The sequence below is a fragment of the Thamnophis sirtalis genome, unplaced genomic scaffold (genome assembly GCF_051295495.1).
Source record: "Thamnophis sirtalis isolate CommonGarterSnake01/CBP01778 unplaced genomic scaffold, rThaSir2_p1.2 scaffold_1, whole genome shotgun sequence".
In the NCBI taxonomy this organism is placed as follows: Eukaryota; Metazoa; Chordata; class Lepidosauria; order Squamata; family Natricidae; genus Thamnophis; species Thamnophis sirtalis.
In genome coordinates this window covers 27,268,668-27,557,025 of record NW_028261381.1, presented here as the reverse complement: position 1 = coordinate 27,557,025, position 288,358 = coordinate 27,268,668, and the positions used below count along the sequence as shown (strand labels likewise).

At 38.9% G+C, this 288,358-nt stretch overlaps 2 protein-coding genes across 5 annotated transcripts in view; one reads left to right on the top strand and one right to left on the bottom strand.

The window, feature by feature from the left end:
- The window catches only part of LOC106551485 (sodium channel protein type 3 subunit alpha), a 90,722-nt gene extending 4,018 nt beyond the window's left edge, over positions 1-86,704 (bottom strand). The window contains exons 1-26 of one of the 3 annotated variants that reach the window (XM_087717666.1): positions 86,497-86,704; positions 70,383-70,517; positions 68,815-69,132; positions 66,315-66,432; positions 65,237-65,327; positions 62,336-62,464; positions 61,746-61,837; positions 59,457-59,729; positions 57,082-57,145; positions 54,877-55,018; positions 54,403-54,609; positions 50,874-51,146; positions 44,849-45,199; positions 43,816-43,948; positions 42,074-42,312; positions 33,510-33,683; positions 31,196-31,552; positions 28,068-28,553; positions 14,339-14,459; positions 11,762-11,916; positions 11,269-11,442; positions 8,202-8,324; positions 6,484-6,765; positions 3,771-3,824; positions 2,867-3,004; positions 309-413 (exon numbers count right to left, since the gene is read on the bottom strand). In XM_087717666.1, the coding sequence (XP_087573792.1) occupies positions 309-413; positions 2,867-3,004; positions 3,771-3,824; positions 6,484-6,765; positions 8,202-8,324; positions 11,269-11,442; positions 11,762-11,916; positions 14,339-14,459; positions 28,068-28,553; positions 31,196-31,552; positions 33,510-33,683; positions 42,074-42,312; positions 43,816-43,948; positions 44,849-45,199; positions 50,874-51,146; positions 54,403-54,609; positions 54,877-55,018; positions 57,082-57,145; positions 59,457-59,729; positions 61,746-61,837; positions 62,336-62,464; positions 65,237-65,327; positions 66,315-66,432; positions 68,815-69,081 (4,548 nt within the window). In that variant the 5' untranslated portion in view covers positions 69,082-69,132; positions 70,383-70,517; positions 86,497-86,704. 3 annotated transcript variants of the gene reach the window in all.
- Positions 86,705-110,649: 23,945 nt separating this feature from the next.
- Positions 110,650-230,202, top strand: SCN2A (sodium voltage-gated channel alpha subunit 2). 2 transcript variants are annotated; one of them, XM_087709610.1, is made up of 27 exons: positions 110,650-110,876; positions 164,704-165,025; positions 170,908-171,026; positions 175,263-175,352; positions 176,470-176,598; positions 177,026-177,117; positions 178,257-178,529; positions 180,835-180,898; positions 181,596-181,737; positions 183,923-184,129; positions 185,201-185,491; positions 187,099-187,446; positions 190,380-190,512; positions 192,059-192,297; positions 193,527-193,700; positions 194,147-194,503; positions 195,452-195,931; positions 210,456-210,576; positions 211,355-211,509; positions 212,579-212,752; positions 219,838-219,960; positions 221,244-221,525; positions 222,268-222,321; positions 224,230-224,367; positions 226,343-226,447; positions 227,996-228,266; positions 228,461-230,202. In XM_087709610.1, exons 2-27 carry the CDS (start codon positions 164,756-164,758, stop codon positions 229,648-229,650), a joined length of 6,021 nt encoding a protein of 2,006 aa, XP_087565736.1. In that variant the 5' UTR covers positions 110,650-110,876; positions 164,704-164,755; the 3' UTR covers positions 229,651-230,202. The 2 variants fall into 2 exon arrangements, with proteins under 2 accessions (XP_087565736.1, XP_087565732.1); XM_087709606.1 differs by lacking the exons at positions 110,650-110,876; positions 164,704-165,025; positions 170,908-171,026; positions 177,026-177,117 and adding an exon at positions 177,213-177,304 and having other exon boundaries at positions 175,265-175,352; positions 228,461-230,200.
- Positions 230,203-288,358: the final 58,156 nt, after the last annotated feature.

Sequence of the window (288,358 nt, the reverse complement as noted above, 5' to 3'; positions counted from 1 at the left end):
TAAAAACAAATACAAAAAATATTAATATTGCAAAAAGAGTTTTCTTTAGTATTGGATTATTTTTCCTTCATTGTTTGTTTTACTAATGTTCATGCCCTCTCCTTTTGGGAACTGATGATTATACTAAGTGGTCTAAATCAAAAGAAAAAAAAAATCAAATCTTGAAACAAAATCCACTATTTGATAAGCTGTAATTTCAGATATTTTATTGTCCACATATCATTACAGGAAATATTATTTTAAACAAGATGTTAAGAGTTAGAAAGTGTGATCTGAGAGTAGAAAATATGTAAAATAGAAATCCTTACCCCTGGTCTTGGTATCGGCTTTTGTGGTTTTTTGGAACCCAGCTTTTTCATTGCATTGTAATATTTTTTCTGTTCCTCTGTCATAAAAATGTCTTGTCCTCCAAAGTAAAGAAATAAATCAAATCTAGTTACACAACATGTTTTCAGACTGATGTGTGTAATGATGTAGAAACACATATTAATCCATTGATAATAATAATATGTTATTACAATTTCATATTATTTCAGTATCATATCATATCCACTGGCCTGAGTTTATTTCTAGGCGAAATAAAAAGAATTGCGTTTGAAGTTTAAGACCTGGAAGAGTCTTAAGAATTTATTTCTGTATAATACCATATACACTGAATAACTTTTAAATCTGACCTTTCCCCTCAAAATATGGACAGTAGGGTCACAAGATAAGATTTCTTTTCTGGCTATGAGATCAAAGAATATATAACCATTCTTGTTTCTCTATATTTTGTATTAGCAATAGCACTTAGATTTATATATCGCTTCACAACCCTCTCTAAGTGGTTTACAGAGCCAGCAACATGGGTCCTCAATTTACCAACCTCGGAAGCAGTGGTGGGTTTCCATTTTTTTTACTATTGTTTCGCTCATGCGTGCGTGCACTGCTTCTGCACATGTGCAGAAGCATCCAGGCAGGTGGGCCCCCCACTGCTGCCACTACTGGTTCGCCCGATCCGGGCTGAACCAGGAGCAACCCACCTCTGCTCGGAGGGATGAAAGGCTTCTAACCTTGAACCAGTGAGATTCAAACTGTCGAACTGCTGGCAGTCAGCAGAAGTAGCCTGCAGTACTGCATTCTAACCACTGTGCCACCACCGCTCTTAGTAGAAAGAGGAAGAACAATTAAAGGTTTCTCTTTTCTCTAGTTTTGCTGCTAGATCAGTGGGTCTCAACCTTCCTAATGCCGCGACCCTTTAATACAATTCCTCATGTTGTGGTGACCCCCAACCATAAAATTATTTTATGTTTCCTGTATTCTTTCAAAAATAGGTGTTTTCTGATGGTCTTAGGCGACCTCTGTGAAAGGGTCGTTTGACCCCCAAAGGGGTCCCGACCCACAGGTTGAGAACCACTGTGCTAGATCATTTTAATAGAATGTGTGCAATGCTTTCATTGTTTTAGTTTCTGAAGTATAGTTTTGTTAGCTGTCCAGGGAATATTTATAAATATAGACTGTTAGAGAATAAATTTAAGAAGTTAAAGCAGGATTGGCTAAACTCTTCCTGAAAGACCAGGCTTATAATCTAGGAAAGTCTTTCTCCACATTTGTCTTTGTATCCTCTAGTGCCAAAAAGCACATTTGCAGAATTATGCCTGCTGTAGCAAGCAGCAACTTTCTGTAAAGCTTAAATACAGGCACAATTATTGATGTCTTGGTTGTGTTTAGAGTACTGCAATATGCTGTGTGCGAAATAATCTTTGAACAGTGTCCCAAAGCAATTAATGTAAAATACAGCTCCTTTATTGTTAAACTATGTCAAATTCCAGGAACATATTATGTTTATGCTAAAAGAACTGCATTAGTTTCGGCTATCCTATGGGCAGAATTCAACACAGAAGAGTTTAATTTTTAATATGCTGGATGGTTTAGGTCCTAATGATCAGTTAGGAACCTTTCTTGTTATGAACTTGTTTGAATATTAAGATCTGCAGGAGATGCCTTTTATGGATACCCTTATTTAAAACTCTCACCTCCCCTTGTGTGGGTGGAATAGGGTCTTGCCATGCATCAGTTCCTAGTTATCAAATGCCTACTCTTAGAAGTTGTCTTCAGCCCCTCTTCTCCATCTGCCTTTAGAAAGGGAATTAGAATTCACTTCCTTTTAGTGTTTTCTGTGATTCAATCATTTATATGTCTGGTTCACTATGCTTTGATTTGTTGATCCCCTTTTTCTTTTGGTTTTATGCTATTACTCATCCTGATCATCCTTTTGAAAAAAAAAATATGCTTATGAAATAACTACATCTCCTCTCCTCCTATGAAATTAATATTCCAAATACAAACAGGCAATTGTTGTAAAGGACATCAAGACTAGATCACATGTTGCACTGAATTATAAAGTCCTGGACCTCCCCCCCTCCCCCAATCACTCATAAAACTACAACTTTGAACAAACTATACTTTCTCAACTTAAGTTGTTGGGTTGTAATCATGCTCAGGGGACCCCAGTGAAAAGCTGTAATATAATAACATATTTTAGAAGAAATGAGTTTTATCTACTCTTACTTCCTTAATTTTTATTTTCTGTTTTGTCAACCAGTACATAAAAAACATTTAATTTCTTTACCTTCATATTGGTTCCTGCACTGAAAGTGAAGTTGTGGTTGGGAAGGAGGATTATAGGTTAAAAAAAAACCCTAATAATGGTGAGATTATTGTAGCTGGCAAAAAAACCTACTGGAAACTCAGGATGACAAGGTAGTAGTATTTATATAAATATTTAAATGTATATTGTTCTAATAGTTTAAGGGGGGTTCTTATGGGTTTTTTTAAATTGTAAATTTTATTTCCAGAGTATACAGCAAACATTTTAAATACTTATCTTCTTCTTTTGCTGATTGAAATTATCTATGATGACACCAATGAAGAGGTTTAAGGTAAAAAATGATCCAAAGATGATGAAGATAACAAAGTAAAGATACATATATAGGTTATCCTCATAATAGGGTTGTTCTTCTACCTACAAGGCATAAAACAATACAGTATCTTAGTACAATCACTTAAGGCAGGCAGTAATCAAATTATTTTGTAACACAACAATTCAGTATAAATTAGGAATCTATTCCTGTTTCTATCCATGCTGTGAAAGTAGACTTTGATCAATCAGAAATTGTCCCATAATCAATGTACTCAGATTACAAGGAACCTGCCATGTTTCACATAGTCCTATTCTTCCTGCTACACTCTATAGCAGTGTTTCTCAACCTTGGCAACTTGAAGTCCTGTGGACTTCAACTCCCAGAATTCCCCAGCCAGCTATGCTGGCTGGGGGATTCTGGGAGTTGAAGTCCACAGGACTTCAAGTTGTCAAGGTTGAGAAACACTGCTCTATAGCATCCTATCTTTGGGAATTCTGAAGGCCCTCCTAATTTTCCCAAATTTCCAGAGGTGATGGGGCCAAAGTAGGGAGAAGGGGAAATCAGCAGAGATCACTTCTCATCTCATTCCATTGTTGAAATGTTTTATTGAAAACTTCCACAGGTGGCAGAAACTTTTTCATCTGTAGGAGGACAAAACTGGAACCAAGCTATGAAATGAAAATGTCTTTCAGTTCATCATTCCTGTGAAACCTTTTCTCAATTACAGGAACTGAGAAATGCTTTAAGCATTTTTATTAAACAAATATAATTTTTAGCAGAGGAAAAACTATGGATTATAAAATACAACATATAGTTATGAACCAGAAACCTTTCTCTGTGTTTAATAGAATATGAAATGCTACTTACATCCCGTGAATCAACAGCCGCATACATAATATCCATCCACCCTTTAAAAGTAGCCTAAACAGAATCAAAATGAGTGAAAGTTCAGTGAAAGAGTGAAAGAGACATAAATATGCAACAGATTTTAAATCCTACTTTAAAAAGTCGTGTTGGAATGTAACTTAGTCATGGGGAAATATTAGGGATGTGCAAAGTGTTTAATACCTGATTCAAAATGTGAATGTTTTATTCAGGGCAGACGTGCAAAGGTAGGGGGAACTATTGTAGGTAAAGCCAAAGATACTGGCAGCTATAAGAAGAAAAACACTGCAAAGGTGAATAGACAAGGTTGGTAGAATATGTTGCATGAGAACACTGGCAGAAGTAGCTGCTGGTGGGCACTTCTGTGGAATATACACGCTGGGACGTTGACAGTGGCTGAAGGGAAAATAAGAAGATGCTAGGAAGAGCAGGGACTACCAAGATGATGGGATATAATACACTAGATATAATATACTGTGCCCATTGGAGGCAGCTGACAGGACAGAGTGAAGGAGACTGCTGGGAAAATGATGGAAGGGCCAATAAATATGTTGCACAGGGAACTGCTGATGGAAGGAGGGCAGAAACAGGTGTCCTCTTCATCAACCCCAGATTTCATTTTGAAGCCTGGAACAACCAAAACATTTGGGTTTTGTGGATCCACAATTCATCTGGATGAATTCAGCAGATGAATTCAATGATTCAACAGATTCATCAGAATGATTTGTTCCAGAAGTAAAACATTTTCCCCACTTATGTGCACATCTCACAATGTGCAAGATTGTCGAATGTAAACTGCAACAATCCAGATTGGACTTGAGTGGTAGCAAAAAGTTAGGGGTTTCTGGATTTCTATGCTGCTCTCTAGTGGCCATATGGATTTCTGCAGCCCACCTGGAATTCTGAAATCTAAATCCAATAAACAAAGCATTAAACGTAGTGACTCTATTTCTGCTGCATAAATGCCGGAAATATTGGTGTAAACATTTAATAGAGGAGTGTCTATGGAGATACTCAGTCATCCAGGTCATGGTTGCCCCTAAGGCGCTTTTTTCAGAAGTCAACTGGACTTTCTGGTTTTCTCTTGAAGACGTTTTGATTCTCATCCAAGAAGCTTCTTCAGCTCTGGCAGGATAGTGGGGAAATGGAAGGATTTATACTTATTTAATAGACGAACTGAGTCAATACAGCCTCGTTTTGCATTCTGATATGTTACAGAAGAAGATGTGAACTGATAGAATAATACTGGACTGGAACTAACACAAAGGGAAATTAAAAGATGCCCTCAAAGGTGCATTTACTTCCTGTGCTTGGCTAACAAGAATTGATGCACCTGTACTAGTGGACTTACTATTCGCTATTGATGTGTTTATTATATTTTACTGAATATATTTGTGATGTAGTGATGGAATTAGTGAATCTGGACAGGGAAACCAAGTCTCTCTCAGCCACAAAGCTCAGAGTGGATAACTTTGAGACAACTATTTTCTTTTTGCCTAACCTCTCTAAAAAGGTATTGTAGTTGTGAGAATAAAATTAATAACACTCTTCACTTCAACCGGAAGAACTATCAGGCTAGCCATAGTAATATTCTGCATAACGGAATATTTTTTGGAGAGGAGAAGTGTGTCTGGATCCCCAAATAAATGGTAATACCGATGAATCTTTATTCTGTGTATCTGATCTCAATCTCTTCTTAGTGATAAATTAATTTTGTGCAAGCAAGACCAAGGATTGGACATTTCCAATCCTATTGTATTAACTCCATTTTTCATTAAGTCTTTGCCTGTAGAAAGAGAATATTGTCGCTACACAGCAGCCCAGGATCACCTTATCAGTGGAGTTTGCTAATAATCGTAGGCAAGACATATGGATCCCACCAACATAATTCACTGGAATTTTCTCATTGTTGCATTTCCTGTGGGAGTCACTAAGGATACTTGCAATATTGACATGGAACTGTATCATTTCAAAAAATGGCTTACCACATATCACTCTACCCTGTTCCCCCCAAAATAAGACCTCCCCAGATAATAAGCCCAATCGGGCTTTTGAGAGCATGCGCTAAAATAAGCCCTCCCCTGAAAATAAGCCTTCTCCAAAAATATTGCAACACAGCAGCAGCCATGAGGTGACCACGCACCTGTACCTCAAAAATAATAAGACTTCCCCAAAAATAAATCCAAGCACTTATTTTGGGGGGTCAAAAGAAAATAAGACCCTGTCTTATTTTCAGGAAAATAAGTACTCCTTTTGATTCACCCGCCTCTATAACCTGGCCTTTAACTTCTATGAGCAAACTCTCCAGGAAGAGAATTTCACTAGATTGACAACCACTATAATACTTCTCCTTTGTTATAATAAGCCTTATATCTAATGGAGTGGCATCTAGAGAACATCATCAAACAGTGTTATCATAGTTAAATCAGGAATTCTTTTTACTTATAGAAATTCCAGTGTGAACCTGGAACAACAAAGTAGCAATGCAACAGTTTCACTTACATTTATTTATTTTTATTTATTAAATTTACTACATATAGTCACCCATCTCACCAAAGGCAACTCTTTTGATCCTGGAGCTTGATTCAAGCAAGTATCACTGGAACCTAAGTGGAGCTTTAGAGTGAAAGTAATGAACTTAGATGATTTTCATGGTTATTCTTATAGGTACTTGGGGAGAAAAAAATGTACTTACAACTTGAAGCAGAGCAAGATAACCAGCCCCAACGTTATCAAAGTTAACTTTCACGTTTTTCCATCGGGCTTGCTGATTGTTGTGTATTAGCTCATCACATTCAGTTTTATTGTTGACATCACTGATGTTGAACATTTCACCCGTTGTGGTATTAACGCAATGGTAGAATTTGCCAGCAAAGAGATTCACACCCATAATACTAAAGATCAGCCAAAATATGAGACAAACCAGAAGCACATTCATAATGGAGGGAATTGCTCCAACAAGGGCATTAACAACCACCTAGGGTACATATTGAAGAGGGGGAAAAAGGGAGGGGGAGGGAAAGAAGGCCTAGATTATTATTATTTTTTGCAAGTGAAGCTGTTTATATTCAGAAACTGTATGGAAAAAAATAATACACATGTCAAAGTAGGAAAGCTAAAATCCCCCCCCCCCCAAAAAGGCAAAACGGTAACTAAACGCTACAGAAGGTAAAAACAAAAACAAAAACCTGGTAAGATGGAATCATAACATTTGCGTGCACTGAGGAAAAAAAAGAAAGAAAGAAAAAGGTTACATACCAAGAACATAACTGGTAAAAAGTACGTACAGGTATATGTCTGATAAGTAATGGAACAAGAACATAAATATGCAAAATATATGAAGCCACAGACTTCAAGAAATCAATAAAGAGACAAAAAAAAAGATAACAATCAATGTAGCTCAAACTAACAATTTAGGGAGAGATGAATGACCATTTGTTTAAATGCAACCAATCATGGAGTCTTCATAGACTCATAGCTTCTGTTCAAAAGCAGGCAGCAACTGTGATCAGGAAGTCCTTGCACAGGTCCATCTGGTGCACAGTTGCATCCTTTCCTGGATCAGAGGGCCCTCGAAACAGTCACATATGCACTAGTCACCTTATAGCTTGACTAGTATAATGTGCTCTGGTCTTTTAAAAACCACTTGGAAACTTCAAGTGCTCCACTTTGCTTCTGGATCTGATTGGCCTACAAAGGCATGCATAGCACAGGGTCTAGTTATTTGAGGGACCACCTGTCTATTATGTGTCTGCCTGGCTGATGTCACATAATGATATTGACTTGGTATGCATGCTTTGGGTTCCTTTGATCAAATGGTGTTATCTATGGAGACCAGGAAGTGCACCTTCTCTATTGAGTACCTGCTCTCTGGAATCAGGTTTCCTGAGATCTGGGTAACTTCTATCCAAAGGAGTTCCAGAGGAACTTAAAGATTTGTCTGATCTACTAGTCTTTAGGCTAGGGTGGAATCCCTCAACGGATATTTCTTTTAGATTTCAATATTTCTTGGCTTGGATAATCAAAACTTCAAAATTTTAATTTTCTGAATATACAACATAAATATCTTGATAGTTTTTAAAAATACATGTTTGTGATTCAAAATACATGTATTGTAGCTATCTATACTAATGTCCACATACATTGTACATATATCCCTAACACCTGAAGAATGTCCTAATACTTGAAACACAACATAATGTTAATCACGGAAGCACTAAAATGGCTTAAACAATTTATGGGGGATATCTCAAAGAAGGTGGTAGAAAGATTTTTTAAAAATATTTTGGAAGTGCTTATGACCAAGGCATGAAATAGCAATGAAAAAAGCTCAACATTTCTGCTCTGATACATCACTGCTTATATTGCAGAGACAGAAAATATTAATTTAAGGTTTGTTTCTTAATGTCTCACCCTCATTCCTTCAAAACGTGACAGAGCTCTTAAAGGCCTCAATGCTCTTAGTGTTCGAAGTGATTTAATGGCTCCTAATTCAGAATAGCCTAGTGCATTGGCTACTAAACTGACCAATGAAACCTGGAACAAAAGAAAAAAAAGAGAAGAAAGTAAGTTCAGATATTCATATAACATATTTTGAGTGAGATTCTACAGGCTCCAACTGGGCTTTTATGTTGCCTGGAATGGATGGGCTAAGGACACAAAACTAAAATGAAATTCCCATAGATTATGTTTCTTCAAGTCAGACTCTTTAAGTGTTTTTTATTCTGTATATGTGCTTGATAAGCACCCGCTTTCATACACTTAGATGCTTGCCTTCAGAACAGATCTGACTTAAAGTGAATTTAAAGTGTACTTTATATATATATATATATATGTGTGTGTGTGTGTGTGTGTGTGTGTGTGTGTGTGTGTGTGTGTGTATATGCAAATGCATATGTATATATGTATGTGTGATTCTTTACATGCATTTACACACACCTTTCACCAATTTTTAATCTAGTAAATCCATTCTTAAAATAAATTCCAAAAGGAGGCATAAAGAACTTTTAAACAGAGAGGCAGGAATGTCAGATTTCCACATATTTCTTTAAAAACTGTGGGTTTCTTCTTGGATAATTAAAATAAAAAATATTTATTTCCTTGAGTTCACTTTTCTTTTGCCACAGAATGAGATAGAAAACAAGAAAGTAGCATTGGGGGGGGGGAGATATAAAACTGAGAGGAAATATTAAATTTAAATATTGTTACTACTAATTTAATGTTAGTTACCCAACATGAGGAGAAGAACATTCTCATGCAAAATGGAAAGTAGGGAGGAAAGTAGATGGTATTTATCTTCCAAACTAATAAGACTATTTCAGGATGACAACTAAGCTTATCTTTTAAAATTCACGATTTAGACTCTTTTTTGAAGTCATGGCTGTTTTTCAAATCAAGCACATACTTCGGGTAGGTTGAGAAAGAAAAACTGGGACACTCAGAACTCTCAGGGTGACATTTCTCAGAATGACAAAGGCTTAGCATTATGGCTTAATTCAACAGGCCCAGTTAATTATTTCTTCAGTCAACCTTACAAGCTAAAAGGGATTCTGCAAACTGAGACACCTGCTATTATTTTTTATTCTGAAAGCATTCGTGTTGTTATTCCTTATTCTTTTTTTTTTTTGTAAGTCTATTTGATGTTTCTGTGTTTTAATTTTTTCTACAGCTGTCACTGATTGGAAGCAGTTTGGGCCTCTCCATGTCTTTCAAAGAGTTAATATAATTGGCATTGCCTGTCAATTAATTCAGCTATGTATCAACATCCCATCTTGACAGCATGTGTAAACACATCAGAGTATGTTATCTCAAACAACATATCACTTTCATCGTGGTAAGGCTGAATCAAGCACAGCTATGATTTCTCACACATTAGCCTTATGGCATTCTGAAAGCACAGGAAGACCTGGTAGCTATATTCTAGGACAAGGTGTAACCAGGATCACCGTTATTGATTTCTCCAGAATGGCTTACTAGAAAAAGGGCTAATAGAAAAAGAGCTTTTTGGGGAATCATAGAATGAGATGATTCTGTTAATTGTATTTATATTTGCTCCAATGGTAATCAGATACCTTTCCTTTCCTTCCATTCCCTTTCCCCCTTTCTCTTTATTAGTTTGTGTTGGTTTTCATGTGCTTCATACAACTTTTATTAAAAACAATTTTTAGGCTTACTTTTATGGATATAATTTTGGCTCAGCCTTTAAAATCTTTTAAAATTGTTGCAGTGATTTTATATACAGGTAGTTCTCGACAATTGAGCCCAAAATTTCTGCTGCTAACTGCAACATTTGTTAAGCGAGTTTGCCCCATTTTATGACCTTTCTTGCCATCCATGTTAAGTGAATCCCTGTAGTTGTTAAAGTAGTTGCACTGTTGTTAAGTGAATTTGGCTTCTCCAATGACTTTGCTTGTCAGAAGGTTGCAAAAGGGGATCATGTGATCCCAGGACACAGAAACCATCAGAAATGAGTCAGTTGCCAAGTGCCTAATTTTGATAACATTACCATTAGGTCTAAGTGTGAAAACTGATCATAAGTCACTTTTCCCAGTGTCGAAGTAACTTAAATGAACAGCTGTAAGTTGAGGACTAGCTGTACACACTAAAATGTATATAATTATTTTTATTTTTTACAATTTTGTATTTTTGCAAGTTTTTATTGTGTCTTAAGAGGGCTGAAATAAGGAATTGGCATGTTACAAGTTGCAAAAATCTGTCATATGAAATTATATAAGTGACAAAGAATAGAAGGCTGTCTAATGCTTCACATTTAAAGTCCTTGAGCAGTCAATATCAAAAAGAAAAACAAAAAAAGAGAAGCAGTAGAAAAGCCGAGGATGTAATTGTTCTCTAATAGAGTGTTTGGATTCACGTACTGAACTTTTAGCCATACTTTCTTAAATAAGCTATAGTGGTCTCATTCACACTTAATACCAAGCCAGAAATATGACTATAAATCAAAACAAAAATTAAACAACCACATTACAGTACAGTGTTCATGTAGATCCAGATCAAAGGAGGATTTCTGCCAGTTTGGCCCGGATCGGGCGAACCGGTAGTGGTTGCATACACACGAGCAAACCGATAGTTTAAAAAAATGGAAACCCACCACTGATCCAGATAGATATTTACTGTCCAGATCATTCTCCTTCAGCGTGGTGCCTTTCAATTGCTGAAATTGAATATCATTTAGAGGGGCATCATGTTGAAGAGGACATCTAGACAAGTTAGAAGGCTATAATATTTTTTAAATGCACCAATATGTATATATGAATTAAAATTATGAGAAAATTATGATCAACTCCTTGTTCCAAAAATTTGCTTTATGCTAATTAGAATGCTAATAGTATTTCCAGAATAACCTTTTATTAATGGAACACCAGTGTTCCATTTCAGTTCTTTTTAGCTTAGCAGGGTATTCTTAGCAAAAAGATGCTAGATAATATATCTACAAAGCAAACTATGATTTTTCAATACTTACATCAACAATTAAAAAATCCAGCCAACACCAGGCATTTGTGAAATAAATCTGGAAGCCATAGGCCACCCATTTCAAAAGCATTTCTAGAATGAAAATGTATGTGAAGACTTTGTCTGAATATTCCAGCATTGTCTTGATAGTCTTACGCTGTTCAATATATATATCTTCAAAGGCCTGAAAAGAAATGTGTTGCTTTCATCATTCACCAACCATATTTTAAAATGGAGGAAAAGGCAAAAAAAAAACCATTTCCCAATAACACATTAAAAAAATAGCAAGCCGCAAAGTGTTTATTTTTCTAATCTTCTCTTTCACTTTCTTTTTTAACATAAAAATCTCAATTGTCTTTCCATGGTTTTATTAATTAACTAAAGCTTTCAGATCTGAAAATACAGTCTATGCACCAAATAAAATCTTGTCAGGTTCTTTTCTAAAAACATTGATACCATTAATATTTTGAGAATAATATTTAGTTTTCTTTTTTTTTTCTTACCAGAGCACCACTGCTGAGGAGAATCATAAATACAATGAATGTTTCAAACCAGTTATGCTCAACAATGCAGTAGCAGGTTTTTCTAAAATTCCACCAGATTTTTCCTTTGCCATCTTCTATACTCACTTGACAACATGGGAACTTTTGGATGCAGCCTGTTATAACAATAGTAAAAATGTTACTGACAGATACTTTTTTTAAAAAAAACCCTGTCTTTTCTCCAAAGAGTATAACTTTTATACACGGTATTTAACCTTGTAATATCCCTCTGAAGTTAGCATAACCTGAATAGGTATATCAACATTTCCAGAAGTATTAAGTAAATGATGGAATTCATATAATGTATAAATTTTCCGAACCTGGAGTTATTCCTATGTTAGCCAGGATTTAAAGAAACCATGTCCTTTCAGAAGACTGGAAGACTTTTTCATTCCAGACTTTTAAAGCCAAAATCTCATCTGTTAAAACTCTTATTTAAGGCTTATTTTAACATTTTGGTATACAGGTAGTCCTCAACTTATAACCACAACTGAGCCCAAAATGTAGGTTGCTAAGCGAGACATTAATTAAGTGAGTTTGACAATTTTTCTTGCCATAGTTATTAAGTGAATGGCTGAAGTTGTTAAGTTGGCAACACAGTTGTTGAGTGAACCTGGTTTCCCCATCGACTTTGCTTGTCGGAAGGTTGCACATGACCAGGGTACGCTGCCACTGTCATAAATATGAGTCAGTTGCCAAACGTCCGAATTCTGATCACATGACCCTGGGGATGCTGCAACAGTCTTGAGTGTGAAAAATGAGCATAAGCCACTTTTTTCAGTCTAACTTTGAACGGTCACTAAATGAAGTATTGTAAGTCAAGGTAGTAATTAGTACTAACATTCCTGTCCAATGAACCACTGAATTTAAAAGTTTAAAAAGAGGAGAGTTAAATTACTGATACAGGACACAATGAGAAAAGCATTTGGAGAAGGAAGGATGCTCAAATTAATATTGCACCCTGGGTCTCTGGGTCTCTGACTTTCTGGAAACAAAGAGAAAACCATCCCATAGCTGCTGCACTGGAAACAAAAACTGTGGGTGTAAGACACCCCTAACACCCCTTGGGGCATGTGTTCTGTTAAGGTACAGCCTGTTGTGCCTTAAAATGGCTTCTACGGTACTGCCGTAAAATGCCTTCTACTGTACAGCGCAGTAGAGTTGCCATGGTAACAGCTCCACAGTACTCCACAAGGGGGCTCCCTCTGGTAAGGGGAAAAATCCAACAAATTACATTTGGTCTCAACATTTCCCCCCTATAAATAAATACTCGGGCAATGCCGGGTTATCAACTACTACTGAAATAAAACTATTCTGTCTGTCCAGTCAGTTTCTTACCATAGAAGATGGATGGGGCATCATTTTTTCTTTCTCACAGTTAGTATCTTGGACAGGCTTTGGTTTCTGGATTTCAATTTTTCACAAAGTGGTTCCAAAAATGTTTTTGGAAGCAGAAGATGACATTCCAGGGAGAGATTGTATTTGAGAAAATACATCCAGACATTTTTTTTTTAAAGCTGATTATGCCCAGACTTTGGAATATATGACTCACTAATTTATTTTTGTTTTGTTCTTTCAAGAAAGTGTTTATTCTCCTGAAAAGAGGATTTGGTGGAATGGAGGAGGAAGCAATGTTTGGGGTTAGGGTTAGGGTAAGTACTTCACTTTTCTTTCATTCAATTTCTCTCCTACGTTTCTTTTCTAAGTTACTTTCAGATTCATGGAAAATAGTTCTTTTTTTTCCCTGTGGAGGAAGAAACATCTGAATGGATTTAAAGAGATATTATTTATATGTATGTATGTATGTATGTATGTATGTATGTATGTGTGTGTGTGTGTATATATGTAGGTCTCTAGTTGTTCGGGTTTTCTCCCACGTAGAATTGGAGATGTCTTGGCAACGTTTCGACGAAGTCACATTCGTCATCTTCAGGCTGCTGCTGACTACTTCAGGTTTGGTGTTTCCAGGAGTAGGTGTTTCCACTACTCCTGGAAACACCAAACCTGAAGTAGTCAGCAGCAGCCTGAAGATGACGAATGTGACTTCGTCGAAACGTCGCCAAGACATCTCCAATTCTACGCGGGAGAAAACCCGAACAACTAGAGACCTACATACTAACACCCGCGAAAACCTCAGAAAACATTATATATATATATATATATATATATATATATATATATATATATATATATATATATATATATATATATATATATATATATATATATACACACACACACATACACACACACACACACACACACACACACACACACACACACACACACACACACACACACACACATATATATATATATATATATATATATATATATATATATATGCCTTAAGTTGGCCTATCCTTTTTGAGAAAATCAAGCAACGTCTCTGTAAGTTATTGTCAAAGGTACCAATGCCACATAATGGGTGAGAATGAAATCTGACTGCTAGTGCTTAGAAGCCAGCCCAGCTTGTGCAGGGATCTCATTCACAAAATGGCCATTCCTAGGAAGCCAGGCTCAGAAATACCCTGTTACCTTCCGTGAAACAGGCTTCAGGCTCAAGAGCTTCTTCGGGTTCAATCTCTGCCTGCTCCCCCTCTCCTGGCAGGGCAACATCCACAGTACTGCCTTCAGATGAGCTGGTGGCATTTATCTTCTGGAAATAAAAACCACACAGAAAAGTTTGCATTTTTTTCCTTTCCCCTATAAGTTTATCATCGCTCAAAGACCATACTGATGGAGGTCTCTACTCAATTTTACAGTAATCGTCCAAAGCAGTAAATAATTTAACATGAATATTGCTCCTGCATTTATGTTTACTCACCAGAAATGCTGCTGACAAACATCTCTATCTGGCAATTCATATTTCATAAATAATATCACCATATTGTAAAGAAAAATATGCAACAATATCAATTATATCCCTCCTAATGAAACCAGACACTTGATAGCTACCTTCAGGACTGCTGAATACTACAGAAGAAAATGACAGAATGATAGAAAATGGCATGTTGTCCAACTGTTCCTTGCTAATTTCACAGAAAAACAAACAAACAGAAAATTAGCAAATTAAGTTCCTGATATCATTAATATATTAATACCCACATATTATCAAATTATAGGCTGTTGAGCTATAGTCTGAAAATCTAGCATAAATATAATCCTTAAACCTTGTTGCCAAAATAGATTAATTCAGCTGCATGGGGCGGGGGGGAATCTAACAACAGCATGTCTTTGCACATCATTTTTAGCACATGGACTTTGTTTGTGCAACTGCAGGTGTGAAGTGCCCTGTGGAACGCATCACTTTTTGAAATATCTAGGCCACAATCTTTTCTAACTTATGGAAATGCTGAATTACCCGGAGTTCTGGAAAAGACTGGAGCAATAATAAGAGAAATTCTGAAGATACAGATTGGAAGAACAAGACAAATTCTGAGCTTGAAGACAGCAATTAAAAATTGAAATTGACAATTTTATTCCTGGATCTGTATATGTTGTGTCTTATGTGTCAATCAAGACTGTGGATGAGTTCCATTGGCTGAGAAATGGGGAGTGTTCAGGCGGGAAACAGTTCATGTTCTGATTGGTTGCTGATTTGACAGGAGCTATATAAATAGCTGTCAAACTGGAGAGTTCTGTTCTGTCATTCCAGCTGGTTCCTATTAAATGGTTCTTGTTGCATTGATCTTCGCCTCAGTCAGTTATTCCTTCTCACAGAATATGCAAAACTGGCGATGTGGATGGGATTTTAATTTCCTCAGCCACCGTGACTAGCGCCATAAGTCTCCGCCTCAAAAAAATGTCGGCTGTACCTAGTTTCGCACCGTTCAGCGCAGAGAAAGAATTCTGGGAACCATTTATTGAGCTATTTGAGTGCTTCATAATCGCTAATGATCTTACTGAGGTGAATAGTGACAGGAAGAAGGGATTCTTTCTTAGTGCCTGTGGGCTGGATATGTTTGGCACAGCCAGTGCGCTGTTGGCTCCTATGCCAGTGAGTACAGTGCTGTGGGAGCTGTTGTTGACTAAATTAAAAAATCACTATGCGCCAACCCGAGGAGATTCCGAGGAGACATGCCTTTAGACCAGGGGTTCTCAACCTGTGGGTTGCAACCCCTTTGGGGTTTGAACGACCCTTTCACAGGGGTTGCCTAAGACCATCCATCTCCACCGGCGTCGCCCATGCTCAGGAGCGCGTCCTGAAGTGCAGGTCATGAAGAATGCCAGGTGGCAAAGCAGCCTCCTCCCGGCTCCGGGCGCAACTCAGATGCCACCCCGCCCGGTCTCCATGCCAGGGAAAGGCCGAGGAGCTGAAGGGGGAGACAGGTTCTTCTGGGTGGCAGATCAACCTCGGCTCCGATGGACATCTGAAGCGAGCGCAGTAGGCAGTGCCGCTTCAGCCCAGCCGCCTGCACAGGGGCTTGAAGGCACCCGGAGAGCAGGACACCGGCAGGGTAGTCGGGCCACCTGCTTCAGCCAGTGGGATGGGCTCTCATCCAGGCAGGCACATGCCGGGATTCAAGCTGCCTTGGGCCTGGACGCTGCCTTTGCTGCCCCCAGTCCTGTCCTGTGGGCTAAACTGAACTCAGAAACTTTTTGGCCCCCAGGAAGGGCTGGCAGGAGAGGCCGGAGGGGAGGACAGGCCCCGCCCACCCATTCCTTCCATGTAGCTTAAGCCTCCATTTAAAATCCCATTTAAAGGGCAACTTCTTAATCTGTGTTAAATTGATTGCTCGCACGAATTAACCGCTACGCAGTTCCATGCCTGGTTGTAACGATTCTTAAGAAAGAAAGAAAGAAAGAAAGAAAGAAAGAAAGAAAGAAAGAAAGAAAGAAAGAAAGAAAGAAAGAAAGAAAGAAAGGGGAGGGAAGAATGGAAGGAAAGAAAGAAAGAAAAGGGAAGGAGAGAGGAATGGAAAGAAAGAAAGAAAGAAAGAAAGAAAGAGAAAGAAAGAAAGAAAGAAAGAAAGAAAGAAAGAAAGAAAGAAAGAAAGAAAGAGGTGGGTGGGTGGGTGGGTAATGGAATGTAAAAAAAGTTAACTTAATAAAGTGAAACTCGTGTAAACCACGAACTGCTACTGGAGGCAGGCAGGGAGGTCGTTTTATCCTGGAAAATCCCAACCTGGCTGATCTTCTCCCAAACCAAGATTGGCAGATTAATCACTATACTTTAATTATGTTCAATTTGTAATAATGAAAATACATCCTGCATATCAGATATTTACATTACGATTCATAACAGTAGCAAAATTACAGTTATGAAGTAGCAACGAAAATAATTTTATGGTTAGGGGTAACCAGAACATGAGGAACTGTATTAAAGGGTCGTGGCATTGGAAAGGTTGAGAACCACTGCTTTAGACAAGGTATACAAAGAGAGGGAGAATTGATAAGCCAATACGTGGCATTGCTACGCAAAGAAGCAATCAATTGCCAGTTCCCTGAATTAGAGGACGCACTAGTGGAGCAATTTTTGTGTGGCATTAGGGACCTGCAACTACAACGGAGGCTATTGGCTAAATCTGAGCTCACCCTCCAAATTGCAGTAGATGAGGCAAGGGCCACTGAAATGGCCGAAAGATCTACGGCCCAGATCCAGTGTTACATGGCGGCTGCCACCTCAGGGCCCCAATCAGCTGTGGTCAACCAGCAAGAAAGTCCTGAAGGGGAGTTATTTGATGACTACGATGAGATTGCCCACCTGAAAACCAGAGCGACAGGAACTGGATGGCCCGCCAAATTTCCCCAGAATGGTTGCCTAAGTTGCGGTGGCAACCACAATAGATCAATTTGCCGTTTTAAAACAGCCACCTGCTGCCGCTGTGGGGAAAAAGGCCATTTGGCGAACGTATGCCAGGCTATCCTGCCTGGGCCCGGCCAAGCAAGTGATGCCTATCCAGAAAGGAATAATGCTGGGCAACCCGGCACCCTAGAGCATTCTGTGCCATGGTGGACGACGACCCCCCCTCCCAAGAAGTGTGGGATGTGCGTTCCACAGGAAATTAAAAAATAATTCCTCACGGTGCAGATTGAATGTTCTCCATGCAAAATGGAAATCGATACCTGTTCAACTAAAACCATTATCTCCTGGTCCACTCTGAAACAGCTGATGCCAGCCATTGCTAAAGATTCTTTATTTCCTTACAGCTGCCGTCTCTGCGATTATCAAGGCAACTCAATTCCAGTGTTCGGAAAGGTCTCGGTGTTGATAGAGCACAATGAGTTCTGAAGTCACCTGCCGCTAATTGTGGTGGCCAATCCACTGGCTAGCCTTTTGGGCATTGACTGGTTTGAGCCCCTGGGCCTGACTATTGCGGGCATCCACGCATCGACTGTTTCTGATGACTTTGATGAACTATCCAAAGAGTTTGCAGATGTGTTTGAGGGGGACACTTGGTAATTATAAGGGCACCCCTATTACACTAAATTTAGACCCTACTGTTGCGCCAATTCACTTAAAAGCTCAGAGAGTTCTTTTCGCGCTTAGGGCAAAAGTGGAGGCAGAATTAAATAAGTTGATCAGCCAAGGAATCCTGGAACCCGTTGATCATTCACAGTGGGAGACCCCTATAGTCACCCCTGTGAAGGTCGACGAGTCCATCAGGATCTGCATTGATTACAAGTCAACTTTGAATAAGGCCTTACAATCTAATCCGTACCCTGTTCCAGTAGTGCAACATTTACTGCATTCATTGGGACAGGGACAGATTTTGCAAAATTGGACATGCACAGGCTTATCAACAGTTACCTGTTGATGAGTCTACTGCCAATGCCCAAACCATTGTAACCCACAAGGGAGCCTTCAGATGCCGTAGACTCCAGTTTAGAGTCTGCGTGGCTCCTGGCATATTCCAATGTTTAATGGAGCGCCTGCTCCAAGGGCTTGATGACGACATACTGCTGGCTGCTAAAGATAAAGCAGATCTTGTCATCAAATTACGAGCCGTTTTGCTTTGCTTCAGAGAAGCAGGGTTGTGTCTTAAGAAGAGTAAGTGTCAATTGGGGGTACCCCCAGTGGAATTTCTAGGATTCTTGATTGATGCTAAGGGAATCCACCCCACGCCTGCTAAGGTACTATACTATTTAAGAACCAGGAGTAATAGAATTCAATTCCCTCATGTTTTATTTGGCAGTTAATATGTGTTGCTTCAATCCTCCTTTTACTGAATAAAAACTAGTTCTTATTTATATATCCCTATGACTTAATATTTTCCCCCTCACCCCTCCTCCCCCTTTGGCAAATTGGAAAACCTGTGGACTTGAGTTCTCACACACTGTTTGGGAACAGTTAGTACTTTGTTCTTATATTCATCCCAGAACTGGGAGACCAAGGTGTGCAAAGAAAATGGGGCTATATGAATGCTTCCAAACTAAAGTCATACCACATTCTTGGGTTTGAGGAGTTTTAGTGAAAGGATTAATACAGACATGTTACATGAAGAAGGTACAATTTCTGCAAGCTAAGGACTATATTTAGTCTTTGGGTGATATGCCATGGAGATACATTCCAAAGAGTAATGCATGGAATCAGGATAAAAATTAAGTTTGATTCAATATATTACTTATATTTTCCAGACATGCATTTAAGAATTGTTGATGTTGCATTAAGATTGTGATTTGGTCACAACTTTCAGATTGCATTTGTGAACCAGATAAACGCCTTGGAATCTCAGCTTATTCACCTCTGGTTAACCAGATTTTAATGCAATGTTGCACCTTTTTTTTCTAGCAAATCTGTTTTCCTTCTAACTATGGTAAGGTGGTGCCAAGCATACTCACAGACCTTCTGGCTAAAGTATTTTAAAGAATCCTTGGTGCTCTTTGGGCTTGGTTGTTTGCTTGGAGATGTTTCATTATCCAATTAGGTACCATCATTAAGGTGAATGAGTTTGGGATTTGCTTTCCATTTATATTATACATTGGCTTGCCCTGCCAGTTTTGGAAGGGTTGTAGTTTGCTCCCTGGAAGTTTCTTGATAAGGGCATTGTTTTCTGCTTTATTGTTTGCCTGGTATTAATTCATGTTTATCTTGGTGTCCGCTACTAAAGAGGATATAGTCTTTGTTTCTTTAGCTTTTTGATTGTCTCTTTTGAATGGTGTGTAAATATGCTTTATTTCTATGCGTCTATTGATGGCTAAAGTCAACACCCAGATAAGCAGGAATCTTTTTGATGTTTATATTTTATGTTTTGTAGAAATGGATATATTTTTCTGCCATAATTTCTGGGAAACTTTAGGATTTTTTTTTTTTAATGTTACGGGAGCATTTGATCCGCCAGCATGCGCAGCTACAGCTATGTGGAAGAGATGCTCAACGTTTTTTTCCCATGCTCTTTCCCCAACTGCATTGTACTCAACATTTTAATAGCAATACAGTATTGTTTTATTTTCGGAACAATAAAATATCCTGTTCATTTCTTAATACACTATATTTCTTTAGTGATCCACTTTTTAAATGTTAATTCCTTTCTATTAATAAATTTTTCAGCTGATACTGTTGAGGACATTTTCAAAAGATGATGAAGAAATACCAGTACGGTAATAGTACCGATGCCCTAGACCTGGATATGCCTCCAAATAATAAATGCTATTTATATTATTTAGACATACTATATGCCTCATATTTAAAATCTACAAACATCTCAATTTAGTTTTCCAGTTGAGATGTACCAGAAGAGAAGTACATTTAATCATTTAAAAAAGTTGCAGTTTACTCTCTTCCCCTTCTACCTTTGCAATCAGGATATCTGTTTTTGTTTTTAAACAAACCACCATTTCCACTGACATCCATATTGATTAAAAATTTGCTTTTTAAACTTATGGTTGGTGAAGATGAGTCAAAATCAAAGTACAGCAATAGACTTATACACCGCTTCATAGTGCTTTTACAGGCCTCTCTAAGCGGTTTACAAAGTCAGCATATTGCCCCCAACAATCTGGGTCTTCATTTTACCCACCTCTGAAGGATGGAAGGCTGAGTCAATCCTGAGCCTGGTGAGATTAGAACTGCCAAATTGCCTGCAGTATTGCACTCTAACCACTGCACCACCGTGGCTCTCTAATCTCCAAGTATGTTTTCTAATTATATCTGATTCCAAAACCCGAGACAAAATAAATCATGTTTCCCTAAATTAGTGTTGTAGAATGTAGTCAGGAGTCAAAGGAGAGAGCAGCTCTTTCCCAGAGGGCACAAAGACCAGAGAACTTGGAATGTCCAATAGGCAAGAAGAGAGCAAAGTTGGATTCTCCCTAGTAATTCAGAGAGTAGATCCATAGTTATTGCAGATAATTGGGTTAGTCTGGCAACATTCTGTTTATAGACAAACAACCATAAAGGAACAACTCAGAAATAACTCCGTGCCTTGTTTTTGGTTCTTTAGGCCTAAGAACTAGGATGGCACAAGGAATTGATCTTCGCTCAAAGTATGGGCTTTTGCTAGTTATCTTTTAAAGTTTAGGAAATCAAGAAAGATAGCTGAAGGGGGTCTTGAGTTGCAGCAACCGATTTATGACATGGGGAGCAATAATTCATAATACATGTGAACTGGACTTTTTCATTTTCTCCAGTGGGAAATAATATCAGCAATATCAGACCTATTGTAATATACCTCATTATTCTCACCTACAATGCAATTTGTAGTATGTCAGAAGTTAAGATCCTGAAAATAGAACAATATTTTTATAAAGGAAAAAGGGAAAACTCTAACTCACAGGAAATACCTGAATCCAAAGGCCCACATACATAGAGTAATCAAGGAATTAAGGAATTAAGGGAGGGAGGGAGGGAGAGAAGGAAGGAAGGAAGGAAGGAAGGAAGGAAGGAAGGAAGGAAGGAAGGAAGGGTTCAGGATAAGATTGTCTCTTATTATAAGATACTCAAACCCTTCTGCATAAAATATTAAAAGTTTAAGAAAAGTTATCCAACTATTCTCTATGACACACAACTCTGCATATATAAGGAAGAAACATCTTAATTATCTTCAAGAGTACACTGGAAGGCATTTGTTTAATAGGCAGCATTCCCAAGACCTGGATCAGCAAAACAACATGCTGGATTAGAGCAGAAGCCTGTGCAATATTAGTGAAACTGTGCCAAGACAGAGAGAAATCCAACTTCACTTTTTTTTTTAAAAAAAAAGATGCTTTACGAACGTTACATAACACAGGTGCAGTCAAAATCGGCATAGATAGCAATGGGACATCCATTTTAAAGATCTCTCTTGGATTTTAGAGAAACTCTTTTTTTTTTGCCCATATCTGTTTGCCCAGGTAAGGCCAATTCACACAAGCTTTGCCCCACAGCATGTTAAGAGAGCCCATTTCTATTATTAAAGCATTCACTTCGGACCCAGTCTTGCTCTCATTTTATTTTTGCTTTATGTTACCTCAATGGGAGCAGGAGCAGGTTATTTTACAAATGTTAAAGCTTTACAAACCACTTTATGAGTCAAATGACATTCAAATAAACAAAGGGATTCAGCCATTATAAATTATTAGGAATAAGTCATCTCGTACTGTTTGAGTATTCTAAATTGCTTCATGACTTGACAAACCTGCAGGAAACAGTTACCCTCGTTCTTCGCATTTCAGCCCCGTCCCTTGACTATTTTTAAGATTTTGAATTGATTTCTGAGCAAGACAAAAAGTTTCTCACTTTTTATTAAATATTGTTCCTTATCTCTGAAGCAAGTGAAACACTTAATTAGTAGCCTGCATATAACATGTATATAACTGCATACACCAAGTCTAAAAAAAGAGAAAACCCTAGCCACTGTTAAAAGTCCATAAGGCTGAGACTAGCACTTTCTATGAAAATAAGAGTTAATCACTTTGCTTGTTCAAATCTAGACATTACAAAAGCAATTTTCTTGCTCTATTCTAGAGTATCTCACTATATAACCATTATCTGTTTTGTCTCTCTTAATGGTACACAGAGGGAAACTTTCAAATGATGGACCAGTTGTAAACTGGGGAATATAGCCAGAGGATGAAAAAGCACCATGGACAATCTTGTAGGAGATGAAATTAGTCTGGCTCAAAATGTAAAGAGCAGTTTTTCATATTCAGGGGGAATATGCTAGTATGAGCTGGTTATTACTGAATCACATAAATATGTTTTAAAGCTTCTGTATCACACAGAATTAAATTCTGAATAATTTAAGTTCTCCTTTTAGACCATTAACCTATTTATCAATAGTTTTAAATGTTGGTACTTATGCAGTAGCTCGTAACTACTGCCTTCTTAAAATAACTTTTATTTCTTTAATGTTAAAAGCATGACATTCAGAAAAACAAGTAGGATAGAAACATCTGTTTCCCTAGCAATGGCCACTGCCAAACTGAACTGAACAATTTACTGTAATCTTTTTTTAGCAATAAAAAATATCTTACACAAAACAGTAAATGTCACTCAGGCGCTACCTGTATTGCTTCTTTAGCAAAAGAAAAGAAATATAATTGGAATTTTTAAATTATAAAATACATTTTGTATGTATTTAAATTACAGCTTGCTACTTACTGCACTCTACCAACACTGAAATGCATATCAATGCTAGGGTTAATTCATGAATCTTTGTTCTAAGCAGCAGTTTCATAAAACAGTGAAACATTCTTTTTTTAATTTTCTGTATAGAATGTGCACCAGTTGACATCACACATGAAAATCCAAAATACTCAGACAAATACTGGGGGAGAAAGATATTAGAAGTAGGAAGGCTTGCTGCATAAAAATAGAAATTAGAAAAGCGAATAAGCAAACAGAATACAATTAAACTAGTAATTTGAAATTGTTTCTCCAAAGTCCACCTGTGTTAATTGTATAAATAATTACACAACACATTTATAAGGGCTGAATCAAAAAGGGGTTGTTTTCATTGCTTTAAAAATGCTGCATGCTCTGTTTTTTCCCCCTCTTGACCTTTGAAAGAGTTAACATTCTCATCAATTTAATCTACTTTTCAACACCTCTAAGACATGCAGTAGCTGTTCAAAAGAGTTGATAATAAAACGTAATCTAGAGAAATCGTTAGCGGGATCGAAATGTATGTAAAGGTTGCCAATCTTGCCTGACCATGCTGTGATGAGTCATGAGACTCAGCGGAGAGTAGCTGTATGTCTGAACTATCTTGCGATGAATAGGGAAGGAAACACAGCTCAATATAGCATGCAGGCCAGTCAATATCCAGAAATTGATTATGTATAGCTTGCTTAGATAACCTGTTAGGAGGTGTGATAGGTTGAATCTACCTGGTTAAAAAGCAACAGAGCTGCATTCTTGATTGCTCCAGCTTGATTTTACCCCTGTGAGAAGTAAGAAGGGCAGGCAATGAAGTTCATGACACAGTACCTCACATCTTTTGCTCTGGCTTTGAAGCATCTTCAGAAAAGTTAAACAAAAAAAGCAGGAGGAGAACCTAAAGATGTAATCATAAAGCTAGGGAAAAGAGAGATCGAATGCCTGTGGCCCTAATGACATTTTAAATCAGCTTTCTCCAAACTGGTGGCTTACAGACATTTTATATTATGAGTTCCATCATCTCCAAAAGACTTGCCGGGTTTTGCTGTAGCCCAATTGTTCTGTGGACAACTGGGTTGGCGAAGGCATCAATATTATTGGAATAAAATAAAGCATGAGGAACGAGTGATACTTTATCACTGGGGTTATGCCACATAACTGCTTTTATTTGTTTGTTTGTTTGTCTGCTAATGATGCTCCCAATTCATTAGTAATCCTTGAGCAATGAGGAAAGTTTTCTCAATTTATACTCCCTCCCTCCTCCATTCTAAAGTAGAACAGTGGTCTTTGGCTTGACCTCATCCACACTGAAGAAAAAGAACTTGGCTCACCACCAGAACCAGGAGCTGCTGGAGATCATTCATTGGGAGGGACCCATTGTGGCCACAGTCAACAAACCAGACTGACTTCTCCTGCTTGAATCTGGAGGACCTTTTGCTCCTTCTATGTTCTACCATTCTGGTATGGTATCAACAATGGTGGCGCCAGGAAAAGGTTGTGTGACAGGGAAATTACTGCAATCTAATCTAAATAATTCTTCAAAGTAGAATCTAAACAGCAAGTGATTATTGGAACAAAACTTAACTATATCTGTCTCTAGAATGGAATTATTCCATTATCACAAAAAACACATACATTTTCAGAAATGTCTTTTCTTCCCTTTCTTCACATCTCTTTTACCAGTGAATATTCTAATGGGCTACCACTGAAATTAATTTAAACTTTATAAGAAATTGCTCAAAAATTAAGTTCATTCCCTCACTTTGGTTTTTATAAGGAAGCTTCACCTAGTCTTTGTTTTACTACTCTTCCTAATTAGCAGAACCACCAAATTAATAGATGCACCAAAGAAAAATATAATAAAAACGTATTTTCTTTGAGGAAGAAATATAGGACCTTTGAGAAGGGAAATATGTAAAATCCCTTACAATTAGGTCATTCCCAGTTTGGAACTTTAACAGAAATGTAAGAAAATGACTTTCTTCAAGATGAAAGTATTTCTTTAACTATAAACAAATAAAAAGAGGATTGAACATTTTTTTCTTTCCTTGGAAATCTAGAAATTATTTCTTTCTTCCAATTCAGTGGGAAAGCTGGCCTTGCACAGTGTTAAGTTATTTACTGTATGTGCTAAAATAAGGCTACAATTCTAGTATATTTATCTAGAAGTAAGACTGAACAAATATTGTATTATAGGTAGTCCTCAACTTACGAACACAATTGAGTCCAAAATGTCTGTTGTTAAGTGAGACATTTGTTAAGTGAGTTTTTTCCCATTTTACCGCCTTTCTTGCCATGATTGTTAAGCGAATCGCTGCGGTTGATAAGTTACTAATCCGGTTGTTAAGTGAGTCTTGCTTCCCTGTTGACTTTGCTTGTCAGTAGGTTGCAAAAGGGGATCAATCATGTGACCTTGGGACACAGCAACTGTCATAAATATGAACTAGTTGCCAAATGTCTGAATTTTGGTCACATGATCATGGGGATATTGGAAAGGTCATAACTGTGAAAAACGGTCACAAGTCACTTTTTTCAGTGCCTTTGCAATTTTGAATGGTCACAATGAACTAAATCACAGTGAACTAAAACTAGTCTTGTAAATCGAAGACTACCTGTACTAACTTCTAAGAAAACATGCTTGGAATTTGGCTTATTACCTCTCACGTTCCAAGAAATAAATTGTTAATACACAAATGTTTATACTTTATTGTTGTTTTATTTCTACTGTGTACTCCTTATTTCTTGCGTGTTCATCACACTCATGCTACTGACTGCATTGTTCTGCAGAGATATTCACTCAATTCTGCCCTGTTCTTCTGGCTTCTACTTTACTCTCTAAAATAGTTCATATGATTTAGGAAAAATCACAATAATTCTTACTGTGGTTAGAAAAATGTAGAAAATTAACCTCCACCACCATCACCGCAAAATTCCAGAAATATTCAAATACAAGTCTGATCCAAACATACTGTTATTTACTGTTCTTTCTGGATTGCATTGGGTGGAAAGTGAAACCTGAAATTTTGAGGTATTTAGATCTGAAGCATTTCTTCCAAACTATTTTTGAAACATGCATGGTAGATCCTATGGAACCTTTTTCAGTAAATAATGAAAGTAAGTCAACAGTTTTCTCAAATCCCAAATAGCTAACATGTATGTGCTTGAATTTTTTTCTCAACCATTTTTGCAGGAGGGTAAAATATTCCATACACAAGAAAACAAATGGTAAAAAAATCTGAATTCTTCATATCTTGAATCTTTGATAATACAATTTTAACTAAAACTAAAAATACTAAGAATGAATGAAAATGACTAAAGTGCTTTTACTTCCCCACCCCTCCCCAAAAATACAGAACTTCTTTTCTAGCATGGCTGAGGGTTCTCCAGAATAACATCCTATTATACTTACTATAATGTAATCCCTACTTAAGGAGACAAGCAGAAGGGTATTGGAAAGCCTAAAATGAAGGGGAATGCGGTCTTTAAAATTGATATACAAATCCTGGATCATCGAAGAAAGGAAAGATCAGCTCTGGCTTCATTGTTAAACACCTAAAAATCATAGCAGCCAAATGGAATTTACTATAGAGAGATGGCCTATGAATGAACACAAAGATAAAATGAAGACTAGTTCAAAAAGAATCTAATAGTTAATCTCTTAGGCCATAGTTGTAGCTCATCTCTATTGCTAAATAAAATAAGGGAGACCTTGTTGTGTTTGAATTGTAAAAATGGCAATAGGCTATTTTGTCTGTGTGTGTGTGTGTGTGTGTGTGTGTGTGTGTGTGTGTGTGTGTGTGTGTGTCTGTGAATAGTTCAATAGTTCTCCTTCCAGAACTGTGCTCAGAGTAGCCAGCAATCTATCATGGTTGCTTTGATCTAAGTTACAGTTGTGGATTAATGGAGATACACTCCACTGACTCTATAATCTCTTCTTCTTTGTCTAATGGTTTGTTTTGACTCCTTAAGGCTGCCTAGATAAACCCATGCAGCTTTCATACTAACCTTTTTAGAAATGGTTTGTCATTGCTGTCTTCCTAGGTCTGAGAGAGAACCACGGGCTCAGACGCTCAAAAGGCTTGTATTCAAGAAGAGACTAGAATGCACTAGTTCCTGGCCTATGAACACTACACCAATCTGGTTCCATATTACACAGAACAAACCAAACACCAGCGGTACGGTATAAGTTACCGTATTTTTCGGAGTATAAGACACACTCCCCACCCAAAAGTGGGTGAAAATTTCTATAATTTCTTATAGACCGAATATGGGTCTGTTTTTGGCCTCCGAGTCCTGAACCTTCTGCATTTTGTGTTTTCACCCTCCCCAGCCCCTAGAAGCACTCTGCAGGCCAAAAAGTGGGCATGTTTTTGGCAAAAACAGGATGCCCGGGGGGTTCGGGAGGACAAAAATGGACCTGTTTTTGACCTGCAAAGTGCTTTTGGGAGCCGGGGAGGGCAAAAACGGGACACAAGGAGGCCAGAAACTGTTCTTTTTCTTGTTTTCCTCCTCTAAATCTAGCTGCATTTTATGGTCTGAAAAATACAGCAAATACCAATTTATAACAAAACGAATTCATCATTATTTTAAAAAAATGATTAGTTTTTTATTTAAAAAGACAACTATGTTAACCTTTTAAACTATGTCATAAATAAGAATAATTCAACATAACATATTTAAAATATTTTTGTGTCACTATTTTTCTGCTTAATAGTATATGTATATTATAAATATAAGAAGGCCTACCTCTTTGCTTCCTTCCAGCTCAGATTCACTGCTAAATTCTTCTGTGTTTATATTTTCAAAATCTGACTCTCCCACTGCGATTGGTACAGTTACAGTAAGGCCTGGATTGTTTATAAATGACAGGTAATCATTCTCATCAATAATATATTTTTCCACACTGCTGCCTGTTCCTAAACCACTGGTCGTTCCATTTCCATCTCTCAGATAATTAACATCCTTAGTTATTTCAGCCATGGTGTGGTTGGAAATGTAGACATCTTTCTTGTGGTTTAGTTCTTCAAGGACTTTGATATCGTCTATAGCTTTCTGCTTTCTAACTGTGCCTTTTTGGACAATTTCTCCCAATTTTTTCTTAATGTAATCTATTCCTTTCTGAATCCTCGCCACAGCAATCTGGAGATTGTTCGTCTCATTATCATCATCAGTAGCAGCAAGATTGTCTGAACTGAAGGAGCTCAGGAGCAAGGCTAGAAACAGGTTTAATACCTAAAAGACAAAGAAGGAAAGCATCAAATGCAGATGAGTTTTTTTTAAATATAAAAGTAAGTTTTATAGCAAGAAAAAATGACAACCATGGAAAAGGAACCTTGCTTATGAAAGAGGTTCAAATATTCTTTCTTAGTCTTCTATACTGTATTCATCAGCCGGAATGAATAATGGTCTGAGAGGTGTTAGTTCATCAGTACGTTATATCAGGAAAAACAGAGGTGAGGTACAGAATACTATGAGCTACTTCAGTTCCAGACCTCCATTATTTGCTGTGTTTAAATGTATTCATCAGCAACATCCCAAAGGGCCAGTCTCACCTTCATGGTTAGCAGAAATCAGAAATGGAGTGAACTGTGACATTTATCTTAATTCTTAATTCTTAATTCTCCAAAACCTCATCAAATACCACTCACTCATCACGAAATCTCCAGAACTGTAAAGCCTACAAACTTGAAATTCAGGACATATGTTCCTCTTGGCTTTTAGGTGTTCGCTAAGAAAGGATTTTTCAAAATGACCATCAGATCATCAGTATTTCTTATACAGTATTATGTTAACACACATCAATGCTAAGGAGTTAGATATTCTACTCACCCTCCTCACCTGAAAGGAACTCTGTTGCCTGCCAGTTGCCTTATATGGGTGTGGCCAGCACATGACTCATACAGCTTGCGGGCTGGGAATTTAGACATTCTACTCCCCCTCCCCACATGAAAAGAAATCTGTTCCAACTGCCAGTTGCCTTATATTAACACACTCTGATACTAAAGAGTTACATATCCTATATTAATTTTCAATCTTTAAGTGTCAATTTATCAAACCTGATCACATAGTTTTGTAGCGAAGCACGGGTATCCAGCTAGTAAAATAAATAAATGAAACATACACACCAATTTTCGGTGGGTTAAAAAATAGAACACCCAAAGTTCTGGTCTCCTTGCTTTGTGCTATAATATTTTTAATAAAAACATTAAATTCATATGCTACCCAATTCCCAGTGAATTTGGGTGGTTTATGATTGGAACATAGTTTTGTTGTGTTAGTTTTAACCTGGGAAACATTAAAAATATGACACCTCTTAATCAGTACATTCCATTCTGAGGACCTCACTATATATACCCTAGTCTGCAGAACAGTAATTAGAATCAATACACTCCACATATTTATTGATGTTCCTATTCTGCTTTGATTTGTGTATTCTTTTATTAATACTATTAACACAGTACTATACATAAAATATCTAGTTGGTCCTTATGCAACAAAGTTTGATCTAATCAAACAAAGCAGTTTCATTCTTATCTGTTTTATTTTCCCAATTTCTCTAAATAGGCAAAATCTTATATAGGGCAGTCATGTTTTTTAAACAAAGTTTTAAAGCATCCAGAAAAAGGAACTGCTGTCATATAGTCAAGAGCTCCCTTTTGATCTTTTAGCTGTTTCTGGCTCTTAATGAGACAAGTTGTTTTCACACTGTGTGATGGCTTGCTTCTTTTGCTATCGGAATGATTTTTAGGAGATCATTCAAACAAAACTCCTGTGGTCAGTCAGCCAGTATATTTGAAAGCTAAATCAAGCAAATGTGAAAAAAGCGTTAGCTACAGGTCGTCCTCAACTTACAACAGTTCATTTAGTGACCGTTTGAAGTTATGACCTTTGCAACATCTCCATTTTGATCACATGATCAAAATTCAAATGCTTGGCAATTGACTCATATTTATGACAGTTGCAGTATCCTGATATTATGTGGTCACCTTTTGCAAACTTCTGACAAGCAAAGTCAATGGGGACGTTCACTTAACAACCTTGTTAATAAATTAACAAATGCAGTTAACTGTGGCAAGAAAGGTCGTAAAATGGGGCAAATGTCACTTAACAAATGTCTCAATTAGCAACAGAAATTTTGGGCTCAATTGTGGTTTTAAGTCGAGGACTACCTGTACCCTATATGAAGGCAAAGTTAAACATGTACATAATTAAAGTCAACTAATTAAATGGAGGATGAAAGCATGTCTATGTTCCTGCCTTATGTTCACCTTTAATTTTAAAACAGTTAACAAATTAATAGGCTCTTCATCTAGGCTACCGCTTAAGAAGTTTTCATAAGTAATGAATATTGCACTCTTTTGTAGGTAATAGCAGAAATAGTCCCAATAAATGCTGTAATGTATAAATATATTGCAGATTTCAGTTGATGCATGCCCTTACTTCCTTACTTCGTTTAACTCTTGCTGGTGCATGTGTGTGTGTTGACACAATTTCAAGTTTATCATCACAAAATATTTCTTCCAAACTGCTGCCTACTGTTTTGTTCTGATGCAGGACGACGGTGGATTCAGTAAAGTCAGACTGCATTGGGTCAATACTTTCTTTAATTTTGGAAGAACAACTTGAAGAGAGCATTGCAGGGTGAGTACCCAGTTCTGATTCTCTTCCTTCCATGTTTTTGCATACTGCAGAGAAAAGTCCATTTTCTCCCCAGGAGCTAATTTATGCTTTCAATAATCAGTTATGCTAAATGCATTCACATCGAGGGGGGTTGTGTAAAGCCTAAGAAGAAATTAAACCAATCTTCAGTCTAGTGACTTTTCTATTGATAACACACAGTTAGTGTCTTGGATATAAAAATGCAGAGCACTCACCACTAAATTTCCAATCACCATGACCAACATGAAAACAATAAGGCACATGGTTTGGCCTGCAACCTCCATACAGTCCCACATGGTTTCTATCCATTCTCCGCAAAGAACTCGGAACACGATCAAGAAAGAGTGGAAAAAATCATTCATGTGCCAGCGAGGGAGTTCACAATCTTCTGCGATCTTGCACACACATTCCTTGTAGCTTTTACCAAAGAGCTGCATACCAACCACAGCAAAAATGAAGACAATGATGGCCAGGACCAAAGTCAGATTTCCCAAAGCACCAACAGAGTTGCCAATAATTTTGATCAGCATATTTAACGTTGGCCAGGATTTTGCTAATTTGAAAACACGAAGCTGAAAACCAGAAGTAAAGAAACACAATTATTAATATTCAAAATTATTTGGGGATATCTTTTACACCAGCAGCCCCCAACTTTTTGGGACCAGGGACCGGTTCTGTGGAGAGAGGTTTTTCCACAGACCAGAGGGGGTGTGGTTTTGCATGCTCCCTGCATCCCATGGATGGGGCTTTGCTTGTTTGTGTGGACCCGTTGCCACGGCATGCGTGGACCAGCATGCCACGGACTGGTTGGGGACCCCTGTTTTACATCACAATTTAGAAAAAGAAATATTAGAGGAAGAAAGAACTATGCTGCTTCGTAATGTCCTCACTCCCAAAGTGAGTTTACTATTTAAGCCCAATATTTTCCAAGTGTCACTCAAGATTCAAAACAGCATTTAGGTTATTAAACAGTGTTTATTAAAACACACAATAAAGAAAAAACAGAAAAATGTTTAGAGAAAAAGGAATAGTATTAAAGTATACATATGAACCAAGAAACAATAATTGGAGTAATTCTTAAATGGAGACTGAAGATCAGGGAAAGGATTTAGGTAAGGAACTCCTTTAAAATAAAACAAAATGCACTATTTTCTCTCTATTATGTCACCTAGAAATCACCATACATTCAATTCTTTCCTGCATCTTAAGAAATGATGTTCCATAATCCTGGAAATAAGGGACGTGGTGGCTCAGTGGCTAAGACGCTAAGCTTGTTGATCAGAAAGGTCGGCAGTTCAGCATTTTGAATTCCCTAGTGCCGCGTAATGGAGTGAACTCCTGTTACTTGTCCCAGCTTCTGCCAACCTAGCAGTTTGAAAGCACGTAAAAAATGCAAGTAGAAAAACAGGAACCACCTTTGGTGGGAAGGTAACAGTGTTCCGTGCCCCTTTGGTGTTTAGTCATGCCAGCCACATGACCACAGAGACATATTCAGACAGCGCTGGATTTTCGGCTTTGAAACGGAGATGAGCACCATCCCCTAGTGCTTGGGAACAACTAGCACATATGTGCAAGGGGAACCTTTACCTTTAATCCTGGAATTGGCTTAAATTCCTTCTTTATTCCCAAACAGCCACGCTACTCCAGCAAAATCTTCCTTCACTATTGTACAGTACTCAATGGGATATAATCACGTTACCACTGATAGAGAAAATCAGTCCATAGGCCAAACATAGGCATGATCCGATGCTCCTACTACTAGAAGTGCCCACTACTTACTTAAATACATTTGATGAAATATAAGCCAAAGATCAGTAAGAGGTGATTTCTTGAAATCTGAGAGCAATATTTAGAAACATATTTTAATTTACGCTGAAATAGGGAAGGTAGTTCTCATGTTATTTCTTATTTTTAAGAGGGGCATTTGCATAATAACATAAACTGTACTTAAACAAGTGTATGGAGCTATTGATCAATTAATCTCAGCCATTGTTTCTGAAGTTCATAGATCAAGATTTTTGTTCAGTTTCTTGTTTTTACCAGATACAGAAATTAAAATTCATTTTTCAAAAACATTTGCATTCTTCTAGCATTGTTTTGAGCTACTCTGAACATTATCTAGGTTCAAAAACCATATTAAAATTAATAATTGTAAACTATGAAAACTCCTTTTGCTTGAATAATGGCTGCTTCAGATTTCCTTTTTTATTATTAATGGTTGTAGGAGCACTTTTTGATCTTTTTAAGGGACATTATAAGTTTTTTTCAGTCTCTGGAATATGACTACAGTGCATGGTTTCTAGGAGCATACTGTACCTAGCCGAGATTAGAAACTGTTCATTAGCATCCTTAAATTCAGTTGACCATTGAGATATCATTATAAGCTTTACAAAATAATTTTTGAAACAGTAGTATAAAGACAAACATTCAAGAGTTTTACAGTTCATTGTGACTATGCTGATATTGTTTGTGAATTATAAAGGCATGGAATTTGGTTTAAAAAATATATATATTTCTTGATATATTTACCAATCTGAAGGATCTTAGAACAGACAACCCTTCCACATTTGCAAGACCCAACTCCATCAAACTCAGGCTGACTATGATGCCATCGAAAATATTCCAGCCTTCTTGGAAATAATAATAAGGATCCATGGCAATTATTTTGAGGATCATCTCTGCAGTGAAGATCCCAGTGAAAACCTATATGCAAACATCAGTTTAAGTATGATTTATGATGTTTTGAAATTAAAGCAAGTACTTCATGCAAGAAACATTTTTTAATATTGAAGCAGAACATTAGTACATCTAGATCGGTATTCAGAGTTGTGGCCTTGTATGAAAATATGCTAAATATAAAATCCAAGTTCTTTGGCACAGAAAGCATCTATTCTTCCACTAAACTATAATTCCTCCTGATAGAAAATGCAGATACAGCTTGCTATAGAGGTATAGCATCGCAGAGATACTAATACACAGGTTTAAATGCTTTCAAATTATATACATTTGCTAATAGAGAACTCTTTTCTTAAGCATTGCATATCTATGTACTGTATCTCACATTCCAAGGGCATTATGCTTAACATCCTTGGAATGGGAGAGTAGAAAATGGGAGACCCAACCCAACCTTTCCTAAAGGTTTGTGGTAATCTGCTTTGAACTCTGAAGATATAAACAGGATGGATGGAAGGAGAGAAAGAGAGACAGGGAGAGATAAAGAGAGAAGGGGTCTGAGTTCTAGGCCAGTTGGATGAGTTTAAACCAGTTGTACTGTCTCATCCCAACCCACCTCACAGGGTTATAGTTGTGGGGAAAACAGGAAGAGGGAGGAATATTAGCTGTGTTCTCTGCATTGCATTTTATATATAGAAAAGTAGGTTAAAAATGTACACTCCCGCCCACAGCATATATTCATCCTTTTTTAAAATTGTAATTTCTGCAGAGATTTTAGATGATGAAGAAATAATTTATTAGATTAAATAAATTTCTTATTTAATTTCTTATTTAAAAAAAGCACTTGGTTTAATATGATTTGTTTTAAATTTTATAGAAGTAAACCATCATACTTCACTGTAATGTTCGTTGAATAAAAAGAAATATATTTATTATAGTCAATGACTGTAATAAACAACTCATTCCAACCAGTTCACTGGCGACCTTCCTCATTTATCAGCTTGAAGACTCAAATTCCTAAAGCTCCCATTGACACTTTCACAACATCTGCCCAACAACTTTAACATAGATTCCCAATGGAAAGCCAAATGGGTTGCTGAACACCTAGACATAGAAATATAAATTACCCCACGAAAAAAGTGCCAGGCTTTGAACTACCGCACCAACAATGGACAATTTTCTGTATATATTAAAATCCCTCTCTCTCTCTCTCTCTCTCTCTCTCTCTCTCTCTCTCTCTCTCTCTCTCTGTGTGTGTGTGTGTGTGTGTGTGTGTGTGTGTGTGTGTGTGAAATTGCCTTGAGCAACTTCAACCAAACTTGGTACAGATTACTCTCTGGAAACAAATACTATGGGGGTAAGACACCCCTAACACCCTTCGGTGTGTGTGTTCTGTTAAGATACAGCCTGTTGTGCCTTAAAATGACTTCTACTGTCAAGTGCTGTGGAACGCCTTGAGTAATTTCAATCAAACGTGGTACAAATTACTCTCTGGAAACAAATACTGTGGGGGGTAGGACACCCCTAACACCCTTTGGGGTGTATGTTCTGTTCAGATACAGCCTGTTGTGCCTTAAAATGGGTTCTACCATATTGCCTTAAAATGACTACTGTCAAGTACACTGGAGTTGCCATGGTAACGGCTTCACAGTACTCCACAAGGGGGCTCCCTCTGTTAAGGGGGAAAATCCAACATTAGAAATTGTGGCGACGTTCATGGAAGGAAGGTTGGGATAAATAAATACCCAGGCAGCGCAGTTATCAGCTAGTCCTGAATAAGAATATCACCCCACATGGCATCTGCCTGGACTCGCTATCTAAATGCGGCATACTATCCTCCTCTAAGTGTGACTTCAGGGTCCCATGTCAAACTGAAGATCCCATTGCTACTGGCTGTAAGCTGAGGCCATATACCAGTCCAGTATCTGATTTTTAAAATATAAGCAATGCTGTGCTTCAGTGGTTAGATGATCTACACATTCGTATTTGAACACAGGTGTCTGTGCATGCGCAAAACATTAAAAAAGAAGAAAAGTTAAATTTGTGCAATTACAATTGTTCTGCACATGCGCAGCACTGAAAATCAAGATGGCGGCCTCATAGGAGAACTGGTTCAGGGGTGTGGCAGGCCTGGGTCACTGCTGATTCCAGCAACCCAGGCCATCAAACCACTACCAGTTCAGCCAAACCGGTCCGAACCAATAGGAACCCACCTCTGGCATGAAGGCAGTTTTACATGCTACCCTGAACATGTTTTGCACACTCTCTGCACACTGCTGAGGTTGTCATATGAACCCCAATGGTCAATACAGTGTAAAACAGTGCTTTTCAAATTTGGCAAGTTTACGATGTGTGGATTCCAACCCCAGAATTCCTCAACAGCATACAGAACACATGTTAAAACTGCCAAGTTGGAAAAATACTAAACTAGAATAAAATTCCCCTTAAATATATTTCTAATGACATACTTTACTGTATTCTGCTTTCCTAAAATAATCAAACTGAAGCCCTCACCAAAATGTATGCCCATTTACCATATCAAATTCTTGGCATTTAATAATACTGTACTATTGATATCTAAAAGACAAAGCCAGATCTGTTTCTCAACAAGAATAAACATTTTTCAGTGGACAAAAGTCTGAGGTAAGGATAAGGACTTTGGGGCAGGGCAGTGATTTAGGATTGTTTCTAAAAATGAGAGAGGCAGGGCTTAGAGAAGAGTTTTTTCTTTGTCATTCATGGTTGTTATTGCTTTATTTTTTTTCCTGATGTGATAAGCCTACACAGGTTTTTCTTCCTTTCTATTTTCTTTTCTGCACTGAAAATAATCAAGCACAAAAACTGTTTGGCAGGAAATCCTATTTGGCTTCTGAATTTCAAGGACACAGTTTTGAAAGAATATGGTTTAGGCCTTGCCTGCAGCTATTCTATAGCAGAAAGCCTTCATTCTCCCCTAATGCTTTTCCAATTTATTAAGATGATGATGGAAATGATCTATACATTTGATTAAAAGTACACTCTACATTATAGATCACAAATATGGATCTATAAATGGGATTAAGCTCTATGTCTTCCTCCTGGATTCATCTTCCACATATCATCATGTAGTTTTGGCATGAATATCAGTGGTGGGATTCAGCTGGTACACACGATTCGGGCAAACTGATAGTTGTAAGGACCCGCTTACACCCTACCCCACCCACTCCTCCCAGAAGTCTCCACATGGCCCATTTCAGATGCCAAGTAAGTGCAGCGGCTACACAGAGGGCCTGGGAGGGCACAAATTGGGGCTTCTGGAAGTGTGAAAACAGCCCTGTTTCCAGCTTCTGGAGGGCCTCTGGAGTCCAGGAGAGGCTGTTTTCACTCTCCTGGAGGCTCGGGGAAGCCTCTGGAGGGCAAAAAATGGGCCTAATAGAAGTACTAAAAATCTGGAAAGGCCCATTTCCAGCATCCGAAGGGCCTCCGGAGCCCAGGGAGGCCATTTTCGCCCTCCTGGAGTCTCAGAGAAGCCTCTGGAGCCTGGGGAAGGTGAAAATGCCTCTCCCTGCTGTGCTGCAGGAGGCTGAGTAGGCCACGCCCACCATGGCCATGCCTACCCAGCAACCAGGCAGAGAATTGGTTGCTAACATTTCAGAATCCCACAACTGATAAATATATGATTTCTGTCTATAGAAGTTAATACCTTGGTGCACATTTTCAAATCTCTGGCTTAAATTAAATAAAATTAAAAGAGTGGCATTTGCTCATAAAAAAACATATTGTGAGTTTCAAGAGTGAATAAAAGAAATTAACTTATTAACAATAGTGCAATTGTTATTTCTGGCTATTATTTTCTCTCCAATATTAAAGTAGCAATATTACATTGAACAATTTTTAAAAGTACTTTCAAAAATATGAGTCTCTCAAATAAGTTTAAGAAGTTAAATGGATCTGAGATTACAATATGGTTCAGAAAGTTTCTAGCATTAGAATTTTACAAATGAACAAAGATGGGTTGACTAAATCAGCTTATAGAATTGTTCATAGGATAAACCTTAATATTTCTTAAAATGATCTCTATTAAGAAGCTTAGCTACATTTAAGATTGCATAATGTTGTCAAACAACATTACTAATCACATTGAATGTAATAGTGGGCTTCATGTAAAGGGAATCATCTACTTAAGAGCTTTGTGTAGTCATTTCCCACCTGTCTTCCTTACAAAGGAAAACTGCCAATGAAATTTCATTACTGACAACTTCAGGACAATTTCATGCAATAATCTTGCCCTTTCCTGAGTAGAACACTTTAGCTTAAGACTGTTCTGCACTGCTTCTTCAGCTTCCCCTGCTACTAATGTATTACAGAGACTCCCCTCAAATTAAGACCATAATGGAAGCTGCCCATTATGACTGTGAGCTGTAACAGTCATAAAACACCATTTTTATTACTTTTTGTGGCTATCATTTTGCAATGATTCGCTATCGGTACAGTTTTCAGCAAAACCATTGCAAAATGCAGTCATGTAACCATGGGACATTGCAGATGACCTTGGATGCAGCTGTGTTGGTCAATCACTCAAAGTCATCACATGACCCGGTGGGGAGAGAGACTGTCAAAACTTTGGATTGGGTTGTAAGTCCTCTTTTTCAGATAGGTCGGGATTTCGAACAATCGCTAAGCGATGGATTGTAAATTGAGGACTATCTGTAATGCATATCCTCTGCAATCAATTGGAACAACCTAGGACAGGGGTGTCAAATTCAAGGCCCGGGGGCAGGATCCGGCCCATGGAGTCTTAGATCTGGCCCTTGGGGTTGCCCTGAAAATAGTGAAGGACCAGCCTGCAGTTCCTCTGCCAGAGTGTAGCCCTCCCGAGCTCCGTTTTCACTGGCAGAGGATTGCAGGAGGCCGTTGCAGCTGAAAATGGAGCTTGGAAGCTTGTTTTCACTGGCAGAGTGCTCAGGTCTCCACAGGCACCCCTGACATGAATGACATCAAACTAGCCATGCCCACCCTGGCCTCCCAAGGTCAAGCACAACCCTGATGTGGCCCTCAATGAAATCGAGTTTGACACCCTTGATCGACGATAAGCAAAACTCTGCTCACACACACCCTTTCTCGCAATCCTTGGATAACATCCTGCCTTTTTATGAGGTATAGTTTAATGTTGAAATAATGTTTTCAAATTGTGGATGAAGAACTATGTAAAAAGATGATCATGGTTTCAGAATTGGAGAAATAAATATTAATAATATGCTGGCAGCACTATTTGGATAGCTGAAAATATGTAAGATCTGTAACATGCAGCATTAAAAGTCAAGGAGCACAGTGAAAAAAATGGACAAAAATTAAATAATAAAAAAACCCCAAACTAATGACAGGATGGAAATAATCAGCCTTAGACCTGACAATGAAGACATCAATTCAAAGGTTGATAGCTTCTGATTTTTAGGATCAACCACCGAAAGAAACAAGCAATTGAGAAATATGCTACAGACCAGCATATAGAAAGAAGCCATGAAGGCCTCTTGAGAAAAATATTCAGATTACATTATGGGTCTTGTGGGCCACACAAGATGCACTTTGCAATACTGACAACATGGACTTTGTAGTATTGCTTTACTTGTTAACTAACATAATTATTTTGTATTTTTGTATTGTATTTGACATTTTTCTCTCTTTTTAATGATGTTAGTGGTTTGATTGATAACTTCTCACATTCCTAAACTTCTAAATTAAAAAAAAAAACTTTCTTTGTTTCCCAGGTCAGGATAGGATGGGGTCTGGAGTTTGTCTTCTGAGAAGAGATAATGTATTAGCACTAATTGATACCTGGTTGCTCTCATTGTGAACTCCAAATAACTTTATGACTTTTTTCCTCATTAACATCTTAAATTTTTACACCTCTGCTTTTGTCAAACCTCATTTAAATGGGCATGTGCCTTGTCACCTGTAATATGTTTTAACTCTGTATAACTGATTTTCTATGCAAAGGGGGGAGGTTACTTTTGTCCTGTCTGATCAACTTTTCTCGTGTCATTTCCTGTGATATATTAATTCTAAAAGGGACTGAAAGGTAGGTCTCCAAGTTCCCTCGTTGAATAAGAGGAATCCTTTTTAGTCAGAACATTCTAAATAAATTATAATAAAATGATCCTCCTTTCTCGGTCTGTTTCATTGGAAAGTGTGCATGATGAGTCCTGGAAAACCATATTTGGCTAACAGTCTATATCCGTGATGGCAAACCTATGGCACGCAGAGGCATTTGATAGGGCATGCGAGGCATTGCCCTGTCAGCGCCAACACTGGCCAGGTGACTTTGCCGTTCTTTTGAAGCCTCCAGAGTGTGAAAAACCGGCCCTATGGGCAAACCAAAAGTTCAGGAATGGACTTCCGGTTTGCTCATAGGGCCGCTTTTTGCCCTCCGGAGCCTTCAGGACACTTCCCTGAAGGCTCAGGAGGGTGAAAAACGGCCTTACAGGCAAACCGGAAGTCATCATTCCGGAACTTCCGGGTTCCCCATAGGGCTGTTTTTTGCTCTCCAAGTGCCTGAAGTCAGGGGGGGGGCTGTTTTCGCCCTCCCCAGGCTCCTAGAAAGCCTCTGGAGCCTGAGGAGGGTGAAAAACCGTGCCAAAAGTGGGGGGAGTTGCGCGCATATCATTATGGGTATGGCACAACTGTGTACAACCCCCCCCGTGCTCCCCCCACTTTTGGCACAGGAGCCAAAAAAGGTTAGCCATCACTGGTCTATAATTACAAAGATCAGTACAGTAGACTTACCAGGCAGACCAGACCAAAAACATGACCAGATAAACTAATTATACTTAATTGTAAAGCTAAGTCGTGGTGGCCCAGTGGTTAGAGTGCAGAATTGCAGGCTACTTCTGCTGATCACCAGCTGCCAGCAGTTTGGCAGATCGAATCTCACCAGGCTCAAGGTTGACTCAGCCTTCCATCCTTCCAAGGTGGGTAAAATGAGGACTCAGATTGTTGGAGCCAATAGGCTGACTCTGTAAACTGCTTAGAGAGTGCTGTAAAAGCACTGTGAAGCAGTATATAAGTCTACGTGCTATTGCTATTTCTAATAGAATCTTGCAGGTCCGAAAGTAGAATTCTCCTGCTTCCATCTTTGCAGATGAAGAACTTACAGATCAAGAACTTTGTGCCTCTTCCTCCACCTACTATGCAGATGTGGGCTATCTGTCCCATATCTGACCATTCGCTAGGCAGCAGCATTTCCTTGACTCATCTCCCAAGGCCTTATTTTTTATTTAGTGACTGCATTTATATAACTGCCCATCTCTCTAAAAGTGTCTCACACAGGTATTCTCTGTGTCATTCTATTATGACCTGGAAGTTGGGAGTCTGAAGGAGGATGGGGAACATAGCTTTTGAACTTTGGTGTTGGAGAAGACTCCTGAGAATGGCAAAGAAATAAATCAATGGATCAAACAAATCAACTCGACAGTTCTCCCTCAGGGTATAAATGATCAGGCTGTAATTAGCTTATTTTGTACACATCATATGGGGAGCCTTGGTGGTGCAGTGGTTAAAGTGGAGTATTTCAGGCAAACTCTGCCCACAACCAGGAGTTGGATCCTGATAAGAGTCAAATCAACTCAGCCTTCCACCCTTCTGAGGTTGGTAAAATGAAGACCCGGATTGTTGGGAACAAATATGGAAATAATGCCTACATTGTAAACAGCCCAAAGGATGCTGTAAAGTGTTCTGGGGCACTATATAAGCCTAAATGCTAGCGATATTGCTATGAAAGCTAGAGAAAGGTCTAATGCTGGAAAATGTGGAAGAAAAGAAAAGAAAAGAAGAGGAGCAGCAGATGGATGAACTCAATTATAATGGCGATGAGTACACTGTAGGAAGACCTGAAAGACCATGCTAGGGACAGGTCGTCATGGAGAAAAATCTATCTATGTGGTTGCTAAGAGTCAACACTGACGTGATGGCACATACTCAATTAAATCAATCAAAAAAAATGAAGAGCATGTTTTTCAGATCCAATTGAAGAGACAGCCACTGTATTCTCCTCCCCCATACAATAGCTTCTTTTCCCCATGAATTTCATCCATATAGCAAGAAAAATTTTCCTTTTCACAAATGAAACCAGCAGTTGTGAAACGGCCAAAACGGTTATGGGGCTATAATATAAATCAATGCTTGTAGAAAAATTAATAAGCTTAATATCCAATTAATTATCTTTGGATGCCATGAAATTTTTCTGGCTCTTTACGTTTGTTTAAAATTAAATGGATACCTCAATGTTTTACTGATTTCTTTTTTGCATTGGCTTCAGTTCTTAAGCTTACTAATTTAAAATCCTTGCAAATTGTACTGCACAGTGTCTTAACAATTCCTACATAAAGATGTTGGACACACATATGAGATACAGGTATTTTAAATCCTGCTTGTCAAATACGTACCAGGTTTCCCACTGAAAGTACTTGGTAGAAATCAGAAGTCATTGGATAATGTTCCATGGCCATAAACAGTGTATTCAAAACTATACAGATAGTAATGGCAAGATCGACAAATGGATCCATCACTATCAAATTGACGATGTGCTTTACTTTTAACCAAGGGAGCCAGCAATCCCAGATCAAGAAAACATTTGCAAATCTATACCAGCACGGTGGACACTTCTGTCGAGATTCTTCAAGTTCTGGAGATTGATAAAAGATAGGTATTAGCTTTTTCAATTTAGTGTATTCCATGTTCTGCAGTGTTCTGGTAAACTACTTGTAAAATTAAGAATGCACGGTAAATATGTTTATTTCTACTGCTTACTAATTTATTTACAGAGATAGAAATATCAGGGTTGATTTGTGGAGTCTTTGGTGCTGTCTGAACTTGGTTGTTGTTTGCAGACATTTCATGCTACACAGTAAGGCAGGGGTGTCAAACTGGCGGTCTGCAGGCCAGATGTGTCACGTGCAGGCCACACCCACCCCAGCTCCACAAAGGCAAAAAATGTTGCGATGCACTGGGATATGTCACGTGACGCGATCGAGTTTGACACCCATGCAGTAAGGTTATGAAATGCCTGCAAGCAAACAACTAAGCTCAGAGAACAACAAGGATCCACAGAAACACGTACTCTTATAACTAAACATGCTTTCATACAGTCCTCAGAATTAATTCTGACACAGGACATTTTAACTGAAACAGATAAGACTCTTACCAACAGTTACTCCTACCTATTGTCTTAGCTGCAATTAAGTCTTATTCACCACAAGAATTTGCTGCAGTTAAACCAGTAAACATTAGGGGAGAATGTAAGGAAGACTTTAATTTTTCAGTGGAAAGTAGAAAAATCAGCACACTTAGATCACAGACTATCCTTCACTGCTTTATCTGACCTATCATTTCAGTGAATTGATTAAATTTATGCATATCTTACTTACAATCAGGGGTGGATTCCAGCAGGCACTACTGCCGGTTCACTTGTGGGTATGCTGCGCGTGCGCGCACTTGATGCACGCTGTGCGAACTTCCACAGTACAATCAAAATTGTTCTCTGCATGTGCAGAACTGAAAAACAAGATGGTGGCGCTTATGACGCCACCCAGAGAACCAGTTCGGGAACGTGGCAGGCCTCCAAACCACTACCGGTTCGGCCGAACCAGTCCGAACTGGTAGGAACCCACCACTGCGTACAATTCTGTGTGGCTAAGAACAGTAACAAAATGCAACAATAAAATTACTGCAACCAAAGAGTTGCAAATATATTACTTTTGAGTTCAGAGTCCTAGAGCTCTTGTTAAATTGTTGCATTAATATGCTATTTTTAAAGTAATCACTTGATTCTATGTACAGTAGCTGACCTATAAGTATTCAGGTTGACCTTTGCATGAATTCTAGCTGAAGGTTTTTAAGTGTCTTTGTCTGATAATCTAAAGCATTGGCATTTTGACCCAGTGTTCATTCATTACTGAATGAAGTTTTCCCACCATACTTTGGCACAGAATGTTGGAAGCTAGCAACTTTTATTCCTACATCCCTACATTCCACCTGTTCCTTCCCACTTCATGGATGGGACACAAAAAGAAAAAAAGTACTGGAATTAAAATATACGCCTAAGATTTCACCAGTAAAACTGCTTCCATTGGAGAGAATGAAATCAGAGTGGTATCACTTTACATAAAAATAATGACTCCTACCATACCTTCCATAGTATTTGTTAGGATACTGGCTATACTCATGGCTCTCTGCCTTGCTGCAGATTCTTCCATCAGCTCCATCGAAATTTGATAAGAACTTAATCTTCTTTTTCTTATTTCTGTTTCAGTTGTTGTGCCCTGAAAATAAAATTATGAGTGAGAGATAGATTGAGTTCTTGGTACCTATGTAACCTTAGGGAAGGGGGACTTTAAAGATCTTATCTGTGTGTGCCAGTTACTGCTATTAGACCTATCATTTATTACGTGATGATGGAAGTAAAATGTTTCCTCACAGTTGATTTTAATAATTTTTTTCTGTGTTGCACAAAATGATTTCAGGCTAATCTTCCAGTTTAAAGCTTTAGGGCAGTGGTTCCCCACCTTTATTTTTGGCCATGCCCCACCTAAGCATCTTTAAAATCCTGATGCCCCCCCCCCCCCCCGGTGAAATATAATTCTTAATTTACTCAAAAGGTGAACTCTACTCACGCGGAGGAAGCCTAAAAGGCCATTAACTTGGTTTAAACAAGGTTCAAATTGCCTCCATTAAAAATCAAATTGCCACCCAGTGGGGTGTGGGCCCCATGTTGGGAGCCACTGTTTTAGGGTAAATCTCTTCACTATATCTGCTAATAAGTCAAAAAGAATTAAACTTTTATGATAGTATGTTGCAGGTTTTAGTGAAAGAGCATACCAAAGTTACTCTGAGTCTGTCAAATATATATCATCACACCTATCTCTCATGCAAGGATAGGAAACAGAAAAATCAGATGAAGTGACTCCACAAACAGAGTTCCTGCTTACCCAAGATTGATTTCTTATTAATTCTCCATCCCTCCATCCATTTTTCTTTGACATTTCCTAACTCTCAAAGAGGATTTTTTACAGATTAGGGATCTGATTGACCTCTGTCAATCAGATACACCCTCAGGCAACGTAGAACCACGTATCTTAAGATGAAAGGATGGACAGTCCAGAAATAACATAGCAAATAAGTATTTCAGAAAAGGTCAAATACAACAAATGTAGTTTAATCACCTCTGGTAAAAATTGTCCAGTAGGTGAAGGGAGAGCAGGAGGTCCTCCCATTAAGGAAACAACACCATTGCAATCCACTGTGCTGTGCATCTTTCCGTTTGCAGGAAGCACCGGCACCATCTTTGATGACAGGCTGATTTGACTGGTAGTACTGTTGCGACGCTCACTTGTTTGTCTGTTTGGAACAAAGAGAGAATCTCTCCTGCTCTCATTGTCTTCCAGAGTACTGTGTTCATCATCAGCAAAGTCATTCTCTGACCCAATATCCTTCACTCTCCCTCGGAAGCTGAAAATACTTGTTCTGCTGTTGCGCCGCGGGGAGAACAGAGAGCCACGAAAGCTCAGCAAAGACTGTAAGGGAGGCAAAACAGAACACAGACCAAACCCGTTATTGTTGGGAGTTATTTGTAGATGAGTAGCTTCCTTGATAGTTATCTTTCAGGAAAGCAAAGAGGTTATCAATTGGGGGGGTCCCAATCGGGGATGCTCGCACCCTCTGGGGGTGCGGGACGATATTCCAGGGGTGCGAAAACTTTCAAAATTATAGTGTAGATGTATAATTATATGCATATAATTATTTATTTTTAAATGGGTGGAGAGAATATATCAGAAGCATTCTAGTGGTGCGGGGTATAGAAAAGGTTGGGAACCCCCTGTTATGAATTAAAGAAATAAATGACACATTCTTTGACATGCATTCTTACAAATTAAGATATCTAGCTCTGATCTGTTCTACAAGACAACATGAGAAGAACAATGGGTCATATATTCTTCCATTCATCCTCTGTCTTCCTTGAGTGGAACACTTCAAATATAAGAAAATGATTTCCAATGACAAAAAAGACACCTCGACCAGCCAGCTGTTACAGACAGTTACGGGAGCAACCCAATGGCTAGATCTATTTAACCAAACTACTGTAATTAATCCACCATTTATTAATCATGCTGCTTCATCAATTGATGCTTTCAGCAGCCACAGGAGACTGAAGTGGTGATTTTGACATTGAGAGCAGGAAAAAATCAATTTTTGCTGCTTATCCTTTTATTTAATTGCACTACAAGAAATCCTCAATGGAAACTTTTGCTCCTTCCCTACATATTTCATTAGTAGCATTCATGAATTAATAAAGTTATCACCAATGTCAGAAAAAAACACACATTCACAAACAATTCATATATTATTGTTCCTATATTTGAACTTCTTTTCAGTAGTTTATATTCACAATGATCACTGCAATTGCAGTATGCAAACATTTACAAAACACTTAGTTCAATTTATTAATGTGAATTTAAGATGATAAACTAACAATTTTATTTAGACATCAGTATTCATCAATATTAGTACTCATATCAAATTCTACATGCTCTTTTAAGGAAAAGATAGATATAATTGTCCAAGTTACAAGAAAAAGTGACTTTTTCAGGCACATTTTTAATCAGACAATCATTTTTTAGACTTTAGAGACTCCACTGCAATGCCCAAATAAAGTTAACACCAAGTATAGCAATAGCAATAGCAGTAGACTTATATACCGCTTCATAGGCCTTTCAGGCCTCTCTAAGCGGTTTACAGAGAGTCAGCATATTGCCCCCAACAATCTGGGTCCTCATTTTACCCACCTCGGAAGGATGGAAGGCTGAGTCAACCCTGAGCCGGTGAGATTTGAACCGCTGACCTGCTGATCTAGCAGTAGCCTGCAGTGCTGCATTTAACCACTGCGCCACCTTGAAGTATTCATCAATATGAGCTCTATTTATTGTCTCAATGTTTTGAACTAAATTTTATTTAATATTCATAAGCTGCCTAAATACCTTTGGGCAAGATGGGAAGCATACAAGTTTGATAAATCCATAATAAATAAAGAAATAGAGAGGAAACAATCTATTGGCCCTCTTTCCATGCAGTGTTTACTTAAATTCTATAAACCAGGCACTTGAAAACCAAAATTCCCACCCTTCTCATCTCACCAGCAAATTACTACTTTACCTTAGGTAGGCAATACTGCTGTTCTTTCCTTCTTGGTGACAGGATATGAAAGCATTACAGCCCTTCACAATGAAGAAGACTTAATATAAATTGCACAAAAACTAAAGTTCTTTTTTTAAAAAAAGGATCAAAGACAAATGGCAGCTTGGCGGCCGCAGAGGAAGATAGACACTACACACATTTCATGGCACACAAGGTCACAAGAAGCCCAAATCCCACAAAGGATAAGAATCTGATACTCTTTAAAATTTTATTTTTAAAATTCAGATGGGAGGCCGGTTTATACTCATAGCTTCTGGGAAGTTTTAAAGAGTAAAATTTTGCAAATCTTTTATTTGGTGTGCAGCAGAGGTGAAATGCTACTGGTTCTGACCAGTTCACTAGAACCGGTAGCAAAAAATGCTAAGGTTCGCCCCAACCGGTAGTAAAAAAAAATCTTTAAAAAGTGGAAAAAAATGGTTCCAACGATCGCGTGGCTCATAGCTGATCCGTGCGATTGTGGGAACCATTTTTTCCCACTTTTTAAAGCATTTTTTTTCCTGCCGGTTCGGGCGAAAAGGTAAGAAAAAATGCTTTAAAAAGTGAAATAAAGAGGGTTCAACAATCCCGCGGATCAGCTGTGAACTGCGCAATCATCAGACCCTCTTTATTTTACTTTTTAAAGCATTTTTTCCCCTATCTATTTGCCTGAACCGGCAGGAAAAAAATGCTTTGAAAAGTGGAAAAAGGTTGGCCACACCCAACCGGTCAAATGACCATAACCACCAAGCCACGCCCACAGGACTGATGGCAAAAAAAATTAGATTATACCACTGGTGTACAGGCCCTTACCTATAAAGATTTCTATATTTTGGAAAAATACAACCTAACTTTCTGAGGGCAAATTTTTGGATTTCAAAATAAAGCCAATTTTATTTCGCTAGAAGCCCTGTTTGGCAAGATAAACTCATATATTTGGCTAAAGCTATAATATTGGCCAGAAAGTTATCCCATCCCAACTTTACATAATCATTTCAGATAAACTCTCTCTTAAAACAAAACTATCCATGTATCTATGGAATATCTAAAAGTCAAGGAAATAAAACAGAGTGCTTTGAACACTGATAAACAAAATTATTTTGGCAGACCAACCCAAACTTTATTATTTTATTTGTTTATTTTCTTTGTAACTTTATTATTACCTTCGGTCTGGCTTCTTTCTTTTCCTTTCTAATGCCTCTCCTGAAGAGGCTGCCATGTATTTTTATACAAGTGCCCCACATTTTGAATGAGTATGCACTTATCTGTTCTGGTCTGGTTGAATCAGTAGCACATGCTTGATCAAATTGTTCCTTTTATAAGGATTAATAATAACATCTCTTTGAACAAACTACGTAGGTAGATCCGGCGCATTGTAATGCACTCTTTTATCTGATTCAAATCTAGCCAGGACTTATAAGGTACAAAAACCTGTTTCTTGGAATGGAGTTATTAATAAACAAATGACATAATCGGATATAAAGGTTGAGCCATAAGCTTAAATCCAAATCCTGTTGCTGTACTTCAGATTTTAGGGCCAGTTTGGTATTGTGGTTAAGGCATCAAGCTAGAAACTGGGACACCATGAGTTCTAGTCTCCCCTTAGACACAAAGCCAAATTGGGTGATCTTGGGCTAGTCACATCCTCTCAGCCCTAGAAAGCAGGCAAGGGGAGACCACTTCAGGAAAAAAAAACCTTGCCAAGAAAATTGCAGAAACTAGTCCAAGGAAGTCACCTGCAATCAAAAACTGACTTCAAGGAACAAAATAAATAAATAATGTTTTTACATCTTTACATTCATACTGCATTTTGTTCTTTGGTTTGTAATTATTTTTCTTCTGCTCATCCAAAATCGAATTCAGTCTAAGGCTGAAATAAAGTAATTTTCTAAACAAGATTTGCCTACTGAATTTTTACTGGCAATGTCCTCCCCACCTCCTTCTTTTAAACTGTAAAGTGGAGCTGTGGTGGCGCAAGTGGTTAGAATGCAGTATTGTAGGCTAACTCACTGCTCACTGCCAGCAGTTTGATCCTGACTGGCTCAAGGTTGACTCAGCCTTTCATCCCTCTGAGGACAGTAAAATGAATGAGGGCAAGAAGCTGTAAACTACTTAGAGATGGATATAAAGCACCATGAACCGGTATATAAATCTAATTGCTATTGCTATAAGCAAACAACTTGTATGTTGTTGCTAAGATAATAGCATAGATGGGTTCATGTACTTACTTGATTCAATGGATACTTCATTGATTGTTAATTAGATTCATTTTTGTGAGGTTTTTAATCCGGAGTCAGTTCTGTACCCTTACTGTAAACAGTATTAATTTTAACTATTTTTTTCTCTCCACAGTATACTGTGGAGGACAAGGAAGAAGCCTCTCTGAGCAGTGTAGGAATCCCTAAACTCAAGCGTTCCCTAGGCAGCCTGTTTTTCCACAACAGCAACAAAGCAATCCTTGTGATCTCCTGGCTTAAAGCACATCACTATGAGAAGGCCTCTGGATTTTGCCATTTGCTAAATAAAGTCAATAAACAGTATACTGTCTAATTTGATTTTATTGTTTTTAATGATTGTAAGTAGTTTTAGGGTCTTTCTGAGCCAAAGAGAAAAAGATAAAGATTTCCTGTCAATTGTGCCTGATTATAGGGCATGGTGCTCATCTCCGCTTCTTAGTCGAGGGAGCCAGCGTTGTCTAAAGACAATTTCTCTGGTCATGTGGCCAGAATGACTGTATGCCAAAAGCACATGGAATGCTGTTACCTTCCCACCAAAGTGGTACCTATTTATCTACTCACATTTTCATGCTTTCAAATTACCTACCCACAATTACATGCTTTCAAACTGCTAGTGGGCAGAAGCTGGGGCAAGTAACAGGAGCTCACCCTGTTGCATGAAGCTCGGGTCTCGAACCCGGGCACTCAGCTGACAAGTTCAGCATCTTTAACCGCTGAGCCATCCTACCCCTCTTTCTGAGCCAAAGAATGAGACAGGAAAAAACCAGATGGCATCAAATGCAGCAAAAGAAAAAGGGGGCTTTCTAGGTGCATCAATATTTCTGTCTATCTCAATATCATCTACATCTCTATCATCTATCTTGCCCTCTGTCTCTATCACCTCTATCTCTGTTTCTTTACTGAACAAATATGTTTTCAATACAAGATTTCCTCCTTAAAGTGGGATACAAGTACATTAATAAAGAACAAGTAAAGAAAACTCTTGTGCTGCTATATTTTGGTATTCAGCCGGTTTGGACCAGTTCGGCCAAACCAGTAGCGAAAATTGCGGGTGGGCCTGCCCACCCATTCCGGCTTTATGCCATCTTATTTAGGCATGTTTTTGAGGCTGGACATAAGCGCAGAGGGTGCATGTGTGAGCAAAGCGCATGTGCAAAAGGCTGGGCACATGCACAGAAGGGATATGCATGAAGCAAGCGAGTGGGTGCACATGGGGAGAACTGGTGGTAACAAAATGTGAAACCACCATTGTCCGCAAGTACAAATGCTTTAAGTTGTAACTGAAGTTGCTTCTGTTGTTCAGGATAGCTATTGGTTGATATTATCTCCTATTCATAACCCTATAGTTTCCCTGGAATCTGGAAAGAAAAGAAACACTCTCTATAATAGACCCTTGTTGCTAACAGAATAATTTGCGACTCCATAATATGGTTACCAAATTGACAAAGTTCACATATATGGGGAAAAAAACATAAAACACACTCAGGGCTATGAATTTTAAAAAGATGAGACCAATTGTGATCCAAAATCAGCAGACTTGTTATCTTACTCTATAAAAGTCAATGGAAACCATAGCAAAGAACACCAGCACTTATTAGGCATAGCCTGCCCTGGTCCCCGAGCTTTTAAAAAAAAGCCACTTTATTTTCCTACAAATGGGAGTTATCAAGTTCTTCCAAAAGGAAATTCCATCGACGTGGGACTGATGTATCTCATTCTGATTTTCGGACCTGAGCTATACATTAGAATCTACTGCATAGTTTAAATGAACACTGTAGCATACCTGGTGAGTTGAGGTTCTCTTTTCATAGGACAAGCGACCTCCCCTTCTGATGCTGTCTTCCGATTCAGACTTCGGATACCTCTCTGCTTCTTCCTTATCTTCTGCTTCCGAGAGCTCTTTCTGCTTCTTTTTTTTCCTTTTGTTCCTTCTGTCTTTGGCACTCTTTGAGCTTAATTTAGATGCCTCCGAAGAACTTTCCAAGAGCTCCCCCAATCCACCCACGCCGCTGAAATCTCTGGATGCTACTGATGCTGCTGCCACAGCTGCTGTTGTCTGTTGTGTTACAGGATCAGGTAGTGGGTATTACTTGGATTAAAACATTCATCATCCTTGTAGAGAATTCCATTATTATTCCAAAGATACAAGTCACAAAGCAATTTCATTAAATACTAACATCAATAATGGATGTCTTCTTTGGAATGAAATAGAAAGGGAATACACAAATGAAGGCAAATATATGTATACCAGGATAATATTGCAGGATCCAATCTGGGTCGGTCCCCAGGACCAGAGGTCCAGTCTTCCGAGCTTCCGGACTCGTGCTGGAGTCCATCTTCATAGAACTTCTGTCTACCAGGATGTATACATAGACAGTATACTTTCTTTCTATAAGACAAGTTCCCTGAGGGTGGGCTCCAGCACAAGTCTGAAAGCTCGGAAGACTAAATCTCTGGTTCTGGTGACTGATCCAGATTGGATGCTGCAAAGGTAATACAGTTTTCTGCAAAGATGTGAGTACAGCAGTCCCTAATGTTTTTAATAAGGTTGCTATTAAGGAAGTGGGTTTTTTTAAGACCGCTTTGCTCCAGGACCTAAATTTTGATTAAGAATTTGGAAAAGAAGGACTAGGGGAGACATGATAGCAGTGTTCCAATATCTCAGGGGCTGCCACAAAGAAGAGGGAGACAAGCTATCCTCCAAAGGGCACATGAGGGCAGGACAAGAAGCAATGAGTGGAAACTACTAATCGAGGAGAGAAGCAATTTAGAACTAAGGAGAGATTTCCTGACAGTTAGAACAATTAATCAGTGGAACAACTTGCCTTTAGAAGCTGTGGATGCTTCATCACTGGAGATCTTCAGGAAAAGACCAGACAGCCACTTTTCTGAAATGTTATAGGACTTCCTGCTTGAGCAGGGGATTGGACTAAAAGACACCCCCCCCCCCACAAGGTCCCTTCCAACTCTGGTGATGTTCCATGTGCTACGATTGCAGTTGCCTTTATTTTGGCTGCTGGGTCACCCTGCCCTGTTTCTTTAGCTGTCAATCTAGTCTTCAATCATTGCAGCTATTATATAAATATACCATTTGTCATTTACTTCAGCATTAGCTACTAATTTGTAAATGCTCCAACACTGGAAGTTTTAAAGAAGATGTTGGATAACCATTTGTCTGAACTGGTGTAGGATTTCCTGCCAAAGCAGGGGGTTGGACTAGAAAACCTCCAAGGTCCCTTCCAACTCTGTTATTCTATTTCTAAGAAGGCAAAACCTAACTGGCAGAGGATCTGCTTTGTGTGACGAGTTTGATCCTTTGCCTATCTAAAGAGGCAGAAAAGTCTCCATGCAGAGCTTGCTGTCAATAATGCTGAGCTAGATGGACTAATAGCTCTCTCTGCATAAATTAGCTTGTTCAGAGAGGCTGCTAACTCACAATCACCTCTAGAAACATCTGCATAGGATTTTTTTGGGGTAATACAGCAGATAATCCCACCAGCTGTTCAAGAATCAGTTGCTGTCAAAGTTTGTACCTCTACTGCTTCCACTGTGTTTTGAAAGCTTCACAGATGCCAAAGTAAACTATTTTCACCTACTGCATTATTTTTACATTTTCTTGAATGCCAACACTGCGCTTATATAAACTGCTTTCCACATCTCTGACACCAGGAGGTGAGAACAACTATTGTATACATAAACATGAACTTCAGTCATGTCGGGGATCTCAATCACATATGAAAAATGTCTCAGTAAAAAGCCCACTGTTACATTCCCTTAGCTATAGAGAGTATACAGAATACAATTCTTCCCCTATTCCCTACAAGAGCCATGTTCAGCTGTGTCATTAAGGACTTCAGACAAGGTAGAAGATGAAACTGCATGCAGTTTGTTGTATTAACCTCCTGTCCAGTCCAGGATAAGCTCTCTACAACCTCCACACATTTAGTTGGCAGGTGAGAAGAAAAGTACTCCGGGGTGAAATTCAGCAGGTTCTGAATTTTGAATAGTTCGGAGAACCGGCAAATACAACTTCTTGCTGGCCCCAGAGTGAGGTGGGAATGGAGATTTTGCAATATCTTTCCCCCAGGAGTGGGGAGGGAATGGAGATTTTGCAGTATCCTTCCCCTGCTATGCCCACCAATCCACGCCCACAGAACCAGTAGTAAAAAAAATTGAATTTCACCACTGAAGTATTCCCTTCTGCAGGAATGCAAGTAGATCTCCACTTATGATTTGAAAGTCTGGTGACAGATTACACTGAGATCTGAACTCACAATCAAGCATATATGAATTCAGGATTCCTTTCACGATCTTGCTTGAATGTGTGAAGCTAGAGAAATCCAAGTAAGTATTCCCACTTTTCACATTGTTCAAAATTATCATGCAAATGCCTAACTAGAACTACTAACTGGCCGCAAAAATAAGACTTTTTATAAAAAAAATAAATGCTTGTGCTCTAACCAAACAATTTAATTGTTAGAATAGACTGCCTTAGGCATTACTTGGATAATCTTACAAAATCAATTCAGTAAGAATGGGAGACACTGTTTCAGTCTCAAGTGGGAAACCATAAAGAGGGTTCCAGCTGGATGGAGGTATAGATTCAACAATGGACCAAGATGACCGCCCCCCCCCCCCTTTGCATTCCCACACTCTCACTATCAATTTATTTTGTTTTTATTTCATTTATTTAGAAATTTTATATTGCTGCCTATTCGCACATGGCAGCTCAAGGCGGCTTACAGGAATATAAAAAACATCATATATAAAAAATAAAACCAATAGAAGAAAATAATCAAATAATCAATTAATAAAATAGTATAATCCCCCCCACCCCAGTGACAACACATCACACAAGCCATTTAATGGGCTCCATCCCACTCTGGGTTGATACCTGGTACCATCTTTCTCCAGCTGACTCCAGCAAGTATTGTTTAGCATGTTCCTGATAGCACACAACGGCAAAGGCATAAGACTGCAGAGATGAGGTATTATGTCACTGGGATGGCCCTACAGCCCTTTATGGATGGCAACAACACTCCTTATTGCTAATTACGGGATATTTTGATTTAAGCTGCTCAGAAGCACTGGAATGAAAAGGTCCAGTATAAACAACTCCTATGACAAAGGAAGAGGGAGCATATGAAATCAGTGTGGCTCCATCTCTTCCAGGTTCTGGTAACTGGCAGCATAATGTGCATCCTATATTTTATTTATTATCTAGTGAAACACACTTAGATAAAAATCTGCATTTAATACATCCCCGCACATTTCAGCAATTTCAAAACAACATTTTCTAAAAGCAAGCTTACCTGAGCCTCTTCTTGCTGTTTTTTCAGCTGTTCCAGCATCTGCTGGAACTCTGCCTCTTTCTGCTCAGCTTCTTCCATGGTGGCTTGATTCTGCTCTTCATAAGCCATGGCAACAACAGCCAGGATCAAGTTGATCAGGTAGAAAGAACCCAAGAAAATCACCAGGACAAAAAAGATCATGTACGTTTTGCCAGCAGCACGTAGAGTCTGGGAAAGTGAGTTGAAGAAAGAAAGACAAACAAACAGAACAAGGACTCATCTATCTGATTTTAAAAATTCAGTTTTAGTTATTAAAAATCACTGGTATTTTACGATTACAATCATAAAACTACAATGGCATACCAAATAGGCGTAATAAGTTTCAATTCTTTGTTGCTAACGTAAAAGATAGTTACACTAAAATAAATCAGCAGCAAGACTGGTGCTTTTGTCCCAACATCATACATATTAATCTTGCCTCATGACTGTTCTCACCAGTTGGTAAAGATTTTCCCAGAAGTCCTGAGTCATCAGCCGAAAGAGTGACAAGAAGGCCCAGCTGAAGGTGTCAAAGCTTGTGTAGCCGTAGTTGGGGTTTCTACCAGCTTTTACACACATGTATCCTTCTGGGCATTGGCTATGAAAAGGAATTGCATTGAGTATTATTGTTATTTGCCCTTTAAAAATATTTTCAAATATGACATTTTAATTCTAACCTGAACCATTTATTTTCTATTATGTTCCGGATCGTGACTGAATGTACAAAACTGGGTTCAGCTCAGGGGTGGGTTTCAACCAGTTCGCGGCAGTCCCCGCGAACCGGTTGGTCAGCGAACCCGGAAGTGAGTAACTTCCGGGAACGGCGAAGGGCCCACCCGCCCGCCCGCGTTTCTTACCCGGTTTTGACGAGTTCTACGCTTCCACATATGCGCAGGACGCATACAGCGCCTGCGCAATCCTCCAGGAGCAGCTGGAGCATCGCACAGACACTAGTACGCATGCGTGTGCTTTGCGTGTGCACGAGGACGCCACCGGCCCCGTTCCAACCAAACCGGTTGGAACGGGGCGAGAAACCCACCCCTGGTTCAGCTGCACTTTACATCTCACTGAGATCAAAGGACATTTTAGTGCTATATAACTAATATTCCGTTCATGCTGAGATAGCAAGAGAGCTGTTTGCCAGAAGATGCCATGACGCACAGATCCCACAGACTCCTGAGTCCATACTCCAGCGTGAGTCTGAAAACTCAGAAGACTAAACCTCTGGTCCCAGTGACAGACCCAGATTGGATCCTGCAACATTATCCTGGGACACGTATATTTGCCTTCATTTGACAGACTTGATCCCTTGATTGCTTTTATTTCCCTTCTCTACTCTTCCTTATTAGATCTTGTAGGCAACTGCTTGAATTTCAACGTCCAGAGTTTTTAGCTAGTTAACTTTTGATTGAGGATTAACAGCTCATTAATTTCAAAGACACCTGTCCTAATTACAAAAAAAGATTTTGCATTATACATGTTTTGTATACAACGGCACCTGATCTAGTGGCCAATGTCTCTAATATTGGACCAGGGCACTTGCTTGATCTGAAAAATACTTAATCTTAATCTCAAAGCTATCTGAAATTAGTCTTTACCTCGTGATAAAAAGATTATAGCCAAAATAATAATAAGTATTGTTAGCCTTTACAAAACTAGAATTCCTGGTCATTTTTATTTCTTTAGAAGTAACTACATATTTTCTGCTCCTACGTATTTTAAACAACGTTGGCAGACCAACTGCGTGATAAATAATTTGGCAATCTTTCTAGAGAAATTTTGATATGCTCACAATTTTTTTTTAAATTTTAAAATACATTTCAAAAATTAATCCATTGATTACCAAAGTGCTTTGCAAACATTTTGGTTTAAATAATTTTGGATTATTTAAACCAAACATTTGGAATATTTAAGCCAAATATATATTTTAAATAATAGATAAGAGCGTGCACTTATACTTGAATAAATCCATTACCAGTGCATAACTAGGAGTCTGCTAATTTCTGCTAGCATTATCTTGTTAGGTAATTACATTACATTAGGATGATCATTCTAATATCCACAATCATCTCTTATGCTCATAAGATGTCCTACTTCTCACAGAGTAGCTCCTACAGATCCTGGAGCATGTGAGGTTAACTGTTTCCTAACTACTGTATATTTTGGAGTAGAAGACGCACCCTTTTCCCTCAAAAAAGAGGAAAAATCTGGGTGTGTCTTATACACTGAATACAGTATTTTTTTGCCTCCTGAAACTCCGCTCCCTTCACCAAAATGGCCGTGCATAGCTTGTAAGAGGCTTTCAGAGAGCTCCTGGGGGCTGGGGAGGGCAGAAATGAGCAAAAAATGGACAATTTTTTGCCCAATTTTGCCCGCCCCCCAGTCCCCAGGAGCACTCTACAAGCTTCCTAATGGTCATTTTTGCCCCCCCCTTCCAGGAACACTCTACAAGTCTCCTAAGGACTATCCATGCCCTTTTTTTGAACAAAAAAATGGGTCAGATTTTGCAAAAAAAAAACCGGGCCATTTTTGGGAGGTTTGCAGAGTGCAAAAACTTTTTTTTTAAAAATTGTCTCTTCAAAACCTTGGTGCGTCTTATACTCTGAAAAACACGGTACATTACAATAGTATGGAATATAGTGGGTTATTAAACATTCTTACCCAGCATCTGAGCTATTACCACAAAGAAGTGCATCTCGCTGTCCTTCCAAAACATAAAAATGACCTGATTGAGAAAAGAAAAAACAATTATGGTATTATAGATCCATAAGCATCAGAAGTATCAAATAAAAATGCTACAATTAATTAATTAAAACAATGTGTGATAAAGAAAACTCTTTTATGGAAGTTATGGATTATTGCTCCAAATGCTATTTTTTTGCTATCATTTTTATTATTGTTTTACTTAATTATTTTGTAAGCTTCTTGGAGTTTTGTTTGAATTAATCAGCAAATAAATTAGAACAAATAAAATATATCAGTTCAAACTTTATTTTATTTTAAAAGTAAACAAGGGTTTCTCTTTCATAGGTTTAGATGGTCATTGTTAGACACACTCTACTAATTGATTCAAGTACATAAATCTGTATCATTGTATGTATAAAGAAATCTTAAATTACAATCCCATGCCCAATTTTTAGGAGTTAGCCTTACTGAATTCAGTAGAGTATATGAGAAAGGTGAATACTAAAGGTGCTTTTTTTCCAAAAAGCAATTGAATTTAATTTTTTGCTTTGAAAACATTTTACTTCTCATCTAAAAGGCTTCTTCAGTTTTAAGTGACTAGAGGAAAATGGAAGGATTTATACTCTTTGCAGCTCATCTGGTTGTTAGTTCTCTGAGGGTACTGTGGTCATTTTGGGGTTTTATCATTTATCATTTGGAGATTAATCAGAGTACAAATAGTGATGGAGCCTTCTTGGGATTGCTGAAAGGACTACTATGTAAACAGAAGAGAGGTGGTGTTGTATCCTTCCCCCTATGTTGAGAGAGGACTGTTCAATCTTGATGTACATGTTTAATGTTTAATGTTTAATAATTTACATGCCACCCAATCCCGAAGGACTCCAGGCGGCTTACATAAAAACAATTTAAAAGAATACTAAAAAAAATTTAAAAGATAGAAAGACAAGGCAAGTTAAAAGACACAACATGCACTCAACCTTAGTGGGGCTGGACCTCATTCAAGAGGTCAACAGCCCCAGGCCTGCCGGAAAAGCCAGGTCTTAATAGACTTTCGGAAAGCCGCGAGAGTGGGGAGGGGCCTCTTTAATCCCTCCTTCAAACCAGTGGTCCTCTCTCTATCTAAAATGTGGGCTTCACTGTCTATAAAAGAGTGACCTTTGTCTTTCAAATACAGATGGACTGTTGAATCTTGTCCTGATGGGTTTGTTCTCCTGTGTTGTGCCATGCATTTGTGAAGTGGTTGTTTTGTTTCCCCAACGTTCAGGTCTGTACATGTCTCACTGCATTGCACTACATATACTACATTGCTCAGTTTGTGTCTGAGTATTTTGTCCTGAGGATGGACAAGCTTCTGCCTTAATGTATTCCTGGGTTTAAGGTGGGCACATATGTTGTGTTGGTTCAAAATCTTCCTAAGTTTTCAGATATTCCTGCAATGTATGAAATGATAGCGTAGCTTTATTTGTTGTTTTCTTCTTTTGTTATGAACAAGCTCTGCTGGATCTTTTCTAGGAGAATTTTCAACCAAGTGGGTTCAATGACTTTCAGAGAGCTGACAAATAACGCCCAGAGTACTAATGATCAGATGACTGCAAAGAATGTAATATAATAGTAATATAATCCCTTCCCTTCCAGAAAGTTAGAACTGCAGAAGCTACTTGGATGAAAAGTGAAATGTTTTCACAGACCAAAAACAAAAAACAAAAAAACACACAAGAAAGTCCAGTTGCCTTTTGGAAAAAACATTTCTGGGACAACCATGACCTGAATGATTGAGAATCTCCATAGACAAGAAGGGTGAATGCTTCTTCCAATGACAATTGATGCCCTTTAATTGTGTGTATTAAAGTAAACACACACAAAATGAACATTTAGTTTTATTAATAGGAGGGAGTTCAGTGAGATATACACCTGGATAAATAATCAGAGTTCTATACCAATTACGATTACATCCCTAATTTATTATTTTAGCTTTTTAGAGATCATTTAATTAAATCCATAAAAGTTAAGCATTTATCTTTTAAATCCATGTTAAACTCTTAGCTGTCTGCAAACAGTCAAAGAGGAGACAAATAACCTGGGTCATGATAACATGATACAATTTCACCATTATCACTTCATTGTGATTTTTATTCACAACAGAACATTAAGAGTTTTTAAAATGCAAGTTTTATTTGCATGAAATTATGTCAAATGATGTCAGTATGCTAAGGTCAATGGAAAAGAAAGGAGATGGTTTTTAACAATTAGTTGAAAATCAATTAGTAGAAGAATCCCTGCTAGACACAACCAATAATATACATGGTTATATATTTTTCCTCTATATACCAATTATATTAAAGCATCCTTACTTTCATCCTCAATGTATTCCTCCCAGTTAAAAGTGGTCACTGTCATATTTACAAAGGTATCATTGTCTCCCTCCGTGCTATTGAAGTGGGAAGTGATGTTTCCTTCTAAAGTGGAATTGTCCAATGGCCACAGCAAGCATTTATGCCTCAGGTTCCCCATGAAAAGTTGGAGCCCTATTAGTGCAAATACACTCAGACAAAACACCGTCAGGATCATGACATCTGAGAGCTTCTTCACAGATTGAATGAGGGCCCCTACAATTGTCTTCAGGCCTGCAGGCAGAAAGGACCAAAAATGCTGATCAGAGTGTGTCAAAAGTTCTTCCATTCTATTTACGATGCCATGCAGCCACAACTATGTCCCATTTGTGAAACAGTGAAGCTTTATGAACAGCATTAGCACTTGTGAAAATGTATGAAGAAAAACCTTCTGTAATAGGGGTCTCCAACCTTGACAACTTTAAGACTTGTCGACTTCAACTCCCAGAATTCCTCCCCCAGCTTTGCAAAGAGTTGAAGTCCACAAGTCTTAAAGTTGCCAAGCTTGGAGACCCCTGTTCTATAAGGTATACAAGATGAGGTGGACTGCTTCCCTTTTTTGTTTAAAAATGGCATATTCATTTAAGGAAGTCCATTTTTAAAATTATTCTCCAAAAAAGTGGAAGCAGAGTGGTGAGATCCTAGGTGATGACTATCTTGACATTTATTTAATAATCTCTTCTTGGCAGTGACGTGCGGTGAGGTTTATGGCTGGTGAGGCAGTCCTCTCCCCCAACCCCCCATTGACTAAAGCACTTTCTTTCACCCGCCTGTGCTCACGGCAGCCCACTTGAACTCTGCCACGAGCACAGGCGGGCGAAAGAAAGTGACTTTCGCCCGCCTGTGCTGGTGGGCTGCCGTGAGCACAGGCGGGCAAAAGAAAGTGCTTTAGTCAGTGGAATGTCGTGGGAGAGAATGCCTGAGCATTGCATTTATTAAAGAAAAAAGCAACGAAAAGAGAGCGTGGGGTGGGTGGGGGGCATCAGAAACAGAGAAAGAGAGGAGGAAGAGTGAGAGTGATGCTGCAGCTTTAAACAGAATGACAGAGTTGAAGCCTCTAAAAAATGCGCCCTCTACTATGAGGCAGGAGAACTGCGTGCCTCAACTACCTCAGGATTTTTTGGGCTTTTAACTCTCGCTTAACTCTGCTCGAGCGCCTAAAAAGTCAGACTAGATGAGGTATGCAGTTCTCCTGCCTCATGGTAGAGGGCGCTTTTTAGAGGCTTTTTTAAACAGGCAGTCATTCATGGTGTGGCAGCAGCTAGATAGCCTAACCTCAGCACTCGCCTTTTCCCATTTACATTTTTTTTCCTTTTCATGATTGACAGTGGTGAGGCTGTGCCTCCCCTGCCTCCCCTGACTGCACGTCACTGCTTCTTGGTCTTTTGGCTAAGATCAGGCATAATATATTCAATGAGTATATGTCTCTATCATTTATTTTTTATTTTAAAAATTATCCCACCTTTTTTTTTTCTTCAGTTCATTCATATGTCTTGACATATTGGGATAGAAATTCCTGGAATTTCCGGGCCAGCATGCTGGCTAAAAATTCTGGGAACTGAATACCCGATGTATGTCAAATAAGATTTCTATAACATCTTATGGTCATTCAAATCGGAACATGCAGTAGGATCCTGTCCTTTTATGTTCTCTCAGGAATAAATCTCACCATGTTTTTTGGGAAGTCTTCTAAATGTGTTTAAGATGACACATTTAAACAATATGTAAAAAATATGGCAATACAAGAGCCATATATTAATAAAGCTTTCTGTTGTGCAAAAAAACAAACCACACCTTAAATGCAGCAGCATCAACATAAAGCAAACCCAGAACCAAAATAAAACATGTAAGCTGTGCATTTTGTAGGTGTCACATGCAATTGTTTTTAAAACTCAAAGGCTGACTTTGCAAATCAAAATAAATGTTACATTTGAAAAGGCAAAGATCTTCCGTTTCCTGCCTTTTAGTAACATTAGCAGCTATCAGCAAGACTTATCTACAAAAAAAGTGGGTGATTTCCATGAAACAAAGAAGTCAGCCTCTGGTTTTAACCTAGCTCTCACCTGGAATGACTGATATTGTTTTCAATGCCCGGAGAACTCTGAATGTTCTCAACGCTGAGACATTGCCCAGGTCCACAAACTCTGTCACATATCTGTAATAGGGGAGTTCACATACAAACACAATGACAACACACAAAAAACAGCTGGAAATATCAGGGGCCTGAACCTTCGTCAAGCCACTCCTTACCTGGAATTACAGAAATAGTTTTCAAAGCTCTCAATACTCTGAAAGTTCGAAGAGCTGAAACATTGCCTAGGTTTACAAATTCTGTTACATACCTGTAGAATTAAACCACAGTTATTCAAAGTTGAGGCAGAGCTTAGGCTTATTACTTGGTGTTTTTTCATGAAGGCCATTTAGATAATTTGTCCTTTTGCAGCACCCATCAATAAAATTCCCCTATTTAATGCCCTTCAGCCTTTAGCCATGCTGGCTGGAAACTATGGGTGTTGACTTCCTAAATCATCCTATTAAATATTTAATTATTTGGATTTTGGATTTTGGATTTTATTAACATTTATAGGCCGCCCTTTTCCCTGAGGGGACTCAGGGCGGCTTACATAAAATAGGGAGGGGAGGGGTTATCATTTCTAAAATGTAAAGAAACAATTACAATATTAGGTAAGCATTTGCATTTTTACTGAAATGCAAACTTCACTTTTGGCAGAATGTTGTTTATTCCAGGGAATATATGCCTCTTGATGAGATACACTCTTGCACCAATTTCATGTCCATTATAAAGTTTTTTTTAAAAATAAGTATAGTACAGTACTTACGCCATCAAAATGACACTGAAGTCAAGCCAATTCCAGGGATCTCGAAGAAAAGTAAACCCTTCTAAACAAAAGCCCCTTGCAAGGATTTTTATAAGTGATTCAAAGGTATAAATTCCAGTGAATGTGTACCTGGAAGCATGCAGATGAAAATTGAAGAATGTTGAATTCCATTCTCTCCTTAATTTTCCCACAGATTTAATACTTAGGAAAAAATACAACTTTAAAATAAATAAATAAATAATATAATATAATGTTGTGGCCCAGAAGGTGCCGTTGGAGCTGCCACCAGACTCCAACAGCAAGGGGCCCTATGAGTCGGCTTTGGAGGAGGTGGAGGATCCTGGACAGGGTTCCGACTCCGAGCAGGGCGCAGAGAGACTGGTTGGCCACCAGGTGGCGCCTGAGCCTTGGACCAGTGGGGAGGAGACAAGGGAGAGTGATCCAGAAGCCAGCAGTGAGTTGTTCCTGGGTGCACGCCATCAAAGAGCTACTATGCATCAGGAACAATTACGCAATTACAGGAGGTAATTGCACTCAGTTGATGGTCATTGGGCTCCTCTCCAGACTATAAAATAGACTGCTTGTGACACACCCTTCTTGCAGAAGTCAACACTTTGACTAAAGAGAACGTAACTACCTTGGCAGGCTGAATTGCTGCCAAGGTTTGTCTGAATTGCTGCCAAGGTTTGTCGGACTTGCTGCCAAAGTCCTTATCTGTTTGTTTTGCTTTCAGCCACCGAGATTCTGGTCTTGCTAATTAAAGTACATTCTAGTTAAGCTTGTCTTGGCTTTCGTTACTGAACGGAGGAGGGGGTCAGAACAATATAATATAATATAATATAATATTATACAATATAATATAATATAATATTATACAATATAATATAATATAATATAATATAATATAATATAATATAATATAATAATCTCCCCCAAATGTTCAATAGTATAACTCTCTAGTGAGATCAGATGAAGATAACATACCTTATTAATATATTTTTGTATTTTATTTTGACCTAGCAACAATAATTTAAGATACATTGGATGGCTGTGTCCATGATCCACTGACATCACAGCTAAGGTTGTGTTGACAAATACATAAATCAGCCTCTCAGTATATATTATAGTAGAAAGTTGAATATGTAAATACATTATAAGTTTCACTTCTTGTTTCTAGAAAAAAGTTTTTAAAAATCCAGTTTCCCTTTAGGAGTGAACATGCCTTACATAAGCAAGCAAACATGTTTCATGTATCAGAAAATCAACTTTCTTGCTATTCCTATATAAATAGCTCATTCTCTGAATGTCCATTTTTATGAACACCCACATCCAAGAGCTGGTGCCTGGGCAGTGGGGGAACCTCAGATTTGCATAAATAATTTATTTATGAAACATATGCGCTTTCCACCCCAGTCAAAAACAACTGTCAGCGACTCACAATATAAAACAATCCTACATAAAAATTAAAAATACAATACTGCAAAAATAGAAATAGGATACAAGATCCAACAAGAATCAAATTAGGGGAAGATTATCTGAAGAAAGCTCTCTTTACAAACATGGAGAGAGGAAAATCAACCCAGAGAGAGCCAGCCTGACTTTTACATGGGCAGAAAAGCAATGGCTTCAGCCCCGGAACTTTCCAGAAGCATGGGATTTGGTCTAGTTTTGCTTTTGTTTCTGTTTTGGGGTGGAAAGAAATAATGAACGTTAAAATAATGAATGTTTGATTGTGGCACTTTCAGGAGACTACAAAAAGGGGTGGAAATAAAGGACCTTAAAAAAAAGAGTATGCTGTAGTAAGTTAGCCGAAATTCTGAAGAAAGTATGAGGCATTTTGGGGACCTTTGTTACAAGATCCATTGTAACTAATTCAGTTTTTCTTTTCCTTTTTCCACTCTGACTCTACAACCTCCTTTCCTCTTCTCTCCTTAAGCTGTTTTTGAATATGCACAGCAATGCATACATTCTGCTGAATAGGCAGGGATTGTGAGCACAAAAGGAGAAGCGTGATTACTCAGCTCTTAAAAAAGATGGGCCACAATGAGCATTAAGGCATCATTTGAATGGCCCCGAAGTAGTAGTATAAATAAGGTGGGCCAAACAAAAATGAATGGTTAACTACTACAAAGGAGAGGATGGCCAAAGGAAAGGAAAATCGAATGCAGTAAAAAAAGAATTTAGTCAAGCTGTAAGGGAAGGAGGTTATCACTGCCATAATCTCAGCAACTTTAATCATAAAAGGGGCAGGTTTGTGGAAACTAATGCTGGTCTGAGGATCTAACTAGGATTGATGTCATTCACGGAATTAACAAGCCACTATATGGCCTCTTAAAAATAATTTGCAGGCCCAAGTTATGGAAATAGCTTTTTTTAAAAAGCTGATTTGTTGGATAGCCACCTGGGACAGTAAATCTATTTGCTGTATTTTTTTAACTCCAAAGTAAGAGCAAATGTGTATATGCGGATGCACCGCAACTGTAGCTGGAATGAAAGTGTTGAAGTCATATCACGTATGCAATCCATGATACTTGTTCTGCTCTGTAGACTCTTAGTATGGTTTCTAATTGTCTGAAGGTCAGCCTGTCTATGAGTGTCTAGGCTTACCTTCAATCACTAGAAGCATGTTTTTTGAGGAAACCAAAGTCTGCCATTTGGAGTTTCAAGGAAGGATATAAATCCAAAGTCACACATTTATCACTTTATTTATAAACTAATCATAATCAAATATAATTATATTGAACTATAAATATAAAATTAGATTTAAAAAGTCAAAGTGCTATTGCTATAACTTCATTTACAAACCAATTTAGAGTAAAGGAGGCTGCTCATTAAAATCTGCAATTGAAAATACATAAAAACAAAGACAGCTTATATAGATTTTAAAAGAGTTTGACTTACTCTACATTCTTCGTCCATTCTGGAGGATTACTCATGGTCATAAATACACAGTTGGTCAAAATAGTGCACATAATAAGCATGCTGAACAATGTAAAACTCAAGTTAAGGAAAGATGGGCCTTTTATTATTATTTGTTTATTATTAATATTTATTATTATAAGCCATCCTTATTTTCTCTGAAACAATCCCGCAAAGACACTAATTACAAAGCAGCACATGCTTTGTATTAAGAGAACTATCATAGGCAGATTGTCACAGACCATGTGGCTACATATCAGCCAATAATAGCAAGGAGACTCTATATGCCAGCACAATCTGCTGCCCATAGCTGAGTATTTTCCTTGTACTGGAGAATTGGATTATATGAACCAGCCATATATTTGTTGCACTGATATCTCAGTAGCATTTGTGATATTTTATTCAACAAGCCTCTACTACATTCTAAATGATGCCAATTTAGCATAAAATTGCCAAGGCCATAATGTCACTGAGTTATAGTTTTTCTAATTACAACTTCATCACTTTATTTAACTTTCTGAATAAAAGTTATTCCCATAACTAATTATTCTTTATATAGCCAAGACAATAGATACCCATTAAAAAGAAGAATCCAAACACAGAGTTTCCCCTCCTCATTCCCCTCAAAACATTCATCCTTCTTCATCCCCACCCCCACCGCAATTTCCCTTTTGTGACTATGTTATGCTCCTTATGCCACCTGGTGCAGATGATACATTTCATGTCTCCTGAGATACGTAATTATTCCAACAGTATTCTTTCCTTTTAATGACATGAACAAACATAGAATGCATTAGTACAATTAATAGAAAAAATACTATGGTACTATTAAGCATTTAAGCAATGCCAAACATTTAGATTTGTAATCTAAATATCATGAGAGAGAGAAAAATATTTGACCAGGAGCTTTAACCCAGTTTATTCTAAATTACTGTTCAAAACATGGCTTTAAAAGACTTTCATTTCTGACCTTAGGGGTAAAGATAGTAATTATTTTTAAAAATAATATTGGAAAAACAATTGAACTTTCATTTGTGACATTCAGCTGGAAAAGGATATGAATGTACCAAAATTTTAATAGCAATTTTTCTGAGAGGATTAAAAGGGGTTAAAATGTACAAGGCAGATGTGGCACTGAATCGGAAAATTGTCTTCCCTCTATTCAACACAATGAAGGTCTGTGGAAAAAAACACACAAAGAATAGCTCAGAATATTCTCATCAAGAATACATAAATAGTGTGCTTCCTAATTCTTGATACTGTTTTGATTTTGAAGAAAATGTAGCACTTTATATTCAGAACCCAGATTCAAATAAGTTAAATTAAAGGTGTTGGGTTTTTGTTGTTCTTGTTATCACAATACCTATGATTATTATCACTGCTAACTTTATTGTCCATTTGATTGTAGCACAATTTCTTACATTGAAAAACAAATTAATTGTTTATAGGACAACATACAAATTTTAACACATAAATAAAAATGATCAGAATCATATAAAGTTCATATTTTTTTCCATCAGCGCAACACCACCATCACACTTTAATGAATCCAGAAGCATAGGTAAATATTCTCATATTCAGTAAATAATCTCTTTTTTATTATTGTGTATGAGTAAGAAAATCTATGAACTGGAACAGGCTTGCCCAATGCATCATTGTTCAGATGCTGACTAGAAATTCTGGTCGTTGCAGATCTGGAGAGTACCAGATTGGAGATGTTTGACCCGAAACATGGTGCAACGCATAAGGAAAACTGTGTGGTTTGTAACTCGCAACTACAAACTTGTAAAGTGACACATAATTGTATCTCTGTAAGAAAAATGGGCTATGATGATATAATAATGTCCATTCAAATGTCATATACCACCAATTTTCAGAGGCTGACTCAGAATGGCTATCGTTGTGGGAGGAGGCTGAGTCACTGGGAACTCTGCACAGTAGTAGACTCTACAGCTGGGAAGTATTGTAATCTCTCAGCTAAGGAATATCTACCAAGAACCATGGGTAATGATATTTCTTAGTATTAACTTTAAAGAGCATTCCATCTTGGACCAAACAGCTAAATGTCTACTGTATTATGGTACGTTTCATGGCTGGAGGAACAGCAACTCCAATGAACTCATGAACTTGTGATGGGCAACCTTCACCTGCTGCAGTAACTTATTGAGACTGCACTTACTCTGACTAGTTCGTCCTTCAAAATAACTTACTTTCCCCCTGTCTTGCTGTTGAAGCAACTTTATCATAGAACCTTCTTGTCACACTGTTCCACAACTCCCACACTACTATCAGTTAAGGTACAGAAATGAGTTTAGCTATTACGAACAAAACAGATCTAGTGTATATAAACAGAGAGAAAACCCACTCCCTTCTGGCACTGATGAAGTGATCTAGTTGGGTAATGAAACGTCTTCAAGAAAACAACAAAGCTCAGAGACATCAAGATCTCACAGATCTGGTTTATGTTTGAAACCTCTGTCTCTTCTCTTTCAAGTTTGATTCCCATTCTCTAGCTTTTCTCTTCATTTCTTTCTTTCAGATTCTGTTTTTCTGTAGGATATGAATTCTGGCAATAAGAAGTAGAGATATTCAGTTTTATCAGTGGCAGGTCTGGGACAGGTCTGTTCACTCTATGGGTCCTACTTAAAATCAATGAGTTTTATTATACTGGGAGTCTGTATTCTTAGCTGACCCTATAGTTATTGTTGTTTTTTTTTAAAGAAAATATTTTATTATTGCAAAAGGAACTATGCAAAAGTAGATCAAGAACAGATAAGCAAGATGCTATAGTGTAATTAAATATATATGCATTACAGGTAGTCCTCGAATTACAACCCAAAATTTATGTTGCTAAGTGAGATATTTGTTAAGTGAGTTTTGCCCCATCTTACAACTTTTCTTGCCAAATTCGTTAAGTGAATCACTGCAGTTGTTAAATTAGTAACATGGTTGTTAAGTGAATCTGGTTTCCTCATTGACTTTGCTTGACAGGAAGTTGCAAAAAGGAATCACATGACACTGGGACACTGCAACTATCATAAATGTGAGTCAGTTGACAAGCATCTGAATGTAAATCACATGGCCATGGGGATGCTGCAATGGTGATAAGTGTGAAAAATGATCATGAGTCACTTTTTTTCAGTGCTGTTGTAACTACAAATTTGTAAGTCAAGGACTACCTGCATATAAAAAGTGTTCTATAGTGTACAACTTTCTTTCATCCCCTCCAACCATTAACTTCTACTTAGATCATTGTACTTTGCTTTAAATTTTTATAGTTGTTTATATTTATTTAACTCATTTTTGTAGTGATTTTTAATCAAGATCGCTCTTTTCTTTTTTTCCAGCCCTAGGGCCAGTTCTGCATAAATATAAAATGGGAAGCCCACGATAATGCCCATAAAGCTTTGTTGCAAATATTTTTCACATTTTTTTTCTGAGTGCAAATTGAGAAAGACAAGCTTAAGTTAATACACACTGAGAACATCAAGTGTTCCCAAAACCTTTGCAAAATCCAGCAAATATTATTAAAAATCCAGCCAATCTGAATTAAAACTCACTTTTTTATTGCTATAGTAAGGGTCCAGGTCCTCCAATGGTTCGGACCCCATTCCAGGAGGAATATCGCCATATATAAAGGGAAGTGTTTTTCCTGCTTCCAAGTCACTATTTGGTTTTGGCCCACTCTCATCATCGTTATCCGTATGTTCTTGTTTGGGCCTTTTCGCTTTCTCTTCTGTGCACCGTTTTTCAATAGCTGCAAGAGATTCTCTAGTAAAAAAGCAGAAACTGTCAGGTCCTGGTGGTACCAGCAGTGTCTGTGCCATTTTTTCATCCTGCACATTGAAATTACTTTTAGCCTATTGCATAAGAATGACCTGCAAAAAACCAAGGTGAAATAAAAAATAATTAGAGAAATAGACAGTGTTAATATAACGCATATAGGTAATATATATAAATAATCAAACACAGATACCTGCACACATATACACACAAGCCCTTTGTATTCCTCATCCCAGTACCACTATTAATCAATCCTGCCTCTGCTTAGCTTCTGAGCCAAGGCCAGATCAGCCATATGCTGTTACCTGCTGAGGGACATACATGGATGGATGGATGGATGTGTGTCTTTACCCTATGGAACAAGCTGTATGACTTAAATAATCCCTAAAATGTTGTTGGAAGAGAAGAAATTGCCTAAGAGTCTGTAGAGCTTCTCAGTCATTCAGGTCATGGTTATCCCAAAGGTGCTTTTTCAGGAGGAAACTGAAGTTTCTTTTGTTTTTTTTCTTTTGAAGACATTTCGTTTCTCATCCAAGAAGCTTCTTCAGCTCTTACAGGATAGTGGGGAATGGGAGGATTTACATTCCTTGCAGACAGATGGTCATTTGCATCCTTTTAGAGAGTCGTTGAAGCACTTGGAGGTTTAGCTGTGTCCTCAGGGTCACCTGAATAATGCTCCTGGTTCCTGTAGTTTGCAATTTTTCCCCTCTGGAAATCAATTCCTAGTCCCACACCATTCATGTCTTGGGACTAGATCAAATTCCATTCTAGAGCCTTCTAGAGTACATACTCTCCAGAGTTACTCGTATCAATGAACAAGTCCCATAGGGTTGTCAAAAGACAAGCAGCATCTTAAATCTCTCTGTGTATATAATGCTAACTGCTATTTAACTTTTTGAAAAGATTGAAAAGCATAAGAAGTCATGACTTCATGAAACAATCCTCTAGCCCTGAACACTTCCCCATTCTAAGTGCTGATGGCTTGAGATTTATTGACTGATGACAGGGCAGTACAGACATTATGACTAGGTATTAGCCCTTGCTCTTTCTTCTTCCGGCCACCCTATTTGAGTAGTTTAGAAAGAGCATGGCCAGAAGAAATAAAATACCCTGCATCTGTGATGAGGATGTGGGGGGAAAGGGCTGGCAACCATAACAGTGGGAAGAACCAATTGCCTAAAAGGCAATTTGAGATTTAAACCAGCTCAAGGTATCAACCATTCTAGTAGGGAAGGGGAGCAAGAAATCTAACACAAACGGCTTATGTGGATATCAGAATGGGGAAGTTTGGAACAATTGCCGAGACAAAAATGAAACATTTAGACGTAAACGTTTTACGTTCTACCTTTTTGATTTCTGAAACTGTGCCACAGAATTTCATGTAAATTCTTAGGGTGGAATATGCAGCAGCTCTGAACTACAACATCTTTCTTTCTTCCAGAGGGAAAATGAATTCATGGAGTCCCATCCTTAACAGCGGCTGAAACAGAACACTTTCCCAGTCAGTGGATTTTTTTTTTTTAAAAAAAATAGCTTTTCAATTAATAGCAAAAAACAGAAAGAAAAAGAGCAAAACACATAATAATGATGGAGGAACATACACTGTTAAAGAGAAGAGGCAAAAACCCCCACATAAAAGGTATAGTTGTGGGTTGTTTTCCTTTTAGCTTGCTCTTTGTTATGGGACTATTTTGAGCAGCATTTGATTCAGGCGAAAATTAACCATTATTCATTTTTCTAATCTTTTAAAGAACTACTATCAGTTATGTTTCACCTATCTTTTTTGGTTGAAGATTTAAAAATTAAAAAATATAATGCAATAATTTGTTGAAAGCGGGTGTAGGGAAGGGATTCCTACTACATATGGAAAGATGGAAAAGAAAGAAATCCTCAGCAAATACCAGTTATTTAGACATTTTGATAAGAAACCTCAAACAGCAGTTTTGAAAAATCTAACATAAATAATGATTTGCTGTCAAAATCAGTATGTAAACTTTGAACCCCCCAAACTTTTATTGTTCCTATTAATGTTCACCTCCTTTCTTTCTTGCTCCATGGTCCAACAGTTTTACAGCTTTCATAGTCTGTTTTTCTTTTATTCCTGCCTTACTTTATAGAATTTCCTGTCTGCTTGTTCTTCCCTAAATGCTGGCAGTTCAAATAATTTTCTCCCAGCATTAAAAAAAAAGTCAGCTAGAAGATTTTACCTCCTTCCGAGAATTTCTGATTTACCGTCACCATTCTGTGAAGTGCCTCATGCTATAAATAGTGTAGTAATTTTATAGCAAATTGGAACAGGCATGTACAATACCTTAAAGAACATCTATTCTCACAATCAATATTCAGAGATGCATTATATTTAAGACGGAGAAAACTTTCAGATAAATAAAAATCACATTTAACAAGTCCCAGTATTCCATTTAAATAACAGTACTCATCTTTGCACTGAAAACTGCAATATTTAATCTAGCTATAGATGTGATTTCACTTCTTTTCAGCCTTGTTTTTTATTATGTGTCCTGTTCTTGAATGAAAAAGCATATATATTTAGACTGTTCTACTTTGGGAGGCGAGAATTTTATTTGTACATGAAAAGCATGATTATTAATCTATTGGAACTATAGGCTTCTATTATAACAAGGCAATGCAAACTCTCTCTAGAAAGGGGCTGAGGAAAAATAATCCCTATAATTCAAGTTCTAGCAACTTGAATTTATGTATTTATGTCCTGCCTTTATTGTTTTACAAATAATTCAGGACAGCAAACATATCCCACACACCTCCTATTTTCCCCATAATAATAGCCCTGTGTTATGGGTTAAGTTGAGAGTGACTGACCAAGGTCACCCAAGGTCATAATAGCTAAGGCGGGACTAGAACTCTCTAACATTTTATGATACTAAGGAGTCCAGGTGCAAAATAAAAGTTGGCTACTTTGCTTTCTGCATGTTCCTTTCCTTCAAATTCCTTAAAGTCCTTGAAACAATTTCTTCTGAAAGTATTCTCCAGCACTACTGCCTTGGAGTTACAGAAGTTGATGCTGAACACAACTTGAAGGTACTAAATTTAGAAAAGCTATATTAATGGTATTAACCTATGCTGCCTTCCTTCCAGTGAGTGTGGTTGAGAATCATTCCACAGATTGACTGAAAATGCAGCTGAATCTCCATTTGAATTTGCCATTGTTTACACGGAGAAATGAAGTGGTTTTCATCATTTTTGGATGAAGAACTATCACAGATAGCAAAGCTTTAATAAATGCGTTCTTTTTTCTCAAAAAAGCAGGTGGAAAAATAGCTTGATGTTTGTATAAATCTGTAGTTGCAATTCAATATTAAATTATATATTAATGTTGCTTGGGATAGGAAAAACAGAACCACTGGATTTTCCCCCTATTAGGGTGCACATCCAGCTAAGATTATGAAGTCCATATTTCTTCAAATACTAGCTTGATTTCTAATGCAAGCTATGTGCACTTACTTAAAAAGCAATATGGCCAATTAAAAGAATGGCAAGAATGACATCCATTTGAACTCCTTCAATCACCTTAGATAAGCAATGTGCAATTTCTTTTTTCCTGTCTGGACTAAAAGGAAGCTACAGTAATTTGTGCCTGTGAACCAAATCTGCACTGCAGAAGATGAAATCACTTTATTTATATTTAAAGTCATGATGAGAATGGCATGAGGAAGAGAATCAGGAACACCAGTGTTAACCTGACCCAGAGAAAATCTATAACAATAAAAGCAATTAGAGAGCCGGTTTGGTACAGTGGTTAAGTTGGCAAGCTAAAAGTTGGAAGACAATGAATTTTGTTTATAAGTTCTAGTCCTACTTTAGGCCCAAAACCATATAAGGGACTTTGAGCCCATCTGCATAACTCTTTCTTAACTATAGGAAGAAAGCAATGGCAAATTATTTGTGAAAATCTTGTCAAGAGAACTGCAGCCAGGGGTGGGTTGCTGCCTGTTTTACTACTGGTTCGCAATACACATGCTTGCTTCATTCATGTGCACGCCAGACACATATAATGCGTGCGTGCGCTGTTCAATGTAAATTGTTCTTCACGCATGCACAGAATAATTTACAGTGAACAGTGCATGCGCAGTCACTAAAACCAAAATGGCGGTGGTCAAGCGGTGGTGAGGGAACCGGTCCAGGGGCGTGGCAGGCCTGGGTCGCTGCCAGTTCTGCGACCCAGGCCTGAACTCCACTTAATTTTATTTTAAAAATCCAAGTTTAATATTTTTATTTTCCATTGGACTCATAAGCACTCCATTCTACAGCTAAGTTATCAACCAATGTCATATATCTATGGGCCTGAAGTCTGAGTTGTCCATAATTTTTCAAGCCCCTGTTCTTTTAAAGAATTTGAATAAATCTGAGAAGTACATGAGAAACATTTTACTATTCTCCTCTTATGATCCTTCCTTTCTAGATATCCTTTACTGCTATTATCAACATTAACCCTTTGTCTATTGGCAAATGTTATGGATGCATTTTTAACATTCAGTTGAAATATTAATCTGCACACCCAGATAAGTCAGTTTCTCATACAATGTTTTGACTGTTTATATATAGGACTTTTATTTTGCTCTTCAGGCAAATAAATTGTCTCAGTGGGGCTTTGAAAATTACAGCATTATAATGATGGAATGAATTAGTAAGCAGGATCCCTATATAGCTGAACAATGAATAAAAATGAATTTGTATCTAATTCCTACAAATCAGATGATGATGATGATAATGATGATGATGATGATAATGATAATGATAATAATAATAATAATAATAATAATAATAATAATAATAATAATAATAATAACTCCGCCGTTGCCGGTCCCAAGCCCGGATGAGAAAGGAGGAAGGTTGGGGTCAGGTTGGCATCTGGTCCCGTAAAAAAAAACCAGCCAACCCATACAATATGGTGAAAAAAACAAATAAGAATTCCATACCGCATCGGTCGTCGCGCGGGTTAACAAGGGCCGCGGTGGATGTTGGGGTCCCTGGACATCCGTCGACAAGTGGGCTACAAGTGGACCAGCCAACAAAACGACAAAAATATAGTGCAGATGAAAACCGTGCCATAATGGCCTGTTACTACAACTCAGAGCCAGAAAAAAGAGGCTATTTAAAGAGAATGTATGAATTATGGAAACAACAATATCCACATTCAAATGTTAGTGAACAACGACTAGCAGATCAAAGGCGATTTATTATACGGAATAAAGTGTTTAGTGAAGTTGAACATGAGGAAATTCAGGCAAATTGCAAAACCCCAAAAACAATATCACAAGCGGAAATAACTGATATTCAAGACACAACTAAAGACATTACAGTAGAACTCCCAGAAGAAGCTCTCGGGGAGGAAATAACATCACAACCACTAGAACCAGTTATCACTGAACCAACTGATGAACTAACTCAAAAACAAAAAGAATTGAAGGATAAGATCATGGAGCATGTTCTGCTTAATGAGGAAAGGCAACGTTTACCATCACTAAAAACTGTGCCTAAGAAAATTTTGGCCCCTATCATGAAAATGGTTAATGCAGTGTTTTCAACAATTGAACCGGGATCCATCTTGGAAACAAACCAGTTAATGTACAGCGCAGCTGTAATAGTCACTAATGAACTAGGCATTAAAATTAAAGTACCTAGTCACACAACAGAAAAAGCATCAAAGCCAAAGTGGAAAATCCGTTTAGAACAAAAAATCAAAAAATTAAGGGCAGATGCTAGTAACTTAAAGAACATGCATGAGCAACGGCTTAAAAACAACAAAATCATAGATCGGCTAATCAGGAGATATAGATTGGATACAAGAAACATCAATGAAGCTGTAGAGATTGTAAAACAGCAGATAACAGCAACAGCTAGAAAAATTGAAAGATATGATGCACGAATCATCCAATACAAACAAAATCAGCAATTTCGATCAGACCAACGGCGTTTTTATCAAAGTCTTAATGTAAATGGTGACACCAAAAGTGAAAAACCAGAAAAAAACGCCACAGTTGAATTCTGGAAAGAATTGTGGGAAAATGCAAAGGACTACAACAAGGAAGTAAAGTGGATACATGACTTTGAGAAAAGCATTGGCAGCAAACAAATGCAAGTATTAGAAATAACAACTGAGATGGTCAAAAATCGAGTTAAAAAGGTAAAGAATTGGACATCACCTGGAAAGGACCAATTACATGGTTTCTGGCTCAAATATCTGACCAGTTTACATGCAATATTGGCCAGGCAACTGAATGAAATTTTACAAAAGGGCCAAATTGATGAATGGTTGACAACTGGAAAAACATACTTGATTCAGAAAGATGCAACTAAAGGAACAACACCTGAAAACTACAGACCAATAACATGCTTGCCAACAACCTTCAAATTACTCACAGGCATTATTGCAGATAACATGATGGATTATTTGGAAACAAACAACATCTTGCCAGTAGAGCAAAAAGGCAACAAAAGAAGGAGCAGGGGCACAAAAGATCAGCTTCTAATTGATAAAATGATATTAGAAAATTGTAAGAACAGAAAAACAAACTTGAATATGGCCTGGATTGATTACAAAAAGGCATTTGACTCACTGCCACATAGTTGGATCATAAAATGCTTAGAAACAACTGGCATTAGCAAAAATATTACATCCTTTACTGAAAAGGCGATGAAACAATGGAGAACTGAGTTGGCAGTAGGGAATGAGATCTACGGAATGGTTAATATCAAGGGAGGAATTTTCCAGGGTGATTCACTTTCACCTCTTCTCTTCATCATTGCAATGATCCCACTATCAGTAATATTAAAAAAAATGAAATTAGGCTATCAAACAGCCAAAGAAGCTGAAAAAATTTCACATTTACTATATATGGATGATTTGAAACTCTATGGAAAGTCAGAAATAGAAATCCAATCATTGACAAACACAGTCCGAGTATTCAGCACCGATATTTCAATGCAGTTTGGCATGGAAAAATGCGCCACTGTATCCATAAAAAGGGGCAAAATCACTGCATCTGAGGGAATTGAAATGCCCAATGGCCAATTAATTAAATGCAAAGAAAATGAAGCCTACAAATACTTAGGCATTCTGCAGTTGGATAACATCAAGCATGGAGAAGTAAAAACTATTGCCAGGCGAGAGTACACCAACAGAGTTAGGAAAATTTTAAAATCTAAATTGAACGGTGGAAATACAATCAAGGCCATAAATACCTGGGCAATACCAGTTATAAGATACACAGCTGGTATAGTTAACTGGACACAAGCTGATTTGGACCTTTTGGACCGAAAAACCAGGAAACTAATGACAATGCACTACAGTTTACATCCACGTGGTGATACTGATAGACTATATCTGCCCCGAAAATCAGGTGGCAGAGGATTATTACAAGTGAAGCAAACAGTTGAAGAAGAAAAACATGCACTGGCTGATTATTTAAAAGAAAGTCAAGAACATCTATTAATCGAAGTAAAGAACAAAAATCTACTGAAGGCCCAACAGACGAAACAAGAATACAGAAAAGATGTGATAAAATCAAGAATGGAGAGTTGGCAGAACAAAGCACTGCATGGTCAATTTCTGGAAAAAATAAAAGATAAAGTGGACAGTGAACAAACTTGGTTATGGTTAACAACAGGTACATTAAAGAAAGAAACAGAGTCACTAATCCTGGCTGCGCAAGAACAAGCTATCCGCACAAATGCCATTAAGGCCAAAATAGAAAAATCCTCTGATGATGCCAAATGCAGACTTTGCAAAGAAGCTGATGAAACTGTTGATCACATACTCAGCTGCTGTAAAAAAATCGTGCAGACTGATTATAAATTGCGGCACAATTCAGTAGCACAAATGATCCATTGGCATTTGTGCAAAAATTATAACATTAAAACAGCAACAAACTGGTGGGAACATCAGCCTGAAAAAGTCACCGAAAATCAGATGGTCAAGATCTTGTGGGATTTCCGTATACAAACGGACAAAATACTGACGCATAATACACCAGACATCACACTGGTTGAGAAAAATAAGGTCACAATCATAGACATCGCAATACCAGGTGATAGCAGGGTCGCCGAGAAAGAACATGAAAAAACTGCAAAATACCAGGACTTAAAAATCGAAATTCAACGACTATGGCACAAACCAGCAGTGGTAATTCCAGTGGTAATTGGCACACTGGGTGCTATTCCAAAAGCACTGGAATTACATTTAAAACAGTTAAAAATTGACAAAATCACCATCAGTCAAATGCAAAAAGCCGCACTGCTTGGATCTGCACGCATATTACGAAAATATGTTACGACGTCCTAGGCCCCTGGGTGGGGCCCGACTAGTAACCAATGCAAAATCCAGCAAAACAACTGGCCACTGTGATACAATTGTATAATAATAATAATAATAATGAAATCTGTTGTTAGATCTTCTAAAGAAAGCCACATAACAGCAACTCAGGATCACTGCTGATCGGAAGGAAGCCTAACTAATAACAATGCCTTCGATGAGTCTCAATAGTGAGAGTTTGTTTTGTTGATACAAAAGCACCTCTGGTGTACATGAATCCCCTGAACATCACTCCTATAGGCTTATTATATAATGGCTGTTCCTTAGCTGTGGGGATGTTATTTCTTATGCTTTTATCTTCATGTTATGTTACCTTTTTAAACTTATTACTGTTTTGTAGCTCTGTCAGCTGCCTAGTCAGACATAATTGAAGCAGCACTTAAGCCTAGTAAAACACTCACTCTCTCTCTCTCTCTCTCACTCACTCACTCACACACACACACACTCACACACACAATATGAATTATATAAATAAAATATAAACATAGATTTCATGGTTTTGGAGAAAAGAGGGGAACTCAATTCATAATCTCTCAATGTGGTCATTTGGTTATTTCTATGTCTCTTAGCATATGTCAATGGTGGGATTCAAATTTTTTTTACTACCAGTTCTGGGGCATGTTTTGGTGGGCATGGCAGGGGAAGGATACTGCAAAATCTCCATTCCCTCCCAATCAGCTGGGACTTGGGAGGCAGAGAATAGATGGGGGTGGAGCCAGTCAGAGGTGATATTTACCGATTCTCTGCACTACTCAAAATTTCTGCTACCGGTTCTCCAGAACTGGTCAGAACCTCCTAAATACCATATTAGTGACTGTAATAAATTAATACCAATAATATTTCTAGTAATAGCTGCAAACAGAGAAAAAAGAAAGCAAGTAATATGCAAAATCCAGCTATGTTAACCAGACCACAGTGCCTAGAGGGCTACTTCAAGCCACAATCACATTTGACTTGCAGCTGTGGGTTGACCCTTTACTAGGATTGTGCTCGAGTTTAAACAACTGCAACTAATAGAGATTTATATTTTTTTATCAAGCAACTACTATAATACATTATGCAGGAATATAACTGCAAAATCCAACTGTTTAACTGGATAAGAATCTTAATATTTTTATTATGCTTTTAATGTTCTAATATATTTTCCAATATTTTTACTTGGCCCTCATGCTTTCAGTAAACAGAATGGTATTCTGGCAAGAGTTACCTTATATTGTTTGCTACCATCTCTCTGTGGAAGTTCTGTGCAGCTTATATAAAATACAGTGCAAGTCAGAAGACATATTAGGACCATGATGGCGAACCTACAGCACGCATGCCTGAAGTGGCACTAGGAGCCATGTTGCCTGGCATGCGCCCGTTCCTCTTCCGGGTTTCTCTCACGCATGCGCATGCGATGATCAGTTAGCCTTTGTGCGTACACCAGTGCCGGAAACCAGAAGAGCTGATCTTCTGTTTTCCAGTGTGAGCATGTGCAGCGGACAGCTGATCAGCACATGCACATGCGTGGAAGTAACCGGAAAACTTGCTGGTCGGCCCGCATGCCCGCGCCGGTAACCAGAAGTTGATTTTCTGGAGAGCACATGCCCCTTGGAAAGCTCCTCTTCCTGGTTGCAGCCCAAATGAGCACGGTGCCACAAGGGCGCACTCCCTTTTCAGCATTCTGGGCCGAAAAGGGTTGCCATCACTGTATTAGTATCATGTAGATACAGTACCACAGGTTTCAAGTAGTTTGAGAATATGCCTGAATTTATCTTGGCCAATGGAGACTGAAGGGTGTAAAACGTTTCTTTTATCAATAATAGTTGTTTTGGGGTAAGAACCTCCTATTTTTTATGTTGATGTATTTTTTTTACCTTGTTCTTTGGCCAAAGAGTTCCAGACCAGCTTACACTCCCTTCACAAAATGTCTTCACCCTCAAATGTATAAGAAGCTTGCATGTATCATATAATCTGCTAGGAAATATTTTCTCAAAAAATATTTTATTCATTACATGTCAACTAGAAAAATAATCTCCATTACTTCCTATCCCCACCCTATTTTTGTAAAATATACCCTACTACAATATTGCAGCATCTTGTCCAGACCTTGCAATAATTTTGGTGTCAAGTTATCTTTTCCATTTGCCAAACGTCCTTTTTTTTCTATCTTCATTAAAGTAACCTAACCATTGTTACTTGGTAAAATATTAACCACCAAGAAAATAGGGGGAAATGATATATTGTTCACAAAGCACTTTTTAAAACAAAAACAAAAAAACAAAACACCTCCAATGATGGAGCCCCCACAACTTCTGAAGGCAAGCAAAGTGAGTGGGGAAAGACAGATTATGTAGCAAAAAAAAAAAAAAAAGGTAAAAGATTAGGCATGACTCATTTAATGACTGCATCGCTTAGCAATGGAAGTTCTGGCCCCAACTTTATTCATCCAGTTCATTTCATGCTGTGAAATTTGTCCATTGGCAAATATAGTCAAAAGTTTTATTGTAGCACCGGCCACTTTCAGTCACATCAAGAACTCTTCCCTATATGGAGGTTGGTATTATTACCACCTTGCTCCAGAGTTCCCATTCCTGCTGCAACAATCTACACAAAACTTCCATTTGGCAGGTTGAGATGCTAAAGTTCTACAGTGCTTTGGGCAGATGGCCAATCCCCATCTTTTGACTACAAATGCAATGCTTCTGGAGCATCATGGCATCCTTCCACCGGGAATCAAAGCTTTTCATGGGCAAACTGGCCTTTGTTAAATGGGGAAGCAAGGATAAGGCAGGGGGCAAAGGCCGTTGTACTGGTAAGCTCCCAACTGCAGGGCTTCCCTATTGTCAACTGGGGGAAATGCCAGTCAACACAAGAGGGGACCTATACACACAATGCCGGGGTCATAAAGTCATTTTAAAAATCCAACCCTATTACAATTACTCACTTTTGTATCTATTAGTCAGCCCACTGAGTAAACCTGACCAGGAAATCAACTCCACAGGAAAGCTAGAACTACTTTTCTTCGTTTTTATTTATGGCTATAAGAGCAGTTATCTTGGCAATCTGATTGTTCAATGCCTCCTCTTCCTTCTTAATAGTTCAGTGAATTGGGGAAGTGTCTGCCTAAGCCACTTTCTTTCTGGACTTCAGAAAAAAATGTTTCAGTTCAGTTTACCTAGATAACAGATCCTGCATATCTCTTTTCCAGATCATCTTCCTTACTCTCTATATTACCATGTGCTAGGAAAACCTAAATATAGGCAATCTGGGGGAATAAGGAGAAATCTTCATGATCTGAACTTCCGCAACTCCAAGGATTTTTGGATCCTTTGCTACAATCAAGTACAGATATTTGATTTAACATAAGAAACAGGATTAAATACTGAAGTACAGTAAACCCTTAGTTTATTAGACTTTAGATCATAAACTTCAGATATAATAATATTTTCATTCAGACCCACATTTAACAGATATTAAACCCAAATAATTCAACTGAGAGTACAGAATACATTAAATTACAATTTTACGGCAAATTATTACAGTTAACCAGTTACATAATAGCACACAGTGTAAACTGGTCCAAATGATATAAAATTAGATAAATAGACATAAATTATAATTTAAAAGCATGTAAAAATAACTTATATGTGATTCTTGGGTTATTAAAAACAGAATGAAATAATATTAAGAAGGAATAAAGTGTCAGCAATAGCATATTGATAAAATATATTTACTTAGGTTCTATAAACTAAATTAAGAATTCCAAAATATTAGTATATCAACTTTTTAACCTCCCAGATTAAGTAGTAGAGATGTCAGTGAGCTTCCATTAAAGGAAGACATTGGGGGATATTAAATATAAATAGATAAAGCCTCTCATCTATGCAGTTTCAAGCACCTCAGATTGTTGCTGAAATCTCTGTTCATATGCAAAGAGAAGTTGAGATATACTCCAAATAACAAATTGCCTGTCTCTCAGCTTTCTGTATATGGAAGGGAGTCAAAGTTGATTACTTCATTCTTGTATTGGCTTACTGGAACCTAAGTGGGGCTTATTTCCAAAATCATATTCTGCCATTTCTAGTAGCTAATACTAAAGTAAATGACAAATTGTATATTTATATAATAGCTGTAATGATTGAAGACTAGATTGACAGCTAAGGAAACAGGGCAGGGTGACACAGCAGCCAAAATGAAGGCAACTTCATAGAACATTAACATGTTGGAAGGGACCTTGGGGGCCTTTTAGTCCAATCCCTTGCTCAAGCAGGAAGCCCTATAACATTTCAGAAAAGTGGCTGTCTAGTTTTTTCCTGAAGATCTCCAGTGATGGAGCACCCACAACTTCCGAAGGCAAGCTTTTCCACTGATTGATTCTTCTCATTATCAGGAAATTTCTCCTTAGTTCTAGGTTGCTTCTCTCCTTGATTAGTTTCCATCCATTGGTACTTGTATTCTAGTACTTTGGAAAATAAGGTGATCCCCTCTTCTTTTTGGCAGCCCTTCAGATATTGGAACACTGCTATCGTATCACCCCAAGTCCTTCTTTTTACTAGATTAGACATACCCAATTCCTACAACTGTTCTTTATATGTTTCAACCTCTAACCCCCTACTCATCTTTGTTGCTCTTCTCTGCACTCTTTTCAGAGTCTCAACATCTTTTTTATATCGTGGTGACCAAAACTAGATGCAATATTCTAAGTGTGATCTTACCAAGACCTTATAAAAGGGTATAATCCTAGCAGTGGTGGGATTCAAATAATTTAACAACCGGTTCTCTGCCTTAATGACCAGCTGGGTAGGCATGGCTCAGTGGCCATGTGACTGGGTGGGCGTGACCAACTCAATGTCACTCATGTCGATGGGCGCTTTGCCTTAGCTCTTACAATGTAATAAGGGTTAACCGGAGAGGCAGTTTCTGTAAGCAGGGCAATAAAGATTAGGCTAGAAACAACACCAGGATGTTTCCTTCCTGCTTTCCTTACAGGATTAGCCCTGTAAAGTGGGGAAAAACAAAATATTTCTTCCAACAACCTGTTTTTCGAACTTCTTAGAAAGTTAACAACCGGTTCTCCCAGATGGGTTTTAATTGGCTGAATCCCACCACTGAATCCTAGGCAAGATTCATGCTTCAAAACTCAATTAAAGGAAATATTTCCACACATGATAAGAGAGTTCTGCTCTGTTTCACTGTCTATCCCATTTTCTGAATCATTTTCTAAGAATACCAATCCTACTAGGCATCTACCATACTTGGGAATGAGTTCCATTAAACTCAAAAAGTTATTCCTAGAAGAGATGTAGGAAACCTTTACTAGGTAAAACACATGGAGGGATTCTTATCATTTTATAGTATATTGTATGGCTGAAAGTTTGCTTCTCCATTTAAAGATTTGACATTACACCCAGAATGCACATGTAAGAGAAAACATTGATTTCCCCCAACTTTGAAACAAGTGGTCCTTTCGGCAGTGGCATGTTGCAATCCACTATCTGTGCGGTAGGTGGATGAATGAGGCCTATTGCTTTTGAATCTGTCATTTATGAATGAGAAGGGATACCTTGGAAATGAGTCAAGCCATTTCCTCATTTCTTGGAAAGTGTCACTACTTATGTCAATTCAACACAAGGCATACATCATCTTTAATCCTCTTGCCAAAGTCTGCTTCCAATTTTGCTTCTTCCCTAATTGAACTTTGATAATCGGTGTTTTATTTGGAGATACAGTTTTAATATTTTCAATATTTTAATTAATATATTGCTAGACTTTCAAAAAGAATTCTAAAGGAATATTCCTGTCCTAATCGATCTCCCTCTTTTTGTCAATCTCCCTCTTGTTACAGCATACAATACTTCAGGGCCAGCAACCCTGAGATGCAACCCCAAAAGCATTATTTAACAGCAGTACAACATGCCAAACAACCTTCTGTATGCTATGTCTTATAAGTTGACTTTACGTGATTCTCAGCCCATATGAAGCAGCATGTGTTAGCTGCATTATGAAGCAGTGTTATATCATTGTTACTTGTCCCCAAGTTAAGGTGATGTTTTCTTTCTCATCTTGGTACATACAGATCCTTGGGCAATGTCCTCCTGGATCATTCTGTCTTGGGCAGTGAGAGAGTCTGGTTCTTTCAAATGGATACTCCTTCCATACTCACCAGGTCTGTGAGCAAATCTGGTTTGGGGGTGTGGTGTTGAAAGAGAGATACGCCAACTAAGACAGACAGGGACTATGGAGGACATTAGAAGCAGAACTCACAGCTCAGTCCCACCAACTTATCTTCTGCTAGGGAAGATATCTGGAAACATGGGCTTCACAGTCTTACAGAAGAATATTGAACTTATGCTTAAAAGCTGGGGGGGATTGTGTAAAACAGGGAAATGTAGTTCGACTAAATTCTCTCTCCTTTTATTCTATAAAATTCATCTTATTACAAAACTCCCAATGCCTATCAGATAATGCATTAGTGGCCCAAACCAGTGGATGACTCCATTCCAGTATAGTGCACAACTTCTCTTTGCCCTGTATCATCTACCAAGCACATAGCAGGCAGATTGCATTAGGTTTTTGTGGTTAGCCAGGACAAAAGGAGTTAAAATCCAGAATTTCCATGTTGACTGAATATCACCCAATGCAGTATTTGAACTATGGCTTAGAGAAAAATGCCAGGGCCATGCCTTGAATTGAGAATTTGGATATCTACTATATATATAATTTCTACTAATGTAAATAACTTTATTAATTATCCGAGAATAAGAATCCTCACTCAGATTTAAAATAGGATAGATAGCACAGCTTAATTAATCCCCATCGCTGATCCCTATTACTTTTGGCATTGTCTTATTCTTGCCCACAGCTAAAAAAGGGAATGGAAGAGATTTTTGCAAGCATAGACATTATAAAGATACATAGACAATAATTTTCAACCTCAAAATTGACTTCAGTTTGAAGTAAGAAGGATTCAGACATTCATTTCCTGGGCTTACTTCCCCGGCAATGACTAATAACAACTCTGTAGCATTACCCAGCCATTGTTGAAGCAATACAATCTTGTTGTCTTTTACAGCTTTTTTGAAAGTTAAGTTTGGTAGACTTCAGAAAATACTAATATCACAAATAGAAGAAATAACCTGAAAGTATGTTCCAATGTCCCTTTGATTCTAATAAGGTTTAATCAGTGGTGAGTTTCAAAAAATTCTTCTGTAGGTGTGGCCTGCTTTCCGGGTCCACTGGTGGAACCTCTTCTACCCGGTTCAGTAGATTTCTACCGAACTGGTGCGAACTGGTAGGAACCCACCTCTGGGTTTAATCCTAGGACCATCAGACATGGGACACAAAACTTTGAATGACTCAGTGGCAGAAAAGTGCTGAGGTTGCCACTATCTCTTTGCTACCATCTAGTGGTGATTTCAGTTTTTGCTTTTAGTCCAATAGACATTTAATTTCAGGAAGAGGTGTATAACTTTAAGCATGTCTTTCAAAAGGGAAAGGTGAAGTAACATTGACCATTTGGTAATATAACTAGATGCAAATATTTATAAAATGACTAGCAGGCAGCAAAGAGCTAGAGTTTCTTATATCGCTTTGGTTTTATCTACTGCTTATCCAGATTTCCAGGCCAATCTAGTTGCCTTAATAGACAAGCTAGAAAAAAATTAATTAAGAGAAAATTCAGGCTGCTGTTTCTCATGATCCATTGATATCTCTACCAAACAAAATGTACTGAAATATTAGCCAAAGAAAGATACATACTTTATATTTTCATATGCCATAGCGGTTATTAAGAATCATATTTTTTCATGATTGAACACAATTAAGAAAACATTTATCCTTGAGATCTAATCCTGTCTTAACATATATTCATTCTTCATAGAGCTATCCTTTTTGGTAGTACCTACAAACTAAATTATTATTCCAAAAACTTCTGTTGCCCACACAGGAAAGCAGTAATAATATAGAATTCATTCCAAAGAAAAATCATTATTACTGTACTGCAATCTTATTGAAAGATCTAAACATGATCTAAGAAATGAGGCAAACCACAAATGTAAATATATCCATAGGTTAATTTAATCTGAATTATAAGATGTACAGACCAGTACAATAATTCTAGAATAAAAGCTGTGCTGCTTAATTAGCATGCACACAGGCACAGATACAAGCAGGAACCACTATTGTCAAAGGAAATACATTAGTGAGAATTAACATATAGTATAATTAATTCCTTGTGATGACTTCTGTTCCTAACAGGCCTCACTCTCACCTCAGAAACTTCTTATTAAAGGTTGAAAGTAAGATTCCTTTCATCATCACTACTCCAGGTATCACATTCCTCCCCTCACAAAATCTACTTCATGTTGAAAAAATAATATTTATAGATGTGGTGCATACTACTGCAAGGATCAAAAATTCAAGGAAAAGGGAGTCTGCTTCTGAAAGCAGTCTTGTGAAAATAAGATAGACTATTATATGCATTTCTTCCCCAGGGCACTTAGATTTTAGGGCTTTATAACTATACTAAAGCCTTTAAAAAAAATGTCAAGCACATTTTCTTTCTTTCCTTTCAGAAGCAATGTGACCTCCTTTGGAAATATAAAACACTCCTGGTCTCGCTTTAGAATAGATAAAGTCATATTTTACCAATGGATCAAATCCATAGGGGGAGGAGGAGAAAAAAAATTGCAATATTTTCAGTGTTAAGACATTATTGCAGCTTAATCTTGTGCATATCTACTCAGAGGTAAGTCCCAAAGCTTTCAGTTGGGCTCAGGTCACTGTGTAAAAAGATTACAGCCTAAAACAGATAGGAGGGTGGAGGCAGGGGAGGGCAGAAAGATAGAAATAATAATAATAATAATAATAATAATAATAATAATAATAATAATAATAATAATAATAACAGCAGCAGCAGCAGCAGCAGCAGCACAAAACCACCCACCAGCACAGCATCACTTCAGCTGGATAATCCAACATGGCTTTTATTTTCCCTGATCCTTTTTGGATGCATCTGTACATCCCAGCTGGAGACTAAAACTGGATGCATCTCTGTTTTTTCATAAAGATCTCAGGTTGCTAAACCCCCCCCCCCACTTTATCCCGAGGAAATGGCTTGCCAACTTACCTGATGAAAAGGGAAGGATGAAGCACAGCCCTAACATCCATCTAACCAGGAACATATAACACGCTTGCTTCCTATTGTAATGATCCAGGTCTCTGGCCACAAGGTTTTCTCTCCCTCTTTCTAGCTGGGTGTCTATATATTCACTTAATTTCTGCCTTCTTGGAGGAAAAGAAAAACACAGAGACCTTTCCAGAATCCTTGTGGCTCCTGCCTCCGCTTCCTGTTCTCAGGCTCACTCTATGGTACCCAACATATATCAGAAAACAGTTCATTAGGAGGGGGAGAGGAGGGGGGAAAGGGGGAGAGGAGAGAGAAAAAAGATGGGGAGGGGGAAAGGCAGCACCTTACATGGCAGCTCCATCTACTGGTCAAGGGAAGGCATTAATGAGAAGCCCAGGTTTTTTACAGGCTCTCCTTGAATCAACAGCTTAGTAGCTGTGTTCCTCCAGGCAAGGAAAGGAGAGGCGCACAGACATCACACACACACACAAACACACACACACCCCACACACACACGTACACACACGCCCAGTGCCAAACTGACTGCATGGGCAAAGTGGCAAGTGATACCCAGGAATATCTGCAGAATATTTCTATCCTTCGGGCAGCATTCTGTGGCTGCCCAAACTCCCAGCACAATGGTTCCTCTCTTCCACACCCCACCCCCAGGCTAGGCTGTGGTTGTGCTTGACTCAGAAGATGGCCACTTCTTTCAAGGCTGCCTCACAGGTGTGATAACACTACCTTGTCCTCTAGAGCCTCTCTCAGAATTTGTTCCACTAGTTCTGTGTGTGTGTGTTGCTTTCCCCCCCCCCCCCATGCCATGTGGCTGCTTTCCAAACAGGGTTTCGTACAGGACATTCATTTTGGGCCAGGTGATGATGACTGATAACTGTCCCATCTTTTCCTGTCACTTCTGTTTGATTTTTGCTTTGTTTTTTCCTTAAAAGAAAAATTCTGCTGGTGGAGGAAAAGTTTCAGCCTGGCACCCCAGGGGTCAGTATTACCAAGGGGGATCCATGAGCTCCAGAGGGCAGGTAATCAAATCAATTACCACAGCTAGCAATACTTCTAATTAGGCTGTGAGTTCAAAATAGAACATCCGGGGTAAATATTAATATTAATACCTGTATACTACTTGAATAAAGGAATCCACAAGATGAATTGAAAATGGCTCGCGATAGGAAGTTTTAGTCTAGAGTGTTAAAAAAAATTCCAAGGGGGGTACTACAACTAAAATCTTTGGAGGTATTAAAAGAGGAGAAGGTAGTTCAAACATGGTTCCAATATGGGCAATTACAGGCCAGGTGGAAAATAGATCAAAAAATTGGTTTTATTCAAGCTGAAGACAATTTGTTTAAACAAATAAGAGATCAAGGCTTAATGCATATAAAGAGGATATACAATGTATTAATACAGATGGATTCGGAAACAGAATTAATTAAAGATTGTATGATAAAATGGGCTCAAAATATTGAAGAACCAATAATGTTGGATACATGGGAAAGAATATGGATAACAAATGTGAAATTCACACAAGCTCAAAATCTGAGAGAAAATTTTTATAAGATGTTCTATAGATGGCATTTAGATCCTAAAAAGCTGGCTTCTATGTATCCGAATGTACAGCCTAAATGTTGGAGGTGTGGTTCTCTCGATGTTACATATTATCATATATGGTGGACCTGCCAAAAAGTTAAGGCATTCTGGATAAAAATATGGTGGATTATGCAAAATATCTTTAAAAGAAGGATAAAGTTTACTCCTCAGTTATTTTTATTAGGTATATGTACTGACTTTACAGTGGTAGAGACTAACTTGATTCTGCACCTAATAACGGCAGCAAGACTGTTGGTGGCGCAATACTGGAAGAAGGAAGACTTGCCTACAACTCAAGAATGGACATTGAAAGTCACAAATTTAGCTGAGATGGCTAAAATATCGGCATATCTTAAAGATCATTCAAATGAGAGATATAAACGAGACTGGAAAAAATGGATTGATTATATACAAAATAAATACGGGACCAAGAAATTCCAGTTAGCCTATGCTTAAGATCAGAAATGATTTAAATTGTTTAAAGTTAGTTTAGCAAGAAGAAGCTAAGGTCAATGCAGAATGTCATTAATTTCTTTGTTTCTTTTTTCTCAATAGATTTTAGACTGTGTTTGTTAAAAATCCATACTGTGTACGGGTTCTGGGAAGTCAGGGGAGGGGAAGGAGGAGGGGGGTTGGGAGGGTGGAGGGAGGGGCATACAAAAAAATTGTACTTCGATGTTTTATTGATTGAGGAATATTGAAATATTTGTGTTTTTAAAGAAATAAAACTTTTGAAGGAAAAAAAATCCAATTGTTAATAAAATCAGTTACATAATAACAGAAGGCACGATGGAATAGCATTAGGCTAAATCTAGGAAAAAATTATTTATGGATGTATTTATTCAATTTCTATAGCTGTCTATCTTAATCCAATTGACTCTGGGCGGCAGAATGATAAATTTCTGCTGAAGCATGGCCTGAAAGGTTAGAATGAATTAGAAAGAAAGCCTTGTGAGAATATTTCATGTTGCTGATGAAAAAAGCTTCCCTCCAAGGCCAGCCGACAACCTTGCTAAAATGAGGTGGGACCAGGAGATCAACATTGATGAAGTGACCATGGATGGAAGTCAGAAAGTAGTTAACAGCAGCTAACTACTTATTTATTTATTTTTATCCTGCCTCTATTATTTTTTTTATAAATGACTCAAGGTGGTAAACATACTCCTTGCCCCTCCTATTTTCCCCACAACAACCTTTGTGAAGTGGGCTGGACTAAGAGAGAGTGACTGACTCAAGGTGACCCAGCCAGCTTTCATACCTGAGATGGGACTAGAACTCACAATCTCCCATTCCTAGCCTGATGCCTTAAACACTAGCTGAAACATGCAAAGTGATTTATATGCAAAGTGATTTAGACACACACACACACACACAGACAGACACACACACACTGTACACACCGCCCTTATGCACTTGTATACAATTTAGTATTTGTACTGCTATATCCTGACATTCGATACAAGGACATAAATTCTGAGGTTTTCATCATGATGTCCATTTTATCACCTTCCCCCTTCCATGTGGATCTCTGAGAATCAGCAAAGAGCCATTTCTGCAGCAAAATTAAGTGGGACTCTGAGACCCTGGTTGAGATTAGGGAGAATGACAACTCTATGGCAATCTGCCAATACAAAATGGAACTCTTGATTTATTTCTCTTACAAAGGAGAAGAAGTAATGAAGACACATATCAGCTAATATTTCACATTTGCTTCTTTCTGTTCGAGCTCATAACAGTAAATTATTGCTCTAAATCAGAGGTAGGGAAAGTATCGTCCCATGACTGGCTCAGGAATTTTGGGAGTTGAAGTTCCCAAGTCATAATGGGGCCATACTTCCCAACTCCTGCTCTAAATTATACTGGAAATTTGGGATAAGTAAAATAATCCTTCATATAGAATTAGATAAATAATATAAGACATTCTGTGAATTCTGCATAATGTTAAAGCATTCCACAATCATTAGGGAATGGTGGATTTTTATCTTGAAGGGTCAAAACTTGTATTGTATTTGCCAATTAAGCAAAGCTTGCTTAAAATTATTTTTTCTGATTAATTATTGCATAATACCTTGGGTGCACAAACATGCAAAGAGCTAATCTGCTTAGTTGCCCTTATTTTAATTAATGTCAAGAATGGAAGCAAGAGGATTCAAAGAGGAGAACCCTCTCATAGGTTTTGGCAGATGAAGTACATCAATTGCTATTTTATCTCTTTATTCCAATGTCTCTGAGAAGAAGTTAACTCACCAGGTGTCTATGAAGATTCTCAATCTTACAGGTCATAATTGTCTCAAAGATGCTCCCCCCCCCAAAAAAAAGGCAACCTGAACTATGCTTTTTCCTTGAAGAATAAGACATTTCTCTTCTCATCCAAGAAGTTTCATCAGTTATGATGGTGAGAGGATGGAAGGATAGGTATGTTTAATGTTTATTACACTTGTATGCCGCCCTATTCCCGAAGTATCAACAGTTGGGATTGGATAATGGGGTGGGTGTGTGGAAGGATTGTATTTCTTTGCAGTATTCTGGTTGTTAGCTCTCTCTCTATGAGCCATTGAGGGTACTTGGTGGGAGGTGTTTATCTGCACCTTCAAATGGGCATGATATCTTCTTGGAAGTGCTGAAAGGAGTGTTGAGGACCGTTGGTTTGAAAGAGGAGTAAAAGAAGCCATTTATGTTAAAATTGAACAGCCCACTCTCTCAACAGAGAGGAAATACAAAGGCTGCTCTTTTATAGATAGCAAAGTTCACATTCTGGACAGAGAGGACTACTGTTTTGAAAGATGGATCAAAGATGCCGTGTACATTAAGATTGAACAGCCCTCTCTCAACAGAAGTGGAGAAGTATGACACCACCTATCTCCTGTCAACAACACAGCCCTTTCAGCAGTTCCAAGAAGGTTCCGCACCGATTTGCACTCTGATTCAGGTGAACCTGAGGGCACAGATAAACCCCCAAGGGGTCTCAAGAGCTCTCAGAGAGAGTGCTAATGACCAGATGACTGCAAAGAAGTATGATCCCCCCCCCCACACACACACTTACCATCCTGTCAGAACCAATCCTTCCATCCCTCCTACCATCTAGTCAGAACCGATGAAACTTCTTGGAGGGGAAGGAAAAAATCTTTTTCCTGAAGGAAAAAATTAGTCCAATTGCTTTTTTTTTTAAAGAAAAAAGCACATTTGAGACAAACTCACCAGGAAATTAGAAATCTAACTCTAAATGCGAGGACAGATCTATGGGCTACAAAATAGCACTTCTGAAAAAAATCTGAATATTCATGAGGCAACATTGCAGTGAAAAACTCTAGGCCATGAGTGCCCAACTTTTGGCTTGTCTGGGCTGCACTGAGTAAAGAGAAATCATCTTGGGCCACATATAAAATATATAATATAGTTAATGTATATAAATAACAAATTTCCTTTAAAACATTTTTTTGATCTTGTAGTGCCCTATTACTAGTTATCCAGGGCCATATGCAGCCCACAAGCCATGGGTTGGACACACCTACTCTAGAATGAAACTTTACTGGTGTGTAAACACCATCCTTCATAAACAAAAGAAAAACAATTCTCTATTTTCCTTCCATCTAGGTTGCCCAGAACAGCAGTATATGGCAGCATGGTGTTAGATGGCCATTTTGAGTGGCCGCATGGCACCAGGGTTGAATAGAAGCCTGGGTCTCTACTTCAGCCTTGGCGCTGCCACCAAATGCTGCTGTTTAAGATGGCCTAGATGGGGGTTGGGAGGGAGATAGAGAATTGTTTCTCTTTTATTCAGAGGTATGTGTTCAACAAACCACAGATTCAAGTTATCAATTTTTCTGAATTTTTCACACACTGAGCCCAAAAGGTTTGCCAATACTTTGGCAAACAGTTGCTGAACAGTTGCTGAAATAACTAGCAACTGTTAGCAAAACAGGAAATCACAAGGAAGGAAGGCAAGATTTCCTTGCTCTGATCTTTTTTGGTATAAGAAGGAGGGAAAGACAAACTCTGTCAAGCTTTCAATATTCAGTTACAGGTAATCCTAGACTTGCAACAGTTCATTTAATGGCCATTTGAACTTACAACAGCACTGAAAAAAGTGACACGATCATTTTTCAGCATCCCTATGGTCACATGATGAAAATTCAGATGCTTGGCCATTGACTCATATTTATGACAGTTGCAGTGTCTTGCAGTCTGTCTCAAATTTGCGGTCTGTCTCAAATTTCCAAACTGGTAACACAATCATAAACTAGTTGGAAGAAGAGTGTTTCTCTGTAGAAGGAGAAAAACCGAGAGGTCAGAAAGAAAACAGAGCTAGCAGCTGAAGAAAATTGCCATGCGACATTTTTTTCCTATTTGAACTCAGAATCTTTTGGTTGACTGGAAGGTTAGAACAGCTCTGAAAAAAGTGTCTTACAACTAGTCCTCATACTTTACAGTATCTCCACAGTCATGTGATGAAAACGTAAGCTCTTGGCAACTGACATGTATTTATGGCAAATTGAAGCATCCTGGGATCATGTGATTGCAATTTGCTACTTTTCCAGCAGACTTCTGACAAACAAAGTCAATGAGGAAAGGCAGACTTGCTTAATGACCACATGATTTACATAACAACTGGAGTGATTTCCTTAACATCTGGGGAGGGAAGAAAAAAAGGTTGGTCATGACTCACTTAACAACCACCTTTATCTAGCCACAGAAATTCTAGTTCCAATTGTTATTGTAAGTCAAGGACTACTGTACAGTATCCTAAAAGGTCCAGATTGCACAAGGTGTTTCATACAGTGACCTTCAATAAGATGAAGCAAGTGGAGTTGAAACAGCCTTGCCACCTTTTTCTCACCTTCCTACCTATCTCTGGAACTGCCACTTTCATCTATGCCAAGTGGTAAATAAGTGACATCTCTGGCTGGAGTTATATGCTAGGGCCTAGATTGGAATGGAGCCTAGAACAGAATAAAGTACTGTACAATTTGTGCCTGCCTGTTTGCCTGTCTAGATTCTTATTTTCAGATTGGGTTGATTCATCTTCAGCCTGAGATTGGGAGGTATGTTAATTGAAGGCAATGTTAAAGAGATTAACTCTTTCTCCATTAATCTGCTGCCTGAGTACCCTAGAGAATGCTTTCTTGATAACAAATTTCTAATCTAAAGAAGTTCATTTTTTTTGTAAGTCGAGTACCACTGTACATGTTCACTTTTTGAGAGCACAGCTGTGTTCCTCCATTTCCTATGGGGATATGCAATGGGGAGTCCTTCAGAGATAAGCCAATGATTCATTAGTTCCTCTCCAGTTTCCTTACCCTTCTTGAGCCCAGCTTGAGTCCCTGTCATTTAAACCTTCAAATATGTTTCAGTAATTTTAATATTCATTTAAATACTCCTTATAAGATTCTCCATGAAGGTTTTTAAATTTTGTTTGCTAAATTTGATTTTCACCTTCATTTTTGAAGGAAACCTTATGTGTCTTAAATATTAAATATCTCAGAATATACAAAACTATAATAGCATTGCTGAGTTGTTGCAAACCTATTTTGTGATGAGATAGCAGAGAGTTGTGAGGCTCCGATAATTCAAAAATATAAAATACAGTTAAATCTACATGCTCGTTTCCAGTTTCTTTTATTCAAAAATTTCAGCTGTGTTTTTCTGTTCTCTGAAATTGAAAATTGGCCTCAGCTTTGTTGTAGGGAAAGCATTTGCATATATGTATATGTATATGTATATGTATATGTATATGTATATGTATATGTATATGTATATGTATATGTATATGTATATGTATATGTATATGTATATGTATATGTATATGTATATGTATATGTATATGTATATGTATATGTATATGTATATGTATATGTATATGTATATGTATATGTATATGTATATGTATATGTATATGTATATGTATATGTATATGTATATGTATACATAGGCTCACATGCCATCCTGAAAGTGGGATGAATGAAGTAATGAAGCAGATTTTATTACTGTAACAGAAAGGATATTTATTTATGAAAATTCATGAGAAGGATATATAAAGCTTAGCTCCTAGCTGACCACATACCATCGAGAAGAAAGTCAGAGGAGAAGTGTTTGTAGAGGAGAATAGAGACGGTCTTAAGGAAAATATGTGGGAAAACACAAACAGTCCAGCAAAACAGGAAAGCATAAGAAAGAAACTCAAGTTTGCCCTGCCTTGATTCTGTTTTGTGTAAGGGAGAGAGAAGGGGAAACTATTGGGCTTTCGAGATCTGTTATTATAATCTATTTCAGTAAAGTAGAATTCCTTTATTTGTTGTGATGTGTACTTTCTGACCTGATTTGTCATGAAGGGGTGGCAATGTTCCAGAAAGGAACATTCCAGAAAGAAACCATCTATGATTCACAAAATAAAGAGCAGGTAGATGACAGATAAAAAGGAATCACGGGGTATACCCCTAAGTATGTATAGCCCAGTATACTAGAGTCAGACTCAGTGCCATTGAAGTCACATTTCCACAAGCAGGCTGTTCATAGATATTTATAAATTGGACAAGATATTTCCAATCTAGCAGGAGACAACATCCTGCCACTATTTCCATACACAATGATAAATTATCCTGGCCAAAAGTGATGCATTTTCTCCCCTTGTATGAAATCTGAGTTTATTAAATGTACCTGCTCACTCATGATATTTATTATGTATTGAATGTATATAGTTGTGCTAAAGTGAAACTAACCTTAGATGACCTTTACTGTTAACTGTGCTAAAGTGAAACTAACCCTTAGATGACCCCAACTGTTTTGGAGGGAAATTTAGACCATTTATATTTGGGCAGGCTTTTTCTAGTTCTGTGATTGGTTAAAACCCTGCAATTCCTCAGTTCTATTTTTGAGTCAATAAATGCTGTTGCAGCTATGCTGGACTGGTTCCTGCCTACTGAAGCCCACTACACAATACTATTAACCTGGCTTAGCATGTTTTTAAAATGTGATGGTAAAAAATGTTGTTCACATATTTAATTTTACTTGGTCTGAGTTGTAAAAAAAATTTTTTAATTGCTGTAAGCAAATTGTTATGAGCCTGGAATAATTTTTGTCCATATAATAATTCTGTTTTTAAAAAGCTGCCAGAAAAGCCTAATAAGATAGCCTTACAATTATACGGCCTAACTTTTAGGCAATAATGAAATGGAAGTGTGTTTAAGAAATCTTTTTATTTAGGTCTCCTGGGAATTACCCTGTTTCAAAAGCTTTTAGCTACACAGCTATTATTATTTGCAACCCGCCCTACCACAAGCCAGCAAATTTAATCTATCATAAGACAGCAAATAATTTGTTAGTTATTTCAGTTTTTAATAAATGGAAGGTCCTTGTGAAATGTTCTTTCCCAACAAACTAATCCAGCCATGTAGTCCTTAAAACTATAAATAAATGGATTATTTATTCAAACATTATCTTGGTGATATAGATAATATGAGTGGAAAATATAATATATTGAAAAAATACAACAGCTATATAATGCTATAACTACAACTTTCTTTAAAGTTGTGTTTAACTTTATGTATGTTTAAAGAAACATAATAGTGTATAGAGTATATTTATATCATTTAAAAAAATATTTTTCTTGCGACAGTCATGACCAACGTTGATAAAATTGAAAAATACAGCAAAGGTATAGGTACCTTTGTATGTGTACATATATATTTAATTATAGATTTATAGTACTGTAACACTTGCCATTAAAACAACTATTACTTTTATATTTTAACAAATAAGAAATATCAAGGAAAATACTTAATGCCACTTAAGAGAATGATTTAAAATAAAATAAAAGTAAAATACATGGATCATAAAATAGCACAAAGATGGAGAGAATACCTGAACAAGTGGAACACCTGCAGAGTTTTATATAAACTAGCTAGATTTTTTTATTCCTTCCTAGCATTTTTCCTGCAAATGCAGGGGCCACTTCTTTAAGGTCAACTGAGTGGTGACCCATTGGTTGTGACAGGAATTGACTGACCAACTTGTCGCCTGAGTCTGATTTCTGGGCTGAGAGAAAGTGACTGGCCCAAAGTCACTCAGCCGGCTTTCATGCCTGAGGCAGAACTAAAACTTGATGGTTTCCTGGTTTCTAGCCTGGTGCCTTAAACCACTAGGCAAATCTGGTCCCCATATGCACAATCTAAAATGTTTATTGTTACCGTAAACTGAGCTTCATCTTATACCATGGATTGCAAATTAATCCTTTATACTACTGTGAGGGTTTATTAAGAACATTTCATTTGCTTCATTGCCATGACTGCATGTAGTCAGAAGATGCTTCTACAACTAAAGATTGAAAATTGTTGGAAGATGGAAGTCATTCTCTAAATTTTGAAACTGGAACTGAGTGGGCAACATTTGTGTTGTTTTTTAAATTTTATTTTTCAGACTAACATTTTACTTTTCCTACAGCTGTGAATTATATGTCTATATATGCACAAACGAGGAAAGTGGGGGGGAGAGGGGAAGGAGACGTGGATCGCGGGAGATTAAAACTGGTTCACAAGTAGAGTTGTTTGATTTTCTCCACAGACTTCTTCCACCAATGGGTCCAGTGTTGGGTTTTCATGAGATGAGATGAGTTTTCCTCCTTAATCCTGGAAAATTCCATCTTGAGCGTTTCCTTGAATTTTGCGTAAACTGTTTCTTTCTCTTCCAGTGCAGTGACGTGGGACAGTGTTTTTTTTTAAAAAGCATCAAGTAAAAGAGTAAAAATACAAAGAAACGATATCCATTTACATTGTTCCGCTTAGCCAACATTTCATCAGATACTACCCATAAATTTGGTACAGATGGCTTTGTAGGCTTCTATGAAGCCTGAGAGAAACACTCTGAAGCTTCCATCAAGGCTTCAACAAAGTCTGCTTTCAACAAGCTTTTGAAAAGTAAAATAGCATGTTATCAACAACCACCATATGGGTTGAATCAGCCATTCTTCTGATTGTTGCCAATTTTCTGTGTGATGATGATGCACAGGTAGAAAAGGTATTTCCCCCAAAGTGAAATAGGAAGTAAAGAGAGCTGTCTCACCTGAATGTCTTTGGTTAGAGGTATCAACATGATGTGCCTTGCATTTCCTTCAGTGCAGGGGTATCAACCTCACATCATCACAGAATGTATCGGGACTTTCCCCCCCCCTTTGCTAAAACAGGTGTGGGCGTGGCCAGTGCATGACACATCCAGCTTGCGGGCCAGGAGTTTGACGGCCCTGCAATAGTGGATCCTAAAAGCGTCATTTTGAATGGCTCTAGTTTTTAGCACTTAAATGGTTATAAATATTTTTGGTAGTGCATGCCAGATATATAATTCCGCTGTAAGATATATATAATTCCTTGCAGTGGCTCTGAAATGATCTATAATTGGGAGGAACCTAGCCCTTCTCTGGATCAAAATTAAGCATTATAGAAAGAATATAGAAAACCAACTTTTCTGAAAGAAAGGAATAATGATAAAAGAAAGTGCAGCAGTAAAACGGAATGCCACGTTGAGAAAAATAATGTACCCAGACAATAATGCATCATCTATGCATATTGTTGTTTTCATGCAATTATATTTGTATTCAAGTTCAGAATGTGTGATTTTTAACTAGATTTTAGGTAAGATATGTTGGGTAACAGCATATGCACATATATGCTTACCGTCACAGTATTTGCTTTTAGGGGAAAAACATTATGCAATGTGCAGAAAGAAAAAATAAAGCAAATAAATTAAATGTGAAATAAAGAAAAGGAAAGGAAACCCAGTGAAAACTACATAAATAGTTTGACATAGTGTGGAGTCCTTGGTGCTGTCTGAGCTTGGTTGTTTCTTGCAGATGTTTCATTACCAAACTAGGTAACATCCTCAATGTGAGTAAAGTTTGTTTTCATGTTATATATTAACAGTTTTCCCAGTCAAGGTGGGCTTGGTCGTTCCTTAATTAGCTTGTTGTTTATGGTTATCTTGTTATTTGGAGCTGGTAGCTCCTTGACTGGAACATTGTTTGCTTTTTTATTGTTGGTTTACATAAAATATTGTAGCTAGTTTTACATAGATCAAGCTATATAAATAAATATGATAAATAAAAAAAACTAGCTTATACCGATACCATTCCATCTTTCAAACCATTTTTGCTTTGACCACATCCACAGCTGCTTCATACAATTTCTTTTTGTCATACACATATCTTAAGTACACCAACCCCCTACTCTAACTGCCTTCAATTTTCTATAGTATTTCTCCTGGCTTAGTCAACTCTCACTTCCATCTAAGAAAAGGGGCAAAAGCTTATTATACCCAGGCATTTTTTTTTTCTTTTTAGAGCAAACATTCATTGTTCAGAACTAACTACCTATTTATTTTCTACTAGGTTCTGCATCTTGAAGCTTTTCCATTCATTTCCCATCTTACTTCCAAGCTCAATAATTCTATCAAACCTCTCTCCCTCCCTCTCTCCTCCTTCCATCCCCCTCCCCTTCTCCCTCTCCCTCTAATTGTTCACTCTGTTTTCCTGACCAAATACATGGTTTATGATAGATTTCTATTCAGATCCGTGTATGCATTCTTGCATAATAGAATCTAATGTTCATTGAAAATCAACCAACAACATGGCACCCTCTGCATACAAAAATACACATACATTTTAATGTGTAGACCCATCTAATCTCATAACAAGTCCTCCTTATACACTTAAGCATAAATGCATGAAATAATCAAGCTGTCAGAATATATTCTGCTATATTCCTTGCTTAATACTGGAGCTTTGGTTGAATAGGGGGAGTATTTTCACTCTTCCCCCATCAGATACTATACATATTACATTTAGTAACCAACGTTCAGCTCCATGTTTGCCCAAAACTTTCTATAATTCAAAGTTAGTCACTTTCATTAAAACAAGAAACGTCTTTCTAAGTCATCTTTCTCATATTTATTCAAATAGAGGGAAGGAGGAAGAGGAGGAAGGGAGGAATAGAAAGGGAGGGAGGGAGGGAGGGAAGGAAGAAAAAGGAAGGAAAAAAGGGAGGAATAGAGGAAGGAACAGGGAAGAAGAAACTCCTATCCACCTATGTTGGTACCATGTGAGCTGGGTAGTGTGCCTGGAAATGCTTGGAAATGCATAAAGGGTGCCATGCACATCAGGGACAGTGTGCATGGGTCAGGAAGCCTATTGGGAGATGTGTCAGAGGTGCTGTATGGGTGAGGGAAAGTGTGCAGGGGACAGTATAGGTCAGGGAGGGTGTGGTTGGTAACAAGAATGTGGGTCAAAAGGTGCACAGGGATACGATCCAGACCTCTAACTCCTCACTCCCTCCCCTCCCCTGCAGCAGCCATTTACCTACCTGCTGGACTTCAACTTGCAACTTCCTGCTGGCTTCCCACTGACTTTTTGCCTGCCAGCTTCCCACAAGCAAAGTAAATGGGGAAGCTGGCAAAAAGTTGATGGAGGGAGTGAAGAAAGGAAAGAAAGAAAGAAAGAAAGAAAGAAAGAGGAAGGAAGGAAGGAAGGAAGGAAGGAAGGAAAGAAGGAAGGAGGGGGAAAGGGCTGAAGGGAGGGAAGATGATTTCCAATGTTCCCTGCCAGGTTACCACAAGGAAATTCAATATGGAAGTTGGTAGGAAGTCAGAAATTGCTCCCTACAACTTTTCCTGCTTTTGGTCATTCCTTTTCTTTGTTTAGGTAAGAAAATATCTCTAATAAGATGACACAATGTGACACACATTGCCTGGTTAAACAAATAACATAAATACAATAATCTAATATATACATACAGTTAAAAAAGTGCAGAGAAAAAACAAAAAGGGGGAAAATACAAGAAACTTCCCCCTGCAACCCTAGTAAGAATAGTCAACATTAACAATTTATCACTATTTCTTAAAATACAACAAAATTCTTTTTCATTTTGTACCTCCCCCCATTTTCTATGTCCATCTCTAATTCTTTAGCTCTCATTATTAATCAGCAGAAATCCAGTGAGTGCGCATCAAAACTAACATCTCAAATATTTATATCTCCATTTCCACTTTAAAAAATACCCTCTAATCCAGTGGTAGTCAATCTGGTCCCTACCGCCCACTAGTGGGCGTTCCAGCTTTCATGGTGGGCGGTAGGGGTTTTGTCTGATACTGAAGATACTTTCCTTTTTTTAAAATTTAATTGACTTTTTAAAAAATGTCATAGCATTATTTAAAAACATTTTCATTAGGTTTTCATAAAATCACCATTACTGTGGAACCGGTGGGCGGTTAGAAAATTTTACTACTAACAGAGATACAAAAGTGGGCGGTAGGTATAAAAAGGTTGACTACCCCCTGCTCTAATCCTTCTCTTTAAATAATAAAAATCCAATCCCAATTTCAAATATTTAACATTGTCAAAAAACAAACATTATCACTCATCACCCAGGCAAAAAGCCATTAAACATAACCAGAAAGAGTTAACTCATATATAAAATCTAATATAACAATCAAAAATAATAAATTAATCCATTACATCCACTTAAGCATTATCAGTATCATCTAGTCAAAAAGTCATAATTAAATAAACTAATTTTGTATCTTTTTCTTTTTCACAGCGATCTATAATTCACATAAAGTTCTAATATCTGCTTTCTCGTATTCTCCTTATCTGTTTTTTTCAAAATTCTTTTGACCTTCATCAGCATCATTTATAATTCCATTGAAATAACTCCAATAGATATAGAAAAATAATCTACATTATTCATTTGATTTATTATCTGTATATCTTTTTAAATTTTTAAATCATCCTCTAATTGCATTTGTAAATTCAATATTCCCATCTCTTTCTTGTTGTAATTTTAAATCCACCTTAGAGTCCATTTCATTTTTCCTCTTAGTGTTTGTTTCTCTTTAATAACATCTTTTAATTCCATTATCGAACTAGCTCGAAAGCATCTTAGACCTGAACATCAAACATTTCCTTTAAATTAGCCATCTGATGCCCCCAATCTTCAAAGTCTACTTATCAGTTCAAAGTATAAATAAAAAAAACTTTCCCTGTGAGAGTATTTTTTTAATTAAGTCTTTCTTTAATTCAAATTAATCTGAATCTTTAATCCAGTTTAAAACTTCCTGAAATCAATGTTACAATTATCTTTTACTACATATTGCAAAGAAAAAAAAGCTTACAAATTTTAAACATATAACTTTATTTCTTTCTAAATGGATTGAAGATGAACTCACCCAGTGAATACGAGACTTGTGTTTCTGAAGGTTTTTCAGTCTTTAACAAAAAATAAAAACTTTATTAAAAAAAACCAAATAAAAAACACAAAACAAGACATTTAAAAAGTACATTAAAAATTAATACATATAAACATATTATTCCACCCCAGTTGAATAATGACTAACATATTACAACAATATTATTTTCTCACCCCTTGCAAAACAAGTCCCCCAATTTTTAAACAATCCAATCCAATACAATAGCAGAGTTGGAAGGGACCTTGGAGGTCTTCTAGTCCAACACCCTGCCTAGACAAATGGCTATCCAACATCTTCTTAAAGACTTCCAGTGTTGGGGCATTCACAACTTCTGGAGGCAAGCTGTTCCACTGATTAATTGTTCTATCAGGAAATTTCTCCTCATTTCTAAGTTGTTTCTCTCCTTGATTAGTTTCCACCCATTGCTTCTTGTTCTACCCTCAGGTGCCTTGGAAAATAGTTTGACTTCCTCTTCTTTGTGGCAACCCTGAGATATTGGAACACTGCTATCATGCCTCCTCTAATCCTTCTTTTCATTAAACTAGACATACCCAGTTCCTGCAACCATTCTTCATATGTTTTAATCTCCAGTCTCCTAATCCTCTTTGTTACTCTTCTCTGCACTCTTTCTAGAGTCTCCACACCTTTTCTACATCGTGGCGACCAAAACTGAATGCAGTATTCCAAGTGTGGCTTTACCAAGGCATTATAAAGTGGTATTAACACTTCACGTGATCTTGATTCTATCCCTCTGTTTATGTAGCCTAGAAATGTGTTGGCTTTTTTGGCAGCTGCTGCACACTGCTGGCTCATATTTAAATTGTTGTCCATTAGGACTCCAAGATCCCTCTTACAGTTACTACTATTGAGCAAGATATCACCTATACTGTACCTGTGCATTTCATTTTTCTTGCCTAAATGTAAAACCTTACTCTTTTCACCATTGAATTTCATTTTATTAGATAGTGCCCAATGTTCAAGTTTGTCAAGATCCTTCTGCATCTTAAACCTGTCTTCTGGAGTGTTGGCTATTCCTGCCAGCATGGTGTCATCTGCAAATTTGATGAGTTCTCCGTTTATTCCCTCATCCAAATCATTGATGAAGATGTTGAAGAGTATTGGGTCTAAAACAGAGCCTTGGGGTACTCCACTGCATACTTCCCTCCATGTAGATGCAGTTCCATTGAGGACTACACGTTGAGTGTGGTTGGTCAGCCAGTTACGAATCTATCTGGTGGCGATGCTGTCCAACCCACATTCTTCTACTTTATCTAGTAGTAGGTTATGGTCTACCTCAGGGGTAGTCAATCTTTTTATACCTACCACCCACTTTTGTATCTCTGTTAGTAGTAACATTTTCTAACCGCCCACCGGTTCCACAGTAATGGTGATTTTATGAAAACCTAATGAAAATGTTTTTAAATAATGCTATGACATTTTTTAAAAAAGTTAATTAAATTTTAAAAAAGGAAAGTGCTTCAGTATCGGACAAAACCCCTACCGCCCACCATGAAAGCTGGAACGCCCACTAGTGGGTGGTAGGGACCAGGTTGACTACCACTGGTCTACCTTATCAAATGTCTTACTGAAGTTCAAGTAAACTATATCGACAGCATTCCTCTGGTCCACTAATTTTGTCACTTTGTTGAAGAATGCAATAAGATTAGTCTGGCATGATCTGTTTTTGACAAACCCATGTTGGCTTTTGGCTATTACTTTGTTTATTTCTAGGTGTTCGCTAATTCGTTGCTTGATTATCTTTTCCAGAATCTTTCCTGGTATTGAGGTCAGGCTGATAGGTCTATCGTTTCCTAGATCTATTTTTTTCCCCTTTTTTGAAGATGGGAACCACATCAGCTCTTTTCCAGTCTGGCAGTTCCCCAGTGCTCCAGGATCTCTGAAAGATATAGTTCAGTTGTTCTGAGATCTCATCTGCCAGTTCCTTCAGAACCCGGGGTGTAATCTGTCCGGTCCTGGTGATTTGAACTCATCTAGGGTAGAGAGGTACTCACTTACCATTTTCTTCCCTATTTCAATTTGTGTTCCTAATCTGATTTTTGTGGTGCTGTTTTTGATAGGTTGCACTGTTTTATCCCTTTGTGTAAAGACAGATGCAAAAAATGAGTTAAATAGTTCTGCTTTCTCCCTGTTGCTTGTCACCTTCTACTAAAACTACTAAATTGATTTTCAGGTTATTCACCTATTATCTATACGCTATATTAATGACCAAGCAGTTAACAGGAAGCACAATAATAATTTAAAAAATTCAAGATTAAAGTTTCAAAACCTTCTGCTGGCACACCATTATTGTAATCAACTCATAGAAAATTTACTTTAACATCTTATTTATCCCAAATTGTCCCAAAAGATAGCAGTGATTTGTCCTGGATCAAATATCCATGTTTATTTCTTAATAACATCTCTTATCAATTATTTTCTAGTTAAATATGATATGTCTAATCTCCAAATTTGATCTATCTTCCCAAAAAAGTCCACATGAAATCGTTTTGCAGTTAGATGTGGTAAGTTGATTCCTCAATTTCCTTCTATCGTCTTACGGAGAACCAATTTGTCACTTTTCCATTTAATCAGGTTTCTGCTCTTGTAGAAGAATGTAGGTTTGAACTTCAGAGAAAGATATGGAATCAACTCAGTTGTAATTTTAAATTCTAAGTCTATAGAGTTCATATTTCTTTCCAGTGAATCTACAACTTTCAGATTACATTCTTCTGTGAGTCCAATTTAACTGCAATTAAATGCATCTGAATATTTTTCACACATATCACCATTTCATCAAACTTTTGAAAAAAGCTTTCACGTAGGAATTACATATTATGAATAGTCTTTTTCAGATGTCAGCCACATTTGCTTGTCAGTAATCTGATACATTATTCTTCTGTGTATCTTGGCAATGATAGATAAAAGAACACACAAAAAAGCAGGAAAGATGTTTTCTGGATATTTCAATCCAAAATTAAAATAATTTTAAAAATCCAAACTTTTTGCAAATCAGTAAAATACAAAAATTCTATAGTGAGTCTCATCCTCATCACCCTCATCTTCATTTTAGCCATTGTTTTATCCACTCCTCCTGCATGTCCCAGATATCTCAGAACATGGGTTTTTCTTCCGAAAAAGAAAAAGTTGTTCAGAACAACAGCATAAATCAAAGGGATTTTTTTTTTAAAGCACAGGTAGAGTCCATGGGGGGGGGGAAGGGATAAGATAAATCAGCATGCAATCAGTCATTCAAACTTTAGATATAAAAAGCAAAATGAAACAAAAGCTTGAAAAAGTGCAGTTAAAACCCAGGCATGCTTAAGAAATCGAAATGCCGAGAGGAAAGACCAATGATCATGACTTTCTAAAGTGAAGTGGAATGTTCAAACTCCCCTTCCCAGGAGAGTCCACAGCTGTCTGAATGCCATCTTGGCTTATTCCTAAATGCTCCAATTCAAATTCAGGGAGCAGCACTACCAAAGAATCAGCTTTGGCATCAAATTCAGCAGACTATCAGTAAGAGAGAAAAAAAAAACCCTCACCATTCAGTAGCCATCTTAGGGAGCCACCAAGTATCATTTCTAGATTAATAATGATAATAATAGTAGCAATAAAAATAGAAAGTAAAATAAAATAAACTGTAAATAAAAGTAGAATGACTGTGGCAAAAAACCCAAAGGTAGTACCAACAGTAACAGGAGTTTTGGATGAAACATCTGCAACATCATTGGAACATCATGAGCATTGACAAAATCACTCAGTCAATGGCAAAATATTACATCCTGTGATGATACTTTTAATATTATTAAACTGATAACATCAGTGGTGGAATACCACCGGTACACCCCAGTATGGGCATACCGATGCCTGTTGGGAGCACCAGGTACCATTCCGGTACGGTGCTACACAGGGCCACCCACCCACCCGCCCTCCTTACCTGCATTTGAGCCAATCGGGGCTTCCACGCACGTGCGCGGAGCATATGGCGCCTGTGCGACATTCTGCTGAGCAGCTGGAGCATCGCGGGCGGTAAGTATGCATGCGCATGATGTGCACATGATGTGTGCATGCATGTGATGGATGCCCGGCCCCGTTGCACCGTACCGGTTGCACCGGGATCCGGAACCCACCACTGGATAACATGTGCCTATGCCAGGCCCTTATGAAGGACGTGATAGTGGACAAAAATGCCATATTCAGTCTAAACATCTGGCTGAGAAAACCATAGTGCATTAAACTTGCATGCTGCTGAACTCTCAATGACTCTGAGAGTCTCACAACAATGAAACCCAGTACAATAAAATCAGTAAAACATGAATAATAAATAATGGCAAGTATGATGAAGGAAATGATCTCTGCTTTCTTCACTGACGGCCTGGGTGAAGAACCAGGTCTTCGCAATTCATCTAAACAGTAGCAGAGTAGGTAAACACTTCAGTGACATTCTGTAATGAAATTATTCCCACTTTGTTCTAAGCTGATTCTATTTTCTCTCCTTACATTTTATTCTTTTTGTTGAATGTAGAACAGTCAAAGGAGCACCACATTTTAAATCTGGAAAGCTGAATCGCAGCTGGGAAACAGCCTGTAGTCTTATTACCTGAATGGTATCCAAATATCAGAAAGTATTTTATAGGGCAGGTTTTAATGCAGTTCCATCTGTTTTGTGTCAGCTACCAAAGCTCAGTGGATGACTTTGGCAGAATTATCCTCATTCAGCCTATCTCACTTCATCTTATTCTATCGCACTTCATTTCACTTCATTTCACACTTTACTTCTCCGTTTTTGTGAAGCAAAATGTTTATGCCCCTTAATGCTCCTGAAGGAAAAAAGATGAGATCTAAATGAAACAAAGATTTAACAACATGCCTCTTTGCCTTTGTGCTTCTGAAACCATTAGAGCAATGCTTCTTTTTTACTCATTTAATAAATGGATAATAGCAAATGAATTTCACTTCTTCTATTGGCTCAACCTAGTAAATCAATTCCTGTATTGCAGACACACATGGCTTACAAAAAGTAGCCAGGTGTTATACGCTACTCTATAAAGTTCATGAAGAGATTACTGGCAGTCCTCGATTTTCAACCACAATTAAGTCCGAAATTTATGTTGCTAAGCAAGACAGTTGTTAAGGGAGTTTTGACCCATTTTACTACCTTTCTTGCCAGAGTTCTTAAGTGAATCACTACAGTTGTTAAGTTAGTAACATAATTGTTAAGTGAATCTGGCTTTCCCATTGGTATTGCTTTTCAGACATCACAAAAGATGATCCCATGACTCCGGGACACTGCCACCATTATAAATACATGCCAGTTGCCAAGTATCCAAATTTTAACCACGTAATTATGGCAATGCTGCAACTGTCATAAGTGCAAGAAACAGTCACAACTCACTTTTTTCAGTAATGTTGTAATTTTGAACAGACAGTTGTAAGTTAAGGACCACCTATATTGAGGATTCACTCATTAGTAAAATGGCTTTATATTTGATAGATATACTGCAAACATTTTTTCTGTTCTGTGGCTAACCTAGGAGAGTGATATACTGCTTGCCTTTGTGTAAAAACACCAAACAATTTTGTAGTCATTTTTATTCTAAACACGGAACTTTCATATGCCAGGCATACTTATAAATTTCACATGGTATTATACAGGAATAATGTACATTACAAGTCAGTTCGTTGCTCTATAAATGATGTTGCTAAATTTTGCCAAGCATTCTATTTCCAGTCTTAATGAAAATGTATTAATTTTCACACCTAAGGCTATTTTTGTAACACAAAAACATTGTGGCAAAATGGGTTATACGGATTAACTGCAGTTTGTCAAAACGATGCAGGTCGGGGAAAAGCACATTAAAAGTATGTGGGTTGAAAACTATACATGCAAAAGATCCAAGCTGCACTGCTGTCCTTTGAACTGGTTTCTAGGCTTAAGGAAATATAGCTGTTGTTAAGAGAGTTTTGCCCCATTTTACTTTCTTGCCACAGTTGTTAAGTGAATCACTACTATGTAAAGTTAGTAATACAGTTGTTTAATGAATCCGTCTCCCCCATTGACTTTGCTGGTCAACGAAGGATATGACCCTGGGACCCTGCAACCATCATAAGTATGAGCCAGTTGCCAAGTGTCTCAATTTTGATCATGTGACCATGGGGATGCTGCAGTGGTCATAAATTTGGAAAAATGTTTGTAAGTCAGTTTTTTTCATTGGTGTTATAACTTCAGTCACTAAAAGAACTGCTATAAATTGAGGACTACTTGTACAATTCAGTAGTAGCAAATATAATTGATTATTACTAGTTAATGATACTATAATTCTTAAAATTAGAAATGATCCGTAAATAGTCTTGCTACTAAGAGTTGTCCAGAATAAATGTCTATGAATGCCTTCTCCATTCCCAGTTAAGCAGAATTCAGATTTATCTATTTTTCTTTTAAGGTTAATTCCAAGCTAAGTGAAGTTTCCCTGAATCATAGTGTTTATACAGTACTAAAGCTTAAAAGAAACTTAAAAGAGATTTCATTGCTTAGAATGATAATGTCAAAAATAGCTAATACACAATACTATATTCTTTTCTCCACATTAATGAATCAGAACTATCATTGTCTACTGGGTCTAACCTCATGAATACAGGTTTGTATCCCAATCTATAACAATATAGTAAATCTATATATATATAAGAGCGAAATGCCACTCAGGCAACATCACGAAAGCGCCAGAACCATAAAGCCTACAAACTTGAAATTTGGCACGTATGTTCCTCTTGTCTTCTAGGTGCTTGCTAACAAAGGATTTTTCAAAATGACCATCAGATCATTAGTATTTCTTATATTATTATTAATGCTCTGATGACGTTCTACTCTCCCTCCCAACCTGAAAATAACTCTGTTCCAACTGCCACTTGGGCATGGCCAGCACGTTGACTCATCTGGCCTATGGAGTGGGAGAGAAGGGGATAGGTTAGGAGAGGCCTCTGTGAAGCAAGCCTGAGGGGAGAAGGGAGAGGACAGACTGATCATAACTACTCATTAATTTTCAAGCTGTAAGTGTTGATTTATCAAGCCCGATCACATAGTTTCGTAGCGGAGCATGGTTATTCAGCTAGTATTAAATATTTACTATTAAATATAGTAAATATTTCAACTATATCAACATTTATCATTACTGTAAGTATGAATGCTAAAGGGGACAATTTTAATTTAAACATTAATTTTAAAAAGTAGTTCATAATTGTTGTCAAGAAATTGATGAAACATAATGAAGAACCACTTGAAGAATCACTTGTTGAGATGTGTGGCTGTACAAATCAAATCTAATCAATCAATCAATCAGTACCAATTTGGTCTAGTACATGTCTGTCAAAATGGTGCCTGTTCCGGCTCCTCAAAGGCAAAAAACATCGCGATGCATCACGATACGTCACGTGACACTACTGAGTTTGACACCTGTGGTCTACTAGTTAAGGGACCAGACTAGAAAGCAGGAGACCAATATTTAAAATCCTGCTTTAGCCATGAAAAATCAATTTGGGAACTAGTGACTCTCTCTCTCTCAACCCAATATAATTCACAGGGTTGTTGTTCTGGGGAAAATAGGAGAAGCCAGATGTATTTGCTGCCTTGAGGTTTTTGTAAAAATAATGAAGGTAGGAAATAAACAGCAAAACAAATCAGCATTTCATCTCAATTTAAGTAATATATATGACAGGATGAATAATAGTACATAGTGTAACTTAATTTTCCTTTTCTATATGCTAGTCCTTCAAATACTGAATAACTTTCTAAAGTGGCATAAAATATTTCAGCAATTTATTGTTTGGTTCAAGGGTTTTTATTTTTTTATTTTTAGGGCAAATTGTGAAAGTGCAAACTGTGAAAATATTGACCCAAAGTCAGTGTCATGGATAGTACAAATGTCAAAAGGCTTTTTTGAAGAAGTGATGAAAGGGCCTTACTTATAGGGGCCATTTGATAAACAGCACTGATAAATAGGAGTAAGCCCTGTCACTGTCATGTAAATGTATGTATGTATGTATGTATGTATGTATGTATGTGTGTGTGTGTACGTACGTACGTACGTACGTACATACATACATACATACATACATACATACATATTAGTGTCACAACCCCTGGTAAGCCCCAATTATGGGAGGAAGCTAACTGCTTCCAACATCTGTCAATCGGCTCGTCACAAATAAAAACTCAGCACAAATAAAAACATATATATATGTATATATCAGCACAAATAAAAAAACACAAATATAACAAAGGCAACAGTAAAAATATTGGGTTTCTGTCGTGATGGACTCTTGTGACGAGCCGAATGACAGATGATGGAAGCAGTTAGCTTCCTCCCATAATTGGGGCTTACCAGGGGTTGTAAAAATCTAATAGATACCTTTCACCCTGGCTTCACTGATAACGGATAAAGAGCCTGTGGCCTAATGGCTAAGATCTCTGCCTAGTATGCCTAGTATGCAATATAGCCCAGGTTCAAATCCCAGTAAGGGTATGGCTAGCTGATGAGAGCTAAATAGCTTGAAATAGATCTATACTAGTCTCCCTTTATTTATTTATCAGCACAAATAAAAAAAAAACACACACACACATATATATGTTTGCACTGAAGAATTGTCTTTAGTGATCTGCAGCGCACAATTTCGAATTTATCTTCTGAGATTCAATTAACAGTCATACCACTACTTTTTTTCCTTCTTTTTTCTTTTCTTTATAACAGGGATATGTTCAGCAATATTGGTCTTCCCCTGTTTTGTTGATGATGATTGTCATTCCAAAGTTGTGCAAAATCTTCTAATTTAAAGTTGCACCTTGCAAACCCGCCTACGACAGACATTGCAAGTGCTTTTTTGGCAGATGGGCTGAGAACCCTTTCATTCCTATCGTTTCCATGTGATTGATCTACAGAAGGGTAGGGGGAGCCTCAAGATAAATAATGGCATGCAAGGCCGTATGCATGAGGAAAGATTTTCTAAAATGGGGTTACATTATTGTCACCCCCCTCCCCTTATTTGGTGCAATCAAATAAAACGTCTGTCGTTTCCTTGTTTAAAGTTGGTGTATTTTTAGTCCTTAAAACGAGAATATGTGACTAACGATGCAGCTTCTGTCACAGGGGTGCAAAAACAAGACGCCGGAAAAAATAACATTCGTTCCTTTTGCCAGTAGATGGCGCTATCCCTTAATTTGCAGACTTGGTTTTCATTTCATTATTTAAATACAGAGCAGTCTCTTTTCTTCCTTCCCTCTTTTTTTTTAATTCCCCCACAAGCACCCCCTCCCTTACGGATGTTGGGGAACACGGAATGATCCTTAGAGAAAGACGCCAGGGCAGGAGGTTCCTGTAAAGGTTTCTTTTCCATTTTTGGGGGGGTGGATCATTTTTTGTCCCTGAGACGGTGTAAAAATGGGAGATTTTGGAAGCTCCTATCTTGAAGAACCTGGGCAGCTGCGGTAAGGCAACCACGGCATATGCAGATCTATGGATAATGGTTCTCCTGCTGATGCTCTAATTTATCACTCTTCTTCTCAGGTAAGATAAAGGGTTTAAGGGAATATTTCATTGCCGGATTTATGTAGTCCCTATCAGGCCCTGTTAACTGATTGTCCCTGTCTCCTGCTGATGCATCTGCTGGACCATTTATTTTGGATGCAACAAGGAGATTACAGAGAGGTGCATTTGGGCTGGGGGTGTATTGAGTTTTGCGTTCCTCCATTATAGGAGGAACAGTTTCATCTCTAGGCTGCTTCCAGAAGGTATGGCCGAGATTCGCTTCCCTTCCGTTGCTCAAGTCAAAATGCATTGTTGCTTGAGCTGGGTGCTCAGCCACAAGTGATACATTTTTCCAGATTGCCTTATTTTGTGCGTTAACAAAAATGGTCGAGTAATATTGAAGCAGACTGATAAAACGGGGGTGGTGGGCTGAAGAGGATACTTCAAATCGCACCACCACAGAAATATATTGCATCAGTTAGCATTTTTAGCTGACAATACAGTCTTTTGTAATATTATTCACCCTGTTGTTTATCAAGGTATAGTTCATTTACTAGTAATGCAGCGTAGCACATCCTCCCCATAGAACTGCCTTTTCAGTGGAGGAGACAGCGTGAAAATCACAGATTGGGTCAATTCACCCACTAAAAGGTGGCAAAAAGCACAGCAAGATTAACCTCCTTTTCTTTTCTTTTTCCTTTTCTAAAATGTACCATTGCATGTTCGGTTCCAACGTATTCCTTGCCTTTGCTTTCGACTCCCACATGCCCCCCCCCCCCACTGCATTATGTGTCTCGTTCATATGATTCAGACGATGAGAAACAACAGGCTTTCCCAGCAGGCAGCAAACCAGTGCGGCTCCTGATCTTAATTCCACTCTACGCCCCCACCCCAATTTTCCCCTCTTGAAAAAATAATAATAAATGGGATGGCGATTATTGGGAGAGCTGATTCCCTAAAGTCGGTGATTCACAAGCACTGCCTCTCTCTCTGGGTGAGAAACCTTCTCTGGTCTCCTTGAGGATAAGCAAGAAGATCAATATTGCGGCTGTCAAGGCAACATAGACTGTCAGGTTGATTGCAGCAGGAGGCATGGCCTCAGCTTCCCAGAGCCGATCAAACAGAACTCCTGTTGGCTTTTAAGAAGCTGGCTTTGCTGGTTGAGGTGCTTGGATTCTTTCCACATTCAGAGCTCACAGTTGAGCTCTGAATCAGTGGACAACATGTTATGCCTAGAAGTGGGGGGGCATTCATGGTAAAGGAGCCTCCCTTTTTTTTTTTAGGCAGGAAGTAGGGAGGAGACATCCTTGCTGTTCCTGGCTACTGGGCCATGGATGAGCTTTGCATGTGTGAAGGGTTGAATGTGAAGCTGTGGATGATGCATTTCCTCTCCGTCTCCCCAGGCTTGGCCTTTTGTGCTTTCTACAAGGCATTCATTATTAAGCAGAAATATACATCTCCGCACAAAGGCTTCCATTTCCAGTCCACACAGCCATTTGTCTTACTAAAATCAGCTTCTCGAGAGCACTCGGAATGGAGATTTTGAAATTAAATGGGCACTGAAGGTGTACTTTCTATCATTTAAGAGGGCAGCGGAAGAAAACCTGAGAAGGCACATCTGAGGAGCAATATTTTGATGGGAGAAGATGAACCTCCGACGTTCATTTTCGAGAAATAGACATGATTAGCTAACTGACAGGTAGCCATCTTATGGTCTGTTGCAACTGAAGGTTGCATGCTCCCTTAGAGATAAACAGATGAATTGGAGCATCTTAATGAATTTTGTGGAGTAATGCTCACTTCTAGATGTGGGACAAACACCCGTGACTTGGTTTCTGTGGTTGTTTGGAATGGAAAGCTACCTTTACGGGGGGGGGGGTTGTTTTTTGTTTGGCAATGACAATATTTCTAGGCTTTCTGTTCTCATTCTCATTCATACAACTTCGCTAACTGGGTTGAGGAAAGTGTCATGCAAACACCAGAACTAGGAGAACCAATGCAGAAGGGATGTGTTTCACTTGAACCTAGAGCTTTCTGCCTCTTCCCCTTTTTGAACAGGCCCTAGAAAAGTCACCATGAAAACAGGGGGAACTTTGTCCCCCTTTTAGTTTTCAGTGCAAACCCAATCCTTCAGTAAAAAAAAGTTCCAATGGTGGAAAAAACGGGAAGTGACATCTTTCTAGCAGATGAGGAAATGGCTGCTCCCCTCTTCACTAGGTCATTGTTGGTCATGAGCTATCTGCAGGTGGAGATGGTCCACTCACCAAGAGAATGGCTAATTGGGTTATTCTGTCAAATGAACCTAACTTTTGTGTACCATGCATACATTTCAGACCTGTTGGCCCTTTCTGAGAAAAATTGAATACTTTACCCCCAAGAGGCTTCAGCTATGAGAAACTGTATCACTGTTCTTAGCAAGATCCATACCAGTCGCTGGTTGCCAATTTTTTACTACCGGTTCGGGCGTGCTCACATGCTCACATGCGCAGAAGCATCCGGGCGGGTGGGTGGAGCCTCCAGTCACTGCTACTACTGGTTTTCCCAATCCAGGCCGAACCGGAAGCAACCCACCTCTGATCCATACCATACTTGAATTATTGGTAATCCTTGATTTATTGTTTAACAATTTGAAGTTACGATGACCTTGGAAAATGTGACTTATGATCCATTCTCAAAGTTATGATCCTCATGATTGCAATTTGGCCACTTGGCAATCAGTTCACGTTGATGATGGGTGCAGCGTCTTGTGGTTACATGTTTGTGATTTGCGGTCTTCCCAGCTGGCTTCCAACAAGTACAGTCAGCTGGGGAAGTCAGATTCGCTTAAGAGTCATGTGACTCAATGTCTGTGGTGTTTCACTTTGCAACCACAGTAAAAATGGTTGTAAAATGAAGTCCGGTCGTATGACGATTTGCTTAACCATCACCTAGTGACTGAATTTTGAGTCACAATAGTGGTCATAAGCCAAAGACTACTTGCATAAGTAAAAGGCTATAGAGTTCAGACAGTTCACATCACTTATAGTTTAGCAAACCGTAGTTTATGTACCGTAGTTTTCCCAGAAATAATAAAGAAGCTATTCACTATTTTCTTCTGGATCCTTATTTGGAAATTTGTTCAGGCTGCCCAATTTAGTCCAATCTCCTGGTGATCTTCCATCCAAATACAGGTAGTCCTTGACTTACGAACACAATTGAGCCCAAAATTCCTATGAGATATTTGTTAAGTGAGTTTTGCCCCCTTTTATGACCTTTCTTGCCACAGTTGTTAAGTGAATCACTGCAGTTGTTAAGTTAGTTAAGTGAACCTGGCTTCCCCATTAACTTTGCTTGTCAGAAGGTTGCAAAAGGTGATCACATGACTCTGGGACACTGCAACCGTTATAAATATGAACCAGTTGCCAGGCACCTGAATTTTGATCACATGATCATGGGGATGCTGAAAAGGTCGTAACTGTGAAAAATGGTCATGTCACACTTTTCAGTGCCGTTGTAACTTTGAATGATCACTAAACAAACTGTTGTAAGTTGAGGACTACCTGTATTTGCTGCATTTGACCCTTGTAAGCTTTTTGATGTCAGCCAACATTAGCTAGATGCTACTACCTGCTGTGTCATTGACCTTGAACTTTTATTTTTTCTTCATTCCTCACAACAATACCATAGATGCACTATTTCCCTCCCAACCTTTCATTGAAGATAGGAGGAGAGAGAGAAACAAATATTTTACTTTGGATTTTATGAGGAATCATGATAAAACAGAAATCATGAGCCATTAGTAGTACCTTTTTCTCTAGTACCTACCTAACATCTGAAACCAGTCAGATTTCTCACAAAGTTCCTTTCCCAGTTTATCAATCCTTGAGAGGTCTCTTATAGATTGACTTAACAGCCAAACATGCAAAGCAGCAAAACAATCTGAAATTTCCCACACAGAGGCCAATAATATACACCAATTCTCTCAATCCTGTTTCTCATCCTCTGAAAACTTTACCAACAACTTTAATCATCAATACCTAGCATAGAATCCAGTTCTTCTACTTTGTCAATCTGCTTAAACACTTGGATCTATTTCTAAGGTCCATCTCAAATAGGTAGGGTGCAGCCAAAGATAGAACAATCCCAGGGGTGACATCTGCCATACTCCAATGGTCCTCCAGATCCTTTAAAATAACTTCTCTGCAGACCCCTTTCTATAATTTCTTCATTAGGTATAGACTTTGTAATGTTTGAAGGGACCCGGTGGCCCAGTGGCTAAGATGCTGAACTTGTCGATCAGAAAGGGCGGCAGTTCGGCGTTTCAAATCCCTAGTTCCGCATAATGGAGTGAGCGCCCATTACTTGTCCCAGCTTCTGCCAACCTAGCAGTTCGAAAGCACATAAAAAATGCAAGTAGAAAAATAGGGACCACCTTTGGTGGGAAGGTAACAACAGCCTTCCATGCACCTTTGGTGTTTAGTCATGCTGGCCACATGACCACAGAGACATCTTCGGATAACGCTGGCTCTTCGACTTTAAAATGGAGATGAGCACTGCCCCCTAGAGTTGGGAATGACTAGCACATATGTTCAAAGGGAACCTTTACCTTGTAATATTTCCATTCTTTTAAAAAACTTTTTACAGTTTGCCTTTAAAGCAAGGTGTTTAATAACGTGAGGCCGTGATTATTTTAGAAATGGTTCTCTTTCTGAACCTTCACTCAGCTCTTCTTTTTTTCCCTGTATCTGACCCAGCATACTTAGTTTTAAACATTAAAGCACTACCCTATAATACGTTATATCTTTTCTGAATTTTTTTCCATGTTTTTCAGTAGGATCTCCTCCTAAGTAAGCAGGTGAAGGAGTACAAAATCAGTCTATTCATTTATATTTGAAAGTAGTAATAAAGAAAGTCACGAATGAACTAATGTGATTATTATAGCAATAGCAGTAGACTTATATACCGCTTCATAGGGCTTTCAGCCCTCTCTAAGCGGTTTACAGAGAGTCAGCATATTGCCCCCAACAATCTGGGTCCTCATTTTACCCACCTCGGAAGGATGGAAGGCTGAGTCAACCCTGAGCCGGTGAGATTTGAACCGCTGAACTGCTGTTCTAGCAGTAGCCTGCAGTGCTGCATTTAACCACTGCGCCACCTTGGCTCTATTATGTGATGATTAACTGTTATATATTTAACTAATCTTGTAAATAAGGGAGGATAAGCCTCAAAAGTGAATGGAAGCATAAACAGTAACAAATAATACTACTGACATGGCAGATTGCAAGAAGTTTAAGTGCATCTGATTATGGTTACCAGCTATGTGCATAAATAGAGCTAGAGTTGGTGTAGCAGTCATCCAGGTCATGGTTGTCCCCAAGGTGCCTTTTCAAGAGGCAACTGGACTTTCCGGTTTTTCTTTGATGATGTTTCGCTTCTCATCCAAGAAGCTTCTTTAGCCTTGTTGGTTTATATGCTAGGACTGTACCGGCGACACAGTGAGGCTCTCCTTCATTTCTTGTACTTACTCAGACTACAGTAATACAGCTGTCTAATCTGGTAAGGCTAGCTACCCATATGCTTCATGCAAGGCAGGAATAAAATGACATTTTGATCTGATAATGCCCCCAACGTCACCCATGAAAAGTCTTGCTTGATTCAGTTATGGTTGCACTTGCTCTTTTTAAAAAAAACAACAATTTTTCGCTGCTTCTTGGCTACTTTCATATTGGGAAATGCTCCAATTGTAAAATAAGTTAATTCTGAGCTTCATTGTGATGTGCTTACTAAAGACAAAGGTTGTTTTCATACATCCAAACTCAGCCTTAGATTAGCCCAACATGGTGCTGTTCTCAGGCCAGCTTCATGCTGTGTTGTTTTCTGAAAAAAACATGTAACAAACGGAAGCATTTGACAGCATTGTGGCAAATGGATGACACTTACTGCGTCCAAGTTCTGTTTTCCTCACTCATAACACTTTATTACTGTCTTTCTGAATTATTGCTTCATATATACTTTGACAGTGCTGTTTGACAGAATTAAAATATCAATAATATTAGTTGATATTACTGTTCCGTCACACAACATTATGCATGTTTTACCCTAGATATTAAACCTACTTTTTTCAAAAGCATAGTTCCCCAAATATCTCCCTGCAGCCACAATTGTCTTAAGCTTGATAGCTTGGAAGTATGTCCTAGTAATTTTAAAAAAATATGTGTTCAAAATACATCTTTTAATTCCAAAATAAAATAAATATTTATTTGGAACAGTTCTGAGCAAGGCTAAGCCCAAGAAACTGTTCTGAAAACCTGGACTTCAGCCATGGGGGGTCTAATAAATAGTTGAACAGGGTCAATTATGTATTAAGCACATAACCCTATTTGGGCTATTACCACAATTTTAGCCTCTGCACTATTGTGATTGGGGATGGTGCTTCCTATTCAGGACCTTGAATCTCCTAGCTGTTGCATCTATACAAAATTAAGGCTGGCACTAAACATTATATAGGTATAATATTTGTATTCATTTGAAAATCAGCCAATGCATCCGTATTTAGCCAGTCTCAAAAGTGACATATATATGATTAACAGTGCTTTACTGTAAGATTAACCATTACAGCTACACAATTTTTATATAAATAACAACTAATGTATATTAAGATTTTGATTGTTCTCAGCCCACTTTCTTAATTGGAGCTCAAATTACCCCCTCCCCCAATCATTCTCCTCTTCGTGTGTTATTACTCAAGCTGTCTCCCCCCACTCACTATGTTCCCATGCAAACTTGCTATTTTTTTCTTAACTCTTAAGAGTTTGGGGACTCTGCAATGTAGAGATGCAGCTGTGCGTCTTTACATTTGGGCCTATGGGAAAGGAAGGGAAAAGATGAGGAGGACTGGACACCTAATTAAGTTTTTTTAAAAAAATGTATTGTGCTATATTTATAAATCTGTTAGCATCCCAGAGCACATTTGTGTTTGTGTGTATATACGTATAGACTGTGTGTGTGTGTGTGTGTGTGTGTGTGTGTGTGTGCACAGATGCACTAATCTGGTTGGACAGGCCATTTAATAGATAATTATCAATCAAGTAGCTTATCCAGCATTTATTATAATGAAATGTTTTTTAATATCCCTTCAAAATATTGCAAATGCTCCTGTGATCCAATGAAGATTTCCACCAGGGGTGGGTTCCTGCCAGTTCTAACCTCTTCTATAGAAGAGGTTCCACAAATCTACCGTGCCGTTTAGAACCGGTTCCAGCTCCCTCCCCCCCGCACCACGCTTGCCCACCCACCGCTCACTGATTGGCTGGCTCACCAATCGCCCCACCCACCTCTAAGAGTCCTATCTAAACCTTAAAGTCAAAGTTCAAGTTTGAACACCCCTGAGTTTTTTTTCTAAAGGGTTAGGGGTGCAAGGGTCTTGTAACTTGACAGCTTTAAGACTTGCGTGCTTCAAATGCCAGAGTTCCTGAGCCAACATTTTGGCTGCTAAGCAAGAGCGTTGTTAAGTGAGTTTCACCACATTTTACAAGTTGGCCACTCCCACCCAGTCATATGGCCGGCAAGCCACTCCCACCCAGTGACATGGCTGGCAAGCCACTCCCACAAAGCAGGCCACATTTACAGAAGAGGTTCTAGAAAATTGTACCACTGATTTCCACCTACAGAAATTGTAGGTGATCATGCTAAGTCTCTCTTCCCCCTAAACTCTCTTCCCCTGAAGATCTCTCCAGATTTTCAGGGGCATGTAACTTATCCCCTTCCCTTCTACTGCCAGGTGTTGTGTTCTGCTTGTGAAGGCTATGACAATATTTTATCATGCTTTTCAGGTAAAAATTGCTTCCCTCAAGAATGCTCGGTTATCATAATTCGCAATACCATTGATAAATGCAATGTTTAAAAAAACAAAAAACCCAACAAGAAGCAGAACCAATTCAGGCTTACAAACTAATAGGCATGCCCTAGAGCGGGAAAGAAAGCAGAAGGGAAAGGTAGATGAAGGAGATAAATTTAACACTGCTGGAATAGAGCAAAGTTTATATCTGGATGGCTGGCCCGATTGAACTTTCCTTGCTGCTGAAGTGCTGATTAGCATGATGCTTCCCTGCTTAGTCATACAAAGAGAAATGGATAACCTAAACAGAGGGCTTTTGCTGAAAAGTATTGTTTTCTTTTTCCAAAGCTTCATCTGCTGATCTCATTGCTGTGCTGGGGATAGAAGGAAAGAATTAAGTTAGTGTAACAAAAGGAATCGGAAGCCATAGGGATTATTCTCCTCAGACACTAAGCCAGAAAGGTGCATTGAGCGGAGTATTACAATACCAACCTGCCATTGGAACAGGAAAACTATGAGCCTAATAGATAAATCTAATAACAGGTTGCCCTCAGCTTATGATCATAAGTGAGCCCAAAATTTCTGTTGCTAAGTGAGACATTTGTTGTGGGTTTTGCCCCATTTTACGACCTTTCTTGCCACAGGTGTTGAGTGAATCACTCCAGTTGTCAAGTTAGTAACATGGTTGTTAAGTGAATCTGGGTTCCCCATTGACTTTGCTAGTCACAAAAGGGGATCGCACTGCACCCATCATAAATAGGAGTCCATTGCCAAGCGTCTGGATTTTGATCACCTGACCATGGGGATGCTGCAACGGTCGTAAGTGTGAAAACAGACATAAGTCCCTGTTTTAAAGTGCTGTTGTAACTTCGAACGGTCATTGAATGAACAGTTGTAAGTCGAGGACTACCTGTACTTCCATTTTTAAAGTTGCTCTTCCCTGTTCACAGTGAAGAGGGGGGTGATTTTTTCCCCCTAGGTTGTCATTGGATGATTGGAAGGATTCCAGCAAGCACAGGAGATAAATGAATATCTGCATATAGTGCACTCAAGGACAGAAGTTGGCATTCAGGGGGAGGACATGCTTCTGTGACCCCTATCCTTCAAGGAATATTTGATAACAGAAGAGTGTACAAGGCAAATTTAAATAAAAATGAGATATGCTGACTGTGCAATGCTCAGGAGGCAGCAACGCATTCCTCTTTCATGCAATCCCAATGTTTGTAAAGTATTGAAGGAAATTGTGCTAACTCATCACGTTATCTCAGTAACGATATCTGCAAACATGCCAGAAATGAAAGGATATATATTAACTAGAGTTATGCTTGCACATTATCTACAGCAATACAGGGTAAATCCATCCAGGAACGTATCCTGTTCAGTTTAAATATAGGGGGAAAATACTGGTCGTTTCCAAGAAATTGTAAAATTCATTGATTAAATAGTAATGTAGAGCAAAAAATTAGGGTACATTTTTACAATTAAAAGGCAACTATCTAACGAGATGACCACATCCAAGCAGACCACTGAAAGTACTAAGACTTCAGTGATTTATAGCAGAGGTTTCAAACTCGATTTCATTGAGGACTGCATCAGGGTTGTGTTTGACCTCCATTTGTGTGTGGTGGGGGGGCAGCTTGACGTCACTTGTGTCAGAGGCGCCTTTGGTGGCCCAAGTGCTCTGTCAGCAAAAACAGGCTCACAAGCTTCGTTTCTGGCTGTGACGGCCTCCTGCAACCCTCTGCCAATGAAAACAGAGCCCAGGAGGGCCATATGCAACCACAAGTAGCTCCGTTTCTGGTTGCAATGGTCTCCTGCAACCCTCTGCCAGAGAAAACGGAGCCCGGAAGGGTCACACACAGTCCTTGCAAGCTTCATTTTCAGCTATGATGGCTTCCTGCAACTCTCTGCAAGGCAAAATGGAGCATGGCAGGGCCACATGCAGGTCTCCTGAGCTCCATTTTCACTAGCAGAGACACCGCGGGCTGGTCCTTTGCTGTTTCCAGGGTGGCCCCGTGGGCCAGATCCCCGGCCCTTGAGTTTGACACCTCTGATTTATCGCAAGTGAAGAAAAGAAGGAGGGGTAATTCACAATGTTAGGTTGCTTTGCATTAAGACTATATAAAAGGATTTAAGACCCTACAATTGAAGGTGATGCTTAGCACTACTGAAAAGCTCTGCAAACAAATCAAGAAGCTGCTTAAATAAAATATCTCTTTTTTTGTACAGCTTAATTTAGCAAGCTAATATCAGCAGACTCCAAAATGTCCACAAAAAATGTTTGATATGAAAGACTGGGAAAAATTATTTAATTTTATTGTAGCTGCTCAGAGTCCATTGGAGTCGGACACCTATAATAAACTTTTTTTTAAAAAAAATAGTTCCATAGCAGAGAGAAAAAAATTCCTCATACCTGTTCCTGGCTTTGTTCAGCCAAGGACAACCTATTATTGGCCCAATAAAGTTTGTCCAAAAATGAACAGGTTTACCAGAATGGACAAAAACACAGCAAGTATAACTTTAGAAAGGTAAGATTTCTTTAGCCTTTAAAATTATCTTTTCATCTTAGTAGCCTGTTGTTCTCATAAGATGCAGGGTAACAGAGATGAAACAAGCATTCTTTTTTTTAAGGATAATTTTTGAAGGAAGTATCCTAGAAGATAATTTGCAAAGTAAACTTATGAAGATTTTTCCCAAGATGTAAAGAGAAAGATAAAAAGGAGGGTGAATCAAAACAATAGCTCAGCTGCAGCATTGGGAGAGGAGAAAGGAGAAGGACTTAATAGATAGATACCATAAATCTGGCAAAGGAACAAAGTAGTAAGCGGTAGAGAGAAATCAAATAACAACTTCCCTTCCATATAAGGTATACAAAGATATGTTCAAAGAGAACAAGTGTCCCCAGTGTCATGATAAATCCATCATTATGGGAGGAAGAACAAATAGTGTTAGTCATGAAGAAACTTTACCAGTGAAAGAACATCAAATGAGGGGTCTGTACAGACTTGTAAAGATGGCCACAGGAGTCATTCAGCTTGTATCCATGATGTCTTATCAGTTAACATATCTAAAAATGGAGATTAAATAAATTATAGGAAGGGGAGTAAAGGAATAAATTTATCTTCCTCCAAAGTTTGTTCAAGGGACAAAAGCAATGCAGATAATGAAACAATTTGTAAAATTAGCAGTGGCAGTCAAATATTCTTTTGTATCCTCCGTCATCATCACATGTGTCATATGGCTTTTCTTTCCGCCCTTCCCTCCCTCCCTTCTTCCCTTCCATCCCTCCCTTCCCCTAGTATTACATGCGCTTCTAAAAGTCAGGAAAAATAGTTTTAAATACACATGCAAGACTGCATTGCATTGCCATCTTGCATTTGGAGGTTGAATCACATCCGCTCAATTACAAAGGGTAATTTACAAAGGGTTACATAGCAGCGGTCCCCTTTGTGGCTCTGTAGACCGGTGGCAGCAGGGAGGGAGAGGGGATGGTTTTGTGCACATTTGTACACCACTTGCGCAGCAGCTCAGTCCCAAAAGGCTGCAGCCCTGTACTGAGCTGTGAATCGGGTTTGGTGCTTACCCAGATTTTTAGAGCGCAGATTAGGTAGCTATAGTAGTCTTAGACTGTATCAAATTCTCTCCAAAGCTCTCTTTAGGAAGAATAAACAAGCTTCTTCTTCTTCTTCTTCTTCTTCTTCTTCTTCTTCTTCTTCTTCTTCTTCTTCTTCTTCTTCTTCTTCTTCTTCTTCTTCTTCTTCTCCTCCTTCTTCTCCTTCTTCTTCTTCTTCTTCTCCTTCTTCTTTGTATTATTATTATTAGTATTAGTATTAGTATTAGTATTAGTATTATTAGTATCCCATTTATCAACTTAAATCCCAATGAAAATCAAAACTTTTTCAATTGTTTTTTCCTTTTAAAGATTTTACGATTCTTAATGAACTCTTCCTCCCCCAAGAGTATCTTCTAGTTTTGGTACAAAAGGACTCCAAGGACATCACAACTTTGTAACTTGGAATATCTGCCAAGTGTGTCTCTTATGTGAATTAGACGTTCCCTGATGATCTGTAGAAATGCCTTGGCTCTGTAAACAAGTCTAGGCCATGCCAATAATGTTAATCATGTACAAGAAAATATACATTTCCAGATAAATCAATTCTAGAAGAATATCCATAAATTTGCAGATATGCTCAATGATATGTAAATTGTAAACTTTAATTTTATGGCAAGGAATTGGATAAGAAATACCTTTTCACTTGGTAGGCCAAAATTCCTTAGCAATAATTCATTCTAAACTGCTATGTGTTTAATGATGAAGTAAATTACCACAAATTTGTGTCTGTTTCTAATGTTAGTCTTAATGGAAAGCCAAATAAACAAACAAACAAGAAAACAGATAGTGATAACTGTAGATTTACATATATTCAGATTTCTCAAGATATATCTTCATTTTTTTGCCTAGTCATGTTCCATCAGTCCAGAATCAAAAATTACTCTAAAATGTCTGGGATTGGAGTCATAATGGATTTTATGAACCATTGGTCATTTCACTGTAAATACATACACAATGTATAACATATATCTTAACTCCTTATCCAGACCCTCTCCTTTTTTAAAAGTTGAAACATGATAACTAGTCCTTCAGGTATCTATCTATCTATCTATCTATCTATCTATCTATCTATCTATCTATCTATCTATCTATCTATCTATCTATCTATCTCTATATCTATCTCTATATCTATCTCTATCTCTATCTCTATCTCTATCTCTATCTCTATCTATCTCTCTATCTCTCTATCTATCTATCTATCTATCTATCTATCTATCTATCTATCTATCTATCTATCTATCTATCTATCTATCTATCTAAAAAACCCTGGGATACAGAATCATATGAGAATGCTGAAAAATATCTACAGTCACATCCTACAGCAATTTACACTTTTGGAATTACCACAGCTGCAGCTAAATTTAAATCTAGTTCATTTTGTTGATCACACACACTTGTGTTTGTCTTCAGGCCCAGTAAAAGAATCCAGATAAATAACACATTGTGAGAAACAGTTGTGTTGGTTTATAGCACTAAAATTATATTTAATAAGTACAAATTTAACTTTTAGGCAGAATGAGTGGCGTTTTATAAAATTAATTTTTACTGTGGCCGAGTAAGCTATGTAAGACCTGCTTTATATCTGAATTATTTCCTTTGCCTAGTTTTATAGAAACCAAGGCAACTGGAAAGGCTTTTGAATGTGAGGTAGCTCATCCAGAATGGAATGAGTGAGCTGAATTCAGGTTGATGAGTAAGAATATATGTTGTGCTTTAAGTCTTCATGAGCCAAGAAATCCAGTTTAGGAACAGCTAAAAGCATAACCAAGGGCTGATTTAGTCCTTTTAACCCTTTAGCAATGTATATACATCCACAGGAAGATATTATCTTGCTGAAAAGCCCAATCCTGGAGTTTATTTCTGAGAGAAAAAAAATCTGCTTTGGAATAGGCTTTAAAATATATTAATAGAGGGTTCTCTAACATGATCTCCTTGAGGGGGTTGTGAGCAACTTACAGGAGTCACTAAATGTTTTAACATTTATCAGGTTTCCACAGGTAAAAATGACTACTGTCAATTCACCTCATGCATTTATCCCTGTTTTGCCCATTTCAAGTTGGACAGAGTTGCATTCAAGCTGCAATGCCAACATTTTGAAAGCCCTTGTGATGAAGTTTAATTACTACAATTAGGAGTTAAAGTATATGTATTCTAACTCTAGTGAATCAATTTTATTCCAGGAGGTTCATTTATCATGTTAGAGAATCACAGTACTACAAAGTTTGAAGTATGTACCATATTACAACTTTGCTCATATATATTTAAATCTAAGGATAGGCTCAGATAAATTTATTTGGCTTATTTTACTACTACTTGGATTCTAAACATGTGTTTCCATTTTAAAAGGTTTCAGTGAGTAGGTGCATGGCAGCATTTCATCCTACAAATGATAATTCTGGCACAAGAAATTGGTCTTTTTCCCAGCTCATTTTAATTAAAAAACTGCCCTTTCTTCTCTTTTTCCCCCCTCCCAAAGGGTACTTTATAAGAATCTGCCTAATAAATTCCTCATTAATCCATTTGTCTTATGAAATTAGACAAGTAATAGGTATGGCATGAAGAAAATAAAGCCTAGCCAACATTTTCAAATGTTTTAAATGCAGTATTTTCTATTGAATTGCAAGCCAATTAGCCAGTCAATTTTCCTTCAGATAAAAAATGACAAACTCAATAAAGACCAGCTTAATGTTTCCTAATACTGTTTTGTACTGCCTGAGCTTTCCATTAGCTAGGAGAATAAATATATCACAAAAGGGTTTAAAAACTGAAGTTAAAAAAAGTGTCTCTGTGGAAAAGCAACAGATTCTGATGCATCCACAGGTTTTAGAAATTTGGGCGTGATGAAACCCTGAGAAGAGGGATATAATAGACAGCCCTCCAGTTATTATTTGCTTGTTTGCTTGCTTTTTTTTTTTTGCGCCTACAGTAACCAAGAAAGTCTTAGCAGGTTATAAGGGAAGAGCTTTAGTGATCCTCAACAGTAAATCTCAAAGATAAGTTTGAGGATGAGGGAGGAAAGGCCTCTGTCCTTGTTAAAAAAAAAAAAAGATGGCTTTCAATATCTTATCTCTTTTGGTTCCTAGATGTATTGTTCCCATCTGGGCCTGAATCATAATAAGAGTCAGAGTTTTTGAATTCTTGGACGAAATTCTCTTTCCACAGAATGTCAAACTTCAAATGGAGTTAAGAAAGAGTAAGCAACCTCTATTTCATTGTAGGAATCTACAACAAATGGAGATATCAAAAATCATGACATATGCAGATGTGATATCATGATTTAATTGCCCTTCAGTGCTATGTCCTGATATTACTGGCTCACCCAACTCCCTTTACTTGTCTATAACACATAGAATGTTTCCGCCATACTGAATGGCTAGCAGTTGTTGCTTTTTTTTTTTTTTTTTTGAAATGGGGTGAAAGGCGAATGGAAGAAAATCCACCATTTGACACATATGGGAGGTAGGCTTTGCTTCTGTGATCTATTTAAACGTCTTGGCTTAATTCGGTAGCTCCCAATCATCAAAAGGTTGCCAAATTGTATTCATTTTGGGTGGAAGCACAAAACTTCTTCCCTGTTTCTAAATGGATCTTAGAATATGCCTAAGAAATAAGGAAAAAAATTAGTGAACTTTATAAAAGTGTGATGTATGACATCTAAGTCTTTATTGCAAGCAACGTTCCGGCATAGAACAAAACATGAAAATATCTTAGATGCTAAGTATTTTGTTGGCATTCAAACTCACCTGGAAATCCAGGTTCTGCTGTTATATGGAATCCTATTTATCTCCAATAGGTACCCCATATCATCTGTCCTTTGAAGGAGCACATCTCTGGGCCTTTTATTTATTAGATCTTTATACTGCCTTTATTACTTTATAAGTAAGTCAGGATGATGAACATACTTAATACCGCTTCCTTTTCCTTTTTTTTTCTATGAGATGGAATGATATGGGTGTGTGTAGATGGAATGGATTTAATCCTCCATACTGTATGCCACTTCAAACTCCTGAAGGCAAGGTGGGATGTAATAAATAAGGAATCAGACTGAAAGAAATATAACAGTTATTTATTCTGGCTTGCTGATTGCTCAACATAGCCCCTACTTTTGGGTGGCTGTTATACGAAACCAGTTGGTTACATCGGGTTTGGTTCTATGATATACTCCAATATGAACTGTCACTGATCCTTCACTCTATAGATATGTGCTCAGGCTGCCCTGGATCATCATGTATTTCATCCTCATCTTCATGCCATTTATAGATCAGCACAAAGGCAATTGTGATTGTTGTTAATGTGATATAGTATCCGTAAGTGAAGCTGTCACTTTTTCTGAACAAGTTGAAACTTTGGTTAGGTGCTCCTTTATATGAATTGATAATTTTCATTCTGAATCTACTGAAACGTGGCATCTCCATGGAACATGGAGAATTTTAGGAAATATATATATTTGCAGAACAAGCTTCACAGCTGTGGTTTTATTGTTGTTGTTAAAATATTGATTAATCTAGACGCGCCAGAATGACTGCAAAGGGCAGGAAGAACATGGATTAATCTTTGGGTAGAAAGCAGCCATTTTAGTTACACCAAAGAAACAATGCTAAATGAGCTTGCATATGATATTGCACCTGCCGCATTGCAGGACAAAATGGAGGTGGCTTCTGAAAAATACCTACTTATTTTTATTAAGCTATTGTCAACCATGTCTACAGCAATTCAAATACAATTTCTTGTGAGCAGGAGTCACTAATTTTCAAGGTGATGTACTAATGAATCATTTCTGTAGAATTACTTGCCAGCATGTTGCCAGATGCCAGCACCAGTCACACTTATACCTTTCTTGCTCCTTCACTTCTTATTCTCCTCTTTCGTACCCTACTTCGACTATGCTCCTTGGTTTCTGCTTGGAACAATAACCCTAAATGTACCTCAAGAGTCAGGGCATAATTTTGCACAGGTCAATGGAATTAATGCGATGGGTAGCTTTCTAGGTGGAAATCAAGACTTGGAAAAGAAAATATTCTCAATCAGGTTGGGAGACAAGATAGTGTAAAGGGGCTTGCAATGCAGAGTCATTGGTTGTATGATAGAGAGATCCTGTCTCATAATTTGATAATGTAATCTGACAGCACTACAATTTAATCTGATAGTTGGGCACATCACTGCCCATGCCACTAAATTTTGGACCTGTTGAAGTTTCTGGGTGGTGTTCAAGGCAGCCCTATATGTAGAACATAATAGTGTTCAATAGTTCTCAAGCCATGAGGTAACCAGGGTGTGACTGACTATCTGAAAGTTATGGATTTCTGTACTGGGCAGCAGGGTGGACCAGATGATCTTAAAGATTCCTTCCAACCTCTTCTACAATAATATTTTTGCAATGTAGTTGGTCAGGTTAGAAGAGATGCATGATGCCCACTAAACTCTTCTGAGAAAGTGTTCTAGAAATTCTCAATATTGTTGCATGCCTCTGAAATATATGAATTTTCCACATGTGTTAATATGCTGATTCCCAATACAAATTCCAAGGAAGTTCTGCATTCCATAGGGAGAGAGATGAGACACAAGATACTGTAGCTGAATTCTGGCAAGACTAATGAACCTGGAAAGAATACATTGGTGTGTCCTCAAAATAGGTGCGCAGCCTATTTTGGAGCACTCTTTCAATGAATGACTTTGGGGATACTATAAGATCCAGCTTTGCCAGTAAAGAACCTTTGTATTGGTTTCAGCTGATTTGTATGTATCATTTTTTTCAGTAGAAACTGTTTGACCCATATGTCCCTGCTCAGGATAACCTGGTAACCTCCTTAATGAATTAAGTGAGGTAAAGCTCAATACATGGATCTGCCTTTAAGGATGACCTAGAAACTTCAGCTTGTAGAGATTGTGGCCACTACCATTAAATAAAGCAGCTTGTTGGGATTACGTTTCACTGGAGATAGGCAACATGACACCTTTCAGATATTTTGGAGTAGGATTCCATAAGTCACAGCCAACACAGTCAATGGCCTGCAACATATAGGGAGTACTGAATATCATACTGATTCTGGTGGAATTGCACTTCATACCAACTTACTCCTAAGCCCAATTCACAAAGTTGATACTAATTGCTTGAGATAAGTATTAGGATTGCTTCTCTATATGTGATTGTCCTCATGTCTTGAGAATCTGTAGGAGCTATTCTCAAACCAACCTTGTAGGGAAGATACATCATGAGACATCTGGGGGGGGGCATTCTGTGGAAGAGCTTTGCCATTCATATTTGGCTCTCATCAATTTTACAATCTATTGGTTCCAGGTCAAAACTTTATTCCTACAAACTTAACTTATCTTGTTTATTCTGTTTTGTTTTAGATTTAGATGTGTGCCAAAAACAAACAAAACTTGGACCAGCATCTATAGTTTGTTTTATTTTACTCTGCAACAACCCTTTGAAATACACATAGTATGACATAGTGGTTAGAATTCATTAAGTCATTCACCAACAATTCAAATCTCCATTCAGCCATGAACCATAGTAACCTGATGACTTTGGTCAAAATCACTCCCCTGTTCTCTTTTTTTAAACAGTATAAAATCAAAATTATATTTTAATAACTTTAGCCATAAATCTAAAGCAAATGTGACGCAAACCATTTTATGACTTACACAAGAATCCAAATTAGCCTAAGTACTCCAAAGCAGATGTCTAGTTTCACTAGAACATTAGCTTTTCTTATTTTTTAATTTAGATTACGTTTTTTAATAGAATAAAAGACTACTCTAAAAAGACAGGAAAGTGCAAGGAATGGAAATAACGGGGAAAAAACCCTAAAGCTAAGAAATATATGAATGATTTTAGACCTTCTTTTCAAAAGATAATTACAATCTCCCTTTTAATATTATACAAATCCCTTCAGCCTCTCACTTAATACCTTATATAAACTCCTATTTCAACCACTATAGCCAATTTCTCCAAATAAAAGGCAATCTACATCAAAAGTAAAGTCATAGAGTATTAGCTACCAGTAGTTCATCTGTCAGTCTGTAAATAAAGATGCATATTCAACCAAAAAGAAATCTATCTTATGAACAACAACCAGTAGTGGGATTCAATTTTTTTGTACTACCAGTTTTGGGTGGCGTGACTTCATCGGTGTGGCGTGGCTTTGTGGGCATGGCAGGGGAAGGATACTGCAAAATCCCCATTCCCAACCCACTCCTGGGGGAAGGATACTGCAAAATCCACATTCCCTCCCCACTAACCTGCTTTCCAGCTCAGTTATCCTGTTCAGGGCAACAAAAGAAGATCAGCTGGGAGGCAGTGGAGGCGGACCCGCCTATTTGCCAGTTCTCCAAACTACTCAAAATTCCGCTACCGGTTCTCCAGAACTGTCAGAACTGGCTGAATACCACCTCTGATAAAAACCACAGAAGCCCTCCTCAGTTTTCAGTACCTAACCCTAGTCTCAAGAACAGACAAAAAGTAAATCTCAAAAGAGCTAAGGAAAAGTCCTCTTTACAGTACAGTTTTCCAAAAAGATATCAGGGTAAGTGCCAATCAAATCTCTGGAGACAGGCTGTCCTATAAAAGACATTTCTAAAATATGTAGGGAAACTTGAGATTCCCACTGGAGATGACCATCTGCAACAGGTCAGCTCCACATACCCACCAACTTCTCAGAAGTCTTCCCTAGGAAGTAAAGGTTGGTGACTGGGTAGTAGCTGGCCAATATAACTGGCCTTTGTTAATTGAGATTAGAGTCAGCTGCCATGGTACTGATGGTTCAGGGAGGGTTTTGTTGTTTTTGTTGCTGTTTACATTTTGGAATTTTATTACTTGTTTTTAAGGGTTTTATGCTATATTGTAACCTGCCAGGACTCTGTTTTTTAATTGCTGTGATACAGTAGTATAATAAACAGATAAACCACTGATTATAGCACCAAGGAAAACAAGCCATGGTCTGAATTTTATTTCCCCATAAATATTGCAAAAATTCTAAGAACGTCCTGCCCAATAAGGATAGTATTTTAATTTTTAAAAATTCCCTAGATTAGTAAAGAAATACAGGGTTCCACCACAAAAGCGCGTAGGACAAAATCGCGCTCGACAAAAGCGCGCTGTGACGTCATCACAGCGCGACGAAAAAGTTCAAAAAATGTAAAAATAAAGCGAAAACCTTACCCTAAGCCCCCCAAACCTAACCCTAAACCTAACCCTAAACCTAACTCTTAACCTAACCCTAAACCTAACCCTAAACCTAACCGTTAAAGTAACGAAAAACCTAACGCTAACCCTTAACCTAACCCTAACGCTAACGCTAACGCTCTAAAGCTAACCCTAACCCTTAACCTAACCCTAACCATAACCCTAAACCTAACCCTTACCTTTATGTGAATCGGCTTGCTTTAATTTAATTTTTATTAATTTTTATTTGAATTTTTCGATCTTTTTCGTCGCGCTGTGATGACGTCAAAGGCGCGATTTGGTCGATCGCGCTTTTGTCGTCCGCGCTTTTGACGGGTCACGGAAATACAGTACATTGCAGTGTTAACCATTGTTGTAAGCAGTCATCTTAGACTTAAGGCCACGATGACAACATAGCAAGTTCTTAAATTTTAAAACTTAAATAAGATGGTCTGGGAATCTAAACCTAAAAAAAAAATGAGTTGCAGGTTTTAGTTTGGAATGAGGAGTATTTACTGTACAACCTGCTGAAGCTCTCTTGGTTATAAATGGATGAAATCAACCCAGAGCATGTCTACAGCAGGTGAAGAAAGGGAAGAAGCAGACCACCTGAGTCTCAATGGTTTTCTGTGAAGGAGTTCAGTTGATTTTGCCCTAGGCAGAATTCAGTCAACAACAGCTGGGACTGCACAGCTGTAAAGAACTGTCACGGGCAGCTGGTTCCCAAGGCTGTGTTTTCATATAATAACCATTAAAATATTAGTGGCCCCTGAATAATAGTATGCACTCCATATATTTACAGCAAACACTTCTATTTGGTAAATTTACAGATTTCACCCTTCCTAGATTCTGCTGTTTCCAACTTTACTCAAAATATTCTAGTGATATATAAAACCTGTTTATTTTTCTCTCCTATCAACCCATATGCTGTAAGACAAGGTGGGGAACTACCGTATGTCCCCTTTATGAATTGTAAACTTCAACTCCCAGAAGTCCTGAGCCACCATGTCATAAAAGGTCCTTAGTTCCCCGCTCTTGCTCTAAGGCCTTGCCCTAGGAGTGTTTGAGTCCTATTCACTGGATGTTGGATGTTACTGGAATGTTTTTTTTGCTGGATTCACCATCTTGTTCCTTTTCTCTTTTGTAGTTTTAAGGTTTTAAAATTGACCTATTGTTTTTATCTTGCTTAGTGCATTGTGAGCCATAAAGACAGAATTGGGTAACATCAAATTGAATAAATGATTTTTTTTAGATTTAAGCCCACTAAGATATGTACTTAACTTTCATGCTCATTCCTATTAAGACATGAACTAAAATCCAACAGACATAAATAAAATACACTATACCAGCTACAATAATTCCTCTTTTATTCACTGCTTCCTTTTCCATGTAATCCTAGCCTTCACAAAGTATTTGAACAAGCAGCTAGTTGCAGATCTGGCATCTTTCTCTGTAAGTCATTCCATAGATACAGAAGTATAATGAGACCTTTCCTCTCATGTAATTTACTGGCAGTGCCGTATGTCTCTCTTCAAAAATGTTTATTCTCCTTATGCTTCATTGAAATAACTCACTTGGATGATATAAAAAAAGCAGACACTTAATTTCTTACTGATACATACGCACATGCTATGCATATGTACCTAACTGCAAATCACTCTTAAAAGGACCAAACAGAGCAAAATCAGCCCATGTGCTATCAGGGTTCATTTATACATTAAAAAGCAACAAACTGAGCTTTCCCACTGAATATTTTTAACTGGCAGCAGTAGCAAATCCAGTTTTGTTGTCTAGCAATGTCCCTGCGCTGCACAAATGTTTTGAAATCTTGCAGTATTTATATTTTACATCTTACAGTGTATCAGGGATGTGCAGTCAGGGGAGGAATGAGGCAGGGGAGGCGGGGCCTCACCAGTGTCATGAAGAAAAGAAAAGAAAAGAATAATTAAAAGGAAAAAGGCTAAGGTAGTTGCTGACAGAGTCACAGTGGATGACTCTGCTTAGTGCTTAGCTGCAGTGGGAGGCGAGAGAACTACGGGCCTCCTTTACTCTAGCTTTATGATCACTTGAGCAGAGTTAAGCAAGGGTTAACAGGCAGAAAATTCCTTATGCAAAGGAGGCACATGTTCTCTCGCCTCCTGTAGAGGGCTTTTTAGAGTTCTCTGGGAGCAACTAGCTCAGTCTGACTCAGAGCTCTGGCCTTTCTCTTTTTACATTTTTTTTTCTTTTCATGAGGGCAGAGTTGAAATCCTCTCTGAAACAGCTGGAAAAGGTGCGTGTGTGGGGAGGGGGGAGGAATTAAAAAAGTTTGATTGCATGCAGAACCACGTTGCCTTTTCAAACACACACAGCTGGATAAAAGTATATAAGCCCAGCTTCACTGATTACGTTTGAAAAGGCAACATGGCTTCACCTGCAATCAAAGGCTCCGGAAGGCAGCAGGGGAAGGAGGGGTGTGTGTGTGTGGCAGAGGAGCTGCTTTCAAGCCATTGGAAAATATATCCAATCCAACTTCTGTGTTCGTTTTTGTTTGAGAGTGAGTGAGTGAAAGAGGGATCCAACTTCTCTGTATGCGTGTGTCTGTTTGAGAGAGGGGGGAGGGAGGGAGAGAGGGAGGAAGGAGGGGGAGGGAGAAGAAAAAGTGGGAAAACTTATTTTGCAAGGGGGAAAAATGCTGTCACTTTAAATCGGAACTGAGCATACCTGGCTGTGGAATTCTGGGAGTTGAAGTCCACAAGTCTAAAAAAATTGCTGCCTCACCAGCCATAAAGCTCACCGCACGTCACTGCAGTTTATTATACTTAAACATATAACATCAGGACAGTCATTAATTACAATAACATATATAGTCTAATTTAATTATTTTGTAGGACTTTTCTTTGTGTGTGTGCAACATTTGTTATTTATATATTTAAAATATTTTCTGTTCATGCAAAGCATTAGGGATGGGGGAGTTTGCCCAACTGTACATTAGTTCATACTGTGTAATATATAATAGCAATAGCAGTTAGACTTATATACTGCTTCATAGGGCTTTCAGTCCTCTCTAAGCGGTTTACAGAGTCAGCATATTGCCCCCAACAACAATCCGGGTCCTCATTTTACCCACTTCGGGAGGATGGAAGGCTGAGTCAACCCTGAGCCGGTGAGATTTGAACAGCCGACCTACAGAACTCCAGTCAGCTGAAGTAGCCTGTAGTGCTGCATTTAACCACTGCACCACCTCAGCTCCATATAAAAATGACAAGTGTGCTTGTGTGGCCTTTTAAAGTCTGAAATATGGGGAAAATGATGGATAAATGATTTCATAAACAATTTTATTATGTTATTTGATATGTCAAGTGCAAGAGAGTCTGTTTGAGTTGTGTGATCAATTTAAGCAATCTCCAGTCCTATCTTTCATAATTCCCACATTTTAGGTCTGTTTACTTTTTCTAAATCAATACTATACAGTGTAGTTCCAGTATAAGAAATCTGCTGATGAAAAGAGCTGGTAACACACATGTATATATGCTACTTGGCTCACATTTAGCAATACAAACCACACTGATGGCTGCATGGAAGTGGCCTTCTAATAAGCCCCAGAGGCAATATTTTGTTGAAAATCTTGCTGGAAATCGATTACAGGTTGCCCTTGACTTATTCATTTAGTGACCATTCAAAGTTACAACAGCACTGAAAAAAGTGACTTATGACTGGTTCTCACACTTACAATGGTTGCAGTATCCCTACAGTCACATGATCAAAATTTGGATGTTTTGCAACCGACATTTATATACAATATTTATATTTATATCCGGGCACATGTGATTGCCATTTGCCACCTTCCCAGCCAGCTTACGACTAACACAGACAATGGGGGAACCAGAATTCACTTAACAATGATATGATTCACTGCAGTGCTTCTCTTTACTGTGGCAAAAAATGATTGTAGACTCGAACGCAACCCACTTAAAAACAGCCTTGTTTAATACTGGAAATTCTGGGCCCAATTGTCATCATAAATTGAGGATTACCGGTAGTAGAAAGTGCAGTTAACCTAAGGTGACCAGATTTTCAGATTGGTAAAGAGGGACACCTTTAACCAGGGGGGGGAAGAGGCTTGATTAAAAATTTTATACGGAGCAACAAAAATTTTCATACAATGCAAAAATAGTATTGTAATATTTTTTTTTATTTCAACATAACTACAATTTACAAATATAAATTATAACTGTTGCCAAACATCAAAATTTTGATCACGTGACCATGAGGATGCTGAATGGTCGCTAAGTGTGAAAATGGTCTCTAAGTGTGAAAAATGGTCATCAGTCACTTTTTTCCATGCCATAGTAACTTTGGTCACTATACCACCTTTCTTGCCACAGTTCTTAAGTGAATAACTGCAGCTGGTATTTTGTATTTTGGAAAGAATCTTTTTTTAAATAGTCTAAGACAATTTAAAAAAAGAATCCACACAGAATAAATTGAAGTAAAACATTTCAAACTATTCCACACAGAATAAATTGAAATAAAACTATTTTTAAAAATTCTCTGCACAATACATTTCAAAGTATTGTGCATAGAATTTTTAAAATGGTTTATTTCAATTTATTTTGGATAGAATCTTTTTTTAAATAGTCTAAGACAATTTAAAAAAAGAATCCACATAGAATAAAACTATTTTAAAAAATCCTATGCACAATAAATAAAATATTATTTTAAAATACATTAAAAAAATAAAAGAAAAAACCCAGCTCACTTACCAGCAGGCAGGCACTCCAAGTCAATCCAGAATGATGTAGATGTTAATACAAAGAACTGAGCAAATTAAAATGGTGAAATTAGTCCCAGGGAAATATTTTTCAAAAAAATCTTGCCACCATTTTTCCCACACGAGCCGACCTCCAACCTCCGTGCCCCTCCCCTCCGGGAAATCCAGGAAGGAACAGTCGCTACTACTCTAGCCAAAGTATTTCCTGGAGCTCTATGGTACTGGGTCATCTTTTCTTATAAAAGTAAGTAAAAGGGGCGGGGGGGGGTTCCGTTTTCTTGCTTTAATGTTTTAATATCTTCAATGAAAGTATTGAGACAGAGAGAGAGGTTAGACAGAGTGTCTTTTGTCTTGCCCCAGTTAGGATTTCTTAAGCAAATCCACTGCACTTTCAACATGAAGCCAGAAAATCGGGAAACGCAGTGGGACAAATTGTTAGAAATCATGACTGTCCCGCCAAAATCGGGATGCCTGGTCATCTTAGTTAACCCCACCTGCTGTTTATAGCTCCTCATAAATATCTGAGAAGGACTAGCTGGAGCATTGTCCAGTCCAGCAGAGGTAATCCCATGCTTTTAAAATACCCCAGTGGTTTGCATTTTAATTTTTCAACAGCCCTTACACTATGTTTTATGCTACATGTTTCCCTATGATGCTACTCTTCAGATGTATTGGAACAGCAAGCTCCAGGATTCAATGTTGTCAATGGCTAGGGATTATGGTCCCAATATAACCAGAAAGCATCTGTTGTAAGACTATTCCTTACAATCCAAGATTCTAAATAGCCCAATGCATTTTATAAAAACCAACAGATACTGTTTTCCTCTCAAATCCCTGTCTACATTTTCTGCAAAAAAAACCCCATCTTTCTAAAACTGCAAACACTATTAAAGGCTGAGAACGGGCAGGCTCTGTTTATTTTGATCCATATTCTCTGAGATAATTTAGTATATGAAGCGGGTTAAATGAAGTATGAATAAAGGTAGGTTTAGGGCAGAAAAGGGAAATGCTTTTTTATATAGGCTTTAAAGAATAATAGCCCCAATTTTCAAGATCCAAAATCATCTTGCTAAGATGTTAGCCATATTGAACACAATATGAATAACTTCGGAATCACCTGGGGTGGCAAATGCCAGATTCATAAATAGCAATAGAGCTAAGATATTATATACCACTTTATAGTGCTTTACAGCCCTCTCTAAGCATCTTACAGAGTCAGCATGTTTTCTCCAACAATTTGGGTCCTCATTTTATCCACCTTGGAAGGATGCAAGGCTGTGTCAACCTTGAGCCTGGTGAGATTTGAACTGCCAAATTGCAGGCAGTCAAAAGTCAGCAGAAGTGGCCCACAGTACTGCACTCTAACCACTGCACCACCATGGCTCTCAAGAAGACTTTCTCTAGAAGAGAAGACCATTGAAATAGACCATTAAGCTTTGCAAGTCTTTCCATTGAGCAGATCTGAATATAGAATGTTCAGTGATTCTTAACCTTAGCAACTCAAGATGTGTGGACTTTAACTTCCCGAATTCCCCAACCTTCATGGGAATTAGAGTCTACACATCTTCAAGTTGCTGAGGTTGAGAAATGCTCATATCTCTATTTTCCTTTTCCTTGATTTCCTGTTTCCTAGATGCACCTGATGGATTTCTTTTGGACAGTAAATACTTTTTGTACATGTGGGTCTCATCCAGCAAGGCAATTCTCAAGGACCACCTTTAATTCCCAATGCATTGGTTCACAGAATCCATCTTCCATATACAGTGTCAAAGGAGGAAACCTAAAATAGATTTTTTTCCTCTGACAATTATCAGTATTCTCTTGTTTTCCCTCCTCCCTGTTTGATTATCCCAGGTGTCTAGCTGTATCTTGCTTCCAATAGAAACTCTTGTCAAAAGCTGGCAGATGGTGCCCAGGAGAATCAAGTCAACCCTTCCAGGTTCCTTTTGACCACCTGTAATAGTTATTCTGCAGAATGGCTCATAGTCTAGATGTCAGGCCAGCATGGCGGGGGTGGGGGCAATCCCCCTTCTCAAAATGCTCCAGTTCCCATCGCTGGTGCTTCCCCATTTGGCAGACGATGCGGATTCTTTCTGCCTCTCCATTTGATCACACCTCGTTGTTCTGCATCCCTGTGTGTGTGTGTGTGTGTGTGTGTGTGTGTGTGTGTGTGTGTGTGTGTGTGTATAAATAGCATTGCTTCTCTTTCACCAGCAAAGGGAATCTTCCTACCCACAACATGACAGGGGTATCCCTCCTCCCTTTTCTTGCCTGCACACTGAATCCCCCCCCCCCCCGCTTCCCTCACTGCGGTGGTGCAGCTACTTTTCCCATCCCTTAACTGCTGGGAGCTTCACTTACAGCACGGCAGATACTTGAGGTAGGGGTAAACAAAAATGCTTTGCATGATAAAGACTTTCTTAAAAACTGCTGATTTGCTTCATGTGCTGTAGCAACTACTGGGGCAGGGGGTGGGGGGGAAACCCCACTCCCTCCCTTGCATTCCTCCCTCTCCCCACACTGTTGATCTAGCTGCCAGGTCACAATTCCCTGCTGCAGCTTCCAGGACCAGTTGCTAGGCAACCTTCCCCACTCCCTTTGCTGTGCAGCATGACTGCTATTGGGCCCTTCACAGAGAGGAGGCAGAAAAACATGGTTCCCTACTTATATGAAGGAGTAGGCTACCTTAGTCTTATCTCTTCAGCCCCTTTCATTCCAGACAGCCTTTCTTTAATTTGCTTGTCTGTTTTCTTCCGTTTATCACAAGTTTTTTTTTAAAATTCTCCAGATGGAGAGACAAGCACAGTGGAAGAAAATGTGATGAAAAGCATTTCTTCCTGCTCAGGTTATGGATGTGCAGCGTCTGCTCTATGATCTGTTCTGCCTTCTTGCAATATCTGATAGGATTGTTTTTCCTTTAAGATCCATTTCGGTTTCATTTGCAAAAAAAACCAAACCTCCATAACCTACATATATGCTTAATTTTTTCAAAGTAGACATTTCCAGACAGATGTTAGATCGATGCCCCACCCTTTCTCCAATTAAGTAGGGGCAAAAACTTTTGTAGGGCAGGAGAAACTGAGAGGGAAGCATCCGTCTCAGAATCCTAGTGAGGTTTATGGCTAAATGGCAGTTTGGATTTAATTTTGGCTTGAGATTTATTCTAATGCTCTTGCAATGTAATAGCTAACCCCAGTAGCTCAGGGTTAGTTTGTTGTAGCACTGGAATTTTTCAACTTTGATTTTTGAGTTGCGCCCATTTTCATTATCATTCCCAGTGATAATGGCATCAATGGAGCATTTCTGGGGGATTCTTGGCAGGATTCGTCTGCATTATTGGTTTGGTGTGTGCTTAGATGCCATCCTACCCAAGTATGTGCAACAAGCAGGCAAAGCAGAAAGTACAATCCCTGACAACCAATGAATTTCATTTCTCCAAAGCTCCTGGGCTGAAGGTGTTACGTAGCAGAATAATGAGATGTCTGCTTTTCAAAAACGAAGCTTGGAGAATGGTAATATGCTAGGAGCCTATTTTGTGAGGATTCTTTATGAATCCATTCTGCAGTGAAAAGGCACTCAACAGATACTTAAACTCGTTCAGAGCCCGAGAGATTTTGACTCACGCAGTTACATAATGAAAAAGAGGTTAATAATAATATTTATAGCAGTTCTTATTAATGTTATTAAAGTACGCATCTTCTGCAGTTAATTTTCCTCTGACCACACTCTCCTGCCCTATCCCCACCCACCCTTTGTATGTATATATTCATAAATCACAGCAACACTTCATACTGCTGATGAATCAGGCAGAAGTCTGCACAAAAATAAACCTTAACACATTTATGTCTTTAAAGTGCCATAAAACTCACTGATGCTTCTTTGGCAAGTAGATTAATAGAGGCTTTCCCTCTCTAAGCAGTAGATTTATTTAAACCATCATAGTAAGCAAGGTAAGAGATGCCTGGAGCAACAGCAGCCTATGAATAAGAAAAGCTTGTAAAGTTAAGTCTTATTAGTATTTTACATAATTTATCTCTTGTGGATGATATTTGTGTTTAACTTATAGAATGCACAAGATGTGGCAATATTCCACAACAACCAAAACTTCTACTTGGTGGCAATATACTTAAGTCTCAGGTGCAAAAGACAGGCTGTAAAGATGAGACGATAGTGGATTTCTGATACCTTAGTATTATGTAGTCCTCATCTTACATAACCGTTCGAAGTAATGATGATACTGAAAAAAGTGACAACCAGCCTCCCACTTATGACCATCTCAATGTTCCCCATGGTTACATGATCAAAATTTGAGTGCTTGGCAACTGGTATGTATTTACAATGGTTACAACATCCTGGGATCACATAATCATCATTTCCAATCTTCCCAGGCAGATTCCAACAAACAAAGTCAATGAGGGATTCACTTAACAACTGTGTGATTCTCTTTCTGACTGCAGTATTCACTTAACAACTATAGCACAAAAAAAGTCTTAAAATTGGGTGTAATTCACTTAACAGCATTGCTTGGTTATGGAAGTTATAGTCCCAATTGTAGTTGTAAGTTGAGGATGACCTCTGTTGAGACAGGATTCTGGTCATTATGTCCATACTGATATACCTAGCTAGTAATCCTAGGAATTAAACCATGGCATCTGGTTTTTCACTTTAACTTATATCCATGTTCCCATATCCAATCCAAGGATAAGTTGCTTTTTCTGGTGGACAAAACTGTACTGTAATTCATTGATTGATCATATTTCTACACTAGCCATCTCACCTAAGTACAGTCAAAATATAAAAAGTGGTAGAAAAGCATAGACAAAACAAAGTTAAAAGGGAGTTAAGAACAAAGTTAAAATAAGTTTTTAAAAGGCAAAAGGGGCACTCTCACCTTACCAGACATCCACAGAGCTGAATATGACACCCCCTTCCCCATGCCAATTGACAGAGCAAGGTCTTAATACTCTTAATACAGGGCAGGAGAAACAGCTAAGAAGATTCTCTTCCTAGATCACACCAACTATAATTATTTAATGAGATTTGCAACATACGCTCCCTGCTTGACCAATTCATCAGGTAGTCTAGTCCCATGCCATGAAGAGCTTTAAAGGTGATAATCAACACCTCAAATTGAATTCAGAAGCAAACTGGCACCCAATCCATCTTACATAGCAGAGAGGTTTCATGAGTTTATTTCATGTAGCTTTACCTTTAATCAATATTGTTTTATGTTATTATTTATTCCATTTGTATAGCTGCCCATCTTATCAAGTTACTCTGGGTGCCAAGCAACATTTTGAAAAATAAAAGCAATTACAATAATACAACATATGCAACAGCTGAGAATAAATCACATTTCATAATTACTAAATTAACGGAGTAACCGGTTCCTATGGACAGCCAGATTTCCAGATATAGGTTCAGAACCAGGTCTTTAGGGTCACACAAAAGGTCATCAGCGTTGGAGTCACCCTGACCTCCAGAGGATCAATGTTCTATAAGGCAAGTGCTTTATCAGAAAAGCTATGTCTTCTAGGCGTCACCAACAGGCATTTTTTGGCCAATGGGATCGGAAACATGCAGATCCTGACCAGATCAAACAGATAGAAACAACTGGGAGAAAAGTTCGTTCAAATAATTGTTAATCGTAAAGATAAACATAAACTTGAGTCAAACTTGATTTGCAATGACCTGACTTGACAAAGACATCCAAGAAGTTTGCTATTGATCTTTTCCAAGATACCTTAGTACTTTTGCTTTGTCTGTTGCCTCCAGCTCTGGCATTTATTTCTGATTTCCTGGCCAAGTGCTAACTGGATCCAAGTCTGTTCAGTTTCCAAGCTCAGACAAAATCAGACAGACCCTTCTACCTGCAGCAACCAATATTAAAATTTTATTTATAACCTCTGCCATTTAGAAGAAAAAAAGGATTTTAAGTTATGGGTGGAGGTGAATAATCATTTTGGAAATATAGTACAGGTAGTCCTCGACTTACAACAGTTCATTTAGTGACTGTAACAACGGCACTGAAAAAAGTGACTCGTGAGAGGGATCTTGGAGTCCTAGTGGACAACCATTTAAATATGAGCCAGCCGTGTGCAGCAGCTGCCAAAAAAGCAACACAGTTCTAGGCTGCATAAACAGAGATAGAAGCAAGATCACGTGAAGTGTTAATACCACTTTATAATGCCTTGATAAGGCCACACTTGGAATACTGCATTCAGTTTTGGTCACCACGATGTAGAAAAGATGTGGAGACCCTAGAAAGAGTGCAGAGAAGAGCAACAAAGATGATTAAGGGACTGGAGATTAAAACATATGAAGAACGGTTGCAGGAACTGGGTATGTCTAGTTTAATGAAAAGAAGGACTAGGGGAGACATGACAGAAGGGTTCCAACATCTCAGGGGTTGCCACAAAGAAGAGGGAGTCAAACTATTCTCCAAGGCACCTGAGGGTAGAACAAGAAGCAATGGGTGGAAACTAATCAAGGAGAGGAGCAACTTAGAACTGAGGAGAAATTTCCTAACAGTTAGAACAATTAATCAGTGGAACAACTTGCCTCTAGAAGTTTTGAATGCCCCAACACTGGAAATCTTTAAGAAGATGTTGGATAGCCATTTGTCTGAAATGGTATAGGGTTTTCTGTTGGACTAGAAGACCTCCAAGATCCCTTCCAACTCTGCTATCGTATTGTATGTATTGTATTGATTGTTCTTCACACTAACAATCATTACAGCATCCCCATAGTCATGTGATCAAAATTCAGATGCCCGGCAACTGACTCATATTTATGATGGTTGCAGTGTCCCAGAATCATGTCATTGCCTTTTGAGACCTTCTGATAAGTAAAGCCAGACTCCTGTGTTACTAACTTAACATTTGCAGTGATTCATTTAACAACTGTGGCAAGAAAGGTCACAAAATAGGGCCAAACTCACTTAACAAATGTCTCACTTAGCTGTAGAAATGTTGGGCTCAATTGAGGTTGTGACTCAAGAACTACCTGTATGAGATTCATTTATTTAGTGGCATTTTTCAAACTTGGTAATGATGAAATGCATGTAAAAATGCAAGTAGAAAAATAGGGACCACCTTTGGTGGGAGAGTTACAGCGTTCCGTGCGCCTTCAATGTTTAGTCATGCCGGCCACATGACCATGGAGATGTCTTCAGACAGCGCTGGCTCTTCAGCTTTGAAATGGAGATGAGCACCGCCCCCTAGAGTTGGAACGACTAGCACATATGTGCGAGGGGAACCTTTACCTTTAATGATGAAATTGGCTATCATATAATGGGTACATATATGGGGGAGTAGGCACAAATACTGACATTTAAAGTCATAAAGATATTTTAGGAAGCCAAAAATTCTCATCCATTTTCTGGTAATGTGACATCTGGGTACATTGTAACCAGGATTCAGCTGTACCACAAGAAGCCATCATCTTGATCGGCATCTTTAGATTGTGCCACAAGGGATAGGATTGGAGACTATGAAAATATAATGCTGTTCCCCCTTGCCTCATCAGCCTTCTGCAACACCTCACTCGGAATTCCAGCACCATTAGTACTAAACATTTGTTCCTCAGCATTTTTAGCAATGCTGGATGAGTAATTCCATCTGGAGCTGTGGTTTAAAATTCTCAGGTGGCACAGCACAAAGACCACCAGACAGGATTCAGCAATGATTTTCTTCACACTGCAGCTCCTAAATTAGATGGCTGCAAGTAAATCTAAGTAGGTGGGCAAAGAACAAGAGCTAACCAGCAAAATTTAGCAAGGTTTACTCTGCTCAGAAAAAAACCTCTCCTTTGTTGCACATTTGTTTTCTGACTCCACACAGGATATTTTTTGTTAACTTGCATATTAGTATATTTCCAGGGCAGCTTGCACTTCTTCCAAATATCCCACTTTTAAGAACAAAGTGCTATGTTTTGTCTCTTAAGAAATTGTGATTTTTTCAGCAACCACTGCAGATCACTCAGACTCCTCCAGAAGAGTTTCTGGCATCAATGAGCAATAATCCAATATTGCTTTGTCATCCATTGCTTTCTATTAGGTATTCAAACTAGGCATGCTATTTTTTTAAGCACTGTCAATGTCTCTGTACTCTGAAGTTCAACTTCTTGCAAAGTAGAAGTGCATAATTAGAAATACAAGTAGTCCACTGTACATTTGAGCCCCACATTTCTGTTGTTAAGTGAGACCGTGGCACGACAAAACTGCGCTCGTCAAAATAGCGGTGATAAAACCATGTCGCTAAAGCCGCGACGTCATCACCATGCGTCATCACCGCCATGACAACAGCGCGGCGACAGAAGGGCGCTTTAAAACAGTGCGGCGGCAGAAAGCCGATTTAAATTAAGGTAAGGGTTAGGATTAGGTTTAGGGGTTTGCTTTAGGTTTAGGGTTAGGTTTAGGGTTAGGTTTAGGGTTAGGTTTAGGGTTAGGTTTAGGGTTAGGTTTAGGGTGCTGAGTGCTTCGGAAGGCGCGGATTTGCCCTCCGCGATTATGTCATCGCGGTAGGGTCGCGTTTTTCCTTAGCGCTTCGAACGGCGCGGATTAGCCCTTCGCACTTATGTGTCCGCTGATAAGGGCTTCGCGGTTTTGTGGTGGAACCAAGTGAGACACTTAAGTGAGTTTTGCCATATTTTACAACCTTTCTTCCCACAGTTGTTAAATGAATCGCTGCACTTGCAGCGATTCACTTAACAGTTGTTAAATAAATCTGGCTCCCCCATTGACTATGTTTGTCAGAAAGTTGCAAAAGCTGATCACATGACCCTGGGACATTGAAACCCTCATAAATATGAGTCAATTGCCAAGCATCTGAATTTTGATCACATGACCTTGCGAATGCTGCAATAGTTTATGTGTGAAAAATGGCCACAAGTCACTTTTTTCCACATGTTGTAACATATGGTCATTAAAATGAACTGTTGTGAGTTGACTACCTGTATACTGCTTTTGATTTTTAACCTAAAAGAATGATAGAGTATTGTGTTACTCTTGCTGAAAATTTTCTTGGAATATTTCCCCTACAGTTAAAATGCAATCAGTACGCGTTGAAAGTGATTCTGTGAAGAGACACCCTCCCCTTTACACTTTTGTTTTGACTTACCATATCTTCATGACTTAGATTCTTGTGTTTTTATCAAATGAACTACAGGCAGAAATTTAGGTACAGGTGCACCTTAACTGGTAACGTGAAAAGTTTGCACCTTCTGACTGGCTGCATCCTTCATCAGAATTTGCAGCTGCTGAATTCCAACCTGCAATGTATCTGCTAAATAAGAGGTAGTGATAAGCTGTCAAAATTCCTTGTCTATTAAAAATTGCAAACATATACACTGGGAACAAAATGGGGGGGGGGGAACCATAGATATAAACCCATGTAAACCCATATAAAGACATGTATGTGAATACTTAAAAAAAATTAACTCCATTCCCAATATACACATAAACACACCACAAAGTATTTCCTTATGTTATCTACTCTGAACACTAGCAACATATTCCTCTACAAGTTATACCTAAAAGGCACATGCGAGAAAACAGGACATAAATTATATATTCCATTATATGTTCCTCAAGCAGCATTTAATATTCTGCTACGTACCCTTGCAGAAGTTATTTATTTATTTCAACTTATATAGCTGGATATTGCAGAATCTATAAGCTAAGGTATTCTCACATCTCTTAACACAGCCATTGTGCAGGCTGTACCATAGTCCTGGTTTCCTATGCAGGATGGTAAAATACATCTTTAAGGTCTTATAGAAAGGGCCAATCTGATCTCCAGAGAGTTGTTGTTCCATAAAATGGAAGACACAACAGAAATGAGTCTCTTGTTGGACCCCCCATCACACAACACTCCCTAGCTGACGGGACCTGGAATATGCCAAAAGCATTAACAGGAATTTCAGTGACTTCATTGGAAGGCACTATGGTCTTCCTGCAGTTCAAATCAGAAATAGGAAATCTTTTGTTGCAAAGTCCTATGATAGAGGCATTACATATACACAGCAGTGGAGGGTTGCTCTTGGTTCGGCCTGGATTGGGCGAACTGGTAGTGCCTGTGGTGGGAGGCTCCGCCCATGCATGTGTATGTGCAGAAGCATTGCGAGTGCAAGTGCGTGCACTAGCGAACCGGTAGTAAACAAAATTGAAACCTACTACTGATACACAGATATCCATTTAGGGAAAATGCTGACATGGAGTCCATCTTGTGCTCTTTTACTCAGCTGAGGAGCTCCAGAAAAGACTAGTAATCACTCTAGGATACCTGAGTACTCAATAAGAAAATCTGCCAGTCATTTCTTGATGATGTCATTTCTTAGCAGTCAGACAGCCTGGCTATTGTACTGGAAAAGCTTCTTCTGTAATGAAATATTACTAGTCAGATGATAGGTGCAGGAAAAGTAAGTTTGGCTGAGTCTGATGGAGAACTGAAGGTGAGTAAAGCAATGAGCCAGGCAACTGAAAGTCATTTAGAACTAATAGCTAATGTTCATTTAGCTATTGTAAATGAACTAAGTTAATGTTGGGTATTTCAGAATCTGTAATAAGTACCTTTTCCCAGCCTTGAAATAAATCCTCCCTGGGAGCTGAACCATTAGCTGAGGCTGCTGTGCTGAGGAATGTGGAGAAAAATGGCAATTTCCAGAAAATGAGGCAGGTGTTTGTGGAAAACTGCATAAGGAGAGGGGTAGAGTCATTGTGTCCATTAAAAAAAAGTGGTCAGCCTTGGCCCAAATCTTTACCACTCCTAAAGCAGGAGAAAGGTTTGCTCTTTGCTGCATGGAAGACAAAGGGCTAGTCTGGATATTACAGATCAATTTTTGTTGCACAACCACCCTGCTTTATTTGGAGAGAGACACTTCCAAACAGTTCGATATTCCTCATAAAACGTTCCCATCTCCTCTGTAAGCCTATTTAGAATTTCACCAACATTCCTTTAAGGACGAAAAGTTCAAATTGCTGCCTGATGCCTTTTAAGTGGTGAGCTATTCATTTGAAGCACCCCCACCGTTTTTTTGCATGTGTTTTTATTTTTCACAGAAATTGGTGCTAAGTTATAGGGAAATTACTAGCGATGAATAAATATGAATCGATTGCTAACACAGCAACCTGGAGGCCTTAGGACAGCTGGTCTTTCCCACCTTTTTTATTCTCCTCTTGTTTCACAGTTTGCTGACATAAGCTGAGAAAGCAAAAACTGCCTTGTCAGGAGATTCAGAAATCTGAGCTATTTTTTTCATATTTTTACTTTAAAAAAAAACAAAAAACTATTTTCTTTTGTCATTTAGGTTGGCCTTACTAAAACTATTCTCTTTTATAGAGTCAACTGAGTGTAAACTCCAGAGCACTTAATGTGGTATATTTACTGAGCGAAGATGCATAGTTTATATTGTAAATCACTGCAAGAACTGCTAGTTGTAGCGTACACCAGCTTTTATTAAGATACAAGAAGTAATGCAAAAAAACCTGTATTACCTGATAGGAGATTGCATTTGAGTGCTTTTTATTTTATGTATTTTGGCACTTTAAGGCATTTTAAGATTTACACATTAGTGAATAGCTGTATATTTTAAAAAGTGCAGGCATCCCAATGAATTATTGTCTTAATTAATATTGTAAATGGATTTCGGGTGTAACATTTAAAGCACATGAGGATGTTATTGATTTCCCATCAAAGATTTAACTTTGACTACTTTTGGTTAATGGGAAAAACATTTGAGGTATTCAAATAATAATACTTAATGTACAGTATCCATGTCAAACAGTATTTTAAATATTGTTTTCAAGATACATTTGCCTGCCACAGCATTGTACCATAATCCAATGAAATCCAATGAAATAGCGGGTCAGGGGTGGGTTCCAGCTGCTTCTACTGTTGGTTCGCTCAGGGACACACTGTGCACATGGTTGATGTGCACTATGCACTCCGTTGATGCGTGCTATGCACGCTCATGCACAATAATAAAATGCTTCTGTGCATGCGCAGAAGCCAAAAACAAGATGGCAACAGAACCAGTTTGGTGGCGTGGCAGGCCAAGTTACTACTTATTCGGCTGAACCAGTAGGAACTCACCTCTGCCGGATACCTATTCTCACCTTGCCCCTCACTTCCCCACATCATCAGGAGAGAGGGTTTGGACAGAAGTTCCAGATTCAAACCCAGCATGAAAAGTTGCATAGTTTCTTTGGACTATTTCTGGGATACAAGGCTGCTCTTGTTCCTAATATTCGCAGTCTGCATTGTTGGATTTAGTGTGTTGTTTCTGCTTCTTGGCAAATGATAATAGAATACAGGTAGTCGTCGACTTATGACCACAATTGAGCCCAAAATTTCTGTTGCTAAGCAAAACATTAGTTAAGTGAATTTTGACTCATTTTACCAACCTTTCTTGCCACGGTTGTTAAGTGAATCACTGCAGTTGTTACCGTAAGTTAATGACACAGCTGTTAAGTGAATCTGGTTTTCTCCTTGACTTGGCTTGCCAGAATGTCACAAAAGGTGATCATGTGACCTGGGATAGTGCCACTGTCATAAATATGAACCAGTTGCCAAGGGTCCAAATTTTGCTTACATGACCGTGAGGATGAGGCAGCACTCGTAAGTCTGAAAAATGGTTATAACTCACCTTTTTCAGTGCCGTTGTAACTTTGAACGGTAACTAAATGAACTGTTGTAAATCAAGGAATACCTGTGGAGAACAAAGTAAGTTCTCATTGGTAGGAATACACGATAAATTTACACTTTGAGTTGTCATGCAGGATCAGTTATATGTTGGTGATTTATGCAAGCTGAACACTATAAGCGCTTCTAAGAAATCTCCTGTTTCCTTGGGTAGGAAAATGCCATTTCAAGGCAGTAAATATGGCAGGAAGAAGAGGGGTAGGATTTTCAGCTCTATTCCTCTGCTAAGCCACTTTTAGTTCAGCCAGTCCTGCCCTCATATCTGGAATAGATTAGAAAATAGTCATGAAAGCCTAGATCAATTTCTGTTTTAAAATGGATTTTAAAGAGTTGAGACTGGTCGTCTTAAGGAATTCTTTGTAATAAAAAAAGTAAATAAAATAGTAAAAATATATTTTGGCAATGTTCATTGATTTAGCATATGGCATATCATACATGGACTAACGATATATATTAATATTTCACCTAGATTAATAAAATACAAAAAAATATAAATGTTAAAAAGATCTATGTTCAAATACCAATGTCTAGGCACCTGAAGCGCAGCATCGTTTATATAAAAAAAATTGGATACTGGACCAGTTGATGCCCTCAGCTTACAGCTAGTCACGATGTTATCTACAGTTTGATGCGGGACCCTGCAGTCACCCTGAGGGGAGGAAACTATGCCCCTTTATATAGTGAGTCCTGGCAGAAACCGTGTGAAATGCGATTCCTATTCAGGATTGTCCTGTGTTTGTGTGATCGTTCTAAGCTTGGCACAATTTTTGTGGGGTCATTTATATGTCTCCCTATGTCTGGGTGTTCAATGACCCATTTGACTTTCCATAGAGAGTCGATGTTAAAGTTGTCGGCACATGTTGTCAAAGTGCCAGTGGGATTTGAGTCTTCGGCTGATAAATGAGGAAGCTCGCCGTGCATTGAAAGGAATGATTTTTCTGTATTGTCACTACTGCCTCTTGCCTTCATAAAGTCGATAGTGTTGTATGGTTCAGAACAGGAAGTCAGTAAGTTGGAGTGGTATTGTTAAGTCTGGCGTCTAACTTACTAGTATGGCAGCTGTTAAGCCATTCAGGGGCACAGTATTTGTTGCAAAGTAGAGCAGCTCTAGTGCTGATGCCCTGAGGGTGGCAGCTGAGCTTCCCCATTTAGTTCCACATAATTTCTGGAGTATGTTGTTCCTAGTATTGATTTTTGCCAGCGTATTCTCTGGATGTATCTTATAGGAAAGAATTTGGTACACTGTTACTCCAAAGTCCTTTGGATGGAGCTTATAGGGGAATAAGTTGTTTAAGTAAACCTTTGGGATTTCTTATGCTAGTTTGTTGAGGTGGAACAGGGGTGGGTATCTGCCGGTTCTAATCGGTTCAGTACAAGAGCTTCCACAAATCTACCATACCGGACAGAAGAGGTTCCACTTGTAGACCCGGAAATCGCCCACTCGCTCGCCCCGCCCATTACATTGAAGCTCGCTTACTCCCCTACCCATCTGCACTAAACTAGACCAGCCTGCCGCTCACTGATTGGCTGGAGTCCAGCCAATCAGTGAGCGTGCTGGAGTCAACCCACCTGCCTCTAACACCTGCTTAAAAGTGGAGTGCCAATGGTCAACATTCATTTTTCTCGTTCCCAAGGAGCTGTCGCATCGCACTTGCTGATCGGGTCCTCGCTTCGCCTTCTAGCAGCTTGCTGATTCCCTCAGGGAAGCAACTAAGTGCGAGGGGGGGCAGCGGCAGGAGGCTAGGGTACGCCAACCAGCGGCTTTTGTGAGGGAAGTCCCCACAGCCCCACTTCAGGCCAAAAGGGACACGGTGGTGGGAGGCTAGAGAAAGCCATGGCTGGCATATACCATGTGGCCGAAAGGGGTGGTGGTGGCAGCAGTGGCGGCAGGAAGCTAGCGTACACCAGCCCATGGCCGAAAGGGGTGCAGCGGTGGTGGGAGGCTAGCGAAAGTGGAGGTGGGGGCTGTCAGGCTGGAAGCCAAGCCCCCTTAGCCCCAAAAGCCGCTTCTGGATGTCTATTGCAGTAGCGAGGAGCGCGTGGAGAAAACTGTAAAGTCCAGCGGGGGCAGGAAGGTTCTCGGCGCTCTGGGAAGCCTGGGGAGCGCCGAGAACCTTTCTGCCTCCACTGGATTTCGCACTCTTCTCCGCATGCTCCTCGCAACTGCAATAGATGTCCAGAAGCAGTAGGGGCTGTCAAGCTGGAAGCCAAGCCCCAATAGCCCCAAAAGCCACTTCTGGACATCTATTGCAGTTGCAAGGAGCGCGTGAAGAGTGCAAAGTCCAGAGGAGGCAGGAAGGTTCTCGGAGCTCCCCAGGCTTCCCAGAGCACTGAGAACCTTCCTGCCTCTGCTGGACTTCGCACTCTTCTCCGTACTTCCCGGCGAGCGAGCAAGCAAGGGAGGATCAGGCTGCCTGATCTTCCATAGCTCGCTCACTCTTTCACCCGCCCAAACCTCCTCGGTGCCTCTCTGGCTATCTCCATCCATCTGCACCCGGCAGCTGCAGTGATGTATCAACATGAAGAGCGAGAGGGAAGAGCCCAGCCAGGAGAGGGCCCCGCCACTGCTTCGCCGGAGCTGAAAGGTTTTCCTTGGGGCGGCAAGTGAGCAAACCTCGGGGGGAATGCGGGTGGGTGGGAGTCAAGGGTGCCTTGGGGGTAGGTGCGGTTTTTCCTTCTGGCTCGCTTGGGCACAACCTCCTGGAAATGACTGCGGGCTGCGTGGATGTGTGAATGATGAGAGTCAAGCTGAAAGAGTCAATTTCCTATCTTTAGGACATCCCTTGGCATTGCTTGATGGAAGCCCCTTGAGGGCTGAGAAGAAAAGATAAATGGCAACTAAAAAGCCTTTTCTTTAGTTTATATCTGTCCCCACCTTCCCGTTTCTCAGTTCTGGTGGCCGCGCCTTCTCCCTGGCTTCATTAACTCCGCTCCTTCTTGTTTACCTGCATGTGTGGTTTCTTTTGTCAGGCTCCACAATTAGTGTGTTCTCTCTTAAGTAACGTAGAAATGACCTTGGCTTTGGCTCTTTCATAGTAGATCTATACTTTCTCTTGAGAGCAGACAACACCATTTTATTTTTAATAGATGCCAGCCAGTGTGCTCACTGTAAAGACATGACAACAAAGGTTATCTTAACCTGGAGGCTTTTGTAAGAGTAGATTGAGGGGATAGCAGAGGAGATATCCCTCCTAATCCCTCCCATCTCCAAACATTCGCAGTTAAAGTGGCTACCTCTACAGCAGTGTTTCTCAACCTTGGCAACTTTAAGATGTACAGACTTCAACTCCCAGAATTCCTCAACCAGCCATGCTAGTTGAGGAATTCTGGGAGTGGAAGTCCACAAGTCTTAAAGCTGTCAAGTTTGAATACCGTGGGGTTTTTTCCCCCTAAAGGGTTAGGGGTGCAAGGATCTTGTAACTTGACAGCTTTAAGACTTACGTGCTTCAAATGCCAGAGTTTCTGAGCCAACATTTTGGTTGCTAAGCAAGAGCGTTGTTAAGTGAGTTTCACCACATTTTGCAAGTCGGCCATGCCCACCCAGTCAGATGACTGCCAAGTCACTCCCACCCAGTCACATAACCACCAAGCCACTCCCAACCAGTCACATGACCGCCAAGCCATTCCCACAAAACAGGCGACACCCACAGAAGAGGTTCTAAAAAAATTTGAAACCCACCACTGAGGTGGAACCACATAGATACCATTTGCTGGTGCTAGGAGTAACCCTCCAATCAGTGAAGAATTTCTCCAAGATTTAAGATCTTTGGACAGGAGACTGTCTGCCACCTCCATGTGTTTTTCTTGTGCTGCTGAGGCCCTTTGGGAATAGGGCGGCATACAGGTTTAATAAACTGAACTAAACTGAAGCCATCAGCATATCCAAATTTGCATTCTCTTGTTGCCAGCATAGCTGATATGTGTAAATTGAATAGTGTAGGTCAGAGGTGTCAAACTGATGGCATGGAGGCCTGATGTGTCATGGGCAGGCCACGCCCACCCCAGCTCCGCGAAGGAAAAAAAACCGGATGTATCTGCTGTTACAGAGCCTTGTGGGAAGCTGTTGTTTAATCGTCTTACCTTACTTACGTTGTCCCCCATTATACAGGACTATCCCTCAACATGTTAATAATTAGTCAATAATTTTTTTTTTCAAGAGTTAATATGCACAGTCTGTATAACAACTATACTTTCAAACTGTGTTGTATGCTGCAGTTATAGCAGGTCTACAAATTTGGCTGTGGTTTTTAGGTTTTTGACAATACTGATCAGGCAGGATGAAAATATTCTTTAATACATAGCAGTAAATATTCTTGCTGATTTGTCCTACACTGAGTCTTTGGGTGCTCTTAACAAATAATAGGTCTGTATTTCTTGCTCATCCCTAACTGTTGTGGTTGAAAAACTTTTGACATAACAAGTAGGTATTCCAACAAAGAAACACAATATCTGGATCTGATCAATTTCTGAATCATGTATAGCAGAGGTGTCAAATTAGCAACCCATGGGCTGGATGTGTCACACACAGGCCACGCCCATCCCTGGTCCGCGAATGGGAAAATGTTATGAAACATCTTGTGACTGCAACGTGACGCCATGAGTTTGACACATGTGTTGAATAAGAACAGTTTCATTCTTTTCCGCATTGATCAGACCTTACTTTGAATAATGTTCTTTATTCTGAGTATCACAGTTGAAAAATATTCAGACTCACATAGGTCCAGAGAGGGATAAGAAAAATGACCTGGGAACTGGCAGCAACCTTCTGCAATAAAAGATTAAGTGAGGTAGATATTTATAAAATGTTGAAAATGACTATGTGAAGATGGGGGGGATAGTAGCATTTTTCAAGTATCTGAAAGATTATTATCGTGAAGGCCATAACCTGTATTTTATTGTTCCAGAATATAATCCATGAAAATTTACAGTCAAATGATGGAACCAGCATAAATTTAAATTAGCCTTCTTTATCCAGATTGGGGAACTGGTGACTTTCCAGCTATTGCTGGATAATTAGAAAGCAACCTCATTTGGGGCCATACTTGCTAGACCTCCTGGAAGATGTAGTTCAGCAACATTGCCAGTCCTCATTGTTTCTCATCTTCCAAAGCATCCTTACTACTGCTTCTACTTTCTTTGACCACTGTTCAAAAAGCAGGACATGTGTTTGCTCATACAAAAATCCAGTCAATATTTCCTCTCTTGCTAGGAGGGAGTATGCCGATGTGCAAATACATTGTTGTCCAACACTTTTAAAATTACTCATGCAGAAATAAGCATATATGAAAAGACTCAACCACAAATCCCATAGAAACACCAGTCCATACATTAATAATTACTTGGCTGATTCTATGTAATTCTTGAAAATTGATTACCATGGAGAAAAACAGCTCCGTAGCTTGGAATGCTAATTGGATACCTCAGAGAAGAAGGGCTTTGACAGATGCAAATATTGAAGCCTCTTTTCAAGGGTGGTGTCCTTCCCCCTTTGACTGTGATCTATAAAATTCCACTTCTGATCGGCTGTGGAAGCCATCATTTGTCGCCTCACTTTATCCTTATCCTTCTTCTGCCCTTGCCGTGCTTTGTTGTCAAAGCAACAGGAAACAGAGCTATACAGAGGCACACAAGCATGCTAGTTTGTTCCCTAACCAACCAGAAGCTGAAGGAAGTGCAGATAGAAATCAATAAGTTGTTTTGTTCACTGATATGCTCCAGAGGCATGTTGTGGCATCACATCTACTTCCTGGATCTAACAGTGATGACTTCAAGATGAACTTCAGGCTCCATGCTGATTTTAAATCTTGCAGGTATTGCACTTCTGTAGGAAAGTGATTTTTGCCTTATAACTGAGTCTAGCCCCTGATCTATTTAATTTAAGGTGATCTATGTAGCATTCTTTCTCCAGGTCTCAGGACTAGATTTTTCCTAGATCCAAGTGAAGATGGTAAGGATTGAATGGGGAACATTCTACAAAACTACTTGTTCAGCTATCACCGTTTTGTTTCTGCACTGTTTTAAACCCTTAAACTAGGAAGTATGGCATTTATATCAATACTAAATGTGTGAATGTTTCTTTAATGTATAAATTACAAGCAAAGGGGACCAATCTAATCTGCCACCTTGACATGGTGGTATTTATCCCTTGTTATGATCTATTACAGATCAGTCTTTTTGGCCAGACCCATTATTTGTATTCAGAAAAGAAAGCATGGGTCTGAGAATACACATACTCTCTGCCCTCAATTCCAATAGCAGGGTGTAGTGCCTTCAATCTTGATCAGAAACCTAGCAGGATGTAAAGTATTAAAGTCTTCCTTTCCCAAAGTCTATAAATCCTTCTGAACTTGCCATGTATTTTTTTTAAAAAAGCTATTTACCCATTGCTATATGTACAAAACAAGTTGCATCCAGTTTGGTAACATACATTTCTCCAGTCTAGAGACATACCATATTATGAACTGCTTCATAATAACTTACTGGTCCAAAATCCTACTTAATTCCCATGTAGAGAGGTTTGTTTGTGTGTGTGGTGGGGGGGAGGGAATCCAGTGTCAAGAAAATAGCACATATACAACAGGAAATAAACAAAGGAACATAACAGTGTTGCTGGATTATTCCAAAGCATCATTCTCATTCCTCTAGAAACCTCCCCCCCAAGTATGGTCTCCCCCCCCCCCCCCAAGTATGCTCATGTTTCTCATCCTCTGGAATTCTAAGGCATATCATCTGTAATCTTGGAAAAAATAGTATGCCTAACTATTTATGTTATAGTCTTAATGATCTTCTGGAGACATCTTTTGGAAAGCCATGTAAAGTACTTTCATTAGGAAGCACTAAAATTTATCTCTTCCCCCTAATGCTTTACAATTGAGTCTACAATCTTGATCTTACAGCAAAATTTAAAAAAAATGTTTTACAACCCCAATGAGAAAAAAAGGTTGTAAGTTTGCACACTTCTGCGTTTTATATCCTAGTAGCACTTGTACGGCTGTAAGAAATAAAACTGAGTTGCTTGCATTGCAACATGAACCTACAACAAAACACAACTTTATTGTAGAAAAATTAATATATTTCTGATCTGAAATAATGAATGGAGCTCCTATCATATGCTCCCAGCTGGCTAGCTAGCTTTTGGCTCTTTTTAAAATAATTTATCAATGTTAATAAGTGTTATGTACTCCATCACTAGTTAGCTGCAAGTGGTCACTTTGGAAGGTCTTGGGCTGGTTCTTGAATTGAAAGTCTGTTTATAAGTGCACTCTGCAATGGAGGTAACAAGGATCACTCTTGAGTTGAACTAGTAAAGTTTTATCTCCTATTCATCTGAGTTACAAAGCTATCAAAGTTGTTCATTATCATGATAAGCTTGAGAAGCAAGTCTGATCATTTGACTGCTTGAATTTGTCCTTTGCCGGTAGAAACCAAGGGGTGGGTTTCTACCGGCATTACTGCCGGTTTGGTGCAAGAACAATTTTGCACCTGCGCGCTCTCTTCACTCACGTGTGTGTAATTGCTTTTAAATAGGTCTGTGCATGCGCAGAACATTTTAAATGGTCAAAAAAAGATGTCACGGTGACTGGGGAACTGGTTCAGGGGCGTGGCAAGTATGCTATCCCTACGTGTTCAGCAGCCCAGTCACCATTTCTACTATTGGTTCCACCAAAGTGGTGCGAACTGGTAGGAACCCAACTCTGCTGTTTCCTTAACCCTAGGTTTTAATAATATGAAACAAGCAGTAAGCTTTTCATACTCCCATATTTATTAGTGAACCATTGTTAAATTAATAATAAAAAATATGTATTATTTTAATACCCACCCTCCCCTTTTGCTTTCTTTGCTGACTCTCTTATGTCCTAAATATTCTAAATAACTTCATATGATCACCAAACACCGCCACTGTATTCCTCACATTATTAATTAACAAATGAAAAGTGAGTGCCAGCTTTTTTAGAAAATAGCACAAATTAAATAAAAGAATATATTATATTATCCATATTCTCATTTTTTTCAGCCAGCCATGTGACTGAGGAGAGGTTGAAAATTCTCCTGTCATTGAACAAGTTCCAATCATCCTTTATCATCTCAAATGGTAACATATTATCTCTACCGTAAACAAGAATGATAACCAAGAATTGCCTAAAAACAGGCTTTTGCCTCTTGACCAGTTTGGTGTAGTGTTTAAGGTTAAACTGGGAGACATGCCTAGTCCTGATTTAGGCATGAAAGCCAGCTGGGTGATTTTGGGCCAGTCTCTCTTATTCCAGTCCAGCCCACCCCACAGGGTGATTATTGTGGGGAAATAGAAGGAAGGAGTATTACAGCGGCGAGGTGGCGCAGTGGTTAAATGCAGCACTGCTGGCTGCTTCAGCTGACTGCAGTGCTGCAGTTCGGCTGTTCAAATCTCACCAGCTCAGGGTTGACTCAGCCTTCCATCCTTCCAAGGTGGGTAAAATGAGGACCCGGATTGTTGTTGGGGGCAATATGCTGACTCTGTAAACCGCTTAGAGAGGGCTGAAAGCCCTATGAAGCGGTATATAAGTCTAACTGCTATTGCTATTGCTATTGCTATTGCTACAGTATTATGTATATTTGCCACCTTGAGTTACTTATAAAGTAATAAAGGGGGGTGTTAAAATCTAACAAAACAACTAATATTTATTTCTCTTTTCATGTTTCTACTTTAAAATGTGGGCTAGTGTACTTTTGAGCAGAAGCCCTAGATTCAGTGGGGAGTTAACCTCACAGTTAATCTCCTTGCTCAAGGGGATGGTTTGGCAAGTCTTTGGAGAGGTGATGAGGAAGCCAGTTTTTCAGGCTGGATCCTGCATTATTACAATCTTTGAAGGTGAAGGGTGTTCTGGCACCATGGATCCATTACTTACACTTTTAGTTGCCTCTGCAATGAGGAGAGAAGAGTCAATCCTCATCTGTTTTTCTGCTGTGTTAGACTTATGGTTCCCACAGTAACATTGTTAGGGCTGGTCCGTGTTCTTTTCTTGGAGGCAGCGGGTTAAGCCAGAAGTGATAAGGCCTGTTGCAAGCTAGGAGCTAATTTCAGTAGCTGTGAGTGTGTGGCAATCTTGGCTCCTGTTCTTACACAGTTAATGTATGTTGGTGTTATTTAGACCCACAACAATCCTGGCGGGTGTAGTAAGAAGACTTTGCTCAGGAAAGTTTTCAGGATTGATTGCAGGGCTGGGTTCTGGCTGGCACTACTGCTGGTTCGCTTGTGTGTGTGCTTTGTGCCCGTGCGCACATGCACAGTACAATTACAATTGTTTTGCGCATGCACAGAACTGAAAAACAAGATGGAGGCACCAACAGCGCTGACCGGGGAACCAGTTCGGGGGCATGGCAGGCCTAGTCACTGCCTGTTCCAGCAACCCAGGCGCCAAACCACTACCGGTTCAGCCAAACTGGTCCGAACCCACCACTGATTGGTTGTACCCCACATTCTCTGACTGCTCTGCATTATCAAGCCCCCAGAGATACAGTTGCAGGGACTGGTGCACCTTTGCCAGGACATGCTAAAGATATGCTGCACAGCAGTTTCTTCCTTCCCTATGGTGGGGTACAGCTGACCCTTTGAAGAACAAGCCAGCTTCATATGCTTAGAGAGCTAATAGAAGAAAAGAAGGGGGTTCTGTCAAGTTTGGTGCAGGACGAGTTTCGTGTGTGGTGAGAGAGGGGTGATCTCCAGCCAGGTGGAAAATTAGCTTAATTAGAAGTATGTTAGGGGTGTTGTTGTTGTTTTGCATTTAAACTGTTACATGAGTGGAAACTTTATTTTGGTGTCTATGGAGATTCTGAGTCATCCAGGTCATGGTTGTCCCAAAGGTGCTTTCTCAAGAGGTAACGGGACTTTCTGGTTTTTCTTTGAAGATGTTTTGCTTCTCATCAAAGAAGCTTCTTCAGCTGAAGAAGTTTCTTTTGGTGCATCTCATAAAGTTGATTTTTGTTTCAATTGGCCAGCTGCCATCTATCACCCACCTCAGCTGGGCTGAGCTAATGACCCGACTTTCTTATTCGATTTCCTTTCTGTAATTAGCTAGACTTGTGTGGGGTGAATATTTTCCTTTCATTCTATCTGGGTTCCCCCAGAATGCTGATGTGGTGGGAGAAATCAATTTATAATGGTAGAGAGGGGGAATGGCATCGAGGAAATCTCATCTTCCAGTCATTGATCATCCATAAGTGGGGTTACCTCAAAACAGAAGGTCCATGCTGGTCCATGAGGGTGGCTTTTTGCCCCTCAGTTTACTTCAAATCACACAATGGCGGTGTGTTATCAAGAGCTGGTCACTACACACCATGCTCAGGTAAAATTATTTTTATGTTAATTTTATTAAATATTACAATTAAAGGATAATAACTAATACATACCGTACTAATAAAAGAAAAAACAGAAAGTCGAGAAAAGAAAAAATAGAAAAGGAAGAAAAGATAAAATATAATAAAGAAAAAGAAATAAACTTATAAAGAAATGTCTTTCCTCATAACAAGTATAAACAATTTTAGTAACTTATCAGTTTTTCTTTTCTTTCCATATCCCATTTCTATGGGAGATGGGATATTGATGCAGGAGGGGGTGCACAATATGGAAAGAAAAACAAATCCTTAAAGCTTCATTATTCAGTCCTGGTCAGCAAAAATCTGTTTAGGGATACCAGAGACCATTAAGAGCAAAAGATGCATTAATCTTTGTCATGTTGCTTTATTAGAAATTAGAGTAAGCAAAATAATTGGAAGCAATGAAATAGTTGCAAGGACAAGGACAAAAATGAAAAGAAAACAAGTTCTAGGTAGGACATTATTTGAAGGGACCAAAAATTTAAGATTAACTTCATATTCTTCTTTTTATTTCTATCAATCATAACTTTTAGTCCCTTCAAATAATGTCCTACCTAGAATTTATTTTCTTTTCATTTTTGACTTTGTCCTTGCAACTATTTAATTGCTTACAATTATTTTGCTTATTTGCTTATTCTAATTTCTAATAAAGCAACATGGCAAAGATTAACACATATTTTGCATTAAGATATATTTAAAAAATCAGCCAAGAGGGGCATGAAGAAGCATGAAAAAATTCTCTTTTCCAATCTGGAAAAATAAAATGTATACATTTGTAAGCAAAAAACATTAGTCATAAGAAAGGGTTTGGTTATCCCCCCACCAGACGAACTCCTAATTTCATAAAGGATTATTTTTTTTAAAAAAAATGACATCGTGTATTAAAGCAGGGAATCTCAAGGATCCAGACCAGATTTCCAGTTACTATATATTATTGCAGCTCCTTGGGGAAGAGCACATAACTGAATTTGTTAGGTGATAGTAGCAGCCTCCAGCTCACTAAATTAATGAGGCTTTTAAGAGGCCTTCGATGACTGTGGTTGCGGTGCTAAAGTAGCCTGGAGGTGAATTCCCTTAGTTTTGGACTCAAAAATGTAAATGTTTCTTTTAAAACAGTTAATTGATTGATTCAGCCAACTGCTGAAATAGATATGTGTATTTGTGCCTTCAAGACAGTTTTGACTCCTGGAGACTGTCTGGTCTGGACTGTCTAATCCAGTGTTTCTCAACCTTGGCAACTTGAAGATGTCCGGACTTCAAGGCTGGGGAATTCTGGGAGTTGAAGTCCGGACATCTTCAAGTTGCCAAGGTTGAGAAACACTGGTCTAGTCCCTTCAGTTTTCTTAGCAAGATTTCAGAAGTGGTTTGCCCTTGCCTTCTTCTCAGGGCTAAGAGAGAGTGACTGTCTCTTTGCCCTGAGGTCCCCCAGCTGGTTTTGTGTCTCAAGCAGGACTAGAAGTCATAGTCTCCATCCTCTAGACCACTTCACCAATTTGCTTGGTAAGATGTTAGCTATGTATTCCCAATTTCTTCAGATGTATTCTTCCTATGTCAGTTATACTTTTTCATGATCTGACACTAATCATTCAGCATGTGCCAATTTATGTCAGGAAGCTTTTAAATACTAGTTAAAACCTGGCCAGGTGCCCTAAATAACAACTAAGATCTGTGCACATGGTACAAACAGAAATGTTTAATTGGGTGTGATCTGTGGACATATTAACTGATGTTTTTGGGGTGTAATATTACTGCCTTAAAATTATGAGAGTTTGTTTTAAAGTGAGAGGGATAAAAGTTGAATATTGGTTTATCTGCTTATGTGCAAAAAATGTTCTCCCCTCACCAACTGCCTAGAAATTCAGAAAGATTACTGACAGTAGTTGTGATATCAGAACACACACAGCTAGGTTAGAGAAAACCTAACATCTACATTTGCTTGTCATGATAAATATATTAGTCTTTTCATTGCTTATGTTACGCAAATCTAGCTAATTTGGTTGGGTTATTGTTCAGTGTACTATTCAGACCAATATATAAATCAATTTAGTATCCAGTTAAGCATGTTGAGTGAATGTAGAGTTCTGTATTTGAATTTTAGCAGTTTTAACTCAGTTAGTTAAACCTGAATAAATCATAATTTTTATCATAACAAGATATGTATATAGAGTGATATACAAAGGAGAAAATGGAATAAACAGAAGATACAATACAATACAATAGCAGAGTTGGAAGGGACCTTGGAGGTTTTCTAGTCCAACCCCCAGCTCAGGCAGGAAACCCTATACTGTTCCAGACAAATGGCTATCCAACATCTTCTTAAAGACTTCCAGTGTTGGGGCATTCACAACTTCTGGAGGCAAGCTGTTCCACTGATTAATTGTTCTAACTGTCAGGAAATTTCTCCTCAGTTCTAAGTTGCTTCTCTCCTTGATTAGTTTCCACCCATTGCTTCTTGTTCTACCCTCAGGTGCCTTGGAGAATAGTTTGACTCCCTCTTTTTGTGGCAACCCCTGAGATGTTGGGACACTATTATATCTCCCCTAGTCCTTCTTTTCATTAAACTAGACATACCCAGTTCCTGCAACCATTCTTCATATGTTTTAGTCTCCAATCCCCGAATCATTTTTGTTGCTCTTCTCTGCACTCTTTCTAGAGTCTCCACATCTTTTCTACATCGTGGCGACCAAAACTGAATGCAGTATTCCAAGTGTGGCCTTATCAAGGCATTATAAAGTGGTATTAACACGTCATGAGATCTTGATTCTATCCTTCTGTTTGTGCAGCCTAGAACTGAACTGTGTTGGCTTTTTTGACAGCTGCTGCACACTGCTCATATTTAAATAGTTGTCCACTAGGACTCCAAGATCCCTCTCACAGTTACTACTATTGAGCAAGTATACACCTATACTGTACCTATGCATTTCATTTTTCTTGCCTAAATGTAGAACCTTACTCTTTTCACCATTGAATTTCATTTTATTAGATAGTGCTCAATGTTCAAGTTTGTCAAGATCCTTCTGTATCTTAAGCCTGTCTTCTGGAGTGTTGGCTATTCCTGCCAGCTTGGTGTCATCTGCAAATTTGATGAGTTCCCCATTTATTCCCTCATCCAAATCATTGATGAAGATGTTGAACAGTACTGGGCCTAAAACAGAGCCTTGGGGTACTCCACTGCATACTTCCCTCCATGTAGATGCAGTTCCATTGAGGACTACACGTTGAGTGCGGTTGGTCAGCCAGTTACAAATCCATCTGGTGGTGATGCTGTCCAACCCACATTCTTCTACTTTATCTAGTAGTAGGTTATGGTCTACCTTATCAAATGCCTTACTGAAGTCCAAGTAAACTATATCGACGGCATTCCTCTGGTTCAGTAATTTTGTCACTTTATCAAAGAATGCAATAAGATTAGTCTGGCATGATCTGTTTTTGACAAACCCATGTTGGCTTTTGGCTATTACTTTGTTTATTTCTAGGTGTTAACTAATTTGTTGCTTGATTATATTTTGCAGAATCTTTCCTGGTATTGAGGTCAGGCTGATAGGTCTCTAGTTTTCTGAATCTATTTTTTTTCCTTTTTTGAAGATGGAAACATCAGCTCTTTTCCAGTCCTCTGGTAGGATCTCCGAAAGATATAGTTCAGTGGTTCTGAGATCTCATCTGCCAGTTCCTTCAGAACCCTGGGGTGTAATCCATCCGGTCCTGGTGATTTGAACTCGTCTAGGGTAAACAGGTGCTCACTTACCATTTTCTTCCCTATTTCAATTTGTGTTCCTAATATGATTTTTGTGGTGCTGTTTTTGATAGGTTGGACTGTTTTATCCCTTTGTGTAAAGACAGATGCAAAAAAAATGAGTTAAAAAGTTCTGCTTTCTCCCTGTTGCTTGTCACCTTTCTTGCCACTTTCTCCCAGCAATGGACCAATTGTTTCCTTAAACTTTTTCTTGTTTTTAACGTCTTGGAAGAAGCTTTTTTGGGCTATTTTTTAATTTTGTGGCAAGCCTTTTTTCATTGTGAGCCTTAGCTTTCCTTACTTCATCTTTACAGGCTCAGGCTATTTGTTGATATTCTGCCTTAGTTATGTCCCCCTCTTTCCACTTTTTATATTTATCCTTTTTGTCTTTCAATTTGCCAGAGAGTTCTTTATGCAGCCATGCTGGTTTCTTTTGGGAGCTGTTATTTTTCTTCTTCCTTGGTATTGTGCTAGACTGAGCTTTTGTAATCTCATTTTTCAAAATTTTCCAAGCTTCTTGAGGATTCTCATCCATGGAATTCTTTCCAAGTTCTCTCTAAGTTTATTGAAATTAGCTCTCTTAAAATCCAAGACTCTAGTTTGACTTTGTTCTACTACTTGTATTTGCATAATGTTGAATTCCAATATTGCATGGTCACTTGCCCCCAGGGTTCCTGTGGTTTCAACACCTTCTATCATTTCCTCTCTGTTAGTGAGAATTAAGTCTAATATGGCCGATCCCCTTGTTCCCTTCTCTACTTTTTGGGAAACAAAGTTATCTGCTAGGTTCGTTAGGAACCTGTTGGATTTTCCACTTGGTGCAGAGTTTGTTTCCCAGTTGATGTCAGGGTAGTTAAAATCCCCCATTACTATTGTGGTGTGCTTCCTACATACTTTAGTTAGCTGACTAGCAAAAAGTGCATCTACTTCCTCTGCTTGGTTGGGTGGCCTGTAGTATAGACCTATGACAATGCCGTTTCCCCCCCAACTTTAATATTGACCCAAATGCATTCAAGATAGTTCTCATCATTGTTGTGCTCTATTTCTGTAGAGATGTAGTTATTTCTTATATATAGTACAACTCCACCTCCTCTTTTATTTGGTCTATTTCTTTTAAATAATTTAAATCCTTCTAGCTGTATGTTCCATTTGTGGGTTTCATCCCACCAAGTTTCTGTAATGGCAACAATATCGTATCTGCCCTCATTTACTTGAATTTCTACTTCACCCTGTTTATTCCCCATACTCTGTGCATTGATGTATAGACATTTGAATCATTTGATTGATCCTGTGTTTATTGTCCACATAACCTGTGTTATGCCTGACTGCTCCTATTTTCTTGCCACTTGTATGATTCGTGCACATGGTATGGCACTCACTATTAAATGCTTGGTTTTGCTTGACAGCAGGAATGATAATCTTACCCATACAAACATCTATATTACATGCACTGATAACCCTATGAGTTCTAGATTGCTGGGGACAGAAATGTTTTCTATTTATGGTATCATCCAGATATATCAAATTGATCATATATTTTATTACGCTTCACTTTTCCATCACATATTGCCTTTTACTGTAACTTTCACTGACTGAAATTAGGCAGTAGGTTTTCCAGCTACATCTATTGCAAAATTCCATGGTTATTACTGCTTTACTTCTATAACGATTATCTGAGTTCTAATTGGAGAGATTTTTATCCACTCCATCTTCCTACCTTCTAGGATCTGATCATGATGGTTAGCAAAGGAAATGCAGTATTGCTGGTATGTCAGCATTAGAAATGTTAAAGACGATAGATGTTTGCAATGGGGTAGGGACTGTATAAACCAAAGAATACCAGCAATTTATTATAAGGGTACAGAAAATACGTTTCGACTTAGGCTAGAAGGTGTTAAATGAGGTACTCATTTAATATCCTGGAATTATTGTGATCAGTTATTGGCTGGCTGTACTCCGGCAGTTACAGATATATAAATATGCCTGTGCTTCAGAGGTCGGTTCCTACCGGTTTCGGCCCGGTTCGGCCAAACCAGTAATGGCATGCCGGGCAGGGTCACAGAACCATCAGCGACCCAGGCTGGACACTCCTCCGAACTGGTTCCCTGGTTGCCGTCGTTGCCACCACCATATTTTTTTTTTTAGTTCTGCGCATGCACAGAACAATTTCTATTGAACTGTGTGCATGCACGTATAGCTTGCATTCAGCACATGTATGAGCGAACCGGCAGTAATGCCGGGCAGAACCCACTTCTGCTGTGCTTATCATGTTCTAATCACCAAATAGATCACTATTTATATACTGAATTCAGACAGACAGAAATGCTGGCATTTAGAAGTGTCCTAATAAAATACTGTCTGTATTTACACAACATTGTAAACTAAAATATGGTTGGTCACTTGTGCTGTGCATTGCAAAGAAAGCTGTTGTACACTATTATTATTTTTTTAAAAAAAGAAAACAATGTGTTTGGTGTAGAACATTCCTTACATCATTGCCTATTTATTGCTGTTCATAAGAAAACTGCGTTTCCTGAGAACGGATTTGATTCGTTTAAAAGATATAAAAAGGAGGAAGAAAACTGAGAAAATCAATAAATAAATGGACAAGAAAGCCTAGTCTCCCATTTGTAACCTAGCCGATCCTGAAGAAAATAATAAGCAAGCATTTCTGTGTTGATCTGGAGAGCATGACACTAATTTTTTGTATTATGTTTTTCTGTATCCTAGCATTTTTTTATGCATGGGGCACATTTGTAATTAAGAGCTGCAGGATGAAAAGATGGCACAGTCAGTGCTGGTACCACCAGGACCTGACAGCTTCAACTTTTTTACGAAAGAGTCACTGGCAGCTATTGAACAACGCATTGCCGAGGAAAAGGCGAAGAAGTCCAAGCAAGAACGCAAAGACGTCGATGATGATGAAAATGGACCAAAACCGAATAGCGATTTGGAAGCTGGCAAATCCCTGCCCTTTATATATGGAGACATACCTCCGGGAATGGTGTCTGAGCCATTGGAGGACCTGGACCCATATTACGTTAACAAAAAAGTGAGTCCTCTGCTGGGATTTTAACACAGAATTTGGGAAGGGGGGGGGGATTCTGCAGAGTCCTCTTTAATCAGTATATTGGAGGACAACGTCTATACCTCAGATTATTATCTCCTAAATATGGATTACTATTTTCATTCATTTATCCTCACAACTAAAGCAGAGGTGGTATTCAGGAGGTTCTGACCAGTTCTGGAGAACTGGTAGTGGAAATTTTGTGTAGTTCGGAGAACTGGTAAAAAACATCTCTGACTGGCTCTGCTCCATCTATTCTCTGCCTCCCGAGTCCCAGCTGGAGGAAATGGGGATTTTGCAGTAACCTTACCCTGAAGTGGGGAGAGAATGGAGATTTTACAGCATCCTTCCCCTGCCACGCCCGCCAAGCCATGCCATACCCACCAAACCACAGAACCGGTAGTAAACACTTTTGAATCCCACCACTGAACTAAAGCATTACTTGGAGAAAATACTACAATACTGTAAATATGTTATTCCATAACCCCGCCCCATTATTGTGAAGCAGTTTTATTATATCTTTTGTATTTACACAACTGGAGGAAAACGATTAGGGAAAAAATATTTAACAAAAATTACATGACATTTGCAACAAATCTTCATTTTATAGAATCAGTGTTTTTAAATGATTGAATCTGTTTAGCAATTGCCCTCCGGTTTAGTTCTTTTCATACCAGTAAGGATGTAAATGCTTGATTTGGTTTCTGTACTATCCTACAGCTATCTGGGTGGCTGTTTGATCTGTAGCCTTAGAGCCACCTGATTCTGACTCTGCTATAAAAAAAGAAAAGAAAAGAAATTCTTGCAAGCAGAAAATCCTGCTTTCAATTGAACTAAAATTAAAATAATTCTTTGGTCTGGTCATCTCCAGCCTGGTATCCTTCACATGCTCATCTCCCAGAATTCATAGCCAGAAAGGGGAAGGTCAAGTTTTCTAGGAATCCTATATGTTAACACAGCATTTGGAGAAGGCCATTGTAAGCCTTAAAGCAGAACATTATTTTTCCTTCTAATTTCTTCTATGAGAAAATATACAAGAACAGTAAGATACATGTTTTATACCCTCAGTAGATGCATATCAAATCCTGCTCAATGAGTAGCTTCCAAAACTTCAGTCCACTTCTTTATTCTGACTAGAGCCATTTTGCTAAGAGCTAAACAAAAAGTAAAAGTAAAAGAAGCTTCCTTTTTATACAACTCAGTTAGCAGGTTGGTTTTTTTTAATTCCAAAAGACTGGAGTTAATATTTTTAACTCCACTGAATAGAAGAAGTAGAGGGAGTTTTTTAGCATATAATCAGGCACATAATCACCCCGGCAGACATTGGACCACATCTTTAACTTAGAATAATTAGTATGGATATGGATGACATTAGACTGAGTCCTTTAACATAGTCAAATCACTTCCTGGTCCAGATGGCATTTTCACTGCTCATACTCACTACAGGGTAGATGGGCCCATGAAGAAGATCTAATGGATTGTGATTGATTCTGGAAGGTTTCTGGTGAGTTTCATATCATCTGCTAGGCCAGTGGTTCTCAACATTCCCAATGCGATCCTTTAATACAGTTCCTCATGTTGTGGTGACCCCCAACCATAAAATTGGTGTCTCGGTTCCTAAGACCATCAAAAATACGTGTTTTCCAATGGACTTAGGCAACCTCGATGAAAGGGTCGTTTGACCCCCAAAGGGGTCCCGACCCACAGGTTGAGAACCCCTGTGCTAGGCTGTTCCACTGAGTGCCTGGTGGACATCTGGCATGAGGTGGTAATTGGGATGCTTAGTATGATTCTTCCCAAGCATCCTCTTTCTATACTGGTTGACACTGGGATTGGAGTTGCAGGTGTTCTTTGTTTTACTAGGACTTATGGGACAAGACGTGCAACAATTGTAGTGCCAGTGAAGGGAAAGTAGGCTAAAATGTATCATAATCCGACTGAGCTTGAGTATAAACTACAGGTAGTTCTCACCATAACTGAACCCAAAACATCTGTCCCTAAGTGATGTGCTTATTAAGTATTTGCCATGGTTATTAAATGAATCACCACAGTTGTTAAACAAATCTGCTTCTCCCATTACCTTTTCTTGTTGGAAGCCCCGTTGGTAGGTCACAAATGGTGATCACATGACTCTAGGACAGTGGTTCCCAAAGTGGGCGGTACCACCCCCTGGGGGGCGGTGGGATGACTTAGGGGGCGGTAAGAGGCAAGGGGGTGCTAAGAGGCTTTCCGTACTCCTTTTCGTACCTCGCCTGCCTAGAGGCACAGGTGCTGCTGCTGCTGCTCCCTGGTTCCCACGCTTATCTCAACCACATAGCCCAGCAGATCTCTGCCCGGTGAGTTTTCCTTTGCTTCTATTCTAGCTGTCTCCCACATGCCCCAGCCAAGGTATCAATTCTTTTCCCAAGCTATTTCCCTCCATCTGGGCTCTCCCTTGCAGAGCTCAGCCTAGCATTCAGTTTAAAATCCAGAGCAGGGGAGGAGGGCAATAGAGCAGCCAGGAGGAGGGGAAAAGGTTTTTCTTTTTTGCCAAGCTATTTCTTTTTTTCACAAGGAGAGGAGGAGAGAGGGAGGGAGGCAGAGAGGAAGGGAGAGAAAGAGAAGGAGAGAGGAAGGGAGAAAGTGAGAGAGAGAGGAAGAAAAGGAGGAAAGAAGTGAGAGAGGGCAGGAGGGAGAAAAAAAGTGAGAGGGAGAAAGATGGAGAGAGAGGAGAGTAAGAAAGGGCTGTGGGAAGGAGACAGTTGCATTTCCAACATCATATTTGGTGGAACGTGGCTTCAGTGTGGTCATCCAACTTCTCTCCAAGCAAAGAAATCGACTCCAGATTACTGAACGTGATGATTTAAGACTCCTGCTAAGTGACTTAAAAGCAGACATTGGGAAACTGATATCATTTCATCAAGCCCATCCATCACATTAAAAATTTACTGAACAGTGAAGTAGTTACTAAATTTTACTGAGTTTACTAGTTACTAAGGTTCTTGATAAATGACTATCAGACTTTGAAAACCTGGTATCACTGGATCATGTTCAACAATTTTGTTGATTTAACATTAACTAAAAAGGTTTTAAATTGGATTTTGAATAAATGTGCAATTAATTGTTACAGTTTTGAATTTTACTGTTACTATCTTCCTTCCATTGTGCAAACCGCCCAGTCACATGACCCACCCCCAGCCCCACCCGCCACACCCACAGAACCGGTAGTAAAAAAAATTGAATTCCACCACTGGGTGGGGGGCACTGAGGATCAGTTTGTAGCACCAAGGGGGCGGTGGACTGAAAAAGTTTGCGAACCACTGCTCTAGGACCATGATGGTGAACCTATGGCATGCATGCTGGAAGTGTCACGCAGAACCATCTCTCCAGGCACACCAGCCATCGCCCATTGCTCTTCTGGGTTCCAGCGTGCACATGCATGCTGGCCGGCTGGTCTTCGTGCACATGAGAGCGCTGGAACCTGGAAGAGCAGCTACCCGATGTGCATGCGTGCGCCAGGAAGCTGAGCTTCTGGTTTCCAGTGCATGCATACAGCAGGCCAATTGGTCTTTTGGCACGCATGCATGCCAGAAACCGGAAGACCAAGTCTATCAGTACTCGGTGCTGAAAAGGTTAGCCAACACTGCTTTAGGATGTTGCAACTATTCTAAATACATGTCAGTTGCCAATTCTGATCACATGACCAGAGGGATGCTGTGGCAGTTATAAATGCAAGAATCAGTCTTAACATTTTTAAGTACTGTCACAACTTTGAATTGTTATTAAATGAATGGTCGTAAGTCAAGGAATACCTGTATAGTCAAGCTTACCTCCTATGACTTTAAGTGTGGGGAGGAACTTGTTTAAACTTGACTGCTTCTAGATAGAGAAATAAGAACAGGAGAAAGTCTTGTGACTTATTAGTACAAGATTTTGCTGTTAACATTGCTCACATTCTCTGTAATCTTAATTATTCAATCAGAAGTGTGTGCCTGAGGCATCACCAGCAATATTATCTAGGACTCCTTTTGATCTGTGAACTCTGATGAAGTGAATAGGGTGCTCATACCCTCAGTTTAGATTCAGTTATGGGATGAAAATGCATTTTATTCTGGTGGATGACCTTCAACACTTTGAGGAAATACATCCATTCTGGTATTTTTATATCTCTCAGGGTTGTTTAATACTATTAGCTAGGTTATCCTGCTAGACTGCCTAGAGGACTGGGAGTTAAATGTGCTGCCTTTTATTTTCTGAGGGAGCAGGTCCAATCTGTGATGGATGGGGAATAGAAATCAGGCCATCCGGTAGTCACTGGTGAATATCCTTCCTCTCCTGCTGTTCATTATATACAGGAGACTATGAGGAGAGGTCATTGATTCATTGGGAGTGAGATACTATCAATATGCAGATGATACTTACCATCTGTCTACATCTTAGTAGGATAATTATAACTTTAAATTCAGGATTTTAGTTCATGGATGAGAGCTACCAGGTGACTTAAGCCAACGCTGTATCTGCTACATGCCCCAACTTATTAATTCTACACAACAAATAATACATCTCTGCAGAGGTTATATACAGTTTTTCTTCACTTCTTTCAATGGAGAACACAATCACAGTTCCTCTATCAATTTGCTTACCAAATACAGAGTATGTCCTGAAATTGGTGGAATTTGATGGGAATCTGAAATGGAAAGCAGAATATGTTCACTACAATTTTTCCCAAACTCTAGTAAAATTAGAGTACCTATCTGTATATTGGATTTACAGAACACTCCATATATTGCATGAGTACATTTTTACAGAGATTTTTGGAAGTATAAAAATTTTAAAAAGTATAATAACCACACTTACAAGGTGAAGTATAAGCATGGTGCACTATATATATCTATATCTATATATCTATATCTATATATCTATATCTATATATCTATATCTATATATCTAAATCTATATCTATATCTATATCTATATCTATATCTATATCTATATCTATATCTATATCTTTATATCTATATCTATATCTATATATCTATCATAGATAGATAGATAGATGATAGATAGATAGCAATAGCAATAGCAATAGCAATAGCAATAGCAATAGATAGATATAGATATATAGACATATAGACATATAGATATATAGATGGTAAAGGAGGAGAGCCTGTGACTTAGGGGTTAACACATCTGCCTAATATGTAATACAGCCCAGGTTCGAATCCCAGTAAGGGTATGGCTAGCTGATGAGAGCTAAATAGCTTGAAATAGATCTATACTAGTCTCCCTTTATTTATTTATCAGCACAAATACAACATAGATATATAGATATATATAGCACCAAGTGCAGCTTCACAAGAACGCATACAATACCTTTCAGTTGTTGAGACTCATGTCCTGATTTTTTTAAAAAAAGTTTTTAATGAGCTTTCCTTATTGGGCAGTGAAGAACTCTGCAGCATTACTGGACTTGTCTAATCCATTGATCTCAATAGATTAAGATGTTGGGGTGGGGGAGGAAACTGCTGGGTTACTTATGCTGAAGCTGGTGAGAAACTAGTCTAAAATAGAAGGAAAGAGCTTTTTTCAGGATGTCAAAATCTAGGTTTTGCTCCTGAATTTAATCTACAATATTTAGATATTTATCTGGTTGCATAAGTCTGGGTCCATGTTAAAAAAAGGATCTGCTTAGTTGATGAGCCCACTTCGAATCATAAATAGATATGAATGAACAAAATTATATTGGGGGGACAGATAAATTACCTTCTATATTTGTAACTGCTACTTTAATAATGTCTTTTGTATATATGATAGATAGACCAATGCAGAACTCATTTTGCAGGTTCTGAATCCAATTTTCTCCATTAATTCTGTTGCTTTTTTTCTAGACATTTATAGTATTGAATAGAGGGAAGGCAATTTTCCGATTCAGTGCCACGTCTGCTGTGTACCTGTTAACTCCTTTCAACCCTCTTAGAAAAATAGCTATCAAGATTTTGGTACATTCATATCCTTTTCGAGTTCTTATCTCATAATGATTGAAATAATGCTATTTCTATTTTCAGTAAGTTGACTATTTAAACCATGGGGTTTTTGTTTGTTTACTTCCTGCTTTGCCCTGTTCATCTTCTCTTTTTGCCTCTTACCCATTTGTTTATTTTTTATTTTATTTATTTACCCATTTCTGCCAATGTTGCCCTCTACCTATTCATGAAAAGTGGAGCTTTAAAAAATAAAGGTTAAAAAGCCTTCCTTTTTCTTCTTCTGTTTTTCCCCATGATTTCTTGTCTGCAGCCTCTATTTTTCTTATCCTGCTTTTGAATTTTGCTTTATTAGACCAAACACCAATGATTTGGACTCTTGACCTTACGATTTTTAGATGGTTATCAGACGCTCCTCAGTAAAATCAATAAGGATATGCACCTTTTCTTAAAATTAATTCATCTGCCAATCATTCTTTCCCTGCAGTGAGATAAATGGGAGATTTGGCTTATATTGGAAGAGCCATTTCAAATTCCTAGGGCTCTAATTAGACATATCAAGACAAATCAAATTTCCACCTGAACTGAGTTGTGCCTCTTGAAAAATATCCCTGCATTTTCTACTAAATTCTCGGGATCCATGCTATATATAAATTGATTTATTAGATAGTTCACAGTTATTTTCAGACAGTTAAAAATATAAATTTGGAGCAGTCTAGAAGTTACGCCTATTGTAACTCATCTATAACTTGTAAGATGCTGCATTCTGTATTCATTCAATAAATCATGAGGCTGTCTCCTTGTTATCCACTGCATAAATGACGAACGTTCAAAAATGTTCTAGGATGCTCCATGTTGTTTTGTTCTGTATATTCTAATATCTCTCAAAGTGTTGCATTGTGACTCAAGGCTATCAACTGCAGTTTGACTTTTTCTATGAAAAAAAAAATACAGTTGAAGTTTGCTTTATGTATATGTATATATATATGTGCACAAAGGTTGTACAAGCATTCAGTACAAACTTAAGTCCAAATAGTAAATCTTTATGTTTTCCTTTTTATACAGAATTAAAAATATTCCTTTTCAGATAGAAAAGCACTGGTATGTTTTCATGTAATTTTAATGTGTAATTATTCTGAATCTATATTTCAGTTGATCTTGAAAATCACAAGGGAACTCTGAATACTGGTTCTTAGATAAATTAGAGCAAATGTGATGTGGAGAATAAAATTATACTACTCCATTCATCTGTGAAGTTTGTAAGATGTTGTGCAAGGCAGTTTCTCTCCAATTTTAGGCCACACAAAATATTAATGAACAGCATATGCTCATGTCAAGCAGCATAGCTTTTAGTTTTTGCAGTTTCTATACTCCTAATCTCAGCACTTTGCAGTGGAATCCTATGCACATCAAATCCATAAAGTCAAGTTTTATCGATTTATGTATGTCATTTTTTTCCCCATTTGAATGTGTGATACACTGGACCAGCTCCAGAGAGTGAGTAGATTCCATTGTTTTCAGCACAAACACATACCTATTTTAAAATGTCTCATGTATTCCGTGTTACTTATTCCCAGTGTATACAAATATGTATACAATTCCAGATGAATTCATATTTTTATGATTTTTGAGAGCTCTTTTTCACAAATATTGTTTTGAGCCTTACCGCCACATTCTGGTCCTCAAAGGCTACATTTTAGAAAATTCTTAATGAACAACTTGGTTGTACCTGTGTGGGGAATGAAACAGACTTAAAATCTTATAAAAAAACTAAAGGTTAAGATTCTTATTAGAAGAAGGAGAGCACCTGTTCCACTCTTTACATCCCTATGAATTGTCAGGAAAGGCCTCTGGTTCTTGAACACTCCTTGGCAGAAGCCTCCTTTCATCCTAAAAATCAACCGGCTCAAAACCTTTACCACTTTGGCAGTTCATCCCAATAATACTGTTCTGAGCGCCCACTAGGAAGGTGAAATGCACATTTAATATTACCCAGCCCTTCAAATAAAGCAGCTCTCAGCATGTTTTGTTTTATGCTGCCATCATGTGGCCATTTAATGCCTCATATACAAGAAAACATTTCCTATTAAGATGGTGACAGGGAAGAATTCTAACACAAACCTTGAATTATTCTTTGCATGACTCAGCCATTACCCCAAGAAGGAAAGCAAAAAAGTCAAGATGATGGCCAAACCATCAGTATCCTAACCTTTTTTTAACACGTGACACAACAGACAATAAAAGAAGAAGGTAGGGCTTTAAATACCCGTATTTTTTGGAGTATAAGACGCACCAAGATTTTGAAGAGGCAAATTTGTTAAAAAGGTTTTTGCACTTTGCAGACCTTTTAGGCGGCCTGCAATGGTTGCCGGTTGTCTTCCGGGTGCGATTCAAGGTACTAATTATGACCTTTAAAGCACTCCATGGCTTAGGCCCTGCAAGACTACCTCCTGTCACCAGTAGCCTCCCATCGTCCAGTGCGATCTCACAGAGTTGGCCTCCTCAGGGTGCCATCGGCCAGACAGTGTCTGCTAGCTACCCACAGGGGGAGAGCCTTCTCTGTGGGAGCGCCTTCCCTCTGGAATGAGCTGCCCCCGGAGCTTCGTATAATCCCCGACCTCTGATCCTTCCGACGCGCCCTAAAAAGTTGGCTTTTCCAGCAAGTTAGCCTGGCCTGAACAAAACAAAATAAATTATTGATCATTGTTAATTTTAATGCGAATTTTTTTTAAAAAGTGTTATTGTCAATTCTAATTGGGTTTCTTTGGGATATTCTATTTAATTTTTTTAACTTTTGTATTATGTGTTTCTTTTAATGTTGTACGCCGCCCTGAGTCCTTGGGAGAAGAGCGGCATATAAATCTAATAAGCCTAAACCTAAACCTCCCAAAAATGGCCCGTTTTTCAGTTTTTTTTAAAGGGCAGGAATAGCCTTTAGGAGGCTTGTAAAGTGCTCCTGGGGAGTGCCGCCCCCCCAAAACAAGCAAAAAATGTTTTTTTTTGCAAAAATGGGCCCATTTTTTGTAAACAAAAAGGGCATGCATAGCCTTTAGGCGGCTTATAGAGTGCTCCTGGGGGCTGGGGGGGGCAGAATTGAGCAAAAAATGGCCCATTTTTCACTCATTTCTGCCCTCCACAGTCCCCAGGAGCACTCTATAAGCCTTCTAAAGGCTATGCACGTCATTTTGGTGAAGGGGCTGGGGTTTCGGGAGACAGAAAATGCTGTATTCAGTGTATAAGACGCACCCAGATTTTCAGCCTCTTTTTTGAGGGAAAAAGGTGTGTCTTATACTCGAAAAATATGGTACCTGTCCGTGGCCACTTTATTTTTTACTTTTTTTTGATCCTTTGCAGATACTCCTGGAATTGCTGTTCTTCTTCCCTTTGAGCAAGGCTTTCAAACAAGCAGCCCTCATGGCCACAGCACCACTTTCTTAAGCCCTTCCATTAGTGGCGGGTTCCTACCGCTTCAGACCGGTTCAGCCAAACCGATAGTGATTTGGGGGCCTGGGTCGCTGGAATCGGCAGTGACCCAGGCCTGCCACGCCCCCAAACCAGTTCTCCCTGCGGTGCCATAGGCGGTGCCATCTTGTTTTTTGCTTCTGTGCCTGCACAGAACAATTTTTGTTGCACTGCGCATGCACGCTCAGCACACGGCCACGTGCAAACCGGCAGTAACGACTGCCAGAACCCACCCCTGCCTTCCATTAATAAGCATACAGCTGTTTTGAAGCCAGTCAAATGTTAGTTGCATTCTCCCTAAAAGTACAAAAAAAATTGATCTGATTATTCCACCAGGACTACCTTAAATGGGTAGGGCTAGTATGAAGTTGCCTTTGGAAAGTATAACATGTAACTTTAAATCAGTTTATAGAATATTGAATATCAAACTGTATTTGAGCCTTGAAACATTAATAGTTCAGAATTATTAGTGCTCACTAATCAATGTCTTACAGAGCATAGGTTAGCTCTATAAAAATCCAGTGAATATTGAAATGAATACGATTTTTCCTCCATATCAAAATGGTCTTCCCTGGTTGCCTATCCTTTTTGTTTGTGGCCTGGTCAACCTATTTGCATTCTGGTGCTATACTAGCCACCAACATCTTGCTGCAACTACCTGATTTTACTTTTAATAAAAGAGGTAACAACTTGTTTCCATCTTTCATTTTGTAAAAATCCATATATAAAGCCAAAATACATTGTGGATGTGATAATTTTCATGAAGTGTTTTCCAGTATGTTTTCCTTAATTATTAATACATTATTCAGCATGCTTATTATGTGCACTATTTTAACCAACTGTGTATTTATGACCATGAGTAATCCTCCAGAATGGACGAAGAATGTAGAGTAAGTCAAATTTTATTTCCATTCAACATGTTAACCAAGCCAGAAACCATGTTTTTATATGCAGTAATCAAGTGACTTATTCTAATGGCAAGCAAACTTCAATAATGAGTTTCATAACATTGTTTTTTACAAATTATGCCAACTGTCCTAGATTACAGTATTTATTACCCTTTAAGATTAGGCATGGAAAATGTGATGTAAACTGGGCCTGAAACCGTGACCAATGTTCTATACCAGGAGTGTCAAAGTTGATTTCATTGAGGGCCGTATCAGGGTTGTGTTTGACCTTGGGGGTGGGGGTGGCCAGGGTGGGGGTGGCCAGCTCAACATCTCTTGTGTTGGGGGCACCTGTGGTGGCCTGAGTGCTCTGCCAGTGAAAATGAGCTCCCGAGCTGTTTTCAACTGCCACGGCCTCCTGCAACCCTCTGCCATCAAAAACAACTCGGGACATGCGGCACTCCCAAGCTCCATTTTCCCTGGCAGATCATTGCAGGCCAGTCATTTGTTGTTTCCAGGATGGCCCTGTGGGCCATATCTAAGTACCCCACGGACTGGATCTGGTCCCTGGGCCTTGAGTTTGACACCCGTGTTCTAATCCACGGATGCCAAACTCGCTGTGTCATGTTGCGTCACATGACATTCACAATGTTTATTCCCTTCACGAAGCTGGGGTGGGCGTGACGCATCCAGCCCACAGCCTGCCAGTTTGGCACCCTGTTCTATACAGTGAGTTACAGTGCACTACCTTCATTTCAAGTACTTCCATTGGCATAATTCTCACCGGTGGAGATATATGTATTTTCTATCATCTGCAAGGTTATATTTACTTCCCTATAGCTTTTATGTATATCCTTGAATATTTTATTTTAATTCCTCGCAGCTTCCTTCTGGTTTGAAATGTAACATAAAATGGAACTGTTGCTCCCATCTGCTTTTTTCCCTTTTGAATTATCACCAGGTCATTTCTTTATTCCCAGGAACAGAATTGTTTGCTATTTTAAATTTCTGGCATTGTCTCCATTTTAATTTTTTACTGGTACCTTTGAAAGTGTTGTATATATAATTGTTATAATTAACAATGGTTTTCCTTTAATTTTTGTCCTGAAATTTTTCTCAGATACACGTTCACTGGGATTTATACCTTTGAATCACTAATAAAAATTCTTGCAAGGGGCTTCTGTTTAGAAAATTTCACTTTCCTCCGGGATCCCTGGAATTGGTTGGACTTCACAGTTATAACATTCGCGTAAGTGTTTCATTGTGTTCTGATTATTTCACTTTTGAAGAATTTAATAGGGAGTGATCCCAGGAGAAAAGTTTATCCAAGAAGGAAAAGTATTTTGAAAGGTTTCTATAACAATAAATCTAATCTCCATGATTCATGTTATTTATTTTTTTAGCATGTCAGAAGCAGTCTGGGCTATAGAGGCAAAGTAGCGTGTTTGGCCACTTGCTTATAATAAATGAATACACTTTTCAAATTCCCAAATTAATTTTCACGAATAAAAAACAATGTGATAGGTGCATTGACTTATTTAATTTGAAGGTCAGGAAAGCATATTAGTAAATACAAGGCAATTGCAACAAAGGGAGACAAGGTGTTAATTAAAGACCCCCCAGCAAGTAGCCTAAGCTCTGCCTCAATTCTGAATAACTGTGGTTTAATTCTACAGGTATGTAACAGAATTTGTAAACCTAGGCAATGTTTCAGCTCTTCGAACTTTCAGAGTATTGAGAGCTTTGAAAACTATTTCTGTAATTCCAGGTAAGGAGTGGCTTGGCGAAGTGCCAGGCCCCTGGTATTTCCAGCTGTTTTTTGTGTGCTGTCATTGTGTTTGTGTGTGAACTCCCCTATTACAGATATGTGACAGAGTTTGTGGACCTGGGTAATGTCTCAGCGTTGAGAACATTCAGAGTTCTCCGGGCATTGAAAACAATATCAGTCATTCCAGGTGAGAGCTAGGTTAAACTCAGAGGCTGACTTTTTAGAACTTCATGGAAGATAAAATCACCTTTTTAGGCATAAGCCATGTTGCTCACTGCACAGTAGAAGCAAAAATAAAAAGCAAGAATCGAAAACATTACTTTCAGTCTAATGTGATTCTTTGCTTTTTAAATATTTCAGCTTTAAGTTTTGTTTCCAGTCCAGCCTTTGTGTTTAACACATTCTTGCATGAGACATTTGCAGTAGGTGGCTATACGATTTGCATCTTATGACATCAAGCTTTCCACTTTTAAATTAAAGGCCAATATAGTGAGGCTTTCATGTTGATGCAAATTTTATCATTTTTTGCAGGCACTTCAGACAAGCTTGCAATCTGTTGTTTATATACTTTTTAAAAAAATGCAATGTGTTAAATATGCAGAACACGAAATATAGTATGGGCCATGCATGGGGATTTCCTAGAAGTTGTTTGTCTTTTCCAAACCATCACCTGTTTTATACTATAAGATTTAATCCAGTATCATTCAAACAGCCTATATCATATACATTTATCAATAAACATAAACAGAGGCACATTGTTGAATACTTTACAAAGTGATCTCACAATAACGGTTTGGGCAAGAAACACAGCAGGTGAAAATAATGTGCTTTTCCATAGAGATATAGCATGGATAGCAAAATCATATTTTTTTGCTTAGGCCAAGCGTTCCTCTGATTACATACAATGTATATTTATCTATAAATATAGATCTATTTTATTTGTATATAAAATTTGAGATCAGCCTATACTTAACAGCTTCTCATTCATGTTCATAGGCAATCAGGCTTTTCATGAAACTGTCACAAAGACAATTCATTTCATTGCCATACTGCATGAAAAATTACTTGAATCAATGCATTCTTAAGAAATCTTGAACACTATATCAAAACTGCTTTCTTTTTTCTTTATTGGCTTGCAGGCCTGAAGACAATTGTAGGGGCCCTCATTCAATCTGTGAAGAAGCTCTCAGATGTCATGATCTTGACCGTGTTTTGTTTGAGTGTATTTGCACTAATAGGGCTCCAACTTTTCATGGGGAACCTGAGGCATAAATGCCTGCTTTGGCCACCGGACAATTCTACTTATACAATAAACGTCGTTTCCTATTTCAATAGCTCAATGGGAGAAAACGGTACCTTTGTAAATACGACAGTGACCACTTTTAACTGGGAAGAATATGTCCGTGATGACAGTAAGAACGAGAGATTTTTTTAATTTATTTATAAAATTTATTGGCTGTCCATCTTACCAATAGGGCAATACTGGGCAGCTTACAGTTACTTCTTAGTTAAAACATAGAATGTTAAAACCAAACCTTAAAACTTACATATTCTTTATGTTTTAACCTTTCTTCCAAAAGTTATCCTTAGCAGAAATGGTGCATTGTAAGCAAATGCTATGGTTGGTTTGCTATGTTATTCTGTTTCCAACCCAAGGAATATTGGTTTTGCTCTTTTCTACTGCAGGTAGTCCTTGACGTATGACCACAATTGAGTTCAAAATTACTGTTGCTAAGCGAGACATTTGTTAAATAAATTATGTCCCATTTTACGACCTTTCTTGGCACACTTGTTAGGTGTATTACTGCAATTGTTAAGTTAATAAATAGTTGTTAAGTAAATCTGGCTTCTCCATTGCTTGTCTCCATGGCTTGTGAGAAAATTGCAAAAGGTCATCATATGACCCCAGAACACTGCAACCATCATAAATATGAGTCAGTTGCCAAGCGTCTGAATTCTGATCATGTCACCATGGAGATGCTGCAACCGTTATACGTGTGAAAGCGGTCATAAGTCACCTTTTTCAGTGCTAACTTCAAGCAGTCACTAATTGAACTGTTTTAAGTTGAGGACTACCTGTATTAGTATAAACATTAAGAAAATATGTTAAATTGTGGTTTAAATTGTGACAAATTGCATTTTGTACATTCTTATATTGTGGATGACTTTAAAAAAAATAGCGAGACATTCCAGAAAGATTGCCATATGAGTTTAACAAAACACAAACAAAAAAGTGTGATTTGGGAGCCTTTAAAAGGCCTTTCCTTTTTGCTGATTTTGCTGAAATACTATCCAGCCATTCTTCAATCCGCAAAAAGTGATGCCAGCATGATATTCCTGACATCATGGCTATTGTGCTTCTCTTGCTTCTGCTCCCAGTCACTTAGATCTTCCTTCCAAAACGGGAAGAGAGCACGTGAGTTGGGAAACCACTGTCTCCAAGGGGTAAAATCTAATTGCTAGAAAAATTCTACTCACTCTGACATCCAGCTAAAAGCAAAATGTTGAGATTGGAGACGGGGGGGACGGACGAGGAGGACATCCTTCAATGACCCAATTGGAGGTCACTGGCCTCCCTTAGGACCCAGGATGTTTCTTCAGATGAGGTCTTGTTCCATTTTTCCAATGATGAAAACAAATTTGATCTGGCTTTAGCTGGCCTCTGTGACCATCTAGCACTGAACTGAAGGCTTGCTTTCTCCTCAACAGATAATGAGTAGGCCACTTGGATATGAGGATGAGGAGGGCATGTGGGAGGCCAGGTCCGGGCTGTTCATTTCTCTGAAAATTAAGGCTGGCAAAGCCTAATGGTTTTTGTACACTTTAAGATTATCCTTAGATGACATCAGAATACAGGAAAACATTTATACAGCTATTGCAAGCACTCATCGGCTACCAATGGCTTGGCAACATCATACATAGGGAGGAAAAAACATTGCCAGGGGGGAAAAATTGGCATAATTAGATGCAATTGAAAAATATCTGAAGATTTACAGATTTGTTCTGACATGTAGATGGACACCAAGTCCAGCAGATGCAAAAATGAAAAAGGCTCCGGTGTGACCTTTTTAGACATTGCTGTCAGTTGTAGCATTAGTGGGAAAGCAAGGTCCCTCTGGGTGCTACATTGAACAAACAGATCAGACTTTAGGCACACAAAAATTAATGGACACACGTTTGACAACAGGACTCAAAACAAGGAGAAAGTAATCTCAGAGGATTTTAAACTCCCAGGATATTGATTACCGATCTCAAGGTTACTATTTTGGAGCAAAGAAATGATTCTCCATAGAATGAGAGGCTGCTGAATTCCCCTATGTCAGGCTGTTGCACAAAGTCTTTACAAACAGATGAGTGTTTAATGCATTGCAATTCTTAACTGTAATCTGTTGCACATACAGTCTGCATCTGTATAATCACTCTTCTCCTCTCCCTTGCGTCTTGCTTATTCCAATCTTACATCAGTTTAATCACCCTACGCATCTCATGAAGAACATTGTAGCTTGTGCCTTTTAATAAAATTGTTAGCATTTTAGCTTGAAACAGCTAACCTACCAGACTTCGTTTTTTTTAACTAATAGACTAGCTCAGTATTTCTCCTATAACATTGTTGTAATGTATTTGTTAGTCTTTAGGATTCCACAAGTCTGTTTAGCTTATTTGTGCTAACAGTGACTTTTAGTGTAAGTAAATATAGCCAATTCTCTTTCCAAATAGGTCACTTTTACTTCTTGGAAGGACAAAATGATGCTTTGCTGTGTGGCAATGGTTCAGATGCAGGGTAAGAGAATAATCTGTTATATGTATATTGTTATTTATATAATAAATTATTTGTTTGGAAATTGCTACTGAAATGATGGTAAGGGTAAACAGTTTAACACTTCTCTGAAGTGTTTCAAATTTGATAATATGAGGGTGGGGCAGACCTTTGCTGCTTAAATATTTGCAGCTAACTTTAAGCTGTAAATATTGGAGATGGAAAGAGCTATGAACCATTTCTTCACTTCTTTTTATCAGTCTAACTTTATTTATCTTGAAACTTGGAAATTTCTAAAGTCAAAATAAGCCTCTTTCTTGGTTTCTGGTCTTTAACTGTTATTTAAAGAGATATTGTTCTGGTAGGACTGCATCTTATGATACTGCCTTAAGGATGTAGCTTAACCAATCAATAATTTCCCCTAGTTAATATTAAAAACAGACCTTTCTCAACTTGGTGTCCTCCAATGTTTTGCATTTTAACTAGTTTAATCCTTCATCCCACATTGCCAAATTAAAATCCATCATTTTGGAGGGCATCAAATTGTGGTCAGTCTTTGTGTGTAATTGGTATTCTTGGATGGTTTCATAATACATTTTCAAGTGAGTATAATTTTCATTCTATTGAAAATTAACAGGCTGCTTGCTCAAGCCTCAGTCTGTAGTAAAGCATACATTGATTAGGATAATCTTTAAAAATGGCAATTTTTTCCTTTTTCTAGTCAATGTCCAGAAGGATATATGTGTGTAAAAGCTGGTAGAAACCCCAACTATGGCTATACAAGTTTTGATACCTTCAGCTGGGCCTTCTTGTCACTATTTCGGCTGATGACTCAGGACTTCTGGGAAAATCTTTACCAACTGGTGAGGGTCTTTGTAAGCAGGAAGTACCAGTAGTAGCACTGAGGCTGACGGTGTAAAGCAGCATTTTAATATGAGCACCTGAATGAATTGCAAACAAAAGTTTACAACTGTTATGCCACGATGAACTGTTTCTGAAGCATAACAGTTGTATACTCAAATGCTCAAATAAAGAACTTCAAAGTCTTCTTATTTCATTGAGAGTTAAATGTATACAACAAGGTCTTAATTTTCATCACATGAGAGCCATCTAGGCTTTACTTGGCATACTGAGGCCTGCGTTCCAAAATAGGTGGGACTCCAAATTAGTGATCATTTTGAGAGGTTTAAGAGTATGGGAGACAAGGGGTCTGCAATCATGAGGCATTTTTTCCCTTTTGATGTCCAAATTCTCCACAATGTAAACAAGTACCCAATACTTGTCCCTATCCTCTGTGAGTGACTTGCTGGTCAAAAAAGGAATAATGATAGGTTACATGCAGCCAGAACTTTTTGCATCACTGGTATCCAACTTTGGTAACCATTTTGGCATGAACATTGGAGCTCTTGGGCAACAGAGAACCATTCCAACTTCCCTTTCTCCAAGGAATAGCAATAGCACTTAGACTTATATACCATTTCACAGTGCTTTCCAGCACTCTCTAAGCGGTTTACAGAGTCAGTGTCCCCAACAATCTGGGTCCTCATTTTACCCACCTCAGAAGGATGGAAGGCTGAGTCAACCTTGAGCCTGATGAGATTTGAACAGCCAAATTGCAGTCAGCTGGCAGTCAGCAGAAATAGCCTGCAGTACTGCACTCTAGCCACTGCACCACCACAGCTCATGGAACTTCACGTTATTAACCCCTATAGCCATAAAGATTGCTGAGATAGGGATTCTATTACCAGGAAATACCAAGGAAAAGAACCCACAATGTCATGGAGTGCTGCAGTCCCTTACCTGATACCAGTAGCTATTACTGGATTGTGGGAGCCTTCCTGTTGGTTTTTCCACCCAAGACAAACATTACTTTCAGGGTCAGCAACTTGAAAACTTCAAATGTTCTCATAAGCCCTAATAGCTCTCATAATTCTTATAGCTCTCATAAGAGTAAGGTAACCTGGCTATCTGCAGTGCACCATGTCATCTATTCCTACATTGGCCCTATAAATAATTCATTTCACAAATCAGATAAAAGTGAAGGGGCAAGATCCTATTCTCTGCCCAGTTAAACGTCCTCCAGATGAACTCCATAATCTTCAGACAGCATCTCATGGATAGCTTTTTTTAAAGGAAATGGGAAGAAAAGCTCTTAAGTGAGTAAGAGGAAGAGAAATAGAGAACATTGACCAGCATCCCACTGCTCTCTATAAAACATAGTTTTGCTGGTTGTTTCAGTGTATTGCCTATGCTCCTACTCACCATACTGCTCAGTGTAGTCCGTAAAATGCCAAACAGGTACATTAGAAGCAACCATAATATTGCACAAGTGCAGAAGTATGGGCTATATTTATGCAACATCTTTGGCAGGGTCAGGTAGCAAATGCACTTGCTTGAGGGACATGCTGAGTTTGGTTAGTGTTCATCTTCATTGTGACTTAGCAATTGGTTATAAGGTGAAGCAAGTTAACCTTAACACACCCTTCCTAATTTGGTCCCTAGCCAGTAATTTTTTGATGTTATCTTGAAACACAGCTGAGTGAAGCAAAGGTTGATAATCTTTACTTCCATTCCAGTTATTACTGAACTTCATTTTTTATTGTTCCCATCATTGGTCATCCTAGCTACTGATGGTAAGAATTGGAATTAAGTAATGCCTGTAGGGCCATACATTCTTCCCTGCTGTCTTATTGTGCGTGTTGACAGAATTGGAAAAGCCTCAAGTGGAATGTCCCAGTTTTCCTTAATCATTTCTTTATGTTTAAGATAGCGGAAGTACCTCTGTCTCAGTGATGAAGGGAGGTGTATTCCAGCTGTACTAGCTCAGAAGCCCAAATGTGTCTTATCTATGATAGTTACAGCAACTAGGTTTATTTGTAGATTAACATGCAACCTTGTACATAAACTCACACACATTTAACCAATAAAGTCTCATATGATTAGAACACTGTTTGTCTTATGCTCACTCCCTAGACTATAAGAAAAAAGGAGGCTAATATGTTTGGGAGGATTGTTTTAAAACTATTGATTCTTTATTTTCTTTTATAGACTCTACGTGCTGCTGGCAAAACGTACATGATCTTTTTTGTCCTGGTGATTTTCTTGGGTTCTTTCTACCTGATCAACTTGATCCTGGCTGTTGTTGCCATGGCTTATGAAGAGCAGAATCAAGCCACCATGGAAGAAGCTGAGCAGAAAGAGGCAGAGTTCCAGCAGATGCTGGAACAGCTGAAAAAACAGCAAGAAGAGGCTCAGGTTACTTAATGAGTGGAACACAACTTTTATGTTTTGTCCTGTACATAGAAAAGATGATATGTAAAGTCATGGGTTCATTATATCAAATTTTGTGACTTCCAGCTGTTTGACTCCAGGGTTATGGAGAACTAGAACATTTCAAGATGTCAACATCTAGTAGGCATGAGTATACATATATTCAAAGATATGTACTGATGACCATTGGAGTAGGAAGAAAGTTACCACGTGTCTTCCTTCTTTTGTATCCCGTAATATTGAATGATTTGAGGACAGGAAACTAAAAACTTGGTGCATCAAGTCTCCAATAGAAATGTACCTATACAAAAATTAAAACTCCTTGTCCTCAAAAATTGTTCTCCCGAAAAAGAAAACAAAGGAAGCATTGGACCCTAAATATTACTGGTGCCTTTTCCTTAAAAAGGCACTTGTGTCTTGAGGCAAAATTTCAACTAATAGCGCTAAATGAAACACTGTTCTTCCTATAGTTTCAGAATGAATAAAATATCCCTCCATCAGAAATAAAATATAGTTAATGTTAACATAGTTAATGAAATTTAGCCACAACAAGGGAGGAAACTGGAATACACAGAAATCTTGGAGCAAGAGAATTGCATGCATCACTTCAGCCAGAAGTTATTCACTCATGCTTTTTATTCACCTCTGCCCAGGAAGGCTGTATTTTAGTGATTCCCCAGTCCTTTGTGCTCAATACTGTACTTCTCACTATAGCAAAAACGATACAGCGAACTGAACAACTATCTCTCAATTGAGAGGTAGTGGATGAAAGCAAAGCCTGGCATTTCAAGTTTGCCATAAGGCTTTCTAAATTGTAGATCTCCTGGGAGTTCAGAGCAGCGCCCTTGATGGAAAAAAATTTAGCCTGACATACTGAGGTAAATTTAATGAGATCAAGGCTTCATATTCATTTAAACATGCCATGTTATTTGGCAAGTTCCTTTTTCCTTGAAATGTAGGCTTACTATTATAAGCATCAAAGTCACCTGGTTTTTTTTAAAAACCCTATCAATTAACATATCGGTATGATGTATCTTAAATGTACTTAACTTTCAGGCAGCAGCTTTAGCCGCCGCCGCTGGTGAATCGAGAGAATTTAGTGAAATTGGTGGTGTAGGTGGGTTCTCAGAGAGCTCTTCAGCAACATCAAAGTTGAGTTCCAAGAGTGCTAAGGAGAGGAAGAACAGACGGAAAAAGAGAAAACAGAGAGAACAGTCTGAAGGAGATGAAAAAGACGATGAATTTCACAAATCAGAATCAGAGGACAGCATCCGCAGAAAAGGCTTTCGGTTCTCTATTGAAGGGAACAGATTAACCTATGAAAAAAGATTTTCTTCCCCACACCAGGTATGGAGAATATATGTGGGCTAAGTAAATCTGAAAGCTCAACGCATATTTCACTACTGTGCCGTGTTTCCCCGAAAATAAGACAGGGTCCAGCTGCCGGCAGAGCATACAACCATAGAGCATACGCCCAGAGTGGCCACTGCCCGAAGACTCGGTTTGGAAGCCGCAGAAAAAGCCATGTGGCCGCGGCGACAGTGGTGGTGGAGGTGCCCTGACTCTGCGGAGTGAGCTGGGCCATGCATCATGAGGCTGGCAGGCGCATGAGCGAGAGCGGAACAGCCGCTCGCACAACCCCCCCTCCAGCCGTGCAGAGTGCCATTCACTGCCATTTCAAAGGCACCAAGCTGCAGGAGCCGGGCGGCGGCGAATGCACTCACGCAGCTTGGCGATACCCCTAGGTCAGTGAATGATGCTGTGCCCGGCTGGAAAGGGGGTTTGCCGGGTAGCTGCTCATGAGTGTGGTCGCATCATGGCTGCTGTGCTGCTCTGCTGCGATAGTGCAACACAGCCATTCACCCATGAGGCTGTGCCCGGCTCTTTGGGAGCAGCCGCCCAGCAACCCCCCTCTTCAGCTGGGGACAGAGGCACTTACCAACCTAGCGGAATCCCGAAGGCGCTAAGCAACGCGATCACTTTTGCCTCCCCCCCCCCTGTTCCTGTGGCTTGGCACCTTTGGGATACTGCTAGGTTGGTGAGCGGTGCTCTGCCTGGCCAGAGGTGGGGGGTTGTCCAGGGGGCTTATTTGTGGGGGAGGGCTTATATTTTTGCCCACCAGAAAAATGTTGCATGGCCTTATTATCAGGACATGTCATAATTTCGGGGAAACACGGTTGGAGTTTGGATCACTTCATGGGCTATGCCTCAATTAAATCCTAGGTTTCTTATTTCCCTTTTTCTTCTCATGGGTCTTCTTAGTTGGTTACTTTTTGGTATGTAATTGTGCAGAATTAGAATTCATTTCTATGTTTTATATCAATTTCTGTGCAAGCCTCAAGAAAAAAAAACTTACTGAGTAAAATGTAAAGCAATTCTTTGAGGTACGCCTTAAATGAGAAGAATATGCCTCAATCTCCTGTCAATTTTTGCCATTCTTGTTTGTGTTCCTCTAGCCTTATTTCCTGCTTGTTTAAAAGAAGAGAATAGCAAGGCAGCAGCTGCAAAGAGAAGGAACAGTGAATGCTAGAGAGCTCCAGGAATGACCAGTGGCCTCTTAAAAGGGGTTGGGGGGCTTGGCTGGTTCAAGAAAATACCAACCTTTGGTTTGCACAATAAAGCAAATGCCAAGAAGAGGCAAGCAAGGATAAGTCGGGGTTTTACTAATTTTATTTTTCACATTTCTGAACCGCCCATCTCCCTCAAAGAAGGATCCATTATGATTTATTATGTATAGAATGTAAAGCCAAGAGAAATAGTGGCACTAATTTAGAAAGTATTTAATAAATATTTATTTAATATTTAAAAAATAAAAATGGATGTTGTTCCTGTACTCTTGAGAGACACCAAAATATCTGTGTTCATTCATTTCCTTATATTTAAGAAGGATCTTTAATTTTCCCATCGTCTTTCAACCTGTTTATGGATGTTTCTGATCTTGCATTCCCTTACAGTCTTTGCTGAGCATCCGCGGATCGCTGTTTTCCCCCAGGCGCAGCAGCAAAACGAGCCTCTTCAGCTTCAGAGGCCGAGCAAAGGATTTTGGTTCGGAGAATGATTTTGCTGACGATGAGCACAGCACTTTTGAAGACAACGAGAGTAGGAGAGATTCCCTCTTTGTTCCTCACCGGCACAGTGAGCGTCGCAACAGTACCATCAGTCAGGCCAGCCGATCATCTAGGGTGATGCCTATCCTTCCAGCAAATGGGAAGATGCACAGCACTGTGGACTGCAATGGGGTGGTTTCCTTAGTTGGTGGGCCTCCTCCTCTTATGTCACCCACTGGGCAGCTTCTTCCTGAGGTAATAAGAGATCTGAACAACTATCTTGGCTCAAGGACTAGGCCAAACTTTGCCTAGCATGTGAAGAAGTTTGGCTAATTTTGACAGGGAGGTGCTTTCGGGAATTTTAAGGGATGGAATGGGTTCTTTATGCACCTGCAATACTTAAGGCATTCATTTGGTCTGTTAAATTAAAGAGCCTAGACGGCACAGTGGTTACAGTGAAGTACTGCAGGCTACTTCAGCTGACTGCTAGCTGCAGTTCAGCAGTTCAAATCTCACCAGGCTCAAGGTTGACTCAGCCTTCCATCCTTTCGAGGTGGGTAAAATGAGGACCCAGAGTGTTGGGGGCAATAGGCTGACTCTGTAAACCAGTTAGAGAGGGCTGTAAAAACACTATGAAGTGGTATGTAAGTGCTATTGCTATTGCTATTGCTAAATTCCTCCAAGCTTGCAAAAAAGCAGAAAAAGGGGATCAGAAATCCCAAAAGGGTTGGTGGTAGATTTCTGCAATGGACAAAACAGCATTGATTTGAAACTTAAATTCAGATCTACATGTACTTTGGCATCATAGCAATTTAAACTAGAAATGCACTTGGCTACTATACTTGCATGTAAATTAAAATAAACTTTAAAAAAGCACCTCAAATAGACTTTCAGAAGAATGCAGTATTCTGTTAAACAGCATTGATCCTGTTAAGCTAAATTGCAGAGCTTTCCTATAATAAGGAATCTAGCATAGAAAAAATATTGATCATAGGGTGAACTCAGAGAATTTTCTTTCAGCTTTTTGAAAAGAGTCATATCATCCCAGGTTATTCCAGCTGTATTCTGTAAACACTGGGTGGTTTCAGGTGTTCTGCTTCTCTGCCAATGAGGTTTTGTGTGGATGTACTTCTACTGTTTTTATTATTTTTGGGAAAAGGAATACTGTTTGCCTATTACATTCCGCCAGGAGTGGGTTGCTGCCAACATTACTTCCGGTTCGCAACACATGTGCAACATGCACATGCATGTGCCAGATGTGCACTGTGCGCACATGCACTCTCCAATGTAAATTGTTCTGCATACATGCCAAAACAATGTACAGTGAACTGCGCATGTGCAGTCACTAAAATCCAAAATGGCAGCAGCCAAGTAGCAGTGAGGGAACCGGTTCAGAGGCGTGGCAGGCCTGGGTTGCTGCTGGTTCTGTGACCCAGGCCTGAATACCACTACCGGTTTGGCCAAACCAGGCCGAACCGGCAGCAACCCACCTCTGCATTCCACCTTCTCTTTCATTCTGGGTGTTGCCATCTCTAAGGACAGGACTTAATTTGTCAATACTGCCATTTTCTTGCAGTCCTAGTTTACCTGGAGGTTGTTATCAATCTCCGTGTCTAACATCCCCCTACACTCAGGGTTTAATGCTTTTTCAGAAGACTGCTAGATTCACATTCAGAAATAGCCCAAGTGACAAAGCCAACCCCAGAGCAACTGCAAACTATTAGGCAATTTGATTGGTAGCTCAGTGTCCTATTCCAGGCTCCTGCTCCACTTTAGGGGGAATGGTTGCTGATAGCTTCTGTACTGTAAAACAGTGTTTGGTAGGATGGGAAATGAAGGTAGGGAAATTGACCAATTGCTTTCCTAAACCTACCTTTCATCAAAACAGTAAGAGCAACATTTATCACCAGCCATTTTACTTTGGCAAAATAGAGCTTGACATTTGAGACAGCAAATTTTATTCAGATATAATTTTTCTGGCAACTCAGAGGCCAGTGATTAGTTCCTTAATGTGGTCATCTGACTAGGCATATAGACTGAGGAGATTGAAAACATATAGTTTAAATAGAGGAATTTTGTTTCATTGTGTTCCTGTTCAATTTTTCAATGGTTGTAAGCACAACTTGGAAAACTGTGTTAACATGTTCAGCAGTTTGTCATGTAACTAAATCAAAGAAACATTAACATTAAAGGGCAACGGAGATCTAGAACTCTCTTGAAGTGAGATTAAGACATTCAATATTTCTCCCTAAAGGATACCAGTCAGTAGCCATCTTTGTTTTTAGTCCAGAAGAAAAACACTGTTGTTGTTGATGATGATGATGCATTGCTCTGATGGGAATGTTCTCATTAAAAAAAAATGTTCCTAAAGAAAGAAAATTAGGCTGAGAATACTGTATTTAACTCAAGGGCAGTGTCAGAGCAATGCTGCTTCTTCATAATGTGTCATTCCAACTGCTTCTGATTTAAAAAAAAAAAATGAAAATCCAGGCTGCACAAATTCAAATAGCCACTAAATGGCAGCAAAAATGCAGAAAAGGGACCCTTTGCTGTCATGTCCAGATTGTGCAGATTTATACAAAGTAGATCTACCAAGTAGTAGCTGTTGGCATTAGCAACAGTTGCTAGAAAGGATAATGATGCTGACCAGTGAGCTTCATACCAGACTTTTGTTTCTCTGCTCTGAAAAAAGCCTCTCCTCATTTTCATACTATAAAAACAGGGTGGAGACATGAAAAGGGGGAAATTATAAGCCTAGTGCGCAATAAATTTGAGCATTATAAATGGAAGTTGATGTAACTTTTTATTTGTATGCAAATATAATTAACTAAACCCTTAAAGTCCTTAGATAAATCCTTAAGGCATCTTTAAATGGATTGCTTCCTTAATTAGGAATATTTGAGCTGAAGGAGTCCAGATGACAGATGGCTACAGAGCGTTAATATTTTCAGTAACTACTTCTGGGCAAACTTTTGCAAACAAGGATTGAGCCAAGATGCACCAAGCTTGATAATAGAAATGATTGTTCAAGCCAAATTATCTCTCTGACTCACTTTTTATGTGCGGAAAATGTATCAAAGAATTGAATATTGCTACCTTTAGTATTCTGTTCGGTTTTGTTTAGTAGTCTATTTCTACAAGTCAAAGAATAACCATATTCTTCCAATTCATATATCCTATACTTTCAGGGTACCACCACAGAAACAGAACTAAGAAAAAGACGCTCCAGTTCCTACCACATGTCAATGGATTTTCTCTCAGATCCTACTGCAAGGCAAAGAGCAATGAGTATAGCTAGCATACTTACCAACACAATGGAAGGTAAGCATCCCATGTAAACAACGCTTCTAAAATTCAGAGGGCAAAATCTGAATTTCCATTTTAAAAACAAACATCTTCATATTCATTAATTTAAATGTTATTGATTTGTTGATGGCTGTTGATTTTTGTTTTCCCAATATAAACTGTTTCTTTATTACCAGTACAGTATAATGTTAAGACCTAAAAAATTTTTTAATAAAGACACCAGATTTGTTCTTCTAGGAGAAAATTCTAAATATTCTAATCTTCTGGATTATTTAGTTCAAAGAGCCAGTCAAATGGAGCAGAACAGTGCTTCTTTTTTGCTTTCAGTTTTCTCTGTTTAACTCGGATTTTCATGCTGCAACAATTTCTTCAGATAAAACAGGGTTCTAATTAGATCTTCCCTACTCCAGTTTTTCATAATGTTAAAATGCAAACGTAACAGCAAAGCACAGGTTACCGCGAATATAAATATGATTTGCAAACCACATTTCTGTGATTTGGCACAGATTCAGGCATAACACCAACCATGGGTTGGGTATGTGGTGTCAGATCAGAGTGTAGTCCTATTTCCTAAATGCCAATTGAAACTCTTAACTACAGTTGGCCTTTTGCCAGAAATGATATGTCTTGTTTCAACAAAGATGTCTGCAATTTACCTTGATAAGGGGGTCCCTGTTGCCTCATCACGTCAGTGTAATCTTTTACCTCTTCCTCCTCTTTGCCTCATCCTGCACTTGCAAAAACTAGAAGAGGGGTCAGGATAGATAGATAGAAGCTCCTCTGACACTTCCATGTACAGAATCCTCTTTCATAGTCTGAAAGTACCAGAGAAGGTTGCAGGAGTCCTGGAGGAAGCTGTAGAAAAAAAATCTTCTGGTGGACTTTATAGAAGTAATGCAGCCATTTTGCTGCATGATACAAGTAAGGTGGAGCTGTTTCATGAAGGAAATTTGGATGGATTCTCCTCTCAGAACTTTGTCAAAACAAGGCATCTCTCTGCCCTAAATTATAGTCAAGCAAGTCATGGATATGTGGCCACCAAAGAGGAAGACAGAGGAAGATCCCTTGTCCCCATTGCACACCAAAGAAAAATATTGCTAACATGCCTCTTCTTTTCAATCCATGTTTACGAGGTGGCGCAGTGATTAAATGCAGCACTGCAGGCTACTTCAGCTGACTGCAGTTCTGCATTTCAGCTGTTCAAATCTCACCGGCTCAGGGTTGACTCAGCCTTCCATCCTTCCGAGGTGGATAAAATGAGGACCCAGATTGTTGTTGGGGGCAATATGCTGACTCTGTAAACCGCTTAGAGAGGGTTGAAAGCCCTATGAAGCGGTATATAAGTCTAACTGCTATTCCTGTTGCTATTGCTATTACTAAAGAATAGTTGTTTGCATTTTTCTGGCCATTTGTAAAAAAATAAAATGAGTCCTTGGTCCATAGGGAAGTTCTTCCTAGAATCCTCGTTCGTGTTAGTTTCTTAATGTATGTGTTGAATGGAAAAAGTGGCTAGCTTTTTGAACGTTTCTCTTTCCGTATGCTTTCTTTTCACTCTTTCTAGAACTTGAGGAATCCAGACAGAAGTGCCCTCCCTGCTGGTACAAATTTGCTAACATGTGCTTAATCTGGGATTGCTGGGCTCCTTGGCTGAAAATAAAGCATATTGTTAATTTGATTGTGATGGATCCGTTTGTGGACCTTGCTATTACCATCTGCATTGTTTTAAATACTTTGTTTATGGCAATGGAACATTACCCGATGACTCAACAGTTTAATAATGTGCTCTCCGTTGGAAACTTGGTAAGTCTTCCGCAGTCCCATAAGAGAGCAAAGAATTATATTTATTGGACAGATTGCTGAATTTTTGGACTCTGCTTAGATCTAGCTTAAGTCATTCAAGGGGGTTCCATTCAAATCAATATACCAAGACTGAAATCCGATTGATTTTAATACTAGTAATATTTTTAATTCTAGATATGAAGCTGAAGTGCAAGGAGGACATGAGATCTGCTGCTTACAAAATCTGGCAATTTCTAGAGCCGTGATGGCGAACCTATGGCACGCGTGCCACAGGTGGCACACAAAGCCATTTCTCAGGGCACGCAAAGCAATGCCCTGTCAGCTGGCCAGTGCACATGGACGCACTGGCCAGCTGACTTTGGCCTTCTTTTGAGGCTGTTTTTCGCCCTCCGGAAGCTTCCCTGAAGCCTCCAAAGCTTCCAAGGCAAACCAGAAGTTCGAGAATGGACTTCCGGTTTGCTCATAGGACCATTTTTTGCCCTCCAGAGCCTTCAGGGAAGCCTCCTAAAGGCCCCTGAAGGCGCCAGTTCGGAAATGGTGACTTCCGGTTTGTCCGTAGGGCTGATTTTCAACCTCCGGAAGCCTCCTGAAGGCTCTGGAGGTCGATAATCGGCCCTATGGACAAACCAGAAGTCACCATTCCTGAACGTCCGGGTTGCCCGTAGGGCCGTTTTTTGCCCTCCGGAGGCTTCAGGGAATCTCCTGAGGCCTCCGGAGAGCATCCTAGGGGGGAAGGGTGTTTCCGCCCTCCCCAGGCTCCTAGCAAGCCTCTGGAGCCTGGGGAAGGCGAAAAAACCCATGGTAAAACCAGGGGGGGGGGTGTGTGTCGCTGATCGTGCACACACACACTGGGGAGGGCTCATAGCATTATGGGTGTGGCACACCAGTGCACGATCCCCTTCTGCTGCTTCCACTTTTGGCACTGCAGCCAAAAAAGGTTTGCCATCACTATTCTAGAGGAATTGGTATCAGATGTTTTCTTCACAGCTGTTCCCAGCAGATAGCTGCCTTATGAATGGGGAGTGTGTGAGACTGAATATTATGCCTAGTGGTAAGGATATACAAAAATGCACATATCAAAATACATGTTTCCATTTCTCAAAATAGCAAACTGTTCAATTGGAGATACTTTTTTACATTTTCCTTTATCTTTCTCAACAACATTTTTATGAATAGACTGTTCACTGTTATTTAGGACTGACAACAAATGATTTTTTTTTTGTATGTAGGTGTTTACTGGCATCTTCACAGCAGAAATGTTTCTCAAAATAATTGCCAAGGATCCTTATTATTATTTCCAAGAAGGCTGGAATATTTTTGATGGCATCATAGTCAGCCTGAGCTTGATGGAGTTGGGTCTTGCAAATGTGGAAGGGTTGTCTGTTCTAAGATCCTTCAGATTGGTAAATATCCATAGGAGGTTTCAAGAAACATTTTGATTGTATTATGTATTCAGAGTAATCAAATTGTGAATATACATACTGTATTCTGATACCTGAATGCTATTCAAAAATAAAATAAGTCAGAAACTAACAGCATGAAGAATATAACAGCAGAATTTAAATACTGATCAATATTTTCTTAGGTATTAAATTCACCCAGACTAGTAAGATCTTTTTCAAAATAGGTTTGTACACAGCTTGAGTCTCAAACACAATTACTTAAAGCTACCAATATGTATTGACTTTACATATTCTGGAGAATCCTCACATGGATTTCTAAATCCAGTGTCCATTTTCAGGAGCAGAATTTCTGCACAAGTTAACTCTTTTTTATTATGATTTAAAAGTAATTAAAATCAAATGTAATTAACACTGATACTGTTGCCTTTGTGCTTTTATTTTTTCAGCTGCGAGTTTTCAAACTGGCAAAATCTTGGCCAACATTAAACATGTTAATAAAGATTATTGGCAATTCAGTTGGTGCCTTGGGAAATTTGACTTTGGTTTTGGCTATCATTGTCTTCATTTTTGCTGTGGTTGGAATGCAGTTGTTTGGCAAAAACTACAAGGAATGTGTCTGCAAGATTTCCAATGACTGTGAACTCCCACGCTGGCACATGAATGATTTTTTTCATTCTTTCTTGATTGTCTTTCGAGTTCTTTGTGGAGAATGGATAGAGACTATGTGGGATTGTATGGAGGTTGCTGGACAACCCATGTGCCTTACTGTCTTCATGATGGTCATGGTGATTGGCAATTTAGTGGTACGTATCAAACAAATGTCCACTTAAGGCAAGTAGAGCATAACAACTGGATTCTTTAAATATTGACATTGAAAAATTGGCATAAATTTAAAACAGTTTTGATTTTAAAAAATTATTTTTCTATTCTAGTCAGAAGGTCATGCAAATACTACATATATACATGTTTTGTTGTATTTGTGCTGATAAATAAATAAAGGGAGACTAGTATAGATCTATTTCAAGCTATTTAGCTCTCATCAGCTAGCCATACCCTTACTGGGATTTGAACCTGGGCTATATTACATACTAGGCAGACATCTTAGCCATTAGGCCACAGGCTCTTATCCGTTATCAGTTTGTTATATATATATATATATAAACAAACACTGTTACCTTCCCACCGAAGTGGTACCTATTAATCTACTCACTTTGCATGCTTTTACACTGTTAAGTGGGCAAGAGAGTGCTTTTTAAGGGTACTTCTGTTATAATTATCATGGACATTATCCATTTTTATCAGGAAAACACAGGGACCTTACTTTATATGAAGTCAGATCACTGATCTAATTAAGTCTATGATGTCTATGCTACATGTAGAGAACATATTTTTTGGCTCTGAGGATGCTAATATTAGATACAAGTGCAAATCATGATTAGTTAATCTGAATTATTATGTTTAGTCAGTAACAGTGTTAGAGTATCTTAAACAATCAAATTAATGCATCTTCTGTCAGGGAATATAACCTAACACAGAAGTGGGTTGATAAGAATGCTGATCTATTTCAGTGTTGGTTCCTTATGTTCAAAAAAGATATCAGATTAGGAAGCAGAACATAGGCATTAAAATTCTCTGATATAGGAGTATTCAAGAAGAAGTAACACTTGGTGTTTGAATATTTTACATCAAAATATTCAAACCTTGTGGCCAATAACATGATAAACTGAGTGACCCTTTTTTTCTTCTAATAGGTTTTGAATCTTTTTCTGGCCTTGCTCCTGAGCTCCTTCAGTTCAGACAATCTTGCTGCTACAGATGATGATAATGAAATGAACAACCTCCAAATTGCAGTGGCTAGGATTCAGAAAGGAATAGATTTTATAAAAAGAAAAGCTCATGAATGTGTAGAAAAGGCGTTTGTGAGAAAACAAAAGGCTTTGGATGAAATCAAGCCCCTTGAAGATCTAAACAATAAGAAAGACAGTTGCATTTCTAATCATGTGATAGTAGATATTGCCAAAGATTTTAACTATCTGAAAGATGGCAATGGGACTACCAGCGGCATAGGAAGCAGCGTGGAAAAATACATCATTGATGAAAGTGATTACATGTCATTCATAAATAACCCAAGTGTAACTGTGACAGTACCCATTGCTGTTGGAGAATCAGATTTTGAAAATTTAAATACAGAGGAGTTTAGCAGTGAGTCAGATCTGGAAGAAAGCAAAGAGGTAAGTCCTATGTAATATGCAACACATATATTGTGGTGTTCTTTTCAAAACATGATTTGCACTTATTAAAAAGTTGAACTCACAGGTACTGTTTTCATACCTTTTCAAATAAATCCACATATCTTACTTAATATTGTATGAAATGAATGCCAACATATTATAATCATCCATTAAGATCATTTTAGATATGTTGGCCTTTCTCAGAAGATTAACATCAATGTCATTGACTTTTTATTTTTCTAACTTACAGAAAAAATACAGGATTGCAATTAAATGTTTGTTATTCATAGCACAATTTTAGGAAATATTGCTGCACAGCTCTTTAACTTATATTATAACAGAGGTGACTCAAGAGCCATTCTGTTCTTCGGCATTTAGAAATTGGCTCAAATGGGATGGAAATTAACTTGCAGCATTAAATGTAAATCAATCATGTTCTCAGTGTTAATTTTATACTTTATAAATGAGCTAATGAGGACTTACATTTGATGAAAATTGCAGAATTCTGCACACTCATTCTAACTAGCATGCAAGCAAAAAGTGGGTGTGCTAATTTTACTTGGTTTGTTTTCTATGTATTATTTTGTAAATCATTTGAAGTTGAAGTTTTTTAATGAAGGATCAAAGTCTTAAATCAGCTATAAAGCCATTTTTCTTTTTCCCAATTTTTCCTAGTAAGTATGTCTGCCATTGCCATTATAGTTTCGATTGCATTTACAGTATTACTTTGAGGAGAAATTTCAGTCTGTTTCATTAAAGCCAAATTTAGAACCTGGCTATTATTAGAACCTGATTATTTATAAATCTTTTTTAATTCTTTAGGTAATGGATAGATATTTTTTTCATTCCAGAGAGATGAAATAAAATACTCCTTGGGCTAGGAAAAACTGAGCCATTTTGTATTCATAAAAGCCATTTATAATTTAATGATTGGTTTATAAAGGGCCAGATTAGCTACCCTAGTTTTTAGAAATACCAAATGATACATAATTTGATAATTAATTAGCTATTTCATATAACTTGTATTCTACCTTTCTTGGCAAAGATTTTCCATAGCAATGTATAAAACCATGGCACATTGTAATTAAAATAAAATAATCGAGATGGAAAAAATATCAACAAAATAATAGTTTAAATAGTTTTAGAAACTTTAGTAATTTACAGATGAAAAGCTAAGTCCTTGAAGCCAAAAAGATATGTATTCCTTTCCTTTAACCTAGTACTATATTTCAGGCAATATAAATTTGTGATATTTTTCCTATCAAACAACTTATAATATTTTCAGCTTTTAATATTTTAGTTTGTAATACAGAGAAATTTAAATTTCCAATCTCATCTATTTTCATGGAAGAATTGAATAGTTGCTTAAATATCTCCTTTAGATTTAAATTTTTATTTTTAGGCATGAAGTTTATATTTTTTTACACTTTATACTTTTTTAAGGACCAGTTTCCTTATGCTGGTCTGACCATAATAAAGATTTGATCAGATTTGTTTTCATACATTTGTGCAACGAAAACTTTAATTGATTCTAAACATGGCTTATTTGATTTATTCAGAGATTTTTATGCATGGTTCATCAGAATCCATAAATCTTTTACTAACTATATTATGATATTTAAAAAGCCATTTACTATTCCTTAAGTTTGAACTTCTTGAGTTCTTTATCACCATCAATCATCTTATGTTAATGTTTATTAACATATAGTTATATGATATAATAGCATTTCTTTAAGATTTTGATATTGTTTTAAGTTACTTTAGAAATAAATTGTCCATCATTTCATAAATGCAATTCTTCAAGGATTATATTTTAATTCTGCTAAATATTAAACATTTAAATACTGGACATCTGTTAAATAAGCTTTTGAAATTGCTGCCATCTCCAGAAGTGAGAAAAAAGGCAATATTTATTTGTTCATTCATCCATTCCAATACAGTAATTTTATACCACCCAACTTCTCACAACTTAAGATTCCCAGCCTCTCTTTCCACTTACATTTTTGGAGCAGTTTTTTCTTCTTCTTTGTACTTGGAAGGCTGAAAGAGACAGGAAAAAAAGAAAATAATGTTTCCCCACAAATACTTTCAATCAATACTTTATGAGAAATTAGAAAGTTTCCATTCACCATTTTAATCCTCCCATCTTTCCTCACTATTTCTCCCATTATTGTTTTTAAGAGAACCTCTATAAATGAGAAAATGAGAATATGTGCATTCTCTTATAATTATTACTACTACTACTTACTACCACTGAGTCTCTCCATTCAGAGTCTCTCAAAAACAAAATCTAATAACATTAATTATCCATTCTGAACAGTGATAGGTTAGTGCCGGCGTTGCTGCCAGTTCACTTTGTGTGCACTTTGTGCAGTTGATTATAAAGTGTTCTGCGCATGCGCAGAACATGAAAAAATTACTAAAAAACCCCACGGAACCGATTCAGGGGCATGGCCAGCCTGGGTTACTGCCGGTTCTGCGACCCAGGGCAAAATGTCACTACCGATTCGCCCGAACCAGTATGAACCGGTAGCAACCCACCTCTGATTCTGAAGATTGTTGATTGTAAATCTGTCCTTGATTTCCAAAAGAAAGATTTAGGCTACAGTTTCTTTACAGGAATTCTCTATGCGAACAATGAAAGATATGGGAAAGATGGAGCTACCAATCAACTCATAATATTACTCCTCTTATTGAGATGATGTAGAGGTTCATCAAGGATTGTGTTTCCTTTTACTCCTGATTGGGATTGCACCCTGTGTGGTGAACAGGCTTCTTATCAAAAGAAAAGCCTAGTGGGATCTTAATATCCTCTGAGAAAGCACAATACGACCTTTCATGTTCCTCATCCACAGAAAATAGAATGAATCCTTAAGCTCGTGCTTAAATTTTACAGTGGCATCAGTAAGAAAACATGTAATTTTCCCTTCATACATATATTGATTAAATTTAGTTCTGAAGCTTTTTTTCATGCAAGTAAAAAAAAAGGATCAAAGTTGACTTTTCGGACTCATGCCTGACTCTTTGTGATTCTGTAAGCTATTCATCTATGGCTAATTTGCGTAGCCCATGCTAATAATAACAAATAATTGGAACTGCCTTGGCAAGTAGCCCTGGCAATAAAATATGTGGCTTGCTGTTAGAAAGCTCCGTTATGCAAAATTTTCCATAATTAATTTGTCATTACGTAAGTCAATCCTTGTCTTGATATCTTGATCTTAATTTTTTAAAATGATTATTTAAATGATTTATAAAGTCTCCTCCCCCCATCTCACAGGGTAAGTCATTTTGACGAACAAGAAGAGGTCCACTTGCATTAACTCCAATGCACACATCTAAATCTGGATCCAATTCAGATTTTGGGTGATATAAGATGGCTGGAAGACATTTGTTTATTGAGTTTTATTGTGAAACTCTAGCTCATGTTTTATGTTGAATACTAACAGTAAGGCTAGATCTTTGAAGTATATATGAATATTCCTGCTTTGTGCATGATTTTCAAACAAATTACAAGTCTTCAAGTAAACTTTCCAATTCAACAAGTCAATATAGTTTCTGTCTTAAAATTTCACTTCCATTTCATCTTGGCTCCTTACGATGAATTCTAAGAAGACTGAGCAGTACATGCTTCAAGGCCAATCTGGCCATTCTTCACATAAAAATAAGCAGTTATTTTCTTGTTTTTATATTTAATTTTACAAAAAATAGTCATATTGTTAAGTCAAATCATACTTACCTACCCGGAGTTAAACGCCAAGATACTGTATGCAAATTTACCATTCTTACTTCTCGCAGGATTAAAATCAAGCTGGATCATTCAAGAATGCAACTGGTGCTTTTTTGTCAGACAGCAACGAACAGCACCAATATTGCACAGGTTACTTAAGCAAGTTCTACCTCTGTATGATATTATATTTTAAATGGGTACTGACTGGCCTGCATGCTACTCTGCCATCTCCCTTCCCCATTCATTGCAGTATTATAGAAACCTCACCGCTACTTCCCCGCCGAGTCACATGACTCACATCACAGCATGGTCAGGCAGTACTGGCAACTAGAACATTTGTAGGATTTCAGACTCTAATTCACCTGTGTTTCTTTACCATACAATTTTAGCAATGCGAACAAGCTGCATGCAATGTATTCAACTTTGAAAGCATTGGTTTAGCTTAATTCTGGACAAACTAAAGTATTCATTATTTAATCAAACTGGAGTGAACTTTATCCTATTTAAAAATATACATTGTTGGATTATCTTTGTGCTTTTTCTTTTTAATGAGAATCATCATTTTAATAAATTTGAATGCCACATATTACCAATTTTCTGCCAGTTAGTTACATAATTTATAAAAAAGAGAAATCATCTCAGCAATGCTATTTTTTTTTCAATGAAAGCATGTTGACAAGGTGGTAACATTGCCAACCAGGCCCACAATTATGACAGTTCCACTCACTGACTTTGGAAGTGATAAAACCGCAGTTTTTTGGGCCAGAGAAATTTTAATTAACTGTAGCGCAAATGATATTGCCCCATGATGGCCTTCATCAGGTTCCCTCTGTTAGATTTTTTAAAGTTTTAAACTTATTCACCAATGTAAACATTCAGTTCCTTGTTCATAGGAATGGTGATTTGGCCATGAACCCAAGACTCATCTCTGCGTCCCACATTTCACTTTTTTTCTCTGCACATATCTTCAAAAAGGTCACATTTAACAAGATACAATTTGGCCCTGAGACTTGTATACCAATCCAAAAACTGTCAGTTCTAGGCAAAATTAATGGGCAACTGTGAACACGTTTAGAGACATTCGTTGAAAATCTGGTTCCACACAGTCCATATGAAGTAACGCATACTCTTCCAGAGACATTATCCTTAGTACTGGAATGCATTCCTCTTTCTCATGTATGGAAATATAACAAGCAGATACTGCAACTAAAAAGCATGCACAAAGTTGCTTCTTTATGCACGTTTTAAAGAATTTGATATGTTGGCTAAAATAATTTTTATTATAGTGAAAGAAAAGTCTTCCTATATACACCAGAGGTAATGAAATAATGTGATGTCATAGTTTATAATCATTATAATTTAAAAAGAAAAAAAGGGGGGGCTATTAAATTATTTTATAAATAGAACAGTTTTAAATCTATTGACTATATTGCTTGCCCCTGTGTGATATACTGTATAAACAATCCATTGCTCCAAATCAAATGAAGATTTTTCCTTCCCTTGTAGTGTTATAATCATTAGCCACCTTTCATGCTGAGGAAGAAAATCAGCACTAGTTTACATAATGTTTATTTTTCTAGATTGCAACAAAAACTAATCATAACATGGACAGTCCTGACCTTTCTTGGTGTGATATACAAGTAGCTTGACATTGCCTTCATGTTTTGTCAATTTCCTAGTCTAATTCCTATATCAACTCCAATCCAGAGTTGATCCTGCTCATATTTCTAAGTTGGCTAAGTGTTGCCCCCAAACTGGTTTAAGAAAGAATGATTTCCTTTAAGTTAAGATTCTTCTCCCCAGATATATGATAAAAATAAATAATTGAACAGTTTCTACATGCTGTCTTCTAACTCTCATCATTCTGCTATAGTCCCCATTTAGCCTTTTCTCCCAATAATCCCTTTCTCTTATGTCTAATTTTAATTAAAGAATATAACATGAAGAGTTCTTTTTAACATTTTGCATAAATCTAAAAAAAATCTTTCAAAGTGATGAATATGAATACAACTATGGGAATCATAGCAATAGTTGATTTTATTTTTTTATATAAAAAGGGCACTTTCAGAACGCTTTAATTAGGCTGGTTTGCTGCTTTCTGAAACTAATTAGGCTGGTTCGCTGCTTTTCTAAAAGTATTCCCTGGCAATCATGCTTAACTCTGATATTAGCTTCACTTTTCTACACTGAAAAGCGGTTTCCTTTTGCAATGTCATTTTGCTGAATGAATGAAAGCATGATAATAAATTTGATGTGTATTTGAACAAGAATATTTCCTAATGGTATCTGTGTATCTTATTGGTATATGACAGATTTCTGAAAATTAAAACAACAATTAAAATATATCTGAATATACTCATTATACAATTAGCAATGTATAATCTGATGCATTTATTTTGTAAAAAGAAAGAATATGTTAATATTTATATAGCATCTGAACTTTAATAACATTTTTAGTGTGACCTAATTCCCATAGTAAATTGTTTGGGTAAGATGCCAGTCATGGCATGTTTCATAAAGGATGGTGGAGGTTGACATTCTTATTTTAACAATTATTTTAAAATTAGAGGGTGGGGAGGACAGTCTTTGGAATGTTAACAATGCAATCCTATGTTTTTATTCTTAATGAAGTCCCATTGAATTGAAGTATGTTTAATGAAGCTGAATTTATTTTATCTTGGTATTTTGGGGTCTTCATATAAATGAGAGTGTTTCTCACAAAAGAAAAATAATTACTATATTTATTTAATGTATACTTAACATCTAAGTGCAATACAAGATTTATTTTTCTCCCATCAATTCTGTCAGGTAGGTTGGGCTGAGAGAGCATGACTTTTCATGAGAAGGGACTAAATTTGGGTCTCCCCATTCCAGTGACGTGCAGTCAGGTGAGGCAGAGGAGGCACAGTCTCACCACTCCCATCATGAAAAGAAAAATGTAAAAGGAAAAAGGCGAGAGCTGAGGTCAGGCTGAGCTAGTTGCTGCCTCACCATGGATGACTCTGCTTAACTGTTTAAAAAAGCCTCTTAAAAGCGCCCTCTACTATGAGGCAGGAGAATTGTGTGCCTCATCTAGTCTGACTTTAGGTGTTTTATGATCACTCGAGCAGAGTTAAGCAAGGTTTAAAAGCCTAAAAATTCCTGATGTAGGTGAGGCACGCAGTTCTCCTGCCTCATAGTAGAGGGCGCTTGTTTGGGCGGGACTTCTTCAGAGGACCCGAGGCAAGAGCAGAGTTGAAATCCTCTCTGAAACAGTTGGAAAAGGTATGTGTGGGTCGGAGGGAGGGGGAGGAATTCAAACTTCATCCTTCTGGTGCGGGGCTTTTGGCAAAGGCTGGAGAGAAGGACCCTAGCTTGCTTCTGCTATCCCTCCCCAAGTGTAGTTTGATTGCAGGCAGAGCCACGTTGCCTTTTCAAACCTGTAATCAGTGAAGCTGGGCTGGATCCTTCCAGGGCTGGGGGAAAGTAGGTGTGCTCCAGTATGGCTCTTTGACTGGCTTCCTGCCTCCTTGCTGGTGCTCTCCCTCCAATCCAACTTTGTGTGTGTGTGTGTTTGTTTGAGAGAGAGTGAGTGAGAGAGAGAGAAGGGAATAGGAGAGATAGTCCAATCCAACTTCTGTGTGTGTGTGTGTGTGTATGTGTATGTGTATGTGTTTGAGAGAGGGGGGAGGGATGGAGAGAGGGAGGAAGGAGGGGAAGGGAGAAGAAAAAGAAAAAGAAAAAAAGGAAACTTCTTTCGCAAAGGAGAAAAACAAATGCTGTCGCTTTAAATCGGAACTGAGCATGCCTGGCTGTGGAATTCTGGAAGTTGAAGTCCACAAGTCTAAAAAAATTTGAAACCCACCACTGTCAGTGCCTCACCAGCCATAAACCTCACCGCACGTCACTGCCCCATTCATAGTCCAAATCTGAACCAACACATGTTCTTTGACTGAAACTACTATTGGGGGTAATTGAATTTCCTGATGAATGTGAATACTGAATAAGTAAGCAGTCTTAGAATTATAGAGCAGAAGAAATGGTCTTGAAGGACAGGATGAAGAGCTACTACTAAAACAACTGTCATCTAAAAAAGAACTATGGCAGGAATGTAACCTGAGTAAATGTCTCATATAAGACATTGCCTAGTTTTCATGAAGATAAGGAAGAGCGGGGAGCACATTAAAATTTGCAAGGTCTGTTATATAACTTTACAATAAAAGTAGTCCTACAATTCTACATAATATTGGATTCCTAGTTTCCCTGAAAGGATGACATCAACAATTTCAATATTGTCTGGACTTCATAATCTGTTTTTTAGTAGTTTCTAGATTAAACTGCCAGGTCAACTGTATTTGCTTAGTAGACTTTGATGGCTTTGTGTAAGGTGACATATCAGCCTAATATATGAAAAAATGTGCAAGTGTGAATCTACAGTAGTATTTGATAATTGAACCATTCAGAGACAGGATACAATTACATAATGTGTGGCATTTGCATCAATAGCACACATGTCACTATGATTTTGAAGAGTTTGTTATTATAGTTTTCTAGAGTCATTGTTGGACAAACCATTATTAGGTAGTGTCAAGTTGGATCTTTAATAAATGGAAATGAAAGAAATTACCTTCAGTGGGAGTAGGAAAACTGCAGGAAGAGAGCCTATCTATGAAACAGATTACTTAATATAATATTTTCCCAACAAAATAAATAGAATCTGAACATATGATAAGAGCAAGTAGAGGCTGCTAGGAATAGAATGAAGATGATTATTTCTTTATTTTGTTTTTAACATTTTTTTCCAGTTACTTCAAGATGGATGGCATATAAATTTAATAAACAAATAAACTAAAGGTAGCTTATACTGGGATCTCCTATTTATTTTCTTACTAGTACAAATATTAATGTGCAAGAAAAAAATGTTGAAAAGGAAGTCATAATGCCTGTAAAAATGTTGAAAAAAGATTAAAATGTAGATGGCATTCCTAGACAAATGTTAAAGTATTATTTAATTTGCTTGAGGGGTGACTTGCAACATATGTAATGTAAGACATAGACATATGTCCATGCCTGATAATTGAGAGAGTCCCATTATTCTTATTCTTTAAAGGAGATATTAGCAAAAAAGTACTGATGACTATAAAAGCTACAGGGTGGGGGGGGATTAGTTTACTCTGTTTGCCTATAAAGGTGTAGTTGGAATTTTGATTGGGAAGGTAAAGAGATGACAATGGGTAAAATTTGAGGTTTATTGTGTCTTTTTGCTGTGCAAGGGAGTATATAGAACAGATATTTTTGCTGTTCATTAGATTACTGAAATGTACAAATGTGTGAAAATGTGTGTTGATTTGGAGAAAGTATATAATAAAATGAATAGACTTGAATCATAGAATGATTGTGTGAATGTGAAATTGAAAATTGAAGGCTGAATGCATGCAGTTGGGAGAGCAATTTCTCACATGACTAAGAATCAATGCAGTGCAGATTGGTCCACCATCACAAAAGAGGGAAACCTCCTTCACTTTGCACTGAAAACAAGCAAGAAAACAAGCCAGAGTTTTGCCTCTTAAGACTGCTTATATAGGGTTCTCATTTGAAAGTAGAACATTTATTAAAATTCTTATGCTGTAACTTTAATTTTCCTTCTAATAAGTATTGCCAATCAGCACTCTGAAAGACTTGCTTTTACTTGGATTGTTTCCAATCTAGAGAGAAGTTTGACAATAAGGAAAGTAAACATGTATGAGAAAATAATGAAATCCTTGGTGAATTGTTCAAAACTTGAACAAGGGAAAAAACAAGAAAGTCTAATGTCTCTTTGGTTCTTTAATACATGTATGGATGAATGTATAAGGAAAGCTTGTAGTGAAAATGAGGGTGTATTGCCTAGCAACATAAATGTGAATGTACCTTTGTATGCAGATGATGGCATGTTGTTAGCATTCTCTGTGCAAATCCCCAGTGATTTGCAGTGAAAGAGATTATACAATGCATCAAGAAATATTAATCTGCCAATCAATTATTCAAATACCAAGGCAGTCCTATTGAAGAGGGAAAAACTTAAGAGAATGGTTGCAAGTTATATAAAGTTAGAAAAATGAGTGGAGATGTTTTAAGATGTGCAAATACTGGCAGCAGGTAGTGGATTGTTTATGGCTTGTTGCAAACAATGAATATTGGTCAGAAGAAGCAAAAGAGTCAGTGTGTGAAGTATGTTCTTGTCTACTTGTTGGATTAAATGAGAGTAGGAGAAATATCACAGTAAGCTGAATGCAGTGCAAACAAAGTATGTGTTGTAAAAAGAAAAGAAAAGAAAAGTTCAAGAATGAACCAGTGGTGAATGAATGTAGAATGAATAGGAAGTTGAATATTAATCGGAAAGAAGCATGATGGGGTGCTTTGGTCATATAAACAGAACAAAGGAGGCTCTAATTACAATATATGAAGGAAGAATGAATTAGTCAAGACAAAAGTGAAAACAGAAAGTTGTGGTTGGATCGATTTTCAAAAAAGAAAGAGATGAGTAGTTTAACAAGCAAAAGTCTATGTTTAAATCAGTACAAAGATCACTTGCAAATATTGAAAGTATGGAAAGGTAGAATGAATAGTGTATATTTCTTTTTTCTTACTTCATGTTTTTAATTCATTTGGCTTACTCTTTCTTAACCCCTTTCTGCATTCTGCAAGGAAAAATGTGATACGTATATATGCATATATGGCACTGTGTTCACCTGTGCTATGACTTGGTTATCTTATTTTCTTAATAGCTGTCCTGGTCCATAGCTCCAGCTGAAGTGTTTGAAGATGGGTAGTTGATCACCCTTCTCCTTTGTACTCTTTCTGAGATTACAGCAGGGCTATGGAGGCACCCCTCCAATTTAACCATCTCTGTCGGTCAGTAGCATGAGCAGAGCTCAAATGCTTGGGGTCTTTCATTTTTGTAATGGTTTGGGTTCTATGCAGCATCTAATCCAGATGTTGTGGTTATTATAAAACACCATCTTTTCCACTGAGAATAATTTTTACAAGCCTAAATTTGCAATTCATTAATTGTAAATTCCTAGGCTAGATGTAAGAGTACTTACTTGCATGACATCAGTTTCTCTAATTTTTCCCTGATCTTTTTGCTTGTACATGAAATACACAACATACTAATATAATGAATGACTTGCAGATGAAGGATATTTAAAAAATGGTCAAATTTGTATCTGTGGTTTCTTTTACTTCATTGCTTATGAAACAATACACAGAAATTATTTTACCTCTTTATTGAAATGAATATGTGAATTATACCATCTTTTTTTCTGGAAAGCAAAAAGATGCCTGTTTACTTTGATTTTGGCTTTTGTGCTCCTATTGTTGTAACAATAGTGCTATAAAACAGGGATGAAATGATGCAAGCAAACTGCTACACAGTTCTAAATTTTTAAATACAGGATAATTTGATGTTTAAACATAAAATATACATAGCTAATATTATAAAACCAGATTGGAATTTATGCTTCAGTCCAACAATGGTCATGGGCATAAGAGATTTCATTTAAATAAATGTAGTGCATCTGAATAATCTCCATTTATTGCAGTTTTTATATAAGAGATTGCATCTGGCATTTACTATGGAAGTAGATTGGACTTTTCTAGTAGAATGAATGCGGTAATGAATGCTATAATTCCTATATATACTTATTTCATAAGTTGTGCGCTGTCCACTGGAATGTTTTTGAGTTGCTTGAGATATGCATACGCATAATTGTATAGCTTTACATAGAATCCAGACACTGATTTCAATATGATACAGTATAACTTTATATTATAGCAATTTCACTCAGGACCAATTTCTAAGCAGGGTAAAATATGTCATTTATGATTAGCATTAATTGGTTATGTGCCATCATGAGTATAATATGTGGAAATGATTCCTATGCAAAACCTATTCTTGGATGTAATAGTAAGGAAAAGAAACAGAATTGCTTTAACCATGTATGTCACAAATGGTGATGTACAATAAAATATGAAAAAAATCCTGAATACAAATGTACAATGAAACTGACTCTCAGGGTAATATGATTTTTTGAAATGTTATTATTTTGACTGGTTTTGATAATATGCCAGTTGATTACAGAAGCCTACTTGGACCATGTGATCAAGAAGTTATATTCTACTTAATTTTAGTTAAACTATTACTGGTAATTAAAGCATAATTCTAGATTTTCATAATTAAAAACTCAGTGGAAAGTATAAAACATGGTAAATTTTATTATGATTATTTTTAATACAGTCAGTGTAGAATAATTATTTGTACTCTCAAAAATATATAATCATGAATGAATATGCATTGTTTATATTTCCATTATATCTCTACTACTTGACATTAATAAGGTTATTTTTTAGTTATCTATAATCCATACATGTTATAAATACAGCAGCATGTTCTCTAATCATTAATGTCTACTATAGTGCAATATTTTCAAAGTTGATTTTCTTTGTAATACAAAATTAATCTCCTAATATTGGTTTACATAACAACTAGGAGAATTGATCTTGAAAAGTGCATTCAGACTAGTTCTGGTTTGTTTCCTACTGTAACATTTCAAAAGTCAAGTAAAAAATTAACTGTTGTTTATTGTGGGGTGTAATTGTTTGAAGCCTTCTAGAAATAGATTGCAATAACCAACCTGAAATTCTAAATATTTTTCAGAAACAAATGTTTAATCACAAACTGGCTGAAATAAGCCAGGTATTTTCCTTCATAACAGAATAGACATGCTAACCATTATCCTTGAGGTGACAAAAAAAATTAGACTGATATATGTTCCATCTTCATCATGATTCTCTCCTATTGCCTTACTTTAAAATCATCTTAAAAAGACATGAGCCACAGATTTTACACCCTTGGATGATGTGAGAATAAACGGCAGGGTGGAGTTATTGCTTTACCACTGGTCAGTGGTGGGTTTCAAAAATTGTTCGAACCTACTCTGTGGGTGTGGCCTCCTTTGTGGGAGTGGCTTGCTGCCCATGTGACTGGATGGGAGTGGCTTGCCGCCCATGTGACCGGATATGAAGATGCTGACGGCACTTGCCAGAACCACCTTAAATTACCTCACACACAGCACTGGCATGCATAAGAATATGATGTAAACTTGTTTTTTAAAAGGCATCTTTGGTTTGCGTTAAAACAACTTCAACACACGCAATGTTCTGATTGCACCACAAACGCAGTAGTTATCCTTACCTTTCACAGAGGCACTGAGTTTTATAAATATGAGCATGATAGCGTAGAATAATCATATCCAAGGACCAGTGGTGGGTTTCAAAAAAAATTGGAACCTCTTCTGTAGGTGTGGCCTGCTTTTCAGGTCCACTGGTGGAACCTCTTCTAACCGGTTCGGTAGATTTGACGAACTGGTTCTACCGAATAGGTGCGAACTGGTAGGAACCCACCTCTACCACTGGTACAGCAAAGGAAGGCTTAAGCTGTCTCTTTCATTGAGTTGGGGTTAAGATGCAAGCATCATCCTGGGGACACTGGGTAAAAAAAGATGTTGCCTGATATTTATGCTGTGGTTAGGTACAAATGGGAAGAGACTCTACAAACACCTGCTTTTATTGGCAAAAACTGCTTGGATCATACAAAGTGCTTTCAGTAAGTTTTAAAAGGTAACTAAACTTTTCTGCTGTTTATATAATTAACATCCCAAACTGGAGCAAAATAAAGATGGTAAAGTATTTTCTTCATCAAACTAACATTTAAGCTTGTTAGAGTTCACAAAACAAGGTTGATGCCTATGAATAAATGCCTATAGCTTTACCTGATTTAAAAAAAAAAGACCAATACAAGTATGTGACAATTCACCATCTGCTTATATCATTCCCACATAAAGTTAGTTACTTACCGGTGCAGCCATTTTGTTAATGTTATACACGTTAATAACATTGTACAAGGCTAAAAATGACATGATCACTACTTTTATTCACAATGGTACTCATATTATCTTCATGGGGCACAACATTCATTTCTCTGAATAGGATCAGGAAACCAGTTGACAGTTTGTTTAAAGCATTACTCATCATGAAGGTAATGCCTTTCTTCCAAAACAGGTCAACTTTGCTTTTTAAATGCTACACCAAATAATACACATATACGTTTCACTATGTACTCAAAGGACCTATATGTGTACCATGCAAGAATAAAAAGTAGTTTTAGAATGCACAGTCATTTGTGCAAGTGCATTGCCAAAAGAGAATGCAAAATAATGGCTCTTGCTCTGAAATTAATATGCTGCTTTCCTTTCTGAATTCCAGAAACTTAGAAGTACTTACACACTGATAATTTGTGTTTTCATGTCAGTGGGAAGTAACTGGTTAAATATGGTTTGCTGCTTATGCATATTCTATCTGCATCAGACATGAAAATGCTGCTTTCAGTTTTTGGTTGGTTTGGTCATAATTTTGGGGAAATGCTACAATTCATACTGCTCTCTATTTTACCTCATTTGAATAATCAGCTAGCTATGATTCATGCTAATAAAGCATTTCTGAATTTTTAGTTCTGAATTTGGCTCACAGTGTTAACAAATTTGGTTCCAAATTGTGAATCCTAGTATGAATATAACAATGTGTCATGGAGAAAACAATGTGGATATAATTTCTTATGCCTTCATGTTCAGAAAATAAATTGGTATTAATGTATGCGTAGGCTAATTTAATTTTTATTTCAAAGTTATTAAATAAAAAGAGAGCATTCTGGAATGTACTAAGCACATCCAAGACCATAACAAACAAAACTGTCATTAACAGTTTTTTATTCATTTGCAGAAACTAAATGCATCTAGTTCATCTGAAGGTAGTACAGTTGATGTTGGACTTCCCCAAATTGGAGAACAACCTGAAGCTGAACCTGAAGAATCTCTTGAACCAGAAGCCTGTTTTACAGAAGGTGAATAATATAAAACATTGCAAATCTTTCAGTGACTCTCTTGAGGGCCCCGGATCTAGCAAAGAACACAACTGGCATACAAAAGGAGATGTGCAAAGGCCTTCCTAGTCACAGCTGACTCTTCAAGCAAGAGCTGTGAGTCTAGGAAGACACCCGTATTGTGTACCAACCTTGAAGGAAGAGGTGGAACCAGTAATGGTTTCCTCTTATTTTCGCTACAGGTTCGGAACCAGGAGTGCTCATGCATGGCGCTTCTGACATGTGCAGAACTTTCTGCATATGCACAGAGCATCCGTGTTGACGTCTGGGTGGGTGGGTGGAGCTTCCTGCTATTGCTGCTACCGGTTCACCCGAACCAGGGCGAACTGGCAGAGTTCCACCTCTGGGTGGAACCCCATTCAAGATGGAATATTTCCAGATCTGAACAGTTCAAATATCCATAGCCATATCATATTCACTGGATTGAGTCAGAGACAGTTCATCCCCATCCAAACCTCCAGGGACTGGGACAGAATCTTGAATCAACTGAAATACCTGTATACAAACTCTCAGTTGTGATAAATAATTTCCTTTGGGCCTCATTGAAACTGTCCCATGAAAACTGATTTTGACAACATAGTAGATTTCCAAAGCGTCATTTCAAATGTAGACCAATTAATTTTAGAATGAGAAAGGGCTCCAAAAACATCTGCTGGTTTAAGAGTATATTCTGCTCAAGACATGTATTATAATTTTTATTCTGTTTTCATTGGCCATATCATTTTGCATATTTTGCCAGGCTGCATCCGGAAATTCAAGTGCTGCCAAGTCAGTTTAGAAGATGGGAAAGGAAAACTGTGGTGGAATCTTCGGAAGACTTGTTACAAAATCGTAGAACATAATTGGTTTGAGACTTTTATTGTCTTCATGATTCTCCTTAGCAGTGGTGCTCTGGTAATTTTTAGAACTTGAAAACCGTTCATTATCATAGAGATTTAGCATAGGAAATAACCCAGACACATAATTATCTGAAAACCTCTGAATTTTTAGTAGGGATTATCTTTTCTATGAGTCAGAGCTAAAGTAGTATGATTTTATTACTTAATTGTTAGAGTTATATCCATCTTTCAGTCAGAAACTCAAGGTGCTACCCATAGCATTCTGTCCTACCATTGTTTCCTCACAATTACACCTCTACAAGTATATTTGACTGACAGAGCAATTAGTCACAGTCACAGTGAATTTATGCAGTTCAGGGTAGACTTGAAGCTGGGTTTAAATTGTTCCATATAATATTCCTACAGAAGAGGATTGATTTTTGATGCTCTTTTAATCCCAAATAGCTTTACAGAGCAGATGCATGCGTTTATTGTAAAGCTTTTTCTTCTAAAAATGATATGCTAGTTAAGCAATATGGTCACAATAATATTAGATTTCTAAATTGTTCCAAAGGGGATAGCAATCCATACTTATATATTGGATTCATACTGGAACAATGTTTTAAACTCCACTGTGACTTCTCTGTGAGGGATTAAAGAGGGAAATAATCAGTCCGACTTTTTTAGATTTAGGACTTTGGGTCTAAAATCAAGATTACCATGGCATTTGGCTTTCCCACCTTAAAATTTTTTTTTTCATAACTTTATTTTTCTATGGAATGGAACAGAAGAAATATAAAGGGCTACATATGATCAAACAGCTTTATTTATCTTAGTTTGTGAAATTTGGGAGTAGAAATCCCAAGGAGATACCTTAATTTAATTAAAGATGTCAATGATTGAATCTCCAGTGCATTACATATAAAACATGTCATCAACCACCAAGGTATAGCTTCTACCAGTAAACTCTATAAAGTAGACTCTATAAGTATCAAAAATGCTTTTAATATTTTTATCATATTCTAATAAGTATATTGATTAAAGTGAAGCAGGGGAGGACTGGTTTTTAGTTCTAGAATTGGAAAGCAAACAATAAATAATAAGCCATACTAAAACCAGGGGTTGGGGGGAACTTCTGTCCCCAGGCTTTCGAAGACATATACATTGAGCAGCGCAAGACTATCAAGACAGTCCTGGAATACGCAGACAAGGTCTTCACCTACATCTTCATTTTAGAAATGCTTCTGAAGTGGGTGGCTTATGGCTTTCAAGTCTATTTCACCAATGCCTGGTGCTGGCTAGATTTCCTCATTGTTGATGTAGGTATTTTTTTTTCTTTAACCAATTAATACATTGTAGCACAAATGTTTATAAGAATCATTGCATATACAATAAACTCACTACTTTCAGAAAAGGGAAACTTCTGCTTTCAGCTGGGTGAATGGTGTTCAGTAGAATTGCCACTGAGCGGGGTTCCCATGGTGAAGCACAACTTCTGGAACCAGAAATCTACAGAGAGGTAGAAGTGTGGTGCCCCTATCAACAGGAAGCTTGAAATGAGATGTGACAGGACATATGTAGATCCACAAAATTTAAAACTTTCCTATTTCCTTTATAATACTTGTGGAAGGATGTAAAGAATGGCCAAACATTGCTCCCTGCTTCACTACATTTGCTCATTTCAGCTATCTCAAGAGTGATATCTGATTCCTTTTCATCTGAGCACATGAGCAGTGGATAGGAACAGGTGGGCAGGCAAGGGAGAAAAGTCCACTCTTGTGCAAGAAGGACCCAGGGATACATTACTTCATCCTCTTTGGGAAGAGAAAGAAAGAAAGAGGGAGAGAGGCATGATAAGAGATAAAGAAAGAAAGAGGGAGAGAGGCATCTCCAACAAGATGGTGTTGGAGGAAAGTGTAAAAGAAGTGGACCTTAACAATGAACTGCAAAAAGTAATACTGCACATTCTAGAAGAATTAAAGCAGGCATGTCAAATTTGGTGGCGTCACGGCAGCATCGTGTGATGTATTGGGACTTTTTCCCCCCTTCGCTAAACCGGGCAGGGCCAACACATGACGCATCCGGCCTGTGGGCCATGAGTTTGACATCCCTGAGTTAAAGGAAAGTCAAAGTAACTTTGTCTCTAGTTTCATATTTGCAGATTCTGATTTACTGTATTTTTGGACTATAAGACGCACCAAGATTTTGAAGAGGTAATATTTTTTTTAAAAAAATTGCACTCTGCAGGCCTCCTAAACCCTCTGCACGCCTTGTTTTTTGTGAAAAACTGGGCATGCGGAAAGTTTGAGAGGCCTGCAAAATGCTCCTGGGGCTGGGAGGAGGCAAAAAGGAGCAAAAAATGTCCCCTTTTTTCAAACAATGACCCCATTTTTGCAAAAAACAGGACATGCACAAAAATGGCCCATTTTCACTCGTTTTTTGCCCTCTCCATCCCCCAGGAGCACTTTGCAGGCCTCCCAAACCCTCTGCACATCCATTTTTGTGAAGGGGGCAGGGTTTCAGGAGGCCCAAAATGCTGTATTCAGTGTATAAGACGCACCCAGATTTTCACCCTCTTTTTTTTGGGGGGGGGGAAAGGTGCGTCTCATACTCTGAAAAATACGGTATATAATTCTCCTTTTTTCATGCATCTTTGAACATTATTTCCCAAGATACTTCCAAGCAAGAGCAGACCATACAATCTTATTTTTTCTTTTGTACTATTTTTAGGTAGAATGTTTTTAACATCCTGTCTGTGGCTTCAGCTCTGTTTTAGGAATATTTTCCCCAGCAGCCTCTCGTTTCACAGGATGCTGATTAATGGGAAAGGAAAAGGTTTTATATTTCTAATCATATTTACCATATTTATATAGCCGCCTAGCTCACATGAAAGTGACTCTGGGCCACTGGTAGCACTTAATTAATAAAAACAATCACATAAAAACTTCACAATTAAAATAACAAAAAGGCACATAAAACAGGGGAGGAGTAACACTAACTGCTATCGCAAGAGCCATTGCAAAATCTCCTTCAGCCCTTGGGACCTCCAGGCCTAATAATATAGCCAGGTCTTGAGAGACTTGCCAAATGTTGAGAGGGATAAACGGTTACCAGTATAAATGATTATGATTGCCAGTAAGTTTAACTTATAATTAACACTTGATTTATTGTTTCGACTCCCAGGTGGCTTTTTCTCTAGCACATGTCTCAAGCTCATATTAGTTACAGAAGACTGCACTATAGATTTTAGCTTGCCTTTATCATTCTCTCATTTCTGTGATTTACCAGTACGGAGTATGGGATTCCTATCTATCCAATGCACTGGGTGAAGCAAAGGGATAAAGCTGCTGTGCTAAAGCAGATAGGCAGACAAGGCAGTATAAAAAACAAAGGATTTGGAAGAGAGAAGTAACCTCCTCAGGGATTGAGGACTTGCCACTTCAAGTGTCCTGGTGATGACATTTTAGTTTTGGTACCTGCAAGCAGGAGTCAGGAATGTATCAAAAACTGAAAGAAGTGAGCTAGAAATACTTAGGGGTTGGTGACTCCTCCATCATTCCATAAGAGATGGGTTATTGAGTAATAACAGAAACCCCCCTCCCCTCCCCCCTCCCCATGTATCTTTGGTTTGAATGTTTGTTTTTTATTTTTTGTGTGTGTTTTAGCTTTTATGTAACTATAAGCCGCCCAGAGTTACCCTATGGTAAGATGGGTGGCCAGTAAATTTTATAAACAAATAAATAACATAAGATGGTCTAATTCCATAAGAGATGAACAAAAATAATAATTTCTACCCGTCCATTGTAACTGTTTCCTGCACAAATCCATTTTGAACTTCAGTTGTTGTAATTTGGCCAGGATGATTTTTTTTAAAATATTGAGATATTGGTCAAATTGCTCATTTAGGACAATAATACGTAAACTAGCACAAGGCTGAAAAGCAGAAAATTATTAAATCTGGTAAAAAGAAAATATTGCTGTATCTTCCTATAATTGATTCAGATCTGCCAACTGACTTTATGAGAAGTGTAACTTTGGAGCAAAATTTGGAGTAAACTTTGGAGTAAATAGAGAACCAGTTTGGTCTAGTCCATGGGTGTCAAACTCGCAGCGTCATGTTGCCATCATATGACATATCACAATGTTTTTTCCCTTCACGGAGCTGGGGTGGGCATGGCCTGTGTGTGAAGGATCCGGCCCGCAGGCCACCAGTTTGACATCCCTGTCTAAGGCTACCAGGCTAGAAAGCCAGAGACTGTGTATTTTAGTTTTTGGTTTAGCCATGAAAACCATCTGGGTCACTTTGGGCCAGTTATTTTCTCTCAGCCTTACTCACCTACAGCATTGTTGTTAGGAGGAAAGTATGTTGGATATATTTGCTGCCTTGAATTATTTGTAGACAATAAAGGCAGGCTACAAGTAAATAAATATAAAAATTATAAACTTCAAAGTAGGAGCAAAGATTCTTAGTTCATTTTCTTGCCGTGTCTTTCTTTTTTTTAAAAAAAGCTTTTTTTAATTTTAATTGAACAAAAACCCCCAAAAAGAATCATCCTTCATTACATCTTGTAGAAAGCGTGTCGATTGGTTACAGGTAACTTTCATGCATTTCTTCCACAGTCATTACTTATAGTTCATATTCGATTATATACTTTAAATCAAAAATCTTTGTATATCTTACTATCAATGGATCACAATTCTCATTTGACTACAATTATTTGAACATGTTTTTACCTCAAATCATTCATACTTAAAGACACAACCACATAATGGCATTCATTAGCTATTTCAAAAAATCCTCCAATAACATTACACCTTTATGACATCTTTTAAGTAAAAGTCAATTAATAAAGTTTCTAAACCTTCCCCCCCTTTCCCCCCAACTCACTGTTTAGAATTTATATCCAAGTTACTTTTGCCAATACCATAGCATGTATATATTGTTAATCAATGTCCATTGACACTTCCTTGTTGTTATTATAATTTGCTAAAAATCATTTACTACTTATGTCCCATCTCCTCTTGTCAGACCCCCCCCCCAAAAAAAAACCTTACACCTTTATAACAAGATCTAAATAAAAATTTGTTAATAAAATTTATAGGTCTTTTTTCCAAGTCACAATTTGCAATTTATATCCAAATTTCTTTTACTAATTTTCCAGTACATGTATATATCATTAAGCTGTATCCATTATCATTTCATTATTGTTATCATATAGTTAATTATTTGTTAACAAATAAACATTTAATAACAATCTAAAACAATCTAAGATCTGGATCCCTTTCAGTCGGGTTTCAGGCCTGGTTACAGCACGGAAACTGCTTTGGTCGCGCTGATCGATGATCTCTGGCGAGCCAGGGATAGAGGATATTCCTCTATCCTTGTGCTTCTTGACCTCTCAGCGGCCTTCGATACCATCGACCATGGTATCCTTCTGCGATGGTTACAGGAGGTGGGAGTGGGAGGCACCGTTTTACGGTGGTTCTCCTCCTACCTTTCAGACAGGTCGCAGTCGGTGTTGGTTGGAGGGCAGAGATCGACCCCAAGGCCCCTCAATTATGAGGTGCTGCAGGGTTCGGTCCTGTCCCCCCTCCTGTTTAACATCTACATGAAGCCGCTGGGTGAGATCATACGCCGGCACGGGATTAAATACCATCAATATGCGGACGATAAGCAGCTGTATCTGTCCGCCCCGTGCCCACTCAGCGAAGCAGTTGAAGTGATGTGCCAGTGCCTGGAGGCTGTCAGGGTCTGGATGGGAGCGAACAGGCTTGCACTCAATCCTGACAAGACCGAGTGGCTATTGATGCTCCCTCCCAAGGATGGTCCAGTCGTTCCATCTCTTAGCCTGGGAGGTGAAATTATACACCCCTCAGAGAGGGTTCGCAATTTGGGTGTCCTCCTGGATCCACAGCTGACATTAGAACATCATCTGTCGGCTGTGACCAGGGGGGCCTTTGCCCAGGTTCACCTGGTGCACCAGTTGCGACCCTATCTGGACCGGAAGGCCCTTCGGATGGTCACTCACGCCCTCGTCACCTCAAGACTGGATTACTGTAACGTGCTCTACATGGGGCTGCCCCTGAAGAGTGTTCAAAGACTGCAGTTGGTCCAGAATGCAGCCGCGCGAGCGATAGTGGGGGTGTCTAGGTGCACCCATGTTACACCTATCCTCCGCGAGCTGCACTGGCTCCCCATTGGTCTCCAGGTACACTTCAAGGTGCTAGTCGTTACTTTTAAAGCCCTACATGGTTTAGGACCTGGCTATCTGAAAGACCGCCTCCTGCCATTTACCTCCAGAGACCAATAAGATCACACAGATTAGGCCTCCTCTGGATTCCATCTGCCGGTCAATGTTGGCTGGCGACTCCCCGGGGGAGGGCCTTCTCAGTAGCTGCTCCAGCCCTATGGAACGATCTCCCCGTGGAGATCTGGACCCTTACTACTCTTCCGGCCTTCCGCAAAGCCACTAAGATCTGGCTGTTCCAGCAGGCCTGGGGCTGTTGATTTTATCCAGCCCCACTCTAAGCTGTATGTATGTTGTGAAATTTTAATGTTTGTTCTTTTTTATTTTTATATGTCCCCCCCCCCCCAGTTTTTATCTGTAAGCCACCCAGAGTCTCTAGGGAGTGGGCGGCATATAAATGCTAATAAAACCTAAAAACCTGAAACTAAATTCCTACTTATTAATCACCAAAATGAACTAATTTTTTATTATCAACTTTCATTGTCAACCTGTATCTTTCCAGTAACAAAACAGTCTTATCTCTCTTGCCAATTGTGGTGTCAGTCTTCTTTTTATCTCCTTTATAAGGTTTTTATAGACTTCTCTCCGCACTTTGTTGCTTGAAGGATCTCTCAGATAATCTCGTTACCCTGCTACTAAAATTAGCTTGTCTTTGGTTGTCAATCTTGCTTCTGAAAAAAATTATCTTCTTAAGTCCATCATCTTTACCATTTTTTTTCTTCTGTATCCTGGAATCTGGGGTAGAGCTCCAATTTGTTGAATTCCCTTTTCCATATTCCCATCTTTCCACTTTCACCCACATTTGCTCCATTAATAAATTCATCTATTGTCTTATCTTTATCTTCTATTTCTTCATTCTCCCCTTTAATTTTTGGGGCTCCAACCCCATCATCTTTTGCTATGAGAAAGACTAGTCTTTCCAACTTCTTCTCAATTCTCCCATATCCTTCCAATCGATTTTGAATTCCAGCCAAGATATTTTGGAATTTTAAGGTTTCCTCATCTGAATATTGATCCATGTTTCCAAAACAGAAGAAAGAAAAAAAAAAAACTAATAGCCACTGCCATTCTAGTCTTCCAGGCCTCTTTTATTTTTTTTTTTATTTTAGATTGACTTGGACACAAGTTCTTTTATGCTCTTCAAAGGAGAAGGGTTCTGTTTTTTCCCCCCTTTCTTTCCCCTGCCAAAATAGTTCTCAAAGGCACCTGTAAAAACAATTCATGCCCTTGGCTCTTTATCAGTTTCTGTAAACAAGTTCCAAACCCTTCAGCTATTAAGTCAGTGAAATCAAAGAAGAGAAGAGATACGTTGTTTCAAAAAACCCAGCCTCTGACCTCTGAGTGGCAGTGTGCTACTTTTCACTTTCTAATATTTATCTCTGGGTTATAGGAAACAAAGTTCTTTAGATTTCTTTTAGTGAAATTTAATAACAAGTAATAGGAAGAATTGTTAAAATAAGAAGGGCGGTTTTAATCCAGAAGTCAAAAAATAAAGCAACAAAAAGTAGAAAAAGAAAAAATCAATCCGTTCACTTTAAGAAGAGAAATCCACAAAGAATAGTTACAAAGGAAAAAAAAAGCTTTCCAAAGCAATCCAATTAGGATTAATTTCTCCACAATTCTTTTGCTTAAGGATCTAATTCGGCTTTAAAGAAAAATTTCTTTGGGCAGTCTTTCGCAAAATAGAAAAAATACTTCACCAGATGGACTCACTTTCTCTTTTCACTTCCTTCCTTCTGGAGCTGTCCCGACTTCATCAGCCTGGGGGCTTCCTGTTTACCGCCGGCTTGAAGCGCTTTCCTTGGGTCAATCAGGGACTTTGCGATGTCCCTGAGACCAGCAAGGCTTTGTCTTCCTGATCACTGTCTCTATGGGACAGTTTAGGTCTCAATGGACCATCCAGTGGCAAAAGTGTCAATGGTGGTCTCGGAGTATCGAGACTGCACGTTGTGACATCGTGACGTGGCTCCTCCTTTCCCCCTTGCCATGTCTTTCTTTGATATCACTCATTATACTCCTGTGAACTAGTTTGATTTTGTAAGATAATCTTCAGCTGTGACAGACTGGAGAGAAGTGGTGTTACTAGAGATTTCTTGAAATGCTGACTATTATTCACACAGTAGATTACTTTCTTTTCTCTTTTTATTCATGTGTAGGTCTCTATCGTTAGCTTAACAGCGAATGCCTTGGGCTACTCTGAACTTGGTGCAATTAAATCTCTTAGGACTTTAAGAGCTTTAAGACCTCTAAGAGCCTTGTCACGATTCGAAGGAATGAGGGTAAGAAAAATATGAAATAACATATGCTTGAAGCAAATTATTTTCTTAAAGGTATACTACAAATGTGTATCTCAAAGCCACTAGTTTAAATTTCATTTAAAATGGCCCTGGGCAACATGCTACTTCTATTCCCTTAGCCTCTAGGCAACATGAGAGAAATAATTCCAGTATATCTAGGCAGTGTCTGAAGTTATTTACCCCATTGTCAGATTATTTATTTTCATTTAAATCACAGCTCTGAAATGGTGGCTATCCGACTAAAAAAGGCTAGCTAAAATTGTGCCACATTTAATCTTGTCTGTTGTACCCTTGCCCCAGATTTTAAAAAATCATTTAAAGAAGCTCCTTGATTTGAAAAATCAAAAGATTGCGTGGAGACCTGCTCCGTGGCTGATGGACCAACCAAATCCTTGGAGTTCATATCCCAGCCAGGATATATATTAGTGAGAAATAACCATGAACTAATTAGCTGCAGACTAGTTTCACAGATCTATCTAGACCTTTTGCTACTAGTAAAAAAAACAACTGAAATATTTGGAGAGCCGAATGTATGTATGTATGTATGTATGTATGTATGTATGTATGTATATATATATATATATATATATATATATATATATATATATATATATATATATATATATATATATATATATATACACACACACACACACACACACACACACACACACACACACACACACACACACACACACACGGTATGTTTCTGCGCTAACTCAGAACTTCAGCTGCTTGTTTTCTTGATGTGTTGTCAAGGTAACATATTAACTGACTGGAAAATTACTTTTCATAAGCTTCTGTTGCTTCATTATGGCACCTGGACTGTCCTTGCCACTTGGCTACAGAGACTATAAGGAGGAGATGATTGAGCAGTGTAATGATGACCATATTGAGGGTTATTTGAAATTTAAATGCTAATATTTCCTTAGAATTCATTTTCTTCTGACTTGCAATTTGGTTCTCCAAATGTGTAAGAAAAGAGTATTTTTAGGGTTAGAGTATTGATATGGTACTGCACTTGAGTTATAAAACCTTCAGTACATGTTCTGCCATACGTTATGGTCCTTCCTCTTCAATTTTGTGAAGCTAAATTTTGGGAAATCTTTCTTCCTCAAATCTTTCCCTAAATTTTAACAATTAAATTGTAGCACAAAATGGCCAAGAAGCAAAACTATGAATTAGAAATTCCCCTTTTCATGTCTCACTTTAGCAAATATGTTTTCACTTCTTTGGCTTTATGTCTTTATTTCTTTGTATTACAGGTAGTGGTGAATGCTCTCTTGGGAGCAATTCCATCTATCATGAATGTGCTCCTTGTATGTCTTATATTCTGGCTAATCTTTAGCATTATGGGAGTGAATCTGTTCGCTGGCAAGTTCTACCACTGTGTTAACACCACAACTGGGGAAATGTTCAGCATTGATGAAGTTGACAATCAGACTGAATGTGAGAATCTCATCGAAAGAAATGAAACAGCTAGATGGAAAAATGTAAAAGTCAATTTCGATAATGTGGGACTTGGCTACCTCTCTCTGCTTCAAGTAGTAAGTAGTTATTCTTTCTATGTTAAAATTTGAACAACACAACTGTTTTATTTCCTCTTTTTAGCAGGTTTTTCTTTTATTAGAAAATTCCATCAATGTGAACTGTCAGTCACTTTACAAATGATTCAGCTGCCAGGATTTGAAGTGGATTGATTTGCATCATAGGTGGCATCCCTTAATCTTTTTCTTCTAAGCTCTTCTCTAAAGTGTACCTGTTAGTAAACTTTTTGTGTGCCATATAAATCTTATACATGAACCAAAATGATCATTAGTAAAATGCAGATGCACCTGTGATAGGTCGTTTATTTATTTCACTACACATCAAGCAATCTCATTTACCCCTATTTAATAAAGGAAATTATCCATAACCAGAGAAGAGACATTTGGATATAGAGAATGGCCGTTTTTCAGTGCTGTACTAGCCTAGCAGTAGAGGCTAAAGAGAACCCAACTTTGGGTGAAATTCAACACAGCTGAGTGGAAATTACTTGTCTTTTTTATTTCTTGTAACACAATCTGGTACCAACTCCTCAAGAATTCTTCCAAATAGAATATATGTGGGTTGAAAGGCTGGATGGACATCATGTATGCAGCTGTAGATTCATGAAACGTAACTGGCAGGGGGGGTCATGGAGTCTTCTAAAAGACATTTATAATTTACACAACATGAACGTTGAGGAATTATGTACTGTATGCTTTTAGTCCCTTGCTTAAAATATAATCGCCTGACTTCCGCTTGCAGGCCACCTTCAAAGGCTGGATGGACATCATGTACGCAGCTGTAGATTCACGAAATGTAAGTATGCTATTGAGTAGGGAAACCAGTATTGAACTGCAAAAATATGATTGGCTACAAGACAGCAGAGAAGAGATACATAACATTTGCTATTTTTGGTACCATCTTGTAATTGCCTGGTAGCCCAAATACGGTGGGTTTACTACTTGGATACTTGCATCCATATCCTCCATAGCTACTCATCATATCAGCAAGTGTTTCCTAAGAAGCATTTCCAATTCTTTTTCAAATTAAGGCTAGTAAAGTAGGATTAAAGCAAACTTGCCACTGATCATAGTGTTTGTCTGCTTTCTTTTCTTTTTCAAGGAGGCAAGACAGGTAAGATGCTGGGATGAGAGATAGGAGTGAGCAGGTTATGGCTGGAAGATAATTCTGTGTTGTTTGTTTCCCAGTGTACAAGATACTTCTTGTTTGGTTGTTTGTTTCCCAGTGCATTTTACCTTAGGGGATAATTTAAGAGGTAAGAATGGAGTCATAACCTCTCCCCAGAAACAGGAAAAACAGGAGTGGGAATTTTTAAGAGGTAAAATGGATGCCATAAAGGCTTAAGGCACCCATTTTTGCTATTAAATCTTCCAATCCTTGCCCTACTCCTTCAGTGTAAACAAAGATTTTAAAAAATGGGTCTCAAACACTCCAGTGTGCCTAAAGCCCGCGAGGAAATACAGGAATCCTTTCCTATCAAAGGATAATGACTGGAAGTAATGAGAACATATTGCCCTATGCTAGTTATAAAAATAGCAATGTATCTTTTGGCCCAGTTTGATGGTCAACCAGTGCAAGTAAAAAAAAAATAATAACTCAATCCTGTCATACTCTGCTGTTTAAAAAAATCAGATTATCTTAGCCGTACATAATTCTCATTTTTTTTCCATTAGAATGAAGACTCTAATTTTTTCATTGCAGTAAATGAGCAACTGATGCAAAGCATTCCCAGAATAGGAACTAGATAAATGCACATTTACGGCATTCATCTGTAACAATAATACAGGTCAAGAATATTTAAAATATAATCTGATATAGATACGATAGAAATTAAGACATAAAATCTAAAACATTTGCTTTGCGCATTAAGATCAGTAAAAAGACTCTATTTCAGATGCCTTCTGATAAGGTTTTCTATAATAATTTATTCTACTATTCTATTTCTGAGAAGAAAAAAGAAAAAAGAATCAGATGTCAAAAACATACAGACACATACAACAACATACACTTTTTGTTTAATTATATTTTTGTGTATATGTGTAAGTGCAGGTAAGCAGTTTCAAGAAACTAGGTGAGTTACAGTTCCGTAGCTACAAATTGCACACCCTAATAGGAGATCTTCTTTTGTTGAAATGACTCTTTTCCAAGAAAACAATAAAACTCTTTCCTAATGATTGGTGGTCCCAAAGAAAAACTGTGGCTACATGCTTAAAGCTAACATTTTCAAATGCATCAGCACATTGTGAGCATCATAATTAGCAGACAGTATAGGCAGCCTTCTGTCTCATTAAGAAAGTCTGTTTCATTCATTTCCATTCAGTTTCTTCTCACTTTCTCCTAAGCTCAGAATGTGTCTTTCTTTTTAACTATTTCTTTGAATATAAACACCTCAATTGTCTATTAGCAAAAGCCATGTAGTCTAGCATGAAATCTATATCAGTGGATTTCAGAGAGGAGAGCCAATAGAAAAAAGTGAGTAATAACTGAGAAAATAATTGTACATAAATACTCTATTTAAAGTTAAAATAAAAATTGATCAAACCCTTCTCTATGGCTATTCTTAATAACGGCATCATAAAAAGACTAAATACGGTAAGGCTTCACCCAGGGTTCATACTTCATAAAAATAATACCCATACATTTTATAGAATTGAATATATTTTTCCACACAGTTTTCTATTTCTAAATTTGTTTCCCTTGCAGGTGGAACAGCAGCCACATTACGAGGATAACCTTTATATGTATCTTTATTTTGTCATCTTTATTATCTTTGGATCCTTCTTCACTTTGAATTTATTTATTGGTGTCATCATAGATAACTTCAATCAGCAAAAAAAGAAGATAAGTATTCTATCACTGTGATTTCAGCAGATTATCACAGGTTTTGTTTTAACAAAAACATTGTGCTTTGTGTAATTCTTCTGATTTTTCTTTCTTTCAAGTATCAATTATTACTCCAATGTGTACAACCTAAACATAAGTTGTAAACATGAATTCTAAAATTGCCACTGGAAAAAAGAAGCATACAGTGTGTTAAAACCAATACATGAAATGAAAGATTGAGTTAGTTTTAAATGCCAGAGACATAAACAATTACATTGTAAGATAATGCACTACTTTATATAAATATGCATAAACATCTCGTAAATCTAAATACAATACAATACAATACAATACAATACAATACAATACAATACAATACAATAGCAGAGTTGGAAGGGACCAATTCTCCATTCACACCCCACTCTGGGGCCAGCCAGAGGTGGTATTTGCTGTTTCTCCCAACTACTCAAAATTTCTGGTTCCGGTTCTCCAGAACATGGCAGAACCTGCTGAATACAATACAATACAATAGCAGAGTTGGAAGGGATCTTGGAGGTCTTCTAGTCCAACCCCCTGCCTAGGCAGGAAACCCTATACCATTTTAGACAAATGGCTATCCAACATCTTCTTAAAGACTTCCAGTGTTGGGGTATTCACAACTTCTGGAGGCAAGCTGTTCCACTGATTAATTGTTTTAACTGTCAGGAAATTTCTTCTCAGTTCTAAGTTGCTTCTCTCCTTGATTAGTTTCCACCCATTGCTTCTTGTTCTGCCTTCAGGTGCTTTGGAGAATAGTTTGACTCCCTCTTCTTTGTGGCAACCCCTGAGATATTGGAACACTGCTATCATGTCTCCCCTAGTCCTTCTTTTCATTAAACTAGACATACCCAGTTCTTGCAATCGTTCCTCTTATGTTTTAGCCTCCAGTTCCCTAATCATCTTTGTTGCTCTTCTCTGCACTCTTTCTAGATAAATAATAAATAGTTACTCTTGGTAATGACTTTCTGGAAATTAACAGAAGATGAACACTTCTGGAAGTCATTTGGGATATGATCCTTTTCATACTTATTTTTTTTATCATGCTTTTCGTTTTTAAATATGGGCTTTGAGTTTTGGTCTGTTTTGGTTTTTAGCTGTTGAAGGTACTTGTATCATGAGAGCTGAAAAGTATTTTTTTTCCAATTGTTCATTTATTTATTTATTAACCTGGATGTTTTACTATCTGACGTTTTATCCAACTATGGATGTTTTTTATGGTATTTTATTTTGAAGTAAGATATGGGAAATTTAGACAAACCTTTAATACAGGATGATAATAACAGCGACAGAAATGATGGTGGCAGTGCTGAGAGACTACTGTAGTCGCTACACTTTTTTTTCAATCTGCTGTAACTTTGCTGAGATTAAATTCCTAACCCTGCCTGAACTATGGGAGAAGGATGCACTGTTCTCTAGCCATTAGGGAGCCACCCCTAATGAAGGGAAGGGCAAAAGAGTGGGTGGGTGCTTCCAGATTGAAACTCTTCACACTTGTACATCCATGCATACATCAACCCTTGCACAAAGGAGCACGGCTTGCATTTGGGGCTGCTTCCACTGTTTGCTTTAGAGCCGAGGTGGCGCAGTGGGTAGAGTGCAGTACTGCAGGCCACTTCAGCTGACTGCTATCTGCAGTTCAGCGGTTCAAATCTCACCGGCTCAGGGTTGACTCAGCCTTCCATCCTTCCGAGGTGGGTAAAATGAGGGCCCAGATTGTGGGGGCAATATGCTGACTCTGTAAACCGCTTAGAGAGGGCTGAAAGCCCTATGAAGCGGTATATAAGTCTAACTGCTATTGCTATTGCTTCTCCCCCACTTGCTTGGCTTTTGCTTTTGTAATAGGCAGCCCAAGGAAAGAGATTGCCCATCAAATAAAAGTCAATGTATAGAAAAACAGAAAGAAAAATGGAATGGAAATATCTGGTTGTAACTAGTCTTTGTTTCTCCTTTTTACTTTGGAGGTCAAGACATCTTTATGACAGAAGAACAGAAAAAATACTATAATGCAATGAAAAAACTGGGCTCCAAGAAACCACAGAAACCTATACCAAGGCCAGCAGTAAGTGTTATGTGTGGGGGGTTTTTTCCCATTGTACTCACTGTTTTTCAAAATGTGTGCTAAAGTTGGAAAGCAATTTACACCTTATAATCCCCTGAAATCTTTTTAAACTAAACTGAGGAAGGGGTGGGTTCAGAAAAAATAATACACCTTTAAAGAATTATCGTATTTTGGGAACTATAAGACACACCAGAGTATAATACACACCATGATTTTGAAGAGGTAAATTAAAAAAAAAAGTTTTTTTTTGCACTCTGGAGGCCTCCCAAACCGTCTGGAATTCAGAGGCTTTGGGTGGCTTGTAGAGTGCTCCTGGGGGCTGGGGAGTGCTCTTTTTTGCCCTCCCGAGTCCTTTGCAAGCCTCCCAAACTCTGCATATAAATTTTTGCAAAGGGTTTCGATAGGGCAAAAATTCTGGGTTCGCTGTATAAGACACACCCAGATTTTCACCTTCTTGTTTTGAGGGGAAAAGGTGCGTCTTATACTCCGAAAAATGTGGTAATGTTTTTATGAGCAAAGCCTTTCGTTAAGTAACTGAGATGGACAGTGGATGACATCATATGGTTATTTTCCATTTTGGAGAGTTGCTTCTTATTTTCTTAAACTATGTTAAACCTATTTAGGGATTATGCCAGCAGTCCCCAACTTTTTTGGCTGCATGGACTGGCAATGGTGGTGCATGGCGGCGGCAGCAGAGTGGAGGGGACAGATTTGCGCGCTCAACCTAATCCCACACATGTGCAAATGAAGCTTCCCAACAGGCCATGACCCAATAGCAGGCTGCGGTTTGGGGGTTGGAGAACCCTGGATTACTCTACAGTTTTCAATGGTTTCTAGATCAGACACATTGGAAAAAACATTTTACAGATTTTCAATAATTATGCCGCCAAAATTCTGCAGTATAATTGGAAGAGCTCTGAAGGCTATGTCCTTTATATTTAAATGAATTTGAGGATGAGCAAACCAATCTAGCATTAATAAATCTAAACAGGGTTACAGCAGTAATTGTTATGATATTCCTACCATGTTTCCCCAAAATATTTTCTTTTGACCCCTGAAATAAGCACTTGACCTTATTTTTGGGGAGGTATTATTATTTTTGAAGTGCAGGAGGCGGCGATCGTGGTCACCTCAAGTCTACTGCTATGTTCCAATATTTTCGGGGAGAGCTTATTTTCAGGGGATGGCATATTTCAGCGCATGCTCTCAAAAGCCCGATTGGGCTTATTATCCGGAGAGGTCATATTTTCGGGGGGAAAATTTTGGTATCTGATTCAGGTATCAGTGAGACTGTGAAATCCCACAGGATGGCTATTAATGGATATGCTTCATAATGCTTCATATTTCATAAGTTCACACTTATGGAGTGCTAACTGACTTTCCGGGGACATAGTGGCATTCTTTTCTTGTTGCACCTTCTATTGGTACAATTTGACTAGTATACTGTAGAATGAGTTTATAGAAGTTTCAGATCATTAATATATAGATTATAATTGTCTATAACTGATCGTGAGATACATGAATAATCCTTATTTTTTTTAACTGCAGAACAAATTTCAAGGCATGGTCTTTGATTTTGTAACAAAACAAGCCTTCGACATCAGCATCATGATTCTTATCTGCCTTAACATGGTTACCATGATGGTAGAAACCGATGACCAAACCGATGCAATGGAAACTATTTTGTATCGGATTAATTTTATCTTCATTGTCCTTTTCACTGGAGAATGTGTCTTGAAACTGATTTCACTCCGCTATTATTATTTTACAATAGGCTGGAATATTTTTGATTTTGTGGTTGTCATCTTATCTATTGTAGGTAAGAAAATTTGCATTGTAGTAAAAGATATAACATATTATAAATGAAAACTATGAGAAATTAACAGATGATTTTAATATTTAAAATACTGATAGGTTTCATTCTTTACATTTTCATACAAGATTGTAATTACATTCTAATTAAAGTTATAAATCTTCATTTCAGATTAATAGGCATTTAATATTTGTTTATAGGTATGTTCCTCGCAGAGATTATTGAGAAATATTTTGTGTCCCCTACCTTGTTCCGAGTAATTCGACTTGCCAGGATAGGTCGAATCCTGCGTCTAATCAAGGGGGCGAAGGGGATCCGCACTCTGCTTTTTGCCTTGATGATGTCTCTCCCTGCCTTGTTCAACATTGGTCTCCTGCTTTTCCTGGTCATGTTCATCTACGCCATATTTGGAATGTCCAACTTTGCCTATGTGAAGAGAGAAGTTGGTATTGATGACATGTTCAACTTTGAAACTTTTGGCAACAGCATGATCTGCCTTTTCCAAATTACCACCTCTGCTGGCTGGGATGGCTTGCTAGCGCCCATTCTAAACAGCGGGCCTCCAGATTGTGATCCTGAGATAGACCATCCGGGTAGCTCAGTCAAGGGAGACTGTGGCAATCCTTCAGTTGGGATTTTCTTCTTTGTCAGCTACATTATCATCTCATTTTTAGTTGTAGTCAACATGTACATTGCTGTCATTTTGGAGAACTTCAGTGTGGCTACCGAAGAAAGTGCTGAACCTCTGAGCGAGGATGATTTTGAGATGTTCTATGAAGTCTGGGAAAAGTTCGATCCAGATGCAACCCAGTTCATAGAATTTGCCAAACTCTCTGATTTTGCAGCCTCTTTGGATCCTCCTCTTCTAATACCAAAACCAAACAAAGTTCAGCTTATTGCGATGGACCTGCCCATGGTGAGTGGCGATAGAATCCACTGCCTTGACATCTTATTTGCTTTCACCAAACGTGTCTTGGGTGAAAGCGATGAAATGGACGCCCTCCGAGTGCAAATGGAAGACCGGTTTATGGCTGCCAACCCTTCCAAAGCCTCTTATGAACCAATTACCACCACATTGAAACGAAAACAAGAGGAAGTATCCGCTGTTATCATTCAGCGAGCCTTTAGGTGCTACCTCTTAAGGCAAAAAGTTAAAAAAGTTTCCTGCATGTTTAATAAAGATAGAATTAAAGAAGGCACAGTTATCAAAGAAGATATGATCATTGATAAGCTAAATGACAATTCTACCCCTGAAAAAAACGATATGACCCCCTCCACCACCTCTCCACCTTCCTACGATAGCGTTACAAAGCCCGACAAAGATAAATATGAGAAAGACAAATCAGAAAAAGAAGATAGAGGTAAAGATGTCAGGGACTATAAAAAATAAATGAATTATACCTGTATGACAAATTGTTTACAGCTTGAGAAAGTAAAGTATTATTTCAAAAGGACTCCTGTAGGAGGTTTATGCCAAACTGACTGTTTTTGCACACTTAAACAGACATACACACATAAAAATATCTATAAATATATATGTATGTATATATATATGTGTATATATATACATACAAATGTTAGCTATATACTTAAGGTCAGTGCCTATTAACAAGATAGTGACCCCTTGTCAATTCAAATGCTGCTCTGTAAAACAGGGATGGCACTTTTGACAGGCGTCTCCTGTTGGCATTCCCAGCTGACACTGCTGAAGAGGAAAAGAAAAATGGCTATCCAGACTGTAGGGATCAGTAAAAAAGAGATGCAAACCTAGAATTGACCTGTGTTGATCATAAAACACTCAGAAACAATAATTGTATCCGCTGTTTGCATTCCAACTGCCACACGTTTGCCATAATTTTTACAAAAAAGCCCCTTGTTGGTGAAGTTGTCGTTTTTTTAATCCACAGGTTGTTTACTATTATATGTGACTATTTTTGTAAATGGGTTTTATGTTGTGGGGGTGGGTGGGGAGGGGGATTCCAGGGTCAAGGGGGGTGGGGGATAGGAGGACCAGCTGTCCTGTCTTGATTCTCTTGTAATGTATAGGCAGAAGTGATTTGCATGAAGGCATGCTGCACTTGTAGACCATGCATGGAAACATGTAGGACTTCTTTGCACAAGAGTTTCGAAGACTTCTGTGTTTCAGGATGGCTCCAGATCCCAAGGTGCTTAAAAATAATATAGATCTTTATGTCTCATCCTGACAATTCTTATGTGCCTGTAAGTCTCATAAAATCAACAGTTGTTCAACTCAGATTTTTTTCCTCCCCACTCCTTCTCCTCCCCTCCTCCTCCTCCTCCTCCAAACGATTCCATTATGAAGGTGACATGAACACTGACTATAGTGTACATCCATGTGTAGATACTGGATCCATCATTCCCACTGAGTTCAGAGGCCATACTTTAGAGGAAGAGCATATATAAATTGTACTCTTAATTGTAAAATTGGGTGGAGATATGGGAAGAATCTTCTTAAGAATCCCGGAGCATCCCTTACATTAATCTGGAGCACTGTACTGTCCAATAAGGGGATGGGGGAAGTCGGACATCCGTAAGTTAGTTTTTACTTTCTCCTGCGGTATTGTTTAGCCATCTTCTGCTCTCAGCAAGGTTGACATTGTATGTGTCAATGAGATAAAGCTGTCTATGTAAATAGTTACTTTAACCCTGTGGTGCATGTTTGAGCAAAGGAATAAATGACCTGTGCACAATATTGATTGCATCAAATATGTACCACAATAAGTGTAGTTCGCAAACCTTGAACAGGAAAATATGATGTATTCTGTACCATTATAAGTAGTTTGGAGGCTATCACTGATGCATGTTGTTTATCTTGCCTTCGCTACTGTATTTTTCTTGGATTTGTTCAGAAATCTAATATGGGAAGCCATATGTTGATGGTAAAAGTGAAACAAAATTGTTCAACCAGACATCATTCCTCATTTCATCAAGCAATAGTTTGCAGCTAGTGGGGTTGGGGGTTTGGGAGGGAGGGAGGGAGGGAAGCTTTTTGCTCTGCCCTAACTTCTTTTATTCTTCTCTGGAATTTTATGTGAGTATTCTACAGTGCGTAGCCAGCTGTACACTTCATATTGCAAACAGCATAATCTGTTCAAAATAACTGGTTAAACATTTTCTATGGAAAACTATAAATAGTGTACAAATTTCCATTCAGTTTTATTTTTCAGCATTTTGTACATAAACGACAAAACTGATTTTCAGGTCAACGTCGCAGAAGGTCCTTTTATTCACAGCACTTTTTAATTGAAGAATTTCACAAAGTGGGAATATACCGAAAGAAAGGTATGGGGAGAATGTTAGGTTTCTGGGTTGCTTTTTTTTTTTAAAAAAATTAGTACTGTATTTTTGCACACATCTTAATGTGATTTTTTCCAGACTGAGTCCAAAATGCACTTGCTTCCAAATAGCTATAACTTGTAATTGAAATGTGGTGGGAAAGATTTGTTTGAAATTCTAGCACTGCCTGCATCAGCAGTTAGTCTTATTATTCAACATCCTTAATCTTTTCCAGTGTTTGTTTACATAGACTATTATTCTTCTTATTGATTCATGCTGCACTAGAAGTCTTTTAAATATTATACGCGATTTCACAATTATTATTCCCCCCCTCAAAAAAAAAAAAGTAGCTAACTTGTATATTTGATTCCATCAGGACATTTTTTTTGTATTCCATCCACAAAGAAAAATTAAATGTTAATTCCTTCTTTTACTGAAACTGTTGACTTTGTGTCTTGGTGAACTGCATGCAGAGAAAATGCTATTACCATAAAGAACGGTAAGCTACACTACAGTTGAGCCAAAAGAATAAAGACTTCTTTTTTATTTTATTTTATTTCATGATTCTGTCATTTTTTATGTGCTTTCTGGCCTTAAATATGTGCTCATAAACTTAATAAAAATAAAAACAAATTGATGTTTCGATCGTAAGTACATTTCCGGGGGCTTGTAGTATATTTGTCACTGGATTGATCCTGAACATGAATCCATTTCTCAGTCATAAAGCATAGAATAACTTGTCATATTGCCATCAACTCCAAAATAGTAGTACCTTTGGGAACAGGTTAGTTTCATTTTTGAGAAATTACACCCTCATGTTTCTCTCCAGGTTGGATCATACACATAGACCACATTCTAACGTTTCATCACTTGACTTTGATGACTTTGGAAGGGATTCATGAATTGATTTCATTGGGATGGACTGGCTCTGCAGTAGTACAAAAGTCCTAGCCGCATAATTTGTTGATTTATCTGTATGTTATAACATTATTGACCACTTTACCTGAAAAGCTACCCAAACCATAAGCCGAATAAAGAAGAACAAAATTCCTGCCAGCAGCTGACTAAAGTGGGGAAAAATGGTGAGGAAAGAAGAACAACATATATCACACTGCAATTCTTAAAAGTTGCAATATTCATAAAGATCAGCAATAAGCGGGGAAAAAATCAGAAGATCAAAATTGCTTCTGCTGGTCTTCCTCTACAATGCAACCAACAGAATAGCTCTGCTGACAACTCTAAATTTAGCTGGGAAATGTTTGAAGCATGTCGGCCCAACTGAGCGAAAAAGAAAGAACTTCAACTTTCAATAACAAACTAATAAACATGCATATGAAAAGGAACCCAGCAATGCAAAAATATATTTGTGTGTGTGCAACCAAGTTTTTATACTCTTAAGTACTTTTATTATTATTCTACATGAAATAACTGGGCAAACAAATCTTTCACAAGACTAATTATTTTTATATGTATAGAGACCACATTCATATTTTCTTATTCCAGCTAGTATCTTGATTAATTTTAAGAATTAGTTAAAACAAGTCTTGCATCTTCCTTAATACATTCTGAAATTGCTATAGACATGATCTATTCTGACTTCAGCAAAGCGTTTCGCAGCTACCCCAGAGCATACTGATTAGCGGGCTAGTTGATATAGGTGGGATGACATGACAATTAAGAGGCTAATCCTTGAAAGTCATACTTGAATGCTCATCAGGATCCCAAGATATGGTCCAACAAATATAAGTTCTGGGTCCTCTACCCATCATTAATAGCAATAGCACTTAGATACCACTCCATAGTGCTTTACAGTACTCACAGAGCCATTTGGAAATGTTAGCATATCCCCCCCCCCAACAATCTGGGTCCTCATTTTACCAAACTTGGAAGGATAGAAAGTTGAGTCAACTTTGAGCCGGTCAGGATCAAACTCCAAGCTGTGGGCATCATTAATTATTTGGATAAATAAATGGAATGTTTAGCAGAAGAGTGTCAAACTGGATTTCTTCGAGGACCGGATCAGCATTGTAGTTTTCTTCCGTGGGCCGGCCAGGGAGGAGATAGAATGGACATCTCCTGCAGTACCCTGCTGGCCAAAATTGGGCACGGGCTCCCACACCCTGTTTTGGCCAGCACAGTTCTGCAGGACACTGCCCAGGCTCAAAATGGGGCATGGGGGCTGTGTGTGATCCCCCCCCTGTTCCCCATTTTGGCTGGCAGAGTGCTGCAGGACACAGTCCAGCCTGAAAAAGGGCACAGGGGGCCACACACAACCTCCATCACCCCATTTTGGCTGCCAGAGGCACCGTGGGCCAGTCCTTTGCCATTTCCAGGCTGGCCCCACGGGCCAGATTTGAGCACCCCGCAGGCCGGATCTGGGGCCCAGGCCTTGAGTTTGACACCCCTGGTTTAGCAAGTCTGCAATTGGTACAAAAGCGGATGGGATAAAGAGGAAGAAAATATCTTGAAAGGTTAGATAAATAGTAATGAAATGTAATGGAGACTATTCCAAAGGGTTTTATTTAGGAAACTAAAATAAATGCGCATTATAGAAGAACTATTAATGCAATGTGACATCAAGTTTGCAACTTATATTTAATATGTATAGGTTTCAAATACCATAATTGAAACACCTGACATCATACATTCCCTTACCTATCCTGTCAGGTAGCAAGGTTTCCTATATTATCTAAACACCCATAAAAATCCAGGTGCTTTTTCAAAAGGCAACTGGACTTTCTTTGTTTTTCCTTCAAGATGTTTTGCTTCTCAGAAGAAGAAAACTGAGGAAGCTTCTTGGATGAGAAATAAAACATCTTTAAAAAAAAACCAAGAAAGTCCAGTTGTCAGGCCTTGAAGCCATCTTTTGCATTGGGCCTTCAGACCTGCCACATTTAATGCTGTGAGAAATTGGGAGGGGGGATTATATGGAGTGAGAGAGAGATAGTCAAAATAACATTCCTTTCTCAGAGAGTCAAGGCCAACTTGCCCTGCACCTGGAGTGGTGTGACTGGGAGGCATCTCCAGTTGGGGTGGTGGCTGATTGGACCATGTGATGGACATGTGGGTGCTGGGCAGGGACTTGAACTTTCGTTTGGGTGGGGAAAACCCGAATCTGAAAGTTCATTTTGACAAAACACCTTTGGGACAACGATCAACTGAATGACTAAGAATATCCAAAGATATCCATAAAAACATTAACCTTTAGGTAAGTTTACCCTTTAGGCAAACTTCCCATGACTTCGTGGATATGTCCATATAGTTTTCTCTGCAACAATACATTCTGGAATTTCCCCCTCAAATTCACAGTTTTAGTCTAGCTTAAAATCCCAGTCAAGTACTAATCAGGTGTGACCTTGCTTAACTTCCCAAACATGGTTGGTCAGGTGCTGCTGTTTGAGGTAAAGCATTATCTGGCTACCGTTATCCACAATGTGAGGACTAAAATATCTGACCAGCGGTGTAAAAATAGCATACTCAAATGTTAGTCTATCATTTTTCTTAGATTAGATTCCAAGTTAGATTCCAAATGATAGGTTTTTTTGACAGGCCACCTCCTCTGACTCTTTTAAAAATGTATATGGTTTATTCCATATTTAGCTGGAATGCATTAACTGCTTCCTACCTATACGTGTTTTTTCAGCAATGAGCAATACAGACTTTTTTTCAGGCTTTATCAGTGATAGAATTTGGTTTTTCAGCCAAACCATTAGAGGCTACCTGTTGTTTTTTTCCCTACCACTAATAAAACCACGAGAGAAATGTTGCATTTCTCATGTAGAAATTAATCTAAATGCATTGACTATTGAGTTTCCTCCCTGAGAAATTGCTTTGCAAAAATTAGCCAAGCATTTCTGTTTTGAGAAATATAGGCAACATTAATAGCAAACCCATTGCATTGTAATATTGGGATATGATCACTGACTTTTTGCAGTTCCTATGGTAACCATAATTTTTGATCAACCACGAATAAGGTCACATGTAATATTCTTTTCTTTGCAACAAGCAAAAAAATGTTGGTTGATAGAAAAATTAGGAAGGAGATGTTGGTTGATAGGAAAATTAGTAAGGAACCTACAATTTTCTTTTATTATTAATTACAGCAATTTAAATATTGAGCTATGTTTCTTTTTCCAAACAGGTACACAATTACCACAGTACATTTCAAATGAGGTTTTCAGTTAGTTACACAAATCTTCAAACAATTCAGAAATAATGTGATGATGATATATCCAAATTTAACTTCAATACAGCAGAAGCCTAATGATTCCCAAATTTTTCCTCTCTATTTTTAGTGCAATTCAAAAATTCAGGTCAAATATTATTAAAAGGGTCCATGTATACATTTGCATTGAAGCTAAAATGAAATACTAAAATGAGTAGTGTGGCACTATGAAGATGAGTGAAGATCTGATGAAGTCATCTTTAATATCAGTTTTGGCTCAAGTCATCATTTAAAGGACTAGCAAGTGATGCATCGGATATGACTGTCTATTACATTATCATGCCTGTGTTACTTTTCAAGTGTTCATTGATCAATTACTTTCAGATCTTCCCCAATCAGCTGTGCTTGCTGGCTTTTATTGCTCTGTTATGGTTAATGATTTAGATTAATTCTTTGGTTGTTCAATGTCCAATGACATCAAAGGTTGGACTACTCCATCTCCATCCAATCATGCTTATACAAGCCATAACTGGCACTTATGCTGCTCCCTCCCTTTCAGTTTGTTTCCTGGGATGATGATGAGACCAGATCTGAGGAATGTCATTCCCCCTCAAAATCTTGCACAAATTCTATGATCTATTGAAGAGCTCTTCCCTATGACCCAGTTGTGATGGCCCAAGAAAATAAGAGAAACGGCCTTCTTGGTGATCAAATCTAAATTGTGGCTTCTTTGCTTCAAGACAACATTTCATGTTTTGGCAGAGAGCTTCAATTTTAGATGGAGATTAGTCTTTAGGAATCATAAGTATTGTCAGTTTTATTTGTACTGCTGCATTGATATTACTTACAGGTAAAGGTAAAGGTTCCCCTCGCACATGTGTGTTAGTTGTTCCCAACTCTAGAGGGGGGAGTGCTCATCTCCGTTTCAAAGCCGAAGAGCCAGTGCTGTCCAAAGAGCTCTCTGTGGTCATGTGACCGGCATGACTAAACACTGAGGGCGCACGGAAAGCTGCTACCTTCCCACCAAAGGTGGTCCCTATTTTTCTACTTGCCTGTTTACATGCTTTTAAACTGCTAGGTTGGCAGAAGCTGGGACAAGTAATGTGAGTTCACTCCATTATGCGGCGGTAGGGATTTGAACCGCCGAACTGCCAACCTATTGACAAGCTCAACTTCTTAGCCACTGAGCCACCGCGTCCCTTGATATTTCTTAAAACTGTGTCAATTTTCTTTCTCCTCTTTTTTAAAATTTAAATAAAAGTATTTTGCTAATAGGATTGCCTATTGTCAGCCACTCTAATAAATGTTGGCACACAGCAATTACTTTATATCCACTAGAGCCATTAATAATTATGTTAGCACTCACATTATAATAATACACTGGTATAAATAAACATTTTACAGACAAGTCTAAAATACAATTGGACAAGAGCCTGACTATGAAATCCACCTTGGCCTAATATATTTTAAGGATCTTAATTTCAGTCTCAATGATTTCCAGAAAATTTCCAAGACAGAAGAATACTGGAAGAGCTTTTTTGGATTAGGCCAAGACTCCATTTCATCATGATTTCTCTTCTCATACGGGCATTTCAAATGATTCAAGGTAACTCACCATCTACTGCAAAATTAAAATAAGGCCTGGCATTTATTGTGGAGACGCTTGTCAGATACATAAGATGTAACTACTATGGCTAGCAGCCTTTAACAACCTTTAAAGCCGTCAATGCTGGTGGCTACCACAACTTTTGAGAACGAAGATTGCATCTTCTACTGGTTTTATTTTGTATGACCATCTCTGAACTTACGCAGGAGAGTCATCGTAGATACAGGTGGTCCTCAACTTACAACCAAAATTTCCATTGATAAGTGAGGCAGTAGTTAAGTGCATTTCACCCCCTCCCCCATTTTACAACTTTTTTTGCCACCGTTGTTAAATGAATCTCTGCAGTTGTTCAGTTAGTAACACAATTGTTACGTGAAACTGACTTCCTCATTGACTTTGCTGGTTAGAAGGTCGCAAAATGGGAGCGCGTGACCCCGGAATACTGCAAGTGTCCAAGCGTCTGAATTTTGATCATGTGACCATGAGAATGTTGTAATGGTCATTAAGTGGGGAAATGGTCATAAGTCACTTATTTCCAGCGCCCTGGTAATGTTGAACTAAATGTAAACTACTGTAAGTTGAGGACTACCTGTTAAGATAGAATAATAAACTGTCTCTTGGCCTTGCAGGATGTTTTGATGAGGCAGGGAACCTGGGCGAGCATCAAAGAAGATCTTGCCATGTTTGGAGGTGATGCAGGACAGGTAACAATGCTAATGACAGAAATTTACCTCATCTGCATTTACCTCCTTAGGACAGTTTTGGATCGAGCCCTTGTCATTTGGCCAGCCTATCATGATCCCAATAAAGAGTTAGGAGGTAAACACACACACAGAATACATTCAAAACAGTGGTGGGTTGCAAATATTTTTACGACCGGTTTGGGCGCGCTCCTGCACACGCAATCCTTCTGCTCATGTGCAGAAGCTTCTGCGTATGTGCAGAAGCATCCAGGCGAGTGGGTGGGGCCTCCCACCGCTGCTACTACCGGTTCAACCGGGATGAACTGGGAGCAACCCATCACTGATTCAAATTTCAAAACTATATGCAGGTAAGCAAGCAGGCAGGAAACAGAACATTACATTGTTTTGAAAAGCAATTCTTGTTCAGTCTTATTCTGAAAAGCCCCATTGGACCTACATCTACAGCCAGATGTTTTGTGGCATTATTCTTCATCTTGCAACGTGTGAGACATCGCTTTTAATATGCGTGCACAAAATGTTCCCTCTCCCCAACCCCACTCTTCTCAGATTGGAGAGAGAGAGAGAGAGAGAAAAAAAAAACCCTTTGCTTCTGTAAATTGAAGCAGCCCACTTTATTTATATATCAAATTTAGAAACCACCCATCTCACTCACAGAGCAACTCTGGGTGATGCATTCAAACCAAAGCGATCCCAGGAGGTGCCACATTATCATTCTCTTTTTTAAAAAACACCATCAAGTTAGTGACCCCATATCTATCACTTTACCCTGCAAGCAAATTGGCAACACAACAAAACGGTCATTTTTTGCAAAGATAAAGCCTACCCCCCCCCACACACACACTGCACACACGGATGAGTTTGGATCCTCATACCAAAGATGGAATCAAAAACCTTTTCCACTAATGTTTTTATTGAATTATAAAGTAATGTAAAAGACAAAATACAAAGTAAATAGGAAAGCAGTGAGGAGGAAAAGGGGAAGGAGAGGTGAGGAAAGGTAAGACAAGAAAAAGAAGCATGGATTTCCAACTCTCTCTCTCTTACAGTAAAATAAGGCATTAACATCAAATCACAGCTTTTTGCTTTTTCATAATAAAATGAACAAGGCATTTCTATAAAGGTCTATCTAATCGGTAGAACGGAAAGTCAGAATTTCATTCTTCTCCACATAAAGCACGAAGTTCAGAAGCGGTCTCCATGTGAAAACAAAGATACTTATGGGCTTTTCTTTCATCGAAGTGGTCAATTTTGCCATTTCAGCCAACTCCATCAACTTCTGCAACTGTTCATTCATAGTAGGAATCGAAGTGTCCTTCCATTTTTTGTGCATACAAGAGTCTTGCTGTTGTCAACATATATAATAACAAAGTTCCAGTTTTTTTTCTCTAGTTCTTTTACCATTGAACCCAAGAGGAAAATGTTCTGGTTTCATTTTTATCTCCATTTCCAAGATTTTTTTGTACTAAAATATGGACCATACTCCAAAAAGCTTTTGCTTTATCACATGTCCCCCATAGATGATAAAAAAGGTCCCCTCTTTAGGAATCAAAAACTTTTTTGAATGTTGCGGGATCCAATCTGGGTCGGACACCAGAACTAGAGGTTTTGTCTTCCGAGTTTTTGAACTTTTGCTGGAGCCCATCTTCAGGGAACTTCTCTCTATTCTTCTCTCTTCTAGCTATCTAGAGCAGTGGTTCTCAACCTTCCCAATGCTGTGACCCTTTAATACAGTTCCTCATGTTGTGGTGACCCCCAACCATAAAATTGGTGTCTCGGTTCTTAAGACCATTGAAAATACATGTTTTCCTATGGTCTTAGGCGACCCTTGTGAACAAGTTGTTCGACCCCCAAAGGGGTCCCGACCCACAGGTTGAGAACCACTGATCTAAAGAGAAGTTCTCTGAGGAAGGGCTCCAGCAAAAGTCCGAAAGCTCAGAAGACAAAACCTTTGGTCCCTACAACTGACTTAGATTGAATCCCGCAAAAACTTCTCATTGATTTGTTTTGTTTTTGATATATTTTAACTTATGGAGGAAAAAAAAAGAACAAGCGGTAGGTTTCACTTATTTTTACCACTGCTTCGCTTACCCCGCACGCATGCTCGTTTCGCACATGCACACCTTCCGTGCATGCACCTGGCATTCCGCACATGTGCCCGGCCTCAAAGCCATGGCTAAATAGGACAGCATAGAACCAGGAACTCCGCTACCGGTTTGCTGTAACTGGTCTGAACTGGCTGAAGCTCTGAAGCTAAATAGTTTCTCTGGAAGTATGCAAACGCTTGTTTGATTTTTTTTTCAGATGTTTCATTACCCAAACTGGGTAACACAATCAGTGCCTCAGACTACCACTGATGATGTTACCTAGTTTGGTTAATGAAACGTCTTCAAGAAAAAAGCCAAGCTCAGAAAACACCAAGGACCCCCTCATTTCAATCCTGAGCTACAAATATTTTTCTTTATTAATGACTGTCTTGAATCTGAAGTAGGCTATTTCCATTTCAACAGTATCCTGCTGTTCTGCTTCCATCCCAGAAGTTCTCAGATTAAAACGGGACCTTTTGAACGCAGGACAATTCCAAAGTCATACAACAGCTTCTTTCGATTTCTAGACATTTAGCACATTCCTGACTTCAGTCTTCTACTGTTTTTCAAACTATAAGTAGTCCTCAACTTACAACAGTTCATTTAGTGACCATTCAAAGTTACAGCAGCACTGAAAAAGTATCTTATGACAGTATCCCCACAGTCACACGATCAAAATTTGGTTGCTTGGCAACTGACTCATATTTATGACTGTTGCAATGTCCAGAGGTCATGTGATCACTTTTGTGACTTTCTTACTAGCAAAGTCAACAGGGAAGCCAGATTCAACAATGTTACTAATTTAACAATGGCAGTGATTCACTTAACAACTGTGGCAAGAAAGGTCGTAAAATGCGGCAAAGTTCACTTAATAAATGTTTCAGTTAGCAACAAAATATTTGGGCTCAATTGTGATTGTAAATTGAGGGTTATCTGTATTGTTTTCCAGTGCTTTACAACTATTACTACTATTCTACTCAATCCTGCTTAAACTGACCACTAGATGTCCTTCTGCCACCATGCCAGATGCTACATATATATATATATATATATATAAACCTACAATTTGAACATTTGAAAAAATATTTTATACACCTGGATTTTTTATTCATCTACCGTACTTACTCATTTATTTATTTTACAAAGTATGTTTACTGCTTCAATCAAAGAGTGTTCACAAAAGACTCTGACAAATAGACTAACAGAACAATTGTAAACAAGATAAAAGGCAATAATTTAAACTTGATGTTTCTACGCAGGAAATATTTTAAGCAGTTTAATTATTTTTCATGTTGATCTTCTAGACATATGGAGCATTTTACAAATGATATTGTTCATCCATATAATTTGGCCAATACTGGAAATACTATGTATGTATGTATCAGTGGTGGGTTTCAAAATTTTTTAGAACCTCTTCTGTAGGTGTGACCTGCTTTGTGGGGGGTGGTTTGCCAGCCATGTGCCTGGGTGGGAGTGGCTTGGCAGTCATGTGACTGGGTGGGCGTGGCCAACTTGTAAAATGTGGTGAAACTCAGTTAACAACGCTCTTGCTTAGCAACCAAAATGTTGGCTCAGAAACTCTGGCATTTGAAGTACGCATGTCTTAAAGCTGTCAAGTTACAAGACCTTTGCACTCCTAACCCTTTAGGAAAAAAAACCCAGGAGTGTTCAAACTTGACAGCTTTAAGACTTGTGGACTTCAACTTCTAGAATTCCTCCTCCAGTCATGTTGGCTCAGGAACTCTGGCATTTGAAGTACACAAGTCTTAAAGCTGTCAAGTTACAAGACCTTTGCACTCCTAACCCTTTAGAAAAAAAACCCAGGGGTGTTCAAACTTGACAGCTTTAAGACTTAAAGTTTAGATAGGACTCTTAGAGGTGGGTGGGGAGATTGGTGAGCCAGCCAATCAGTGAGCAGTGGACGGGGCAAGCGTGGTGCAGACGGACGTGGGGAGGGAGCTGGAACCGGTTCTAAACATCACGGTAGATTTGTGGAACCTCTTCTATAGAAGAGGTTAGAACTGGCAGGAACCCACCCCTGGTATGTATGTGTCTTTGAATCAATGTTGATTCCAGGTGATTGCCTGGGCAAACCCATGCAGTTTTCCTGCCAAGATTTTTCAGAAGTGGTTTGCCATTGCTTCCTTCCTAGGGCTAAGAGAAAGTGGCTGGCCCAAGGTCACCTAGCTGGCTTTGTGGCTACTGCAGGACTGGAATTCACAGTCTCCCAGTTTCTAGCCTGGTGCCTTAAACATTACACCAAACTGGCTCTGTGCACTTATAGGATATTTGCAGTAATAATAGGATATTATTATTTTTTAAGTTCTATCCTTGAGGGAAGGCAACCCATCACAAAATGCTCATCAAAATACTAGCCAGCCAATAGGAATTGAAGTGTTTATCCTTCATTGCCCTGCTTGCACCAGTAACAGGAGGAAAGGTTAATTTGGACATAGAGCAAGGAAACTCAGGAAGTGGCCACCTTCTCAGCAGCTTAGGCTAGGGGGTCATAATAATGAGATCTGGTCTTGCCCTTCCAAAATGGTAGACGGTCCATCCTTATGCTGGAGAAAGTAGGAAATGCAAAATCAAAACTAGATGCTGTGGTGCCTTTCATATACAAGTAGGATATGGTTGACACCATAAACAAGAATTCTCATTGTGTCCAGTGCAGAGGTGGGTTTCTACCAGTTTGCACCTATTCGGTAGAATCGGTTCGTCAAATCTACCGAACCGGTTAGAAGAGGTTCTACCAGTGGACCCGGAAAGCAGGCCACACCTACAGAAGAAGTTCCAAAAAATTTTGAAAGCCACCACTGGTCCTTGGATATGATTATTCTACACTATCATGCTCATATTTATAAAACTCAGTGCTTCTGTGAAAGGTAAGGTTGACTACTGCATTTGTGGTGCAATCAGAACATTGTGTGTGCTGAAGTTGTTTTAACGCAAACCAAGGATGCCTTTTAAAAAACAAATTTACATCATATTCTTATGCATGCCAGTGCTGCGTGTGAGGTAATTTAAGGTGGTTCTGACAAGTGTTGTTGGCATCTTCATATTCGGTCACATGGGCGGCAAGCCACTTCCATCCGGTCACATGGGTGTCAAGCCACTCCCATCCAGTCACATGTGCAGCAAGCCACTCCCACAAAGGAGGCCACACCCACAGAGTAGGTTCGAACAATTTTTGAAACTCACCACTGGTCCAGTGGTATTATAAACCATGGTAATGCAAGAATTCCAGTTGATTCTGCAACTTCCTCTATCTCTACCTTTGTTCCCTCAAATTGGTCAATATTCAGGCAGAGCAAAGTAACTGAATAACAACACTAGATCATAAGCAAACTTAATCAGTAATGACAATAAACAAATACAATCTATTTTGCAGTAACATTAAGCAGGATTACAGACAAAACCTTCTCATTTAACTATTATGTGGAGATTTCATATTTCTCCTTTACTAACTCTCAGCACAGCCAAATCACTACGGCCAAATCACCACCGCCAACTTGCCATGGTCAACTCATCACAGAACAATTCGCCACAGGACAAGAGTTACACTAACATTGAAGAAATGGTGGAACAGAGTCATTAAAGAAAGGATGCAAAAGGAGGGGGGAAATTAAATGTGAATGACAAAAATTAAAACAATAATAATAATGATATTTTAAAATAATGTTAAAATTATTTTAAATGTTTAAATTGAATTGTTGAATTGTCTCACAGCAAATTGTTCTGCAATGATATCTCATGGCACGTTGGCAATGCCAAGTTGCTGTGGTGAGGTGGCAACACCAAGTTGTCCCATTCCAGAAAGTCAGCGTGTATTGTGGTTTAAGTGTTAGACTAGGACTGGCGAGACACAGATACAAGTCCAGTTACAATCAAGGAAACTCACTAGGTGAGTTGGGCTAATACTCTAAACTCTGTCACAATCCAATTATCTCACAGGGTTATTGCTAAGAGCATAATATTAAGGCAGACTTCATGTAAGCTGTCTTGAGCTTCTGGAGGAAATGGGGATTATAAATCTATCAAACAAATAATAAAGACAATTTCATATTCCCAGAAGGTTAGCATTCATCCATTACTTTTTTAAGATTACAAGGATCTTTAAAATCTGATAGTCATGGTATTTATCAACGGCATGTATCAATTTATCAATGTATCCCACCTGTAATTTATATTTTCAAGCTCAATTTAAATTATACATCTTACAGCTACAATATTTGGTCTTACTTCAGGACTTTTAATATTTTTCTCCTCCATCTTGGATGTTTGGATCATAATAAAACTGATGAAGAGTTCTGGAGAACTTGAAAATTCAAGAATGCATTATTGAATTTATGCATTCATTTTGAATGCATAAAATTTATGCATTCATTTTGAATGCATTTGTTGTTCTGTGGCACTGATGCAGACTCTGAATTTATTCCAACCTCTTTAGGGGTATGCTGAGTATTGGGTATAAGCATAAAGAGAAAAATAGAGATTCAAAAACTTCACAGCCAAAATTAAATCTCATTGAGAGACATTTCAACACATGCTTACAGCTACCAATGAATTTAACAGGAGTTAACCTGAAAGCACCCTAATATTGGATTCACAAGGAAGAATGAGATGTGGACAAATGTTTAGTCCATTCAAGGCTTTTTCCTTACCTTTTCAGTGGGATAATTAGAGCTTCCAATCTTGGTTACAAAAAACGGATTTACAAAAACTAGATGTCAGCAAATAGTGACAGCTTTCCAGACAAGATTGAAGAATCATCTATTTCAAAAACATCTGCGTGAAAATGAGTATTGTCAGTAACAGATACTCTAACACAGGGCTGTCAAACTCACGGCCTCTGGGCCGGATGCGTCAAGTGCTGGCCACACCCACACCCGGTTTAGCGAAGGGGGGAAAGTCGCAATGATGCCACCCTGACAGCCCGAGTTTGAGACCCCTGCTCTAACAAGTCAGATCTATCAGCCCAAATGTACCTTTATTTGACTGTGATAAATCATTCAGGCAAATCAAGTAAATCACAGTCATAAACTTGCCAGTGAAATGAAATATAAAATATTTAAAACATGAGCAAAAATGCTTCTTTCTGAAGATATATTTGATCTAACTCTTTGTTCTCTTTTCTGTAGAATGCGGAATTGGATGACATTTAATTGCATCTCACACTATTGGCTATTTATACGAGTTTTTGCGTCTCGTTTCTCATACGCATGCCAGCATGTTGTTAAATATGGTGACCTTTGTGGTTCCTTTAATTTGGAGTTCAAGTGGGTTTCCATGTGACATCCTGCATTTAAATCTGTGCATAAAGGTATGCATTATTCCACAGTAGTCTGTGAAGAGTTATTACATAAGTCTACTTTTGCATTTATATGGAACAAACCTTTAACTTGATATATGCAAATATCATATATCATCTGAGAGTGCTAAATATTGAAAACTGGACAGAATGAAGAGGCGTGGAACGACTGAGGTAAGTAGAACAGCTTTATTCGAACAGAACAGTTAACGGAATAACTATGTACAGAGTTCAGCACTTCGCCCTGCCTGGCAGCTATTTATACGCGAGCTGTCAAGCAGGGCGACCAATGGGAAAGGTGCAAACAGCCCACACTCAGCCAGCTGCACCTAAATGAATCAGGCGCATCTGAGCAGTTGCCAGCTGTCAATTGTAAGTCGAGGACTTGTGGCCGGTCATATGTCGAGGATTTAGGACCAGTCACAAGTCGAGGACTCAACACTCCTCCCCCCCAGTGGGCATGCATGTGAACTCGCCTAGATAGATAGGAAGGCACTGAACCCGCCCAGAACGACGCAGTTGCAGAGGAGCAGTCAGTAAGGTAGGTAGTTCCTGTAGTAGCTCCTCCCCAATGGGAGTGGAGCTCCGGGTGATGTCATCCAGGCCTACCAATGGAGACGGCAAACTTGGAACAGGTAGGTGAACTAGCGGCGATGGAACGGCTTGAGAAGGCCAATCAGGCGCAGCTGAGCAGTTGCCGGTTGTCAATCGTAAGTTGAGGACATGCGGCCGGTCATAAGTCAAGGACTCAACACTAAACATCAGTGAAAGCTTAGCAACCATTTTGTACATGGACATTTGTTTTTGTGGCAAAGTGGAATGCAATCATATTCATTTATTCAAAAGGAAGGCTCTCTTTCTCTATTCAGAGATTCTTGCTCCTTAGTCTTGCCTTCTACTCAATAATTAAACATTATTTTCCATCAAATTCAACCAGGATAATCAGGGTTTCTGCTGATTTAGGATAATGGCAGTTTAATCGAGTACATGTAGAATGTACCACATGAGAGAGGGAAGCAGGGTAGGAAGGGGAAGAGGAAGAGAGGAGTAGGGAAGAAGGAAGGGAAGAAGGAAGGGAAAGGAGAGTGGAAGAAAGAAAGTAGAGAAGGGAGGGAGGGAGAAAAGAAAAGGAAAAGAATGTGGTGTCAAAACAGGCGAGGGATGGTAAACAAAGCAAACCAAATGGTATGGTATAATCCTATAAATGGAATGACAAATGTATAAGAACGACGAATGTAAAAAAGAATAACAACTATGTCAGTGTTTCTCAACCTTGGCAACTTGAAGATGTCTGGACTTCAAGTCCCAGAATTCCCCAGCCAGCATTCGCTGGCTGGGGAATTCTGGGAGTTGAAGTCCAGTCATCTTCAAGTTGCCAAGGTTGAGAAACACTGAACTATGTGAATGTATACCTATAATTGTATGTAGAGAACAAAAAAATAAAAAACTTTTCAAAAAAAGAGAGAGGGAAGCAGTCTTAGCATGTTTCAAATTACAGCCCAACAGGACTGCCTAAAAAGATTCCCCCCTATTTCATTTGAATAATCTAAAAAAATTCTACATGGTTAAAAAAAATATGATATTGATATTCTTTCTAGGAGAATCAGAATGCCAAACGACTTGTCCATATGAAATTTTATTTTGATACATTATTATGATACGTTTATAAAATACTGTCTGTACAAAAGGAACTTGTGGCTTATATATAGAAGAACACGGGGAAATTCCCTTCACATTCTGATGAACAATATCTCCCTCCTCGTGTTGTTGGTTAAGTGGAGGACATGATTCATTATATCATCTGCGACAGGGGTGCGATCCTACTGGTTTAGCAACCGGTTCGCTGAACTTGCGGGCACCCAATGTGCACAGTTCACAGGAAAACAGCTGAGGCACAGCAATCCACTCTGCCACGCCTATCAGCTGGGCTAAAAAACAAGGAAATATGGGTGAGAATAGCCCAGGGGTGGCCAGGCCCACCTGAAGGTCGAAGCAATCTGGTTCGCTCTCAGCTTATCTTTGGAGTTACCTGTACGCCCAAACTGGGCCAAACCGGTAGAATCCCACTTCTGATCTGCTGCCCCTTTTACAATGGAATTAGGGCTAAATTATGGGAGGTGAACATGAAAATTTAGACAAACAGCTGAATATATCTGCTTGTAGATGTTTGTCCAACTCTTAGCAGTCAGATTTCTACCTTTGCTCTGCTGTCATTTAAAATTATTTAATTCTAAAAAAAATAAGTTTAAGTGGCTGCGGAGTTGTTAGTTGTAGCTCTGGCTTTATCTTGTGTTGACTTTCTTATATCTGATATTCTTACATCTATCATTTCATTTTATAATGTAATGATTCCACTGTTGTTTATTAATATTTATGGTATTTTAAGATATACTATACATTATGACTTGCAGTTACAATAAATTGGTTTGCTTACTTATTCATCAATCGTTCATTAAACTGGACAGAGATATCAAATGGTGTGCAAAGAGGATCAATCTTAGGGCCTCTGCTCTTCATAATGAGGTAGGGAGAAAGATTAACAAATTTGCAAATGAGTTAAGATTCAGTAGAATTGTGTCATACTCAATGGTGAAATCTATTTTTATTTTTTTTGCCCACCGGTTCTGTGGGTGTGGCTTGGTAGGGAGAAAGTCATGTGAATGGGTGGATGGGTGGCCAATTTTTTTCACATTTTAAAGCAGTGTTTCTCAACCTTGGCAACTTGAAGATGTCCGGACTTCAACTCCCAGAATTCCCCAGCCAGCAAATGCTGGCTGGGGAATTCTGGGAGTTGAAGTCCGGACATCTTCAAGTTGCCAAGGTTGAGAAACACTGTTTTAAAGCATTTTTTTCCTGGTGGTTCGGGCAATTAGGCAGGAAAGAAATGCTTTAAAAAGTGTGTGTGTGGGGAAGCTTCAGATGATTGTGCTGCTCATAGCTGAGCCGTGCAACCCTCCGAAGCTTTTTTTTACTACCGGTTCGCAGAACCAGGAACAATCGCCCCTACCTATCAGCCTGAACCAGGAGGATTTCACCCCTAGTCATACTCTAGAACAGTGTTTTTCAACCTTTTTTGTGCAAAGGCACACTTTTTTCATGAAAAAAATCACGAGGCACAGCACCATTAGAAAATGTTAAAAAAATTTAACTCTGTGCCTATATTGACTATATATAAAGTAATTCTCCCATGGCACACCTTACACTATGTCACGGCACACTAGTGTGCCGCGGCACAGTGGTTGAAAAACACTGCTCTAGAAAACAGAAATAAAATGCAAATTGACATTTTTCAGCTACACAAATGGATGAAAATAGTAGGATGAAATTGAATCGATACATTTCACTCAGGAAATGCAAATAATGATATAAAGACAGGGTTCCTTTTGAAACACTTCTCACACCCCTTCTTCTGTGGACTGAGATACCTTTTACCTGACAGTTGTCCAGTCTGTGGGTCTTCCTCTTGCCTCTCAAGGTTATTCCCATATACCATTACACTTCCTTTGTCTGTTCTCTCAATGAAAACTAATTTCATACACAAACACACACACAATATTCTTTTCTGTGTTCAGAAGATAGCACTATTTTTCAAAATGATTAAATCCTATTGGTTGTTTATGCGATGTCACATTCAGCTATAAGATCTGAAATGTCATCTTGGATTAAGTTTAAATAGTTCTGATAATGGTAAGTATGCTTTTTCTCTACTACAGGTAAGACTGATGGCTGGTTCCCACAATAACACCAAAGTATAACCTGGCTGTGGGGAAGAGAAGGTTGGCTTAGGGAGATGAGCAAATCCCTCTTATGGAACATGCTAGGCTTATCCGCCTAGGCTCAGCCTAAAAGCAATCATATCTTAGCATTTTGTGGCAGCCAATTTTAAATATTTATTTTATGAACATTTCATACTATTTTCTCCGAACAAGTCTGGGTGTGTACAGTCTAATGAACATGAAGCTATAAAACTTAAAGATCAAAAGCCTTTCTTACAAAGCCAATCTATCATCACATATAGCATTAAAAGACCATGGGCACAGAACCAAAAATGATCACTAGTCATTATCGGAATCAAGGATCAAAAGCTCTCTTAAAAAGATGCATCTTCAGTGCCTTCCAGAATCCAAAAATTCTAACATCCATCCATCCATCCATCCATCTATATCTATCATCTCTCCCTCTCCCTCCCTCTCTCTCTCTCTCTCTCTCAAATCTATCTTTCTATCTTTCTATCTTTCTATCTTTCTATCTTTCTATCTTTCTATCTTTCTATCTTTCTATCTTTCTATCTTTCTATCTTTCTATCTTTCTATCTTTCTATCTTTCTATCTTTCTATCTTTCTATCTTTCTATCTTTCTATCTTTCTATCTTTCTATCTTTCTATCTTTCTATCTTTCTATCTTTCTATCTTTCTATCTTTCTCTTTCTATCTTTCTTTCTATCTATCTATCTATCTATCTATCTATCTATCTATCTATCTATCTATCTATCTATCTATCATCTATCTTAAATGTTGGAGCAGTCATAGAAAAGTTCTGCTTTCTAGTTCACAGTCTTCCCACCTCTCATTGTGTAAAATATTACACATAGCTTCACAGGATATGAAGGATCATTTTGGATAAGATGACACCCCCACTCATGTGCCCCAACAATTGAAGAGCATTCTAAATTTTGTGGCTCTTAAGTAAGTCTAAGGAACTCCAAATAAAATTTACAGAAAAAAAAGTCCAGCTTTTGAGAAAGGCCAATACAAAATGATATGGTCTTCCTTTTACCATTTTTGATTGTTTTTCATGAATATTTATTATATGGAGAACAGAATCAGAGTGACCAGTTTTGGGCTGCAAAAGATGGCTAACGTTCAACAGTCTGCTGTGCATCTTTTGCCTAGTAACCACATCTGTAGGTTCTGAGGTTGCGTTTCCATGCTATCATTTAACAAAAGATAAAGCCAACTTCTTTCCAACCGCCTGATATATTGAACATAAAAGTCCCATTCTGGCTGGGGATTCAGGTCATTGTAGTCCCAAGACATCTGGGTAGGTGGCACAGGGCAGGAATTTTGTAAAGTTTCCATTGAGTGGCACCAGCTCTTCCTATTTCTTAGGGATGTCACTAGTGTATTTTAAATTGCTGTGCATCTGATGAGCTTATAATAAAAATAAATTAAATATATTGCTTTATAGTACTGTACTCTTTAGGCTGTAAATATCTCAATATATATAGATTAGTGAATGCATTCTGAATGATAACAGGTCTCAAACTCAGTAATCCCAATTTTCATTCAGGCAAATACCTTTTTCTAAGATTTTGGAATTGGCACAGATTTCTAAGCCTGAATAAATAAGTTATCAATAGGATACTTCTGTGCCAAAACTGGATTTTTTTCCAAACTCAAGTCATTCTTACATAGCTAGACAGAAAGGCAGGCAGCAGATAAGACAGTGGGAAACGGGTCCTTGATGCTCTCTGAACTTGGTCATTTTGTTGAAGACATTTCATTTCATTACCCAAACTAGGTAATGACTCATTAGTTTGGGTAATGAAACGTCTGCAAGAAAACAACCAAGCTCAGAGAGCACCAAGGACCCCTCATTTCAACCCTGAGCTACAAATATTGTATTCTCCTTTATAGAAATCACATTGGAAAACCTTTTCAGGGGAAAGCACGGCACATCAGTGTTATTAATTACTTTAGAAAAACAACTTTGAAATAAAATCACGGGGAAGTCCATCTCCTTGTTATCTCCAATTTTGCCACTATTTTCCTATATCCTGTCCTGGTGTATCCACTCAATATGTACATTGATATTGTACCCACGTCAGGGGTGGGTTGCTACCGGCCTTACTCACTACACTCGCGCGCACGCCAAACGTGCATTCCATGCCTGTGCGCATTTACACCCAAAAAGTCTGTGCATGTGCAGAACGTTAGAAAAGGGGGGAAATTACATTTCTGCAATGGAGATTGTTCTGCGCATATGCAGAAGCAAAAATCAAGATTGTGCCCCTGACAATAGAATCGGTTCGGGTGCATGGGTGGCCGAGTTACTACCTACTCATCTGAACCTGTCCGAACTGGTAGGAACCCACCTCTGACCCACATACCCAAAGGGTTCCGCCAACCTAGCAGTTCAAAAGCATGTAAAAATGCAAGTAGAAAAATAGGAACCACCTTTGGTGGGAAGATAACAGTGTTCCATGCACCTTCGGCATTTAGTCACGCCGGCCATATGACCACGGAGACGTCTTTGGACAGCGCTGGCTCTTCAGCTTTGGAACAGAGATGAGCACCGTCCCCTAGAGCCGGGAATGATTAGCACATTTGTGGGAGGGGAACCTTTACCTTTACCCAAAGGGCAGGGCTTCTATTGTATGCCAGAGTCCTCACCTGGCAGATTTTGACCCCACCCTACAGATGACTGTGTATGTACAGAAAAAACACTGTTGCTGCTTGGTATCGATCTTAGCTCACCCAGCAGGCTCTCGTGATTCAGGAGAGGGTTTTCATATAATCATATAATTCTCTCCTCTACCAAGCGTGCTGAGAATGGTTCCTTAAAGTGAGAATGGCTCTAGAAATACCCAGCCTAGCATCTAGTTATTGCAGTATGAACATTTCACCTGCCTCTCTTCTCGTCTCGAATCAACTATCAAACGCAGTTCCCCGGCAAGCCCCGTCGCAATTAATAAGTGCAGTGTGGGCGCAGTCCAAGGTAGACGGTGCTTGGCAGCTCTACTAATCAAGAGAAATTGGTAGAAACAGATCTTAGTTCAACACATATTTCAATTATTCTGTTTCCTTGGAAACCCAGTGCTGCAGATGGATTTGCCTCTCTGTGGCTAAAAATATCTAACTGGCCCCTCTTAGAATAACAAAGAATGGAGAAATGGAAAAGGCAGTTGGGAAAATCTCTCTCTCTCTCTCTCTCTCTCTCTCTCTCTCTCTCTCTCTCTCTCTCTCTCTCTCTCTCTCTCTTTTCCCCCGTTCTCCCTCCCTCCCTCCCTTCCTCCCTCTCTCTCCCTCCCTCCCTCCCTCCCTCTCTCTCTCTCCCTCTCTTTACTACTATAGGAACAAAGGTCACCTGTGTGGATAGCAGCTCTGGAGTTTCTTATCCATCATTAACTTTCAGTGCTTTTGGAGAGCTTTCATCAATATTTATGTATTAACTATTTATTTGAGAAGACAAGAGATTAAAAAAGTACTAATAGCTCCGAGAGTGGATGATGACTGGAGGGGGAAAAATACATTGCAGCATTTTGTAGAAATGCAATGCAATGGCTTTCCCCTCTTCCCTCCCCCGCTCAAATAAAGTGAGCTCTTCCTTGCAGCAATGATCAAAATTCTGGCTTTAGGAGTGTGTTCTGAAAGCAGCTCTTGCATCTTCAGTACAGATATCTGAACACACTATAGCTATACATTCACACAGCCATGCTTTCATCCCAGACTAGTGCCTGCAGGAAACCATGAGGCCTGGAATTAAGTGACCTCCCCCTCAAAAAAATGTGTCCTAATGGTACAGCTTGAATTTATCTGCCTGAGCCCAAGGTCTGTGATTGGCGGCTGACAAAAGCCAGGGAATGCAAGGCAGCCAATCACCAAGCTGTAGATCAGGTTTCTTTTCTCCATGGGACCTTTGACTATATCAAGTAGGTAAATAGTTGAGCATTCCCTTCAGCAAGGCGTCTCAGCCTCTGGGGGGGATCAATTATGTGGTTTCTTCACTCATTCATTAAAGGGGAAAGAAAAGTGGCTGAGGACCAATGGGGGATCTAGTTGCCTTTGCGGACTGAGGAGAAGAACCTTTTGGAAAGAGGCAACCCCACAGGAAATTGGCTGAGCCAATTGAACCTGACAGGAAAAGCACCATTTTGTACAAACTCCCTCAAGAGCAAAATAATAATAATAATAATAATAATGATGATGATGATGATGATGATGATGATGATGATGATGATGATGATTTGAAACTCTATGGAAAGTCAGAAATAGAAATCCAATCACTGACAAACACAGTCCGAGTATTCAGCACAGATATTTCAATGCAGTTTGGCATGGAAAAATGTGCCACTGTATCCATAAAAAGGGGCAAAATCACTACATGTGAGGGAATTGAAATGCCCAATGGCCAACTAATTAAATGCAGTGAAAATGAAGCCTACAAATACGTAGGCATTCTGCAGTTGGATAACATCAAGCATGGAGAAGTAAAGACACCAATAGAGTTAGGAAAAATTTGAAATCTAAATTGAATGGTGGAAATACAATCAAGGCCATAAATACCTGGGCAATATCAGTTATAAGATACACAGCTGGTATAGTTAACTGTGCACAAGCTGATTTGGACATTCTGGACCGAAAAACCAGGAAACTAATGACAATGCACTACAGTTTACATCCACGTGGTGATACTGATAGATTGTATCTGCCCTGAAAATCAGGTGGCAGAGGATTATTACAAGTGAAGCAAACAGTTGAAGAAGAAAAACATGCACTGGCTGATTATTTAAAAGAAAGTCAAGAACATCTATTAATCGAAGTAAAGAACAAAAATCTACTGAAGGCCCAACAGATGAAACAAGAATACAGAAAAGATGTGATAAAATCAAGAATGGAGAGTTGGCAGAACAAAGCACTGCATGGCCAATTTCTGGAAAAAATAAAAGATAAAGTGGACAGTGAACAAACTTGGTTATGGTTAACAACAGGTACATTAAAGAAAGAAACAGAGTCACTAATCCTGGCTGCGCAAGAACAAGCTATCCGCACAAATGCCATTAAGGCCAAAATTGAAAAATCCTCTGATGATGCCAAATGCAGACTTTGCAAAGAAGCTGATGAAACTGTTGATCACATACTCAGCTGCTGTAAAAAAAATCGCGCAGACTGATTATAAATTGCGGCACAATTCAGTTGCACAAATGATCCATTGGAATTTGTGCAAAAATTTTAATATTAAAACAGCAACAAACTGGTGGGAACATCAGCCTGAAAAAGTCACCGAAAATCAGATGGTCAAGATCTTGTGGGATTTCCGTATACAAACCGACAAAATACTGGCGCATAATACACCAGACATCACACTGGTTGAAAAAAATAAGGTCACAATCATAGACATCGCAATACCAGGTGATAGCAGGGTCGCCGAGAAGGAACATGAAAAAATCGCAAAATACCAGGACTTAAAAATCGAAATTCAATGACTATGGCACAAACCAGCAGTGGTAATTCCAGTGGTAATTGGCACATTGGGTGCTATTCCAAAACCACTGGAATTACATTTAAAACAGTTAAAAATTGACAAAATCACCATCAGTCAAATGCAAAAAGCCGCACTGCTTGGCTCTGCACGCATATTACGAAAATACATTACGACGTCCTAGGCCCCTGGGTGGGGCCCGACTAGTAACCAATGCCAAATCCGGTGAAACAACTGGCCGCTGTGATACAATTGTATAATAATAATAATAATACATTAAATAAATCTAAAGGGCCGCTGTCTGAATAAAAGACTGTTCTTTATAGTAAAGGATGCTTGGTTGCTGTACCTATATTAGACACATACAGAGTCTTGAAGCAGGTTAACGCATACTTCTAATGTAGAGGCCCACAATAGCGATAGCAATAGCACTTAGGTGAAATTCATTTTTTTTACTACCGTTTCTGTGGCCGTGGCTTGGTGGGCATGGCGGGGGAAGGATCCATTCCCTCCCTACTCCTCGGCCAGCCAGAGGTGGTATTTGCCAGTTCTCCGAACTACTCAACATTTTCGCTACTGGTTCTCCAGAACCTGGCAGAACCTGTTGAATTTCATCCCTGACTTATATACCACTTTACAGTGCTTTAAAGCTCTCTCTAAGCAGTTTAGAGTCAGCCTCTTGCCCCCAACAATCTGGGTCCTCATTTTATTGACTTTGGAAGGATGGAAGGCTGAGTCAACCCTGAGCTGGTGAGAATCGAACTGCCAAATTGCTGGCAGCCGGCAGAAGTAGGCTGCAGTATGGCAATCTAACCACTGAGCCACCATGGCTAATACAAGCTATGTTCTGAAGGTCGAGAGATATAGATGGAGGCCCAAAAACATGGGCTTAGGGGCAGGTTCACAGCAGTGCGGAGAACCCAAAATCCCTCACATAAGCACCTTTCAAAGCTGTCCGACTCTACAAGAGCTATTAAAACAATGTATTTTCCATTTAGAAGTATTTTAAGAAGTCTAGGACTTATTTTAAGAAGTCTAGGACTTACTTCTCACAGAAACCTGTTGAATGTCCTTGAAAATTAAGGGAAATGAAAAGCATCTCACCGGGCTTCAGCCACAAGAAGATCAAAACTTTCCATTAGTGCACTACTTGAAGAGATGCCAGAAACCCAACTCTTGATGTCACCTAAATGGGCATCCAGGTTTTGCAGTCTGGCTCTAACAGCACAAAAGGTACAAAATAGCAGCTATAGAAAGCTTGCTGGAGATGAGGGGAGGGAGGAGGAAAAAAGATATACTAATGATGTTTAAATCATCAAGTTTTCATGACCAAAATCTCAAGAAGCAGTACAGGAGGAAGGAAACTTGTCTGTGTTTTAATGGTTTCTGGTTGCTAGCTGCCACCTGAATTGTTCTAATACGTCTAGGAAGAAGGGGTGGGATTCGGGTTTTTTTTACTACTGGTTCTGTGGGGGTGGCTTTGTGGGCATGGCTTGATGGGTTGTGGCAGGGGAAGGATATTGCAAAATCCCCATTTCCTCCCCGCCCTACTAACCTGCTTTCCAGCTCCTGTTCTCCTGTTCAGGGCAACAAAAGAAAATCAACTGGGAGGCTGGAGGGCAGCCTATGTGCTGGTTCTCCGAACTACTCAAAATTTCCACTACCAGTTCTCCAGAACTGGCCAGAACTGGTTGAATACCACCTCTGTTTCTGGGATCAGGGAATGAAGAAAGGTATTCGGACAGATCTTCGGGGAACTTTGATGATGGAAGAGCAGTACAGTTCATATTCAGTCTGGATCTGGATTGCCCTGTCCCTAACGCTCCAATCCTGAATCTCAATTTGAATTGGAGTACTACAGCTTTACAACTATACAGCAATAGAAAGCAAGGGAGCGATCAAGAAAATATTTCTCTAACTTCAGCATCCCTTTCCCTTTCCATTCAGAATTCAGCTAGTCCAAAGCAGAGGTTGAAAGTCATCTTTGGCTGCCGTTGGCTAAATAGGGCTCTGCTTATTCTCAGTTGGAAAGCTTTCTTAGCAAGTATTTCATCTTATCTATTAGTGGTTTTGGTTTGCTGTTTTAGGAAGTTTATACTTGAGTGGAGTCTTTGTTCTGGTTTGGGATTACCTCTAGACCTATGTGATTTTGTGTTGTCAGCTGGGTTTGGCAGCTCAACTCATTTTGTTTGGCAGCTGTGTGCTTGAAATCACACCAAGAGGATCTTCCTGTTTGAAACACTGAAGATCTATTGAGCAAGATATTTGTGCTTTGGCAGGAACTCCCAGCTTACTCAGTTCAAAAAGCAGCCTTTCTTCCTTTTTGTAGAAATCCAGTTTTCATAAGATCATCTTGTAGGTCTTTTAAATGACACAGACAAACAGGCCTTTACAGCTGTGCAGTTCTCCCTCTGAGCAACTATTCTGGTTCTTTTGCAGATCACCCAACAAATGCACGCAGGAAGAAGCAAGATGTTAGTGGCTGGATAAGGTCACATCTTCTTTGCTGGAAGGAGCATTGCATGTTTTCAGGTCAGGGGCAGAGAGGATTGTTGCTTGAATCTGCATGTGAAGGATCAATGAGTAGAAAGAATAGTAGACACTGTGGAAGCCCCCTTGGTCTGACTGAGTCTTCCACCATTAAAGAAGATCTAGCAATGGTCTTCCTTTGTGAAAAATCTATTGAATCTTGAACCACCACCCCAAAAAATTGAAGACTGAAAATACAATACTGATTCAGACGAGATAACAATTGCTGCTAATTTCAGAATGACTGATACAACTTTCAAATGTATACTAGGTAGAAGATATTTTTTAAAAAAAATGTAGGTATTTTTGCATAGAGGGAATTAATTTCTTTGGCATGATGGACTGTGTGTTAGCGATTCATATGCACAAATTTTCTAATTTTTACATCAGTTTCATTTGCTATTGGGCAGATGTTTAGATATCTATAGATTGCTCAATTGAAATTTTTTAATGAAGGCTTTAATGAACATGTTTGGAAACTATTGTGGACAATTTCCAATTTAATTTGCACCAAGCGAACTCTCAGTCAATCCCTATGAACATGCATGCCACTCAGGTCAGCTATCAAAATTATATATAATAGAGAGAAAGAGACAAATGAATAGTAAGAATTTATACTACCTATTAATCAAATGCACACAATATTTTCCCATAAACAATACTATTGTTTATGGTACAGTATTGTTATGGTACAATACTTACTATAAACAATACAATTAGCAAGGACAGTCCCAAGAGGAGTAACTTTGGGTTGTTCCAGTTTTAATCCTTATATACACAATTAGCAGAACAGAGGACACCAAATGATCCTTCTTCTAATCCAGGGGTGTCAAACTCATTTCATTATAGCGGCATCATGTGACATATATGGACTTTTACCCCTTCCCTAAACTGGGTGTGGGCATGGTCAGCACATGACGCATCCGACCTATGGGCCAGGAGTTTGACAGCCTAATTCTAATCAGCACCATGGAAGACAGGGACAGTGTCTCCAACAAAGACAATCATTTGGTTTTATGGAGATGTTTTTGATTAGCAACTTCAAATAATTATCCAAAATCCATAATTATAAACTATTGTCTTCTCCAGAAGCCTTCATTAGCAGTTATAATTTGGAATGGAGGAAGAAGGTTAAAACCTCAAAAGTAGGTCTCATATTGCGATTGTGACATAAGTAATTTAAACCTGGCTTGGCAATAGGTTGAACTGGTGGTCGGTTCTGTGTATATTGGATTATACCTGTAGATTAAATTATTGGCGCAATAGTCTTGAATGGAAAATGTGTTGATCAGGAACTAAAATTTGATGATGGTGATGAAGAAGAAGGAGAAGAGGAAGAGATAGAAAGAAGGAAAGAGAAAGAAATAGAGAAAGAAAGAATAGATGATAGATAGATGGATAGACAGAGGGAAAGGGAGAGGGGGGAGGAGGAGAGAAAGAGGGAGGGGGGAGAGGGAGGGAGGGAGGGAGGGAGGGAGGGAGGGAGGGAGGGAGAGAGAGAGAGAGAGAGAGATTAGAGCTATCTTTTTGGAGAAAGAAGTAATGGCTGAAGCCCATCATTCCGGGAACATAAAAATGGCTGTATTTGAGATTTGCCTTTTGAGCAAAGCAAACATACTGCATTGCTGGATAGGGAGTAGATAATGAAGAAAATGAAGAGAAAAATGACAGTCTTTATATTAGCAAGTCTAGAGATTAATTACAGTTACTTGGGTTTCCCCGCCTCCCCACCCTCCTCTGATGAACTTTCTGGAAAGATACTGCTGCTTCCTATTCCTTTCCTATAAATGAAAGGCACTCTGATTATTTTTATTGATTAAAAAGAAGAGGACGGCATAGAATTCAGCATATAAATAAAAATCTCACTGCCGTCAGTGTATTTTTCTATAGAAAAATGGGCAGGGGAGAGATTCAGGGTTTTCATCTTGTGTACAAAATTTCAATGAGATTTTCAGCTCTGCCTCTGCAATTAATTATTGGCCACAGATTATTTTCAAGGGATCCTTTATTAATAGCTACTTCATTTAATGACAGCAACATTTTGATTTCTTCCATATTTTTAGGGAAGGTTTCATAGTATAGTTTTGACTAATTGAAGTAATCAGTGTATCCTTTTTAAACAGCCATAACACTTCGTATCAAAGAAGAACCATACTTTATATATCTGAAAAGAAAATTGATTATTCCCAACTAATTTATCCTTAAAATAGGGAACTCACTTTGGATTTGGTGAGAACAGGGACAGATAAATCAGTTTTATTATTTGATGCCCCTACCTCTTTTTAAAAAAAAAAAAAAAAAAACCAACAGGATTATCTTATAGCTATCATCCTTTGCAGTAAATTGGTGCATTGTAAAAATCAATATGCTAGTTTATTTTTTAAAAAAAGCTTTATGAGCAAATAGAGTAGACCTTCCTTCAAAATAAAAATTGCATAGCAACAGAAGTAATATGAAGGCAATTAAAAATAAGTCTTTTTTCCCAATCCAATTCACAAACCAATAAATATACACAGCCTGCATTTAAATAGTAACTGTTTAAAGTCCAAAGGATTTGCATGAAATTGACAGGTGCCTGTTCTTAATTATGATGAAGCCAAAATGAAGGGATGTGCATTATCACATCACAATGCAAGCTCTGCCCTTTTTGTGATTGCATCACAATGGCACATGTAAGTATGAAGGGGGGCATTTATACACAGGTAGTTCTTGATCACAATTGAGCCCAAAATTTATGTTGCTAAGTGACACATTTATTAAGTGATTTTGCACCATTTTACGACTTTTCTTACCACAGTTTTTAAGTGAATTGTTGCATTTGTTAAGTAAGTAACATGGTTGTTAAGTGAATCTGGATTTCCCCTTGAGTTTGCTTGTCAGAAGGTAGCAAAAGCTGATCACATGACCCTAGGAGCTGTCATAAATATGAGTCAGTTGCCAAGCATCTGAATTTTGATCATGTGACCATGGGGATGCTGGAACAGTTGTAAGTGTGAAAAACGGTCATAAGACACTTTTTTCAGTGCCATTGTAACTTTGAACATTGTAAATCGAGGACTACCTTTATTTATATCCTGCCATTATTATTTGAGACAAGTCAGCAAATGCATACAATATTCCTTTCTCTTATTTTCCCCACAAGAAAAAACCCATGAGATGGGTTGAACTGAAAGAGAGTGACTAGCTTAAAGTCACCCGGTTGTGATTTCATGCCTAAGGTGGGATGAGAACTCACATTCTCCTCGTTATTAGCCAGCTGCCTTCACCACTAGACCAAACTGGCTCATAGTTTGCATGACAACCCATTTGCTCCATCTTGGTGGGCCATTGGTGGCATCTTATCAATGTGCTAGTGGTGGGATTCAATTTTTTTTACTACCCATTCTGTGGGCGTGGCTTGGTGGGCATGGCTTGATGGGCGTGGCAGGGGAAGGATACTGTAAAATCTCCATTCCCTCTCGATCAGCTGGGACTCGGAAGTAGAGAATAGATGGGGCAGAGCCCAGCAGAGAATAGATGGGGGCGGAGCCAATCAAAGGTGGGATTTACTGGTTCTCTGAACTACTCAAAATTTCCCCTACTGGTTCTTCAGAACTGCTCAGAACCTGCTGAATACCACCTCTGCAATGTGCCCTGTTTTGAGTGCTTCAGTAACATGGAGGGGATATGAGATCTATTTTTATGGACTAGACTTAATTGTGTGCATGCTCTGTAATTTGTGGTGATTTTTTTTTGGGGGGGGGGTTGTAGATACTAAAACAATTGTTGATATTCAGAACTGGCAACACTGTTTAATTGCCACAAGGTATAGCAATGGCCCCTAACTGGGATAAACTTAAAAGGGAATTGGATAAATATAGGGAGGAAATTCTATCAATCAGAATAAAGCTGGAAGCGATTTTGTAGGTCTTCTAGCTAGTCCAATCCTCTCTCAAGCATCCTATATAAGGCTCACTCTGTATCATTTCAGATAGATAGTTGTCCAATCATTTCTTAAAAACCTCCAGTGATGAAGCACCCGCAACTTCTGAAGGCAAGCTGTTCCATTGGTTAATTATTCTCACTGTTGGGAAGTTTCTGCCTTAATTCCATGTTGATTCTCTCCTTGATTAGTTTCCATCCATTGTTTCTTGTCTTCAGCCGCAGCAGCAAATGTACAATGTTAGCTGCAATGGAACAAGAATGGGAGAGGATTATATCCCCAACTTTTGCTAGAGAGCATCTGAGATGCAATCAATTAGCCACTGTGAGAAACAAACACTGGACTAAAATGGCTTGATCCAATAGGGTTTTTCTTGGGGTCTTTTCTGCCAGGTTTTAGGCAGCTTATTTATTTGCCCACTAGTCTTAAGAGAAGACCTGTAGCTTAGTTGTCTGCAAAAGATCTCAGGTTCAACGAGAAGCAACTCCAGATGAGACTTAAAAAACATTGAGAACCCATGGAGAACACTTGGATGCCCACGGAGCAATAGTGTACCATCCTTCATGTCAAAGACAAAGCAGCAGAGGATCCAGGAATGTGAGGGACAATCTGCCTTAGCTACAAATGCTCTAGATCAGGGCTGTCAAATGCCCAGCCCATGGGCCGCATGCGTCACGTGCTGGCCACACCTAGTTTAGCGAAAGGGAAAACAGTCCCGATATGTCACATGATGCTGCTGTGATGATGTGAATTTGATACCCCTGTTCCGACAAATCTCACATTCCATCTCATCTATATTAAGGAGCAGATCTGTCTTCATCCTTCTATATCAGGGGTGTCAAACACAAGGCCCGTGGGCCGAATCCAGCCCGCCATGTGGTCAGATCTCGCCCGCGGGGCCATCCTGGAAAATGTGAGGGGCTAGCCCATGTCACTTCAGCCAGTGTACCCACATTGCTTTGGATTGAGTAAACCATGGCTTTGGCTTGGTCTATCCAATGCAAAGAGGCAACATCGGGCCAGTGTAGCTTCGGCCTGGTCTACCCAATGTGAAGATGAAACATGCTAGCAGTTTGGGGAGTGACGTCAAGCTGGCTACACCCACCCAGTTAGCTATGTCTGCCTGGCACCCCAAAGTCAACCACAGCCCTGGTGTGGCCCTCAATGAAATTGAGTTTGACACCCCTACTCTATATGTTGCTGGCTCAGCAGTTCTCAAGTGGCCTGATACAGGGTCTTTATGCTTTTGCGCAATTTTGCAATGAAAAGCATCTAGTTATTGGCTATAATAAAAGCATTGTAGTTTTCTTCTCAACTCCTGGAGAATTAATGGTTCTAGCACTGATCAAATTAAGGTCATGAGATACTAGGGCATTCATTTCAAAGATTTGGCAACCTGAAGCCATCAGCAATGGGAAGTCACAGTGAGGGCCCTGAAACTCACAAAAGCAATTTTGTGTCCTGCCAATTGTAATGGCAACAACTACTTCCCTGCTGCTACAAATATTTTCTGAGCCAAGATAATCAGCCACTTGGTTTATTACGCACAGATTTGCTACTATGGAGACATCACCCCAATCGAGTTACTGAGAGCTCTGCTGTGAAGGCTCACCACGTATCCAATTCCTTGTGGAGACCCTAATCTGACTTAATTTATCTGATAACCCATCATCTGATTTGCTACCTCAAATACTAACTTAAATGGATATTTCTGATGATGGAGTAGCTTCCCTGATCTTGCAGGATAATTTTATACCTTCATAGATCAACAGCAGTGGTCGCCCAACCTTTTTTGACACAATTTTTCCACAAACCGGATGGGGAGATGGTTTTGGTTTTGCTCGCTTGCCCACCCCTCACCTCCAATTCTGTGGCCAGTTTCTAACAAGCCACAGATCAGTACCGGTCCATGGCTCAGGGGTTGGGGGCCCCTGATTTACAGAATTATAAGCTACCGGTTCACCAACGAATGCGTGATAGACATATGCGTGCTGACAAAACCGTGACGGACAAATGAGCGCCGTCAAAATCACTAATTGATTTTCGACAATAGCACGACGACAAATGCGCAACGACAAAATCACATCATCAACAAACTATAGACAGCCCAGTGAGTGTGCTGGGCCTTTAACATAGTGGGACGCGCATACGTACGTTATAACCCTAACCCTAACCCTAACCCTAAAAAATTTTCGATGTTATTGTGCTTGTCATCGTGCTTTTGTCATCGCGATTTTATTGTCACGAATTTGTCAGCGCGATTTTGACGTCGCGCTTTAATTGGTGCTATTTTGTCAGCGTGCATATGTCTATTGCGCAATTGTCGGGTCATGAAGCTACCAGCCAGTGGTGGGTTGCCAATTTTTTTACTACCAGTTCGGGGGTGCTTCCGTGCGATACTTCTGCACATGCACAGAAGCATCTGGGCAGGTGGGTGGAGCCTCCCCACCACCGCTACTACCAGGTCGCCCAATCCAGGCCGAACTGGGAGCAACCTACCTCTGCTACCAGCCCACCATTGAACTTCACTTGGCCCTTGTACCTGCTCTGCGTTGAAAGAAAGGATCCTCAATATTGATATCCGGAAGGATCTCAATAGAGTACCATTCATGGATTAACAAACCCACTTAGAAGACTTTTCTGCCACGCTAAATATTTAACACACACTTTCTACCTATTTCAGTGGTTCCCAAACTTGGCAACTTAAAGTTAAAGTTGCCAAGTTTGGGAACCACTGACCTATTTCATGGAAGAGTGTTTTTCCTCACCTTGTTGTCAAATTCTGCTGCCCTCATAGTTACAGGACTGATTTTTTAAAAATATCACTGCCCTGCACAGAAATGACTCTGCCTCTTCTTATTGGAAGAAATAGAAACAGCTGTCACACAATGTGGTGAATTGATCGAAGGACACTTTTCCCACCCCATCTCCAAAGAAGAGAAAACTCTTATACTTTTAGCGGACAGGTCTCTAGATATTTCCAATTGCCAAATGCATTGCAATTACTATCGATATTGGATGCTCCCTCATCTAGCAGTTTGAAGAACTTCATTACGTTTATATTATCAGGTGAGTAAATATTTTGGCATATATATAACTGATTTCATTGTTCTCTGGTGCATTTGTCTAGGAATTCAATCCATAAATAAAATGGTACATTACAGAGCAGAAAAGCCAACAGATTATTTGGTGCAGCATATTTCAGCAAATTTAAAAAATCAAAACAGTCACGTATAGAATCCAATTTGGATCCGTTGAGGTTTCGTCTTCTGAGCTTTCGGATTCATGCTGGATTCCATCTTCAGGGAACTTCTCTCTAGCAGTGTGAGAAGTCCCCTGAGGATGGTCACCAGCACGAGTCCAAAAGCTCAAAAGACTAAACCTCTGGTACCGGTGACCAACCCAGATTGGCTCCCGTAACATTAACCTGGGACACGTATATTTGCCTTCATTTGTGAGTCACAGTACAGCTTGAAGTTTCCTGGTTCTTTGATGTGGAAAATCCTTGTGATTTTTTCTCTCTCTCCCTTACCCTAAAAATTTCTCCAAATGCCAGGATGTGGCACATATATCCACTTCCTATCCAGAATACATGTAGTTTTGTGCAGTACTATAAGGTTTGTGATATGTATGTGTTCCAGATTTGCATTTATTGTTGAAATCTGCAGTGTTGCTAGGATTGGACGTCAAGGACAAATTTGAAGACCTATAGCCACAGGTGAACATGGTGTGATGGAACCAGTGGTGGGATTCAAAAATGTTTACTACTCTATAGGCATGGCTTGGTGAGTGTGGCTTGGTGGATGTGACAAGGGAAGGATACTGCAAAATCTCCATTCCCTCTCAATCAGCTGGGACTCGGGAGGCAGAAAATAGATAGGGGCGGAGCCAGCCAGAGGTGATATTTACCGGTTCTCTGAACTACTCAAAATTTCCACTACCGGTTCTCCAGAACTGGTCAGAACCTGCTGAATTCCACCTCTGAATGGAACCCTCGGTTGGGCCGGTAATATTTGAGTTAATATAGGCCTGTAAGCACAGCAGCACTATTAGTGTTTACCACTGCATCCTTGGGTTCTTATTTTTGAAATCATATCCAGTAGCTAGTTTAGTATTCCTCTCACCACTGAAACTCATTACATGCTTTTTACTTTAGAAAAAAAATAGATTTTCCTGCCACAAAATGGTGCTTTTATTTTCAAGTAATATCTGTGGCTGCCCAAAAGCTTTTTTCCTCCAGCATAAAATTGTTGAATCCAGCATCTAAGATTATCTTGTTGCACCATTAATTACAATACGTGGAATCATTTGGCAGTATGCCAATTACATTATAGGGAATTTTTAAAAAACCCAACCCTGGTCTGTATATGACTAGCGGGGGGGGGGGGGGATTCGTGTAATTTGCATTTCAATACAAATTTAACTAGTATCATATTTTGAAACAACACTTAAATCCAACTCATTAAAATATATTGTTTTCCAAAATTTTGCAATACAATTTGGAGATTAAAAAAAAATACAATAGGTGCACCCACCTTTTTCAGGGACGCAGTGGCTCAGTGGCTAAGACACTGAGTTTGTCAATCAGAAAGATCAGCAGTTTGGCGGTTTGAATTCCTAGTGCCACGTAACAGAGTGAGCTCCATTACTTCTCCCAGCTTCTGCCAACCTAGCAGTTTGAAAGCACATAAAAATGCAAGTAGAAAAATAGGAACAACTGTTACTATAGAAAGGTAGCAGCGTTCCATGCGCCTTCGCCATTTAGTCCTGTCAGCCACATGACCATGGAGACGTCTTCGGACAGTGCTGGCTCTTTGACTTTGAAATGGATATGTTGGGAACGACTAGCACATATGTGCGAGTGGAACCTTTACCTTTACCTATCTTTTCAGATCAACCAACTGATTTGGCCTTGGCCATAACCATGCATATTATGGAAAGCTCCATATGTACATTCATGAAAATAAGGAAGAAAGAATGTTAGAAAGAAAATATTTGTGACACTGTATTCATTAGTTAAGGGTTCTTCAGAAGGTACTTGCATGGCCAATGTACAACATAATACGAATTTTAGTCTGGCAAAACACTTCTCAAGTTTAACAAAGCAAATGTGACATATTCATAAATATCCAAAAGAGCAAGAAACCAAAGTCGACATCCATTTCTCCTGAACACAGTCACGGGTTCTGGGGGAAATGCTACTTGGAGACCTCTTTGTTGTAATCCTTGCTTTACATGAATGCTTGCATTTACAGTCAGACCATGTTATTTGCTGTGCTTTTCATTGATTGTTTTACTGATTGTGTGTGATTTAGAGACTTCAACCATTGAGAGTGAACTGAACCCACGCATGAACAAAAGCAGTGGATGCCAATCAGGGGTGGTATTCACTCACTTTCCCCACCAGTTCGCAAATGTTAGTGCGTGCCCCATCCATGCATGGACTCAGCCTACCATGCATGTGCTTTGATCGTGCCTGCAGTTTGCACACATGCATGTGGCTTGAAAACATGCATAAATAGGACGGCATAGAGCCGGGGTGGTGGGAGCACCCGCGATTTCCACTACTGGTTCAGGTGAACCAGTCCAAACCAGCTGAATACAACCTCTGATGCCAATAGCAGTAGTTAATGTTCATTACATCCACGTGGTGATACTGATAGATTATACCTGCCCCGAAAATCAGGTGGCAGAGGATTATTACAAGTGAAGCAAACAGTTGAAGAAGAAAAACATGCACTGGCTGATTATTTAAAAGAAAGTCAAGAACATCTATTAATCGAAGTAAAGAACAAAAATCTACTGAAGGCCCAACAGACGAAACAAGAATACAGAAAAGATGTGATAGAATCAAGAATGGAGAGTTGGCAGAACAAAGCACTGCATGGCCAATTTCTGGAAAAAATAAAAGATAAAGTGGACAGTGAACAAACTTGGTTATGGTTAACAACAGGTACATTAAAGAAAGAAACAGAGTCACTAATCCTGGCTGCGCAAGAACAAGCTATCCGCACAAATGCCATTAAGGCCAAAATCGAAAAATCCTCTGATGATGCCAAATGCAGACTTTGCAAAGAAGCTGATGAAACTGTTGATCACATACTCAGCTGCTGTAAAAACATCGCGCAGACTGATTATAAATTGCGGCACAATTCAGTAGCGCAAATGATCCATTGGAATTTGTGCAAAAATTATAATATTAAAACAGCAACAAACTGGTGGGAACATCAGCCTGAAAAAGTCACCAAAAATCAGATGGTCAAGATCTTGTGGGATTTCCGTATACAAACGGACAAAATACTGGCGCATAATACACCAGACATCACACTGGTTGAGAAAAACAAGGTTACAATCATAGATATTGCAATACCAGGTGATAGCAGGGTCGCCGAGAAGGAACATGAAAAAATCGCAAAATACCAGGACTTAAAAATCGAAATTCAATGACTATGGCACAAACCAGCAGTGGTAATTCCAGTGGTAATTGGCACACTGGGTGCTATTCCAAAAGCACTGGAATTACATTTAAAACAGTTAAAAATTGACAAAATCACCATCAGTCAAATGCAAAAAGCCGCACTGCTTGGATCTGCACGCATATTACGAAAATACGTTACGACGTCCTAGGCCCCTGGGTGGGGCCCGACTAGTAACCAACGCCAAATCCAGCGAAACAACTGGCCGCTGTGATACAATTGTATAATAATAATAATAATACTTCTTTATTGTCATTGTACAAAGTATACCCATACAATGAAATTCACATAACACCCAGAGACAGGTCCAACACACATGACAATCCCCAAACACCCCGCCCACCAAAAATTCCCCACCCCTAAACCACCCAAGCATCCACATAGAGACCCAGTAATGCTCTCTAACAGCTCACTGATGGTGGCCCTTTAGTTCATTGTTGAGTGCAATTATAGCTCTGGGATAAAAACTATTCAAAAGTTGCGTGGTCCAAGTTTTAATTGTTCTGTATCTTCTGCCAGAAGGCAACAGTCCAAAAAGATTGTAAGCAGGATGGGAAGAGTCTCTGAGAATGTTGTGCAACTTCCTCAAACAGTGAGATGCGAAGATGTTGTCCAGGGCTGGTAGCTGGAGCCTGATGATATTCTGGGCAGTTATAATGACTCTCTGCAGATCTTTTTTGTCTGCTGCAGAGCTGCTCCCATACTATGCAACAATGACGTATGTCAGGACACTCTCAATGGTGATGCAATGGTAGGACAGAAGTAGATGCTGAGATAGATTTATCTTCCTGAGCATTCTCGGGAAGTACAAACTCTTCTGTGCCTTCTTCGCAAGCATGTTAGCATTCATAGACCATGAGAAGTCCTCCGAGATATAAATGCCCAGAAATTTAAAACTACCAACCCTCTCTACATCCTCGCCATTTATGTACAATGATAAATGTACATACTTTTCTGACCATGAGAGCAATTTATCAATGCTTCTTGAGGTTGTGAATTCTCCATCACTGGAGGTTTTCAAAAATAGACTGGACACCCATTTGGCTGGGATAGTGCTCCTAGGTTGGGATGGAAGACCTCCGAGGTCCTTTCCAGCCCTATGACTCTATGATGTTCCATATCAAAGATGTTCTTTCTGTTTCTAAAGATTTATTTGGATGATATACACTCAGTAGGTGCATCTGAGGACGTGCTGAAATCTCACACTGTGATTCACTCCACGTTACAGAAATCGAGAGACAGAGTTTTCAACCCACCACAATCAGCTGTTCCCATCTGCCCTAGAAAGTCCTCTAGCCTTCCACAGCAGATTTTAAAGGTGCCCCGGGAGATGTAAGAGATGAATTGGAAATTACCTTCCCCAGCACCACTGAGAAAATCAGATCCACAAGGGATAGAGGGATGCAGAGAAATGACATTCAAACTCATCCTAATTTATCCTGGGGATAAACATACGAATGCTAGATGTTGTGCTTCAATAGTAAATCTTGTATGGCTGTATATTGGTGGTTATCTCTATAGCTAGGCATGGTTTCATGATTCTTCACCTTTCCTGAGCAATAAAGGTTAAAAAAAATATAGTCTATGAATAATCGAATGATGAAAGGCAAGAGAAAAGAAAGGAGATTTCTAGAATCATTTGGTGGAGTGAAGATTTATTTGTGGAGATAAGAACAGAATAATAAAATAACAGAGTTGGAAGGGACATTGGAGGTCTTCTAGTCCAACCCCCTGCTTATGCAGAAAACCCTACACCACTTCAGACTGGTGGTTATCCAACATCTTTTTAAAAAACTTCCAGTATTGGAGCATTCACAACTTCTGCAGGCAAGTTGTTCCACTGATTAATTGTTCTAACTGTCAGGAAAATTATCCTCAGTTCTAAGTTGCTTCTCTCCTTAACCATGTTTCGGTTAAGTTATATGTTACTGGAATAAGTCAGTATGTTGCTTGGGTATTGTTTGCTTCAGAAAAAGCAGCATTCAAACATGGTTAAGGTCAGACACATGTGGATGCAGGTCTTGTACTGGTTCTACTAGTCTCACCTGTACTCCATGAAAACACCTTTCCTGGCCCTTTTTAACAAAGGCACCCTCCAATAGGTACAGAGACAAAACCTATTCTCGTTTGATCATAGGCTTTCCTATTTGATCATGGGCTTCCCTATTTCCCTGGTTTTTGGCATTGCTTTATTATTTTTTAGACTCTTGTAGGGGGGTTGTTTTGTTCCTAGGATCAAACAGCAAATCTTTGGTTTGGTGAGATCGCAAGTGGTTGCCATGGAAATAACAGGGATTTTTGCAAATGCACGTTACATCCACTGACCGCTCAGAGTAGGAGCCCTGTTTCTGTGCGATATGCTTAATGATGGCATATAGAAGAATACCCCAAATAGGCTTTCTCTCTGAACCTTGGGGATCCCCTACCAGACATTCATCGTCTTTCCTCTCAAGCCTCTTTCTCTTCTTCCACTGTTTTTGGCTCTCTGCTGTGACCATAGCAACTCCTATAGCTGATGCAAGGCCAGGTTGATGCTTCGTGGTTGCTTCAGTCATTCAGACCAAAATCATCACGCCGTTTCTCTTCTTGCTACCACCAGTATAAGCAGACAGAGACTTTTTTTTTTTGCTTGCCATCTCCATTAGCATTTTCCCCTTGCATCTGTGCTGTAGAATTATTTTATCTGGGGAATGTGGTGCCGAGAGACATCAGCTTGGTTATAATTAGCTTTGTGCCGGCAGGGCTCAAAAGCTACGGTACTGACAAGTGGCACTCAGGGAAGGTGTAAAATAATTTCTTCCTGTACGCTGGTAAGCAGTGAAGGAATCGCTACTTGTGCATTGACTGTGCTGTGAATGGCTCATGCAAGGATTCCAGTTGATCCCCTGACTTTATATGAATAAAGGGCAAGGGTGGGGTCAGGGGAAATAACCCATTATGGTGATATTAGCAATCTTGACCACTTCATAAAACAATTGGCCACAGCTGGAAATCAATCATTTACATTAAGAAGCATTGCTTAGTCTTTTCAAAAATGAAAGCATTTATTTCTTTATGTGTAAGATTACTTGTGTGCTTCTATGGCTATGATGGTGAACCTATGCCACGTGTGCCAGAGGTGGCATGCAGAGCCCTCTCTGCAGGCACATGAGCCATCGACCCAGATCAGCTCCACCACGCATACACGCGTGCCTCCCATCAGCCAGCTGATTTTTAGGTCTCTGCCACGTGCTGCACACACCCACACCCACGCCCCGTTATTGGTCCCAAGAGGCTTCAGCGGTGCAGGGGGGATTGTGTGCACATGCGCAGGAGGGGTGCATGAGTGGGGTGTCATGTGCGCATTGCATTATGGGTGTGGAGGTTCGAATGCATGCTTTCCAGTGGTGGGTTTCAATTTTTTTAGAACCTCTTCTATAGGTGTGACCTGCTTTGTGGGAGTGGTTTGCTGGCCATGTGACTGGGTGGGCGTGGCCAATTTGTAAAATGTGGTGAAACTCACTTAACAACGCTCTTGCTTAGCAACCAAAATGTTGGTTCAGGAACTCTGGCATTTAAAGCATGCAAGTCTTAAAGCTGTCAAGTTATAAGATCCTTGCACCTCTAACCCTTTAAAAAAAACAGGGGTGTTCAAAATTGACAGCTTTAAGATTTGTGGATTTCAACTTCCAGAATTCCTCCTCCAATCATGTTGGTTCAGGAAGTCTGGCATTGAAGTGTGCAAGTCTTAAAGCTGTCAAGTTACAAGACCTTTGCACCCCTAATCCTTTAGAAAAAAAACCCCCAGGAGTGTTCAAATTTGACAGCTTTAAGACTTTAAGGTTTAGATAGGACTCTTAGAGGCGAGCGGGGCAATTGGTGAGCCAGCCAATCAGTGAGCGGCGGGCGGGGGAAGCGTGCTGCGGATGGGCGGGGGGAGGGAGCTGGAACCGGTAGATTTGTGGAACCTCTTCTGTAGAAGAGGTTCACGCGAAGAGAAAAAGGTTAGCCATGACTGTTCTATGGTTTATGTCTTTTTTTTTTTAAGGTATACGTTCCGTTGAGGCTTTTGTATAAAAGGCAAACCATCTCAGAGGATTCAATAACTGTGGCTGGTCTTATTAATACAATCCTGATAAGTACTTGGGTAGTCTATTACTAGACGATGCTTAAATCAGTGTTGAAGTAGAAAGATGGCAGCTTTATTGGACTGTGGTCTTATACGCATTTTCCTGGAAGTACATGCCTCTGAATATAGTGAGGGTTGTTTTGGGGTAAACATATCCTGTAAATGGAGCAGGAGCTGCTACACCCCGCTGCACAACTGCTGTAATGAGATTTTTTCCTTTAATAGAGCGATGCAAAATCTGTCTTCTCTCTCTTTTACCCCTACTGAGAACCTTAAAAGGAGGCATTAAGAGCAAAATAGTCTCAAGAGGCAAATGTTTGCAAATGATCCATATTCAAATATATATATATATGTACTTACAGGTAACAATTAGAGGCATTGTGTATTGCAAGACCTCTTTGAAGCTGTCAGATCAGTAATTAAAGCAATTACCTAATTTACAGTGCTAGAATTTCAGTAGTTGATTGATTATTTGATTCTGTTGGCTCTAAGCCAGCCCATACAGGATTCTGTGCTGTTGCTATGTAGAGGAATGTCAGTCCCTGACAAGCATTCTCAAAATTCTGCTTTCCCCCCAAAAAGAGAGACGCACATCCATGCATGCATGTACTTTCACCCACCTACATTATAGTCTGCTGCAGGAACTGATGGTGCGTGAATTCCCTGACTGGCCTTCTGTGCTTTTGCTGTTGCCAAGGGCCAGACTGAAAGCAGTCAAAGAGAACACAGGTGCCAAGGCTGCCTAAAGCCTGCTTTAGAAATTGGCAACTCAGTGGTTGCTATAAAGTTGGTGCAAGGCAGGAAACGTTAAAGTTGTAAAATTAAACAGCTAATTATAGGCCTTAGGTCAGGGGTGTCAATTTCATTGAGGGCCACATCAGGGTTGTGTTTGACCTCAGGGGCCAGGGTGGACATGGCCAGCTCAACATCACTCATGATGGGAGCACCTGTGGTGACCCGAGTCCTCTGCCAGCGAAAACGGGCTCCCGAGCTCTGTTTTCGGCTGCGACAGCTTCCTGCAACCCTCTGCCAGTGAAAACGGATCTTGGGAGGCCGCCTGAGCTCCATTTTCGCTGGCGGGGGCACAGTGGGCTGATTTCAGGCCAGCTGCACGGGGCAGATCTAAGTACCCTCTAACCAGATCCCCCCGTCCGGGCCTTGAATTTGGCACCCCTGCCCTAGGTCATTGGTCTCCAACCTTTGCAGTTTGGTGGCCCAACTGGGGGGAGGGGAGAGGGGAACCAGCCATGCAAGCAGTGGGCCTGGTGCACATGTGCACACACTTCCACTCATTCAAGAGAGAAGAGAAGCCTTTGGGGCACGGTTTTGTGCTCCTTCAGGCTTTATTGCGCCAAAAGCTTTTGCAAAGGGATGGGAGGCCTGAAGCAGTGTGAGATCACTCCCTCTGTCTGTCTGCAAAAGCTTTGGCGCTGAGAAGAGTAGCCTTTGGGGGCACTGACTTGTGCTCTTTCTGACTCACCAAGGCTGCCTGACACTCCAAAAGCGGATCGGGTATCCTGCGTAGGTAGCCTCGATGAGTCAGCAAAGCTGAACAGGGCGCTCTCATCCTACTCAGTCTCTGCTCTCACCACTCTGCTTTTGGAGCCTCCGGAGCAGGTGGCTTGGCAGCCTAGCTTGGGAGGAGGAGAGAGGAACCAGGCCGCACTAGTGGTGGGCCAGCATCAGAGGTGGATTCCTACCAGTTCACACCTATTCGATAGAACCGGTTCATCAAATCCACCGAACCAGTTAGAAGAGGTTCCATCAGTGGACCCGGAAAGCAGGCCACACCTACAGAAGAGGTTCCAAATTTTTTTGAAACCCACTACTGGTCCTTAGATATGATTATTCTACACTATCATGTTCATATTCATAAAACTCACTGCCTCTGTGAAAGGTAAGGATGACTACTGCGTTTGTGGTGCAATCAGAACATTGCGTGTGTTGAAGTTGTTTTAACGCAAACCAAAGATGCCTTTTAAAAAACAAGTTTACATCATATTCTTATGCATGCAAGTGCTGTGTGTGAGGTAATTTAAGGTGGTTCTGACAAGTGTCGTCGGCATCTTCATATCCGGTCACATGGGTGGCAAGCCACTCCCATCCGGTCACATGGGATGCAAGCCACTCCCATAAAGGAGGCCACACCCACGGAGTAGGTTCGAACAATTTTTGAAACCCACCACTGGCCAGCACACACATTTGTGTGGACAGCTCCACTCATGCAAGAGAGAAGAAAAGCCTTTGGGGCACCACTCGTGCAAGTGGAAATGCATGAACACAGAAGTCCACCTCTCATGTGGCCCAGTTCTGAATAGGCCATGACCCAGTAGTAGGCTGCAAGCCGAGGACTGGGGACCCCTGTCCTAGGGAGAATAAAAATGAAGCGCTAGATAAATACCTGCTGGTTCCAGATTATACTTTAACCAGTTCCACCCTCTAAATAATGGAGGAAAAAGATGCTAATGCGGAAAGTCGGAGAAACAATTTTGGGTCTAGCTAAACAAAAGAATGGTGGGTATTTGGAACCAGTACAGAAGGGGTGTATCTGCTGACAGATTACTCACAAGTAAGCCAAAGAGAGAGGGCAGGGTGCACAAGATGGAAACATTTCTAGCACATCCGTGGGCAGCTTGACCCAAGTAGCCGCCAATGAAAAGCTGGAAGCCAATCAGAAAATTGCTCTGTGGCTTTGGCTAGCAATGAATTGAGGCTTGGATAGCCAGGGAAGGAGATGCAGACTAGAGCAAAGGGTTCCCAAAAAAGGAATCAAAACAGTGAGACCTGAGATACCTGAGATTCTCTGCTATGGATAAGAGAGCAGGGAAAAGTGGCTTGGTTAAGTATCTTGTACGCTTCAGAAATGTGCTGCAGAACCCCATGGCTAACAGTGAGCATCTAGATCAAAGGTGTCAAACTCATGGCCCATGGGCCGAATGTGTCACACACTGGCCACGCCCACACTTGGTTTAGCGAGGGGGGGAGTTGCGATATGGCACATGATGATGCCATGTGTTTGACGCCCCTGAGGGGGTGTCAAAACCTTTCAGACCTCAGGGACCACGAAATTTTAAATCTTGTGGACCACTAATATGATCTGCCTAATGACCGGCTAGGTGGGGGTGGCAAGGTGGCCATGTGACTGGGTGGGCATGGCCAACTCGATGTCATTCGTGTTGAGGGGCACCTTGCCAGCCTCTACTTGCCACTCCAAGCCTGCCCACTGGGCCTCCTGAGGGCCCCAACAGGAAGCAGTTGCTGGAGCTAAGCAGCCACCATGAGAAAGAGTTGGCAAAACAGCTGGCTCAGTTCAAACTGGATCTGACTGAGAAGGAGGCTCAGCAGAAGCACCTCACTGAGGACTATGAGCATAGGCTTTCCAAGCAGAGGGAATACCCACAGGAGTGCAAGGCCAGGTGCCAGTGCCTGGAGGCTCAGAGGTCTGAGATGGTCAGTCAGTTCCAGACCATGTTGCAGTCCCACCGGAAAGAGGCCCTATGGCTCTTTGCCCCCAGCGACACTTCCCTCCAGCCCTCACCCAAAGCCCCACACCAGGAGGCTGAAACAGATCCCAAGTCAGAATTTCTGCCCCCCTCTGACCCACACAAAAAGACCCAGAAGGGGGAGACTCTCTGCAGCAACACAAACTTTCATCGCACGTATCTGGCCCAGGGGCCGTAGTTTGAGGACCCCTGATTTAGTGCAATATAAAAAATGCAAATATTTTTTCTGCGGACCACCAAAATTTTTCACACGGACCACCAGTTTGTAACCGCTGATCTAGATGACCATCACCCTTGAGGTCAGTAACCATTGTTCAAAATCCGTAACGCACTTGTCATATACTATTCATGCACCTACGCCCTGTTTCCTCATGACAGACGTGAACGCTATTCACAATAAGAAATTCACAAGAATAGAAGTGGGAAGCTGGTGGGAAGTGGAGCAACAGACTTCATTAAAATAAATATTATGGGAGCCGAGCTTTCAAAATCTCAGAGAGGAGGGAATCAGCTTAAAAACATAAGACTGGTTTCTGTGTTATAGCAGGAATTAAAAATAGAGCATGAGGCAAACTAAGTTAGATGATACATTGTTCTGTGCATTTATGAATTTGCGTGCAGTATGTGTTGAGGACATATGTTGTTTGGCATCTTGGAGATCAGTTTTGGAAGTTCTGCTTATATCCACTCTCCGATAAGGATCATAAGATTGGCCAGTGCAAAGAGTAACGTCATCCTACGTAGTAGAGGTGGGTTCCTACTGCTTCGGGACGGTTCAGCCGAACCAGTAGTAACTTGGCAGCCTGGGTCACTGGAACCGGCAGCAACCCAGGCCTGCCAGGCCCCTGAAGTGATTCTCCTATGGTGTTGCCATCTTGATTTTCGGTTCTGTGCATACACAATTTTCATTTCAGAAATGTAATTTTTTTCTTTTTTAACATTTCCAGCCGAGGCACAAGAGGATCAAGTAGACCATCTCTGGGTTGAGTTTCAGGATGTTGCCCCCGGGGATGTGGACAAGGCCATGAGGGCTGTAAGTGCCTCCACCTGTGTACTGGACCCGTGTCCCTCATGGCTGGTTACTAACAGCAGTGGGGTGACACGAGGCTGGATCCAGGCGGTTGTTACCGCCTCTCTTCGGGAGGGGAACTTCCCCGCCGCACTGAAAGCGGCGGTGGTGAGACCCCTCCTAAAGAAGCCATCTCTGGATCCAGCTGTTCTTAATAACTATCGCCCAGTCTCCAACCTTCCCTTCCTTGGGAAGGTTGTTGAGAAGGTGGTGGCCTTCCAGCTCCAGCGGTCCTTGGAGGAAGCAAACTATCTCGACCCCTTCCAGTCAGGCTTCAGACCCGGTTACAGCACAGAAACCGCTTTGGTCGCATTGACCGATGATCTTTGGAGAGCCAGAGATGGAGGACATCCCTCCATCCTGGTTCTCCTTGACCTCTCAGCGGCGTTCGATACCATCGACCATGGTATCCTTCTGCGACGACTGCGGGAGGTGGGAGTGTTGCGGTGGTTCTCCTCCTACCTCTTGGACAGGTCGCAGTCGGTGTTAGTGGGGGGGCAGAGATCGTCCCCTAGGCCCCTAACATATGGGGTGCCTCAGGGTTCGGTCTTATCCCCCCTACTATTCAACATCTACATGAAACCGCTGGGAGAGATCATCCGAAGGCACGGGATAAGATACCATCAATATGCGGACGATACCCAGTTGTATCTGTCCGCCCCGTGCCAACTCAATGAAGCGGCAGACGTGATGAACCGAGGCCTTGAGGCCGTTATGGACTGGATGAGGGCTAACAAGCTTGTACTCAACCCGGAAAAGACCGAGTGGCTGTTGTGCTTCCCTCCCAAAGATTCGACCAATATACCATCACTCAGGCTGGGGGGTCAAATTTTACACCCCTCAGAGAGGGTTCGCAACTTGGGAGTCCTCCTGGATCCACAGCTATCTCTCGACCACCACCTGACGACTGTGACCAGGGGGGCATTCGCCCAGGTTCGCCTGGTGCGCCAGTTGCAACCCTACCTGAATCGGGAGGCTCTCACAACAGTCACTCGGGCCCTTGTGACCTCTAGGCTGGAATACTGCAATGTGCTCTACATGGGGCTGCCCTTGAAGAGCATCCGGCAACTTCAGCTAGTCCAGAACGCGGCCGCGCGAGTGATTGTGGGTGCACCTCGGTTCACCCACATAACACCTATCCTCCGCGAGCTGCGCTGGCTACCTGTCGATCTCCGGATGCGCTTCAAGGTGCTACTAGTCACCCATAAAGCCCTGCATGGTAGTGGATCTGCGTACTTGAGAGACCGCCTTCTGCCAATTACCTCCCTGCGACCAATTAGATCTCATAGATTGGGCCTCCTCCGAATTCCATCGGCCAGCCAGTGCCGGCTGGCAACTACAAGGAGGAGGGCCTTCTCAGTAGTAGCCCCGACCCTTTGGAACGAGCTCCCCGTGGAGATTTGTACCCTCACCACCGTCCAGGCCTTCCACACAGCCCTTAAGAACTGGCTAGCCCGTCAGGCCTGGGGACAAAGATAGCCGCCCCTCCCGAATGATGAATGAATGTTGCTTATTATTTTTTACTATATGTGTCTACGTCATTGTTTGTATTCCCCTTCCTGATCTTTATGTGAGCCGCCCTGAGTCCCCTCAGGGAAAAGGGCAGCCTATAAATGTTAATAAACATATAAACATATAAACATATAAACATATAAACATATAAACATATAAACATATAAACATATAAACATATAAACATATAAACATATAAACATATAAACATATAAACATATAAACATATAAACATATAAACATATAAACATATAAACATATAAACATATAAACATATAAACATATAAACATATAAACATATAAACATATAAACATATAAACATATAAACATATAAACATATAAACATATAAACATATAAACATATAAACATATAAACATATAAACATATAAACATATAAACATATAAACATATAAACATATAAACATATAAACATATAAACATATAAACATATAAACATACATTTTGCGAATGCGCAGACCTCTTTAGGTGCAAATATGCACATGTGTGGAGCATGTGCTTGGCATGCATGTGAGTGAAGCAAGCATGCACGTGCAAAAAAATTTGCACAACAAACGGGCAGTAATGCCAGCAGCCACCCACCCCTGCTACGTAGATCCATTAAATGTAGACTTCAGTCCCAACTTAACTATGTATGGTATTCTCCATTTAGATCTTTAAACCCATTCTTTACCTCCCTATGTTTCGGCTCTTGTGTGTAGAAAGGACTTTGATGTTTCTGAATTGATTTTGCCACAGGTTGAAAATGTTTTTTTAATGTTTTAAATGCTACAGGTAGTCCTCTACTTACAACAGTTCATTTAGTGACTGTTCAAAGTTATAACAACGCTGAAAAAGGTGACTTATGATGACCGTTTTTCACACTTATGTGTGCTGCAGCATATATTTTCGATCAGAAGGTCGTTAGTTCTGCAGTTTGAATCCGTAGCCCCGCGTAACGGGGCTCCCATTACTTGTCCCAGCTTCTGCCAACCTAGTAATCCGAAAACACGTAAACAATGCAAGTAGAAAAATAGGGACCACTTTGGTGGGAAGGTAATAGAGTTCCATGTGCCTTCGGCGTTCAGTCATACTGGCCACATGACAATGGAGACATCTTCATACAGCACTGGCTCTTCGTCTTAGAAACAGAGATGAGCACCGTCCCCTAGAGTCAGGAACAACTAGCACGTATGTGAGAGGGGAATCTTTACATATATATGTAGGGTATGGCTAGCTGATGAGAGCTAAATAGCTTGAAATAGATCTATACTAGTCTCCCTTTATTTATTTATCAGCATAAATACAACACAAATGTAACAAAGGCAACAGTAAAAATATTGGGTTTCTATCTGGATGGTCTCCTATGACAAGCCGATGGACAGAGAATGGAAGCAGTGAACTTCCTCCCATATTTGGGCATACCAGGGGTTTTATATATATATATATATATATATATATATATATATATATATATATATGTGTGTGTGTGTGTGTGTGTGTGTGTGTGTGTGTGTGTGTGTGTGTGTGTGTGTGTGTGTGTGTGTGTGTGTGTGTGTGTGTGTGTGTGTGTGTGTGTGTGTGTATCTGTAACCCACCCATGAAGAACAACTATGTAATGTGTGTGTGTGTTTGTGTGTGTGTGTATTCGTTCATTCACTTGAATGAATGTGTAAATATGTGTTACTACATACATATAACACATTCATTCATTCAAGATATTAAAGACATGCATTAAAAAAAAAGCCAAGCTTGATTTTTAATTCTAATTCCATTGCTGAGCTGGAAAAATACCATTAACTAGATGAAAAAAAAAACAGCAAGTTGCATTTGTAAAAAGCAAAATGTGAAAGCTCTTTAGCCCTGCAGCAGTGACTTCAGCAACTTTGACAGACGAATGCTTTAGCTTCATTTCTCCCGTCCCTCTGACAGGTACATGTGATGATACTGAAGCCGTGAGAAGAATGTTAATGAGGGAGTCTCGGCATCTCCATCCCTCTCCCTCTGTGTGGGAATCAGATGATGAAGCGTCTAGTGGCACAAGTGCTGCTGAGGATGAGAATATTAATCTACCCACTTCCAAACATTTGATTCATAAGAAGCACAGCCACAGGTGAGAGGAACGATGGACTTACTGTATATCCTTAGCAAAGGGATATTACTGGTACTGTGTAATGTTTTCATTTTGGTTATAGCATTTGAAAACTCAGGGCAGGACAAACAACCTTTAGCCTTCATTAAAATAACAACAACAACAACAACAACAACAACAACAATAATAATAATAATGAGGAATTTTTCATAATTGCAACAACCCCGAAAAGAGGGGTCCAAACATACTCTACACACGTGAATATTGTTTTCCTTTCATACAGTTTTGCATACAGATTGCGTGCAGGTCCAACTACATCCAGTTTTGGTTACCACATTACCCCCCCCCCCAAAAAAAAGATGTTGAGACTTTGGAAAAATGCAGAGAAGAGCAACTAAGATGATTAAAGGCCTAGAGACTAAAACATGAAGAACATTTGCAGGATTTAACAGATTAACAGAGTTGGAAGGGACCTTATAGGTCATCTAGTCCAACCCCCCCTGCTCAAGCAGGAGACCCTATACCATTTCTGACAAATAGCAGTCCAATCTCTTGTTGAAAGTCTCAAGTGATGAAGCCCCCACAACCTTCGAAGGCAAGCTAGTCTAGGGAAAAGAAGGACTAGGGTTGAGATGATAGCAATATTCCAATATTTGAGGGGCTGCTGCAAAGAAGGCGGTTGATTTATTTTCCAAAGCATCAGAAGGCTTTTAGGGGCCATTCTGCTGCGACTGAAGACAAGAAACAATGGATGGAAACTAATCAAGGAGAGAAACAACCTGAAATTAAGGAGAAAGTTCCTAACAGTGAGAACAATTAACTATCTGAACAGTTTGCCTTCAGAAATTGTAGGTGCTTCATCACTGGAGGTCTTTATCAAGAGACTGGACAGCCACTTGTCTGAAATGGTATAGGGTCTCTTCAGTGGTGAAATTCAAATTTTTTAATACTGGTTCTTTGGGCGTGGCTTTGTGGGCGTGGCAGGGGAAGGATACTGCAAAATCTCCATTCCCACCCCACTCTCGGGCTAGCCAGAGGTGGCACTCGCTGGTTCTTCAAACTACTCAAAATTTCTGCTACCGATTCTGCAGAACCTGTCAGAACCTGCTGGATTTCACCCCTGGGTCTCCTGCTTGTGCAGAGGGTTTGACTAGAAGACCTCCAAGGCCCATTCCAGCCCTATTCAGATTCTGAATCATCTATTTTGTTGATACGTCAATGACAAAATATCAGCGTTATTTTAGTTTGCCAATATGTTATGTTGGGAATGATTATCTATTTGTCTTGCTTTTAGCTACTTAATTAATTAGGCAGTTAATATAAACACTCAAGTCTCAACCCAGGTCAATATGTGCAAGTTTTAATAGCATCTAATAAGGTTTTTTTTTTTAAGTTAAATCAAGCCATGCGGTTTACTAATGGGCACAGTTTTATTAATATAAAATAAACACCTATTATTTCAAATATCCTTTCTCAGTGACGAAACCCATAATATCAAAACAGAGAAAATAATCGCTCCGGTTAGCAGAGTTTAGGCTCAGCTCTCCAAATATTATGTCACTCAGTTCTTCCAAACTGAAGACTTGTCGAGATTCTTCTGCCAATTAAAACTCACTTTTTTTCCCCTACAGACATATTGCAAAGTTAACCTGCTGAACTGCTATCGGCCATCATGATCAATATTTTCTGTTGATATGGACCAGATAGTTGCATGACTGATTATGATACTCTTATTCCCCTATTTGGGACAGGAAGATTTCGAAGTCTATACAATTATTATTATTTTATTTGCAGAATATCAAAAAGAGCCTATAATTCTTTATTATTGTTGTTGTTGTTGTTGTTGTTGTTGGAGAGAGGGGGATGGAAATCAGGACTTCATATTGTTAAGCATGTTCCTTATAATAGTGATTGATATTATGCCTTTAGTATCATAGTGCTTTTACTGTATATCTCAGAGTGACTTGGCTTTCCACTCAAATTTACCCAAGCAATTTTGACACAAAACCCCCAGCTAGTGAGTGATTTCCCAGCAGATCTTCCCCATTATGCCACTGCTATGTCATGACTGGCTTTCCACTTTTTGCTGTTACCATGGCAACCATGATCTTTGATCTGCAAAAGAAGAAGAATGCATCACTAAGAGGTGGAAAACATTTTTGGAACCTAAAGTGTAGTTCCCTCAAAGGAATAGATTGCAGACAGCAGGGCACTTACCATTAATCAGTACCATAATTGCAAGAACGCAAGGATAAATATGAATTCCTATTGGTGGCAGACAGCAAGCAATGTCTTCTTGTTTTCTAGGCTCCACAGAAAAACTTGAAAATAGGGGAAGCCTGCATACAATAGCAACATCATTAGCCAGCATTCAACTCCTGCTGTGCCTAGCCGCTACTGCAAGGAGTAATGAAATTATAGCACAAAAGAGACCTTGCTGTAAATTTACAGACTAGGACGGCTTGAAAAAGATTTAGGGGCAGCTGAGAAACGGATATTGGTCTCAGTATCAGAGGATTGGAAGAAGTATTTACAACCAGGGGTTTTCTTGTACCATATTCAAGAAACAAATTTAGGGAAACTTGTAGTCATGAAGTTTTCTTTGGGATTCTCCTATCCAGTATCAGGAGTGAATACCACTTATATTTCCGTAATGTCTGCTATTGTATAGTGAGCTTTAGGAGGCAAGAAATAGACCAGCAAAGATACAACAGCAATTATTGACTTAAAACTGGAACTGAGAAACAGCAGGCAATTGCCTGTAATTTATACAGAGGGCATTGACCAATCATAATCCTTGAAAAAACCCACCCAAATATGAATGTTCTAGGTTTCCCCCCAAAACAGTTAGAGTTAACAGTTAGGGCCATCGAAAGATTAGTTTCACTTTAGCAGAGCTTAACACAACTATATACATTCAATATATAACATCTGCAACCAAATACGATTCCAAATTCAATTGGGGGTCAGGTGAGGAACTTGGGAGTAGGCCCTGCAGAGGACAATGGAAGTTACGAATGGGCAAGGGGCTTCTATGAAATGGCTTTGGATTAAAAAAAAATATAGCTAAACCTCAGCAAGACACTTCCTATACTTGACACACAAAGATATATATTATTAAAAGTGCACAAAATACAATTCCATTCTGTTTGTAATAAATCAATATTCTTACACGGATTATGTGCTAGAGGACAGATAACTTGCTAAACGAATCAATAAGGCTTTATGTACCTTTTTGTATACAACTATGTAACTAAAGATACCATATCAAATATAAATTCTATTTGTTACTACATGACAAATCCATACATCATACTCACACACACGCGCAATCTGTGCATTAATGAATTTACACACAAACATGCGCGCACACACACACACACACACACGTTTGTAGATTTTCACGGGTACAGGTATGCAGGTTTTGGCGTCTTTTCCCGTGTAAGATTGAGAGTATCTTGGCGACGTTTTGACGAGGTCCCACTCGTCATCTTCAGGCTGGTACCTTCGGCTTTATTCGCACAGGCACGAAGCCAAAGGCACCAGCCTGAAGATGACAAGTGGGTCCTTGTCGAAACGTCGCCAAGATACGCTCAATCTTACACGGGAAAAGACCCAAATATGCCAAAACCTACACACACACACACACACACACACACACACAGACACACAATTTCCAAACAAGTATATTTACTTACTTGAAAATAAACCTGTAATCCTAACATTGCAATCTTATGGTCATTAAGACAGTATTCCTGGGTACATTTGATGGTTCACATTTTCCCTTCCAAGGTGAAGACAAGGACTCTAGCAGTAATAGCAATAGCAGTTAGACTTATATATCGCTTCATAGGGCTTTCAGCCCTCTCTAAGCGGTTTACAGAGTCAGCATATTGCCCCCAACAACAATCCAGGTCCTCATTTTACCCACCTCGGAAGAATGGAAGGCTGAGTCAACCCTGAGCCGGTGAGATTTGAACAGCCGAACTGCAGAACTGCAGTCAGCTGAATAGCCTGCAGTGCTGCATTTAACCACTGCACCACCTCGGCTCTTTAAACTCTAGTTTAATGGACAACTTTGCTCTCAGACTTTCCTTTATACTTCTGCAAGGAACCTTTGAGGTCTCTAACAAGGTTAAATCATGGCAACTGGACTAAGGTTTGTTCATCGGAGATGTTTCGTTATTCATTCAAGTAACTTCATCAGTCCAAATCAAAAAATTACAAGTAGTCCTCAGTTCCAAATTACAAAGACAATGGAAAAAATTACTTACGACCATTTTTCACCCTTATACAAGTGCAGCATCCCCATGGCCACATGATTTACATTTGGGTGCTTGACAACTGATTCACATTTATTTTATTTATTTATTTATTTTTATTTTTTTAAAAACAGACAAGGACAAACAATACATAAAACATAAAATCATCATCAATTAAATATACATATAGCGTGTCATTTGGTTATAAATCGTTTGTGCATCACTGCTTTCAACTGTATATAAAGTCACAGATTGTCCATCAGGTATACATAGGTACATTATTGTCATTGTAAATCATATATTCAATTACAATTGTTATGCCTTATTTTAAACCAATATTCTAAAAATTAGATTCATGTATATACCAACATTCCATTGCATCATTATTAGTCTATTTAGTAATAATATGTCTTTATAGTATCACCTATCTCATTCTATTGTTCTTACAATATGAAAGAATACTTATATATCAACAACTGATTCACATTTATGACTGTTGGAATGTTCTGGGGTCATGTGATCACCTTCTGCAAACTTCTGAGAAGCAAAGTCAATGGGGAAACCACTTAACCTCGGTGTTACTAATTTAACCACTGCAGTGATTCACTTAATAATGGTGGCAAGAAACATTGTAAAATGAGGCAAGACTCACTTAGCAAATTTCTCACTTAACAATATACAACTTACCCGAGTTTGGTGTCATATTGACTTAAAATGGTTCACAAACCAAGAATCACACTACTGCTTGCATTTGCAAGGGACAAGCCACAGTGCCAAAATCTGAGCATCTGGTTATATGTATTGATGAAATATAGACAAATCCCATCTTGTTTTCCTTAGAAACTGGCTCAAAATGTTATGCAAGAGAGTTGCAAGTTGTTCCAGCAAATGTTGGCAAACTAAATAATGGGGAGAGGAAACGGATTCCCACATGGAGTGGCCTCTTAGTTGCATGCCTGCTCAATGAGTTCTGAAATTGCTTGGAAATATAGGTGTGCTTGGAAAGTGCTTTTAAGCCTTTGGTTATTGAATTTCAGATGTTATTTTATTTTATACCAAATATATTTTAATTTTGTTCAGTGCCTAGGGATGGCATTCATAACAGGATAATATAAATAAAGTAAAACATATTTTAAAAGGACTTAGTTGACTCTGAATGGAACGATTCATATGTGCCATATTCTCAGAGACAATTCTTTTAATATTATGACTAAAGGAGTGGTGTAAAAGGGAAAGGCTTTGGTTTTATTAGTCATGATGTCTGCAGCTGGTCCAGTGAAAAACTGTATAAAAGAGATGGTTTGCACCCATCCAAGAAAAGGACTGAGTTACTTGGCATTAAATTCACAGATTTTCTGGATAAACATTTAAACTGAACAGCGGGGACAGAGAATTAATTGATACAGAACATTTCTGTCCCCAGCAATCTAAAACTCATAGGGTTATCAGTGCATGTAACATAGATGCTTGTGCAGGTAAGATTATCAGCCCTGCTGTCAAGCAAAATCAAGCACTTAATAGTGAGTGCCACACCATGTGCACGAATCATACAAGTGGCAAAAAATAGTGGCAGTCAGGCATAACATAGGTTATATAGAGAGTAAACACAGGATCAATCAAAATGGACTTAAATATCTATACACCAATGCACAGAGTATGAGGAATAAACAGGGTGAATTAGAAATTCAAGAAAATGAGGGCAGATACGATATTGTTGCCATTACAAAAACTTGGTGGGATGAAACCCACAATTGGAACACACAGCTAGAAGGATTTAAATTATTTAAAAGAAATAGACCAAATAAAAGAGGAGGTAGAGTTGCACTATATATAAGAAATAACTACATCTCTACAGAAATAGAGCACAAAAATGATGAGAACTATCTTGAATGCATTTGGGTCAATATTAAAGGGGGGGGGAAGCAACATTGCCATAGGTCTATACTATAGGCCACCCAACCAAGCAGAGGAAGTAGATGAACTTTTTGCTTGTCAGCTAACTAAGATATATAGGAAGCACACCACAACAGTAGTGGGGGATTTTAACTACCCTGACATCAACTGGGAAACAAACTCCACACCAAGTGGAACATCCAACAGGTTCCTAACAAACCTAGCAGTCAACTTTGTTTCCCAAAAGGTAGAGAAGGGAATAAGGGGATCAGCCATATTGGACTTAATTCTCACTAACAGAGAGGAAATGTTAGAAGGTGTTGAAGCTACAGGAACTTTGGGGGCAAGTGATCATGCAATACTGGAATTCAACATTATGCAAACACAAGTAGTAGAACAAAGTCAAACTACAGTATTGGACTTTAAGAGAGCTAATTTCAGTAAACATAGAGAGAGCTTGGGAGGGATTCCATGGATGAGAATCCTCAAGGGGAAAACAACTCAAGAAGCTTGGGAAATTTTAAAAAATGAGATTATAAAAGCCCAGTCTAGTACAATACCAATGAAGAAGAAAAATAACAGTTCCCAAAAGAAACCAGCATGGCTGCATAAAGAACTCTCTGACAAATTGAAAGACAAAAAGGATAAATATAAAAAGTGGAAAGAGGGGGACATAACTAAGGCAGAATATCAGCAAATAGCCCGAGCCTGTAAAGATGAAGTGAGAAAAGCTAAGGCTCACAATGAAGAAAGGCTTGCCACAAAAGTAAAAAAATAACAAAAAAGTTTCTTGCACACAGGACGGGCGCGACCTGGCAGACACAGGGAAAACTCCACAGGGCGCGAAGGAACCAGCGCAGTAGCGGCGGAGCTGGGAAGGTGCTGCCCCCGGAGCCCAAGGGTGATGGATGCCCAGACACGAGGGGCACAGGCTAGGACAAGGTGCCCTCATCTGTTTCTCTCACAGGTGCTTTTCTTTTCCTCCAAGAGGCAACTGAACTTTCTGGGTTTTTTGAAGATGTTTTGCTTCTCCTCCAGGAAGCTTCTTTAGCTCTGAGGAACCTTCTAGAGGAGCTGAAGAAGTTTCTTGTAGGAGAAGTGAAAGGTCTTCGAAGAAAGTCCAGCTGCCTCTAGGGGAAAATAAAGCATCTTTGGGACATCCTGGATGACCGAGAATCCCAATAGACATCCCTTATTCTAGCCTTTTTTCTGATGTCTCCTAGCCTTGCTTGCCTTCCATCCCTTGTGGTGGCCATTCTCCCAAAGCCCATGATAGTTGAGCATCAATAAGTCCTCTTGTAGTATCAAGGGTGGCTGAGGGTTCAGAGGTGGCACACATGCATGGTTTCCGGATTGCCAGGGTTATTTGGAAAATCTAAGCTGGAGAGACCTGGTCTGTCCCGAACTTTTGAAGCTGGTGGGCTCTGGATAAAAGTCAAAACATGAGCTTGATGCTGACTAGAGGTTTTTGTTGAAATCCTGGTTTACGTTTTGGAGAAAGACTTATTTCACCCTAAACTTGTGACTACTTTCATCAAACCTTAGAGTGATTTAGAAAGAAAGAGAGAGAGAAAGAGAGAAAGAAAGAGACAGAGAAAGAAAGAGAGAGAGAAATAAAGAAGGAGGGAAGGAGGAAAGAGAGAAAGAAAGACAGTGAGAGAGATACTCACAGAAAGGAAGGAAGGAATGGAGGGAGAGGGAGAGAAAAAAAGAAAGAGACAAAGATAGAAAGAGAAAGAGAGAGAAAGAAAGAGAAAGAGAAAGAAAGAAAGAGAAAGAAAGAAAGAAAGAAAGAAGAAAGAAAGAAAGAAAGAAAGAAAGAAAGAAAGAAAGAAAGAGAACTTATGACCACAATTGAGCCCAAAATTTTGGTTGCTAAGCAAGACCATCGTTAAGTGAGTTTCACCACATTTTCCAAGTTGGCCATGCCCACCCAGTCACATGACCGCTGAGCCACTCCCACAAAACAGGCCACACCTACAGAATAGGTTCTAAAAAAAATTGAAACCCACCACTGAGCTGCCCCTTCAGCACTGTGAAGGTGCAATAAGTGCATTCCAATATCAGACCCAATTATCTGTACATTAATTAGCAATATAAAGTCATCTGAATGAACAGTCAAATAACTAATATCAAAGCCAAATATCTACACCACTGTCAATGTCTAGATGAGTTGATCTCAAAGCCAAGCTAAGTGGGGTTGGACCCATTACAAGCTGAATGAAAATCTGTCAGAAAGATGGAACAGATATTATTGTAATGCTGATTCTTGTCTAACAACTCTCTGAAATTCTTTGTTGCTGTTTTTCCTGAGATCTTTGTCTTTCTTAGCTGTGGCTTTTCTTCTCTTTTTGGCAATTTCTAC

Bases quoted from the DNA above. Each gene is read 5' to 3' on its own strand.
- SCN2A (XM_087709610.1), top strand. From the start codon at position 164,756: ATGGCACAGTCAGTGCTGGTACCACCAGGACCTGACAGCTTCAACTTT. The intron at 171,027-175,262 runs ATATCCTTTTCG...AATTATTAATAC, and splicing joins ATCAAGATTTTGGTACATTC to ATTATTCAGCATGCTTATTA. The intron at 175,353-176,469 runs GTAAGTCAAATT...AATTTTTCTCAG, and splicing joins GAATGGACGAAGAATGTAGA to ATACACGTTCACTGGGATTT.